The 288,358-nt window shown below is 45.8% G+C and overlaps 3 protein-coding genes, 1 non-coding gene and 1 pseudogene across 4 annotated transcripts in view; 2 read left to right on the forward strand and 3 right to left on the reverse strand.

The window, feature by feature from the left end:
• The first annotated feature begins 34,984 nt into the window (after positions 1–34,984).
• Positions 34,985–176,540, forward strand: DHDH (dihydrodiol dehydrogenase). Its single transcript, XM_086930217.1, has 7 exons — positions 34,985–35,268; positions 46,125–46,236; positions 51,506–51,669; positions 52,102–52,354; positions 52,632–52,756; positions 53,352–53,502; positions 175,720–176,540. Exons 1-7 carry the CDS (start codon positions 35,179–35,181, stop codon positions 175,824–175,826), a joined length of 1,002 nt encoding a protein of 333 aa, XP_086786343.1. The 5' UTR covers positions 34,985–35,178; the 3' UTR covers positions 175,827–176,540.
• Positions 176,541–185,649: 9,109 nt separating this feature from the next.
• Positions 185,650–185,714, forward strand: LOC147701540 (small nucleolar RNA SNORA17; annotated as a pseudogene).
• Positions 185,715–234,942: 49,228 nt separating this feature from the next.
• Positions 234,943–263,895, reverse strand: LOC147701541 (uncharacterized). The gene is made up of 3 exons (XM_086929350.1): positions 263,580–263,895; positions 236,183–236,521; positions 234,943–235,844 (listed from the first exon to the last, which is right to left on the reverse strand). Exons 1-3 carry the CDS (start codon positions 263,893–263,895, stop codon positions 234,955–234,957), a joined length of 1,545 nt encoding a protein of 514 aa, XP_086785476.1. The 3' UTR covers positions 234,943–234,954.
• A 7,055-nt stretch (positions 263,896–270,950) lies between these two features.
• Positions 270,951–288,358, reverse strand: part of RPS11 (ribosomal protein S11) — an 18,936-nt gene continuing 1,528 nt past the window's right edge. Inside the window, exons 2-5 of the mRNA XM_086930215.1 lie at positions 283,896–284,027; positions 273,616–273,691; positions 272,511–272,640; positions 270,951–271,122 (exon numbers count right to left, since the gene is read on the reverse strand). Coding sequence (XP_086786341.1) covers positions 270,999–271,122; positions 272,511–272,640; positions 273,616–273,691; positions 283,896–284,027 — 462 coding nt within the window. The 3' untranslated portion in view covers positions 270,951–270,998. The remainder of the gene's footprint in view (positions 271,123–272,510; positions 272,641–273,615; positions 273,692–283,895; positions 284,028–288,358) is intronic.
• LOC147701543 (small nucleolar RNA SNORD35) lies at positions 283,738–283,826 on the reverse strand. Its single transcript, XR_015298707.1, has one exon. It is a non-coding gene; the product is annotated as a small nucleolar RNA SNORD35 (small nucleolar RNA).

The following is a 288,358-nucleotide window of genomic DNA, read 5'->3' on the forward strand; positions in this document are numbered from 1 at the left end:
TCAGATAGTGAGGTTACAATAACGTTCCAAGAGATTGGGAATGTAATTCCAAACACACACATTTATGCTGTCAAAACTATATGTATTGGTCATACATCTATGCTCCTAGAGAAACTTGAAGAATACGGGGCAATTCTTCAGCATAGCGTCAAACTAGTCCAAAATAATTATCTTGCTCATAGTCGGGAAAAAAATAATCCTACTATAGCCTTGAAGAATGCCTAATGCCAGTATATTGCTGCAATAGGGCTGAAACATGTTGGCATATCATAAGGATACCTTGGACATTGTACCCAGAATCATTCATTAATTGTTTATCATAGTATTTTAATCATGCCTAAGGTACCACCAAATAAAGAATACCCTTGCTGTATACCTTAAGGTATTTTTATAGCAACTTGATCCCTGTCTTATCCAGAAAATCATTATATTTTCAGAACTATCCTGGAGATAAAACAGAGATGTTGGTCGTAGGAAACAACCATTCCTTCTGGAACAAACTCAATTGGCTGAATGAGTCAGGACCTGCTCCATCAGTAAAGAGCTTAGGATTCTGGATCGATGAAAGGCTATCTATGGAAGTCTAGGGCAAAAAGTTGGCAGCATGTTGCTTCGGACTTCTTCATGCCTTAAGAAACTTCTTGAGTTGACTTCCAATCCAGCGGCGCAGAATAGTTGTCCAGGGTCTTATCAACTCACGTTTAGATTACGGGAACTCCCTGTACCTAGGCAGTCACAAATATGTTACTAACCGTCTGCAGATTACACAGAACGCAGCAGCACGTATGCTTTTTAAAATCCCTAAGTGCACTTCAGCTTCAGCATTGGCACCACTTCATTGGCTACCAATTCAGAAGAGAATGCAGTTTAAGTCTCTCTGCCTGGATCATCGAGCTGTACACAGAAAGGGACCCCAGCCCATTAAACGTCTTATAACTCCGTATGCCCCTGAACAAACTTTATTTTACGTATGTCAGAATCTCTTACATGTTGCCATGATCACGAAAGGAAGAAGTGACGGAAGCTCCTTTACATTTCTTGTTCCCAAGCTCTGGAATGAGCTTCCTTTTCCCGTTAGACAGGAGAAATCTGAATTACCGTTAAAAATCTATTGAAAACTCCTCTATTTTAGTGGCTTAAAGACACTCTTCAACCAGAGCGGAGGTTATTACCACGCTGGGAGGCCTGTTAGGTAGCGATACACTATATAAATATAAATAATATTGCGGTTGAGTCTGCCCTGGTAGTACCATATTACCAGGATGGGAAGAGGTGGCCATTGATGAAGCATGCCAGCTAATGTGGGTGAGGCAAACTCATCCACATATATATATTTATGGGGTCACCTAGGACTATGGGCTTTGGATAGGGAAACAGCAGCCCTTCTATAGAAATTCCTCCCTGCACTCTTTGTGTTATTGAGTTTCGTAAGGAGGGAGTATGGTGAGTGATCCTCCAATTCTCTCCTTGTGCTAGCATTGCTCTGTTTAGGAACAATAATGTGGTCACAAAATGCAACTCCTTTCACAACCTTTCCTAATCCTCACGTTTTGTACTCTAAGTCTCAGGCGAGTTGTGACTTCGACAAAGTGAATGGAAAGAGTGTAGGATTCCTCAAGCAGGACTTGGATCAAGTTAAAGACCAGCCAAAAAATGTAAGAAGAACAAGTAAATAAAGTAGGACGTTCAGTGATCAGTAATAGAAGATGGCAGAAGATAGGGTGGATCTTTCTACATCAAAAACATGTGATACTCATGGTGTTAAATGCATGAAGTTAGGAGCACAGACATCACATCTGCACAGCAGCAGCAGTGGAGATCGTTCTGGGGATCCCTGAGATGCAATCTGTATTTTGTCTATGATGTCCATGCTGTAAACACACGTGTACTGCAGCACAGAGCCACTCCTGCCCACAAGCAGGGAGGTTTGGTATGAGGCTGTGGCAGACCCGATCCGTGCCCACATCCTATGATGCCAGGTCTGGTGGCTTAATCGACTAATGCATCCAATACAGGGGCCTGTGTTCGCCCTCATGGTCACAGGTTAATTTCCTGGCGGGTCTACTCAGCCTTTCATCCTTTGTGAAAAAAAGGAGTACCCCTGAGTTGGGTAACAATAAACATCTGTTATTCCACGCCAAGATGCCCCTTCGGGGGTGAACGTGCACTTTACAAATACACATGTTATGTTATGATGCCCTGGCTAACATGTTACCCACTTCTGTTTGGAAACAGAGGATTTGTACAGGAAGATGATTGAAGTCCTTTATATTTTGTCCTTTTACTAAACCCATGCCTTCAGTAGTTAGTAAATTAAATACCATTTAGTTATTTGCTGAGCATATAAAAATAAATGATGTATCTCTTCCCCTTTCAATTTACACTACATACATTTTTCCGACAATAACTCCTTTTTCTCAAACATTTCTACAGGAAGGTCATCAGCCTGTAGCCTTAGCTTCTATATTTGACGTAGGCGCCTTGACGCCCATTGGGCTAAGTATGCGCAAGATAAGAACCGTTTCATTCATTCATTCATTCATTATTTTGGTAACATCTGACAGCAAAACGTTTGCCATTTCCTAACAATTCCTTTCCTTTTCCTTATGTTCTTTGGGCCATATTATCAAGAAACAGCGTTAAAATTATTGCCGCTTTAGCAGCAGGAAACTGCTGCTAAAGTGACAATAATGGGCTTGATTATATGCCCTTGTGAATTCCCATAGAAGCCCATGTTCTGGTGTGAACATGGGCTTCTATTGGAATTCTCAAGGGCATATTATCAAGCCCATTATCGCCGCTTTAGCAGAAGTTTCCAGCCGCAAAAGTGGCGATAATTTTAACGCCGTTCTTGATAATATGCCCTTTTGTGTGTTCTCCATCGTCCTCCCACCTGGGTCCTACTGGTGTGGACTGAATAAAAGAATGTTGCACAGGGACTCTCTCTGGTTTGCTCTCAGTCCAGGTTAGAAGAGGTTACAGCCGGTCTTTTCCCATATCCATGAACATTATAAAATGTCTGCATGTTTTACTTCTTAGGTGGATATTGGTTCTGGGGCAAAACGTGTGCTGTCCTCTGCCTCATCGGCTTTGACTGTTGTAGTTTGGGGGAGCGGTCGATGTCTAGCCTGACCAAGAGTTGGAACCTTCTTCCAGGAACTCAACTTTGAAAATGTAATAAAACTTTAACAACACCTAACACTGTCACTCAGGAGAAATAAAAGCACATGATGACAAAATAGAAATGTCTAACATAAACTGTTATTAATTATTAGTTTGTGCACCCCAGATGTACTATTCATGATCGCAGTTGTGTTCTTCACAAACCCCTGTTCACAAAGGGTCAGTGCTACCTGATCACCTTTCAGAACAGCAACATCTCCAGAGCTGCCTAGAGTGTGGCATGGTTACAGGGCCGGCTTTAGGGCAGTGCGGCTGGTGCGCCCCAATGGGCGCGGACCTGTGGAGAGGGGTGCTGACCTCAGGGCGGGCAATGTGTTTAGCCCTTATCCAGTGTTGACAGCCCATATCCAGTTATCAGTGTTGTAGGTACCCACCCTGCCAACTAGTAGTGGGGGCTTCAACTCTTTCTCCATCTGTTAAATAAGAACTTTTGGGAACCAATGCCATACATGTATTTAAGTATCATAAGCTGTATGACCGCTTCTCTGGATGCTTGCATACCCTCACGTGTCCCTCTCTTGAAAACAAGCATTGACAAATCCAACCAATCGTGCTTGTTTTAGGGGCATGGATTCTTTGCAGTTTTGTAATGGTCATACGTTTCTGTGTGATACGCTTGGATGCACCAATAGACAACACAGATAAGAACTCTTATACATCTGCAGACAATACTTAGAATCACATGTCTACACATGCAAACACACACGCACACACAAAAAAACAGTCAAAGTACATACAAGAGCTTTCAGATGTTTTTTCAAAGTGTGATGATTCATGGCTGTTTGTATACAAAGATGAATAAATGGTTGAATGGCTGTGGGTGCATATGATGGTGGGTGGGTGCAGACAATAAAGGTGTGGTTTCATATTTGGATGGATTCTAGGTTGGGTGAATGGGTGAATACTCTGTTGCGGATTGATAGATGACTGCTTGGGTGAGTGCTGGTATGGGTGGATATGTGCTTGTGTGCAGTGGATAATGGATGCATGAAAATGGGTGGATAGATTGATGTAATAAGAGCAAGTAAGAGTGGAAATAAATAGGAAGGAAAAATAAGTAGGACTAAGAGAAAGGCTACATAGAGTATTTAGAAGGGTAGGAGAAAAATGTATTTATTTTTATTTTAAAACGTATAAAGTGCACAGCTACCCCCAGTAGAGGGGTCCCGGCGCTAGGACTGGTGGCAGATGCAAGTACCAGTAGGGGGCTAAGGGCTGGAAAAGAGCCAGGTCTTCAGAACACGTCTGAAAATAGTTTCAGACTCGGCCACATGCAGGGGTGGTGGCAGGCTGTTCCAAGTTTTGGCATTAAAAAAAGCTCTGCCACCTATTCTTCACCGGTGATAACGGGGAGTTGCCAAAAGGCGAAGATAATTCGATCTAAGGGTACGTTTAGACTCAGAGTGCTTGAGTCGAGCTCTAAGATAAGCTGGACCACAAACCTGAATCGCTCTAAAAGCCAGGACAAGAGACTTGAACTGGATACGTTTGATCACTGGATGCCAGTGAAGATTCTTCAAGTAGGGTGTAATCGAATGGCGATATGGGATGTTGCAAATCAGCCTAGCGGCCACGTTTTGAACAATCTGCAGGCGTCTGATCAAATATGCTGGTGCCCCCCACAAAAAGGTATATGTATGCGAAGAGTATGGAGAAATAGCAGTAAGAGTTGGAGTATGAGTATGTGTAAGTAAGAGGAAGTACAAGTAAGCACAAGGAGGTGTTAGTATGAGAAAACATATGATGAAATTGAGCAAAATAGTAGTAATTAGAAGTAAGAGTAGGAGCAACAGTAAATATAAAGGCAAATGCACGAACAAGTAGAAGTAAGTAAGGGCTTGTGTGGGAGTAAATTAGGAGTAAGTGAAGAAGTAAGAGTAGGAGTCATTAGAAAGAAAAGGTGTAGGTAAGTATTTGAGGTATACATAAAGGTAAGAATGAAAGAAAGTGGAGATATAAGAAGAATTTGAGGAGTGAGGGGGTAAGTAGGAGTCAGAGTAGGATTAAGTAGGAATACGTGTAAAAGTAAGATCATGAGCAACAGTAAGTAGGAGGAAGAGCAGGAGGAAGTGAAAGTAAGAATATGAATGGTAGGCATGAATATAGGTGTAAGAAGTAGTAACAGTAGGTATAAGCTTGAGAAGGAGTGAGCAAGGGTAAGATTAGTAGTAGCAACAAGTAGGAGGAACCAGGAGTAAGTAGAACTAAAAATAGGAATAAAAATAAGACTAAGTGTAGGAGTAAGAGAAAGAAGGAGTAAACATAAGAATAGAAATAAATAGGAGTAGGTAAAAGAACATATGTGTGAATAGTAAGTAGGAGTAAGTAGGAGTAGGATTTGGACAAGCAAAAGAAATGCGTTCCTGTCTGTAAAGCAAAGCAACTGTTTCAATGTTGGAGGTTATTTGAGACCAAAGCATCAGCAGAATTGTCACCCTATCTAAAAAAGAACATGTAAAAGTATAAACTGCTTACAAATATTTATTTACATATTATTATACTTCTCAGGTGCTGGCCCTATCCCTTTACATTTTATGCCTCTCAGGCGCTGACCATTTCCCAATACATTTTATGCCTTTCAGGTGCTGCCCCTTTCTCAATACATTTTATGCCTCTCAGGTGCTGATCCTTTTCCAATACAATTTCACACTTAAACAGTCAAAGGGTCATATGTATCAAACTCTGATTTTGCGATTCTCAAAATGCAATATTTTGTGAATCGCAATTTGAGATTCTCAAAACGAGATGTATGTAGGATTTGCAAAAAGATTTTCAAATCCTACATATTCCTTAATTGCGAATCGCAAAGTGTGATTCGCAATAAAGGACACCTTCCCCATTCAATCCTATGGGCCTCGAGGCCTATAGGAATGAATGGGAAGACATTCTCAATTTGCGATTAGCAATTAGAGAATTGCACATTGAGAATGCCTTTTCAAGGTTGCAAGGGTGTCAAAAGGACACGCTGTTGCCCCCCTGAAATAAGCATGGGTGCACATGAGGCGCACATACATGCCCTAAGGGCATGTATGTGCGCCACATTGCACTTTGAATTATGCAAAAAAATGCATTTTTCAAAGAAATTGCAAATTACCACCAACTTGAAGTTGGTGGTAATTTGCGATTCCTTAAGGCCAAATTGCACTTTTTCTGTGCTTCCTACATTTCATTTAAGGAATCGCAATTTTCAATTCCTTAAATGCAATCGCAAAATAGGGAATCACAAATTTTGCAATTCCTTATTTTGCGACGCAGTTTTCATTCATACATACCTCTAAGCCCAATTGAGAGCGCAATTTTGAAGCATGATTCTCCAAACACCCACTTGTATAGTGACCACAGATGTGGATGAAACTAACATGAAAGCCAGTGGCTTAAGGGACTGATCTAGTGCTCAGTCTATGCATGCTATGCTGTGGTATGCTGAACCACAGTGTAAACTGCACTACAGACAGCAATGTCTGAAGAGGGCTAAGCTGAAGTCCTTTTAAATGTATCTATATATTGTTATTTTATGTACTATTTTAGGGCTCCTGGTTTTATGGTATTTTTTCAAATCTTTTCCACCTGTATTTATTTATATTTCTTTTCTGCTCATTTTGTCTGTATTTATTTATATTGTTGCTGTTTAATGTAAAGATGAAGCTGAAACAAGAATATTTCCACATTTATTGAACCGAGAAATGTACCCTTCCTCTTGAATGTTTAACAGGTTTTATCACTATAAGCAGTCTATATCAGCATTGTAGAAAAGCTTACACATTTGCATACATGTAGCTATTTAAACTTGATTAGGAAACGTTTTTCTTTAAATCCCCTACTTGTCAATCTGTCCAACTACAAGCCTGGTAGTCATGCCAGACAACACTGAATAATTCAAAACAAGATCAACTTTCCCATTTTAACTCTATTAAACAAGCATTTGCAATGCAATAGGTCTCGCATTTACAAGAGTTTGAGCTATTGGCATTGTAAATGACAATGCCTTTTATTTATGTATTGATTTTAAAAGAGGCAAATAAAAGGCACTGTCATTTACAATGCCAATAGCTTAAACTCTCGCAAATGTGAGACCTATTGCATTGCACTATAAAAACATTTTTTAAAGCGTTAGGAGAGAGCGTTTCCAAAGCGATTTGAGAAAATTGTGCTCGGAGGCTGTAATTAAAGCCTAAGTAACAACACATATAGCAGGGGGTGTCGCCATGGGTTGTCACATAATGAGACAAGGCGCTACTAAGGAGGGACTACTAAGCCTATTGACCAATGAACAGCCACAGTTTACAGTGGGCAATGACACAAGTCAGTGAAAAATATGGGATGAGAGCGGGCGGGGCTTCAAGTCCCTACCTGAATACAGAATGCCTTGCAGACCAGTGCATGTGCTGCACAGGCTCGACCTAAAAACCAGCAGAATCAGAGGAAACAGGGGTGACCATTCAATGAAAGGCATTTTCCTACAGGTGGCCTCTGCAGTGCATCAGCATTTCCCACAGTTTAATTAGAAACCTGTTCATAAATTGTAAAACAAAACCTAAACATTCAAACTGCACACAGGGCCCATTGTTAGCAGACTATAACAGGAGAAGCTTGAAACAACGCTGAGCTTAGCCAATGCTCCTTGTGCAGTAGTCTATGTGTAAAAGGAAACCCTAAACATTCTAAATAGAATCCGGGCAAAATGTTCACTCAACATTGCAGAAGTAGTATAAAATATGTCTGAGCATAACCACTTTGTGTTGTGCGCACTGCTATATTCACAAAAGCTTCACTTTCTAAGTGCAATCAGGTCCCACTGTTAGCTCTGCCTTGCTAGCAGCTTCAACAATCTTTCATTTCTATAGCCAGAATGTGCTTTTTAAGCAAAACATGTTTTATGAGGAGCCCTGTTTTGTAACTACATAATCAAATACTTTTCTCTTATTAGTAACACAACTAAAGAATGTAAGCCTGTATTGTACTTACTGCTTGAAATAAACTTTCACATGTTTGTAAATTATGCAATGTTGTCAAGCTCTTTGTACCAAAGTAAGCATGTAATACAAAACATACATGATGAGTAACTTGTGCAATATGTTCCTATACTGTCATCTGGAGGAGAGGGTGCCTGGTGACATTCACGATGCCACTGCAAATGCTTGATGGTGATACACAGGACCATAGCACATTGATGCCTGCTTCGTGAGATAGATAGATAGATAGATAGATAGATAGATAGATAGATAGATAGATAGATAGATAGATAGATAGATAGATAGATAGATAGATAGTTAGTTCAGAGGGAATGAGACAGAGGAGAGAAAAACACAGATACAGATAGAAATACAGCAAGAGAGGCTCACAGAGAGTCTTAGTCGCTGGCACTGAAGGACACTTAAGGGAACTACTTTCCATGTGGATCAGCTGCTTGTGGAAGGAAGGAACTCCTTGGTTTTGCCTTCAATTGCAGTGGCTGAAGTGAGCCAGTGGCGGCAGGAGTTTTGGGGGCGGTGGCCTCCCACTGAACCCCCCGCTCTTACCTGCGGTCGTTGCAGAGGCAGCTGCCATAGGAATCGCCAGCACACACACTCCCCCCAACCCCCTGTTTTTTCTTACGGCGTCGCGGGTCGGCCAGCGCAGGAGCCGCCACGGGCGGCCAAAGGTCTAGCTACGCCACTGAAGTGAACTGACCCAGTACCCTATTCTGTATGCTGCAGTACGTGGCCGAAAATCATGAATGACACAATAACAGACCTACGGATGGAGGGGGCTGAGTGATAGTACTTATAAGTTGTGTGTATTATACATATAATTTTAGTTAAGTAAAAATATCTAAGGTGATGCTAGGTCCTAAAATGCTTTATCATCAGACCAATGTTTCTCCGAGTGGGAGACTGCGTAGCAAGTATGGCCGTCTCAAAGAGAGCTCAATGGTGATTCACATACAAGATTTTTTCTTCTTATAAAATGGAGCCAGCACTTCGCATGCAGCAAACAAAGATCGTGGGGCCTCCAACAGACCACCTATGCCACAATATATGCAGTGTTACTGGGTTGTACTGGGAACGGACAGAGCAGATTTATTTTCCATGTAAGGCGGATGACAAAGACAGACAGCAGAACTTTCAGGTAACCCTCAGGTTACTTTAATCTTAAAGGTTCCAGGCTGTGTGCAACCTTTTGATCTTAGAGGTGTTTCTCGAGTGCCTACCTTTTTTCGCAGCTTGCCTGGACCTGCTGCAAATATCCCGTTCCCGGATCCGATCAGTTCCTAGCGCGCTGCTGCCCTCTCACACAGTGTCTCGGAATCCATGCTAGGTGCCTTCTTGCTCTGTGATATGCAGTCTCAAGGTTGATGGAGCAGGTTTTCTCGGGAAACACCACCCATGTCATTGACCTCGTGCTTTCTGCTAACTTTCCCATGACTATCCCCCTCCCCACCTGTAGGAGAGTAGGGTCTGCTATCCTATGGTCACCCCAATTTTTGCTTTTTGCTTCACTGGTTTTCGACTTACTGAGGCTGTGGGCCTGCTAATCAGACCCCCAGCCTGCTGTTCTCTCTCTAAATGTATAATACATGTGCTATAGGTACATACCACAATTGGAAATGGACTCCTTGTCAGCCCCTGTACCATGCACTATAGGTGCTCAGGGCATAGGTGCCACCAAGGCCTACCAGGGGCTGAAGCATAGCTTTTGCCACCCCTGGCTGGTTCTTAAATTGACACAACTGGCTGATCACCCAGCTGGGGCAAGTGGGCGTAATCACCCCTTGCTTAGATATAGTATACCTATATCTAAACCTATATCTGGACACATATATAGCCTGTAAGCCACTCCTATGGAAGGCCTCATCAATCCTGGAGGCAGAGTGCGTGGTTTTATGTGAGATGGAGCTCTGGCATGAGCTGAGCCTGTCTGCAGCTGTCGGGAACAACTCCCTAAGCTGATCCGGGATAATGCCATACCATATACTCTTAAGCGCCTTATAATCCTCGCGGTTATATAGCAACTTTGGTTTGGCTTTATCAAAACATGTCGTGTAAGGTGTCATACGAATTGGAATACTACCCCCTCGCCAGTTCTGGCGACGGGGGTAGCATTCCACCCTTCTAGAGGGAGAAGACATGTTACTTTACTGAAACGCGGTTGATTTAAAATGAGCCTCAGATCCACAAAATGGATGCCTCTGCCACAGACACGGGTCTGGCCTCCTGCTGCTGACCGAAACTCAGCATATGGTGGCCTGGACAAAGAGTTTCCTGTCGCAGGGCGGTGTCAAACCACCCCAGACAGGAGATAGTGGATTGTAGTAGGGAGGTTTCAAAGAAACCAGACACTGCCTGGGGAGCACAAGGCTGCCCCTTGCATAATCCGGCCAAACCGGTTCTGGGGCCTCCCAGCCCCTGTCCCAGCGCGGCCTGGATCAAAGGAAAGGGGGATTCCTTTTGGCAAACCACGGACCTACTGCTCCAGTGACCAGGAAGGAGCTGAGGGCGGTCGTTGCTGCCTGTTTTTGCCTGCTGCCTGCTCCCGCCGCTGCCCCTCGCCGGACCCGCTTCGCGGGTCCCGCATCGCGGCCAGGAGCGCCCTTAAAGGCAAGCAGGTGGGATATTTGTCCAACCGGCAGGGCTGCGAGCCACAGCGGGGGACTCCAACTTCCAGGAGCCCCCGCGCGCCCGTGGTCACCTGGGCTGCTCTCCCTGCCGGCTCCGCCCCCACCAGGACACTTAAAGCTGCGTCCAACATCAGAGACAGCGGATTCCTTTTGGCAAACCACGGACCTACTGCTCCAGTGACCAGGAAGGAGCTGAGGGCGGTCGTTGCTGCCTGTTTTTGCCTGCTGCCTGCTCCCGCCTATCATGGGGTATCGAACATTCCATTCACCCGCGGCTCCTGCCATTCAGGGGCGTAATAAAGGGGGCCTGTGTATATACACTTCAAATACAGGGGATATAAAGGTGTACAATTTCCATTCGGACCAATACTTTCAAATCCTTTCCTTTAAATGGGGCATCACACAAAAGTTTATACTGGTGAACTTTTATAATAACATGCCTGTAAATGAAATGGAATCCATTTTGAATAAAATGTCGAGCTATATTCACAAGGAGAGAGATCAAAACCTGGGAGACCATACAGTTTTGAGGGTGGGAGACTTTAATTGTACCGTCTGTCCACTCTCTGAGTTAGGTTTGTGCGGCCTTGCAGATCGAGAGGAGGACGCTCCTTTTCATTTCTCACACACCAAGCTGGGGTCTCTCCTTAACAGTATTGTGTTTACTTTCGACCTTACTTTCATTAACCAGGCGTGCTCTTCCCCAGTCCCCTTCGCCCCAACATATAATGGAAGAGGCTGTGAAAGTATAATTGACTTTGCACTGATATCCCCCACTACACCTAATTTTATAACCTTTTGGGAGATAGGGGATGAACCAATGAGTGATCACTACCCTATTACCTTTGGGGTTAGGCTCCCACAGGAGAAAGCAAAGGAACCTAGTGGCCCACTTTATCCTCTGGAGGTTACTTTAACGAAGTTAAACGGCTATGTGCTCAAGTGGGAGACCCTAAACCCTACAATCTTCCTCTACCACCTAATAACCTCCTGCTTTGCAGACATATCTGTCTGTTTAGAAGAAGATATTGAGCCTAAAGCGATTATGGCAGCTTTTGCTAATATTCAGGAGCACATAAAAAGCCTTCTTACCAAGAGCCATAAAAAGAAGGGGAAACGCGCCACCGGGTGGTTTGATTCTAGGTGTACAGCTGCCTTAAAGAACCTGAAGAAAGCTCTAAATGCCATCCCGAAAAACAGGGTCCTAATCTCTGAGGCCAGACGCGAGTATAGGAGGGAGATTAACCTTAGGAAAGCAACTAGGAAACGGGAGGCCTGGGAAGCTTTGGGAGAAGCGGCCAGGAATAAGGATACCAACCTTTTCTGGAAAGTGATTAGATCAGTTTATAACACCAAGGGTACTGAGAACTGTATAGACGTAGCAATCACAGCAGAGCGCTGGGTTGAACACTATGGTAAACTTTATACCAATAGTCAGGGGGACAACACAAATAAACAAAGGGCACCTTCACCCCTGAATAAATCTACGCAGCTTCATCAGGCAAGTGACCCCCCAGCTTCCCCTTATCCAATCGACTTGGTCTTCACTACCTTAGAAGTGGAAACTGCAATTAGGGAAAGCCCATCAGGGAAAGCCCCAGGTCCGGACTATACACCAGTTGATGTCTATAAAGCAAATTTGGAACTTTGGACTCCACTTTTAACCAATGTCTTGAATATGGGTAATAAATGTGGCTTAATTAACACCTGGTCAGAAGCCATTGTTGTCCCCATCTTTAAAAAGGGAAGTAGGGACGACCCGGCGTGCTATCGCCCTATATCCCTTTTAGATGGCCTCATGAAAATTGTGGGAAGGATTATCCTCAAGAGAATTCAGTATTGGGAGACAGAAAATAAGATCATTACGGAATTCCAATATGGTTTCCGAAAAGGCCTGGGCACTCAGGAACAATGTCTAAATCTGTCCCTTCTGATGTCAAAATATACTGAGGCCAAAAAAGGGGAGCTGTTTGTTACCTTTGTTGACCTTAGCTCAGCATTTGACTGTGTGGATCATCTGCAGCTTTGGTCAACATTGGAGCTCATTGGGGTGGACCCTACCATCATTGTATTTATTAAAGAACTGTATAGAGAGGCTGGTGCCAGAGTAAGGTTCGGGACCCAGGGACAATGTACACAGAAATTTCCCATAAACAGAGGGGTTAGGCAAGGATGTATCCTTGCTCCCCTTCTGTTTAGTTTTTACATAAACTCTGTTGTAGACCACCTGACAAGATTCCAAAATGATTATCCAGTTGTTAATGATAGGCCTGTACCCATCTTATTATATGCCGACGATGCGGCTATTATGTCTAGGACCATGATGGGGTTGCAGCGAGCAGTAAGAGAATTTTCATCATATATGGAAAAAAGAAACTTAAAAGTGAATATTTCCAAAACCTTCTCTATGCCGTGCACCCAAAAGAGTAAAAGGCCACAATGCTCGATATACCTTGACGAGCAAAGAATTGAGAGCACAGATACTTTCTGTTATTTGGGGGTTGTCTTTGGGAGAAAAGGAGCCTGGAAGCACGCTATATCGGCTAGGAGGCTTGCCTTTACGCGTGCTATTGGAGCCCTGAGAACTTTTGCAGCGAAAATTGGGGGCAAGCCAACCGCCGAGATGATTCAGATTTACCAAGCAAAGTGTGTAGCGACAGTTACATATGGAGCAGGCCTATGGGGGTTTGAAGATGTGTCCTCACTCCAAACCTGCGAGAATCTTTTTATTCGCTATTTATTGGGTGTGGGTAAAACTACTTCTACTTTCTTCACTCACATTGAGACTGGCCTCAAATATCTTAGCGACTCCATAAACCTGTCCCCGTGCTTGCTTTGGCACAAAATCTGGACTACTAAGGAATGCCAACTTAACAGAGAGCTGATTATTGATTGTATGAACTTGGACGCCGCATCCAAAATAAAGTGGCTGCGACATGTCCGGTTGATGTTTTCTAAGATTGGCCGTCCTGAATACTTTGACGATCCAGAGTCCTTAGAAAATCTCTCTAGGTCATCCCTCAGAAAACTCCTAATCACCCATCTGGAGGGTATTAGATGGGATGCTGAGAAACTAAAAAACACTACTTTGAGCTACCAAAGAATCACTCCCACAGAAGGTTTGCAATTGTATCTCAGGACCGAAACTGCACCTTATCCCCGTATGTTACTTACCAGACTCCGCCTAGGTACTTTCTTTCGTATGGTCACTTTACCAAAACAAAATGATTGGACCATCTCGAATCTAATTTGTCCGTGCGATGATCACTCATCACAAAGTAACATCCATGTTTTGTTCTTTTGCAAACTGTATTCCGCCCCAAGGAAACTGTATTTATTACCCTTACTCAAACGCTGGGGCATAAGAACATGCAAAAACGCTTATTTTAAGTTACTCTTGTTAGATGAGGTGTATGTCATCTTTGTTGTTTCTCGTTTTTTAAAGTCAGTAATGAAATCTAGAAATTCTATGCTGTAATTTTTATATGTTTAAATTTTTGTATATGTTTCTACCCGAGGTCGATTTTCTGAAATGTCATCACTGACTTCTTGTTCTTATCATGTGAAAATGGCTTTATCGACTTTTTATAAAAGTTTCGTTGGGGAAAAATTGCTGTATAAAATGTTTTGTATGCTTTTATGATTTTTACCAAACAAATCGAATAAAGCTAATTTTGAATTTGAATTTGAAAGGGGTGTAACCACCCCCTTCCTGGGTCCCACCCATAGGAGGGGACCTAGCAGGATGTCCAGCCCACCAGATTCGAATAAGAGTGGGAGCAGTGCCAATGCAACTCAGATCATCCTGAAGAAACATAAGAAACGAATTCTGGACCCTTCGACTTTCTACTCAACGCAGAAGACTGAAGAATCTCCCTTGTGGTCAAGGAGTGACCACCCTGTGCAAACAGGCACCATCCAGCCCTCGACCCTTGCTTTGTTGCAGTTCCCGCCGGAACTCGAGCGACAGAGATCGACGAGATCAAGCTTGCCTGCCTTCTCCCTGCCCGATCCACAGTCCCTGCAGAGCTGAGACCAGTGGAGGCGACCGGAAGCGTGGGGCACGCCATCTTGAAAAGGCCACAAGACGCTGACCGTGCAGCCCACGAGTGATCCTCGAAGCTGTGCACCGGGGTTTGAGAAGCCCCCACCCCGAGCTACACTTGCACCAAAGCTACCCCCTCCACACTCGACGAGTGCTGCGTAGGGCCCTTCTGCTTGCGGCGGCTCGACGCGTTGGCCCGGTCACTTGCCAGCTGGCTTGTGGCCCCTGTGCCGACGAAAACTGAAATACGACTTGCTTTTCTGGTTGCTCCAGATCTGCACCAGCTCCTGTGAAAAGGAGCCCCCACTCTGACCCTCCTGGTTCGAGTGATAAGCAATCTCCCGGTTCCGCGTGGATTGCTTTTGCCAAGTGCTGTTTGCTGCAATCTTGAAGCCGACGGTGCTGACGGCGAGAGCCTACGTGGGACAGATCGTGACCCGCTCCTGGACGTCGCAGATGCCCCAGAGCCTACGTGACAGCGGAGAGAAGCCTATCGACAACCACCTGATTGCGCCCGACATTGCCTGGTTCCGTCCTGGTTCCACCCTGGTCACTGCTGAGTGACCCAGACTCTGTCCCCTCTGCTTTCAGGTACTTTTCTACTTCGATCCACCCTTGGATCGCACCGGACACTTCTGCTTCACATCGCCTGCAGCTGCAACAGCTTCAAGCACCAAGAGCCTGCGTGTCAAAACCCGACGCCACTTCGACCCTGTGCACCCACGGCCTGTGAGTGAGGTAACATTGCAACGCCGGTGTTCCCACACTGGTACACACCTCTAGGGTCTGTGTCTAAAGTTTTGTTCCTCTAGGTTCAGCGGAAGTATCTTTTAACTCACTTTATCTAACTTTTACGCACCATTGACATTGCATTGGTGCGAGCCGCACTTTCCGTGCTGCACCCGTCTCCTGTGGGCTACTCCCGACTTCAGTATTGCTAGTCCTGACTGCTCCCAGCGAATCTCTAGGCCCTAGGCCTAACCACTGTTCGATAAGTGTTCCTTATACCATTTTTTTAGTATATGGTTTGAGTGGCCACCCGCCCTCATCCATAATTGTGCAACTTTATATGTTTTACTGTGCTTTTGATTTAACGCTTGTGCCCCTTTCCTCATAAAGAGTACTGGGGAGTAATTTAGAAATAAATACATATATTTTTATAATATATACTTGTGTGGTGTCCTTTCATTTGATTACAGGATTGTATGTGGTGAAACAGCTCGCTTAACACGACCTCTTAAGTTAAGCCTTTAAGGCTGCTTAGTCCATGCTACCACTAGGATAGCTTGTCTAACAAGGTTGACTTACAACCAGACATCTTTGGGGTTTGTTTGGACTGATACCCAGTGGAAACACTACATATCAGGCCAACTTCTCACATTGGTGTGCAGCGGTGCAGATTTGAGCTTGCTGTTTGTTTTACCATTGCAATCTTTACATCAAATTGAAAGATCACATCAAGTACCTTAGGTACATATAAATCAAAAGCTTAGCATATTAAGTTCTACTGAACTTAGTAGTTGTAGATTAAAGGGATTAGCACACCCTGACTACAACTCACTAGCAAGGTACAGTAGGAAAACACTTAGTGTAGGTAAGTGCATCACTTACACCTCACTAGCAGTCATGTCTGATACAGGTAGAGCCTCAGGCTCTGCTCCTGTAATAGTTGATCCTATAGGGACAACATCCAGATATGACAACCTTAGCCACAAAGACCTGAGTGCCTTGTGCACAGCCAGGGGGCTAAAAAAGGGCAGAGGCCCTACCATTCCTTCCCTAGTAGCTCTCCTAGAAAAGGATGACTTAGATAAGGTGAGTCAGGCTCCCTTAGAATCAGGTGAAGGGATACACTCCCCTGAGAATGAGAATCTTCCAGAAGATGAAGAAGAGGAGGAGGAAGAGGAAGAGGAAGGCTCAGATTTAGAAGAGCCTGAAGATCAGGATCAGAGGGTGACCCAGGTACAGGTTGCCAGGCTTAACCAGGCCAACCTAGACCTACATGAGAATGGAGAGGGCCAGCACCACTCCAGATCTCATAACCAAATTCTCCCAGGCAACAGGAGGGTGAGATCTCAATCAAGGGACTCTCATCTTTCTAGTGCCTCAAGAGAATCTCAAAGAGGGATGACTCCCTCCCAGAGAAAAGAGCATAGGGCCAGGATGAGGGCTGTCCAACTCCAAATAGAAAGGGAAGAGGTAGCCTTGGCTCAAGCTAAACTTGCTTTAGCAAGAGAAAGAAAATTGTGTGGCTTAGATGCCACTGGTGGCAGCAAAGTTCCTAAAGAAAAAGACAGGGCCTATGACAATAGAAACCTGACAAAAATTGTGCCCCCCTACAAGGAAGGGGATGATATCCACAAATGGATGACTGCTCTTGAGAGGGCCTGCATGGTACAGCAGGTCCCTGAGGATCAGTGGGCAGCAATTTTATGGTACTCCTTTTCTGAGAAAGGGAGGGACAGGCTCCTCACTGTTAGACCTGAGGATGCCAAAAACTACTCTGTTCTGAAGAGTGCTCTTATTGAAGGGTTTGGCCTAACCACTGAGCCATTGCAGGTTGTTGTTCGGAGACACCCAAAAAGCACAGACTCAGGACTGGACTGATTTTGTAGATTGTGCCACTAAAGCTCTGGAGGGTTGGCTGCAGGGAAGTAAAGTTTCAGACTATACAGGATTGTACAATCTTATGATGAGAGAGCAGATCCTTAATAACTGTCAGAACCAGCTGTTGCATCAATACCTTGTTGACTCTGATTTGACCTCTCCCCAAGAATTGGGAAAGAAGGCAGACAAATGGGTCAGAACAAGGATTAAGCAGAAAAACCAGAACCAAGGTGACCAGAAGAAAACAGACCAGAAGGGTGGGAATCAGAAAGATAAAGAAAAGGACCAGAAGTCTTCAGGCCCCCAAACTAGCAATAAGGAGGGGGGTTCCCAAAATGGAAACAAGAAAAAGAAGAATGATGGCCCAAAGAAACCTTGGTGTAATACCTGCAAATCAGTTTCACACTGGGGCAGTGAATGCACTAAGAAAAATCCAGTCCCCACCACTGCAGCTCCTAAAGCACCTGCACCCCCTAGTACAGTTAACAGTGGTGAAACACAGCCAAAGGGTTTAGTAGGGTTGACCCTGGGTACTGAGGTGGAATCTGGCCTAGTCAGAATCCCCACACAGGCAGTTCTCCTATATGATGTGGACTTATCTTTGACCACTGCAGTAAGCCCCAGTAACCTGGGCAAATATAGGCAGACTCCCTTAATCAATGAGAAACTGTCTCAGGCCTACAGGGACACTTGTGCCAGTGTCACTATGGTGACACCTGACTTTGTGGACCCTGGTCAGATTGTACTAGGTGAAAGTTACCTAGTGACCAATGCAAGCAACTCCACTACTTCCCATAGTGTGGCTGTTGTGAACTTCTCCTGGGGAGGGGTAGATGGCCTAAAGAAAGTTGTTGTGAGTGCAGACCTCCCAGTAGACTGTCTGTTAGGCAATGATCTTGAAAGCTCAGTTTGGTCAGAAGTGGAGTACAGGACTCATGCAGAAATGCTAGGGATTTCAGCTCATGTCCTTGCAGTGACAAGGTCTCAGGCTAAGAAGTGCCTTCCTGAACCAGTGGTGGATCTTGAAACAATAGACCAACCACAACCCAAGAGAAGGAGCAAGAGGGTTAAGGCTGTGCCTTCCCACTTGCCCCAGGTTGAGGATCAAGTTTCACAGGAAACTGATTCTGCAGTCCAAGAGGAGACTGTCTCAGAGGAGCTTGAACCTGATCAGGTTGAGTTTCTGGGGACAGGGAGACCCTCAAGGGCAGACCTGGGGCAGGCCCAATTAGATTGCCCTTCCCTTGAACCCCTCCGACAGCAAGCTGCTGCTGAGGCTGCAGGGAATGCTCAAGGTACCCATAAAGTGTATTGGGATGAAGGACTCCTTTATTCAGAGGCTAGAGACCCCAAGCCTGGCACAACCAGGAGGTTGGTTATACCTTTGAAGTTTAGGGGCTTCCTTCTTACCTTGGCCCATGATATTCCCCTTGCAGGACACTTAGGCCAGAATAAGACTTGGGACAGGCTTGTTCCACACTTTCACTGGCCTCACATGTCAGAGAATGTCAAGGAGTTTTGTCGCTCCTGTGTCACTTGCCAAGCCAGTGGTAAGTCAGGTGGCACAACAAAGGCCCCCCTGATACCACTACCTGTGGTGGGGGTACCCTTTGAAAGAGTTGGAATAGACATTGTGGGTCCCATGGATCCTCAAACAGCATCTGGGCACAGATTTATACTGGTGGTAGTGGATCATGCCACCAGGTACCCAGAGGCAATTCCCCTGAGGACCAGCTCCTGTGGTGGCAAAAGCCCTCATTGCAGTTTTCTCAAGAGTGGGCTTTCCAAAGGAGGTTCTTTCAGAGGTACCAACTTTATGCCTGGATACTTAAAAGCAATGTGGAAAGAGTGTGGAGTAAACTACAAGTTTACCACACCCTACCATCCACAGTGCAATGGGCTTGTTGAAAGGTTCAACAAGACCCTAAAGGGAATGATAAAAGGTTTACCAGAGAAGCTTAGGCGGAAATGGGACATCCTTTTACCCTGCTTGCTCTTTGCTTACAGAGAGGTCCCACAGAAGGGGGTTGGCTACAGCCCTTTTGAACTTTTGTTTTGCCACCCTGTGAGAGGTCCATTGAGTTTGGTGAAGGAAGGATGGGAGTTACCTCTCAAAAAGCCTAAACTAGACATTGTGGACTATGTACTTGGTCTCCGCTCCAGGATGGCTGAATACATGGAGAGAGCATCCAAAAACCTTGAGGCCAGTCAAGAATTACAGAAAGCTTGGCATGACCAAAAGGCTGTTCTGGTTGCGTTCCAGCCAGGGCAGAAGGTGTGGGTGTTGGACCCAGTGGGGCCAGCAGCTCTCCAGGACAAATGGACTGGACCCTACCCTATCATTGAGAAAAAGGGAGAAGTCACCTATGTGGTTGACTTTGGCACCCCTAGGAGCCCCCACAGGGTGCTCCATGTAAACCGTTTGAAAGCATTTGTTGACAGGGAGGACATGAGTCTCCTCATGGCCACAGATGGGGAACAGGAGGAAGAGAGTGACCCTCTCCCAGACCTGCTTTCCCAGAACCCTGATGATGGTTCAGTTGATGGAGTAGCATTGGCAGGCAGCCTCACTGAGCAGCAACAGGTGGACTGCAGACAGGTGTTGCAGGCCCACAGACATATGTTTTCACTCACACCCAGCCAGACTAACTGGTGCACCCATGAGGTGGACACTGGTGACAGTCTGCCTGTGAAGAATAAGATCTACAGGCAACCTGACCATGTCAGGGATTGTATAAAGGCTGAGGTGCAAAAGATGTTGGAGCTTGGAGTGATTGAGCCATCAGAGAGCCCATGGGCTAGCCCAGTGGTCCTTGTGCCAAAACCTCATAACAAAGATGGGAAGAGAGAAATGAGGTTTTGTGTGGACTACAGAGGTCTCAATGCTGTCACTAGGACAGATGCTCATCCCATTCCAAGAGCAGATGAGCTCATTGATAAATTGGCTTCTGCCAAGTTTCTGAGCACATTTGATTTGACAGCTGGCTACTGGCAAATCAGACTAGCTGAAGAGTCAAAAGCCAAAACAGCATTCTCTACCCCTAGTGGACATTATCAATTTGTGGTAATGCCCTTTGGTTTGAAGAATGCACCTGCCACCTTCCAAAGGTTGGTGAATCAAGTCCTTGCTGGGTTGGATGACTTTTGTGCAGCATATCTAGATGATATTGCTGTCTTTAGCTCCACCTGGGAGGATCACCTGATCCACCTGAAGAAGGTTCTGGAGGCCCTGCAAAAGGCAGGCCTGACTATCAAGGCTACTAAGTGCCAGATAGGGCAGAGCAAGGTTGTGTACTTGGGCCACCTAGTAGGTGGGGGTCAAGTTCAACCCCTGGAGAGCAAGATCCAGGCCATACAGGACTGGGCTCCTCCAACTACCCAGACACAAGTCAGAGCCTTCTTGGGCCTGACTGGGTATTACAGAAAATTTGTAAAGAACTATGGGTCCATTGTGACACCATTGAATGACTTGACATCCAAGAAGATGCCCAAAAAGGTTCAGTGGACAGTTAGCTGTCAAAAGGCATTTAATGACCTGAAGAAGGCCATGTGCTCTGCACCTATCATGAAGAGTCCTGACTACTCCAAACAGTTCATTGTACAGACAGATGCTTCTGAGTTGGGGGGTGGGAGCTGTGCTTTCACAACTTAATCAAGATGGTCAAGACCAGCCCATTGCTTTTATTAGCAGAAGGCTGACCCCCAGTGAGAAACGTTGGTCAGCTATTGAGAGGGAGGCCTTTGCTGTGGTTTGGGCCCTGAAGAAGTTGAGGCCATACTTGTTTGGTACTCACTTCCTAATTCAGACAGACCATAAGCCCCTCTTGTGGCTAAATCAGATGAAGGGTGAAAATCCCAAACTGCTCAGGTGGTCCATTTCCCTACAGGGGATGGACTTTACAGTGGAGCACCGTCCAGGGACTGACCATGGTAATGCAGATGGTCTCTCCAGGTACTTCCACTTAGAACATGAAGACTTATCTGGTCAAGGTTAAGTTTAATGTCCCTGCGTTTGGGGGGGGGGGGGGTTGTGTAGGAGAGTAGGGTCTGCTATCCTATGGTCACCCCAATTTTTGCTTTTTGCTTCACTGGTTTTCGACTTACTGAGGCTGTGGGCCTGCTAATCAGACCCCCAGCCTGCTGTTCTCTCTCTAAATTTATAATACATGTGCTATAGGTACATACCACAATTGGAAATGGACTCCTTGTCAGCCCCTGTACCATGCACTATAGGTGCTCAGGGCATAGGTGCCACCAAGGCCTACCAGGGGCTGAAGCATAGCTTTTGCCACCCCTGGCTGGTTCTTAAATTGACACAACTGGCTGATCACCCAGCTGGGGCAAGTGGGCGTAATCACCCCTTGCTTAGATATAGTATACCTATATCTAAACCTATATCTGGACACATATATAGCCTGTAAGCCACTCCTATGGAAGGCCTCATCAATCCTGGAGGCAGAGTGCGTGGTTTATGTGAGATGGAGCTCTGGCATGAGCTGAGCCTGTCTGCAGCTGTCGGGAACAACTCCCTAAGCTGATCCGGGATAATGCCATACCATATACTCTTAAGCGCCTTATAATCCTCGCGGTTATATAGCAACTTTGGTTTGGCTTTATCAAAACATGTCGTGTAAGGTGTCATACGAATTGGACTACTACCCCCTCGCCAGTTCTGGCGACGGGGGTAGCATTCCACCCTTCTAGAGGGAGAAGACATGTTACTTTACTGAAACGCGGTTGATTTAAAATGAGCCTCAGATCCACAAAATGGATGCCTCTGCCACAGACACGGGTCTGGCCTCCTGCTGCTGACCGAAACTCAGCATATGGTGGCCTGGACAAAGAGTTTCCTGTCGCAGGGCGGTGTCAAACCACCCCAGACAGGAGATAGTGGATTGTAGTAGGGAGGTTTCAAAGAAACCAGACACTGCCTGGGGAGCACAAGGCTGCCCCTTGCATAATCCGGCCAAACCGGTTCTGGGGCCTCCCAGCCCCTGTCCCAGCGCGGCCTGGATCAAAGGAAAGGGGTGTAACCACCCCCTTCCTGGGTCCCACCCATAGGAGGGGACCTAGCAGGATGTCCAGCCCACCAGATTCGAATAAGAGTGGGAGCAGTGCCAATGCAACTCAGATCATGCTGAAGAAACATAAGAAACGAATTCTGGACCCTTCGACTTTCTACTCAACGCAGAAGACTGAAGAATCTCCCTTGTGGTCAAGGAGTGACCACCCTGTGCAAACAGGCACCATCCAGCCCTCGACCCTTGCTTTGTTGCAGTTCCCGCCGGAACTCGAGCGACAGAGTTCGACGAGATCAAGCTTGCCTGCCTTCTCCCTGCCCGATCCACAGTCCCTGCAGAGCTGAGACCAGTGGAGGCGACCGGAAGCGTGGGGCACGCCATCTTGAAAAGGCCACAAGACGCTGACCGTGCAGCCCACGAGTGATCCTCGAAGCTGTGCACCGGGGTTTGAGAAGCCCCCACCCCGAGCTACACTTGCACCAAAGCTACCCCCTCCACACTCGACGAGTGCTGCGTGGGGCCCTTCTGCTTGCGGCGGCTCGACGCGTTGGCCAGTCACTTGCCAGCTGGCTTGTGGCCCCTGTGCCGACGAAAACCGAAATACGACTTGCTTTTCTGGTTGCTCCAGATCTGCACCAGCTCCTGTGAAAAGGAGCCCCCACTCTGACCCTCCTGGTTCGAGTGATAAGCAATCTCCCGGTTCCGCGTGGATTGCTTTTGCCAAGTGCTGTTTGCTGCAATCTTGAAGCCGACAGTGCTGACGGCGAGAGCCTACGTGGGACAGATCGTGACCCGCTCCTGGACGTCGCAGATGCCCCAGAGCCCACGTGACAGCGGAGAGAAGCCTATCGACAACCACCTGATTGCTTCCGACATTGCCTGGTTCCGTCCTGGTTCCACCCTGGTCACTGCTGAGTGACCCAGACTCTGTCCCCTCTGCTTTTAGGTACTTTTCTACTTCGATCCACCCTTGGATCGCACCGGACACTTCTGCTTCACATCGCCTGCAGCTGCAACAGCTTCAAGCACCAAGAGCCTGCGTGTCAAAACCCGACGCCACTTCGACCCGGTGCACCCACGGCCTGTGGGTGAGGTAACATTGCAACGCCGGTGTTCCCACACTGGTACACACCTCTAGGGTCTGTGTCTAAAGTTTTGTTCCTCTAGGTTCAGCGGAAGTATCTTTTAACTCACTTTATCTAACTTTTACGCACCATTGACATTGCATTGGTGCGAGCCGCACTTTCCGTGCTGCACCCGTCTCCTGTGGGCTACTCCCGACTTCAGTATTGCTAGTCCTGACTGCTCCCAGCGAATCTCTAGGCCCTAGGCCTAACCACTGTTCGATAAGTGTTCCTTATACCATTTTTTTAGTATATGGTTTGAGTGGCCACCCGCCCTCATCCATAATTGTGCAACTTTATATGTTTTACTGTGCTTTTGATTTAACGCTTGTGCCCCTTTCCTCATAAAGAGTACTGGGGAGTAATTTAGAAATAAATACATATATTTTTATAATATATACTTGTGTGGTGTCCTTTCATTTGATTACAGGATTGTATGTGGTGAAACAGCTCGCTTAACACGACCTCTTAAGTTAAGCCTTTAAGGCTGCTTAGTCCATGCTACCACTAGGATAGCTTGTCTAACAAGGTTGACTTACAACCAGACATCTTTGGGGTTTGTTTGGACTGATACCCAGTGGTTCCAGAATTGGAAACACTACATATCAGGCCAACTTCTCACACCACCCCAACAAGCTGTCGCTTACTAATGCGAGGAGTGCCTACCTCGGTGTGCACACCCTTGTGAACCCCCTCCCCCGCAGCAGAGATCGACATTGCCAACAGTTATCGAAACTAACAAAAAAAAGTGAAACAGCACAATGCGTTCCTTGCAGCCACGCCGTGAGCGTGCACATCAGGGTGGCCTGCGGCTCGTGCCCAGTGGCGGGGCCTGCGGACTTCACCGTACTTGAAGAGTGCTGCGCGGCCCAGGGAAGACAGAGACCAGCAGAGGAGCAGCGCAGAGTCCCCACAAGAGCCGGTAAGTGGGGTGAGGCAGCATGCACATGTAAAGCGTGCCGCGCTTGGAGCTCGCGCGCGCATAAGAAATATATATATATTGCATGTGGCTTGCGAGTACGGAAGGGGGACAGAAGATGTGCACACCGCAGGTCTGTACGTGCGTGTTCACGAGCTACATTCGCCCCTGCGCATGCCCATCTCCTGTCTCAAGTCAGCAACAATAGATCTCACTGGCGACAGCGCTTCGCGCTGCATCGCCAGGTGCGAGACCTAAAAATTAATGCAAACAGGAAAAGAGATGCTAATATGTCTGTATTTATCATTAAAGGCAAGCACTGGCAAAGCCAATAGGTTTTGCTTTTGGGATGTATTGGCTTTGCCAATGGTTTCAGCCATGCTGTACAGCATACCGAATGCTGTACAACACGGTTAAAAAGGAGAAATATACATTTTGTAGCCATGTGCACCATGCATGCTTGCCTACAAAATGCCGTTTTTTTGTCTTTTTGTTTACCTTTCGAGGTTGGAGCGATAATCAAAAAGAGAAAAAGTAAGAGTGTTTGGGGGAAGCAATGCAGGTGGGGAGAAGCAACAAGGAGAGGAGTTGGAATTACGGAGGTCGGGGTAGCAACAAGAGAGCAGGGGAGCAAAACGGGGGCGGGTGGATCGAAACAGAGGCATTGGTGGGGAAAGCAAAATGGAGGGTGCGGGAGAGAAGAAAACAGAGAGGAGTGTGGAGCTATGAGGGGAAGCAAATGGAGAGAGCTTAACTAGAAAAACATGGGTGAGAAAGCAACTCGGAGGGGAGAAGCACACGAGGGCAAGCACATAACGGAAGGGGTGGGGGAAAGCACATGGACAGAGAAAGAGAAACACAGATGTGGCGGAATGGCGAACTACACAAGGAAGACAGCTGGAAAACACATGCACTTTCAGGACAAATGCATGAAGAGGAATGAAAGCCCACCAAGCTAATGAATAAGAAGCTAGCAAATGAGATTAACAATAGAGCCAACCATTGGTTACAAGTTGGCAAGCAGTATACCCACTGCAAGATGACAATACGCCTTGCAACAGACATCCCATGTACTGCTTGTGCTGACTAGGCTAGGTGAGATCAGTAAAAATATAAAACTAGGAGCCTTCATGGTTATGTATTCATTTCAGCTAATTCTCACTTTCACGCCAGAGTATGTCTTTTTGGCTGATGGGAGAAGGGTCTGCAGAAGGGTATAGATAATAGGGCCTCATTTACAAGGCCATTATGCCGCCGGTGCGTCACTTTTTTGACAAACCAGCGGAGCTGTGATCCTACTCATATTTACAAGGCCACATAAGGCCACCCTGCTTAACTTTTCATGACCTTGCAAATATGGACCCCTTTCACACATTACTCTGCATGAAAGGGGCGTTCCATGGGTGTTGCTGTGTGTGTTCCCACACAACATCCATGGAACCTAACACAGTCCCAGTTTTGCAAAGCTGGGAATGCGTCAAAATCCTACGCCTCCCTGGTGCAACAAAGAAAAATACTTTTATTTCTCCTTGTTTTTTCCTCTTTCTATGTGTGCTGCATTCTGCAACCATACACGCTATGCAGGCACCCTTGCAACATGACGCAACGGAGCCAGCACTGGCTCTTTGCAGCCAATTGTGCGCCAGCGGAGTGGAAAGCACACAGATGTGTCATCTTGTAAATATGAAGCATCCCTGTGCTTTTAAAATGACGCAGCTTGGCACAGCTAAATGACCTACAGCGCAGGGCTGCGTCATTGTTTTGTAAATGAGGCCCATAGTGTCTGGTCTAAGAGTAACAGAGATGCTATTAAGGTAATTTTTTCTATTCTTCACACCTTTTTCTGTTTTTTTAATAGCTTGTACAGCCTTTGAAATGACAATGGGAGGAATCAAGGTAGCATCGGAAAATCTAGATCAGGAAAAAATTTTGTTCAGAACTTCCTGGCTAAACCTAACACTGACACTGATACAGGAGAAGCCTCAATTGGGCAATGTAAGAGAAGGCAAATATGTGAGCCCACACAGTCTTCAGACATGGTTTTCCAATAGATACAAAGCATTTCATCAATATCACCTTTGCCCTGGTCGAGTGTGCCTGTTTACTGGAAGGTGGATGGGCTCCATGCAGAGTATAACGTTTTATGATCTGACAATAGTGGCCTCAAAACCCACTTCGAAAGAACCATTGCCTACAAAAGTCACACAAATTTGGGCAGCAAAATCGAGGTCTTCAGTTCTCTCAAGGTAAAAACACAAGCGCTCATCATGTAAAGGGCCTCAGTCGAGGAGTCATGTGGAAGTGGAAGGACTGTTGAAAGATTGATCTCAATGAAATAGATTTTCAGAAGAACCTTTTGGCCAAGGTGGTTAGATCCTCAGGACCACTTTATGCTATTGAATGCTGTGAATGATTCTGAAGCTTAAAGGGACCTCAGCTCACATATGCACCTGAATTTTCTAATGACTACCTAGAAAGAAGAAGTATTCCAAAAAAGAAGCTTCTGGTGGAATACGTTCAACAGCTCAAAGGAATGCTTTAGTCTTCATAGATTTCAAGAGTCAGTGGAATGCCTGATCAGTTGAAACAGTACAATGGGCCTGTAAGATATCATTTGATAGTCCCATTGCCCATAGAAAGGTACGACCTCTGGCTTCTTCTGATAATTCTAAAGGCCAGTATGTAAGCATTGCAGGTGTTCCCATGTACCCTTTTTCATTCAGATCGCACCAAAAATATATACAATTAGCCACAAGTAAGTGTGCAGGTTGATGTTCTGAGAGGTTGCCATTGACGTCCCCAAGAGAAACCCCTGCTCCGCCGACATAGCCCTAGCCATGGCCCCTCTCATCCACAGGGCCAGAACAGGTGGCAATTCCTTCTCCTACAGCGAGGCCAAGACCTGGAATAAACTCCCCCTCCACATCAGATGAAGCCCGACACTGCACCTATTCAGAAAAAATCTCAAGACCTGGCTCTTCGGATGACCACAGAGCTGCCCGTACCCCCCTCCCCCAGCACCTTGAGACCCTCAGGGGTGAGTAGTGTGCTCTAGTAATCCCTGATTAATTGATTGATTGATTGATGCTGTGCCAGCATTAATGGCAAACTCTCATACATTTGTTCTTAAATTGAGCTCTGGTGTTGGCGTTTCTAGCATCTACAAAGATGTCCAGGTTGACTACTGGGAGGCCTAGATTGCAAAGCTTGGATCTCAGTATCCATGCAGTCGGATGACCGATTGTTGGGGTGGGGTGGACCATACTCTTCTTTCCAAGGACAGGATGTTTTTTACACACTCTCATGCCCCAAGGGCATATGTGAGTGTAAAATGGAACTTTAAAAAATGCACTTTAGTGCATTTTTCAAAGTTTTCGCAAATTACAATGAAGGTCAACTTCATGGTAATTTGCTCCCCTTTTTTGCGAATTCGCAAATTTTTAAAGTTTGATGCATTGCATTTAAGGAATCTCAATTTGAGATTCCTTAAATGCAATCGCAATGTAAGAAATCGCAATTTTGCGATTTCTTAAATTGCGAAAATTACTAAAATGTTCATGCATCCTAAAAATGGGAATTGTATTGGCAAACGGTGGAATTTTGCGATTCGCACCATTTGCGAATACAAATTCCTTTGCTGCGTGTGGCAAATAGACTTTAATAGGATCAAAACAAATTATTTGGTGTTGTGCAAATGATAAATAGTCACTTAAGCTTAATTTACACACATTATAATTTTTGTGCTATATAGTTTTTAGTTTTATCAGTGAACCTGTAGGTCCGTGAAATTGTGGTGTTCGTTTCAATGAAAAATTTGCTGTCTGTAAACGACAGTGCTCAAGCGCTCTATGCTTTACTAATTTATTTGCAACATTGTGCTCCAAAATACACCACCAGCAACATAGTACACCCTTACCACTCTCCTTCTGAATATATTTACCACGCTTTGTGTGAAGCTGGGATTTTTCACAATCCGTATAACTTCAGTGATGTAACATTGATATTAACATTATGTTGTTCCAGCACCACTGAAGCAAAGGTGGTGAACTATATCCCTAAATCCAGACCTTACAAGTATTCCCAAGCAAGAATCCGGACTCTGAAATACACAAAAAAGTGATGAATGGAATGTTTGAACTAATCTCACCCTTTGGTAGTTACCAGGGCTGCATGCCACTCCATTGTTATTTTGCACACCTGGCACTTCACTTTGGACCCAGCTATATGAAAATCAGTCTTGACTCTGCTCCAGTCGGAACTCTCCAGCTCGAACTGCCAAGCCAGGTCCTCTCTAAACCAGAACACAAGCAACCCAGGACTAGGCATGGGCGGAAAATCCGTTCCGCTCGCGGATTTTGCGGATTTTCGGGAAATCCGCAATCCGCGAGATTTGCGAATTTCCCGCAAAATCCGCAAATCCGCGAGCAGCGGATTTTGCTCGCACTGCTCGCACTGTTCGCGTGAGTTCGCGCCCCGCGAATAAGTGCAAAATTGCAGAAATACGATCTTAGCAAAACTGAAAATAACTACTTACCAGGTTCAAAAGTTCAGGCTCATCATTAGTAGCCATTTCCTGTAGTGCTTCCTGAGGGGCCCCTCCAGAGTTCAGTTGACAGTTGAAACTATTATGTGACCCTGCTCTGAACCTCAGAATAGTTACACATATGCCACAAAGGTCCTGAATTACAGCTAAGGGAGACAAGCAGGAGCCAGGCTGGAAGTTAAAATCCATTAATCAGCCCCTAATTCATTATTGTCAGTTGGGGCAGGGCAGGTGTTGTAACTAATTTTGCAACAATGAAAGCACTTAGCAAGTGCAAAAGATCACTAATCAGGGCGCACTAAGGAAGCAGGTGCCAGCTAAAAAAATATTCTGTGACACATTAATCAGCCCCAAATTAATTCAGGTCACTTGAGGCAGGGAAGGTGTGCTTTGCTTTGCCGAAAATAATGTACACTGGACAACCAGAGGGTGTGGTGATGAAACAGAGGGTGGCATGGGTGGGCCAGAGGGTGGCATGAGTAGTCAGAGAGTGGCAGTGGTGACAGAGAGTGGCAGTGATGAAGAAGAGTGTCCCAAACAGGCTGGACACGTAGAAACAACAAGTTCGCGAAACTTGCGACCCGACAGGTAAGTTCGCAATTTGCGAAAGTGTACAAAACCCTCGCGAACTGGCAGAAACACGGGCGAACACAAAAAAAAAAAAATCCGCAAATTCGCGGGAATTCGCGGATTTTGCGGATTGCGAATCCGCAAATCCGCAAAATTCGCGAACGCGAGATCCGCAAAATTCACTCATGCTTACCCAGGACCGTTTTTGACCTGCTGCCCTGCAAAAAAGCTGTGCCTCCTACCTGGAGGGTGCATTAAGTGAGAGATAAAGTAATGTCATCATCTGGCAGCATGCACAGTCCGTTCTGCCCATTTCTTTGCACTGTACTTACTGGAAGGTCAATCTGGCACAGCACAATGAGGCTGCTTGCATGTTTCCTCAGAAACCCTTCCTTATTACTTTTCACGAGACAGGAATCTGTTCTGTTTCTGTGGACAGACGGAGGCCTGTGAGAGACAACAGACATCCTTCGCTGCCTTCCATTCTTAAAGTTCCCATTTTGTAGGTTGTATTGTGTCAGGCTTTTTGGGGGCAAGGCAGTAAATATCAGAGTTACACTGTCTTGTTTACCATTAGCATTCTAAGGAAACCATAATGTTTCTTTCATACAGAAAGATGAAGTACTCTACATTTGATAATTCCAGGGAAGCTGGCCAGGCAGTCAGAACTTACTGCAGGATGTGCCATGGAGTTAGGGGCTCAGAAACCATATAACACCTTAGAAAACAGTTACTAATGTATTACTAAGTAAAATGTTCTATATTAATGGTGAGCCAAAGGCAAGCTTGTCTGCGCCCGTCAGCGTCCCGGAGGCGGCCGGCGCTGGTTATGCTGCCCGAGGAGCCCCAGGTACCATGCTTACTCTACAGTATGAGCGGGATGCATTGCTTAACTTACACTCAGCCGTTACGTGTAGCGGTACTGGGGCCCAAAGTATTAGTGGAACCATTTCACACTGCCCACACTGCAAAGGGTCTCCGGTCACTACCGAGGACGACATACACACGGGGTTAGCCTTTAGCAGGGAAAAAGGCAATGCAGGAGGACAGGGAAAGAAGTTTAGAGCAATACTGCTTAATTCCTGCTCACTAGAAAAACATGAGGCAGAAATACACGATCTTATATAAGATGAGAAGCCAGACATCCTGCTTCTTACTGAAACATGGCTGTCGGACGCCTTTAATCCCAACATAGCTTCTGCTATCCCAGCGAATTATAAGATCATTAGGAAAGATCGGGAGGGGGGAAAGGTGGTGGTGCCACTGTTATTTTTAAAGAGGAGATTGGGTGGGCTTCTATCTCACTAGATCTGGTGGCAGGTGCAGAATGCTTGGGCTTCCGCTGCACTTTGTCATCTAAACATTGTATCGCTGGGATGCTGATCTACAGACCACCCGGCACATCTAGTAATGTTATTAGATTAGATTAGATTGGATTAGATTAGATTAAAATACTTGTAGAGCGCATGGCTGTCTCTGCAATGAGGCGTCCCAGTGCTGAAGCCAGACGAAGAGGAGGACAGGCGAGGAATTAAAGTTGAGAGAGAAGCCAGGTCTTCACCAGCCGTCTGAAGGCCTGGTGATCACAAATGCTACTGGTGTGAAGAGGGAGAGAGTTCCATAAGGCGGGGGCCAGTCGCCTGAGGGAGCGACCGCCAGATCTGGTCCTTCGAATGCGTGGGTTAGCCCACACTCTGGCAACTGTGCCATTAGTGAAGCAAGAGGCAAACCAGTTGTCCTATGAACCCTGTATAGGGCGCAGATCCTTTTTAGATAATAGCTATTACATCAAACCAAACACAATATGTTTTGTACACTGGGTCTTCTGAATTTATGTATTTGAAAGGGCCTTTATATGCAATAATGAAGAATAAGGAGCATTGGTAAAATAAACAGTTTGACCAAGATCACACAATTTGGTTAAGCTGGGATTAATCCTGGTTTTCTGGTTTCCTTTTGTACAAAATCAGCCACTACATGTATATCTGTTGGCATTCCTTTGTACCTCAAATGTTAATGCTTTGTGTCTATCTCTATGTGGATGAGGGCAGAGTGAGGTGCAGGCAGAGTCCACTTGAAAGATCAGCCAGTACTGGGCTCGAAATTCGAGCTGAGCCAGAGCCAGGCTTTAGGCTCGAGCCTGGCTCAGGCCTTCAGTGGCCCGCCCACCTCTTGTATTTCAGAATAAACTAAACGTCCGTCAATGATACATTTTGGTTTTACTTGGAAACGACCAGTCCGAATTGGGAATTACCAGTAGCAGGAGCACGCCTGAGGCAGGGAGCATACACTACTAGCAGAATGTCCAAGGCTGGCAAATTTTCAGTCCTGGCCTCAGGGCCCTGCCGCACCTCAAGGCCTTACCATTGGTGATGCACTAGAACGTCACCCATACAGGTCACCCAAGGTGCTTTAGGCTTAAGTCTTGCAGTGCCATTGGCTATCCTTCACTCATCCTGTCACCTCACCCTCTCCCATCTCGAGTCTGGGGGGGGGTCAAAAGGCCCAATTACCTCACTCCAAGCAGTGAAAAGGTAGAAGAGGGTGAGGAAGTGACAAGGCGATAAGCTGAAAACTGCTATTCGTTCAGTGAATCGTGCATTCACTGTGCAGGCTAAGCCTTTCAGTTTCCTGTGTCAGTGCTTGATGCAGTGAGGAGCTGTGTGGGTTCATGCACCAGTAGCTGTGCAATTGAAGCTGACTGGTGCAGGCATCAGAAGCCAGGTAAGTGAAAAAATACAATAAATGTTGTGTGCAGACATGGGACAGAGAAAGAGAGAGAGGGTGTATGTGTGTGAGACAAAGATATTTTGTATGTATGTTCATGTGATATTGAGTGTGTGACTGAAAGTGAGTGAATGAGAGTGAGTGGCAGGGAAGTAAGAGTGAGTGAACTAAAAATGAGTGAGCTAGTGTGAGCGGTAATAAGTGAGACTGAGTGAAACGTAGCAGTGAGAATAAGAATGACTGCAAGTGAGTCAGAGGGGGACAGTAAGAGTGAGTGAATGAATGAGCGTGAGACAGTGTGAGAGAATGATTATGTGAGTGAGTTAGTGTAAGAAAATGTATTGTTTCAATTAATAAAAATTGTTACAAAAGGCAGTGCGCGGAGTGTCATTCCAAAGAGTGAGTTAGTGAGTGAGTGAATGTGAGCATGAATGTGTGTGAAAATGAGTGAGTGTGAGACAGGGATTGGAGAATAAATGAGAGTATGTAAACCTTCAAGTGAAAATGAGTGAGTGATAATACTTAAGACTATGTGCGACTGAGAGTGAGAGAAAGTAAGAGTGAGCACAAGTAAGTGAGCGAGAGTGGCGTAAGAGTGAGTGGTTGAAAATGAATGAGCGTGAATGAATAAACGTAAGCGAGCATGAGTGAATGTAGGTGAGCACGAGTGTGTGTGTGTGAATGAAAATGAGTGAGTGAAAAGGATTAAAAAAGGAGAGAGTATGTAAAACCTAGACTGAAAATGAGTGGGAGAGAATAAGGAGACTATGTGTGAGTAAGACTCTGAGGCTGAGAGTGTGTGGCAGTGAGAGTAAGTGGGTAAAAAAGAATGAATATGAGTGAGTGAATGAATAAATATAAGTGAGCTCCAGTGAGAGTGTTTGTGTGAGTGTGATATGATTACTAATCTCCTGCAGGCCATGGTATACTGGAGGTAATTCTTGGCATGTGTGACACCCACAGTAAAATGCTGGAGTTGACACATTGGAGCTAAATCGTTGTATATGGCGCACCTGTTGCCAACTGCTGGCACGGGTACACTAGAGATTGATTATTCCTGAATTATTGGCCATCCATGCCAAATGCTTGCACTGGAAAATTGGAGGTAATTCTTAGCAAAATGAGCACCTGTATTAATTGAAGGAGCAGGTTCACTAGAGGTAATTTTTGGCATAAAAGACACTTGTGGCTAATGCTGGTGCTTGCATAATAGATGGACTTCTTGGCATAAAGGACATCCATAGCAAAATGCTGACATGGCTATCTTGGAAGTGATTCTTGGCATTTGTGGTACACGTGGCAAAATGCTTGTGCTAGCACACGAAAAATAATTCTTAGCATATGGGGTACCTGTGTCAAAATGTTGGCGCTGGCAGTCTAGATGCAATTCTTGGCATTATGGAGGACAACCATGTCATATGGGATGGGGTCACGGACAACCATGAGAAATTGCTGGCCCTGACTATCTGGAGGTATTATTGTTTGGGAAATGGGTCGCCCATGGTATTTGGATGCCAACAATGGCAAAATTCTGCTACTGGCATAAAGGGGCATCCACTTCATATGAGGGTCACTCATGAAAAATGCTGGCCCAGGCACAATGCAGATAATTGTTGACATGTAGGGTACCCACTGCACATTTCGTAAAAATGTGGTCAACTCCTGCGGAACTCTTTGGCACACCCTTGAAGACTTAAATATACAATGAGAGTCCTATGGCTTTTATAGCAAATGTGTACCCATTTTAGATGCCAGCATTCGGGGGAGTCGTACACCTTACAGCTTTCAGAGATCACCAACCGCCACTGTGTTGTGTGACATGGTGATGCATGTAGTGCGGTTAGCACTCTAGCGGACGCACGCACGCACTCATGCATCCGCAGGCCAGGCGTGGCCTGCGGGGTCCAATAAAAGGAGGGCGCGCGCTCGGGCACGTCACTTCCGACTAAGACGAGTGTGTGGTTTACTGGCTGGCGCTGCGCGCTAACACCCCTGCGCACGAGGCCTTGCCGGCCTGGCTAGGCCTGCACACACCCGCTCAACATTGCACAGAGATTGGCCAATGTCGCCGTTGCAAAAGTGAAGCCCCCCTCAGCTGAAATACTGCAATGGTCTGAACCCAGGAGTCCCGCAGACATAGGGTCCAGTGCTTTTAGGCCTCTCGCCCCCATAACGCGGCAGCTGTTCACACCTCCCCCGTTTCATTGCTCCTCTCCTCTTCACAAACCGTGCTACTGACCCCAAGTATGTTTTCCATTTTCACCACTGTTCAACTAGCAGGGTCATTTCATTAGATTTTCACCCTCTAAAGCCTGCCAGTTAGAGCACAGCGCAGGATTTACCAGGCCGGGTGAATACGATGTTACATTCTAGGTTTAATATGTCTTTTTATGCCACCGAAAGAGACACGGTATATTAAACTCTACTGTCTGGAAACTGTGATTACCACTGATTTAATATTTCGTGTATTCCTTACTTACCTTGACATTGGAAACACTCGTCCGCTAGGCATCAAAGCGCCTTGAGCCCCGTCGTAAAATATCATTCTGTGCCTGGCGAACATGTGACCTGTAAGACGGCACGTGCTCTGCGCCCCCTGGTGGCAGCCGTGGGCGGAGCTAGTGATCGGAGAGCACAGATTGGTGCCTGCAGTCAGTGATATGTTTACTTTAGCCAGTGGCAGGGACCTTTGCCCTCAGAATCCGCCACAGGGGTGTATATAAGCAGCCGACAGGCCAGCGGGCACAGGACCCCAGCTGCACCGCACGCGCTACCTCAGCTAACCTTCAAGCTCCTGCTCGCCTTCCGTGCTCCTCCCTCCTCCCCGCCAGCCCTCACAGCCATGGCTACCAGGTGGGGCATCTGTTCCGCAGGGAAGATCAGTCATGACTTCTTGGTGGCTCTGGAGACTCTGCCAGCCCACGACCACCAGGTACGTGGAGGGTACAAGTGGGGCTCTGAAGAGGCGTGGCAGGGCACGGGGCACAGTCAAGTAGGACAAGGGGTGCACGGTGCACCCAGCAGAGGCGAGCAAGTGAGGGCCAAAGCACGGGGTGCTACGTGGACTGCACAGGTGCCCAGGGATGGGTGATATTAGGAGGAGAGATGGACGGCGTGCTGGGCGAGTTACAGGACGTTCTTCTGAGTTTTCTGTCCCTCTGGACCAGAAGGACAGGAAGTTCCTGCTCAGTGCTTCAAATGGGAATATGGAAGTGGTACTCACTCTTCAGAATACCATGCCAGGACGTGCAGAACGGCACGTGCTTAGGGGTGCTCCCCAGACAGCATGGCAGGAGACTCACAAATGTTGTCAGTGCTTGTAAAAATAGGGCAAAGTCAGGGTAGGTGTGCACGCGATCTACAGAGCCAGCATTCAGGCTGGTGGCAAGCAAGGGTTGACACGCAGGAGTCTTGGCACAAAGGGCATGTACGTCTGTGCTTAGAGGACATACATGCCAGGTCTCGGCACAGACTTCTTGTGGAGGCTGGCAGTAAGATGCCCTGCACAGGGTGGGCAATGGGTTCTGCAGAGCAGACATCCAGGGCCATCCGCACAGAGGGCAGGGAGCGTTGCTCAGGCTAGTTCAGGGGTCCCAGCTCAGACAGCTGGTCAGTAATCTGCACACAGGGTATACCTGAAAATTGTGCTTCAATGGTCTCTGTATAGAAGGCAAGTCTGTTGGCTCCGCCCAGGGGTAGGCCCAACATTTCCATTACGTATTTTCGCAATATGCTTGTTACACAAAGTTTCTCAAATTACTCTATTTACACCATATCGCGTAATTACGTGCCAACCGTGGCAAGAATTTAGCACGAGCAGCACCCAAGAACAATGCAAACCACTAGAATTTGAGAAGCTGCTGCTTGTGGCACTTGGGTTGTCACAGCTCTGTGCATTGGCAGTGTCTCAGGGTACTTGCACTGAGAGTGTGCCAACGTTAGGGTTTGTCTGGTGTTCTCAGCACAAGAAAGGGCCTGGTCAGTTGCCAAAAACTGCTTCTGGAAGAATCACAAATCAAGCCTGATCCACAGCATGCTCAAATGAGTCTAAACAAGTGTTGGCAGTATGTGTGCATGTATGTATGCTGTTTTTGTGTAACGTGAACCTAGACAAAAGGCAGCGGTGCACTGTAGAGGGTGAATGATTGAAGTCAACATCAACAGTCAATGAGTGACTGAAGAGGTAGCTGGGTTATGGGAGTAAATGTGGACTGTTACTGCATTGTGATGTAATGTTCTTTAAAGAGGCCCATCTTCTGCTCTTTCCTAAATCGGAGCATGGTTGGGGCGGTCCTGAAGGATGCATGGATGTAAAAAAAAAATTGTACTGATTATAGTAATCATAGATAGAATAGTCCTATTGCTCTTTGCTTCCACGTTTTTGCCTCCAGTCTGATGGTGGCCTGACTGGGGGTGTGCCAAGAGCAACCAGAGATGATGGGCTTGTCAGACACATATACAGGTTAGGCGGTTGTGAAGGCTTTGTAATTGATGTAGCTAATTTTGAATATGGCACAGGCCAAGTAAGGAGAGCCAGTGGAGCTCAATCTGTATCGGAGTTATGTGGTCATATTTCTTTCTTTCACTTTCTTTAGTATTGTATTGTATTATAGTATTTTTTAGTGCTTGTTACACCTACGTGGGGATCTGAAATGCTTATCCATGTGGGTAGCACGCTACATCATGTGGGTGTGTGATTTAAGTATGTTGTCTTTGCTTCAAACCAGTTCTTAACTGTGTGATGGATGAGGAAGTATGAGAGATAGACACACAGGTGTATGATTTGCGTGGTGCTCACACTCTTTATTTTTATTTTTATTTATTTTTTTTGTCCTCATTTGCCTTCCCTTTCCGACAAGGGTAATACCAACCACCTTGCACGACTTAGAGACGTGATTTGATCTTCCGGTGGCAGAGATGTCCCAAAACAAGAAAGGGGGTATCTTTAACTCCATCTAGGTATTTTTCAACCTGTAGGACCAAATCGATTCTAAGCTGGCCCTGGTCCAGGAGCGTTGATGGCGTAATCATCGGACTCGGGGAAAAAAAAAAAACCAGGGTTCACCTCCAGTTAATTAAAAGATCCCAAAAAGCCAAATTACGTTTACTAGCTGTTCTTTTGAGGTCCATTTGAGAAGTTTCATATAAAGATGAAAGCCACCGAGTGTAATGGGGCAGTTTTTTCCATCCACTGTATACAGATCTGTCTTCTCGCCAATAAAATTGCATAGAAAAGTAAAGATTTCGCCTTGCCCTTAATATTGTCTTCTATCCCAAAGATGACGAGTGGAAGAGTTATAGACAAAGATGTATGTAAAATAGAGTTTAGAGTGTTCTTCACCTCTTCCCAAAAATTTGAAAGATCTGGGCAGTCTATGAACATATGTATATCATTGGCACCTACCATGTTACATTTATTACATTTTTTGTCTGGTAGGAATTTAGACAATTTTATTGGTGTTATGTATGCGCGGTGAATTGAAAATAGATGGTTACGTCTTAACCATGCAGGTTTTACCGTTTTGTACAGCAAGCCGCAGGATTGTTGCCATTTCTCGTCCCATGGAGTGTTAATCGCTGTTCCCCATACCTCATCTGGTAGTTTAAACTCTCCATCAAATTCTTCTAGCATCTGCCAGTACCATGTAGCTACTTCTTTCCCTCCAATGGGTCGCTCCACCAGCATTTGTTCTAATGTGCTAATTTTCCCGATGTTGGTGTCTATACGACTCTGTGATCTCACCCAGCTATCTAGTTGGATATATTTAAATCTAGATATTCCTGTTCCTACAAGTTCATGTAATTAGTTCCAGGATATTAATTTCCTGTCTATAAACAGTTGGCCCCACCTAATAATACCTGCTTGTTTTATGATATTTCAGAGGCTGTCTTTCAGAAATGGTGGTAAGCCGGGTGAGTCCCAAATTGGAGAATACGTAGAATAATATGACAAGCCTATTTTTTTTCTTACGTTATTCCAATTTTTAGCCCATGATTGTGCCATTTTAAGTCTAATTTTTTTGAAAAATTTGTGACTTCCAAATTTAAACATAAAACCCTCTGGTGTTAAATTTGCCCCCAATAAAATTGCTTTGTACATGGAGTTAGGAGTTAGATTAGATGGTGTTTTTAGAAACATTCTTGAGTGTGACATCTGGAAGGCCCATGAGTAGTACAACAAGTCTGGGAGTGCAAGGCCCCCCTTTTCCCTTCTTCTTCTTACTTTTTTCCATGCTATTCTTGTTGTTTTACAATTCCATATGAAGGAATTAATTTCTCTTTGGGATTTTTCAATTTGTTTCTGTTCAAATGCAATTGGGATTGTATTAAAAATAAAAGTGAACTTAGGGAGGACACACATTTTAACTAAATTTACTCTGCCCGTTATAGAGAGTGGTAAATGTGACCAGGACTTTAAAAGTTTTTTACTTTCAATATGTATTCTTTCTAGATTATTGAATCCAATATTATCCACTTCCTGGGTTATTCTTATTCCTAAGTAACGCATAGATGTTGAGATGTTTTCCCCTAACTGAATATTTGGTAGGTTCCATACCATAATCTCCGTTTTGCTGGAGTTAATGTTGTATCCCGATATCTGGCCGAAGTTCTCAGCACATGCAATGATAACTGGAATTGTCTTGACTGGGTCAGATGTGCAGACCAAAATATCATCTGCATATAATGCTACCCGCTTTTCCCACTCTCCATAGCTAAAAGATGGAATATTAGCCTTGTTCCTTAAAAGTTGAGCGAACGGTTTAATATATAAGTTGAAAAGGAGCGGAGAAAGCGGGCAGCCCTGCCTTGTACCTCTAGTTATATTAAAGGCATCGGTTAAACCCCCATTAATCATTAGCCTAGCAGAAGGTGTATTTTATAATAGTTTAATTGTTCTACAGAAACCTTCCCCACAATTGAATTTTTTTAATACGTCGTTTAGATAGAGCCAATTGACTCTATCAAACGCTTTCGTTGCGTCTAAGGTCAGAGTAGCCAGGGGTGCGGAAACGGCAGTTGCGATGTCTATGGCCCCCACTAGTTCATGAGTTAACTCCTCTAGTTATCTCCCTTTGATGAATCCCTTTTCATCAGGGTAGATAATATTATTAATGACGCTAGCAAGTCTTGTGGAGATAATATTTGTGAATATTTTGTAGTCACTATTAAGAAGTGATATTGGTCTGTATGACCCACACTCTAATGGAGATTTTCCAGGTTTAGGAATGAGTACTATGGTGGCTTCTCCCCAAGACTTAGGTGGTAGATCTCCATTTATTAAGATACTGTTAAAAAGTACCGTGAGTTCTGGAGCTATGATATGTTCAATGGATCTGTAAATTACTCCCGGCAGACCATCCAGCCCTGCCGCTTTTCCCTTTTTTGAATGGCGAATTGCTTTTATTACTTCTTCCACAGAAATCTTTTTCTCTAATGATTTATTCTGTTTCATTGATAAGGTTGGAAGTGTAATAGCAGCTAGCCATCTATCTCTTGCTTGTTGGTCATTGGGGAGATCTTCTTTGTAGATCTCTTCAAAAAATTCAAATAATGCATTTCCTATTTCTTGATTAGTTGATATAGTCTCAGTCTCTCATGTAACCTTGATTTCTCTAATATAGTTAAGGGCTTTATCAGCTTTTATTTTCCATGCCAATATTTTTCCTGCAGCTTCCCCGAACTCAAAGTGGGAAGATTTACTCCCTTCCCACCTTTTATTTATTCTTTCTTGTAGAGTGTTTTCCATGTGATTTTTCAATTCGGCCAGTTGACTGTCAAGTGAAGAGATTTGCCCACGTGGCACTGTCATATCCTCATCCTGTTGTCATTATAGGATGTCAGCGTTCAGAGTATTTGACTATTTGGGAGCTGTAGGGTGGACTATCTTAGAGTCCTCTGATGACTAGCAATTTGTGGCAGATCTCTTTAGTCTTGGCAGACCTGTTTGGCTCGTTATTGAGTAGTTATTTGAGCAGGCTGTTATAGCCTGTGTCTGTGCCACCCAGTTACCAACAAGGTTGCCCAGGCCCTTTCATACATTTTATTCCTGTCTTCTAGATGATGTGGGATCAGCTAATGAACTGTATTATGTTAGATTATGATGACATGTATGGTATCAACCTGTTTAACATCCCCTCGTTTGCTACTCCCAGGACTGCATTGCAGTAGTCCAGCCGATTGACCACTAAATCTTGGAGTAGAGTCATATGGACAGATAAAGGAAGGAGTTGGAACACTTTCTGAAGCAGCTTCAGCATGTGAAAACAAGTGCCTGAATCAGCCATAGCATGGTCTTTTATGGATAAAGAGAGGTCTAGATACACATCCTGATTTTTTGTCTTGGATGTCGGGATGGGGCAGGGCCTTATTCTGGTAGCCACCAATCGGGGGACCTCAAGATTTGTGCTTTGCCTTACAGAAGAACTTCCGTTCTACTAGCATTCAACTGGAAAAAAATATTTGTCATCCAGTCAGAAATAGCTTGTATCCTGTCTGCAAAGAGCAGTTTTGTTTCCTCTGTGTTATTATCAAACATCAGAAGGAGTAGCATGTCGACCTCCTTTGGATTTTTATTGTGAGGAGGTATAATGAACTGTGGGGCTTGGCTGGAGTGCAGTGTCCTATTTTTTTGAGAGAGAGTTGGATCCAGGCCATGTATCATTCTTGGCAGTGTGCTCTATAGTATCCAGGGTGAATCCAAGTGACTTAACGTTGGGTGAAAGATGGGATTTCAGACAGTCCAAATACATGTTATTGAGCCAGGTTTAGACTGGCTGTTGATTTTTTTTGTTCTTCACAAAAAGCAGTAGTTCAGTCCTTTTGGGTTTGAGCTTCAGCTGGTGCTCTACATCCAGGTGTGGATGAGGTGCTGGCAATGTTAACCTCTTCGATGCGTCGGATGGCCCCCGGCCGTCCGACGCAACGGTGGGCATGTGCGTCGGACAGCCGGGGTGTTCTGTGCATGCGTCAAATTTTATCAACTTTCCTTCGACCACTTTCTGAGTCCACACGCAGGATGTGAAATGCCATTTTCACGTTTTCTAATGTTCCCACTGTGTCCATCCGGACCTCTTGAAAGAACACGGCTGAATCAAAAGTTCAAGGACGGTGTGAAAACAATATGAAAATGAACTTCATAACGATCGGGACATGACTTGAGCACACTGAAGGATTGATATATGGACATAAAGCTGTTTTATATACATTTAGAGAAACCTGATAGTATTTCGTACTAAAGAAGTGAATCATGGGAAATGACCCCTGACAAAGGGCGTTTAGCCCAAAATGCATTGGGTTTTTATTGAATAAAATGCTTTCCGAGATGAACTTTTGCTTCAGCCGTGTTCTTTCAAGAGGTCCGGATGGACACAGTGGAAACTTTAGAAAATATGAAAATGGCATTTCACAACCTGCATGTGGACTCAGAAAGTGGTCGAAGGAAAGTTGATAACATTTGTGATGAATGAAAGGATGAACCATGAGGAATAAAAGGATTACCACGAAGGAATATTATTGCCAAAGCAGAATATTTCAGCTGTGCAATTGGTTGAGGTGTAATGACGCCCCACTTCTAAGTTGCAAATAATGATAGACCCATTTCTCTTCTCCCTTACCATGTGACAATTCTAGAGCGCCTAGTCAGTAAAACCATACGCTACTTCTGGGAACTAATCAAACGTTGGAAGATGTACAATTCGGCTTTCGCCCAGATCATGGAACTGAGACTGCATTTGTAACAGTCCTGGATGAACTTAGAATGCGAGCAGACAGAGGTCAGTCGGCTATATTGATCCTACTGGCCATGTTTGCCGCATTCAATACGGTCAATCATAAGATCCTTCTGAGGCGGCTCATGGAAATTGTGATTGAGGGCATGGCACTGAAATGGTTCCAGTCTTACCTTTTGAATAGACAGCAAGCAGTGGCTTGACCCCCTTTCTATTGAAATATGGTACCATTCAGCATGATGTCCCCTAAGGATTGGCAATCAGCCCGATTCTATTTAGTATGTATATGTGCCTGTTGATTTCAATTATCTGATCTTATAAAATCAATTTGGTGAATTATGAGGATGATACGGAATTCATTTTGTCTCTAGAAGGAAATCAGTCAATACCACTCAACAGTTTTCATGAATTTATGCAAAAAACTGCTAGATGGCTTACGGACAATTTTCTGCAGTTCAACTGATATAAAACAGAAATCCTGTACTACACGGCTAAGAAAGTCCCTCTTCCGCTCCCAGCTAATTTCTGGCCCAATCCTACAGATAAGCCCCCAACACCTTCTGAGGCAGTTCACAATCTGGGGGTGGTTTTTGACGACAAGTTGAGCCGAGACAGCCAAGTAAACAAAACAGTGGGAACATGCTTTTCCCTTATCAGAGCACTGCGGAAAATACTCCCAATGCTACCAATGACAGCCAGGGCACTTGTGGTGAGAAGTGTCATTCTGAGTCGACTGGACTATTGTAAAGCACCTCCTACTATACTAAACCTGGTATCAGATACCCTTGCCCCAGTTATTCAGGAAGTGATTAATGCCTCTCTGGCCTCAGGCCTGGTTCCCTCTACCTGGAAACAAGCTAGAGTTAAGGCCCTGTTGAAGAAACCCAACCTCAACCCTGAAGATTGGGCAAATTACCGCCCCATCTCACTCTTGCCCACTATCAGCAAACTTACGGAGAAATATGTTAATTCTATACTTGCTGCTTTTCTGGAAGATAACAACTCCTTACATTCCACACAGACAGGTTTCAGGAGAAGCCAGGGCACTGAAACAGCCCTCATTACAGTGGTTGAGGAAGCAAGGAAAATCGTAGACAACGGAAACCATGCGGCCATATTACTATTAGATCTTAGCGCGGCCTTTGACACCGTGAACCATTCCATCCTGTTACACAGGCTGGAGGAAGTTGGTGTCTCGGGCCGCGCGCTACAGTGGCTGCATTCCTTCCTGTCTGACAGGACCTTTGTGGTCTTTGAAACGAGGCCTCCTCCCCTCAAATGTGTCTTCATTGCGGTGTTCCCCAGGGTTCGTCCCTCAGCCCCACCTTATTTAACATTTACATGAGGCCTTTGGCTGAGGTGGTGCTCCCCTGGGGAGTACAACTGGTAACGTATGCAGACGACACACAACTTATTATTTCATTAACCACCCATCGCGCCCCTTTTGAAAATCTCTCTACCTGTCTTAATAAAGTTTGGGAATGGATGGATGAATACTTCCTAAAACTTATTGGGACGAAAACAGAGGTGATGATGTTGGGACACAAGACACCTACCACGGTGGAGGATTGGTGGCCGGATAGTCTAGGCCAACCACCCAAGCCCAAAACTCAAATTAAGAGCCTTGGGGTGTGGTTGGACCCAGCTCTTAACTTTTCAGTACAGGCCCGGAAGGTAGCTGCTACATGTTATGCACTCATGAGGCTTCTGAGGAAAATTATCACCCTTCTTCCCTTCGAAGCTAGAAGGATCTCTGTTCAGGCGTTGATATTATCTCGCCTGGACTACTCAAACGCACTATATTTAGACACCCCTCAAGGGACAATCAAGATCCTGCAGACCGTGCAGAACTCTGCTGCGCGTATGTTGCTGAACGTCCCACAGAGAACTTCTGCCAAACCTGCACTCCGTCAGCTTCATTGGCTGCAAGTGCAACATAGGATCGAATTTAAAACTCTGGTTACGGTCCATAAAGCAGTCAATAAATGAGGACCTGCATTGATGCAATCATTATTCTGTCCGTACTCCCCTGGTCGGGAATTAAGATCTTATAACAAATATCTCTTGACAGTCCCCAAAATAAGGCGAGTGCGTATGGGTGGCCGACGCTTCTCCCTACAGGCCTCAAAACTCTGGAACAATCTTCCAATTTCCATCAGACTGGAAGGCAACCCTCTTAGTTTCAGGAAGATGTTGAAAACCCTCCTGTTTATCTAGACTTGGTGAATGAACGTTGGTCTAAAGCGCTGGGATGCCTTCGGGTAGCCATGCGCGATACAAATACGTAATCATTCATTCATTCATTCATTCATTCATTCATTCACATTGAGCGCCACAAATTCCCTGATCATGAAACTTCAAAGAATTCAGACAATAGCGGCAAAGCTAGCTCTAAAGAAACCACGCAGATCTTCTGCATCTCTGTCCCTTAAAGAGCTCCATTGGCTCCCAAAACTACATAGGATAAGGTTCAAATCACTCTATATCATCTTCAATACCCTGCATGGACTTGGGCCGGCGCCTCTGCTGAAAAAGTTTGTCTGGTATCCCCCGACAACAAGCCTTCAATCCTCTGCAGCCCATCTGGTTAGCACACCCAGATTCAGAACCACCAGGTTTGGAGGAAGAGCATTTAGCTCTGCAGCTGCTCGTTTATGGACCGAACTCCCACCTAATCTTAGGCAAATAGAAGATTTCTTACACTTCAGGAAGAAGCTTAAAGCTTGGCTCTTCCCAAGGTCGTAATGCAGATCTGTCATCTTCATGGTAATATGTGCAAATAGGGGAGCTAATGTAATCCCAATGCCAGGATACCTGTGGGGTGACGGCGCGCTTTATAAGACTTTATTACATTACATTACATCTCATGGAACTTGGTTGTTCCTTGGAATGACCATCAGCCCAGGAAACACCCGGGCATCCTGTGCCCACTCTAGTTGAAGCTCCTTTCCGCTGGGGACATAGACCATAGTGTGACAATTTTTTACCCCTAACCATGGTAACCATCCTTAAGGTACCTGCTTTCTTAATGGAACTCACACAGTCATACCTGGCAGAAAGATCTGGGTCATGCAGTTGGCATAAAAGAGTGAGGTTTCTTGCATTGGCTGTGGTATCAGAGTATTGCCACATCACTAAAAGTACTGAACTGTTTGATAGACCCAGCCGGAGGAAAATTACTAATGAGCCCTTATTAGGACTTACACATCAAACACACCTCCCGGTCTTAACATACATTGCAAGGGCATCTCTGAACAGTGGCCAAGTAGGGGCTTGCAAATTGTGAGTCTTGCCTTAATTTTTCCTGCAAAAAGTAGGTTTGGCTGGAACAAATGTTTCTGTAACAAAACCTTTTTGCATGATTTTGATTTTGTATTTGTAAAACATGCAAAAATATATATTATTGTTAAAACTGAGGAACTGGGGAAGTTAACTGTGCGTGCCCCTAATACATACATGAGACAGGGCAGGTGGGTGAGGCCAAGTTCTACATTACCGAGAAGGAACACGTTTGAAAAGGGAAGGGTAAGCTGGAACATCTGAATACATTCCTGAAGAAAAGGTTCTCATCAGTGCTATCCTCCTATATAATTGCTGTAACAATGGTTTGTCACCTACTAAATTAAAAGCAGGATTCAGAACTGCCAGCTTCAGATAGGAAGAGAGCTGGTTAACATCGGGGAGGGGGGGGCAATCATTTGTTATTTTTTGCATTAAAGAAATGATCACGGCAGGGAAACTTAAAGAGCAAAGACTACATATACCTTATTTAGACCTTGGGAACATTCAGGCATGCTGGCGGAGTCAGAGAAGCCTGTACTGGTGCACATTGGAGCTACTGCTGCTTTTGTGGTTTCTCTGACACCTGGAGGGGTTAGGTCTCCAGGGAGCTCAATAGCTGCACCTTTATTGGGAAAGAAATAAAAAATGCACTAAGAGGGGTCTCTTTAGCTTAATTTCACAGTGTGTGAACACTATGGGGGTAATCCTGACCAGCCCTGACCTGGGCCCGGTCATTGAGCACCACACTCACGAATACCTCCTGTTCTTCTTTTTCCAGGCAGTTGCTGTTGCAGCGAGGGATCTTGGCCGTGCCCAAGAATTTGCCAAAAGCCACAACATCCCCAAAGCCTACGGTTCCTATCAAGAGTTGGCCAAAGACCCGAATATTGGTGAGAACCACAGTGTCTTGACGGGAAAGAACATTTAGGAGTGGAAGTGGGTGAGAAGCCTGGAGGAAGAGGGGCCTGGAACAGCAGGCAGAGAACATATGCGAAAGGTCCACCGTGAAACAACAGCATTATAGACCTAGCACAACATGCCAATCGCAAACCTAGGGGGGCCGAGTGGGGCATAATGTGCTGTAGCCTAGAAAGGGTAGAAGAAGTAAATAGAGCTGGATGATGGAAGGGCAGCAAATGTAAACACTTTCAATTTGAACGCCTTACCTTGCCCCTTTCAAAAAGAAGAGACTAGGGGGCTCTAGATTCTCTATTCTTGCCCGTCGTATTTGGAATTCTCTTCCCCCAGAGATCAGATTTGCTTCCGAGTACAAGAGATTTCGGAAGCTTCTGAAGACAAGCCTATAATCAAGCTGATGTAAGATCATGTGCTGGCTTCTGTTACTTAGCGCCAAGAAACCTCCCCGGTGAACCAGCGCTTTACAAAACCCAATAACATATAATATTTGCCGCATTGCACCCATTAATGTAACACAAGCAGCCCATCTTGATTCACCCACTCAAACACAGACAAGTTCCCAACTCAGAGATACACAAACAATCTAGACTTGACACATACCTATTAGGACAGTAAAAATTGTTCAGACATTTCATACCATGACAGACAAGCTCGGAAATCAGTAAATAATACCTTTCCAGTATGGGCCGGCTGCCAGATGACATCTCCGAGCTGGGAAGCCACCTGCGTTTGAAATCACATGCTGGGCACAGTCAGCTCAGAGAAACAATTGTGCTATTTTGTGTCCTTATTGTTAAAATCGTTCAATCTTGCTACAGTCTTTGGCAATTTAAATATTCCAAAAAAAGCCGGACGATCGTCCTGCACTTCTTGTCCTGAAGGTCTTTGCAGTGATGTGTTTCTTTATCTTTCTTGTGGAATATCACATGTTGATAGTTTTAATTTTCTTTAGATCTGCGGAAGTCAACCTTGAATGGGGGCTACTTTTTGCTCTTCTTCCAGATGCACCATGCTGCAGATCTGCAAGTGTTTTTGCCATGGATTGTAATTGACAAATTGCAAATCGCTTTATATCTGCAACAAATGGAATTGTTTGTGAAATGAATAATTTTCTTCCACTAATAAATCAAGTAATTTCTTTAAGAAATCGATTTGAGCAAGAACCAAACAGATGTGTTATTGTTTAGTGTTGTGCGAGTGTTTCATGGATCGCCAGCAAACGATTTTGGCCCAAAATGTGACTTTATAGCACACATTTGTTTGCCCACTGTGAGGTTTGCAGTTTTCTATCCTCTGTGGTCTCCTCTCCTCATCTGCTCTTTTGTAGGATATGCAAAGTTTGCCTACAATTCCTAGTCTTAGCATAGATTGCTGTTTCCTGTAATATACGATATTTGCCGTGTCTCATCTCTACAACCCATTGTGCATGATTACGTTTTCCTGGGATATGTGAATGGTCGCACAGTCTCCTCTTCTCAGAATCATGTATGTTTACTTCTTGGAAATGTGATGCCTGTTGTGGTCCCCTTTCAGGCCATTGTGTACATCTGTCTTTCCCTGAGATTTTGATCTTTTGCTGAATCCTTTCTTCTGCAATCATGTCTAGTTGCACTTCGTTGGTATATGCGATGTATGTATTGTCTACTCTCCTCAGCCTCCTGTATACATTTGCTCTTTCCTGGAATGTTTGATATATGAATTGCCTTCTATCCTCAGACATATTCTATTTTTTACTTTCCTTTGGCCATGTGATGCTTGCTGTGTTTCCTCCTCCAACATTGAGTGTGCTGGCCTGTCCATGTTGTTTGTGATACTTCCTGTGTGTCTTCATCAGCAAGTGTGTTTATTGTCCTGGATATTTATTAGGTTTGCTGTTTTTCGGACATGGTATGCTCTTTATGCATGCTATGTTGCACAACTAAGCTGCCGCCATTTTTGTTCAGGTATGTTCTGCCTCCCTGTTACCATAGCAGTTGGACAAATTGTAAGATATGATACCACCTCTGTGTCTCCTCTTATCAAGCATTGGCCATTCAGGTGTATTTTCCTTCTTAGCCATTCAATACATTGCCATGGAACTCAAGCTGGTTTTAGTCCTCTTATTACACTTTGTATATTGGGTACTAGATCGTTTTCGTACAACCTCTTCAGCTAATGTGTAGATAGCCCTTCCCAGAGGAATTCATGATACTTGCGCAATCTCCTCTCATTGGCTGCTGCATAACTGCTTTTAGGATGGGAAGGTCCCCTGCTTGAACTTGCAAGTATGCACTCCTGCCCTCTTTTACCCAAGATTGAGTCTGTTGCGGATTTTTAATATTTATTTGGCCTCAGCGGTCACTATCATCATGGTTTATACGAGGAGAACTGCTTTAGCCATGACGTTGAGACCCAGAGTAAGGCTCTGTGTTTTGGAGGGGCATATCATATGTGCCCTCCCTAGTAGGTTTAACTACCATCAGCTCACCATGTTACACAAGACAGGCTGTGGTCGCAGCGTGTAAATTGATAATGGTGGCACATGCCTTTTTATAATCTGTTGCCTGTTGCAGGGCGAGGGGCCTATTGGTTTCGCCATTGCCCTACCTTAGGTAACTGGGTCCTTTGTTACATTCCGAATGCTTGGATGGGGCACTGATGTGCATGGTAGGATGATCCAGGGGTGTGAGGGTTAATTATGTTGGACAAAATGTAGGTTGGAGTAATACTCAATCGTGTGTGAGGGATGTAGATAGCGGTCTCATTAAAAGTTCAGAGGCAGCATTTTGCTGTGTCTAACAATGTTATAATTCCCAGTGTTAACCTCATTAGGTTAGTGGGAGGTGTGTGTAGTTTGAAGTCAGTGGTCTCCTTAGAAGTGCAAGGTTAGTCTTTTGACAGGGCCTGCCCATTCATTTTCCTGAAGTTGCTTTTCACAAAAGGTTGATAGGCGTGAGGGCTTCCTTCCTTCATTGTGCCCTTGTTTTCGTTTCTTCCAGTGGAGAGTCTAAGCCTTGCCTCCTCATGATCATCATCACCGGAAGACAAAGTGTGGCTGATCTGTCAGGGAATGGATATGCAAAGTAGCAGAACCTCCTTGGTTGAGTCCCAGAGCTACACCAATAGAATTCACAAGCTCAATGTGGAAGGCTATTGTAAGAGAAGGTCTGAAACCCAAGCCCAGTGTTGCAGAACTTCTCACTGACCAGCCTAGGCGAAACCTCGAAAGGCATTGGATAATCATCACCTGAAGAACTCTTCTATGATCTGCTTGAAGTGCTGTGAGTCTGCCATGGACAGACGTCTGCTTTTCTTGATGAGAGAGAGGTGGTAGAGATATCCCTTCAGGGGGAGTTTGTCCAGAGGAGCAGCCCAGCCATAGCTGCCTGGTGGGTATGCTGCCTAGATAAACGGATTGACACTAGGAATTGAAGTGAGTATGGCGCCATGAGCGAATTAGCCCTTTCGATGCTGATGACGAGCTCAGCTCGTCATCAGCCACGGGTGGCGTGTTCATCACCACCCCCTTTTCTGAATCGTTTTTGGCCACCATAGGTGTGGCAGGGTATGCTCAGACATGAGTCCCTTTCTCACTGCACCATCAGGATTCAAGCAAGCCGGGTCGAAGACGGCTGAAATGCCAGAAACCGGTCCCCGGTAGCTTGTCTGCTTTCTGGTGAAGAATTGGCTTGGTAGTTTAGTCTGCCCTGTTCCCATGATGCACTGGGCCAGGGACAGACTGATTTGCATATAGCCAGGTTCTGAGCTGGGATGGTGCAGTGAGATAAATAATGGTGATGGATCAAGCCCTGATCTTTGGACTGGGTAAGAGTGGTCTGCTTAATTCAGACATTCTGTTCATCACCACCCCCTTTTCTGAATCACTTTTTTGAGTCGTGGCACTTCATCTGAGGTAAACAATTTCGGCGAGCACAAGGTAAGTGGCTTTCTTTTTTTAAATTTGTATTATCCCTGGTCGTCTGTCGACTGCCGTCCTCCCCCACACCCACCCCCGCTCTTACCTGCACCGGCCATCACTGGACAGCAAGCTTAAGAACCGCCCTGGACGTCAAAAGCTCTAGCTACGCCACTGCTACAGCCTCATCATTCTCCTGGAACTTGTGGGTGGACCATGTTCCTTGTTTGTTTGGACCAGGAACGCCGACTCCAGGAACTGTCCCTGCTTGTCTGGTCGTGTCAGAAGCTGCCAGATGAAGGCAGGTGGACAACTTAGAGCTGTGACCACATTCGTTGGTGGCAGCTCCAAATCTCAAGGACTGCTGCATTTAGCCCTGGTAAATCTGCTCTCGCCAAGCTTGAGCGCCAGGTGAACTGGTGAACTTGAACTACAATATTTAATGGGCCAGATCATCCAAAGAAGCACAGAAAGCCTGACCTCTGGTCACTGAACATAAAGAAAGATACTCAGGAAGCCTCATTGAGCATTTACCCATTAAGATATCCCATGCTCCTTAGATGAATCCCATACTCTTTAGAATTACCATAGCTGTTGAACTCTTGTATCCCACACGGTCTCTTTGTGTATTATTTCCTAGTGGCAGAATAAAGCACTTTTTTCTTGTTAAAGTAAAATCACTAGCTGCTATGTTACCTGTAACTCGCTGATCCTCTTGTAAAGCGCTCTGATACCTCCGGGTCTAGCTAGCGCTATATAAAAGTTTTCAAATAAATACATACATTTGTTATGGGGTGATATTATATGACTTGTTGGGTTATGAGTTTCTAAACCCACTCTACCTCCTTGAGTAAGCCTGTAACTACTTGCTTCAGTACTCAGAGCCTCAAGCTCTAAAGGGGTTCATTTAGTGCTCAGTTTGTCAGTATCCTCAGTGGGATGGCCCCGGGACATCATTGGTAAACTGATTTGGTGACCACGGTTGATGCCCTATAGCCACTGTGTGCTTCTTGATCCCCAAAGCAGTCAAGACACCTGGGATATCTGCTGGACATGGAGCCCCCTCTCATGAGTCATGTGGGTTGGGTCTCCTTCCTTGATAGTGTCTGCCTGTGTTATAATCTCTTGTTAGTCATTTTATATACCCTCCTTCCCCTGGTATGGTATGTCTGTGGTGAACTGTTGTCTTAGTCAATGCACATGTTCAACTCTCCTCTTGCATAGTGGATGCTCTCCGTAAACTCACTTCTCAGTCTTATTGTATATTTGTCCCTCTTCCGGGCATAGGAGGAGCTTGTGGTATTATCTCTCTTCAGTCATTTTATACGCCTTTGGTGTCTCCTCAGACATTGTGTACGTTGGAGCTCTGCACACTGAGCACAGGGCTGTGGTGCTCCTCTTCATGAAGGCACAGAAGAATGTTCTCTGCGAGAAGCCCTTGGCCTTGAACTCCAAGGAAGTGAAGGAGCTAACCACAGCCGCCCGCAAACAGAATGTCTTTCTCATGGAGGTAGGTGCCACCCCTCAGAGCCTGCAAACAAGTGTCCACAGATAGATCCGTTGTAAGAGCATCTCCCCGGTGGGCTATTGTGTCCTGTCCCCTAGGGGCGATTCCTATCGACAGAACAATTTTCCGACCCGAACAGCTCGCAACAGTCTCAGTGTTCCCCTCCTTCTGGAAGTAGTTTTGGTTATGGAAAGAATCCCCGGTCTAGATAATCTCTTCACAGTACCAGTGTGCCCCTTTGTGTTAATCAATCACTGATAAGAACCTGCTGTTAGCCACAAGCATCGCCTTCTAAATGATGCCAATGTCCTTTCCAGTGAACTATTCCTGATAAGAATGTCCTCCCTTTACTCTTCAGTTTTAAATAATTGAAGGTTTTAAGAATATTTGGCTTTAGCCTCAGAACATATTGACCTCTTCTGCTGTGTCTTGTAGGCCATGTGGAGTCGTTTTTTTCCAGTCTCGGTGCAGATCCGCACCCTGCTATCTCAGAAGGCCCTGGGGGAGGTGAAGGTGGTCCGGGCTGAGTTTGGGGCCAACATCCACAATGTCCCTCGGCTGGTGGAGAAGGAGCTTGGGGGAGGATCAGTCTTGGATATTGGCTGCTACTGCATCCAGTTTGCCATGATGGTCTTTGGAGGCGAGAAGCCAGAGTCGATTACAGCCAAAGGGTTCCTCTACGAGACGGGTAAGCAACATCTTGGAGAAGGTGCAGGGGCAATTATGTAGGGTTCATTCCACATGAATTTGGGAACAATGTTGAACGCCTTTGGCTGTAAATCAGACCCAACATGATTAAACATTGTGAATAAGTGATTTTGAATTGCATGGGCAGAATTTCTAATGGCTGTGGCATGCTAGGATATTAAGGGACTATATACTCATGGGAGGTGGGTTGCTTGAAGTAAAATAAAAGAGCACAAAAGCAAAAAGGTATCTTTGTAATCTTTATGTTTCATTTTCAGGAGTGGAGGAGACGGTGACAATCATCCTGCAGTACTCTGGAAAGCGAGAGGCCATCCTCACCTGTACCATCATGGCTGCCATGCCCAACCAAGCAGCAATCTGTGGCACAAAGGGAATCATACAGGTACTGAGGAGGGAGAGGGACACAGGGTGATCAGAAGGCAAATGGCAGGAATTCTGAATGAATGTATGCAGGGCTGACTAAATGTATGTCTGGGCGTCTACAGAACAAATTGCTGCATCTGTATGTATACGAGAGCATGGATGAGCCAACAAAGACTGAAAAAGCAGCACTAGTCTTGGGCTAGCAGGAAATAAAATAGAGGGATCATGAGATCTGACACATTCAGCCTAGCTCACTTGCACAAGCTTGTAAAAAGGCCTCTTCTGGTTCATAGTGTGTGTGTGTTTGGAGCTGAGGGTGAACGGGCACCTGGGATCTCTTTCTGCATTATGCCACCAGCAGCTATTGGCCAGACTACCCAGAATCGTAGATTAATTATGTGTGTTTTACTGGATAAAGTGTCTTGGAAAATGTACGAATTATATCACCGCTGATTTAATGGTAGCTGTGAGGCAGCCCCGAATAGGACAATGTTCCATGACGGGATACGTCTAACTTTAAATAGTACCTTCCGCAAGAGATGGCTTTGAATCATAAAGTCATCTTCCCTCACTCATTGCCTCCTTCTTTACAGCATCTTTATCTCTTCCCTTAGATTCCAGGCTTCATGTGGTGTCCAACGTCCCTCATAGTGAATGGAAAGGAGACAAAGTTCCCTCTTCCACCCACCTCCAAGACCATGAACTATGACCACAGCACGGGGTTGAGCTACGAGGCTGAACATGTGAGGCAGTGCCTGCTGAAAGGTGAGATTCTGCAGCAAGGAGTTTTTTATCATTCCAAAAATAATTATTACGAATTAACTAAGATTTGAGGTAATGTTAGAAAATAAACAATATATAAGACTTAAGGCCTTGTGCCGTGTGGCATCTGAATGTATTAACAGGGCGTCAGCAGTCTTGACCACGCAGCTATATGTGCATGATTAACTCATCCAGCTTGTTGATTATAAACTATATTCAACTATGTCCAATAAACCCTTCAATTCTCCACAATCTGATCCAAAGTACTGGAGCCTTTGCTGGACTAACCATTCATAATTCCATCCTTGGAGTTAGCTTTCTTTTACTCAGCAAGTTGGGCAGTGTCACCCAAGCATATCCACTTGAGGTCATTCTGTGATACCCGGTCTGTCTCAATAGAGCCCTATTTTCTGAATACAGTCCTGTCCCTTCTAAAGAGGACCCCAGGCCATCTTAACAGACCTCAATGCCATCAGGAAAGAGCTTCTAAGTGAATCGAGGCCTTTTTGAAGAGCACCTCATTCTTCTGCAGAGACTCAGGCATGTTTGAAGAGATTTCTGTCTGAAAAGAGGCCTGACCCTTCTGAAGAGTGAGCTGGCCCCTCTGAAGAGAGCCCTGACTTTTCTCAAGAGGAAAAATTGCTATCAACTGACCTTACTTCCTCTGAAATGGTAGATATATTGCTCACAAAAGTGCAAAAACAGCAACCTGTTACAAAATGGAGCAGATTACTGTATTTTGTAACATCCTCTCTTATCAGGTGTCTTGAGATTGCTCACACTTTTCAAAGGGCGGAGTGACTCTTTGTTTTTTTTTTTTAAAACCTTTATTTTAGCATTCAGTAGAAATACAAGCATGGGCCTACAACCGCGGGGGCCGACCGCTAGACAAATTAAATCGTTGATATCACATTACGACACCGCTCATCAGCCGACAACCCAAAGGTCCGGCAGCGATTCAGAATAAAACTTGTATTGGAATGCATAACTGGATTGCAGGATAAGACAGAGGTTTCATTTTATATTATATAAGAGAGGATCAGGTGTCATACAGTTGAACAGGAGAATGCGGGGGGCAGGGTAAAAAACAGGATATACATGTAATGACCACTATAATGGAGATTTGGTGCCAGAGCATATAGGTCGGTGCAAAAGAGCACACAATATACATTTCCATGTTGCGCCAATCCTCGAGGCCTGCCCGCCCATAAATCACGATGTCAGAAAAGCAAAAGCACGAAATACAAGCATACAATAAGAATCCGAATGATTCGTAGCTATACTGACCCTACGAGAAAAGAGAGAAAAAGAGGAAAAGGCCATAGAAAATAAAAAAGGTAAAATAAACCCAAAGGCAAACAAAGAGGCAATAAAGGAGAAAAGAGTCAACAGAAATCAGCCCATGGCTACCAGCAGGCAGTGAGTCCTCAGGAACTGTAGATGCAGGCAAACTCTTCCGCAGAGATGAACAGTCCCAACGTGTCTTAAACAGGAGTCGTAGCGTCACCAGGAAGGGAGAAGATGACCACAAATTAGATGGAAAGTCACAAACAAAAGTCTCCGGGAGGGGAACGCCTGACGATATCTCCAAAGCCGGTAGTAGTGGAAGGTTCAGCAATATCATGACATCCTCGGGAACACCGTCCACCAGGGCACCATCCGATGGTTCCAGTACTTGTTTCCTCACGGGGTACTCACACGGAGTCAAAATGGCCGCGTTTGGAATGGCTGCAGAATCCCGTTTCAACAATAAGGCCGGGCCCGGTGCCACCAGGAGCATTTCAGATAGGCAGGTGTCCAATTTGCTCAACAAAGCATTCACATGTGAGCGGAATGCCCAAAGTTCTGCCAGTATTAACCTCAGCGATGGCTCATGCACCGTTCGGTCCATATTCTCGTGCTCGATATCAATCTCTATCACTTGCCCGGGAGATTCCGGCATCCTCGGGGGGGGGGGGGGGAGGGGGGGGGGGGGACAGACAGGATCTTGAACATGCAGATGCGAAGGGTGACCAGTCTTTGTTCGCAGCCACGGTCCACCCAGTTAAGGCCGCAGGCCGGTAACCCCGAACCACCGAGCTCCGGAGGGAACAAACCGGGTCCGCGGGACGGGGGCCCCCACCCGCAGCCAGCAGCAAGCAGACTCACTCTTCCATCGATACTGAGCAATGACAACGATCCCCACCAAATTCGGGCTGAAACAAAGCCTCCACTCCGGTCGACCGGGCCCAGCCCGAGTCTCCTGGCCGATGGTGTTGCACTGCAGCCCGGCTGTGAAAGTACTCCAGGCCCCGGCTTCACCGCTGGAGCAGGCCGCAAACTTAAACTCGATGTAACTCCGTCAAACAAGCGGATAAAAGTTTCCAGATTTCACCATCGGAGTGCGAGACAGTTCATGCACACAGAGGCTAGGCGTTAAATCAGGATATCATGCAGGATATCGCGGTGGGTTACGAAGGTCGACGGAGCCGGGAGCCTAAGCAGCCATCTTGCTTGCTGACGTAGCTCCTCCTCAGGAGTGACTCTTTGTTGAACTGAAGATCAGCACAATGACGCAATTAAAAGTAGTTTATTCATGCCACACTCCGTGCCAGAACAACAAATATCCATGCTTTGAGTACAAAACTTCATAAAACACCCGAAAATTCTAAATGAGTTAACAGAGGAATAGAACAAACAAATTAACTGTAGTGCAAGAACATACTGCATCTTCTCTGTTCAGCCAAAGCAACCAGAGACAACAAAAACTCACACACCAAAAACACAACTGTTGTGTAGTTCCTACAAATACATAGTATCTGCGCATTTAGATGGCATAAACAAAGGGATTGGTGTCCACACTGATTCCAGGTGCCCCAAAGGATATGTCAGCCTTTAGACCAGCTAGCTCACAGTGCCACCATAAGCCCCCTAACATTACCAAGAAGCGAATAGTTTCTGGCAACTATCAAACATGGCAACACTTGATCCTACAGGATTGTGGAAACAGTACAGTACTTTTAGCTCGGTCAATCATGCTCACATAGTCTCATAGAAATACACAGAATAAACGATGGGGACGTTTTCAATGACCATGTATTGAACCAGCAGCATTCTAGTATAAAACGTGTGCTGTGACAACCATAAGACAGAAACAGATGTATAAAATTACGAGCACCAACAGAGTAAATAAAAAGTAGAATGCTACCATGGTGCTAAAACAGTGAATGTATGCAGGCATATAGATACATGACAGTAATCAAGCGTACTCCTAATATGCAAACCCTACCTAAGTAAACCTAGCATGTATGTGGATGAAAAGCCAAGAATCTCCTAGGAAAGAGCCAACCGCATTACCTGATTGGATAGCACAAAGAATCCCGTTGTGGCCTCAAGTGGACTACCCGCAAGGGCTGTCAGACCGCTGCATGTTGTAGCTTCTGCAGGCTGGGACCTCAGCATCTAGTGTCAGCGTGAAGCTTCTCCTCCATCTATCTAGTGTTTGTATGGGTCTTTCATACCATAAAGATAGCCTTGGGGTTCCTCACATAATTGATGTGTTGTAAGTATGATTATGCAAATGAGCCTAGAACTATACCTGCAATTATGCAAAGTAGTTCTTTCGCCCTAGGATGAAGATGACCATGACATTTTACACAGAATATGTGCATGCTGTAACGTACGTCATGTTCTGGGACTTTTCTAAGAATCCACAGTCATAATAAATGAGGCTAGTTTCCAAGAAGCTGATCGACATTTATTCAGCACATAACTGAGTAAAAGGACATTGTGTTAGAACCGTTATGCGGAGCAAGGTAGGACAAATGTAGGTAACAGCTCGTGTAGCTACCTAGGCATAGTTTGGGGTACATTGGGGATACATACCACCCACTCCTCATCCGAAGGACAACAAGGTCAACTAATGCTAAAATTTGCCTGTCTAAAAAGCATAAAAAAACTGTTAGACCCGGCCTTGTGGCGTGGTCCTCCCTGACCCGTAGCGACCCGACCCTGACCCATGCACCCCACCAGGCCCCTGATTACCTGGGCCTACCCAGCCCACTCCCTCCATGACCCCGCAGACAACACTGGACTTCCCTGTCCTCACCCCCCATCTTCCCGGTCCGGGACACATCCAAACCCTATCGGCCTGAAGGCCTCCGGTGACCATTCCTCTGCACCTAAGATGGCCGCCCCGGCCCCAGCGCGACCTCGGCCCTAGACGCGCCATGCCCGGCTGGGGGGTACAGAGCTCCCAGGAAGCGAGAGAGGGAGGAGCAGTTTCTATCACACCTTCAGCCTCCCCTTGAGAGATGGGTTTCGATCGCCCCTCCAGCCTCCCTGAGGGCTGGCTCCACGCCTGCTGTGTGTCTGAGATCCCTCCAGACCCAACTTGAAAGGATCAAAAGGGCCGCGTGGCAGGAAACCCCGACAAGCGACCCCCAGGTGCTAAGACCCCTGCCTGCGAAGACTCCGAACATCAAACGGGAGCATACCTATAACAAGGGGCGCTCTGGGACTATTGGCAGATTTGACTCCTGGAACTAAGAGAGCCCTGCTAACGTGATCGCGGCTCAACAGAACACCGAGGAAGAAGCTATTCGGACCTTGGAACCTTGGTGAGCCCTGCTGACATCGTCGCGGCTCCCACTTGGCAGAGACGGACTTCTGCCTGAACCATCTGAGCCCTGCTGACGTGGTCGCGGCTCCCTTGCAACCTTGAGAACACCTGAGCCCTGCTGATTGGATCGCGGCTCCTCAAAAGATCGTAAGACTTCCGACATCTTTGCCCGATGCCTGCTGACTTGGTCGCGGCTCAGAAACTGTTCTGGTCCAGCTGGACCCAAGATCGTATCGTATCCCCCGGCTCGACGATTGAGAGCTGTGCGCCGGATACGCACCTGGATTGACCCTGATCCTTAAGACTGCCCCGCTACCCCTACCCTTACCGAGACTTTATGAGCCCTTGCTCTGCATGTAGATATGAACCTTGCGGATCATAAAGATCCTGATATCTTGCTAGATAAAGAATACGTTCTTCAGAATCTACGGTGTGGTGTCTCTTTGTCAAAGTGGTGCTAGCTCAGCACGTACGATCCTAGATACGAGCCTCTTGCGCAGAAGAGTCTCCCGCCAGTGCTTGGCTGTATTCCTAGGAGAGGTGGGTCACAGGGTGGTCAGGTATAGGTTCTGTCCTCCCCTGGGATCGCCCCTTCTAACAAAAACATTCTTAGAAAAACTAGTGTAAAAACATGGTATATGTAAAAATGATGTAAATAAGTTTAAAAAGCTCTAGAAGTACTTTAAATAGTCATTATACCGTTAGACCCACTGAGCACATCGAAAGCCATGGTGCTCAGTGACAGAAGGAGAAAAATAAAACAACACAATGTGTGAGAATTCCAATTAGACCGGTTTCGGAAAAAGGCGGAATTGTTCCCATCACACGGAGAGCTAAATGTTTATGTGTCCTGTATGGGAGCTGCAACATCACTGTCACTTGCATTCGCAGACAACGGTCCCTGTAACACGTCTTGTTTCTGGCCAATGGAGCAAATGTGATCATCTTCAGTTCCCACAGCAGCCCCCAAGTAAACACTCAAAAGCAGTGTTCTGGTAATAGAGCTGGTGTCGGTTCCGACAGGAGCTAAAGCGTCCTGAGGAGCCTCTAAGAATGCCATCATCAACATGGGAATACACGCTGAGGACACTGTAATACTTGGGATCCAGTAGTACGTCTACGTCCGGTGGTGCAACAGATCGACGTGTTAGACATATGTCCAACATGCATTCATATCTGCAGAATAGGCTGCAGAACAGAAGGCAAGATGCAGTCTACTCCGACTGGTCTGAATAATAGGAACGAATGCTCGCTTAGCTCCCGAAGCGTACCTAGATGGAGTACAATGTGTTCATGGCATCATCGCACCAGCTGTGCCTCTTCCATCGCTGGTGTAACTTGACCGTCCATTGCGTAGCAGGAAAACTAAAACCAGGATAGCCACTACAGGTAGCAGGACCAGCGGAAGCCCTCTAAAAAGGCTTCCCAATACGTAGTGAATAAATGCTGCGAAAACTCTGAAGATTGTCTAACAGGTGCTTAATAGTCCAGAACCTATGCTTTTTAATAGGAGCACAATACCCCTTTTATCAGACTTGTTAAAGATACAATGAACTATTTCCTCGAAATGGAGCGGGAAGCTCGTACGGAATAGCACCTGTATCTCAGTTAAAGACCTTGCAACCTGGCGATCAAAAGTCTCTTGGGTTGAGGTTAAGACCACATCCTTCTGCAAAAACATGGGTTTCAGTCTGCTCAGAGAATCAAACCTTATAAAGGAAACATTCAATGAAGGCCATAGCGTTGCCTCCCTAACAGTGTGGGTCGGTGGAAACAATACCTGTAGGAAGCTTGCTCTGTAAATAATTTACCAAAGTCAGGTATATTGTGCACAGAGTCCAGTGGAACCCAAAGTTTGCCAGAGGTAAAAGTTAGATAGAACCTTACTCTCTATTTGTGGTAGTGTGGTCGAGCAGTAGGGCAGTATCAGAGGACAGTGTTAAGCATTAGTTGGACACACTGAGTAAGCAAATGAATTCACACACTCAAAGACTGAACTTCAGACCAGTAATTTTTGTATAAAAATATTCTTTTAGTTATTTTATTTTCTAGAACCAAGCAAGCCTGGCCCAGGTTAGCAATAAATACTTTACAGTAGTAATGCAGCTTGTAAACAGGTTGGTTTGGAATAGTAAATGTACTTTGATTTGACTTACAGTATTGTTTCAGAGAAATGCAATGATTTGTACATTCAGTACATAGACTTGAATGGGAATTTCAGTGAAATACCAGTTAAGTTACTTTTTGGATTACTTTTCTTATTCACAGTAGTATGCCTGGATACTACTCTTTGACATTTCCTGCAAACAGGTAAGTAAAATCGTTTTTGTCAAACCGTGTAATTTTAAGGAATTTGTTTAGGTTTTCAAAGAAAAACATTCAATGTTATCCTATGAAGGAAAATAGTGTTTACAGGTGAGTTACTTTTGAGATTACTTTTCTTACAGTGTAGTATACCTGGATACTACACTAGGACATCTCCTGCAAACAGGTAAGTAAATCGTTTTTGTTAATCTGCACAATTTTAAAGAATTTCTTTAGGTTTTCAAACTCCACACTTAAAAACTTTTCCAAGAAAAACAGTCAATGTTATCCTATGGTGTAAATTATGGTTATTGGTTTTGAGGTAAGTATTTGGTAGTGGGAGTTGAGGTTTTGGGGGTAGACTCAGGGGTCCCCCAGGGTCAGTGATGCACTGTCGTTACACCCTCAGTTGCACAATAGCGACTCGTTGCCGAGTGTTGAGGCCCAATCTTATCCAAAGGGGGATAGGGGGCCTCCGGTTGGTGGCTGCTGACGAGCAGGCCACTTGGTTGTGGGAGCCAAGCTCTTGGTGTTAGGCTCAGGGCAAAGGGGAATCCGGTTCAGCACCCAAAGTGCACCTGCAGCGGCGTAGGGGCGGCTGGGTGCAAGGTGTTGTTTTGGCGTTGGGTGCCCTGTTGTTTTCAATAGGGATTTTCGTTTTTGGTTTTTAGCTGCAGGCTCGGTCCAGGAAGACTTCCGGTAGGAACCAACAGCTGTGCAGGTAAGTTGGAGGGCTCGGGGACGTAGGTGCACCTCAGGTTCTTTTCTCTAGGGCAAAGGGCGGCTGGATGCAGGGGTGTCTTTTGAGGTTGGATTTCACCTTACTGGGCCACTTGCGGTTGGGGAGTCTCCATGCAGAGGCTGCAGGTGACGTGGAGAGTCCTGGAGACTCTCTAGCTCTGGGGGACCTCGCCGGGACCAATGGGCCACTGGAACTCGGGCCGTAGGCGGCGGATGCAGTGGTAGTTCCAGGCGTCGTGTTTCTTTGTCCTCAGCAGGCTCGGAGTCTGTTTTTCGGAGTTTCTTTTGAACCGGGCTGTTGGTGATCCGGTCTTTGTTGAATCCAGTCAGTCCTCCCAGGAGTTCTGGAGTTCGCTGGCTGCAGGGCAAGACAATTTTTGGTGCAGGATCTCCGGAAACTGTAGACTGGCACGTAGGGCAGGGGCCAAGTCAGGTGTTCTCTGCAGTCTCCTCTGCTTGGCGCCTTTTTTTTGTCCTTTTTCTTCTTAGGTTGCGGGAATCTGCTTTCTTGGTTTAGGGCTGCTCCTATATACTGTATTTAGGGGTGTTTTAGGGGTCTGTGTGTCAGTAGCCAATAGGCTACTGACCTTATGGTGACTACACCCTTGGTGTGCTCACCCCACGTGGTGGAGTGAACACAATCCCGAATCCTGATTGGGGAGTGCCTGCCATCTGCAAGATGGCGGGCACTGAAGAGGGGACTTCACCTCCCCCACCCCACCAGAGGAGTGAAGTTGGCAGAGGTGGGCACACCTTCTGGGCTGGCTAGTTTTCCCCACCTGTCTTCTTGGCGAAAAGGAGGGGAGACAGGAAGGGGGCCTGCTCCTGATAGCAGGAGAGGCTGGGCGTCGCATTACAAAGGCTGCCAGGCCTTTGAAGCTCCCCTGCCACAGATGGCTCTTCCTGTCCTGGGCCAGCAGGGGCGGCTCTAGGCTCATGGTGGCCCTGGGCAGAGAGCGTAGGTAGGGAGCCCCGGAAGAGGGGGTCAGGGCGGGGCGGAGCACGGAGGCCAGTGAAGAGGGGGGGTTCAGGGTGTTTGGAAGTGGAACAGGCCACCAAATCCCTGCCAGGGGCCGCCACGCAAATATGTATCCATCCTCAGAGGATTATTATATTAAGGATATATATTGGCGTGGTTGCCTCTGGGGTTTGGTGGCCCTGTGCAGGTGCACAGCTTGCACATGCCTAAGGCCGCCCCTGCCTGGGGGAGGTGTGAACACCTCCGCCCAGGAAAGGCTTTGTTTCTGGGCTCATGGAGCGAAGGCTCCCACCTTAGGGGTCCAGAAACATGTCTTGTGGTGGCAGGCTGGTGTGTACCAGTCAGGGAACCCACCAGAGGCTGGTTGTTTTTTAGGGGGCATCTCTAAGATGCCCTCTCTGTGCATTTTGGCATCAGTGTGGGTTTAATGTGCTGAGAAGTTTGATACCAAACTTCCCAATGTTCAGTGTAGCCAATATGGTGCTGTGGAGTTCGTAATGACAAGCTCTCAGCACCATATACTCTTAATGGCAGCACTGCACTTACAATGTCTAAGAATGGACTTAGACACTGTAGGGGTACAGGGCTCATGCACCTGTACCCTCACCACTGGCATAGGGCACCCATCTACAGGGGTGACTGATCTATGCCAGGGCAGTGGGCTGTAGGCAAGGCACACAGGCATGTGTGCCATGTCGTGCCATGTCGACTTTTCCCTTTGTTCTGCACCAAAACACGTAGCCTGCAAAGGCAGTGTGTGTGTGTAAAGGTACAGGGCTTCTAAAGGTGGCACAATAAGTGCTGCAGCCCATAGAGGCCTTCTGTGGTCACAGTGCCCTGGGTACCTGTGGTACCATTTACCTGTGGCCAGAGAGTGCCAATTGGGTGTACAATGTACAGTTTTGAGGAAAGAACACAAGCCATGGGAACCTGATTGGCATGGGCCCAGGGCACATCAAGTCAAAGTGCATCAGTAGTCTGGCAAAAAGTAGGGGAGTTACTGCAACAGAAACTCACTTTCCTGCAATACCTGCATACAAGTAACCCTAAAACTTACTGTGACAAGATATTTGATGTTTGGTACCATCCCACAACAACCTTGATAACTCTGCATCAAATAGCTTCCATTTGAAAGCAGCTTGAACACTGGATGAATCACGGCAGCTGGGGAACCCTTCAATTAACTTGATAAGTTGGCAACCAAAGCATTGCAGGTTCCGTGAAGCAAACTATCATTGCAAACTAGACACCCACTTAAAGCAGTTTCACAGTCGGAACCGCTGAGAAAAACTTCAGTGTCCCCATTCCTGCATCTAAACCTGCACTATATTTCCAGTACTCATGTATAAATCCCTCTCCCAATGCTACATTACCTGCCTACTTGCTGGTACTGCTGACTGTATTGAAAGTGGAATGTCTTGACTGGTAGTGTAATATAGCCATGGATCAACCATTCTGTGGAAAGTGACTCAGCCAAGGTGAAAGTTAACTGGGCCAATTTTTCTATGTGTAGCATTGTATATTTTGCATCTATTTGTGCCATTGTCATCAGTCTTTTCGTTGAATTGTATGCCGAAAACATAATCGTGCTTTTGATGTATCTCCACGGAACGTGGCCAGAACGCAACGATTGAAGAGTCCAGCTTAATAATAGAATGGTTTGCAATTGCGATTGCCCATGTTGAAGAATAGATAAATCCTATTCCATTATAGCTATTGCAGAAGACACAATGGTTCGAGGCATGTGGGCTGCTGAATTCATATCTGTGCAGAGATCGCCGCCTAGTGTTAGGTCCGGATGATTGCACATTGTTGTCCTGGAAGAGTCTTCGAAGTATCACGAGATAGATGGCTCCTCCCTTGGACTACAGTGCGCATGGACATCGACTCCATCCTCAGATTGTTTTTTTCCGCCATTGGGTTCGGATGTCTTTGAATTCCCTCTTGTCGGAATCGATAGAAAACTTTCTTGAGACCAAAAGGTCTTTAGTCTAATACGTCGGTATAGTCTTGCGTTCGGTCTTAGTTCTTCCAGCTCGGTTCCGAGCCGGATTCTCTACACCCGCGGGCTCTCGGCACGGAAGGCCCAGTCGACGCTCCAGACCTATCGACCGTCCATCATGGACCGAAGCCCATTCAAGAGATGTCCCGTCTGCAGCTCGAAGTATCCCCACATCGACGTCCACCCGGTGTGCAACAAGTGTCTGTCGCCGGACCACGATGAAGCCAAGTGTATGGCTTGTTCACGCTTCTGGTCCAAGAAGACGCTTAAGCTTCGTCGAGCTGCGCGCCAGGAGGCCCAGCATGCTGCGCCTGTGGACATCTTCGATGCAGGGGATGTCGAGGACGAATCTATCCAGGACATTACTGAGTCGAACCCCGCGTCAGACGTCGACTACGACTACGACGCGGATGCAGAGAGGTTCGAGGCCGAAGAAGTCGTCGACGAGGTACGAGACGACGACTGGGCCCTCGGGGCCATGGAGGATAGCTCGGACGAAGAGCTTCCTCAAACTGACTCTGGGGACGTGCCAATTCATAAGGCTCAGGTCGAGGGATCGCCTTCGGGCCTTACCCAAGATCTTACTATGGGTTCTACGGCCCCGCCTTCGGGCTCGGCCACGGACATTGCTGTTGAGCCACACCCTGGCAAAACGAAACCAAAAGTGAAACCTACGGTCCCAACTCCAGACACTGCGCAGGTGCCGTCCTCGAAACCGAAAGTGCGCATCGCTTTGGTCGGCTCCAAGGCCTCGGAGCCCTCGGCGCCGAAGGTTGCTGTCGAGCCGAAGGCTCAAGTCAAGGGCGTTGAGACGAAGTCTGCCGCGCCGAAGACTAAAGTGAAGGTGGTCGAGCTGAGCGCGTCGGCGCCGAAGACGGTCGACGCCGGCAAAGGCCTCAGCGACCCAAAGAAGGCTATTGGCGACCCGAAGAAAGCTTTCGGTGACCTGAAGAAACGGCTGGATGACCAAAGGTTCTCGCGACTCCGCGTCAGCAGGACAAGGCCAAGTTCAAGTTCAGGAATTTATATAGCGCACTACTCACCCAGAGGGTCTCAAGGCGCTTGGGGGGGGGGGTTCATTATTTGTCGATTAGCCAGGTTTTAGGTTCTTTTCTGAAGGAGATGTGGTTCTTTGTAAGGCGGAGGTGAGTGGGGAGTGAGTTCCAGGTCTTGGCCGCCAAGTAGGAGAAGGATCTACCTCCCATGGTGGATCTTTGGATACGCGGAACTGCGGCGAGGGCTTGATTGGAGGATCATAGTTGGCGGGTGGGTGTGTAGAAGGACAATAGAGTGTTGAGGCATTCGGGTCCTAGTTTGTAAAGGGCTTTGTGTGCGTGGGTGAGGAGACGGAACGTTATTCTCTTGTTGACGGGAAGCCGGTAATGTGATCCTGGCGAGGGATGTCCAAAATGAGTCTCGCTGATGCGTTTTGGATGCGTTGGAGTTTTTTCTGTAATTTGGCTGTCATTCCGGCGTATAGTGTGTTTCCATAGTCCAGTCGACTCGTGACCAGTGCGTGGGTGACAGTCTTTCTTGTCTCGGGGGGGATCCAACGGAACATTTTTTTGAGCATACGAAGTACGTTGAAGCAGGAGGATGAGACTGCGTTGACTTGTCTGGTCATCGAGAATGAGGAGTCTAGGATGAAGCCAAGGTTACGTGCGTGGTCTGTGGGTATGGGTGCTGTGCCCAGAGCCGAAGGCCACCATGAGTCGTCCCAGGCAGAGGGGGATGATCCTAGGATGAGCACCTCCGTTTTGTCTGAGTTAAGTTTTAGGTGGCTGTTTTTCATCCATTCGGCTACTTCTTTCATGCCTTCGTGAAGATTGGTTTTGGCGGTGTTAGGATCTTTGGTGAGGGAAAGGATCAACTGGGTGTCGTCAGCGTAGGAGATGATGTTATGGTTGTGTTGACGCGCGATGGATGCGAGTGGACTCATGTAAACGTTGAAGAGGGTGGGACTGAGTGATGATCCTTGTGGTACACCGCAGATGACTTCGGTGGCCTCTGATTTGAATGGGGGAAGTCGGACTCTCTGAGTTCTTCCAGCGAGGAACGAGATGATCCAGTCCAAGGCTTTTCCTTGTATGCCGATGTCACTGAGGCGTTGTATAAGGGTGCTGTGACAGACTGTGTCGAAAGCGGCGGAGAGGTCGAGTAGAATGAGGGCCACTGTTTCTCCGTTGTCCAGTAGTGTTCGGATGTCGTCTGTCGCTGCAATGAGGGCATTTTTGGTGCTGTGTTGACGGCTTTCTCAATGACTTTGGCAGGGAATGGGAGGAGGGATATGGGGCGGTAGTTTTTAAGTTCAGAGGGGTCTGCTGTGGGTTTCTTCAGGAGGGCGCTGAGTTCGGCGTGTTTCCAGGTTTCTGGGAAGGTAGCAGAGTTGAAGGAGCAGTTGATGACATCACGGAGATGGGGTGCGATGATGGAGTCTGCTTTGTTGAAGATGTGGTGGGGACAGGGGTCGGTTGGCGAGCCAGAATGGATGGAGTTCATTAGGCGGATGGTGTCTTCAGTGGTGATTGGGTTCCAGGCGCTGAGGTTGTTAGCGGGCGGTGTAGGTTCGGAGGGTGGTGGGGAGGATTGTTCGTTGGAAATGTTCTCGAAGCTGTTATGTATGTCTGCAATTTTGTTGTAGAAGAAGGAGGATAACGAATCGCAGAGGTCTTGGGAGGGAGTAATGTTTTTTGAGGATGTGGTGGGGTTGGTGAATTCTTTGACGATGTTGAAAAGTTCCTTGCTGTTATGGGCGTTGTTGTCGAGTCGATCCTTGAATGCTGATTTCTTGGTGGATCGAATCAGTTGGTGGTGTTTGCGGGTGGCTGCCTTGAAGGTGGTCATGTTGTCGGTGGTTGGGTTTTTTCTCCATGTTTTCTCTAGAGTACGGCATAGCTTCTTGGATTTCTTAAGGTCATCGTTGAGCCAGGGGGCCTTTTTGTTACCTGATTCGATCTGGTGGTTTCTCAAGGGTGCTAATTCGTCAGCGCTGTGAGTGATCCATTGTTTGAGTTTGGTGGCAGCTTGGTTTGGGTCCAATGAGAGGGTGGGAGGATTTTGGTTGAGCGATGTGAGGAGTTGGTCGGTGGTGATTTTGTTCCAGTTTCTTCGAGGAATAGGTTGTGGGTCGAGGTGGTTTTGTAGCTGAAGTGAACACAACTGTGGTCCGTCCAATGGAGAGCTGTGGTGCGATCGAAGGAAATGTGTTTGCTGGAGGTGAAGATTGGGTCGAGCGTATGTCCGGCTACATGGTTGGGGGAGTCAACAAGTTGTTTGAGTCCGAGATTGGCCAGGTTGTCCAGAAGGGCGGTGGTGTTGCTGTCGTTTTTGTTTTCCAGGTGGAAGTTGAGGTCTCCTAGTAGAATGTAGTTCTCGGAGGCGAGGGCATGTGGTCAGATGAAGACAGTGATGTCTCCGCTGAATTGTTTACGGGTTCCTGGTGGTCTGTAGATGAGGGTGCCTCTAAGTGTGGTCCTGGGGTCGGTGTGGATTTGGAAGTGAAGGTGTTCGGAGGTAGCGAGGTTATCGTCGGAGCTGGTCGTGATTCTGATGGTGTTCTTGTGGACGATGGCGATGCCTCCTCCTGTTTGGTTGGTGCGGTCCCCGAGAGTCGAGAGTCGACTCCAGGTGAGGCCTCGAGGGATTCCATTGAACCGGCGCGCCCATCCGCCGCGTTCACCAAGAAGGTGACGGGCTCCCTGCAGCGCATCAGGGACGGGACCGCGTCGGTCGGTCCGAAGGATCCTCCGCCTACAAAACCGATGGAGAAACCACTTAAGGCGTCCACGCCCATCCATTTCACGTTGCCGCCAAAGACGGCGCAAAAGGCTTTCGCTCCTAAGGCGGTCGCCAGCGTGCCTGAGAAGGTCTCCTCGGCGCCGAAGTTGTCAGCGAAGCTGCCCACAACCTCGACGACCTTTCAGTGGACGAGCATCAGGAACACTTCATCGATGCCGAAACGGGCAGGCTTTCCCTCCACAAGCGGAAAATCGCCCCAGAACGCCCAATGGAGTCCTAAAAGATCCCTCTCAAGAAAAAGAAGGACTCTGCTTTCACTCCTGTCTTGGTGGAACCAATTTCCCCACAGACTCATAATGTTTCGCCCACTTACTCTGATGTGGACGCTGGAGAGGGGGATGATGAGGATGAGTACAGTTATCCTGTCTATACAGACCCTGAGGATACCAACGAACCCTGGGCCGCTGGTGGTGACACAGGTGATCCTCAATCAGGACAAGACCCTCAACTATTTTCTGCAAAAACGTCCCCTACAGAAGACTCTGCAGCTTTCAATGCCCTCATTGAGCGGGCAGCTAACAATCACAACGTCCAGCTCCATGCTGACCCTGTGGATGTCGACTTCCTTTTTGATACCTTCTCAGTCTCAGAAAAAACTGTTAAGACTCTGCCTATGCTGAAAGGTGTTTTAAAACATGCTGGCGAGATCTTTAAAGAACCTACCAGGCCGAGGGTGATAAACCCTAGGATTGAGAAAAAATACAAGTTAGCGCCTCTTGATCCTACCTACATCAAAGGACAGTTGCCTCTGGACTTCCTTGTCGTCTCGAATGCCCGGAAGAGGGCTAATTCTCAGACTACGGGTGATGCTCCTCCCCCAGACAAAGAATCCAAGGTCTTTGAGGCATCGGGGAAGAGGGTAGCAGCACAGGCAGCCAACATCTGGCGCATTTCTAACACACAAGCGCTTCTGGCGAGGTATGACAGGGCACACTACGACACACTGGAGACCCTGTTGCAGCACCTGCCTGATGAATACAAGGAGGTGGCTGAGATGCTGATTCAGGAAGGGAAGCTGATCTCTAGCGCTTCAATTAAGTGCGCTCTGGACGCGGCTGATACCGCTGCCAGGGCTATAAACACTAGGCGACATGCCTGGCTGAGAATCTCTGGACTTAAGCAAGAAATCCAAACCACCATCCTTAACCAAACAGTCAACCCAGATCACCTGTTTGGGCCGGAGGTTGACACCACCCTAGAAAAAATTTAAAAGGGCACGGAGACTGCGAAATCCATGGGTGCCTTACAGTCCCAGCAGTTTCGGGGTGGGTCTTTTCGTCGCTAAAGCACTAGAGGCGTTTCCAGAGGCCAGCTCTCCCAGTCCACGCAGTACTACAAGGGCAACACTCAGTCCACATACACCAACAAGAGTCAAGGTGGATATCGTGGTAACAGCGCCAAGGGCAGAGGTCGTGGAAACAACTGCCCCCCGACCACACAACACCGGTCGGGGCTAGACTCCAGCAGTTCCTGCCGGTCTGGAAGTCCATCACCACAGACAGGTGGGTCAGGAAACGTGTTCAATACGGTTATTGTCTTGAGTTTACGTCCACTCCACCCAACATGCCCCCAAGAAACCGTCCTATGTCGGCCGAGCATTTGCACTTATTGCAGCAGGAAGTCACCGTTATGCTGCAAAAAGGAGCAATAGAGCTCGTGCCTATGCGAGAAAGAGGCACAAGGGTCTACTCCCTGTACTTCTTAATACCAAAAAAGGACGGGTCCCTCAGGCCCATCCAGGACCTCAGGCCACTCAACCATTACATCCTGTCGGAGCACTTCCATATGCTGACCCTGCAGCAAGTGCTCCCGTTGCTCAGTCAGGGGGATTTTCTCGCAACTTTAGACCTAAAGGATGCGTACTTTCACATTCCACTGCACCCTTCACACAGGAAGTACCTCTGGTTCATCATACAAAACCAGCACTACCAGTTCAAGGTTTTGCCTTTCGGTGTCACCACGGCACCCAGGGTGTTCACAAAGTGCCTGGCGACAGTGGCGGCGCACCTCAGGAGACGGAACATCCACGACTACCCTTATCTGGACGACTGGCTCATTCAGGCAAAGTCAGCCCAGCAGTGTGCCGCCCACATGTCCCACACCATTCACCTCCTGCACAATCTGGGATTCTCACTGAATTACCCAAAATCCCACCTCCAGCCCGCCCACATACGGCAGTATCTGGGTGCGACTATAAACACTCTGGCGGCCACAGCACAGCCAAATTCAGTGAGGGTCAGCAGCATTCAATCGCTGATACAAAAATTCAGACCTCAACACTCGCTTCCAGCAAGAGTGTTCATGCAGTTGATAGACATGATGGCCTCCTGCATTTCCATAGTCCCGCACGCGAGACTACATATGCGCCCACTTCAGGAGTGCTTAGCACGTCAGTGGACTCAGCCTCACGGGCAGTTAAAAGACCTAGTGTTGGTGAGCGGTCAGGCATACAACTCTCTGCATTGGTGGAATCCACGAAACCTTTGCAAGGGCTGACCATTCCAAGAGCCTGTGCCACGGATCATCCTGACAACGGACGTCTCTCTCCAGGGATGGGGAGCTCATGTACTCCATTACACGGTGCAGGGACCATGGACGCAACAGCAACGGAAGATGCACATCAATGTTCTCGAACTGATGGCGATCTTCATGGCACTCAAAGCCTTCAAAGTACATCTGTGCAACAAGGTCGTGTTGATCCGGACGGACAACATGACAGCCATGTACTACATTCAAAAGCAGGGAGGAACACACTCTCCACAGCTGTCTCATCTGGCTCAGAGCATGTGGAAGTGGGCCATTCAGAGGAACATCTTCCTCATGGCAGAACACCTCCCGGGCAAGGACAATCAGATGGCGGACCTGCTCAGCAGGCACAGCCACCAAATGCACGAGTGGGAGATACATCCATCAGTACTCCAACCGTACTTCCAAAGGTGGGGTCATCCAGAGATAGACCTGTTCGCCACAAGGGAGAACGCAAAATGCCAAAGCTTCGCCGCCAGGTTCCCACACCCACAGGGCAATGCGATATGGATGAACTGGTCAGGCAAATTTGCGTACGCTTTTCCCCCAGCACCTCTAATACCGCTGGTGGCATGCAAGCTCAGGCAGCACTCGATGACTCTCATCCTGGTTGCTCCAACGTGGGCTCGCCAACCATGGTACACCACGTTTCTAGAACTGTCTGTGGTACCGCATCAGAGGCTACGCCTCACACCGAGCCTTCTGACGTAGAGCCATGGCGACATTCAGCATCCAGATCCGCAACAGCTCAACCTGGCGATCTGGCTCCTGAAGTCTTAGAGTTTGGCTACCTGCACTTGCCTTCTGACTGTATGGACATCATTCGGGAGGCAAGAAGCCCACCAGTGAAGTGAAGTAATGTGGCTCACTGGTTAGAGGCGGCAGACCCGAGAGCAGAGGACGGCCCGGGACCAGGGTTCGATTCCCGGCGCGGCAGGTTTCTGGACCAGGGTCAGCGGACTCGATAATTCTCTCGCCTCGGTGCCCACTCTGATCAGCGATCACACTTGGCAACTCTGGGCATTAGCTTGCCTCATCTTCACTAACGGCCCCACCAGACCGCCGGGGATGCCTGGTCTCACCCTGGAGATACCCATTAAGGGACCATCTCTCAGGGAAGCCAGGAAGGGTTTCGCAGCGGTCGAAGCGCCTTGGGACCCTACGGGTAAGTAGTGCGCTATATAAATGCCTATACATTTACATACATTTACATTTACATTTACACCAGAGCATGCTATGCGGCAAAATGGAAGCGGTTTGTCATTTATTGTGCAGACCACAACATTAACCCGCTAGATGCATCTATTCAGAATATCATTTGTTACCTTTTCCATCTGTACAAATGTAATCTGGCCTATGCTTCCATTCGCATACATCTATCTGCAATGGCCGCTTATCTCCAGAACAGGCAGCACCTCTCACTTTTCAGAGTGCCTGCCATTAAGGCCTTTCTAGAAGGACTCAAACGAGTCATTCCTCCGCAGACTCCACCAGCTCCGGAGTGGAACCTCAATGTGGTCCTCACCCGGCTGATGGGTCCTCCCTTTGAACCACTGCATTCCTGCGAGATTCAATTCCTGACGTGGAAAGTGGCTTTCCTCATAGCGATTACATCGCTGCGGCGAGTTAGTGAACTACAAGCACTAACTATCCAAGAGCCATTTATTCAAATTCATTTTAACAGGGTCGTGCTTCGCACTAACCCTAAATTCCTTCCTAAAGTTGTGTCTCAATTCCATATTAACCAGACTATTGAATTGCCTGTTTTCTTCCAAAATCCTGAGTCATTGGCAGAGAGAATGCTCCACACCCTTGACGTCAAGAGGGCCCTGATGTATTACATCGATAGGACCAAGGATTTTAGGAAAACTAAACAACTCTTTGTTGCCTTTGCACCACACCACAAAGGTAACCCCTTTTTCAAGGCTGGTATAGCTAGGTGGATCGTTAAATGTATCCAAAGCCAAGCGTACTGTCACCATTCCACCAAGGGCCCACTCCACCAGAAAGTTGGCATTCCTTGGAAATATTCCTTTGGAAGACATATGTAGAGCAGCCACATGGTCTACCACACACACATTTACAAAGCATTATTGTGTTGATGTGCACTCCAAACAGCAGGCAGTTGTAGGGCAGGCTGTTCTAAAAGCACTTTTCCAAACTGCTGCAGCTGGCACGGGCGGCCGCCGTTAATGGAGGGACTGCTATGTATTCTATGCACAGATATGAATTCAGCAGTCCACATGCCTCGAACCAAATATGCTACTTACCAGTATGCATCTGTTCTTGGCATGTAGGGCTGCTGACATTCATATCGCCCGCCCTCCTCCCCGGCGCCTGTAGCAGCTGCAGAATTCACACATACTTCTAGCATGGTCATCATTCACTTAGTTTTACTCCATCTTGGCCACAATGGCTAAAAACAATCTGAGGATGGAGTCGATGCCCATGCGCACTGTAGTCCAAGGGAGGAGCCACCTATCTCGTGATACTTCGAAGACTCTTCCAGGACAACAATGTGCAATCATCCGGACCCAACACTAGGCAGCGATCTATGCACAGATATGAATGTCAGCAGCCCTACATGCCAAGAACAGATGCATACTGGTAAGTAGCATACTCGTTACCAGTGAATACATTCTAGATGATAGTGTGGTCATGCCATTGTCGGCCATTGCCAAAGCCTTTTCTAGGTTAACCTTATCAATCTCACGCAATCTCTCAGCAGCCTCCCGCTGGGAGTTTTTCAAACCTCATTGTAAATAAATGGCTTCTGAGGACCTAACAAAAATCCCTAAGATCCATGTCATCTGAGAATAAGGACAAGTATTGTTTCACCTGGGACAGTGTTGAGGTTCTTAGCCATTCTAGGCATAACTTCGCAACACTGTAAGATGTCATCACCCCGTATATTCTGTGTGTCCATAATGCTGGTCATGCCTATGGATACTGAACCCTTTGGTGGTACCCCTGAATCGTGACTGAAACCTATTAGTGTTGATAGGCCAAAACAACCATCCCTTCCAATTCAGGTCAGATGAATTGTACGAACCATCATTTAGAATGGCAGCTAATGTATCCTCACTGTGTTGTGTGCAATTTTGCGACCCCTCAAAGTATTAAGTAAGGGATTCTGAGGTAAGTTAAAATCCTTAATCTTGTCTAGCCCAAGACAGTAAGGGGTCCATTAGGATGGCGGACGGACAAGGTCCCTCCGCCATCCTGTCGGGGGCCGGTAGAGTCTGCCACAAGGGCAGAGGAACCGTGCCCCCAATTGGGATGCACCCGCCACAGTGGTGGGTCCATCCCACATTTTTAACATTGCGGCGGACGGTGCTTAAAGCACCGGCCGCCGCAAAGTGAAAAATGCTTGTTGTGCGTTTCACAGCACAACATGAAAGGCACCGCGCGGTGCCTGCCATGTTGTGCTGTGAAACGAAGAGGGGTACCATAGGTACCCCCCCATGTGCACCCCCCACCACACCTTCACCCTTGGGGCCCACAACGGGCCCCGAAAGCAGGAACCGTATGCCTTTTCGTGGTGGCATTATCGCCACGAAAAGGCATTCCTCCCAGGCCATCCTAATATGGCTGGCGGTGTCTGATAGACACCGCCACCATATCAGGCCTTTTCCGCCGCAGTCGCAAGGCGACAGCGGCGGAAAAGCGGCGGACGGTCTTCTCCTCCGCCACGGTCCCCCTGCCATTGTAATATGGCGGGGGAAGAAAGGTGGCGGATGGGCAAGGATGGCGGACGGATCGCCACCGCCTGAATGGCGGTGGCGATCCGTCCGCCATCCTAATGGACCCCTAAGTTTCTTGCACTGTGTCATTCAGGGAGATCATCTGATGTGGTATGAGGCATGCTCTAAATAAGGCCTTAGTTCTCAGAACTTTCCAAGCGTTAGTCCCCAGACAGATTTTGTGTTTATAGTGTCCTTCCAAAAGTTGAAGCCCTGTAAAGACAGTTGGAAATCAAAGGAAGCACAGTATATCTGTTTCGTGTTAGTGAGCATATTTTTCTTTGCAGGTGTTGGTACGAGCTTATAATAATAAGAGGTCGGGTCTGAAGTGTTAAATCCAGAAAAATAAGCAAACTTTTGTGCAAATGTGTTTGAACCACCTGTCGGCGGTGTTGGGCAATGTTCCCATTGATGGTAAGTGAAAGCATTATGTGGGATACTTGCTTTGTGCAAGAAATGATGACCATAGTGTTGGTAACAAAACATGGTGTCAAAATTAGATGTTTCATCATACAATCCATTGTTTGAAAATGCAGCAGATTGTTCTAAATCAGACAGCATAGTATTTACAGATTTCAAAGTCCCAATCACCAGAGAAAGTACTGGAGGTGATGATATCACTTAAATAAATTTAAAATAAATGTGGCATTTTTTAAATTTCAGTAGTGAGGAAAATTAAATTTTGGTCATGTCATGTTCCCTAGCGCGTACCCCACCGACTCCATGTACCAGCTTAAAGTGCATGTAACTTCCCTCCTGTGCCAGCTATGAAGACGCAAATATATTTGCGTCCAACGTTAACTTGTCCTCTTTCAGATCCACCATGAATGGATTATATAGTCCGTTCCTAAGTATGCTATGCCATCGTCTTTTTGTAGTACACTCTACATGTTTTCCTGCTCCAGCAGAGTAGGCCCTGAATTTCTGCCATCGAACCTCTTTTGTGGCTCCTGACTCTGGCAGCCTCTGCCCAGGCTACCTCTGTACCCGTGAACTCTGACTTACTTTCGGCGCGGCCCCTCGCGTTCAGCTCAAGCCTGCTTTCTGCCAAGACTGACTATAACCTTCGAGTTATCTGTTCCGCTCCTCGAAAATACATTCCTGCCTACTAGATCCTGTAAAACATCCTCCCCAGCTGCAGAGCCAAAGGGCCGACCTGTCTCAATGCAAGTAATTCATAGCCTCTGTTGCCATGCTTCCATGGAAGGCCCCGTGCCCCACGCTTCACACGCAGACACTTAGGCGCTTATACACGCATCCACAGTTAGCATAGAATAGCTTCTGCCCTAGAGACCTTTCCGTCCAGATAGTATAGTTCCTAAACATCAGATATCAGATATGATAGAAGTACAAGTTGATCTGACATGCCAGACTTCTGTCTCTTTCCGTCAGTGTAAATGTCAAATTCCCTGCACCCCGTCAATCACACGTCATGCAGCTGCGCGCGCATCCAAGCTTCCGATTTCTGCTGACATCGCAACAATTCTGTTAGCATCACCCCTTGGTGCCACCCACTTGCGTCACCTATCAGTGACGTTTCTAGCACACACCTCTGGTTCACGCCTAGTTCACGCCTCTTGATTACGTATTAGTATCACGTGTATACTGTTATCTTGTCTTCTCTCAGCTGTTACGCCTCTTGCATTTTCTTTATGATATGAATTAAGTATATAAGCTATGTATTGTTAATAAACGGGAGCGCTCTATCCCTTCTGACACCCCTGTGGTGGTCAGAACATGATATCCTGATCAAGACCATTCCTTTATGAGGAATAAAACCCTTAGAAACTCTAACACCACGGACTCTGTCTTTTTTCATTCCAATTGAGTTATTATTGATTAAGTACTTACCTGCATAGAAATTAAGAGAGTAAATTAATTATTTACGTCATTTTGGCGCCCGAATAGGGACTCCTCCCCCACCTCACGCGCCGGTTGGTGCGTTGCAAGCTATGTCCCCTGCCATCAGTTAGATGGAACATACGCGTACTGGCAGGATTTCCTGCATCTCCCTCTGACCCACGGAGGTGACGAAGACTGCGATCAGTGCCCAGACGAGGCGGTGAGGAGTGCGGAGGATCCCGACCAGAGCCTAGCCGAAAGAAGCAAGGTCCGAGGTGTCAAGAGGCCCACCAGGTTTCCGAAGTTTTCCGAAGTTTTCCGAAGTTTTCCGAAGTACCGAGTCGAGTCCAGTCGAGTTTTCCGAGGCCTTCTGTTTCCGTGCTTCCCGGTGAGTACCATTGCTGGGTCGTATCTAGACGGGTTTGGGTACGCAAGTCCGGTCTGCACTGTTTTTAGGCAGTGTATCTGTACTGTTTAGCAGTATATCTAGTATTCCGAATTTCTGCACTGTTACACCAGTGTATCTGTACTGTTTAGCAGTACATCCAGTATAGGGGGGTAGTCATCTATGTCTTCAATGTTCTTATGTGATTAATGTTGTGGTATGAATGTGACTGTTTAAACGTGTATTATTGTGTTTCTCGTATAACCTAGCTGTCAAGAGTATTAAGGAATAAGGATTGAGCATTCAGTAATAAGTAAGCAAAATGCAGTTTTTCAACAAGTTAAAGCAGATAGGAACTAGGAAAGGGATACTGGAGGAAGAAATTCCTATTCCCCCTAGGGACACTCCCGGCAATTTTATGTACCAGAAGCATGGCATAGATGCCATATTATATCTAGATTTATGGGCCGATTACACCAAACACCTAGACGAAAGACACAGATGGCCTGTTACCGGAACATGGGATGCCGAGTGCATCATGAGGGTAGAAGAAGCATTATGGAAAAAGAAAGCTAGACAATCTCAGAAGGACGCCATAGAATTTTGGCGTAAGGAATCATGTAAGCGTGCTGACAAAGCACTCCGTAGAGAAGACAGACTTAAAGAATCAGAGAAAGACCAAGAAAACGAATTAGTTACTGAAGGGATCCGAGTAAAAACAGAACAAATAGACCGTGCCCGAAATAATCTTGTAAACGGTATGTATCTTGCAGCAGATGGCACATCTGAAGCCTTATCAGAAATACCGAAAAACTTACCGACACCATTAGTTCCAACTAAAGTAATGCATAAAACTACTAAAGACATATTCCTAAATTCATATTTAGAGGATGTAGCACCAGCTTACACCAATCTGCCTGTTCGTGCCCTGCCTACTGACAGGGATGGGGGTGGCACTACGCCCCCAGATCATGCCCCGCCGGTATCGCGACAGACCTCCCCTGTTCCGCCAGCTCCGCCACTTCCCGCACTCAAGACTGACCTACCGAAACCAGTCCTACCTGATCCTACTAAACGACAAATTCAAGTTCAGATACAGACTCCGCGGAGAGATAATGCCCAAGCATCCGCCTCAGGAGGTGCGACTGCGGGTCCTCAGACCCCGCCACCGACACACAGATCCAATTTAAGGGACACGCAGAATCCTTTCCAGTCTCCCCACTTTTCGCGTCTTGACGCATTAAAAGAAAACATGTCAGTTTGCAGATATGATCCAGTACCCGGAAAGAACGATTTAATGATATTGGCATCACTACGATTAAGATCTGCCACCGATAGCTTGCTATGCTATGCAGGAATGAAGGAACGGCTCGACAGACTATATGAGTTTATACAGACAGGGAAAGACCCTGACAGTGTCAAAGATGCCATGCATAAACAGAAAGTTGACATTCAAGCACTGATATTACGATTTTTCATAAATTGTCTAATAAGAGAACGAGACAGGCCCGAGACAGATCAAAGTGAATTAGACGGACTAAACAAGTGGGGTCAAAATATAGCCGAAGGAAAACATGATAGGGGGGCTTGCATAGCCAGTATGTCCCAGAAAATTAGAAAGGCAGTATTAACTGCACACCGGGAAGAGAATGATAAAGCTTCCTCCGAGGAGGAAGAAGAACATGAAGCACCAGGAAGGTCTACAGATACTATAGCGTATGTAGGTAAGGGAAACTACCTTAGGAAAGGTATTCGTCCGGAAAGCAAGAGAGTTCTTTTCTCTGCTTTAACAAATCCGAATTCTTCTGAACATCAGTTCCAAGAAACTGATAAAAGGCTTCGAGACCGAATGGGGTACCATGTACTCAATTCTATGGATGAACAGGAATTAGCCCGGTCAGCCGTGTTATGGGCCGAAAACCCAGACATATATAATGATGATACGTTAGTGCAGACATTCTTGAACCTTTCCCCAGAAGAGCAGAAAATAGCAGGTGTATACATGATTCAGCACCTCCTCATCAAGTTCAGAAACCATCATTCTGATCCAGGTCCCTTACACGAAACATTAGAAGCACTACTAATGGATAGATGGAGAGGTTTCAGTACCAAATTAATACAAATAATTCTAGAACAACAACGTAAGTATAACACCTTCATAAGCTCTGAATATGTTCCCCCGCCGCCTCCAGAAAGGAAAACGTATCACATGCAATGCGGTAGTGGCATTGAAAGTCAGAACCCCTTACGAGAAGTACACCCAGTTATGGGTACGGATCACGTCCTGAAGCGTGTGTATGTTCACACACCACTGACTAAGTTAGAACTGTTAGAAATGAAGAAATTAGTCCCGTGTCATGATAAAGACCCTGCAGGTTTTCACAGAGAGCTCAAAGACATGTTACTGATGGGAGATTACACGTATGATGATATTATGAAAATGTTAAAAGTACTGTTGCCCACGGGCATTTACGAGAAATTAAAGGAAAAGGATTGGGAGGTGGGAGAGTCTAAGATAGCATGGGCAGAAATAGAAGACGAAGAAAGCAAACGAATCCCAGGGTTAGGCCTTGGGGATAAGACTAAAGCATTACCAGGTTTAATAGTACAGGTTTTGCCAAGATTATTGACAACTAGAAAGGAAGATTGGGACGCAATCTCGTCCTGTAAACAGAAACAAGATGAAGATACTAGTGACTTCTATTCCAGATTCGAGAAATGTTTCATTATAAATAGTGGCCTACAACCTAGTAGCGAGTCATATCCACACCTTTTTGTATCAAAATTAGTAGAGAATTCCCTACCGTTAGTCAAAAATAGAGTGTACAAAGTTGAAAGTACTTGGCAGGCAAATACGCCATCCCAGATGTTACAAATGTTACAATATCACCAGAACAGAATTAGGGAAGAACAAGATCAGGAACAGAAACGTATGAAAGACACGAAAATGAAAATGCTAGTAGCTCAGACAGTCCCAGCTGACGGTCAAAGAAAAGGTGGGGCCCAGACCAATCATTCTGCAGCTCCCGTTAAAGGGACATGTAATTACTGCAAGCAGCCAGGTCATTACGTACATGAATGTCCAGTCCTGAAACATAACATCGCGACAGGTAAAACTAAAGAAAGACCGCATCCGCCTAGACATGAACATGGTCACCAACAGACCTCGCAGAACGAACAGCCAATGCAGAATATGCAGCCTACGCATGCTCAGTCCCACACAGCACAGACCGTAGCCGTGCCGCAGCCACAGCCCATTGCCGCGACTCAGCAAGTCTCACAACAGATGTACCAGTATGCCCAATCTGCATATCCAGATTACCCCCGATACACATGAAACAGCCTAGAGAGGGAAAGTGATTTGCCTCTTATTGAAATTCCTGTAGATCAAGAAGGTCCTTATGTACACAGTCACGTATTAGGAAAAGACAGAAAGTTTTTAATCGACACAGGGGCAAGTCGCACTACAATCAGTCACAATGAAGTCCCAGGGGCACCCCTCTCAGGCTCACAGAATGTTTCCCTTGGTTTTTCAGGACAGCCTATTGTAAATGAAGTATCAGAACCAGTACCATTAGCTGTGGGTCCATTATCCCAAGTTACAGATTTGTTACTTACGAAATCATGTCCAGAAAATCTGTTAGGAATTAAAACACTGAAGGCTCTAGGAGCTATAATATGCTGTTCCCCGGAGGGAGTCAGACTCTTTCTACGGGATTTCAAGGGTCATTATGTTTTACGTGATTTTGATGTCAGATTGAAAAATGTACCAGACCACTTATGGGCAAAAGGCCCAGCTGATGTAGGTTGTATGCATATCACTCCATATCGTGTTACACTCAAGACAGGAGTTGTCCTACCCAGAATCAGACAATACAAGTTACCACCCGATGCTGTAGTGGCTTTACTGAAAATTATTGAAGAGCTTATTGCCCAGGGGGTGGTCGTAGAGACCGACTCCAATATCTGTAATTCACCCATCATTCCAATTCTTAAACGTACAGACCGCAATGCACCGCCAGTATATCGGCTGGTGATCGATCTTCGAGAGCTGAACAAATGCATTGTACCACAGTATCCTGTGGTCCCCGATATCTCCTCCCTGTTAACTGCTATTGATTCGGAAGCAACGTTCTTTACTGTAATAGATCTCAAGAACGCTTTCTTCAGTGTACCTATTGATCCGGAGAGCCAATATCTCTTCGGATTCAGTTTAAATGGACGAAGTTTCAAATTTTCCCGCGCACCTCAAGGATTTACAGAAAGCCCCAGCATCTATAGTCAAGCACTGAAAAGACAACTAGATTGTATTCAAATGCCAGTTAATACCGCTTTACTGCAATACGTCGATGATCTGCTGATCACCGCACGAAGTGAGCCCGAATGTGAACAAGCATCGTTAACAGTTTTGCATTTCCTGGCCGACAAGGGACACAAGGTGTCTCCTTCGAAGCTACAATTCTGTGTTCAGCAAGTTGTATACTTGGGTCACTTGCTGTCCAAAGTGGGGAGACAGCTCACTCCCGATCGCATTCAGTTAATTGTAAATATGCCACGACCCCAGACACAAAAGGAAGTGCGAGCCTTCATAGGCCTCACCTCGTACTGCAGACAATGGATTCCTCAATATGCATTTTTAGCGAAACCACTCATCCAGTTAACGACGCAGGAGGCTGCAACATCCATTGCCCTCCCTTGGACTCAGGAACACACACAAGCCTTTGAGGAATTAAAGAAAGCTTTATGCCAAGCACCAGTTTTAGCGACACCATGTTACAGCAAACCGTTTACCCTTTTTGTTACAGAACGTGACGATACAGCATTGTCTGTCCTCACTCAAGATCAAGCAGGTTCACATAAGCCTTGCGCTTATTTTTCAAGTACATTGGATTCAGTAGCCCAGGCACTCCCTGCGTGCTTAAAGTCAGTAGCAGCAACAGCGTTAGCAATCAGACAGAGCGACTCAATTGTTCTAGGTCATCAGTTAACAGTACAAGTCCCACATTCTGTAGAGGTTCTGTTAAACAGAACCCAGACTCAACACTTGACTATAGCACGACTGACAGGTTACGAATTGACACTATTCCAGCCACACATAGAAATCAGACGCTGCAGTATCCTGAACCCAGCAACACTGTTACCTACAGTTATGACAGATCCAGCTCCGCATGATTGTATAGAGATCATTAATGCAGTAACAAAGCCCCGACGAGATTTAACAGATGTTCCATTGACAAATCCAGACCTGACACTTTATGTGGATGGTTCATGCATGAGAACAAGTACAGGAGAGTTAGTGGCCGCATATGCCGTGACCACTGAAACTGAAGTTAAAGAAACACATCGTATTGATACACTGTCTGCTCAAGCAGCAGAGCTCATTGCTCTGACCCGAGCCTGTATTCTAGCCAAGAACCGAAATGTCAACATATACACAGATTCCCGTTATGCGTTCGGAGTCGTACACGACTTCGGCATGCTGTGGCAAGAACGAGGTTTTTTGACCTCTCATGGTGCCAAGATACAACACGGTCCTCTCATTCAAGCACTGTTAGAAGCAATACATCTGCCTTCAGCCATATCCGTCATGAAGTGTAAAGCACATACTAAAGTCACAGATTCTGTTTCCCAGGGTAACGACCTGGCAGATCAGACAGCAAAACATACAGCACTGACTCACACTCAGACAACTGATACGACAAAGACAACAGATCCGACAAACTGTATGACAGTCAGGGATCCCACACTAGATGTTATTGACATTCAGACACATGCTACTCCAGAAGAAATAAAGAAATGGATCGAACTAGGAGGGATCCAAACAGATCAAGGTTGGGTGACGAAGGGAAAATCTACATGGTTTCTCCCTGACTCTATGGTTCAAGTCATGATAAATACAGCACATAGTCCTGCACATCTAGGAGAGAAAGCAATGCTAGACAGTTTGCAAAATCTCTGGAACAATAAACACTTACGAGCAGCCGCAAAACAGAAAGTACGTACTTGCATGATCTGTTGTCAGTTCAATCCAGGTAAAAGCGTCCCTGTAGAGCAAGGTGGATTTCATCCTCCCGATCACCCTTTTGAAGTCCTCCAGAGGGATTATATCCAGATGGACCGTTGTCGAGGATTTAAATATGTTCTCGTAGTTGTCTGTGCTCTGTCCCGCTGGACCGAAGCATACCCAGTCTCAGATTACACTGCTCCGACCACTGCCAAGCAGTTGGTTCGTGAATTCTTCCCACGATACGGCCTGCCTCGTGTCGTGTATTCAGATAACGGTCAGCCATTCTCATCTGCCTTAATGAAAGAAGTTTCTTTATTACTGGGATACCAGTGGAAGTTCCATTGTGTCCGACATCCAGAAGCAGCAGGCCTTGTTGAAAGGCATAACCAGACACTAAAGATCCGCCTTGCCAAAATATGTCAGGAGAAAGGGGTCGACTGGATAGTCGCCCTGCCAGTGGCACTATTCTACATGAGAATGGTCGCCCATTCGAGATCAGGGCTATCCCCGTACGAGGTGGTCTTTGGAAGACCACCGAATATGTGGGGGACGCCCATTCCAAAAAAGATTACTGATGTTGATTCTAACATGTTGACAGATTACCTTGCCTCCTTGATGTCTGCACTCCAATCATGTCGTTCACAGGTTGCCGCAGCCTTCCCTGACAACACTGATGTAAAGCCACACGACGTCCGTCCTGGTGATACGGTGCTCGTCCGAAATTTCGACAGAAAAAGTCCGCTGGAGCCCCGCTGGAAGTCTCCGAAGACCGTACTGCTTACAACAAGGACGGCCGTGAAAATCGAAGGAAGAAAGGGGTGGGTCCACACGAGTCATATAAAAAAAATTTCTGGACTGAAACCTGACCGAGACTCGTCCACCCCCACCAAAGACTGTGTCGAACAAAAAGACTTTACAGAATCTGAACGAGAAAAAACTCCTCAAGAAAATTATCGCATGAAATTACGATCTAGCAAGTCAGACAGTTTAATTGTTTAAGTCCTCCCCTAGGTGAATCGGTTAAATAGTTTCTGACATGTATCCCCTAGATCGAGATATAGAGAGAGAGAGAGAAGCAAAGAAACGTACATATTGTAAATCACTCCGTAGTCACTGCATAGTGACACTAATAATCATGTTTATTCTCAGTGTTTTAATTATCATTACTAGCATCCTATTGCCTATCTATTACCCTATTTTCAAGCGTGAACAATCTGCTTACAATGTATCTGCTGAACACACTTTTAGTGAGCTACCTCCTCACGAGCTTTCCTACAGACTTGCGCTGCGCAACAACACATTCATTAGTATGTTACATCATTCTCATCAAACTAACAATGCTACAAATTGCTGGATATGTGGCCGACTCCCTCCCTATCAGAATTACAAGGGAGCTCTGCCTCTCTTTCCGTACCCGTTCACTCACAATGGCTCCTGCGGAGCATGGTTTAAAATAATTAATTCTTTAGATCCTGATATTTCTGTTTTCGATGGGGGTTGGGTTTGGGGAAACCTGAACTTGGTCCTGCTCGACGCCTGTTACCCAGATGAGGAGGGACTCCCCACTAGAATAGGAACTGATCTAGAAAATGAAGTATATGGATTAGGTAATTATACAATTAGCCTTATGATTCTCACTGTCGAATCCGAAGCCACACCAGTTCTACCCATTATGTCAGTACTACCAGTCACTGGTGAATTATGTATCAAGAAGAAAGGTTCTGTACACTTAGGTCATAGTAAATGCACTACTGTGGTCGAATTCAGTGATCATGGAAAATCGTCCTTCAAAGCCATCAGTCACTCTTACTTTGTTTGTGGTCATACCGCATACATTCGTCTACCTCCAGATTGGGATGGTACCTGTTACATTGCATTCCTTCTGCCACCTGTTTTTCTAGCTCCTCCTGATTACCATAGAAATACCAATCTAGTAAAGAATAGACCCAGAAGAGACATCCCACTCGTCGACTACACAGAAACGGCATGGGAACAGTACACCGATTTTAATAAAGGATTCTTTTTCTTTTTAGGCCCTGTCCAGAATAGTAAATTAATACGCAGATTAACTAGAACACTTGAAGCAGTAGTGAATGAAACTGCCTCCGCCTTAGGTAACCTAACAGAAGAGCAGTCCGCCATGCGGGTTGTTGTCCTTCAGAATCGTCTTGTAATTGACGTCATCTTGGCAGATAGAGGTGGAGCCTGTAAGGTCATCGGGTCAAGTTGCTGTGTTTTCATACCACAAAACGCACCATCTGTATATCAAGCTATCACCCGTCTTCATAAAATTGCAAATCAGATACATCAGAATCCAGGCACCTGGACTTGGTCCGGTTGGTTCTGGACAACATTAACAGCTTGGGGATGGAAGATCCTATCCTTCCTAGGCATTGGCCTAGTCCTAGTATTCAGTTGCTGCCTGTGCCTGCAGTGTGGGCCAGCGATTTGTGGACTGTGTGCCACCTCTTGTATTGAACACTCCAGTTTTCCCTCAAAACGTAAACGAAAGAAAGATGAACAAATGATGTTGCAAGAACAAACTGATAGATTCATGAGGATCGATATTTCATGAAGGGTCCGTAGGGAACAAGGAGGGAATGAGGAAAATTAAATTTTGGTCATGTCATGTTCCCTAGCGCGTACCCCACCGACTCCATGTACCAGCTTAAAGTGCATGTAACTTCCCTCCTGTGCCAGCTATGAAGACGCAAATATATTTGCGTCCAACGTTAACTTGTCCTCTTTCAGATCCACCATGAATGGATTATATAGTCCGTTCCTAAGTATGCTATGCCATCGTCTTTTTGTAGTACACTCTACATGTTTTCCTGCTCCAGCAGAGTAGGCCCTGAATTTCTGCCATCGAACCTCTTTTGTGGCTCCTGACTCTGGCAGCCTCTGCCCAGGCTACCTCTGTACCCGTGAACTCTGACTTACTTTCGGCGCGGCCCCTCGCGTTCAGCTCAAGCCTGCTTTCTGCCAAGACTGACTATAACCTTCGAGTTATCTGTTCCGCTCCTCGAAAATACATTCCTGCCTACTAGATCCTGTAAAACATCCTCCCCAGCTGCAGAGCCAAAGGGCCGACCTGTCTCAATGCAAGTAATTCATAGCCTCTGTTGCCATGCTTCCATGGAAGGCCCCGTGCCCCACGCTTCACACGCAGACACTTAGGCGCTTATACACGCATCCACAGTTAGCATAGAATAGCTTCTGCCCTAGAGACCTTTCCGTCCAGATAGTATAGTTCCTAAACATCAGATATCAGATATGATAGAAGTACAAGTTGATCTGACATGCCAGACTTCTGTCTCTTTCCGTCAGTGTAAATGTCAAATTCCCTGCACCCCGTCAATCACACGTCATGCAGCTGCGCGCGCATCCAAGCTTCCGATTTCTGCTGACATCGCAACAATTCTGTTAGCATCACCCCTTGGTGCCACCCACTTGCGTCACCTATCAGTGACGTTTCTAGCACACACCTCTGGTTCACGCCTAGTTCACGCCTCTTGATTACGTATTAGTATCACGTGTATACTGTTATCTTGTCTTCTCTCAGCTGTTACGCCTCTTGCATTTTCTTTATGATATGAATTAAGTATATAAGCTATGTATTGTTAATAAACGGGAGCGCTCTATCCCTTCTGACACCCCTGTGGTGGTCAGAACATGATATCCTGATCAAGACCATTCCTTTATGAGGAATAAAACCCTTAGAAACTCTAACACCACGGACTCTGTCTTTTTTCATTCCAATTGAGTTATTATTGATTAAGTACTTACCTGCATAGAAATTAAGAGAGTAAATTAATTATTTACGTCAGTAGGACCATATACATCATAGGAAACGCTGTCCCATACTATTCTTTTGGGAACTGGAACTACTGTAATGTTTACCAAGGACAGGTGTCTTCATTCACGGTGTGATGATGCATGCGCTTTCTGGACCATGTTGACATTTTGTGCTGCAGCACGTTTTGGGATTTCGGGTTCACTTGGATCCAATGAGAAAGTATCACAATCACAATGAAGTAGCCAGACGCACTTCGATCTATTTTTGGTAGCCCAGCACGTTTTGTGGAATTGGCAGATGTCTCTGTTTGTGACATATTCACATAGATGTTGGTGTTAGGCCCAATTGAGCTCTGTATGTCATTTGTAGATTGAAGTCATTCAATTTCAACAGGTACAAACTCCATTTCGTGGTTGATAACTACTTCACTGTTTGGAGTAGAATCTTCAAAAGTGGACTTTGCTTTGTAATGCCCGGAATTCATTGAGTTCCTGTAAAACAGCCAAACGATCATTGATGTCAAATGGTTTTTCATCCGCCACTGTACTGCCACAGTCGAGGTCAGGTACAAAAATTCTAATCCTGAACAAGACTTCATATGATGTACCCTATGATGTACCCCCCTAGCCCCCAGGGAACTTCTTGGCATGTTGTTAAGTGCCTTCTAGACCCCATATAGGTGATTGATCCAACTGCCACCCGAGCCTAATACCCTTGCTGTTAAGGATTGCTTTAAGTCCTGTTTTTTTCTCCACACAATCGAATTTCCCTCGGGATGGTATGGAGAGGAGTACTGTAATGCAACACCCAAACCTCCCATGGCTTCTTTGTAAGCCTGTGAGCTAAATCCAAGGCCACGGTCAGAATGTAATATGCCAATTGCATATGTCCCTATGAAGACGCGCAAATCCTTTATAACAGTTTGGGTGTCAGCTGAGCGCTGAGGCCAAACCCACAGGAATCTAGAGCATGAATACACTGCCAGTAGGATGTACCTCTAAACCCCGTCGGGTAGTAAGGGGCCGCAGTGGTCAAAATAGACACAAGCGAGAGATCTGTTGATATCAGTAATGGTGTGTTCGGGGCATATGAGCTGCAGAATTCATACTTTTGCATAGATCGCCATCTGGTGTTGGGTTCGGATGTTTGCACCTTGTTGTCTTGGAAGAAGTCTTTGTAGTCATGAGATAGGTGACTCCTCCTTTGGACGATAGTGTGCATGGGCATCGACTCCATCCTCAGATTTTTTTTTCCGCCACCGGGTTTGAATGTAACTTCGGCGCTCCTGTTCAGTACCGTGTTTCCAAATGTTTTTCGACGTGCAAAACATCACAAATCAACGGTATTGTTTCGTTAGCATGCTGCGGCGCGCTAACTCAAGAATCCCCAGTTCCGGTCGGCGACACGGGCTGCTGTGCCTATCTAAGCCATTCTGGCCTACGGCTAATGGAAAGGACTCCATTTTAAAAATGCCCCCAGTGTGGAGCTAAATTTCCACACAGCGACCATCACAAGGTCTGCAACCTTTGTCTCTCGCCAGAACACGAAGAAAAACATTGCCAGGCCTGCGCCTCCTTTCGATCCAAGAAAACTATCCGTGATCGCCGGGCTCGATGACTTGTCATGGTGCAATGATTAGCACCGGTGCCAGAACATATCTTCGATGAAGGACCCGACGTCCCAGAGGAAGAGGATTCAGAGGAGCTCAACATCGTATCCGAGGCCGATGACAACGACTCCAATGACCACATCACTCCAGGTCAACAAGTGAGTACAACTGCCCCTGACCCTACCCCACCCAAAAAGAAGGCTCCGGTCAAAACTTTACCTGAAAGACCTTTGCCGAGACCGAAGGAACACTTCAGAAGCCCTGCCTCCAAACCCGGCTCCAAAGACAAAGGAAAAGTCTTCCAGCGGCTCGGGACCGAGCAAGCCGCACATCAGGGCCCCAAAAGCAACGTCAACACCGAAAGCAGGAACATATCCTGCTGTCTCTAAAAAGGCCTCAGCACCAAGCACCGAAAGACCAAAAGGCCTTGGACCTTAAGACACCTCAGAAACCTTCGGATCCGAAAAAGATTTCAGACTTGTCACCGAAGCCAAAGGACCTAAAACCCCTTCAAAGGCTCCAGAGCACAAATCTAAACCACGTTCAGAACCGAAAAAATCGGCACCGAAACCACACAATGAGGAGGAACTGTTTCTACCTGATCCCATCGATCCGAAACAGAAAACACTGCATGTGCACCCTAAAACAGACATATTATCAGTATCCCCACGAACAAGAGAAAATTGGACATATTCCTGAGGTGACTGCAGGGGTGTGGAATTTAATGAAATATGTACTTGTCCTTGGGACAAGTAGCTTCATGAATCTACTTGTCCAGTAACAAAATCCACTTGTCCCTTTAGTGCCACATAGTGCGCCCACTCATCCCTCCATCCATCCTTTCGCTCATCCATCCTCCTTTTCACTCGTATATCCTTCTACCCTTTCACTTCCTCCATTTATGCTTCTGCTCATCCATCCACCCTTTCACCCTATCCATCTTCCGTTTCGCTCATATATCCATCCACCCCTTCACTAATCCCTCCATCCACCTTTACACTCAACTATCCACCCATCCATCAACCCTTCCACCCAGCCAGCCACCTACCCACCCACCCATTCATCCATCCACCCACCCACCCACCCAGCCATCCATGCATCTATTCTATCTCTCACCTATTAATCCACCCTTTCATTCAGCCATCCATCCTTTCACTCATCCATCCACTTTCACCCAATCCATCCCTTCATTCACCCTTGCACTTATCCATCCATTATTTATCGCATCCATCCTTACATCCATCATTTCACTCATTCATCCATGCATCTATCCATCCACCCTTTCACTCCACCCATTCATCCATGCACCTATCTATCCATCCAGACTTTCACTCATTCATCCATGCATCTATCCATCCATCCTTTCACTCATTAATTTATGCATCTATCATCCACTCTTTCACTTATTCATCCATGCATCACTACATCCACCCTCTCACTGATTCATCAATGCATTTATCCATCCACCCTTTCACTTATTCATCCATGCATCTATTCATCCACCCACCCCTTTCAAATTCATTATCGGTCTTTGTGTGTGGACTTGCAGACTGAAGAGGCCCATCAAGAACTCCACATCCGCTGTAGTGCCCCTGGTGCATGCACATAGTGAGATGAGAGGCCTAGTGCAAGGACAGAAATGGGCGTGGCCTTAGGCCTGCATGAAAGCCTCATTGAGAAACTTATGAGCTTTAATGGAAGCCTTGGATGACGTAAGATATGACAGGCCAAGAGGAGGGGGTCAGGGCTGTCAGAGAGGACGGTGGAGGGTGGTGGGGTTAGCAGGTTTAGGCACCCGGTGAGACATAAGGTGTACAGGAAAGGCAAAGTGCAAAGAAGGGGGTGCACGTGCTGCATGAGAAGGGAAAGCAAAGTGAGCTGCATGTAAAGGGAAAGCAAAGTGAGTTGAAGATGAGCAGGGTTCTTGGGGCCCTATGAGGCCCAGGAGTGGAGCAGGGATTAAAAGGTAAGGGCCAAACAGTTCAAGTCAGAGCAAGAGGCAGCTAAGGCAGCCTCTTAAATGCCAGTGCTATGAGTGTACTGGAGCTGCAGAAGCACAATGTTTGTCTCATGCTCAAAGAAAATAAAAGGAACAGGGGTGGGCCTGGTGCCACACGAGCCTAAGGAGCCGGATGCAACTTTTGAGCTCTGCTTTATCATGTTGTTCTTCTGCTCTGGGGAAATTAAAGTGCAGGCCCAAGCTTTTGCATTGACCCTTACACTGCCAATACACTGCTCAGACCCACTTATTAACTTGGCTGTGACCAACAGGGTTCAACAGCAGTGTATCGGATTACCATAAGACTGTCTACTTGTCCTTTGGACAAAAATAAAAATTAAAAAACCTCTTGCCCTCCTAAAAAAAATCTAGATGTCTCGGGTGTCGGGAGATAGGAATTCCCCACCCCTATGCCTGTGAAGAAAAAGGACTGTGTGACTTCACCATTTAGACTCTCTTCTCCTGTTATTCCTAATAAGCCTTTCTCTCCTCCAAACTCTCCTATACTTCCTCCATACTCACCACCACCACAGGATGATGATGACCTAGGAGGTGGGGGTGGAAATATTGACCCCTTCAATGATCCTGATGATGACACTGACATACCACAGGACAAATAGGATGACTACAATCACCCTGTAGATCCTCCAGACCTTCCTGATCCAGAGGCATACCCAACCTGGTCATCTCCTCCTGATGACAACATTGGCTTTAGTCAGCTCATTGATAGGGCTGCCCAATATCATGGCGTGCAAATGCATTCAGACCCCACAGAGAAGGACTTCCTTATAGACACTTTTGCAGTCACAAAGGACAGTATAAAGATTACCCATGCTAAAAGGTATCATCAAACATGCTCCAGACATCTTCAAAGACCCCGTCAGGACCAGGATTCTCAATACTCGGATTGACAAAAAATATAAACCCGCCCCTAATGATCCCACCTACATTAAAGGTCAACTCCCCTTAAATCCCCTGGTAGTGCCCAATGCTAGGAAGCGGGCCAACTCGCAAATCTCCGGTGATGCCCCACCCCCAGACAAAGAGTCAAAACTGCTAGACGCTTCCGGCAAACGAGTTGCCTCCCAAGCAGCTAATCACTGGGGGGTAGCTAATGCACAAGCATAACTTGCCAGATATGATAGGGCTCACTACGACAAGCTTGAGGGCCTAATGCAGCATTTGCCTGACCAATACAAAACCAAAGCCAATGATTTGATTCAGGAGGGCAAATTATTAACAAATGCTTCCATTAAATGTGCCCACGATGCATCAGACACTGCTTCTAGATCAATCAACACTGGTGTGTTATTGCGAAGACACACCGAAGTATTCATCTATTTCTCCCATCATTCGTCAACTACATTGGTTGCCGGTTAGAAGCCGTACGAAGTTTAAGGCCTTGTGTATCACATATAAGGCATTGAACTACATTGGACCAGAATTTTTTTAAAAGGCCATTTGTGTTTACACACCTAGTCGAACATTACGTTCATCTGCAGCCCAACAGCTTCAAACCCCACGCAGAAAAAAAGCCACATGGGGAGAGAAACGCCTTGTGGTTGCCGCTTCTAAACTGTGGAACCTGCTCCCTCCCTACATCAAACTTAGCCCATCACTGCTAACATTCCGAAAGCATCTTAAAACCTGGCTTTTTAATCAGTAAACTCCCAATAGGAACCCATTTGCAATCTGTAAGCTCTAGCGCCGAGACACCGGAAGGTATTTGTGCGCTATAGAAATTTTATAAATAAATAAATAAGACATGTATGGTTGAGCATTTCTGGGTTCAAACAGGAAGTGCAGACTACTATCCTCAATCAGCCATTCAATCAGGAACAACTTTTTGGCCCAGCAGTAGACACAACATTAGAGAACATGAAAAAAGACACTAAGACTGCAAAATCTAATGGGAGCATTACAGTCTCTATCTACACAAGGGGTGCATCCAAAAACATCAGTACAGATACTGCTTCCTCCTCCTACAAAAGTCCCACACAAATATCCCCTAACAAGTGATATTTCAGAGGGGGGGTACAGGGCAAATAAAAACAAAGGGAGAGCCCGAGGTAACAATACTCGCACCTCCCCCACTAACAAACAGTGACTTTCCTCCATTACCTCCAGACCATTCCACTCTGGTAGGAGGGAGACTGTCACAGTTCCTACTTGTCTGGAATTCCATCACTATAGACAAGTGGGTAAGACAAAATATCCTGTATGGTTACTACCTGGAACTTACTGCAACTCCCCCCAACATACCACCCAAACAACGTCCCATGTCCACAGAACATCTAACGCTCTTCAAACCGGAAGTTCTCACAGCTTCAAAAGCATGCAATAGAACCAGTTCCCCTACAGCATCAAGGGACAGGAGTTTACACCCTATATTTTCTAATCCCCAAAAAAGACGGTACTCTCAGACCAATACTGGACCTCAGACCTCTCAATTTCTACATACAGTCGGATCACTTTCACATGATCGCTCTTCAACAAGTCCTTCCACTGCTTCAACAATGCGACTTCCTTGCAACATTAGATTTCGTAGGTCACCAAATACCGGTCGGTAACGGCCGATTTCGGCCGTTACCGACCGGGATTTGGTGATTGAGATGTAGGGGGCCTTAAATTTATCGATTCGGTATATTTACAGAATCGGTAAATTTACCGATTCTGTAAATTACCGAATCTCAAATTTGTGATGTAGGTGGCACTGAAAACAGTGCCACCGGCCCTTAAGAATTAGTTATTTACCATGACATACTATGTCAAGGTAAATAACGAATTCCTGTGTACATGCACATCTGTGCATGTACACCTGTGCCATGTGGCACACATACATGCCTAAGGTGATGTATGTGTGCCCCATGGCACACAAGCCAGAATCAGGGGTGCAACAGGGTGTCAAAGTGACACCCTGTCTCCCTTGCAAATTCGGTAATTTTACCGAATCGGTATTTACCGATTCGGTAATTGACATTGATTCCTATGGGCCTCAAGGCCCATAGGAATCAATGGTAATTACAGAATCGGTAAATACAGATTCATTAATTACCGAATCATAACGATTTGGTAATTAATTCGGTAAAAATACCTACATCCCGATTGCCAGTTCTTAAATACCGAATCGGTATGATTCAGTATTTAAGAATCGGTAATCTGGGATTACCTACATCGGGCCCAAGGACTCCTACTTCCATATTCCCGTACACCCTGCTCACAGGAAATATTTAAGATTCACAGTGGACCGCCAACAGTACCAATTCAAGGTTCTCCCATTCGGGGTAACCACAGCACTCAGGGTCTTCACAAAGTATCTCTCAGTAGTAGCTGCACACTTGCAAAGACAGCAGATCCATGTGTTTCCATAACTGGACGACTGGCTCATAAAAGCCAAGTCACACAGTGTGTGTTCATCACACTCATCAAACAAGTCTACAGCTACACCACTTGAGGTTCACAATCAACCACTCCAAATCACATCTACAGCCTTCCTACCTACACCAGTATTTAGGGGCCACAATAGACACTTCCAAAGATCTAGCTTACCCCAATCCAGCCAGAATAGCAAGTATGCAAACCCCCATCACAAAGTTTCAACCACAACACTTCCTTCCAGCTCGAGTGTTTATGCAGCTCATAGGAATGATGGTCTCTTGCCTTTTCATAGTACCTCAGGCAAGACTTCAGATGCGCCCCTTATAAGAATGTTTAGCACGTCAGTGGAATCAGGCTCAAGGTCAACTTACAGATCTGGTGTTGGTGGATAGCCGCACACACCGCTCTATGCAGTGGTGGACACACAAAACCTTTCCAGAGGGCAGCCGTTCCTAGAGCCAATTCCACAGATATTGCTAACAGCGGACGCATAACTTACCGGCTGGGGTGCCCATCTTCTAAACTACACAATTCAGGGCAACTGGACCACCCAACAAAAACTGTTCCATATCAATCACCTAGAATTACTAGCAATACTTCTAACCTTAAAGTAGTTCCAAGCACATCTTCTCAACAAGACTGTCCTGGTCCCCACGGACAATATGACAACAATGTATTACATACAAAAACAAGGAGGAGCACACTCTTTGCATCTGTCTCAGCTACCACAAAGTATATGGGGATGGGCCATTCCACAAAATATATATCTTCTGGCAGAACATCTTCCAGGAGTGCACAATCAGATTGCGAATCTGCTTAGTCATCAAGCACAGCAGATCCACAAATGGGAACTTCATCCTCAAGTTCTTCAAGCATTTTTCCACATGTGGGGCCACCCAGACATAGATTTCTTCGCCACACGCACAAACGTAAAATGCCCAACCTTCGCCACCAGGTTTCCACACCTGTTGTCCAAGGGCAATGCAATATGGATGAACTGGTCAGGCAGATTTGTGTACGCTTTTCTGCCACTCATACTTATTCCGCTAGTAGTGCGCAAGCTCAAGCAACAGTCTCTCAAGATGATCCTAGTTGCTCCCAGATGGGCACGTCAACCATGGTTAAAAACACTCCTCAAACTCTCAGTAGTTCCACACTAAAAATTGCATCTCTCCCCAATACTGCTAACACAGAACCAGGGAGAGATAAGGCACCCAGTGTCAGGTCTTTTGTGGTTGCTCCTCAGGATTGGATTGATGCTATAAAGGGGGCCCACCTCTAGATCATCCCAAGTCTGGCTATCAAGGTCACAGACTATTAAGGAGATCAAGCGGGGGAAAAGATAGGTCCGGAGGGGAACAGCTGGGCAACTGGAACCGATAACCTGTAGATATAGAAAGCATGGGATGAGTGGAATGGTAACCCTCAGCTGGTAACTTAACTATACAATACGCTACGCTTTTCCTCACCTGCAATATCCTACAGGTATGCAGAAACAAAGGGGTGATATAAAGGGCTTCTTCTAAATCACCTGGTTTTCCTACTTAAAGACACAACAAAAGAAAACATAAGTAAACCACTGTTTTTCCCCCTTTCGGTAACATTAGTCAGATGAACAGAGGAGATGTAGGTACACCTACCCAGAATGGGGATGAAGTAAACCAGAATGCCCCAGGACACAAAATAAGTAAATATCACTCCTTTCCGGTATCTTCCTACAGTGATCGTAAGGTTTCCCCCTCCGAGGATATGTATGATCAGCAAGTTCAAGGGTCAGCGCAGGAAGCGAAAGAGTCAACCCCTAAACGATTCATACAACCCCTAATTAGAGTTCACCAAGTAAGTTCCTGGTACCAAATTAGCAACAGAAAATATGCCCAACGCAAAGCAAAACTCAGCGTCTATGCAGATTCTTCTCTGCAGGCGCCAACAGGAATGAAACGCTCATAGATGAATATGCGGCACCTAAGCCTAGGTGTCCGGCAGGGATAGGAGACACAAGCACCCCCCCGACCAGTGGAAAACCTGTAACAACGTTCTCCACTCTTGATACGGGCGCTTCCTAAGCCCCTCCACAGTACTCCACAAAACTGGTGCTGAGAACACCGGTACTCTGCTCTCGTTGTGGGCGCTTCCTAAGCCCCTCCAAAGTAATCCACGGATCCAGAGCAACGATAATGTGAGCTTACCTCAGCCCACCCCGACAAACGCCAACTAGAACACAGGAAGCACAAGCAATCAAACTTGCTCACCAGGAAGAATAATCGGCAGCGTTTCTCTCTGAAAACGCCATGATATTCCTTCCGGTCGCACAGCGTCATTCCAGCGCGCCGCGCTAAGGATCATGGGAAATGTAGTTTTCTAGCCCCTTACAGACTCGCATTGCAGGTAGTGATCTACCAGCGGCCGGGGAATCCTGACAGGACACCCCCCCTTTAGCAAAATTCACTGACTGCCACCAGGTTTACCAGGATGAGACAAATGGAACTTCCGCACCAGTCTAGGAGCATGTATAGCACCCACAGGCTCCCAGGAGTCCTCCTCCGGTCCATAACCTTTCCATGATACCAAGTACTGGAGTTTACCTCGCACTCTACGGGCATCCAAGATGCACCGTACTTCGTACTCCACATCCTGTTGTACTCTCACAGGCGCAGGGGTTTTAGAACGGGGACACAGTGCCGGTTTGAGCAGCGAGACATGGAACACCGGATGTATCCTGAAATGCGATGGAAGTCTCAATTTCACCGCCACAGGGTTGACGTGGCAAATCACTTGGTAAGGGCCAATGAACCTAGGGTTGAAGACACTATACTTGCGGAAACGGATATTTCGAGTGGACAACCACACCCAATCCCCTTTTCTATACACAGGGCAACACCTGCGGTGTTTATCAGCCTGTGTCTTGTATTTCTGTTTCGCTTTCTCAAGATTCCTTCTCGCTTGCAGTACGGTGTTCCGCAACTGCACCAATCGGGACTGCAACTGCGGGATCTGAGCTTCAGCGACTGGCACACTCAAGGGGGCAAATCTAGGGTGAAACCCGTAGGTACAGAAAAACGGGGTGTACGAAGTAGAGGAATGGGCAGCATCGTTATATGCTACCTCAGCCGTCCACAACCAGTCAACCCATGCCTTAGTAGTGGTATCTACAAAACACCTCAGGTATTGCTTGAGGGTCTGGTTTAACCTTTCGGTTTGCCCGTCCGTTTGAGGATGAAAGCTGGTGGACAGGGAAGAGGCAATGCCTAACCTGTCACACCAGACCTTCCAAAATTTAGCGGTGAATTGGGCTCCTCTGTCCGAAACTATGACCTTGGGAAGTCCATGCAACTTGATTACATGAAGGAGCAATAAATGGGCAAGCTGGCTAGCTGTGGGAACCCCTTTACAGGCAATGAAGTGACCCATTTTAGTTAAATAATCCACTACTACTACAATAGCCGTCATCCCGTGATCTTTAGGGAGACCCACCACGAAATCCACAGAAAAGCTCTCCCAAGGACTCACAGGAGTGGGCATGGTTTGCAAAAGCCCTTGTGCAGGTCGATGATCGCTCTTAGCCTGCGAACAAATGTCACACCGTTGAACCCAAGCAAACACATCAGGACGGATGGTGGGCCACCAATAGGTGCGTAGTATTTTCTCCAAGGTTTTCTTCCCTCCAGTGTGTCCCGCACACGGCAGATCGTGACACCATTTGAATGCTTGTTGTCTCAAGGCTAGCGTGGGAAGAAGCAACTGAGACCCTTTTCTTGGCAACCCCTGACGGACTCTCCATTCTGGATGTAGACGGATCCATGTTTTCCAGGCAAAGGTTTGTATACCTCTCTTGACTTTGTGGAGAAACTCCTCGGTGTGTATCACTCCTACCACCTTTTGGGGTTCAATGATGCTAGTCTCTGGCGATGATGTTACCGCTGGGTTGTTTTCCCGACGCGTGAGAGCATCCGCCTTCCGGTTGTCACATCCCAGACAAAAAGTAACCACAAAATGAAATTCAGGGAAAAAAAGCATCCATCAAAGTTGTCTGGGGGTGAGATGGCGTGCTGCTCGCATGAACTGCAGGTTACGGTGGTCAGTGTACACCGTGATTTGCTGAGAGGCGCCCATCAACCAATGCCTCCATTCAGTGAAGGCGTCCTTAATTGCTAACAGTTCTTTCTCAGCAATGGTGTAGTTGCGTTCGGCGGTATTCAATTTGCGAGACATGAACGCGATGGGATGGAGATGACCTGTACTCTCATTCCTTTGCGAGAGAACGGCCCCAACTGCTAGTTCTGAAGCATCAGCTTCCACCACAAAAGGGGAGTTTCGAATCAGCATGGATTAACACCGGTGCAGACGTGAACGCGGTTTTCAATCGGTCAAAGGCGGTTTGTTCGTCGAAGCCCCACACAAAGGGGGTGTTCTTCCGGGTCAATTTTGTGAGTGGGGTTACCATGTCCGAAAAATGCGAGATGAACCTCCTATAGAAGTTTGCGAATCCAAGGAGTTTTTGGATGTCTTTGACGCTGTTGGGTCTAGGCCACTCCACAATGGCACGTACCTTTCTTTCTGCCATTACTTGCCCTGATGGTGTGAGCATGACTCCTAGGAATTCAACAGTGGTAACGTGGAATTCACACTTTGTTAATTTGCAGTACAGTTGGTTTTGTTTTAAGGCCTGAAGCACCTGACACACATGTCTTTGATGTTCTGGTTCATCATTGGAATATATCAAGATGTCATCTATGTAGACTACTACAAAGATGTCTAGGAAGTCTCCTAAAACCTCATTGAGGAAGAATTGGAAAGAGGCAGGGGCGTTACAGAGCCCAAAGGGCATCACCAGGTACTCAAAGAGTCCATACCTCGTCTTAAATGCGGTCTTCCATTCGTCGCCGCTTCGCATGCGCACTAAATGGTAGGCCCCTCTCAGGTCCAATTTCGTATAGATTTTGGCTGATCGCACCTGCTCCAATAATACCGGTATCAATGGGAGTGGATATTGGTTCTTTATAGTTATGGCATTCAATGCCCTATAGTCTATACAACAGCGTAATTCCCCATTAGCCTTCTGGATGAAGAAAAGCGGGGAAGCTGCTGGAGACCTAGAAGGTCTGATGAATCCCAAAGCAAGGAGGTTATCCAAGTATTCCCGGAGATGTTCTGTTTCGGGTTGTGATAAAGCATATATCCTGCCACATGGAATGACAGACCCAGGTGTTAGATCGATACGGCAGTCGTATTCCCTGTGAGGAGGGAGCACTTCTGCTTTCACTTTACTGAAAACCTCCCCATATTCCTGGTAACAACTAGGTAATTCCACCTCCTTTTCAGCGGCGGTAGAAACAAGGTGGGTAACGGCCAGCACCCTGGAAGGTCGAGGATTCTCTCTGATGCAGGGTTCTTGGCAATAAGGGGAGGAGAATTCCAAAGACTGATCTGTCCACTTAATGGTGGGTTCATGTTTCTTCAGCCAAGGGAGTCCCAATATCACACCATAAGTAGGGGCATGAATGAGATTGAACGAAAGACGTTCCATGTGGTAACCCTCATACCACAACTCGTATTCAGGTGTATGTTGGTTGATAGGACCGGATTGTAATTCATGACCGTCTACTGCAAACACAGCTTCAGGGACAGATTTAGTGACAGGAGTCACCCCCAGTTCACGAGCTTCCGCCAAATCCATAAAACAACCTGTCGCTCCTGAGTCTACCATGGCTCGGATGTTTTGGGGGTTTGGTCTATCCACAATTCCATGTCCAAAAAGAATAGTTGGTTTCCCACTAAGTCCTCTTCTGTTACTGAAGGGATGAAGTGCGTGCTCGAGTTCCTCCCTTCCTTCAAACTCAAGCATTGGAGTTTTCCGACCCCTTGTCAACTGTGGATACCGCTCCTTGTCCTGTACGATTGCGCCCTCCCTTAGGCTTCACTGGGCATTCGCGCAGGAAGTGTCCTTTTTTCCCACAGTAAAGACAGAGCCCAAATTTGCGGCGATGTTCTCTTTCGCTCGAGGTTAGGGACGCTCGTACCACTCCAATTTCCATAGGTTCTGTTTTTCCCTCAGGCTTTTCCCCACTTGTTGGTTTGTCACCCAAGAGTAGTGGTCTGTCTTTTATTCCTTGCTCTCCTTTTCTTTCTCGTAACCTGTGGTCCAAACGCAAGGCCAAATCAATAAAAGCAGCACACGTTGTAGGCTGGGGTTCAACCTGGGCTATGACATCTTTTAAATTTTCTGTGAGTCCTTGGTAGAACAAAACCATCTGCTTAGCCTCAGGCCAATCAGTTTCCGCAATCAACCTCCTAAAGTGGTTCAGATATGTGACTAAATCGGAATTTCCTTGTTTGAGGAAAAGCAATTCCTTATCAGCGGAAAAGGTTTCTGCTCTCCTGTCAAAAGTCTTTTCAAATTCGGTACAAAACAAATCCCAATCATACAGGATTGCATCGTTATTCTTGACGATAGGGACCGCCCACTGAGCTGCCTCTCCACCCAAGTAGGAAATCAGAAAAGAAACCCTGGATTGGTTAGTAAGAAAACATTTGGGTTTACAGGTGAAATGTAACATCACCTGAGTCATGAATACCTGCACCTTTTTTCTATCTCCCAGAAATCTTTCAGGGGGAGCTAACGGAACAGGGGAAGGCATTTCTACCACTACTGAGGCAGGTTGAGGGGCAGGGTTCCCTGCATCAAAAGGGTTCCGCTGTAAGGCATCCATCCGTGCCTGTAACGCGGCTGTTTCCTGGCGGGAGGTGGCTAATTCCACCTGCACTAAGCCTAGTGCGGCCAGTACGTCATCTAAGGTGGCCATCCCTGGGATCAATCCAACCAGGAGGATCAGAACTCTTGGGCCGATTATTCTGTCAGGTCTTTCGTGGTTGCTCCTCAGGATTGGATTGATGCTATAAAGGGGGCCCACCTCTAGATCATCCCAAATCTGGCTATCAAGGTAACAGACTATTAAGGAGATCAAGCGGGGGAAAAGATAGGTCCGGAGGGGAACAGCTGGGCAACTGGAACCGATAACCTGTAGATATAGAAAGCATGGGATGAGTGGAATGGTAACCCTCAGCTGGTAACTTAACTATACAATACGCTACGCTTTTCCTCACCTGCAATATCCTACAGGTATGCAGAAACAAAGGGGTGATATAAAGGGCTTCTTCTAAATCCCCTGGTTTTCCTACTTAAAGACACAACAAAAGAAAACATAAGTAAACCACTGTTTTTCCCCCTTTCGGTAACATTAGTCAGATGAACAGAGGAGATGTAGGTACACCTACCCAGAATGGGGAAGAGGTAAACCAGAATGCCCCAGGACACAAAATAAGTAAATATCACTCCTTTCCGGTATCTTCCTACAGTGATCGTAAGGTTTCCCCCTCCGAGGAAATGTATGATCAGCAAGTTCAAGGGTCAGCGCAGGAAGCGAAAGAGTCAACCCCTAAACGATTCATACAACCCCTAATTAGAGTTCACCAAGTAAGTTCCTGGTACCAAATTAGCAACAGAAAATATGCCCAACGCAAAGCAAAACTCAGCGTCTATGCAGATTCTTCTCTGCAGGCGCCAACAGGAATGAAACGCTCATAGATGAATATGCGGCACCTAAGCCTAGGTGTCCGGCAGGGATAGGAGACACAAGCACCCCCTCCGACTAGTGGAAAACCTGTAACAACGTTCTCCACTCTTGATACGGGCGCTTCCTAAGCCCCTCCACAGTACTCCACAAAACTGGTGCTGAGAACACCGGTACTCCGCTCTCGTTGTGGGCGCTTCCTAAGCCCCTCCAAAGTAATCCACGGATCCAGAGCAACGATAATGTGAGCTTACCTCAGCCCACCACGACAAACGCCAACTAGAACACAGGAAACACAAGCAATCAAACTTGCTCGCCAGGAAGAATAATCGGCAGCGTTTCTCTCTGAAAACGCCATGATATTCCTTCCGGTCGCACAGCGTCATTCCAGCGCGCCGCGCTAAGGATCATGGGAAATGTAGTTTTCGAGCCCCTTACAGACTCGCATTGCAGGCAGTGATCTACCAGCGGCCGAGGAATCCTGACACCCAGATCCAGCACAACTGAATCTAGCGATTTGGCTCCTGAAGTCCTAGAGTAGGTTACCTTAACCTCTCACCGGACTGTATGAACATTATCAAAGAAGCCTGACGCCCTACTACTGGAGCATGCTGTACAGCCAAATTGAAACGATTCATCATTTACTGCAATCACAACGAAATTGACCAGCTAGATACTTCAATTCAAAACATCCTTTGCTATTTAGTGCATCTACAAAGATGTAATCTAGCATACTCATCCAGTAGATTACATCTAGCTGCCCTTGCCGCCTACCTGCAAAACAGACAACATTTGTCATTCTTCAGAGTACCTGCTATCAAAGCTTTTATGGAAGGCCTTAAAAGGATAATTCCTCCCACACTGCCACCCTCTCCAGTGTGGAATCTAAACATTGTAGTTACTAGGCTCATGGGTCCTCCATTTGAACCTTTACACAAATGTAAACGGCAGTTCCTTACATGGAAAGTAGCTTTCCTTGTCGCAATCACCTCTCTCTGGAGAGTAAGCGAAATCCGGAATTAACCATACAAGAACCCTTCTTACAAATACATTGTAACAAAGTGGTTCTTTGAACCAATCCAAAATTACTTCCCAAAATAATCTCTGCTTTTCATGTTAATCAATCTGTAGAGTTACCAGTGTTTTTTTAAAAACCCAGATTTCGTAGCAGAGAGAGCTCTTCACACACTAAACGTCAAAAGAGCTATACATTATTACATAAAGGAAACCCCATCTCTAAAGCTGGAATTGCCAGGTGAATAGTCAAATGCATTCAAATATGCTACCAGAAGGCAAAATGCATATTAACAATTCCCCCTAGAGCACACTCAACACGCAAACTATGGGCATCGAGGGCATTTTTAGGGAACATTCCCCCAGAAGACATTTGTAAGGCAGCCACATGGTCTACTACACACACCTTCACCAAACTCTATTGTGTAAACGTGCGGGCAAAGCAACAGGCTTCTGTAGGCCACGCTGTTCTTAAGACACTTTTCTAAACCACTGCAACAGTTACAGTTGACCACCGCTAAGGGAGACACTGCTGTACAGTCTATGCAAAAGCATGAATTCTGCAGCTCATATGCCTCCAACGGAAAATGCTACTTACCAGTATGCATCAGTTCTAGGCATGAATAGCTGTAGAATATCATACGCCCACCTGCCTCCCCGGAACCTGTATCTGTTCCAGTGTTATCTTACTTAGATACATGCACATGGATTTCTTTACTATTTCTTACAAACTCCATTGTTTCTCATCATGGCTAAAAACAATCTAACGACGAAGTCGATGCCCATGTTCACTATCGTCCAAAGGACGAGTCACCTATCTCATGACTACAAAGACTTCTTCCTAGACAACAATAAGGTGCAAGCATCCGAGCCTAACACCAGATGGCGATCTATGCAAAAGTATATTCTGCAGCTCTATATGCCATGAAAAGATGCATACTGGTAAGTAGCATTTTCCTTGTGGTGGACGTTCTACGGTGGAACCTTTCATCTGCTGACCGATGTCACACTTAAGGTCATAACCCTTTGTTTGTTTATTAAGACCCGCCATAAATAACGCTGCTTTAGTAATGAAACTGTTGCAGCCACACCTGCATGTGCTGAGCCCAGACCCTTGTGTGCAGCTAGAATAATCCTAATCTGCAATCCATATTTGGTATTACTCTAGCCACCACTCCTGGATTTTGAACATATGGAATGTTTTGTGCATCTAACTTGTAGGAGTACTTGAGTGGAAACCCTTTTGGCAAGGCTGAGCTGTTGTTACGCGGAGCGTTCACAGCTATCCTTATCTGTCCGTCTGTTCTCGTACTGGAACGAGTGATTGCAGCAATGGCAGCAGTTCGTACTGTCACTTTGGTGACTTCATCAGGCAGTGAATTCCCTTCAATGTGCACGCCAACATGCTTATGACTCAATGTGTGGATTACATGAGCCTGTGGCAAGCCTTTTTTCAGCTCTGCCACCTGTTCAAAAAGCAATATGCGCTTTATTGAGCAACCTTTGGAATCTCGAAACCTATTCTGGGCCCAATGTTGAAGATATTTGATGTATGACTGGACACAATAAAATAAATTGCACACAGTAAGTGTGGGGAATTTTTGATCTGTATTAGTTTGTGCCAGTATTAGGGCTTTTAATTCTGCAAGCTGTGCCGTGCAATCTCCTAGAGACTGTGTCTGGTATTTCTAGGACAGAACTTGCTGCCCTGCATACGTCCCTTCACTATCTCACATACTGCGCTGTATTGCTGTTTACTTCCTACGACAGGCTGGGTATGTCTGTCTGTGTAAATGATGTATTCATACTGATCTAGAGGCATTATTTAATCCAGGAAAGGATATTTTTGTTCATACTGCAAGAATGTCTGTGTTTTTAATGTAGAATCAAATTTGTAGTTTACATCTGTTGCAGTGAAAGAAACAGCCCATTGTATCCATTGGGGTTGCATTGCTTTTGCATTTTGGAATGCTTGCTTTGGTAACAGCCTCTAAGGTTGGTACTGGAGTCAGGACAATTATGCATTTCCCCTGAGCTAGTGCTCTTTCTCTCACTACAGCCATCTGTACTGTGGTCAGTATCTTTTCTGTTGATGCAAAATGCATTTCAGCGTTTGTGTACAAATGAGATTCGTATGCAATGGGTACAGTTTCGTCTTCATTGCAGGTGAGGTAAGTGTACCCAGATTGACTCGCGACTACACGGATCCCCAAATTCATAGTGTTTACACATGAGTAAGTGTTTGGAAGCTATAATATCCACTTGCAAGTAACAAAGAATTTCTGTGTGTTCCTGAGTCCAATGTTGAACTGAAAAATCAGGTCTGATTAGGCCGTAGAAAGGTTTTAGCTTTTGTGCGTAATCCAAAATTTATGTTCTGCCAAAATATAAGAATCCTAAAATGGATGTAAAACCTTTCAGAGTTTTCGGAGGTTGGAGCAGCGCACATTTTTCTAATAAATTAGCTGCCAGGCTTTTTCCTTTACTCAATCATTCATATCCAAAAATAGGACAATGAGGCGATTTTTTAAAGTAAAATTTGTAGCCCACAGTGGCGAAACCCAAAATTATGTTGTTCACCCTGTGTAAGTGATCCAATAATTCATCATCCGACAGATAAATATCATCTACATAGGATATTGCCTCCTCATCACAATTTTGAAGTAACTCTGTTACTCTTGCTGAGAAGAACCCAGGCATATTCTTTTTTCTTATTTAATTCTTTTTATTAAAACCCAGTTAGAAACAAAATAAATGCTTTACATACCATATAGTCAGCACATAGTAAGTTGCATACCAGTACATAGTAAGTCTCAGTTATTTCAAACGATCCCCCCCATTAATTCACAACATCTGGATTTGGCTCTTTTATGGCCTATCGGGACAGTATGTACCTTCCTACTTTGCTACCACTCAGCCTCCCTTGGCCCCCTGTCGATCTTCTGGCCCTGTCCCTTGTATGCCATCCATGCTCTCCAGACCATTTCCCACTTCCCAGGGTAGTCTCTTGCTAAAATACACCACATATTCTTCTCGTAGGCACCAGTCCGAGTCTGCTTTCCATTCAGTGTCTGCCGGCACCGTAGTAGCTCCCCATGCCCGGGGCAAAGTTCCTTTAAGCCACTCCAGCTGCTAGCCTTAGCCATATCTCTTTATACCTGGGTCAGTTGTGTTCCCATTTAATCCCTAGCAGCAACCATTTGGCCTCGAGGGGGACCTCCATCTCCACTACCCGTGACATTATTGTTGCTACCCTTGTGTCAGAGTACATGGACCTCCACGGAATCAGAATGGATGCTATTTCCCAATTCCCTCCTACCAGTGCACCCCACCAATAGTTTCCTGCAAGGTTCACCTGCAAAGGGGAAAAGGGATATGGATTGAGAAGAGACAACTTTGTTTGACAAAGCTTCTGTCAGTATTTGGTCTTCTAGTGGTGAAGAGTCGGGCATGTGCTCACCTTTCTGCAGGTGACACATTAGTGCATGTCCTAATTGCATATACCTAAAGTGAAGGTCCGTAAATGTTATGTAAGCCTGATTCCTCCAAACATCTCCTAAGTGTTCTATCCCAATGAGTTCCCATCTACGGAATCCTTTTAAACCTCCAATTTCTGGCAGGCCTGTGCTGTACCAGAGTAGTGTCAGACCAGTGAGTTTCCCATTCCAGTCCAGGAACTTGGTGGGCTTTCCTCCATACTTCAATACCCACCTGTGAGTGTCGCGGCCAGGGGCCACCTCGATCCCCCCATAGAGGAGCTTCTCCTATCCTTCCGGATCTATAGATGCTCTATCTATTCTATAATATTATTATTATTATTATTATTATTATTATTAATAGGATTTATAGAGCGCATAGCTACCCGGAGGCCTCCCAGTGCTAAGCACGAACACAGAGAAGCAAGAAAGAAGGAGGTTAGTCGCACTCGTTAAACAACCAGGTTTTTAGTTTCTTTCTGAAGATGGACTCTGATACTGTGAATCTTAACTCCCTAGGAAGAAAGTTCCATAACTTGGGTGCAAGGTGGGAAAAGCCTCTTCCCGCCCCCCCATCTGGCCCTTTTTATTCTGGTAGTATTTAACATTCTCTCAGAGGCTGAGCTCATGTTTCTCTTAGGGAAGTGTTGGCCTACTAGATTTCTCATCTTCGCTGGCCCTGTGTTGTTTATGGCTCTATATGTGATGCAAAGTACTTAACTTAATTCTTTCCTCAATAGTGAGCTAATGTGGCTGTCTGCGATGCTTCTTCACTGATTCCTTGATTGGGATTTGACACAGAATTCTAGCCGCTGCATTCTGGGCTAGCTGTAACTTATTGACGACATACTTAGGAGCACCCAAAATAAGCGTGTTACCATAGTCCAGGCGGGACTGACCAGGGAGTGTATTACCATTTTACTTAGCTGTACGGGAATTGGGACGAGGATTTTCCTGAGCATTCTTAACAGCCCAAAGCAAGTGTCTGCCACCTTGCTTGCCTGGGTATCCATGGTGAGCTCCTTATTCATCCAGAAGCCGAGATTTTTGATAGCAGTACTCTGGACTGGAACGCTCCCTGGGCAGCGTGGCAGTTAGCCAGGGGCCTGGGTACCCCTGCATTGCAGAGGACCATTGGTTTGGTTTTGTCCCTGTTTCCTTTCAGACAGACCTCTGTCATCCATATGAACACCCGTTCAAGACAGGGCTCCAACTGGCTTGATTCGTCATAGATCCTGGAGTGGAGACACCACCAACTGGGTGTCATCAGCGTATGAGATAACTGAGATGCCATATTCTTAAATTATGTCTGCCAGTGGGTCAATATGATTGTTAAATGCCCAGTCATTCATAACCAATAGCTGTGATGCCCAATATTATTTCTGAATATCTGGGACTGAAAGACCTACATCATACATACCTTGCTTCAATTTGGCATTTCCCCTTTTCACAATAACCTATGGACTTCCTGAATAATCTCTTTAAACACTGTCAGTTGAATTTTCAGCGCTCCGCTCTTAACGCCAATTCTGTACACTGCCCCAAGGGTATAAGAATATCCACAGTTTGTTACTGTGTGAAAGAAGCTTTTGGCTTTGGGCCAAAGTTCAGGGCTTGGGTCAGATTGCTTTACCAGTTGAATTGTGCATGGTGTATTCTGAAATATATAGAGCAGCCTCAGTAGACTCATAATTTTGTAACGAGTTGCTTGACCCACTAACGTCAACGGTAGAGATCTTCAGTGCATCACATCGCCTCTAAGACTGCGTCACATCTCCTCCAAGACTTCCTAGCTGTGTGTCGACGTTTTTCGTATTGAACTCCCTGGGGTCTCGTGGGATATGGATCCCTAGGTACTTAAGCCCTTTCGGTTTTACCGGGCCAAACAGTCTCAATGGCAAACAGGATGTCTCACCTGACAGAGGATATATTATTAATTTTGACAAGTTAATCGCATATTGAGAGTGCTTCCCAAAAATGCTAAACACTTGCATAATCCTGACTATTGAGCTCCGAGGGCGTGCGATGTACAACTGGATATCATCTGCATACAGTTGAGATTCTTTCTTCACAGCCCCCGGCACCTATATTCCCCATATCAGGGAATCATGCCTGTGAGAAGTTGGCCCGATATGCAGCGTTCGCTATTCTAGCGACCGCTATGTATCGTTCCAAACGACCCTTATGATGACTGGTTGTAAGTCAACCTATAGACCAGCTATCCTAGTAGCGTGGATACGAGCAGTCTAAGGCTAAAGACTCGAGAGGGCGTGTTAAGCCAGCTGTTATACCATCACATACCCCTTGAACACCAAGTGAAAGGACACCACACAAGTGTTATGAAAATAAACAGTATATTTATTAAGAATCACAACAGCCCTGTACTCTTTATGAGGACAGGGTACTAAGCACAAACCAAATCTCTTAGGAAAATACTTCAAGTGCACAATTAAAACAAGTGTCCGAAGACACGGAAAGTTTAGTGGTCTCGGGCGGACCCGATAAGGCAAGTCGGAAGCGAGGGACTCGGGACCCTAGAGTAAGGAGGCTATGCAGGCACCGAAATGCCGAAGTTACCTAGCCACGAGGGCTGCGGCTGCACAAGTCTTACAGGCGTCGGGGGTCTTCGCTGACGAGCCAGGAGCCGGAAGAAAAGGAGTTGCTGGCCGGCGACCAGTGATGAATAGTTCGTAGAGATCCAAGCCTGGATCAGAGATCGATGACACCTGAAAGCAGAGGGGACCAAGTTCGTACTACTAGCCAGTAGTCAGAGGGTACCAGGAGGGCACCGGTTGGCCGTCACCTCGACCAGGTGAGTGGGCGACGCTAGGCTCTGCAGTCTCACGGACCAGGAGGCGTTGTCGGCGACCAGGATGGAGGTGCGAGCTGTCCCACGAAGGATGATGCTGTTGGCGTCGCTGGGCCCAGGATTGGGGCAACAAGCCTTGGCAGATCTCAGGGCCACGTGGTAGGCCTAAGATGGCGTCTTGAATGGACCAGGAGGGTCCGGGGTGCTCCTCTCGGAAAAGGGAGCAAGGGCCGATCTGGAGCAACCAGACCAGCAGTGTTGTTTGTCGGATGTCGTCAAGGAAGGGCACAAGCCAGCGGCTAGTGACCAGACAACGTGCTTGAGCAGCGAGCAGAAGGGCCCCACGCAGATCGTGGAGATGCTGGGAGACTGCACTTCGGTGCTGGAGCGGCTCAGGGTCGGGGCTTCTCGGACCCCAGAGCACTCACCAGAGAATTGCTTCGATGGTCGTGCTGGTTAAGAAAGCGTGCAGGTTTTGATGGTGGCCGGTCCCTCGAGGTCTCGTCGCACCCACAGATCACAGCTGAGCTGATGACGTGGGTAGAGGTCAGAGGTGCCAGAGAAGCCGGTTCTCGTCGAGCTGGGCCGTCGGATCCTTGAGGAAGGACTTGCAGCAAACCGCAGAGTTCTTAGATGGTGCCCGCTGATGCAGGGTGACTACTCCTTAGTCACAAGGGAGAAATCTTGAGAAGAGTCTCGAATGTCCTTTCGTAGAAAGTAGTTCTTGATTCAAAGATGATCTAATTTGGAAGGGTCCCCGCTCCGGCCTTTATCCTAAAGAAAGGGGTGGGTACATGACTAGGTCCTGCCCTAAGGGTGGGACCAGGAAGGGGGTAGTTACACCCCTCTCCCCCTGCTGGACTTTCCCCAGGTCAGGGGCTGCGCGCCCCTGGAACTGGTTCTAGCCGGCAGATGCGTAGTGAGCACCGGGGTGCCACTCCGCAGTCACCTTCTTGCGAAGCCCTACCTACCCAGAATACACAAACCCTGTCTGGGACGGTGCGAACACCGCCCTTGACAGGAAACCCTTTGTCCAAGCGCTCCTCGCTGGAAGGACTCCCAGCAGCAGGAGGTCAGACTCGTGTCTGTGGTGGCAGCATCCATTTTGTGGAGCTGAGGCTTTAGTTAACTTTAACCGGGGTTCACAGTTACGTACATGTCGTGTCCCTCTAGAAGGGCGGAATGCTAACCTCGTCGCCAGAATTGGTGAGAGGGCAGCATCCCGATTCGTATGACACCTTACTCGACATGCCTTGATAACGCGGCACCGAAGTTACCGATGTGGTACGCGTTATCATGGAACAGCCATTGGGTCTTGACTCCGCAAGCTGCAACCGGGCTCGGCTCGGGCCAAAACCTAGTTCACACGAGCCCACGCACTCTGCCTTCAGGATTGTCAAGGCCTGCCATAGGAGTGACTGATAGGAACTCGGGTGTCCATTGTATGGTTAGATATAGAGCTACTATACCTAAAGCAAAGGGTGATTACACGACTTTGCCCCAGCTGTCATGCAGCCAGTTGTGTCAAATTTAGGAGGCCAGCCAGGGGTGGCATAATACATGCTGCAGCCCCTGGCGGCCCTGGGTACACCTATGCCCTGAATTACAGGGTCTGATAAGGTGGCCCAGTACCAATTGGTAAATGCACCTAGGGTACATATCGTAATTTGGAAAGAGAACAGCCAGGCTGTGGGTCTGATTAGCAGGCCCACAGCCAGAGAAAGTCGTAAACCAGTGAAACAAAAGCAAAAAATCTGGGTGATCATGGGATTGCAGACCCTACTCTCCTACATGACCCCCCCCCAAACGTCGGAACATACTTAGGAGCACCCAAAATAAGCGTGTTACCATAGTCCAGGCGGGACTGACCAGGGAGTGTATTACCATTTTACTTAGCTGTACGGGAATTGGGACGAGGATTTTCCTGAGCATTCTTAACAGCCCAAAGCAAGTGTCTGCCACCTTGCTTGCCTGGGTATCCATGGTGAGCTCCTTATTCATCCAGAAGCCGAGATTTTTGATAGCAGTACTCTGGACTGGAACGCTCCCTGGGCAGCGTGGCAGTTAGCCAGGGGCCTGGGTACCCCTGCATTGCAGAGGACCATTGGTTTGGTTTTGTCCCTGTTTCCTTTCAGACAGACCTCTGTCATCCATATGACCACCCGTTCAAGACAGGGCTCCAACTGGCTTGATTCGTCATAGATCCTGGAGTGGAGACACCACCAACTGGGTGTCATCAGCGTATGAGATAACTGAGATGCCATATTCTTAAATTATGTCTGCCAGTGGGTCAATATGATTGTTAAATGCCCAGTCATTCATAACCAATAGCTGTGATGCCCAATATTATTTCTGAATATCTGGGACTGAAAGACCTACATCATACATACCTTGCTTCAATTTGGCATTTCCCCTTTTCACAATAACCTATGGACTTCCTGAATAATCTCTTTAAACACTGTCAGTTGAATTTTCAGCGCTCCGCTCTTAACGCCAATTCTGTACACTGCCCCAAGGGTATAAGAATATCCACAGTTTGTTACTGTGTGAAAGAAGCTTTTGGCTTTGGGCCAAAGTTCAGGGCTTGGGTCAGATTGCTTTACCAGTTGAATTGTGCATGGTGTATTCTGAAATATATAGAGCAGCCTCAGTAGACTCATAATTTTGTAACGAGTTGCTTGACCCACTAACGTCAACGGTAGAGATCTTCAGTGCATCACATCGCCTCTAAGACTGCGTCACATCTCCTCCAAGACTTCCTAGCTGTGTGTCGACGTTTTTCGTATTGAACTCCCTGGGGTCTCGTGGGATATGGATCCCTAGGTACTTAAGCCCTTTCGGTTTTACCGGGCCAAACAGTCTCAATGGCAAACAGGATGTCTCACCTGACAGAGGATATATTATTAATTTTGACAAGTTAATCGCATATTGAGAGTGCTTCCCAAAAATGCTAAACACTTGCATAATCCTGACTATTGAGCTCCGAGGGCGTGCGATGTACAACTGGATATCATCTGCATACAGTTGAGATTCTTTCTTCACAGCCCCCGGCACCTATATTCCCCATATCAGGGAATCATGCCTGTGAGAAGTTGGCCCGATATGCAGCGTTCGCTATTCTAGCGACCGCTATGTATCGTTCCAAACGACCCTTATGATGACTGGTTGTAAGTCAACCTATAGACCAGCTATCCTAGTAGCGTGGATACGAGCAGTCTAAGGCTAAAGACTCGAGAGGGCGTGTTAAGCCAGCTGTTATACCATCACATACCCCTTGAACACCAAGTGAAAGGACACCACACAAGTGTTATGAAAATAAACAGTATATTTATTAAGAATCACAACAGCCCTGTACTCTTTATGAGGACAGGGTACTAAGCACAAACCAAATCTCTTAGGAAAATACTTCAAGTGCACAATTAAAACAAGTGTCCGAAGACACGGAAAGTTTAGTGGTCTCGGGCGGACCCGATAAGGCAAGTCGGAAGCGAGGGACTCGGGACCCTAGAGTAAGGAGGCTATGCAGGCACCGAAATGCCGAAGTTACCTAGCCACGAGGGCTGCGGCTGCACAAGTCTTACAGGCGTCGGGGGTCTTCGCTGACGAGCCAGGAGCCGGAAGAAAAGGAGTTGCTGGCCGGCGACCAGTGATGAATAGTTCGTAGAGATCCAAGCCTGGATCAGAGATCGATGACACCTGAAAGCAGAGGGGACCAAGTTCGTACTACTAGCCAGTAGTCAGAGGGTACCAGGAGGGCACCGGTTGGCCGTCACCTCGACCAGGTGAGTGGGCGACGCTAGGCTCTGCAGTCTCACGGACCAGGAGGCGTTGTCGGCGACCAGGATGGAGGTGCGAGCTGTCCCACGAAGGATGATGCTGTTGGCGTCGCTGGGCCCAGGATTGGGGCAACAAGCCTTGGCAGATCTCAGGGCCACGTGGTAGGCCTAAGATGGCGTCTTGAATGGACCAGGAGGGTCCGGGGTGCTCCTCTCGGAAAAGGGAGCAAGGGCCGATCTGGAGCAACCAGACCAGCAGTGTTGTTTGTCGGATGTCGTCAAGGAAGGGCACAAGCCAGCGGCTAGTGACCAGACAACGTGCTTGAGCAGCGAGCAGAAGGGCCCCACGCAGATCGTGGAGATGCTGGGAGACTGCACTTCGGTGCTGGAGCGGCTCAGGGTCGGGGCTTCTCGGACCCCAGAGCACTCACCAGAGAATTGCTTCGATGGTCGTGCTGGTTAAGAAAGCGTGCAGGTTTTGATGGTGGCCGGTCCCTCGAGGTCTCGTCGCACCCACAGATCACAGCTGAGCTGATGACGTGGGTAGAGGTCAGAGGTGCCAGAGAAGCCGGTTCTCGTCGAGCTGGGCCGTCGGATCCTTGAGGAAGGACTTGCAGCAAACCGCAGAGTTCTTAGATGGTGCCCGCTGATGCAGGGTGACTACTCCTTAGTCACAAGGGAGAAATCTTGAGAAGAGTCTCGAATGTCCTTTCGTAGAAAGTAGTTCTTGATTCAAAGATGATCTAATTTGGAAGGGTCCCCGCTCCGGCCTTTATCCTAAAGAAAGGGGTGGGTACATGACTAGGTCCTGCCCTAAGGGTGGGACCAGGAAGGGGGTAGTTACACCCCTCTCCCCCTGCTGGACTTTCCCCAGGTCAGGGGCTGCGCGCCCCTGGAACTGGTTCTAGCCGGCAGATGCGTAGTGAGCACCGGGGTGCCACTCCGCAGTCACCTTCTTGCGAAGCCCTACCTACCCAGAATACACAAACCCTGTCTGGGACGGTGCGAACACCGCCCTTGACAGGAAACCCTTTGTCCAAGCGCTCCTCGCTGGAAGGACTCCCAGCAGCAGGAGGTCAGACTCGTGTCTGTGGTGGCAGCATCCATTTTGTGGAGCTGAGGCTTTAGTTAACTTTAACCGGGGTTCACAGTTACGTACATGTCGTGTCCCTCTAGAAGGGCGGAATGCTAACCTCGTCGCCAGAATTGGTGAGAGGGCAGCATCCCGATTCGTATGACACCTTACTCGACATGCCTTGATAACGCGGCACCGAAGTTACCGATGTGGTACGCGTTATCATGGAACAGCCATTGGGTCTTGACTCCGCAAGCTGCAACCGGGCTCGGCTCGGGCCAAAACCTAGTTCACACGAGCCCACGCACTCTGCCTTCAGGATTGTCAAGGCCTGCCATAGGAGTGACTGATAGGAACTCGGGTGTCCATTGTATGGTTAGATATAGAGCTACTATACCTAAAGCAAAGGGTGATTACACGACTTTGCCCCAGCTGTCATGCAGCCAGTTGTGTCAAATTTAGGAGGCCAGCCAGGGGTGGCATAATACATGCTGCAGCCCCTGGCGGCCCTGGGTACACCTATGCCCTGAATTACAGGGTCTGATAAGGTGGCCCAGTACCAATTGGTAAATGCACCTAGGGTACATATCGTAATTTGGAAAGAGAACAGCCAGGCTGTGGGTCTGATTAGCAGGCCCACAGCCAGAGAAAGTCGTAAACCAGTGAAACAAAAGCAAAAAATCTGGGTGATCATGGGATTGCAGACCCTACTCTCCTACATGACCCCCCCCCAAACGTCGGAACAATAAGCTAACCTTGACCAGGTGAGTCTTCTTGTTCTAAGTGGAAATACCTGGAGAGCCCATCGGCATTGCCATGATCAGTACCAGGTCTATGTTCCACTGTAAAGTCCATCCCCTGTAGGGAAATGGACCACCTAAGCAGTTTGGGGTTTTCACCCTTCATCTGATTTAGCCATAAGAGGGGCTTATGGTCGGTCTGAATCTTGAAGTGAGTGCCAAACAAGTATGGCCTCAGCTTCTTCAGGGCCCAAACCACAGCAAAGGCCTCCCTCTCAATAGCTGACCAATTCTTCTCTCTAGGGGTCAGCCTTCTGCAATGGGCTGGTCTTGACCATCAAAATTCAGTTGAGAAAGAACAGCTCCCACACCCAACTCAGAAGCATCTGTTTGGACAATGAATGGTTTGGAGTAGTCCGGACTCTTAAGGATAGGCGCCGTGCACATGGCCTGCTTTAGGTCATCGAATGCTTTTTGACAGCTCGCTGTCCACTGAACCTTTTTTGGCATTTTCTTGCTTGTCAGTTCGTTTAATGGTGTCACGATGGAACCATAGTTCCTGACAAACTTCCGGTAGTATCCAGTCAGGCCCAAGAAAGCTCGAACCTGAGTCTGGGTGGTTGGAGGAGCCCAGTCCCTGATTGACTGTATTTTGCTCTCCAGTGGCTGAACCTGGCCTCCACCTACAAGGTGGCCCAGGTATACAACCTGTGTCTGCCCTATCTGGCACTTGGTGGCCTTGATAGTGAGGCCTGCTGCTTGCAGAGCCTCTAACGCTTTCCGCAGGTGGACCAGGTGATCCTCCCAGGTGGAGCTAAAGACAACAATATCGTCTAGATACGCCGCACAGAAGTCATCCAGCCCAGTAAGGACTTGATTCACCAACCTTTGGAAGGTGGCAGGTGCATTTTTCAGACCAAAGGGCATCACCACGAACTGATAATGCCCACCAGGGGTAGAAAATGCGGTCTTAGGCTTGGCGTCTTCAGCTAACCTGATTTGCCAATACCCAGCTGTCAGGTCAAACGTACTTAGGTAGTTGGCCGAAGCCAATCTATCGATAAGCTCGTCTGCCCTTGGTATTGGGTGGGCGTCAGTCTTAGTGACTGCATTGAGACCCCTGTAGTCTACGCAGAACCTCATCTCCTTCTTACCGCCCTGGGTGTGAGGTTTCGGCACTAGAACTACGGGACTAGCCCAAGGGCTATCCGAGGGTTCAATGACTCCCAGCTCCAACATTTTCTGCACTTCACTCTTGATGCAGTCTCTAACGTGATCAGGCTGCCGGTAGATTTTACTCTTGACGGGCAAGCTGTCACCAGTGTCAACCTCATGGGTGCACCAATCGGTCTGACTGGGTGTTAGAGAGAACATATGTCTGAAAGACTGAAGAACCTGTTTACAGTCTTTCTGTTGATGGTCGGAGAGGCTGCCACAAAAGACAACACCATCGACCGATCCATCGTCAGGATTCTGAGTGAGCAGGTCGGGGAGAGGGTCACTCTCCTCTTCCTGTCCCTCATCTAGGGCCATGAGCAAACTCATGTCCTTCCTGTCGACATATGCCTTGAGCCTGTTGACATGAAGCACCCTGTGGGGGCTCCGGGGAGTTCCCAGGTCGACCAGGTAGGTGGCCTCTCCCTTTTTCTCCAGGATGGTGTAGGGCCCGGACCATTTGTCCTTGAGTGCTGCTGGGGCCACTGGCTCCAACACCCACACCTTCTGTCCGGGCTGGTAAACAGTCAAGACAGCCTTTTGGTCATGCCAAGCTTTTTGGAGTTCTTGGCTGGCCTTAAGGTTTTCAGATGCCTTTTCCATGTATTCAGCCATCCGCGAGCGGAGGCCAAGCACATAGTCCACTATGTTTGCTGCAGGCTTTTTGAGAGGTCTCTCCCATCCTTCCTTCACCAAACACAGGGGTCCTCTCACAGGATGCCCGTACAAAAGTTCAAAAGGGCTGTAGCCAACCCCCTTCTGTGGGACTTCTCTGTAAGCGAATAAAAGGCAGGGGATCAGGACGTCCCATCTACGCCGAAGCTTTTCAGGTAGTCCATGAATCATCCCTTTTAGGGTCCTGTTGAATCTCTCAACAAGCCCATTGCATTGTGGATGATAGGGTGTAGTGAACTTGTAGTTGACACCACATTCCTTCCACATAGCAGTTAAGTAGCTCGACATAAAGTTTGCACCTCTGTCGGAGACGACCTCCTTAGGGAAGCCCACTCTGGAGAACACTCCAACTAGGGCTCTTGCCACAACAGGCGCTGTAGTGGTCCTAAGGGGAATAGCTTCAGGATACCTGGTGGCATGATCCACTACCACCAGTATAAACTTGTGCCCTGATGCTGTTGGTGGTTCCATGGGACCGACGATGTCAATCCCCACCCGTTCAAAGGGCACCCCCACCACAGGCATTGGTATAAGGGGGGCCTTTGTCGTGCCACCTGACTTACCACTGGCTTGGCAAGTGACACAGGAGCGGCAAAACTCCTTTGTATCTTCGTTCATATGAGGCCAGTGAAAGTGTGAGACAAGCCTGTCCCACGTCTTCGTCTGGCCTAAGTGACCTGCTAAGGGAATCTCGTGGGCCAAGGTAAGTAGGAAACCTCGCTGAGACAAGGGTACAACCAGCCTCCTGGTCATGCCAGGCTTGGGGTTTCTTGACTCAGTGTACAGGAGTCCATCTTCCCAGTATACCTTGTGGGTACCTGTGGCGTTCCCAGCAGCCTGCTGTCTGAGGGGTTCAAGAGAAGGGCAGTCTAACTGGTCCTTCCCCAGGTCTTCCCTTGAGGGTCCCCCTGAACCCAAGAATTCAACTTGATCAAGTTCGAACTCCCTAGGCTCAGTTTCCCTCAATTCCTATAGGTCAGCCTCCTCTGAGACTTGATCCACGACCTGGGGCAAGGGGGAAGGCGCAGCCTTAACCCTACTGCTCTTTTTCTTGGGAGGTGTCTGGTCCGTTGTTCCAGGATCCAGCACCTGTTCAGTGGGGCATTTCCTGACCCGTGACCTGGTCACAGCGTACACATGTGCTGGCAGGCCTAACATTTCCATGTGAGTCCGGTGCTCCACTTCTGACCATTGTGATGACTCCAAATCATTGCCCAACAAACAATCCACTGGGAGGTCTGAACTAACTACAACCTTCTTTTGGCCAGTTACCCCTCCCCAGGAGAAAGCTACAATTGCCATACTGTGATTGGTAGTGACATTGCTTGCATTGGTCACCAGGAATTCTGTACCTGGCATGATCTGTCCAGGGTCCACAAAGTTAGGTGTCACCATGGTGACACTGGCACAAGTGTCCCTATAGGCCTGAGCCATTTTTCCGTTTATGAAAGGTGTCTGTCTGTATTTGCCCAAAGTATTGGGGCTTACGTCAGGGGACATATCCACATCCCCTGTACTGACAAGGACAGCCTGAGTGAGTGTACCAACTAAGTTGTCACGCCCCTCAGAACCCAGGGTTAACCCTACTAAACCCTTGGGAGGTGCACTACCACTGCTGGCTGTACTAGGGGGCACAGGTGCCTTAGGGGCTGCAGTGGCAGGAGTCTGCCCTCCTTTCTTGGTGCACTCACTAAACCAGTGAGATTTACTTTTGCAGTATTGGCACCATCTTTTAGATTGGCCTTCTTTCTTCTTTTGGGGAGCCTGACCCCCACCCTCTTTGGGTTGTTGGGGACCTGTCGAAGACTTCTGGTCATTTTGTTCCCCCTTAGAATCTTTACCCTTCTGGTCTGCTTTCTTCTGACCACCTTGATCCTGGCCCTGGTTCTGTTTCACTCTTGTTCGAACCCATCTGTCTGCCTTCTTTCCCAATTCTTGGGGAGAGGTCAGATCCGAGTCGACAAGATGCTGATGCAACAACTGGTTCTGACAATTGTTTAAAATTTGTTCTCTCATCATCAAATTATACAATCCTTCGTAATCAGTAACCTTACTGCCCAGCAACCAGCCCTCCAAAGCCTTAGTGGCACAATCGACAAAGTCAGACCAATCTTGAGACTGCGTTTTCTGGGTATCCCGGAACAGCACCCTGTACTGTTCAGTGGTTAGGCCAAACCCTTCAACCAGTGTACTCTTCAAGACGTGGTAATTATTAGCATCCTCTACCCTTGTGGTGAGGAGCTTGTCTCTACCTTTACCTTCAAAGGAGAGCCACAAGATAGCTGCCCACTGACTCTGGGGAACACCCTGCACAGTGCAGGCTCTCTCCAAAGCAGTAATCCATTTGTGGATGTCGTCCCCTTGTTTAAAGGGGGGCACTATCTTACCAAGGTGTTTCGTATCAAAACTCCTTTCCCTATTGCTAGGTACAATGCTGCCACCAGTGGGGACTGCCCCACTCAACTGTTGCTCTCTAGCAAAGGCAAGCCTCTCTTTGGCCAGGGCAAGTTCTTCCCTTTCAATCCTCAGATTAGCTGCCCTTTCTTTAGCTTCGTATACTCTCCTCTGAGGGGACGTCATCCCTCTTTGAGAAGAGTTGTGAGAGCCATTGGTTTGAAGGGATCTGCCAGAGTCTCTTGACAGAGATCTGGCTCGTCCATTCCCAATGTTAAGCTGACCTGATAGTGGCCCCAGGGGTCCCCCAGTACCACTGTCATGTTTGCTTAAGTTGGACCTGCTTAGTCTAACGACTTCTACCTGTCCCTTATCTGCCTCATCCCCAGAGGGATCCTCATCCTCATCATCCTCCACATCTTCGTTCTCAGTTGAGAGGTGGATGAGGTCAGGGTCACCTCTGGTTCCCTCAAGGGGAGGCATACCTCCTTCTGGATTAGAAGAGCTAAGAAGGGTCTCAGCTTTTCTGGCATCATAAGTCTCCAAGAGACCAATCAGAAAGGAAGTTGTGGGGTTAGACCCCTGCTTGATCTTCCTGGAGTGACACACTTGTCTTAACTCCTTGAAGCTCAGCACAGTATATCTTGAAGGGATGACCTGTGGAGGGTCAGCTGACACAAGGGGAGACTCAGAGTTTCCTCCTTTGTCCGACATACTGTTTCTAGTGTGGTGTAAGTGATGCACCTACCTACACTATGTGTTTGCCTACTGATCCCTTGCTAAGAGTTGCAGCCAAGGTGTGCTAAGCCTTGAGGAGCTACAACAGCTGGTTCAGTAGAACTCAGAGTATTCTAAGCTTTAGTTATATGTACTAACAGTACTTATGTGATCTTTCAACAAGATATTCTTAGGATACGTGTGGTAAAACAACAGCAAGCTCAAATCCCACCGCTGCCACCAATGTGAGAAGTTGGCCCGATATGCAGCGTTCGCTATTCTAGCGACCGCTATGTATCGTTCCAAACGACCCTTATGATGACTGGTTGTAAGTCAACCTATAGACCAGCTATCCTAGTAGCGTGGATACGAGCAGTCTAAGGCTAAAGACTCGAGAGGGCGTGTTAAGCCAGCTGTTATACCATCACATACCCCTTGAACACCAAGTGAAAGGACACCACACAAGTGTTATGAAAATAAACAGTATATTTATTAAGAATCACAACAGCCCTGTACTCTTTATGAGGACAGGGTACTAAGCACAAACCAAATCTCTTAGGAAAATACTTCAAGTGCACAATTAAAACAAGTGTCCGAAGACACGGAAAGTTTAGTGGTCTCGGGCGGACCCGATAAGGCAAGTCGGAAGCGAGGGACTCGGGACCCTAGAGTAAGGAGGCTATGCAGGCACCGAAATGCCGAAGTTACCTAGCCACGAGGGCTGCGGCTGCACAAGTCTTACAGGCGTCGGGGGTCTTCGCTGACGAGCCAGGAGCCGGAAGAAAAGGAGTTGCTGGCCGGCGACCAGTGATGAATAGTTCGTAGAGATCCAAGCCTGGATCAGAGATCGATGACACCTGAAAGCAGAGGGGACCAAGTTCGTACTACTAGCCAGTAGTCAGAGGGTACCAGGAGGGCACCAGTTGGCCGTCACCTCGACCAGGTGAGTGGGCGACGCTAGGCTCTGCAGTCTCACGGACCAGGAGGCGTTGTCGGCGACCAGGATGGAGGTGCGAGCTGTCCCACGAAGGATGATGCTGTCGGCGTCGCTGGGCCCAGGATTGGGGCAACAAGCCTTGGCAGATCTCAGGGCCACGTGGTAGGCCTAAGATGGCGTCTTGAATGGACCAGGAGGGTCCGGGGTGCTCCTCTCGGAAAAGGGAGCAAGGGCCGATCTGGAGCAACCAGACCAGCAGTGTTGTTTGTCGGATGTCGTCAAGGAAGGGCACAAGCCAGCGGCTAGTGACCAGACAACGTGCTTGAGCAGCGAGCGGAAGGGCCCCACGCAGATCGTGGAGATGCTGGGAGACTGCACTTCGGTGCTGGAGCGGCTCAGGGTCGGGGCTTCTCGGACCCCAGAGCACTCACCAGAGAATTGCTTCGATGGTCGTGCTGGTTAAGAAAGCGTGCAGGTTTTGATGGTGGCCGGTCCCTCGAGGTCTCGTCGCACCCACAGATCACAGCTGAGCTGATGACGTGGGTAGAGGTCAGAGGTGCCAGGGAAGCCGGTTCTCGTCGAGCTGGGCCGTCGGATCCTTGAGGAAGGACTTGCAGCAAACCGCAGAGTTCTTAGATGGTGCCCGCTGATGCAGGGTGACTACTCCTTAGTCACAAGGGAGAAATCTTGAGAAGAGTCTCGAATGTCCTTTCGTAGAAAGTAGTTCTTGATTCAAAGATGATCTAATTTGGAAGGGTCCCCGCTCCGGCCTTTATCCTAAAGAAAGGGGTGGGTACATGACTAGGTCCTGCCCTAAGGGTGGGACCAGGAAGGGGGTAGTTACACCCCTCTCCCCCTGCTGGACTTTCCCCAGGTCAGGGGCTGCGCGCCCCTGGAACTGGTTCTAGCCGGCAGATGCGTAGTGAGCACCGGGGTGCCACTCCGCAGTCACCTTCTTGCGAAGCCCTACCTACCCAGAATACACAAACCCTGTCTGGGACGGTGCGAACACCGCCCTTGACAGGAAACCCTTTGTCCAAGCGCTCCTCGCTGGAAGGACCTTTTGTAAATCGGAAGGACTCCCAGCAGCAGGAGGTCAGACTCGTGTCTGTGGTGGCAGCATCCATTTTGTGGAGCTGAGGCTTTAGTTAACTTTAACCGGGGTTCACAGTTACGTACATGTCGTGTCCCTCTAGAAGGGCGGAATGCTAACCTCGTCGCCAGAATTGGTGAGAGGGCAGCATCCCGATTCGTATGACACCTTACTCGACATGCCTTGATAACGCGACACCGAAGTTACCGATGTGGTACGCGTTATCATGGAACAGCCATTGGGTCTTGACTCCGCAAGCTGCAACCGGGCTCGGCTCGGGCCAAAACCTAGTTCACACGAGCCCACGCACTCTGCCTTCAGGATTGTCAAGGCCTGCCATAGGAGTGACTGATAGGAACTCGGGTGTCCATTGTATGGTTAGATATAGAGCTACTATACCTAAAGCAAAGGGTGATTACACGACTTTGCCCCAGCTGTCATGCAGCCAGTTGTGTCAAATTTAGGAGGCCAGCCAGGGGTGGCATAATACATGCTGCAGCCCCTGGCGGCCCTGGGTACACCTATGCCCTGAATTACAGGGTCTGATAAGGTGGCCCAGTACCAATTGGTAAATGCACCTAGGGTACATATCGTAATTTAGAAAGAGAACAGCCAGGCTGTGGGTCTGATTAGCAGGCCCACAGCCAGAGAAAGTCGTAAACCAGTGAAACAAAAGCAAAAAATCTGGGTGATCATGGGATTGCAGACCCTACTCTCCTACAATGCCTAATCCATGCTGCCAGGGGCTCGAGCACCAGTGTAAATAGCATGGGGGACAATGGGCAGCCTTGCCAAATTCCCCTTCGGAGTTCAAAAGTGCATGATATTGTCCTGTTAACCCTAACTCTAGGCGGTGAGGCCTGGTAAAGCAATCTGACCCAAGCCCTGAACTTTGGTCCACAGCCAAAAGCTTCTTTAGCACCACAAACAACCTGTGGATATTCTTATACCCTTGGGGCAGTGTACAGAATTGGCGTTAAGAGCTGAGCGCTGAAAATGCTGTCAAATGTCTGCTTTCCGGTGCTATATTTTGGTAGAAGAATCCATTTGAGATATCTAATGTTGTTTTTGATTTCTTCCGCGCAATGTTATTCATTAATGCCACACTGTGTGCATTTTGTACTGCAAATGTTTTTGTGCATGTATTCAAATACCTGTAGTCTAAAACTAAAGGTATGAATTGCCAGGTTTCATCACGGGAAACAAAGGATTAGTCATGAAAAAGGTGCAATTCTCAATCATACCTTGGTATTCAAGTTGATCTAAGATCTTCCTGACCTGGTTCTTTGCTTCATGTTTTATTGGGTACTGCCTCTACGGAGTAGTAGTTTATAATGGGATTTCATGGTGCGGTGACTCAGCATCCCACCCTTCAAGATTGCAGTAAAGCGCAGGAGCTAACGCTAACGACCACTCCTGCCCATATGTATGTTTGAGTGACTGTAACAAGGTCGAAGAAAGCTGGTAATATTACATTTTCCTCTGGGCAATCCATTACAAACTCAGGCGGGCAATCTTTTTCAGCCAAAAGGATATTGTATCCTTAAGTCAAGTTCTCCCAAAAGAGACCTTTCACTTTTGTTAGTATGTCTCCCTCCATTTGTAGGGCAATTTCATACAACTGATGTGGGACACTTTCCCTTGAATCAGGTGTTTCCACCGTGATATGTTCATTCATTGCTACTGTCACCAGATATTCCATCAGGTTCTACAGAGCTATTGTTACTTCTGCTGCACTGTCAAGCATCATCAGAGCCCATTCCCCTTTCAGTAGTAGAGTCCTCAGTAGCCTGGCAATTACGTATTTTAAGGGCAGCTACCTTCTTTTTAAATTGAGGTTTACTTTTGGGTGTATCCTCTTGTTTGATAATGTAGTCTGAAGTGCGATGCTTGTCTCCTGGCTTTGCTCGCTCTTCTGATCTGCGTTCTGACTATCCTTTCCGTGCCGAGTTTTTAGACAAACCCTGAAAGGAACGAGAGGAACGTGTATCAGTATCCTGAGACCTGTCAGGTTTTTTAATATTGTCACGGTTTCTAAGATTATATTTTCTATCAGAAGGCTCCTGTTGAGGAGACCCACCCCTTGATTATGATGCATTCCGCGTATTATTTTTTGATTGTTTGTTATCCCATTTCTTTTTAGAAGAATCAGGTGCCTGCTTTGAGTGGTCTTTTTCAGGATTACCCATTAATTGTGGTTTCACAGGTCTAGCTCCCTAGTTATCGTTACCTAGCGAAGCATGGGTAACTTTAATAATATTAGGTAGTTCTCACTCCTGTTGTGCAGGAGGGCATTCACTCAGGTACTGGCGTTTAGCCACTGCTGCTGCCTCCCTTTTATGTTAGCTACCATAATTGTGGCTACCTGGGCAACATTTCCTGTCAATTTGTTTCCCAAGTCTAGGGCAGGTTCTGCCCCGTACTCATTCTGTATTTGTTTCAATAATTCTGGTATGAGTGCTATTGAGGGGGTACCATGAGTTCTGGTATAAACAGCAGTGAAAACTGTACTCCAAGTGGTACAATCCTCTATCGGGAGAGCTATTCCCATTGGCAAACAAATTGTCAGTATTCTGTGTTTTTCCGGTGGGCCCGTGTGGGGAAACTCTACCTCAAGCTGTGCCATTTTTTGTGCAATCCAGAATGGCATCTGCTCATGTTTAGTGGGAATTCTTCCTATAATCGCGTTCAGCGTTTGTGGGGTGATTTTTGTCACTTTTCCTTGAGGTTGATCAGCTTGAGTGAACCTTGTTGGTAAAATTGTAAGTGTTTGCATTATGAACTGTGTAAGGTTTCTGTACAGTTTCACTATGTCTTTGTAAAGTGTATGTAAGTCTGCTGCTGGCATTGTATTCATCTCTGGACATGGTGTGAAAGCAGTTAGGACCGGCCAGGTGGCTCCTTCAAGAGTCTCACCTGGAATGTAAGTATGAAACACCTTAGTGTGTGCATCTGAAGGTGGAAATGTATCTATGAATAGAATACCTCTGTCCTGAATGCCTTGTGTGCCTCAATAACGAAGGTAACATGTCCACCCATTGCTCGGAGGCCAAAATCTATTCATTTCATAGTAATTGGATGTCTGCAGTTTTCTGTAATGTTTTTCTTGATAATCAAGTATATTGACATTTAGGTTAAAACAAACATTCTTAGCGACAGCAAAATCAAGCACAGTACCTCGAAGACCAATTACATTGAAGGCGATGACATAGACCTGATCAACGGGCCCTAAAGTAGGACCCTGTGTAAGTTTAACAGGATGTATATGAATACAGACAATAGGTTGAGCCATTTACCCTAGATCTTTTCAAACAGTTCAGTGCAAGCCAGGGCCTCAAGGAAGGGTTCCTCCTGAGTCGCGCACCAACCCACCCCGCCGCCATTTCCGTACAGTAGGAGGTTTGGCCTGAGACCAGGCAGCTGCAATGTCCAGTTTTTCCACCGCCACTGCGGTCCCAAGAAAACGTTTATCAGCCCGAGAGCCATCCAGTCCATCAAATACACCCAGGAGCAGACATAGTGGGTCATGAGAGACCTCCCAGCCCAAGCAAGAACTGTGTAGGCTCTAATTCTACACCCGCTCAAAATGCTGCAAGGGCAAGGCAATGCCAGAATACATGATAAAAATCAGCTGGGGCGTGTTTGCACCACGTGCAGGTCAGGGAGGGGCGCAATCGGGCTCTGTACACACGTGCAGGGGTAAGATACGCCGTATGGAGATAGTAGAGTTGGATTAGGCGTAGTTTGGAGGAGGTCAAGAAGGTTTTGGGAGCCATGAGAGCATCCCGCCAGTCTGCATCTTCCAGGGGGCCAAGCCAACCCTCCCAGCGGGCGTGCAGTGAATCCAAGGTCGCGGGCCATTATTCACAAAGGAGCGGTAGATCTGTGAGTTTTCTGTAATGTTAAGAGCACCTTCCTGCTCAGCTTCCTCCACACTAGCACCACTTGTACCAGCATTTCCTGTCTGAGACAATATGGTAGGATCTATTTTAGAAAAAGAGATAAAGTTTTGCACAGTTTGAGGAACTATAATCCTGCAAGTTTGAACAAACCTACCGCCCGTACATAGGATATACCTACTCAGCTGCGTAGTATTTTCCCTTTCCACTCCAGACGTCTCTGGTTAAATGTGAGTAGGGGTCTCTGAAAAAGCACAACTGAACTACTCAGATTTGACTGTTAAATAAGAACCAAACCAAAGTTGGCAGCACCATTTCGCGTAGTTCCTACAAATACATAGGATGTGTGAATGTAGACAAAAAAAAATTAAGGTATTGGTGTCCAGTTTGATTCCAGACGCCCCCAAAGGATATGTCAGCCTTTAAACCAGCTTGCTCACAGTATGATTCCAGACGCCCCCAAAGGATATGTCAGCCTTTAGACCATCTTGCTCACAGTACCACCATAAGCCCCCTAACCTTACCAAGGAGCGAATAGTTGCTGGCAGCTATTGAACATGACAACCCTTGATCCTTCAGGGATCTTGAAAACAGTACGGTACTTTTCACTCAGTCAGTCGTGCACGCTTAGTCTCAGAGAAATACACAGAACAAACAATGGGGACATTTTCAAAAAGTATTTATTAAACCAACGTCATTCTAATAAAATACATGTGTGCTGCAAAACATGAGAAAGAAACGGATGTATAAGATTACGAGCACCAACAGAGTAAATAAAAGATACAATTTTACCATAGTGCTAAAACAGTAAATATATTCAGGTATATAGATACATGACAGTAATCAAGCTTAATCCTAAAATGCAAACCCTACCTAAGTGTACCTAAGTGTACTTAGCATGTATGTGGATGTAAAGTCAAGATTTCCCTAGGATAGTGCCAAACCCATTACCTGGTGGTAGAGAACGAAGGACCCTGTTTTGGTCTCGAGTTGGACACCTCGCAAGGGATGTCAGACCGCTGCGTGTTGTAAAGTCTGCAGGCCGGGACCTCAGCGTCTAGTGTCAGCGTGAAACTTCTCCTCCGCCTATCTAGTGTCTCTATAGGTCTTTTGTACCATAAAGATAACCTTGGGGTTCCTTACATAATCAATGTGTTGTAAGTACCATTGTGCAAATGAGCCTAGAACAGTACCTGGGATTATGCAAAGTAGTTCTTTTGCCTTGGGATGAAGATGACCTTGACATTTTACACAGAATGTATTCATGCTGTTACTTAAGTCATGTGCAGGGACTTTTCTAAGAATCCTCATTCGTAATAAATGAGGCTAGTTTCCACAAAAATGATTGACATTTATTCAGAACATAACTGGGTAAAAGGTCAGTGCTAGAACCGTCATGCAGAGCAAGGTAGGACAAATGTAGGTAAAAGGTTGTGTAGCTACCTAGGCCTAGATCAGGGTACATTGGGATGTATGACACCACAACATTTCAATCTACCTCATCACACCTCAATGAACAACACCCATAAATAAGATATGAAGACAAACACCCAATAATAATAGATCACATCAAGAAAGAAATCAGAAACATCTAGAAGAAAAACAATCACCAAAAAGAAAAAAACAAATCAAAATAAAACTATAATATAGGACAAAATCTTTGAAGTTTGCAGGTAATTGAGTAGCATGCTTTACAAGTAACATTATACTTGCCATTCTGTTTAATCTCTGCGACACCCTCCATATTTGTGTTCCTGGATTCAGAATTACTCCCATGTTTTATAATTCTATCACTGTTCCAACATTTTCTATGTTTTAACTTACAGCATTTCCCTTTAGTTCATCAACCTTTGAACGCTCTCCAAAGCTGAACTCTGTGTTCCTTACTCCCAGCAGGGAATTTTACCAGTAAACCGTTTGCCTCGCGTAGGATAAAGATTATGCCACCTTTGACTTGATCCAAAAACACTTGCATCTCTCTGGATGTAAACTGTACACTGCTGTCTGAGACTAACTCACACAGAAACCCCTCTTTTGAAAACACCTCAGAAAAAACGAGATACAAATCTGGGTATCGAGTGCTTCCACTAACTATACCTTTACTCATCTGTGACACATAATCCACATAAACAATGGCAGACCTTGTAGCCATTAGCAACACCTGGAAAAGGGCTAAAAAGAATTTCGCAAGGTTTTCCCAAACCTTACATGAACGTCCTGTTTCAATCATTACCCGAACCATGCACTCACTAACCCCTTATCACTCTGCCTACAAACCAAACACCTCTCTACATCGATCTCTATATGCCTGTCTACCAGTAATGTTGTAACCGCTTTTGGTTAAGTCATTCCCAAATGACGATTTAGATTCATAATTTTTCTCTAGTGTTCACAGGCAGAAGTGTCAAGTAATGCTCACAAACACCGATAAACGTGAAAGGATTTATAAACTAAAGAAAAATGATTAGTCTGTGAATCACAGAGTCAACTGGCTCTAATTTGTCCCTGCAGAACTGGATGGATCAAACTCTAGAGCGATAACAAAGTACACAATTATGCACTGGTACTTTCAAGTTTTGGATAAAGTCACGTGATTAAACACATGCAGGTGTCTAGGCTGAAAACTTGAGAACAAGCGAAACAACCTTCAGGAAGTAACAATAATATGAAACCTTTTGGCTGGGCATGCTAGCCTTCTTTTGTACGCCTTAGTAAACAAGAAGGAGGAACAGTTCAATGTCCGAGACCAGCAAGGTATTTGGGCAAAGTTTATGTGAGCAAGAAAACATGGCTGTAGCAAGTTGTGGTTATGCTAATGTTTACCCCCTTCAATAGACAATTCACTCTCAACCTTATAATATAGTTGCAAACTCAAAAATAAACTGTTGTCCATCAATTATTAATTTAATAGCGCTCTTCAATTCCTGAACCCCCTTCAGTGCATTCCTTCATAATTCACCTATAATACAAAAGTTCCCTGTCCACCAGACCCTCTTTCACCCAAAAACTCCAGATCATCCTGTACATCCATATGTTCCTCTAAACTCCCCACATGAGGATATACAATCTGACTTATTGTTCTTGACTCCAGGAGTCAAAGTGATGTCCAGGCAACATGAAACACAGTCTTGTCAAACGTGCTGTCCCTCAACTTGAATGTACATTTGTTTCTTTCACTATTGGGACCAAATGTTTATCATCTGTACACAACACAAACTTAGTTCCCCATTCATATGGCAAGCGTTCCACGGAACGGGAGCGGTCATGACGAGCTCAGCTCGTCATGAGCACCCAAGGGGTTATACTACTTCTTCATTGGCTTCAAAGATTCTTCCTGCTCCCCTCTGGAAACAAAATTTAAATTGCTTTAAATTAATCTGTTTAGCGGTTTTGTGATTAAAGTCTCTCACAATTTTAGCAAATAATTCACTGGTGCCCATGAATGACATAAGTTGCTATATAAGATAAAGTCTCTTCAACATTCAAAAGCTTGTATTTCATTAGCATGCAGAACCTTTTCACCTTAGTACATCCGATAATATCACTGCATCAAGAGGAATTTCTTTTTTTAGTGCTAGTTTTCAAACATTAATTCAGAATCATTCATGCTTCCACCAACCCTGACAACAATGCCAATAGTGAACTAAGAGGCAAGTCAGTTGTCATGTGCACCCAATGGGTGGCCTGGCTTGCTATTATAAATGGACAACATCGTAGTTTATTAAATCAAACACAAGAGAAGGAAAAGGGGGCAAAGTGAACAAAGTGCCTGGGGTTACACAAGTTGGTCAAGTGGGGAAGTCAGGATTGATCCCAGGTTTTCTGGTTTCGCATTGTGCAATTCAGCCAATACATGTATATGCTTTGCTTCCCCTATTCCCATCTTACAAACCCCCTATAGCCTGACCACCAGTCTGCTTGCGTATGTGTGGCACTCGATCACATCACAGACCATACTTTGTGGCCTGTGGGAAAATGTTTGTGAGTACCTGTGCTCTAAAGAGGCTCAAAACCTCCTTTAATCCATGTAGATTTTGTACCTGATCCTCACCAGAAAGACATTTTGATAGGCCAACTAATCCTCCTTGAAAGGCCCAAGACATCACCCATGAATGTTGAAACCTGGTTGCAACAGAAGCCAGCCAAAACTATAATTGTCCAAAGTGGAAAACTTCATCAGACGTGACAAAAGCAATGAAATGCCTTGATTCCTGTGCCAAAGTAACCTGATTATATGCGGAATGCAAATCCAGTTTCAATAATACCCTGCTTCCATTGAGTGTTCAATCATTTTGCCAGTTTTTGGTTGGAGGTTCCCATCCACCTTAACCACTCTGTTAACAATTTTCAAATCAATATACATCCTTACCTCATTACGTGCACACACCCAAAATCAAGGATAACCAGAATGAAGATTCTACATTCACACATTTCTTTGAGCAAATCACTCTATTCTCCCCACACACATTCTAAGACAACAAACACTTCATCTTGTGGTTAATTTACAAATGTTTCCCTTACTTGTATAACATGCTCCAGTTCAACCAGCTCACCCAATTTGACCCCAAACCCAATGAAAGCTCCAGCAAAAACTGCTTCATGCCAGGCTAAAACTTAAAACTGTCAATTGCTCCAAAGTAAATCTTAAAAGCTCTGAGACACTCCTTTCACCTAAAAGGTGGCTCCCTCGTTAGCTGCAAAATGACGGAAAATGGTTAACAGATTAGATGGCCAACAGAAATGCAATAACAGAAAAACACCACTTGGAACTAGGATAAATAAATGAATTATCCCGCAGTAATCCCTCTGATGCGAAGTGCAAGGAGCTAATGTGTTTGAAAAGCAATCATATTTGCAATTGGTCACGGTTCTGTTCATAGCTGAAATTCCAGCTACACAACTGCAAACAGTAAAGCATTTTGGGCCATATTTATGAGCCCAGTTGCGTCAACTTTGCACCATTCACCGTAGTGCATGAGCCATGCCACTCAAAAATTAGATTAATGAAGCCACTTTGCGTGGCCTTGAGTGGCTTCATTAATCTGGAGTAACGAAAAGCAGCACAAATCGCTGGATTGCGTTACTCTGTCCTGGGAAGGCGTTCCATGGGCATTGCGTGGGTGTGTTCCCATGCAACTCCCATGGTTGTTCACGCATTTCCCGATTTACTAACAGTGGTAGACCTGGGAATAGGCCAAAATGATACACCTTCCCAGGGTAGGCATGACTAGGAGAAATATCATAATTTTTCCTTGGTACTTCATCCTGCTATGCGTGCTGCATTCTGCAGCACATATAGAGGTATATGCCTCTCAGTATTGTTTTTATGCAAGAGTGCCCCTTCCTGCACAAAAACAATCCTGCATGCAACACGGTCACCCTTGCAGCATGGGTGCCCACGTTGGGCATCAGCGTAGGTACAAAAGCAGGAATGCGCCACATTCTTTTAAATATGGTGCATTCTTGCCCTGTCCCTGTCACGCAGCGCAGCAAGGTGACTTGCTGCACTGTGTCATAATCCCATAAATAGGCCACTTAGTATGTGCAATTAGTCAATGCCCTAAACCCGGCGTCCAAAACATGCCTCTACAACTCTGGATTCTGGCCACAATTGCAAAAGGATACTTTCCTTTAAATTAGGTATTATTAGTTAGCAAAACAGCAAACAATATTCGCAATGCCGCCTGGAGACGTATCCACTCCTGCCGCTATGTTTTTTTTATATTTTTTACATTATTTTTAATGAAATAGTCACTATTTGACAATAAAACATAACATAGTTCCAGAAACTATGTGAGGACAGTTCTACTTGGTAATCATGACTATAAGACATCCATAAGCACGCGGCATCATATTACAGAGTGACTAGGGCCATATGTATGAAGCATTATTGCATTTGCAAACGCCGAAGTTCGCCGAATTTCGGCGTTTGCGAATGCAATTTTGCAAAAAGTTATGTATCAAGGCAAAATAAGGAGTCGCAAAATTTGCCATTCCTTATTTTGCGATTGCATTTAAGGAATCACAAATTTTGCGATTCCTTAAATACAATGTAAGAAGTCCAAAAAAAAATGCAAATTGGCTTTAAGGAATCGCAAATTACCACCAACTTCAAGTTGGTGGTAATGTGCGAATTTCTTGAAAAATGCAAATATTTGCGTTTTTCAATGTGCCATGTGACGCACATACATGCCTTTAGGACATGTATGTGCACCACATGTGCACCCAAGCTTATTTCAGGGGTGCAACAGGGTGTCCTTTGGACACCCCTGCACCCTTTGAAATATTCTCAATTTGCGATTAGCAAATTGCGAATCACAATTTTCCCTTTAATTTCTATGGGCCAGGAGGCCCATAGAAATGAATGGGAAGTATTCCTTATTTGCGAATTTGCAATTTGCGAATTGGCAATTAAGGAATATCAAGAAATCTAAAAAAAATTGCATTTTTCTTGATACATACCATTTTGCGATTCTGAAATAGCGATTCCTTAAAAATCGCTATTACAGAATCGCAAAATGGTTCCTTGATACATATGGCCCATAGAGTCAGCGCATATCTTCAGTGTGTGACAGTCTTTACCAGTGTTTCCCATTCACCAGGGCCTCAGGCATGTGGGAATCATGGCTATCATTAGCCAGAGAGTCCTTGAAGTCACTTTCGCAGCACCTCCAAAATCTGTTTTTGGGGGCAACCCGTGGCCTCATTTAGAGGCACCTGAAGTATTCAGAACCCTTCCAAGCCCATCTCCACTTCACCAGACGGGGGCGAAGGGAGGTCTCGCCCCTCCAGTTCTGTGCTATGTCTTGTTTCCCAACGTCATTCCGAGGCCTGGTGGCATTCGTACAACCAGTATATTTGTATATATTTAGCAGCGCGTCTTTGGGAGGGAACTCTTACGGCCTCTGAAAAATAGCAGTGAATATTTGGAAAATTCACTCCGAGAAGGGCCTCAATCGGGGGCACCAACAAACAGTGTAAATAAAGTCACCCAATCCCGCCCCACATCTCAAACACCCCTCCTATAAACCCCGCTTGAAGCGCCAAAGTCACGCCGGGGTCAGGAAGAGTCTGCGTAAGTATTTAAGTTGAATAAGGCGTGTTCTATTATTTTTTATTTTAATTTTTTTAATTTTTGGTAAACCTTTATTGTACTTAAAGCAGTTACAATCATGGGCAAGCAAATCAATGATGCCTTAGCATGCAACGTACCGCCCCCAGTTGCCCTATTGTAGCTCAGGATAATGACCGTACCATAATGATACCAGGATGAAAGAGGTTTCTTTTTAAAAGTTTCTAGAGATTACAGGATCAATGCCAAGCGATCGTTTCAGGACCTACAGCTGGCCATCAAAATATGTAAAGGCAACCAGCATAACAATTAAAGTGGGAGTGAAGGGTGAAGTAAACAATACAAAGTAGCCATCAATACAATCACTATATGTGATAAAACAATGCACCACCGAAAAAACCGAGTACACTACAGGAACCCTGTGGAACGATAACTCAGAAAAAGAATAAAGAAAAAGGGCCATAGAACCAAGGAGGAAACAAGAAAATAGAAAGAAACCCCCCCCCCACCCTGCACCCCTGCAGAAGGCCATGGCCTACCCCCCATCAGTGTGCCCGTCGCCCTAAATAGGAGACCCGAAATATAGTAAGACGAAAGAGAAAGAAAGCGAAGGAGGAGAGAGAATTAGTATACTGGCCCCCAGCCACCCACCCATCCGAACCCCGGCTCTTCAAATCGGCACCCGGGCGACCATCATTTCAATCAACAAAAGGCATGTCCCACATAGTCACCAGGAAATCAAACTCCAGCAATCCAAGACACGACCTCAACCCTGTCCCGTGCGATCTAATGCACCAACGGAGTCCAGCCGAGGTCGACCCATTCCCATAACGAATATTGCAAGGGAACGGAGCCTCAAGTCTAGCCTAGACTGCAATCCACACACAAGGAGGCGACATATCCGAATACAAACTCAGTCATCAGCATGGCAGTCCAACGATCCCGATACCGCTCCGAAGCGTATCTTCCAGGTCACATGCACAATATCCGGGAGGGAGAGGAGAAACAAAATGTCCGACAGTGTCTGAGACATCACTAGGGTCTTCGGGAGCATAGTGTAGAACGATACTGCCACCTCTGGATCCAGTGTTAGTCCTACCGAACAGCCCGAACATCCGGAAGCCTACGCACCAGTTACCACACGAACCGGGACCTCCGGTGTTGCAATGTTCACAGGGGCAGCCTTCGCGCTCTTCCCGGGTACAGAACCAGGCAGGTCATCGTGAGCCTGAAGACTGTCTGGTATCGAAAGTCTCAAGGTACACACCACGGCATCCAATTTATTCCCCAATGCTTGGGCGCCATGTTCCAGGGTGGAGAGTAGGGCACCAAGAGCCGCTAGAAGGTCGCAACATGTAAATCCACCTCCATGTGCCAACACTTCCACGCTCCTCATGTCCATGCACTCCCCTCCTTGCTGCAAGCCAGCACTTCGGGTGGTACACTCCACATTATCGATTTGGTCAGCAAGCCGCTCCACAAATGTGTGGGACCGAGCCTCAAACAAAGGCATATCAGGCTCCATAGTATTGCAGCAATTCTGTAGGGGCAGCATAAACAAATGCCTATGTGGCAGCATCCGATGCGAGCCATCCGTGAAAGGGAACAGTTCATGCGAAAATTCGGGAGCAGCCCGCCAAAAGCGGGCCGGGCGGCCCACAGCATCCGATCGGCTCACTTGCAATTAGGCGCATAATCTTACAATCCCTCGAAATTACTGCGCCGGGCATACTCCGATCCGCACCGCTAGTTGTTCTAGCTGTCCTCGGCAAGAAGCAAGCCGATCATCTCATTGCTCCAGCTGACCGACTCCTCTCCCGCACGGGTGACCACTGTTGTTCACTCAGTGCCCGGCCCCTTCTTTAACGCACAGTCCCGGTTCTGACGCCAGTGCAGGCCGCAAAATGCGAATGGATGTTTCTCCGGGTGTATGGCTGGGAGAGACCTCGGGATCACGCGACCCGTGACCGGACGTCCTCACCGACGCGGGAGCGTGAAATAGGTCCAGGATCAATTACAGGATATCCACTCGGTAGGAGAAGGGCCGCGGAGCCGAGGTCTTAGGCGGCCATCACAGTCGCTGTCCTGGCTCCTCCCCTCGGCGTGTTCTATTATTGATTGATGACTGCTTCGGAGCAACCAGGGTGAACGACCATTCCTCATCCTCCAATAAGGCCACACCCCGCTCCCATTGCCCCTGTATTTTACGATCTGTGTCTAGAGAGTTAATGATTCGTGTTTTATATAGACATGAAACTTTCCTGGTCAAGGGGATGGGGACATGGTTAACTTAGCCTATAGGAGACTATATTTGGGGATATCATGATCACACAGATATTACTTGAGAGCATGTTGTAACTGAAGGTATCTATAAAATTGTGTGTTTTATAGACCAAAGTCTTCCTTAATTTCAGAGAATTCTTCCAGGTGTGTCTCCCTCACCCCGTCACCCAATGTCGAGATGGCTAGCGAGACCCATCCCGTGAAGCCATCTAGGGATGACACCTCAGATATCCTGTGCCCTACCATAACTGGGCTTGACCAGTTAGTTTAGTACTTCAACCTATTCGTCTAGTGGCTTCTTTCTATGTTGTAAATATAATTTGTGTGGCTCGGGTAACCTCCAGTCTCAATCTGCCACCAAATAAACAAGCATTTGCAATGCAATGGTCTCGGCATCATTAAAGGTAGAGCTATTGGCATTGCTCATGACATTTTTTTTCTTTAAATCAAAAATAAATGGCATTGTCATTAACATTGCCAATACACAGCACTCTGCACTCAACAGCACACAATGCTCTGCACACTCACTCTGCACTCACTGCTCTGCACACTCACTCTGCACTCACTGCTCTGCACACTCACTCTGCACTCACTGCTCTGCACACTCACTCTGCACTCACTGCTCTGCACACTCACTCTGCACTCACTACTCTGCACACTCACTCTGCACTCACTACTCTGCACACTCACTACTCACTACTCTGCACTCACTACTCACTACTCTGCACTCACTACTCACTACTCTGCACTCACTACTCTGCACTCACTACTCACTACTCTGCACTCACTACTCACTACTCTGCACTCACTACTCTGCACACTCTCTCTGCACTCACTACTCTGCACACTCACTACTCACTACTCTGCACACTCAATCTGCACACTCTCTCTGTACTCACTACTCTGCACACTCACTACTAACTACTCTGCACTCACTACTCACTACTCTGCATTACCACTCTGCACTCACTACTCTGCATTACCACTCTGCACTCACTATGCACTCACTACTCTGCACTCACTACTCTGCACACTCTCTCTGCACACTCACTACTCACTACTCTGCACTCACTACTCTGCACTCACTACTCACTACTCTGCACTCACTACTCACTACTCTGCACTCACTACTCACTACTCTGCACTCACTACTCACTACTCTGTACTCACTACTCTTCACACTCTCTCTGCACTCACTACTCTGCACACTCACTACTCACTACTCTGCACTCACTACTCTGCACTCACTACTCTGCACTCACTACTCACTACTCACTACTCACTACTCTGCACTCACTACTCTGCACTCACTACTCTGCACTCACTACTCTGCACACTCTCTCTGCACTCACTACTCTGCACACTCACTACTCTGCACACTCACTCTGCACTCACTACTCTGCACACTCTCTCTGCACTCACTACTCTGCACACTCTCTCTGCACTCACTACTCTGCACACTCACTACTCTGCACTCACTACTCACTACTCTGCATTACCACTCTGCACTCACTACTCACTACTCTGCATTATCACTCTGCACTCACTATGCACTCACTACTCTGCACTCACTACTCTGCACACTCTCTCTGCACTCACTACTCTGCACACTCACTACTCACTACTCTGCACTCACTACTCTGCACTCACTACTCTACTACTCTGCACTCACTACTCACTACTCTGCACTCACTACTCACTACTCTGCACTCACTACTCACTACTCACTACTCTGCACTCACTACTCTGCACTCACTACTCACTACTCACTACTCACTACTCTGCACTCACTACTCACTACTCACTACTCACTACTCAGCACTCACTACTCACTACTCTGCACTCAGCACTCAGCACTCACTACTCACTACTCTGCACTCAGCACTCTACACTCTGCACTCACTACTCTGCACTCTGCACTCACTACTCTGCACTCACTACTCTGCACTCTGCACTCTGCACTCACTACTCTGCACTCACTACTCTGCACTCACTACTCTGCACTCACTACTCACTACTCTGCACTCACTACTCTGCACTTACTACTCTGCACTCACTACTCTGCACTCAGCACTCTGCACTCACTACTCTGCACTCACTACTCTGCACTCACTACTCTGCACTCACTACTCTGCACTCAGCACTCTGCACTCACTACTCTGCACTCAGCACTCTGCACTCACTACTCTGCACTCACTACTCTGCACTCACTACTCTGCACTCAATACTCTGCACTCACTACTCTGCACTCACTACTCTGCACTCAGCACTCTGCACTCACTACTCTGCACTCACTACTCTGCACTCAGCACTCTGCACTCAGCACTCTGCACTCACTACTCTGCACTCAGCACTCACTACTCAGCACTCACTACTCTGCACTCACTACTCTGCATTACCACTCTGCACTCACTACTCACTACTCTGCATTACCACTCTGCACTCACTCTGCACTCACTACTCTGCACTCACTACTCTGCACTCACTACTCTGCACTCAGCACTCTGCACTCTGCACTCACTACTCTGCACTCACTACTCTGCACTCACTACTCTGCACTCACTACTCTGCACTCACTACTCTGCACTCAGCACTCACTACTCAGCACTCACTACTCTGCACTCACTACTCTGCATTACCACTCTGTACTCACTACTCACTACTCTGCACTCACTACTCTGCACTCACTACTCTGCACTCACTACTCTGCACTCACTACTCTGCACTCACTACTCTGCACTCACTACTCTGCACTCAGCACTCTGCACTCTGCACTCACTACTCTGCACTCACTACTCTGCACTCACTACTCTGCACTCACTACTCTGCACTCAGCACTCTGCACTCAGCACTCTGCACTCACTACTCTGCACTCACTACTCTGCACTCACTACTCTGCACTCACTACTCTGCACTCACTACTCTGCACTCAGCACTCTGCACTCACTACTCTGCACTCACTACTCTGCACTCACTACTCTGCACTCAGCACTCTGCACTCACTACTCTGCACTCACTACTCTGCACTCACTACTCTGCACTCAGCACTCACTACTCAGCACTCACTACTCAGCACTCACTACTCTGCACTCACTACTCTGCACTCACTACTCTGCACTCACTACTCTGCACTCACTACTCTGCACTCACTACTCTGCACTCAGCACTCTGCACTCACTACTATGCACTCACTACTCTGCATTACCACTCTGCACTCACTACTCACTACTCTGCATTACCACTCTGCACTCACTCTGCACTCACTACTCTGCACTCACTAGTCTGCACTCACTACTCTGCACTCACTACTCTGCACTCAGCACTCTGCACTCACTACTCTGCACTCACTACTCTGCACTCACTACTCTGCACTCACTACTCTGCACTCACTACTCTGCACTCACTACTCTGCACTCAATACTCTGCACTCACTACTCTGCACTCACTACTCTGCACTCACTACTCTGCACTCAGCACTCTGCACTCACTACTCTGCACTCACTACTCTGCACTCACTACTCTGCACTCAGCACTCTGCACTCAGCACTCTGCACTCACTACTCTGCACTCAGCACTCTGCACTCACTACTCTGCACTCACTACTCTGCACTCACTACTCTGCACTCAGCACTCTGCACTCAGCACTCAGCACTCACTACTCAGCACTCACTACTCAGCACTCACTACTCTGCACTCACTACTCTGCATTACCACTCTGCACTCACTACTCACTACTCTGCACTCACTCTGCACTCACTACTCTGCACTCACTACTCTGCACTCACTACTCTGCACTCACTACTCTGCACTCAGCACTCTGCACTCTGCACTCTGCACTCACTACTCTGCACTCACTACTCTGCACTCACTACTCTGCACTCACTACTCTGCACTCACTACTCAGCACTCACTACTCTGCACTCACTACTCTGCATTACCACTCTGCACTCACTACTCTGCATTACTACTCTGCACTTACTCTGCACTCACTACTCTGCACTCACTACTCTGCACTCACTACTCTGCACTCACTACTCTGCACTCAGCACTCTGCACTCACTACTCTGCACTCACTACTCTGCACTCACTACTCTGCACTCAATACTCTGCACTCACTACTCTGCACTCAGCACTCTGCACTCAGCACTCTGCACTCACTACTCTGCACTCACTACTCTGCACTCACTACTCTGCACTCACTACTCTGCACTCAGCACTCTGCACTCACTACTCTGCACTCACTACTCTGCACTCACTACTCTGCACTCACTACTCTGCACTCACTACTCTGCACTCAGCACTCTGCACTCACTACTCTGCACTCACTACTCTGCACTCACTACTCTGCACTCAGCACTCACTACTCAGCACTCACTACTCAGCACTCACTACTCTGCACTCACTACTCTGCACTCACTACTCTGCACTCACTACTCTGCACTCACTACTCTGCATTACCACTCTGCACTCACTACTCACTACTCTGCATTACCACTCTGCACTCACTCTGCACTCACTACTCTGCACTCACTACTCTGCACTCACTACTCTGCACTCACTACTCTGCACACTACTCTGCACTCACTACTCTGCACTCAGCACTCTGCACTCAGCACTCTGCACTCTGCACTCACTACTCTGCACTCACTACTCTGCACTCACTACTCTGCACTCACTACTCTGCACTCACTACTCTGCACTCACTACTCTGCACTCAGCACTCTGCACTCACTACTCTGCACTCACTACTCTGCACTCAGCACTCTGCACTCACTACTCTGCACTCACTACTCTGCACTCAGCACTCACTACTCAGCGCTCACTACTCAGCACTCACTACTCTGCACTCACTACTCTGCATTACCACTCTGCACTCACTACTCACTACTCTGCATTACCACTCTGCACTCACTCTGCACTCACTACTCTGCACTCACTACTCTGCACTCACTACTCTGCACTCACTACTCTGCACTCACTACTCTGCACTCTGCACTCTGCACTCTGCACTCAGCACTCTGCACTCAGCACTCTGCACTCACTACTCTGCACTCACTACTCTGCACTCACTACTCTGCATTACTACTCTGCACTCACTTTACAATGATTCTTTAGTATCGCGCCTTCTGCCATATTTTATGGTTATTACTAAGTATGATTCATGCTGCTATGCTCATTCACAAGTTGCAAATACCTTCCTGCAACTGATTACTACTGCAGTGAGCCTGAGAGCTACATTTAATAGGTCTCACCGTTTTCTGCATACTTTTGTGAGAGACTGTTCTATTTCCTTGTCACTATTTCGTTCCATACTTCGTCTTTTGTTTGTAAAATTCTGGTACATTTCCTGTTTGTCTCCAATGCCGTCGTTTTGTTTAGTCTGCAAATTCTTCTTTCAAAGAGATCTTTTAAAAGTTTACATCATAAAAACGTCTCGCAAAACATAATTTCAGGCCGCCTGTCACATTACACAGTAGGAGGCACTTTAAATATAGAATTGAGTATGCCCCCGGAATGCCGCCGCGGCCGCCCCGGAAGTCAGGCACGGTCGCCTGTGACGGGGGCGGGGCCACGTCCAGACCGGAAGAGGAGGCAGGCGGAGTGAAATGCGTCTCGCACCCGGGGCTCCTGTGAGCGATGTGGAGCCCCGGGGCCGCGCCAGCAGGAGGTTGGGCGCCGCGTGCTGAGCAGAGTCCCCGACATTGGCCAAGTAAGTTCCAAAAGGCTGGGGGCGGCTTGGTGCACTTGTGTGTGTGTGTGTGTGCGTGTATGCTCGTGTGTGTATGTATGTGTGCGACGGTGACAGCGGGGGAGGTAGGGAGGGAGGGAGGGGGGCCTCGGTGCACTTGTGTGTGTGTGCGCGCGTGTGTGTATGTGTCAGGGGGGGTGTCTCTGTATGTATGTATGTGCGTGCGTGCATGGGCGCTTGTGTGTGTGTATGCGCATGCGTGTGTGGTGCTTGCGCTTCCCAGGAGACAGCGCCTGGCCACAGCGCGCGTTCCAGTTACAAATCGCCTCGAAGGATGCGCGTGGCCTACACTGTCTCCTGGGAAGCATAGTCGCTGACAAAAGATCTCGGCGGAGACGCGCTTCCGCGCGTTGAGCCGAGACCTAAAAATGCAGTGCGGAGCGCTCATCCAGCCCCCAAAGCTTTGGGGAAGCAAAATTCTGTCTGACAGTATCTATGACCAATGAAAGCCAGTGACCCAACTAGATTGTCTGATTGTCTGATTACCCATACCCAGAGGTCGAAGTGAGCAGGATCGGAGGGGGCGGGGCTGCACATGCCCATGCATTTTCGAATGAGTGGTAGTGCAAAGAGTTATAATTGAGCTGTGAAGTGCTTGGTTTTTTAACTGTATTTGGATGGATATAGCGCTTACTACCCCTAACAAGGTGTTGAAGGGACAGGTATGTAAAATGAAATTGCATTACTTGCATTCTGGGTACTTCTAAAATCTATACTTAGGATACACCATTTTATCTTAAACCTTTTTGCACATTTTGTAGCAGTTTATCTTACACTCTGTGTGATGCAGGTTTAAAATAATGACTGACTTATTTACAGTGCTTTCTGTCAAAAGCTGTGACCTCGTAGCTCTAAAAATACACAAGACACTATTCTCCACTAGCCAAGATTTAATTCTGTGGTTCTCTGGTTACAAACAGACCTCTGCCGTACATTAACTTATAGAGATTTCATAATGTACTACAGTGCGTTTTCCACTGGGTAAAATCTATTTTAAATTTATTTTTCATTTAAGCTGTGCGTAATTTTATATGTATCTACCTAATACAAAAGACCAAAAAACACAAATTTAGTTTTTTAGCCACATTTTTTACCCTACCCCCACTCTCACTGACCCGCCCCATTTCATGCAGCATCACAGTTCAGATAAATATTTAATGCACTTTGACTGCTGGCCACACCAGTGGTTCAACCGATATTGTGACTAGGAGGGGGATGGGATCAAACCCTGCCCTTCCCTTCTTTCCAAATCAAATAACTGTGAAAGTGTTGACCCCATCCTGACCCTCGGATGTAACCCTGTATAGAGTGTCTTGATGTAAGCAAAGAAAATAGCACCAAATTAGTAGGAGCAAGTAGCTCCAGAAGAGGCTATAAAAACCTTTCCTAGGTTGATTAACAATAGGGCCTGAGGGGTGTGCATCTTGTGTCCCAATTGAATGGCGTTCGTATATAATGTCTGGTCGCCATGCGCAGCTTAAACCCGCTTTGATCTGGATGGACCCCCGTGTCTTTTGGCCTCCTCAAACAACTCCAACAGCGGTGTTTAAGTGTGAGCTAAAACGTTTATAGAATTCAATCGGAAAACCGTTAGGGCCAGGGGCTTTGTCAGACCACATCTGTGTTATTGCCTCAGAGATTTATTTGCTGCTGTGATGGGTTTGTCTAATATTTCCACATCCAAGTCACATACCTTCGTTAGATCTGCTGAGGGCACATATAAGGGTGTCATCTGCAGGTCATCCGAGGGGCCTGCGATGTGAATGAGAAGCATTTGCACCTCCCCATTCTCTCTTTTAATTTGATGGGCCTGGCTGGGTGCATTATCTCTACACATCAAGCCAATGCGTAAGCTTGCTGGTCGTATAGCGCTCTCTGTGCAGCCATACATGTCTTATACAATCTTCCCCTATTTGTTTGAGTTGCTTTTTTGCTTAGGTGAGTTTGTGGAGGTCAGCATCCTATGGAACAGAGTGGTATTCTGTCTCAGCTGCCATGACAATCTCCAACTGATGTTTTTTCTAAAATTCCTTCTTTTGAGATGTTGTTAAGCTCATGACTTGCCCACGTAGAACTGCTTGTTATGCTCCTCATAGCATTTGAGGAGAATCTACTAGACCCCCATTGATGTCAAAGAATCATTCAGTGCACTATGAACTTCATGCTTTTGAAATTAAGCTACCATACATGTGGCTACCTAGCTATGATCCTTAAACAGCACTAAACCCACACATCTGCTCCTTCTGCTGGCCTGGAATGTAAACACTCCAGTGCTAAACAACTCCTGCATGGGCATGTGAATCCCAGGGAGACATTGTGTCCTGGAATTCATTGCCATTGTTGACCTGAAGACCTGCACACTAACTACAGTGCAGAAACAGAACACACGTGTACAGTCCCTGTCTTACTCCTGCCTTCAAACCTTTTAGATATCCTGCCTGCAGAACAAGTGACCAGCGTAGCAGATTTGAAAAAGGAAGCGAGTTGCCTAGAAGAAGGTGGTCTATGAACTAGGAACACGATAATCTCTAATTCCTGTGCGCAGCTTCTCTTCGTCTAAAGTCATGAGAAACCTTTAGACTATGTTAATGTCTGATGGGTAAAGAAAACCTGACAGACAATCATATATAATACCTACGCCAGTAGGTACTTGTACTTAGAACCATGTTTCAATATGAAAAGCATTTTTTGACTTCCCATATCGTTGGCGCCAGGTGACAAATCTTCAAAAAATTTCCCCCCAAAAAAGTGATTCTTGTTGCGCAATGAAAGTTTTGGGGCGATCCACCAAGCTCCCCCGGTGTGGTAAAATGGAGCACGAATACCAAAAAGCAGCACCCACTGGAGGGTAAACATTAGGAGGTGACAGCGCACTACATGGTCCAGCATGCCTAAGGATTAGCCTAACGAGGCGCCCACCAGGGGGCAAAGCTCTGAATATTAAGAGGCAATTGTCGTGTTGGTGGGTTGTTTCTCACCTCGAGCTGCTGTGGCTCCCCTCTGACGAAGGTCAAAGACATGACCGAAATGCAATAGGAAAGGAAATGCCATTTTGAAAATAAAAGCTTTTAAAAGGAGTGCGGCCCATTCCTTTCTCCTGCAGAGAGGTTTGTTATATATATATATATATATATATATATATATATATATATATATATATATATATATATATATATATATATATATATATATATATATATATATATATATATTACCTACTGGCGGTCGCCAGTAGGTATATATAGTTAGGATTTTTTCTCTATGGGATTTCTGAAAATTCTATGTCTAATAACTTTGGCGTTTGTGGACGGAATTGGCTGAAATTTTCAGGAAAATGGCACATTTTGTTTCTGAGCAGCCCCTGAAAATTTGGGGGGGTTTCGTCAAGGGGGGGCCGAGAAAAAAGGGGGGTCCCAAAACGCGTTTTTCCCATGTTAATTTCCATAGGGCGGTTGGCCTCACTTTTAGCTCGAACGGCTGAATGGATTTCCACCAAACTTGGCAAAATTGTAGGGACTGTTAGCCCGATGTGCCTTTGCTATGTCTCAATATATGTGCTCCAGAGGATTTTGAGAAATTAACGTTCAAAGTAAGATATATATCTGTAACAGCGCTCCGGGTAGCGATCCGGTTCGCGTACTTTTCGCGTTACGGAACTTTGCGATGCGAAGCTGATTGGCTTTCCGGTGTCTGTCAACATTCTAAACAGTCCGGAGCGGCCGCCATCTTGTCTCTCGGTAGGATCGAGAGACAAAAGGAGGCCAAAATAAAGGGGGAAATTACCATAAGGGGGCATAGTAGATCCTCGTTGACCCCCTAGGTTTTATGTGGAGGTTTTAAAAGGTCCCAGCAGGGCCAAAAAAAAAAATTTTTTTTTTTTTTTTGCGTGGTGAGCGCCTAGTACGCGAACCGGAAAGCGTTCTGGGCAGCGTACTATAAGGATAAAAGAATGATAGACTTTTCTAATACTGTATGTTAATTGTTTGTTGTTTTTGTTGTTTTTTTTTTGTTTTCTTTATTTTTAAAGTATTTTTTTTTATTTTGATTGTGTTTCATAATTCATTAAACTTTCTAACATTTCATTGTCAGAAATTTCAAAATTGAATATAGGGTGTAACATGTCCTCATTTTGAAGCAGGTTATCCACTGCTTCAACACATTGTAGTAGTTCCTGGTCTCTACTTTGATCCATAAAATCATCAATTTTTCCTTGGCTGCTCTCTTCCAGTACAATTGTAAATTGAACTTGTTGCTCGCCTTACATTTTGCCTGAAATTTTGATTAAAAAAATATATATTAGTAGAGATAGGGCACTGTTGGGATTAATTTTAGATAGGCAGTTTTTATCAGTGAATTTATCTTTTGGCAGTGTATAGTATCAGAGTGGAAATAGGACTATAAAAAAGTGTATGTGATTTAACCAAGACAAGCCTAACTCCATTCATAACTATAACAGAGAAGTCTATCTAAATCCATAACTACTACAGAGGGATAGTATATATCTATCAGAAAAAGTCTACCATATTAAGTTATAGTGCACAATATACTTCAGTTTTAAAAATAACAAATTACCTTCACAAACAAGTTGAAGTGTTTGGTAGCTATTCAAATGTGATGTACAACAAGAAGTAGCAGTCAAAATGGCTGTGTTTTCTTCTCTTCCTTTATATATATTCAGGTATATAACCAATCAAATGTCAGGTAATATAAGTAGAAAATGAAAGTAATATTTTCATTGGTTGTCAATTCCAACACTTCAGATGTGTTTTGTGAAGTAATTTACCTCACGGTATTTAGAGAGGTCTACAGGCTTAATGGCTAAATGGAATTTCAATCAAATTTGTAAAAAATGAAAGGAATTGTTATGTAGTATGAGCTAATCTATATTTGGTGAGAGTGTCTCCAGTCGTTTTTCTGTGAATTACTTTCCCACCTTTTTTTTTGGACCGCTTTCCGGGTAGCGGTCCGGTCCGCGAACTAGGAGCGTAACGAAAGTCCACCATTTTGTGTTTCGGTCGAATTAAGATATAAAATGGAGGGCAAATAATGTTCAGAATGGGTAGAAGGGGGCACGGTACAAGTATTTTGACCCCCTAGGTTTTCTGAGGGTGGCTGAGGAGGACCATATGTGCGGGGAAAAACATTTTTTTTTTACATTTTCGCGGTTAGCTTCCAGTTCGCGTACCGGTTTGCGCTCTTTGAGCGTAGTTTGTTGAAAATTACAGAAAAAAGTTAGAGAAAAATAATAATTGTGAGTGATCAGATGTAGGGTAGCTCTGAGAAGAGCTTTTGGGTTTATGGTACATTTTGGTACTTATAAGTAGGTACCAATGCACAGTCTTAAATTCAAAATGAAAATTCTGTTGCCCTCATCTGAGAAGTGAACTCCATCTCCTCTGTAGATATCTTGCATGTAGTAACGCAAGTTATTGTTGTACAAGGAGCCCATTCCATGGTCTCTCATGTAAGCTGAAACAGATTTGTTTACATGCTTCCTCGCTTTCTCAATTTGTGGACAAAATTGGTTGGACCACCTCCATTTCTGTCTTTGGCATATATTGGAATATACCAAGGCAGTTTGAGGAAAAAGTGCCATTAATTGCTCAAAGGTGTCCTTTAAAAGCATTTCCAGACCTACACCAGTCAAAGTGCCCAAATCATTACCTCCACAGTGCACAATTAACAGGTCAGGTTTTGGCAAATGCATAAAGGTTTTCACCAATGGTATCAATTGGTGACATTTTAATCCTCTTTGGCCCAACCACTTAATTTCCACATCTTGTAAATTGAGGTTAGGTAAATTTCTGTTCTCAGCATACCTTTGAGCCCAGTAGATGTAACTATGTCCAACAATCCAGACATTAAACATGGTGGGAGAAGGTTGTGCTGCAGTCAGATGAAGTGTGGTAATGAAAGGGCAGTTGAAACAGTAGGAGTTTGTAAAGAAAAGAAACTGTGGATTTCCAGTGCTAATGATTCATTAGCAGTGATTGGTGCATTTCCATTTCTGAAAACAGAAAGTTAGGGTGCATGGATGTGTTCTTTGAAAGATGTAATTTGAATGGTCAAGGAAGAAACATTTAATGAAAGATTGCACTGGATACGCAGGTGCACTGAGAGTTCAGAGTTCAATTGAAACATTGTTGTGTGAATTTGCAAACATGAGAGGTCTTTCAGGAGGTGGTTGCTAAGCAAAAAAGGCAGAGAGGGCAGAGGGGGGAAGGGTTTTGATTTGAAAAAAGTGAGGGAAGAGTTATGATTGGCTAATATGAGAGATATGTGTAATGAATATCTGTATTTGTGTGCTTTCAATAGCTGCAGCCTCTGGAGTGCATCCTCTTTGTTTTGCTGAAGACAATTTGGAGTATTTCTGAGACTGTTTTGAAACTCAAAAAGTATTTGCTAAGGTGAGAAAAGATTTATTTAATTTAGATAGAGAATAGTATGATTTAAGGAGAAAATGATGAAGAAAGCTGTGTTTTTAAAATGTGGCTTTGTCTCAAGTGATATACAAATAGATTTTGGGGCAGATTTATGAAGGACTTGCGCCACGTTTACGCCGCTGTTGCGTCACGCAAGGTGGCGTAAACGTGGCGCATCCCTACGAGCGATTTACAACGTGACGCATCTAGGCAGATGCGTCACGTTGTAAAGCCCTGCGCCGCTTGTGGGCGTTCCGGCGCAGGGTGGGCGTTCCGGGGCAGGTGCGCCTCGCAAAAGTGGCTGAGTGAAATCTATGAGATTTCACTCAGTCACTTTTAAGCCAATGCTGCGTCAAAAGCCTGCGCCTGCTTGAAGCAGGCATAGGTCTTGACGCAGCATTGTTAAAATGGGGCACCCCCGAGCCTTGCTGGAGCTGCGTCGCGCTTGCGACGCAACTCCAGCAATACGCCACATTTCCGGCACAGATGCGTCACGCATCTGTGCCGTTTTTGCACCATGGTGCGCCGCATTATAAATGCGGCGCACCATGGCTGGCGGAGCTGTGACGCACTGTGGCGCATGTTAACTGGCGCATCCCTGGGGATGCGCCAGTTAACATAAATCTGCCCCCCTGTTTTTTGGGAGAAATTGTAATTGCATATTCGGTGTAGCATTCTGGCATGCAGTAACACAAGTTATTGTTGTACATTGAGCCCATTCCATGGTCTCTCATGTAAGCTGAAACAGATATGTTGTTTTTAAAACCGATTTTTGAAAAAAATTACATTTCTGGATATGTACTGCTAGAGCTTCATAGGTTGTTTGGGTCATATTTATAAGGCATTTGAGTGTCTATGATGTTATTTTTCCCTTTTTAAATGGAAAGCGTTCTTCATGGGGCAAGTTTGTTGTAAATACGCTCCCACCTGTGCTTGGCAAATTTACATTTTGATTATGGGAGTTACATAGCCATGTTAATAATGTCCCAAAAATGGTGCAAGGGCATTCAATAAAACGCTTTCATGTGTCTCAAGGACATTTTCAGTCATTTCCTCTTGAATGCAGGTATACAATTGATTTATATGCTGTGTTTAAAAACGATTTTTTGAAATCAATTACATTTCTGGATATGTACTGCTAGAGCTTCATAGGTTGTTTTGGGTCATATTTATAAGGCATTTGAGTGTCTATAATGGTTTTTTTCCTTTTTAAATGGAAAGCGCTCCTCATGGGGCAAGTTTCTTGTAAATACGCTTCCACCTGTGGTTGGCAAATTTAGATTTTGATTATGGGAGTTAAATAGCCATGTTAATAATGTCCCAAAAATGGTGCAAGGGCATTCCTAAAAACGCTTTCATGTGTTTCAAGGACATTTTTAGTAATTTCCTCTTGAATGTAGTTATACAATTGATTTATTTGCTGTGTTTAAAAACGATTTTTTGAAATCAATTACATTTCTGGATATGTACTGCTAGAGCTTCATAGGTTGTTTGGGTCATATTTACAAAGCATTTGAGTGTCTATGATGTTATTTTTCCCTTTTTAAATGGAAAGCGTTCTTCATGGGGCAAGTTTCTTGTAAATACGCTCCCACCTGTGCTTGGCAAATTTAGATTTTGATTATGGGAGTTACATAGTCATGTTAAAAATGTCCCAAAAATGGTGCCAGGGCAATCTAAAAAAACGCTTTCATGTGTCTTAAGGATATTTTAAGTCAATGAGGAAACACAGGTGATGTAATTCTGAAATGAGGAAAAGAAACTCCACATTTTTCAATTACATCACTAGTGTTTCCTAAGTTTATGAATGACATTGTGCAGATGAAGTTTAGGTGTGACCACAGATTCAAAAGAGGTCTGCCCTTTGTTCAAGAGTGAAGTGGACATGACTTACTTCATTGGTAGGCCTTCACATGTATTATCTCCTTTGTTTTCTTCAACAAGTGAAAATCTCATCTGCAACCATGTGTTGGCCTCACCTCAAAGAAACAAAACAGGTGATGGACCGAATGTGGATCAATGACACACATTCACCCCAGTCCAAAGATCTGGGCCCAAATAAACCTTTAGATAGGCCACACCTTATCGTCAACCTGAATTAATCATTTAAAATGTTAGGGAGAGATTTATGAATGTTGTATGCCTGTTTTGTACCACTGTGTGTCATTTTTGTGAGGCAGTGCTGGTGCAAAAGATTTGCTATTTTAAATAATAAGTAGGGTGTTAAGTTTTTGATGACTGTTATTCATTTACTGTTTGGTAATAGTGGTTAATAACATTTTTTATTATATTTTTCCACAGATTCAACTGCAGATCATTTCAAAATTTGAAAAATGCCAACTAAGAATCGAATTAGAAAGGCTAGAAAACGTCAAAGACAGCAAGATCATGTATTATTGCAGCAGTCCTCTCCCCAAAATACTTGTGAAATCACCAAGAAAGCCCCGGGTAAGAGCACGAAATCATTCTTAAGAAATATTTGTAGTAAAAAAAGTATTTCTCCAAAAAATGTTTCAGTCCAGAAAAAGAAAAGCAATTTAAATGGAAAGGAAAGCCCAATCAAAAATGTTACTGGTAGAGCCAGAGATAACTCTGTGCATGATAGTAGAAGGAAACAACAGTTTAGGGACATTCGAAAACGAATGTTCCGCAACAGGATAATAGTTAATTTATTAAAAAATATTAAGAAAGGCCAACAGAAAGTGGCATTTTATAAGAAGAAGAAAAATGTAGAGAAAATTATTGATCATGCTTTTGAAATTAAGCGAAAGTTGTTTATTTTGGTAATCAATAGAATTAGGAAACTAAGCAAGGTAATTTCTGATTTCAAATCAAATAGTAGATGGAAGAGAGTAGTAAATCGTAGTAACTTTTGTGAAGTTTTTTCCGGAGAATGGATGCATAGTTCAAGTTTTGAGGCATTTTTTAATGAGGAGAGTTATTTTCAGGATAATGATTTGGTGTTTGCAGTTGACACCAGTGGTCGAGCTTATGAAGTGAAGGATGGTTGTCCAGTTGAAAAAGAAAAACTTGTGACAACAGAGACAGACGAGGTGTTAGGTAATGATGTTTTAGGAAGACGTCCTAAGGGTCCTGTGTACATTTGGAAGTGTAGTTCTATTTGCAGTGTGCGACAGGTTTCCATCAATTTGCTTTGTGATTTTATACGGACATTTAATAAGAAAAGTTTGAAGCAGAAAATGAAGTTGTTGCAAGATTTAGATCCTTGCAGAGTGAGACAAATGACAGGTTTGCATGGTCATTCACTGGCTTGTCTTTCCAGGAGAGTATGCCAGAGTGTTTTTCATCATTTCAGGATGCTAGCAGTGCATCATAATAAAGTGAGAAAATTAGTGAGAATGTTGTATTATGCTAAGAGTCCAGCAATTATGCTTAAACAATTATGTGCTGCTCTTTTGCATGGTTCTGAAATAGATGTCAAGAATATTTGTGAAGAAATTGAGTTTTGTTACTTTGATAGTAAAGATGAGAATGTTCAAGTTGACCCAGAAGTAGAAGGTAATGTTGAAGATAATGTACAGGTTTCTAGTACAGATACATTTCAGAAGGAAATTGCCACGTTTCAGATGAAATCAAGTGAGAGGCCTAATTTCACTTGTGTGTGTTGTCAACGCACTTATTATAAGAATCAGACTAAGTTAGTGGATTTATATGCAAAAAGTGAAAGGGAAAATAATAGTGAATGGAAGGATTTCGCCACATACTTGATGGTAGAAAATTGTTTTGATTTGGGATCGGATCAACGTTTGTGTACTTATTGTTATAACAAATTAAACCAAAACCAGATGCCTGCTAGGGCGGTTCATAATAATCTTGAATTGGTTGAGGTTCCTTCTGAATTGAAGGATTTAAATACTTATGAATCTATTTTGATTCAAAGTATCCATCCCTTTCAGGCTATTGTAAGAATGGAGCCAAAGACAGGGAAGTTGCCTCCAGCAGATTTACAGAGAGGATTAAAGGGAAGAGTTGTTTATTTGCCTCTAGATTTGAACAAAAACATTAACACAATTGGAGTAGAAAAAGTTGAAGAGGAACCTCTGGTTATCTTGGTTAATGGGGTTCCGACAAAGAATAAGAAAATATGGCAAGATTTAGTGGATGTTAGGAAAGTCAAAAAGGCAACATTGTATTTGAAGAAAAATAATAAGTACTATATAAATGTATATGTTGCAGAAGAGGAAGAAAGTGATGAAGAGGATAGCGATTTGTGTGCTGGCCAAATTGAGAAAGTAGAGGCCTCTAAAAGTGAAGAAATATATGAACATTATAGTGTTCATCCTTTGCATTCCAAGGAAGTCATGGGGAATGCAATTGAGTTGTTTCAAATGAAACAAGCCAAAGGGAGTCCCATTAGTGTTTGGGAGGAAAGTTTGGAAGCTCGGTGTTTCCCACAGCTATTTCCCACAGGTCGAGGAGGAAGATATGATGAGCGACCTCATCAAATTCCTGCGTCTGAATACCGGATTTTACGATTGTATGCAGAAGATCCTAGGTTTCGTCAATGTATTCCCTATTTGTTTCATCTCCTGTTTGAAAGCGATCTGTCTGGACTGTCATATGCAGTGAACCACATCTTAAAAAGTGGTATACAGATGCGAAACATCTCGGCAAGTGACTTTATGCATAAAGTCAATGTCCAAGACAGTATTTTGGATTCTCACCTAATTAATCTCATGGCGTGTCAGCGTGGTACTAATGAGTACTGGTACCGTCGTCATGGTGATTTAAAATGTATGCTGAGGAACTTAGGAACTCCAACATGGTTCCTTACTCTGAGCTGTGCCGAGTATGGCTGGGAAGACTTACTTGAATTTCTACGAGAGGCAAATGGAAATATTGAAAACATTAAATTCAAGACACCTGGAGAACTGTGTTCTTTGGATCCAGTGAATGTATGCAGGTACTTCAATCATAGATTTGAAGCTATGATGTCTTTCATCACAAATAAGAAGAATCCACCTCTTGGAGAGGTGTTGGATTTCTTCTGGAGAAAGGAGTACCAAGCAAGAGGTGCTCCTCATATACATATGTTGTTGTGGATCAAGGATGCACCTAAATTTGGAACAGATCTGGATGACTTAGTGATGAATTTCATAGAACAGTATTCTACGTGTGCTGTTCCAAACGCAACGGAGAAGAAAAGCCTAAGAGAACAAGTTCTACGTTTCCAAAGCCATCGTTGTGGAAAGTACTGTCGTCGTAAATTCAGAAACAAGGACAAGTTCTACACCAAATGTCGTTTCAACTTTCCACGACCGGTGATTTCTAAAGGAAGAGTGAACAGTTTGATGTCTTCGCTGCGACATAATGTGACGAGGAAATCACCCAAAAATGCATACAATTTGAAAAGGAACGAAGAGTTCAAGTACATCAACGACTACAACCCAGTGATTTTGTCCATGTGGAATGCTAACATGGATATACAGTTTGTGGCTGACAACTGTATGGCTGTGGCTCGGTATGTGACATCTTACATCACCAAAAAAGAAAAGACAGAATTGAAGGATATGTGGGAGGACATTTCCCATGAAAAGAGCCTCGGCAAGAAGTTGTACAGTTTCAGTCTGAAGATGTTGTCGCATCGAGAAATCGGAGCTTATGAATGTTGTGACCGATTGTCTTCAGCAAGTCTCTATGCCAAATCCAGGAGTATCGTTTGGGCGAGTCTTGGTCTTGCTGCAACGCGAAATCGAGTTCTAAAACCTGTCCGGGAAATTGAGTATTTGGCAGAAAAGGAACCAAACAGTACCGACATTTTGAAGACCAACATGTTGGATACATATTATCCAAATCGAAGCAGTCACCTTGAGAATGTTTGTCTATATGAGGTTCTACAAAATTATATATTCAAGAGGAACATCAAAGAAGATATTGAGAAAGGAGTGTATGCTGTAATTGGAAATGAGGGATGTCTGGTCAAGCAAAGAAAATGCCAATTAGTAAACCATCGAAAATTGAGTGGCGAATCTCCAGAAAAAAGGAGTTTTTCTATTTAGCACTTTTGCAACTTTTCAAGCCTTGGCGTGCAGAAGAGGAACTGCTTGGAGATTTCCTCTGTTACGAAGACTCTTTCACTGCTGCTAAGGAGACCATAGAATGTCCTGCTTTTCCCAAATATAAAGAAATGTTGACTTTGGAAATTGAGCAGGAAGCAACGATTGCAGCCGAGATTGCCAGAGACAGTTCTCAGGACAGTCAGAGTTCTGTTTCATTGAGTCAGGATCCACTAGGAGGAACTATTATCGAAAATGAAGCTGCCACTGCTATGAATGAAGTGGAAACAGCCATGGCACATGCTCAGGAGGATGCAGTTAACTTAGAAGACTTGGAAAAACAACTCAACGTTGAGCAGAGGAAAATATATGATGAAGTTACCAAGCAAATTGAGCATGGATTAAGTCATGAGAAGAAAGAGTGCTCATGTACATCGTTGAAGCCTGTCCGACTGTACGTGAGTGGAGAAGCGGGAACTGGAAAAAGTTTCCTCATTAAAGCAATTTCATGTTATTTGCAGAAAAGGACTGAGACATCGTTGTCTTGTGTTGTTACCGCTCCTACTGGATTGGCAGCACATAACATTAAAGGGATTACTTTGCATCGTCTACTGATGCTGCCGGTGGAGCATGACAACAAATTACAATACCACAAGTTATCTGGGGATGCTTGTTGTGAAGTTTCAAGAGTCTTGAGGAAAATGAAACTTCTTATCATTGACGAAGTAAGCATGGTTTCCAATGTCATGCTTGCCTTTGTGCATTTGAGAATGCAAGAAGTTCTTAAAACTGAATATGATGTGTTATTTGGTGGCAAACACATCATTGTTTTTGGAGATCTTCTGCAGCTGACACCAGTAAAAGGACAACCTGTGTTCAAAATACTCACGCATGAAGATACCAGGAAGTGCCTAGGGAGCATTGGCAACGTCAATATATGGTTAAATTTCTATTATGCTGAACTGCATGAAAATATGCGTCAGGCGAAGGATGAAGATTACAAGAATATTCTACAAGATATGAGAATTGGAAAAGTGACCGAGCATGGGAAAGAAGCTTTAAATGCACGATTACTGTCAAATTTATATCCCGAACAAGACATTGTGCCTGAGAATATTTTTCAGAAAATTACTGAGAAGAAATCCGGAATATGTTTGATGCCAACTCTTGCAGAATGTGCCATATTCAACAACAAAATGTTGAATTTAGAAAAGCAAGAGATTGTGAAACTTGAAGCTATTGACAAAATAGAGCATATGGGATCAACAATTATTTTGTCTGAGAATTTGAAATCAAAATTGGATTCATTAGAGAAGACTATATCTAAAACAGCGGGTTTTGAAAAGACTTTGAATGTGTGTTTAAATTGCCGAATCATTTTGAGAAGGAATTTACATGTTGAAAGAGGTCTGGTAAATGGATCAATGGGTAATGTTATTGATTTTGAGAAATACAGAAGTAGAGATGGTATTGAATTTATAAAAATTAAATTTGATGGCATTGAGGAAGTACAGCTAATTGGTCGTTGTTCTGCTAGGTTTCTGCTTGTTAAAGATTTATATGTTCGCCGTAAACAGTTTCCTGTTTGCTTGGCATATGCGGTGACAATCCATAAATCGCAAGGTTTAAGTGTAGATACTGCATTGGTGAATATTGGCAGTTCTGTGTTCAAGGAGGGTATGGCATATGTGGCATTGTCACGAGTTAGAACTTTATCGGGATTGTACCTGATTGACTGTGATGTCACAAACATTTGTGCGGATCTAGATTGTGTTAAGGAATACAATAGGTTAAGAAAAGAGTATGCGCCACATTTGCCTCAATATCCTTTGTTTGAGAAACGTGTGGTAGGCCGGAAACGAAGAAATATCAGTAATAGTAGGGAGGTTGTAGCAAAAAGCCCAAAAGTCGATGAACCGAAAATTGTAAGCAGAAAGAAAGTGGATTCTGTTGAAGATGTTGTCGGTTTTCAATTTGAAAACAGTTCTGGTGTCAACTGCTATGCAAATGTAGTGGTTAATGTTCTCTTTTCACTAGAGACTTTAAAAGAACAGATTGTGTTCAATTCGGAACAAAGTTTATGCTGCTTGTTGAATTCTGTGTTAGAGAAATGTAGCACTGATCGAACAAAAGTAGAAAGTGTGTCTGAAGTTCGTTATCTGTTAGATGAATGTTCAGGTCAAACAGACTTTTCTGAAAATAATCAGCAGGATTGTCAGGAGTTTTTAATGTATATGCTTGATGTATTGCAAGATGAGGGTGTAGATGTAGATCACCTGTTTGGGCTTTCTTATCAATGGCAGCATGACTGCGAGAACTGTATGGTATCAAGTACTACTAGTGTAGACTCAGAAAGATTTATATATTTAACTTTGCCAGACAGTAAATCAGTCTCCTTTTAATAAGCTAGTAAATGCAGCGGATCACAACATGGAGTGTAGCCAATGTAAATCTGAAATGATGTCAACATTATTTATACGAAGATATGGCCAGTATGTCATTTTAATGATCCAACGATGTAGGCCTGATGGATCAAAATTGTCAACTTTAATAAAAAATGTTGTTGCTTCTCAGCTGTCAATATCAGGAAGGACTTTTGTAACTGTAGCAATTATCTATCACGATGGTCCTTCAACAACATCAGGACATTACACAGCTTATTTAAAGTCTCGAAACGGCTGGTCATTCTGCAACGATTCTGTTGTAACTTTCAAAAAAAAATTGCCGTTTGACCTTAAATTCTTACCTGGTGTTTTTAAAACCAAAATTTTAAGGAAAGAATCTCGGGATTTCCTCTGAGGAATTGCAAAAGGTTCATGAAGTAGAGGGAATGTAAGTCTGCAATGCTATCTAGATTATTGGTCCAAAACTTTTAATTATAATGTCAATTTAAAAATCCAACTATATAAACCTGATGCAAGTAAGTCTGCTTCATAGTAAGCAGTATCAGTGTCATAGGAAAAGGAGAACATGAGTGAGAAAGAAGGGTAAGATATTAGTAGTCCAGGATTGTGAAAATAATCTTAAATGTTTTCTTTTTGAAAGTTGCGAAAATAGAAAATGACGGGATTTGATTGGAAGAATTACAAGAGTTGTGAATCGCTGCAACATGATTTGGCCAAGTGGAAACATGTGGTAGAATGTGAGAAGTCTTTTATTGTATGTAACATATTTTTCAAAACGATGGAGGTTTTCTTTCAGAAAGTGGCGGGCTGAAAATATTTATAGCACAACAGAGTGGACGCTGTTCATAGGACATCCTTCGACGTTATGGAAAGTAAGTTAATTTTAAGGAGTTTTGAATTCAGATTTCTTAGGTTGTATGGGTTTTTTAAACACAATCATTTTGATTGTGGTTTTTTTTCCCCGCTGTTACATGATGAATACCTTCAAGTCACTGATTTAAGTGAAATTTGATACATTCTGAGAACAGCAAAAATAAACCATTTAACATCTATAATTAATGTTCTACTTTTTGTACTTATGATATACATTTAGAAATGTGAGGAAGATATGGAGAAACTGAGGCTTCTGTAAGTGTCAAAGTTAATGCTTACAGTGCTGCACTTCTGGGTACTGTTTTTTTTTTAAAACTGAATAGGTCTCACCTTAAAGAAACCTCTTGAAAGGACGCATCTTATTTGCATCCTGAAACAATCATTTAAAATGTTAGACACAATTTTAAGATGGCTTTACATCTTTTTTGCGCTGCTATTGCATCACTATTGTGAGACATCAGCAGTGCAAAAGATGCACCATGTTCCAAAATAGGCCTCACTTCATCAGCATCAAGATACTGTTTGTTTAAAATATATATCTTTAGGATTGTGTAGGGGACGTAGAGCAGCAGAGGCTTCTGTAAATGTCAAAGTTGTTGAAAAACTGTTTCTTCTTGAACCTTTTCCCTTGTCTTTTCAAATTTTTAAATACATGTTTTAATATTTTTGAAATGTTTCTTCTCTCTTTTACAGATTGAAAGTATGAAAAAATATTTGAAAAAGTTAACAAGAATTATAAGATAAATGTTTTCTACTCTTTTAACCCGCAATCCACTGCTGATGATGTCACTGACTATGTCATGAATGATGTAATAAGTGGACATGACTTACTTCATTGGTAGGCCTTCACATGTATTAATGCATACACTGCTGCACTTCTGCGTACTGTTTCATATGCTGGACTACATCTGCACTATGAGATACCTAAGCAAAGGCAACACAGGTGATGTGATTGTGAAATGAGCAAAAGAAACTCCACGTTTTTCAATTACATTACTTGTGTTTTCTAAGTTTACGAATGACATTGTGCAGATGAACTTTAGGTCTGTCTATGGACACAGAAGAGGTCTGGCCGTTGTTCAAGAGTGAAGTGGACATGTTTTACTTCAATGGTAGGCCTTCACATGTATTATCTCCTTTGTATTCTTCAACAAGCATAAATTTGATATGCAACCCTGAGTAGGCCTCACCTTAAACAAACTTTTGGAGAGGACACACCTTATCGTCATCCTGAATCAATCATTTAATCTATCACATTTAACATCTATTAGTTCTACTGCTTCATTTCTTTAATCCTTACTTTCCTGCGTTTGCTACTTCCCTCATTCCTTTCTCTATTACTTAATTATTCTACTCCTTCCAGTATTTTTCTCAGTCCCTCTCTTCTCATACTTCTTCATTCTTATTCACTCATTCTGTCTCTATTAATGTTACTGTTTTTAAGAAGGATAGGAAACAGACATTTATGTTACAAGAAAGACAGCTATAGGAAGTAAACAAAAGATACTGTTACTCGCAATCCACTGCTGATGATGTCACTGACCATGTCAAGAATGATGTAATATGTGACATGATCAGAAGTGGATTGCGGGTAACAGTATCTTTTCTTTACTCCCTATAGCTGTCTTTCTTGTAACATAACTGTCTGTTTCTTTCCCTTATACTTACTGTTCTTTTTTTTTAAAAAATTGTTTGGTTCGCGTACCGGAGTGCGAACTGGGAGCGAACTAAAAGAAATAGAGGTTGGCAGAGTTTCAAAAATTCTACCAATTTTTTTTATAATGGGGAGGTAGTTCTGAAAAGAACTTTTTTTTTTGGTTTTTGATGTTTTAAATTTTTTTTATTATTTTTCTGAATTTTTTTTATATTTTTTTGTTTTTTCTGAACATTTTGTAATTTTTTTGTTTTTTGGGGGGGAGGGGGGAAACAAAAATGATTCATTGAAAAGGGCTCAACAGGAGCAACGAAAAAAAGAAGAATTTATTTTTTGGGGCGTTTCGGGCAAACATGATTATTGATAGCTTTTATTATAAGAGTAATGCTACTTTCTCGGTAGCATATTAATTGGTTGCACCGCAAGCACACTTGCTTTACTTCTCCCATGTCCATTTGAATGTTCGGGACCACCTCCCTCGCCTCTGGTCCCGATACTTCTTGGACGACAGATCTTCTCGCCATTGCCGGGGGATTTTGCTGTTCATCGCGAAGCTGGGCAGCACTATAATTATTTGGGTGCCACCTACTCATGTGCCTGAGCATCGTGTAATTTCCGAAGCTATATTTTTTGTCAGTCCCCCTTGAAAGTCGATCGTCACAAATACGGCAAAAGACATATCTGGCATTGACTTTTTTTTGCCCTGCTGGAAATTTGAAAAATTGCCAGATGAAGTTTTCTTTTCTGTTGTATCTCCTGGGCTCCTCTGGCAAAAACTCAGGCTCTTCCTCCTCTTCCTCCTCTTCTTGATCTTCCTCTTCCTCAAAGATTGCTTGAGCAGGTGGTCCTTTCTTCCCTTGAGGAGGTGGAGGTGGTGGTGGGGGAACACTAGCTGAAGCAACTATTGAAGCAATTTCTCAACAATGAAAAAGGGTCTTTCTCTCACCAAAATGAAAGTCAGAGTGAGGAAAGAAGGAGGGGTTTTCATCATTTGGGAAAAGCAAAAGTTCTAAACCAATGAAAAGTGTTAATTTTAGATCACTTGATGTAGTATTACATCATTAGGAAACCAAAAGTGAAATGAACCAATGAAAAGTGTTATTACCGAGTCACATGACCTGCTGTGTTTACGTTTCGCGCTTTGCGTCGCTTTCTGGTCCGTTTCCGGGTCCGCTAACTTGGCGCGTCCAATGACGTATTACGCGACAACGCAAAACGTCATGCTAACGTAACAGTTACGCTAAAGGAACGTTTACTGGTTCGCGGACCGAGCCGCGGCTTTAAATTGAGCTAACGGGAAGCAGACCGGTTCGCGGACTGGAAGCGAAACATAAAAACATTTTTTTTTTTTAAATTGTCTAAAAAATATGTAAAAAAAAATTTAAGATTTAAATAAGAATACATTTTACAGCTACAGATATTAGCTTTTAAAAAACCATTGAAATTCAATGAAAAAACCATAGGTTAAAGACCATATATAGTTAGGAATTTGCATTTACAAAACCTTATTTTATTCGCACAAAACCATTGAAATTCCATATATAGTTAGTTGCACTAACTATATATCGCGCACCCGCAATCCACTGCTGATGATGTCACATATTACATCATTCATGACATGGTCAGTGACATCACTGATGACATCACTGATGACATCTCAAATGACATCACTGAAGACATCTCAAATGACATCACTGATGACATCTCATTTGACATTACTTATCACATCACTGATGACATCATTCATGTGATAATACGATGAACCGCTTCAGACTCTAATATAACCTTAGATACAATCAGTGTAAACAGACACTCACAGACTGTCACTCATCCATGGAGTTACTCACACACCTAGTCAGTCATGCAAAGAATCAATCACACCTACATTTCCTCAACTATACAGTTATACACACCTTACTTATTCAAACATATACTAACACATATTTACTCTCTTATACAATCCTTGATACAAGTTCACAATGATCCATACAGCCACTCACACATTCACTGGCTCTTATGCACAGTTATTTATATATGTCAACTCTCACATGGACTGTGTTTTACATATGTACTTACTTTGACATGTAGCACTGAGATATCCTTTCACTCACCAATACACTCATGCACACAGTCAACCGCCCATACAGCTGTTTCCACATGCACTTTTGAACCCATACATCTAGTGAATCAACTGCTCACACATCTATGCACAGAGTCATACACCTCCCAGCCACCCTCACACACACTCTCACTCTCCCATACAAATACTTGGGCAACCAATCAATAACCCATATAGTTACTCATATAGCTACTGATCAACACATGCAGCAGTTTACAGAACAACAGACATAATGATGCACAAATTAAGACAGTTTAGTCACTAACCCATGCACTCAGTGAGACACATTTAATCACTCACTTATACAGTCAGTCATGCACGTACTAAATCCTTCATCCAGACACTTATACATCCACTCATTCTTCAATATGTAATACATATTTTAACTTTACAGAAACATACAGTCACTAGATAATGTCATCAGTGATGTCATCAGTGATGTCATTTGAGATGTCATCCGTGATGTCATCAGTGATGTCACTGACCATGTCATGAATGATGTAATATGTGACATCATCAGCAGTGGATTGCGGGTGCGCGATATATAGTTAGTGCAACTAACTATATATGGAATTTCAATGGTTTTGTGCGAATAAAATAAGGTTTTGTAAATGCAAATTCCTAACTATATATGGTCTTTAACCTATGGTTTTTTCATTGAATATATATATATATATATATGTGTATATATATATATATATATATATATATATATATATATATATATACAAACTTTCCATAAAAAGAAGGCGCTGACTCCGTGAATATTTCTCAAAGCAAGATTTCTTTATTCCAAATGAAACAGCCCAATGCGTGAAAGTGTGTCTATTATTTTTACGTGGTTGTGAATTACATACACTTAATTCAGAAAAACACAAAGTGGTAATGTGTAACCCTTGTCACTGTTTGAACAACCCACAGGCAGAGAATTACAGCATGTTATGTCGACTTGCCACCTCGTTTGTGTGTTGTAGGTAGTATGTGCACTTATTCTCGTCCTCATTGTGAACCTGCCCTCTCATGTGTACATTCCTAATGAGCGCGGCTATCCCTTGATATTCGTGTTATTGCATCACACGCTGGTGCTATGTTGTCATTTACGGGGAGTGTCCATTGGAATCTGCGTGCATGTTGGTTTTCGCTGCTAAATACCAGCTATTTTGTGATTCCCTCATACCCAAGTGGGTCGGGGTTCACGTTCCTGTTCGAGTGCCAGAAGGCTACTGTTCGTGAATTAATAGGTGCTTGTTTGTAAACTACCATGGATATAACAAGAGTGATTTTTATATACAGTGAGTAGTGTGATGTATGAGTGAATTGTTGTGTCTACTGTGTAAAAAATTATTAAAATTAAGATAAGAGTGTGTGAGATCTAGATGTTACGGAGGTGTTAAAGTATGCAGGCCAAGAGGCTGAGAACTAGAGGTGCACATTAAGAGCCTCGTCCGCATTCAACCCGTTGGTGATTTTTGAGTCTAACATAATTAATTATCTTGACTCAAGTCTTCTCAATGCCAGTTGCCGATTCCCACCCCTGATGATTTTGGAAATGCTGTCTATTACAAAGAACGTCAGGTCTTTTGCATTTCCTGTGTGATGTGAGTTGATATGCCTTGCCACAGGGTATGCCTGGTCATTATTTGCAATCGCCCTGAGGTGCTGTAGTATCCTGACATGTGCCTGGTGTATGGTGCTGCCTACGTATCTGCTTCCACATGTGCATTCGAGCACGTAGACAGCATACTCCGTCTTACATGTGTAACTTCCTCTGATAGTGTACGGTGTGTGTCTGAATGGGAGCCTGATTGAGGTTGTTTTAACTCCGTGTCTACAGGCCTTGCACTTAAAGCACCTACGGAACCCCCTTTGGGCTTGGAGCCATGTAGAACCTTTGAGATTCGTGGGTGCATTACACACTAGTTCATTTCTCATAGATTTAGCATTCCTAAATGTGACTCCTGGGTACTTGTCACATGTAGGGCCCAAACTCGGATTATTTCGAACCAACGGCCAGTGCCTGTTAAGTATCTTGCGTAGGTTAGCGTGGTAGGTATTATACCCTGTAATAATTCTTGGGGTGTTTTTTGAGACTGCCTTCTTGGGGTGTGTGGGTTTGTCCTTTGTTGGAAAAAGGAGATCTTTCCTGTTTTTGTCGGCACACTTCTTTTCTGCATTAGCTAATGTGAGATTGTTGTATCCCCTATTTCTCAATCTCATAAAGAGTTCCTCCTTTGACTCTTTCAGATCTCCTTCCCTACTACAGTTTCGGGTCATCCTAAGACATTCAGCGAATGGTATGGATTGTTTGAGTTTGGTTGGGTGGAAGCTATGGGCATGCGCACCGGAAGCCATAAGAAAAGGAAGTATGCAGGGGAGGTGTGGAAAGCCTTATAAAATGCTAGCAGACACGGCCTCTGATGAGAAGCACTAAACGCTTAAGGCCTGGAACCTGATGCAGGGAGGGGAAGCCACTTGCCTTTTAAATAAAAAGTTGTTACTTTACCTGTCTGCAGAGTGCGGTCTTGCATTTGGGGACTTTTTTGTGTATATATATATATATTTAGAATATCTACTGAATGCGTTAGGAGACGGCTCAGAGGTTGCTTTATCGATAAGATTAAGGAAAGATGTAGTTGGAAAGCTCCTGATGTGACCTTGGCACTGACTGCATGTAAACATATAACTTCAGGAGAAATAACTTTACTTATTGCATGTCATACCATAATACTTGTCTGTTGCAGGGAACAACAGAATTTGGATCTTTGGAAACCTATATCTAAATGTTATATCAAAATATCATTGAATGTAGAGTCATCCTGGCTTCTGGGTTGAGATTTGGGAAAAACAGAAGAGATTAGATGTGCTCAGTGCAAGGCTCGTTAGAGGGTCACTAGTGTAAGGCTTATCATAGAAAAAGCAATTGCAACTCTGATCTTCGCAGTAGACTTACTACTAATTGGGAAAATAGTCTCAGGGTCATTATTTTAATATCAATAGTGTTGTGGAAGACATTAGCACACATGGCTGCAATACAGGATCTGATTGATATTCCGTGCCTGGGTACCAGACCTGCACAGTGAGGCATGAAAGACTGTGGCGGATGGCGAACTTCGAAAGTGGTGAGACATAATACAAAAATATTAATCTCCCTGAGCAAGCATGATTGACCGGAGGAGAGGTGGCATGCAAATGGGGGGTGGTTAGAAGGGTTGTCTCCCAAGATAGTTTTTTTTATTGAGGTAATATATTGGTGGTTCCAGCACAATGCCTTGAATACATTGACCCAAAAGTAATATATTTCTAAATCAGCACGTTTTGTCCTCAATATTTTCATTTGGGAATGCCGCATAGGATTTGAAAATATTTCATATGGCTGGGTCCAAACTGCGGTGACATAGTTTGCAAAATAACGATGGATTAGGATGCTTCCTGAGTAATTACCAATGGCTGAGAATAATCCAAGCATTTCATCTATTTCTTTTTTGTAATACTTTAGTGTGTCGTCCAAGTGGGACAGGCATGCCCAGATGTGGGTCCCGAAAACACTGTCACTGGAACCAAATTATATCCGGCTAATGAGCCCATAACTTGTGTAAAACCATGCATAGGGTGCTTGTGTTCCAGTTCAGAGAGAGCCTGGCTTAGCAGTTCGGGCTGGACTCTTTCGATTAGAGTAGTGTCAAGCCTGATGGCTGGGTCCAAACTGAGATGACATGATATTTAAAATAACAATGGATTAAAAAGCGGCCCAAGTAAATACCAATAGCTGAGTGTTAGACGGACCGGGAAGGTCGGCCGAGGACAAGAGGAGAGGTCTCCGGGGAGAGCCGTCTCCAGCGATCGTACAGACCAGTAACTTCCCCCCCACAGATGTACACCACACAAGGATACGGTTCAACGTTACTTTATAAGCAATTCTTCAAGTACGGTGAAATGGTACAAGGAGGTCCGGACTCAGGGGTCCCCTCTATCTAGTCTCTTGGTTGGGAAAAGGGTAGCGGGACAGTCTCGTTTACCAATCTGGTAGATGAAATAGCTCACAATCCTCGAGCTCGGCGTTCTAGATGATCGGGCCGCGGCGGAGCCAGCAGGTCCCGGGATGGTTGAAGGTAGCGACGGTCCGCGGCGGAGCCAGCAGGTCCCGATGAAGGTGGTAGATACACACGGTCCGCGGCCACGCCAGCAGGTCCCGACGACGATGAAGGTTTCAGAAGGTTGCGGCAGCGCCAGCAGGCAGGTTGATAGTTCGCAAGGCAGGGCTACGGCAGCGCCAGTAGTCCGTCAAGGATGAGTTCTTCACTGCGTCTCTCGACTCCAGGATACAACTGCCTTCCTGCTCTGGAGCTGCCCCAGTTATAGGTCTGGCGCTCTTTGATGTCCGGACCCTCGCACTTGGAGGTCGGGAGGTCCAGGATGAGGGAGTCCAGACACCCAGCAGGGGGGTGGAGCCAGCGCCTAGGGGAGCTGGGGGCGATTGGCACCTGGCGGGGGAGAGCCATCGACACTTCTTTCTCCCATTGACCTGCCAAGTGGTCCGTTCACCTCCTGGGTGGATGGTGGTGCCGGGATGTCGGGGCCTGGCCAGGCCCAGGGTTAGGGTCGAACGGAGGCCACGTGGCCTCGTGGTGCTGTGTCCAAGATGGCGCCCAGGCCGGGCGAGAGGGCCGGTAGGGAATCGGGCCCATGATGGGGAGATGTCCAGGGGCAGGGGTCCCATATGAGACGGGAAACGGGTGGTTGTTGCGTGTCACACCTGAAGAGCCAGGCTCGGGCCTGATCGTGCGGGGAGGGAGCAAGCCTCTCACGTGGCCTGTCCAACATGCGTCCCCCCCAGCTGAAGGCGGGGAGAGTCACCCATCCTCTTGGGGACTCTCTTCGTCGAGGCGGAAAAAGCGTGACAGGCCATCTGCGTTGGCGTGGTCTTGCCCGGGTCGATGTTCCACAGTGAAGTCCATCCCTTGCAGGGAGATGGACCAGCGCAAGAGTTTCGGGTTTTCCCCCCGCATCTGCATTAGCCACTGCAGGGGCCGATGATCGGTCTGTACCCGGAAGTGGGTGCCGAAGAGATAAGGCCGGGGCTTTTTGAGGGCCCACACCACGGCGAAGGCCTCCCTCTCGATGGTGCTCCAACGTTGTTCTCGGGCCAGTAGCCGTCTGCTGATGAAAGCCACTGGCTGGTCAAGTCCTTCGGGGTTCAGCTGGGAAAGGACTGCCCCAATGCCATGGTCGGAGGCGTCCGTTTGGACGATAAACTCCTGACTGTAGTCGGGGGCCTGGAGCACAGGGGCGGCTGCTTTGGGGACCAGTACCACTGGGCTGGCCCAGGGGCTGTCTGAAGGCTCGATGACCCCGAGCGTGAGCATCTTGGCCACCTCCTTTTGGATGCAGGCCCGGACCCGATCTGGTACGCGGTAGGCCCGATGGCGGACAGGGGGACTCTCTCCAGTGTCCACGTCGTGTAAGCACCAGGGGGTGACCCCTGGGGTGAGGGAGAAAAGGGTGGCGAACTGCAGCAGGAGGTCTCGGCAGCCTTGGCGCTGTTCCGGGGTGAGGGCTCCGAGAGTCGGACCCCGTCCACGGAGCCGTCCTTCTCCCGAGTCTGTAGGAGGTCAGGAAGTGGTTCGGAGTCCTCCTCGGCTCCGCCGTCTGTTGCCATCAGGAGGCTGAGCTCTGAGCGCACGAAGTGGGGTTTCAGTCTATTGGCGTGGAGGACCCGGAGAGGGTTCCGTGAAGATTCCATATCGATGAGATAGGTGACAGGGCTCTTGCGCTCGACTACTTTGAAGGGCCCCGTCCATTTGTCTTGCAGAGCGCACGGTTCGGTGGGAGACATTACCCACACTTGTTGGCCGGGTTCAAATTCGATGGAGGAGGCATTTTGATCGTACCACCTTTTCATGTCTTCCTGACTGGCCTCCTGGTTTGCTTTTGCCATCTCTCTGAATTGTCTGGTCTGGTTGCGGAGGGTTAGGAGGTACTTGAAAACATCTGGAGGGTTCTTTAGAGGGGGCATTTCCCAGCCTTCTTTGACTAGGCTGAGCGGCCCGCGCACAGGGTGTCCATACAAGAGTTCGAACGGGCTGAAGCCGAGGGACTTCTGGGGGACTTCTCGGTAGGCAAAGAGGAGGCACGGCAGTAGCACATCCCACTGGCGACGGAGGGGCTCTTCTAACCCCCAATCATCCCTTTGAGCGTGCGGTTGAACCGCTCAACCAGTCCGTTTCCTTGAGGGTGATAGGGGGTCGTGAATCTGTAGGTGACCCCACACTGTTGCCAGAGGGACTTCATGTATTTTGAAATAAAGTTTGTGCCCCGGTCGCTGACGACTTCTCGGGAGAAGCCCACCCGGGAGAAGATCCCCATCAAGGCCCGGCCGACTACCGGGGCTGTCACAGTTCGCAGGGGAACAGCCTCGGGGTAGCGAGTGGCGTGGTCCACCAGTACCAGGATGAACCGATGCCCTTGTGCTGTACGGGGGTCCAAGGGCCCCACAATGTCTATCCCCACTCTCTCGAACGGGGTGGTGACCACCGGGAAAGGTTGCAGAGGTGCTTTAAGCTTGCGACCGCTCTTCCCGCTGGCCTGGCACGTGGGGCAAGACCGGCAGTGCTGGAGTACGTTGTTCCTCATCTTGGGCCAGAAAAAGTGGGTCACCAGGCGACTGTAGGTCTTGTCCTGTCCCAGGTGGCCAGCCAGGGGGACATCATGGGCCAGGTTTAGCAAGAAGTCTCGAAAGCGTAGGGGCACCACTAGCACTCGACTGGCCCCTAACTCTGCGATTCTCTGTTCGCTGTACAACAGGTCATTGTCCCAATAGACCCAATGGGTTTCGGAGGTATCCCCTGCACTCTGGGCGAGGGCTTGTTGGCGGAGTCCCTCGAGGGAGGGACAAGTCTTCTGCTCGTGGCGAAACTGTTCCTGGGTGGGCCCCCCCTCCTGACGCCACTGAGCCAGGCCGGGAAGGTCCTGAGGCTGAACGAGCCCCTCGGAAGGTTGCTCTGGGGGGACGGCACGGTCGGTGTCTTCTACTGGAGCGACTGGGGGAGGAGGTGCCGGCCATTCATGTTCTTCGGGTCGGGGGGTGGCACGGGCAGCCATGGACCGGGTGGTTACGCACGCCCAGTCTGGGATGCCCAACATCCCCAGGTGCTCTCTTCTCTCTACGGTGGCCCACGGGGAACTCTCCAGATCATTTCCCAGGAGACAGTCTACGGGGGCATCATCTCGGACCGTCACTTTCAACATGCCGGAGACTCCTCCCCACTCGAAGGGGACGCAGGCCATCTGACATAGACTCTCCGAATTGTCGGCTGAACGGACAGGGCAGAGAACGTTCGGCAGGATCTGTTCTGGGGTCACCAGGTGACAGCGGACGGCCGTTACACTGGCCCCGGTGTCACGTAGGGCTTCGGCCCGGCGTCCATTAATGTTCACCCACTGACTGTACTTCCGGGTGTTGGCGGGTAGGGGGACCCGCGGGACCATGTCTTTTCCCCCTAGGCACGCTAGAACCATGGCGGCGGGTTCCCATTCTTGGTGTTCTTGCTCACATTCCTCGTGTTCTTCGGAGATTTGTTCTTCCCCCAGGGCGGCGGCAGCCATCTGGCGGGGTCTCGGAGTCTGGCTCTGTGGACAATTCGGGTCGTTTGCGTAGTGGCCGACTCGCTGGCATCGGTGACACGTGACATTGGCTCTGTATCCCGGCCGCGCCGGGGTGTTGCCCCGGTTGGCCGGGGGTGGGGTGCTGGTAGCGGGAGCGGCCGGGGCATTGTCTCTTCCTCGTCCCTGGCCCCCTCCTCCTCCTCGGGGACGGTGCTGACCGTGATTGTTCCGGTTCTGTTCATGTGACCCATTTCGGCCCACTCGGGTAATTTCCCACCGGTCAGCCTCGGCGGCGAGCTGCCGCGGATCAGTCAATTTACTGTCGAGGAGGTGCTGCCTGAGCTCGACGAAGCAGTTGTTTGATAGATGCTCCCATACCATGAGATTGAAGAGTTGCTCGTAGGTCGTTACGTTGCTTCCCTTTATCCAACCCTCGAAGGCTCGGCTGAAATAGTTCACGTATTCCACCCAAGTTGTACCCGGGATCCGGGTGCAGTCTCGGAACCTCTGGCGGTACATTTCGGGTGTGAGCCCATAGCGGGTGAGGAGGGTAGCTTTCATGTGGTCATAGGAGGTCATCAGATGGTCTGGAAGCTGTAGCAGGGCATCGCGGCCCTCATTGACGAACCTCCCCCATAGACCGGCTCCCCAGTCGCTGCGATCGATCCGGTGGGAGGTCATCGCGATCTCGTAGGCCTTGAACCACTGCTGTATGTCGTCATCTCGGAAATATTCTCGAACGACATCCTTGGGGATGTGTACCTTCTTTTCTGTTGCCCCCGGGGTGCGCGGTTGCTCAGGCACCCCTAATTCTTTGTTCTGCTTGCGTAAGTCTATCTCAGCTAGTTTGCGCTCGTGTTCATACGCCAGTCTTTTCTCTTCGAGCTCTCTTTGTCTCTGTTTCTCTTCCCGTTCTTCTCGGAGCCGCAGGTGTTCCAGGTTCAGTTTTTGTTCGGCTAATTTGAGTTCGCCATCCATTTTGAGCCGGGCCATTTCTAGCTCATGTAGTCTGTTTCTTTCTCGTTCTTGGATCTCATTTTGCGAGAGACCCGTTCTTCGCTCCTCGGGAGCCGTGGTGTCTTTCTCTGCTGCTGCGACATTTTGGTCCGGGGGTCTGACGGCCCCGGTTTCTGCCCATGACTCAATGGCGTGCTTGAAATCGTCTTAGTACTCAGACCGGTGGTAGCGATACCTAGTTCAATGCAGAATTGTTTCAACTCACGATGGCTGTATTCTTCCAATTTCTCCATCTGGAATTTCTCGGTGGATCCGCTTTCTTTGGTTGACATTGTGGTTTTGTCGTGGGGTGAGCTACTCTCTGTACGATTACGCGTCGATTCGGATCGCGCCGCTGGCCACCAATGTTAGACGGACCGGGAAGGTCGGCAGAGGACAAGAGGAGAGGTCTCCGGGGAGAGCCGTCTCCAGCGATCGTACAGACCAGTAACTTCCCCCCCACAGATGTACACCACACAAGGATACGGTTCAACGTTACTTTATAAGCAATTCTTCAAGTACGGTGAAATGGTACAAGGAGGTCCGGGCTCAGGGGTCCCCTCTATCTAGTCTCTTGGTTGGGAAAAGGGTAGCGGGACAGTCTCGTTTACCAATCTGGTAGATGAAATAGCTCACAATCCTCGAGCTCGGCGTTCTAGATGATCGGGCCGCGGCGGAGCCAGCAGGTCCCGGGATGGTTGAAGGTAGCGACGGTCCGCGGCGGAGCCAGCAGGTCCCGATGAAGGTGGTAGATACACACGGTCCGCGGCCACGCCAGCAGGTCCCGACGACGATGAAGGTTTCAGAAGGTTGCGGCAGCGCCAGCAGGCAGGTCGATAGTTCGCAAGGCAGGGCTACGGCAGCGCCAGTAGTCCGTCAAGGATGAGTTCTTCACTGCGTCTCTCGACTCCAGGATACAACTGCCTTCCTGCTCTGGAGCTGCCCCAGTTATAGGTCTGGCGCCCTTTGATGTCCGAACCCTCGCACTTGGAGGTCGGGAGGTCCAGGATGAGGGAGTCCAGACACCCAGCAGGGGGGTGGAGCCAGCGCCTAGGGGAGCTGGGGGCGATTGGCACCTGGCGGGGGAGAGCCATCGACACTTCTTTCTCCCATTGACCTGCCAAGTGGTCCGTTCACCTCCTGGGTGGATGGTGGTGCCGGGATGTCGGGGCCTGGCCAGGCCCAGGGTTAGGGTCGAACGGAGGCCACGCGGCCTCGTGGTGCTGTGTCCAAGATGGCGCCCAGGCCGGGCGAGAGGGCCGGTAGGGAATCGGGCCCATGATGGGGAGATGTCCAGGGGCAGGGGTCCCATATGAGACGGGAAACGGGTGGTTGTTGCGTGTCACACCTGAAGAGCCAGGCTCGGGCCTGATCGTGCGGGGAGGGAGCAAGCCTCTCACGTGGCCTGTCCAACACTGAGGTTTTTCGTACATTCCATTCATCCCTTTTTTGTATACTTTGGTGTGTCGCAGCAAGTGGGACAGGGATGCCCAGGCGTTGATTCCTGTGTACACTGTGTCACTGGAACCAAGCTGTTCTCGGCTGATAAGCCATTAACTAGGGCGAAACCCATCCTGTGTTGCTTGTGGTCTGGTCCAGAGAGGACTTAGCTAGGCAGTTTGAGCTGGACTGTTCCAAATGGAGCAGGGTCAAGCCTTGTTTGCATATAGCTACGTCCAAACTGAGGTAACATAGTGTGCAAAATAATGATGGATTGGAATGTGGCCAGAGTAATTACCAGTGGCTGAGATTCATTCAAGCATTCCATCTATCACTTTTTTGTATACTTTACTGTGTCATCCTAAGGGAGATGGGTATGCCCAGACATGTGTCCCCTGCACACTGTGTCACTGGAACCAAGTTGATGAGCCCACAAGTAGGGTGAGACTGGTGCTGGTTTGCTTGTGTTCCAGTTCAGGAAGGACCTGGCTTGGCAGTTCGGGCTGGAATGTTCCAACTGGAGCAGGGCCAAGCCTGATTTGCATATTGCTGGGTCAAAACTGATATGACAGTATGCAAAATAACAATGAGAATTGAGTAATTATCCGTGGCTGAGATTAATTCAAGCTTTCCATCTATCACTTTTTTGTATAATTTAGTGAATACAGCCCGGTCACAACTTTCTGAGGTGAAAGAGTCACGCACTAGGAAACCCAATGCCTTAGAAAACTATATAAAATATAACTACTACGAAGTGTGGCTTTTATTTTGTTTCACAAATATACGACTTGCTGCATGATAATTAAAATTCACACCACATCTTGCTATTAAGTACACAATGGGAAGATGCAGAAAAAATTAATTAGCAGGGAGTCCCAGCCTGTTTATTTTATGCAGAATAACATCACCATACCTCCCTTTCCTCTGTACATGGTTCACCATTGCTCTCTCCATCCTCAACCACCACCCTTCGCTATAATGTGTGCATGAGTTGCTACAGATCCCATTCTCTTATCCACTTCTCTCTTTCCTGAAGTACTATTTCCTAATCTAGGTACGTGCTTCTCTTGTATGGGACTTTTCCACCTTGCACCCTTTGCTTTCCTGTTTTTTCTATCCAGCCCCACCCTCCCTTTCTTATATGCCAGTATCAGTTCTACTCTCTCGTCTGCATACATCCTTTCTTTAAAAATGTTATCCATCTAGTCCAGTTGTGTGAGGTTTCCAAACCTTTCAGTGATTTATTTATTCAAAAGTTTTGTATAGCGCAAACAAGACCCCAAAGGGTATCAGAGCGCTTCACAGTAATGGAAGGAGGAACAAAGTAGGGGAACGTTGAGGTAGAAAAGGCTAACATGTTGAGCTAATAACATACAATATAGCCTTATAGCCCGCCGTAGAGGGTTATACCGGCTATTAAAGGCCCTCTCCAGCGTTAAAGGCCCCGAGCCGAAGGCGAGGGCCTTTAACAAAGGAGAGGGACTTTAATACCCGTATAGCCCATCTACGAAGGGCTATAAGGCTATTAGAACAGTCTGTCACTAGAGGACAGAATGTTCTAACAAAAAAACCAAAGCCTTTTGGGAGCGTGAGGGGGTTGGAATCCCCTCAGGCTCCCTGAAGCCTTTGTTCACAGCCAGAGCTGTGAACAAAGAAACATTTGAATGTTGGTGCTCCATGCTTTTACCAGCCATTATAAGCCCAGAGCACTCCATTGTTTTCAATGGAGCTCCCAACATTCCAATGTTCTAATTGTACATAAATGCAAGCAGAACATAACTTAATAAGGTAAGGCAAACCGTTACTTAGTAGGTAAGGCAAAGAATCATAGACATTACAAATTTTAGGAGAAAAAAAAGACATTTCGAAAAACAGACAAGCCATGATCCAATTAAGGCAGGAACTTGTTCATTAGGATTGTTTTTACTTCATGTTTGAACACAGCCGTGTAGAGGATTCTGCGAATTTCCGGTGGGAGAGAGTTCCAGATCTTACGTGCCGCGCCCGAGAAGGCTCTGAGTCTCATTTTCTTTGCGTAAAGTCTACGGTTTGAGTAGCAATGAGTTTGCACTTCTGCCACCACCTGATAATTCCAGTTTTTGAGCCGGGTATCCAGGTCTTTTGAAGTGGAGGGCTTTGTGCGTCAAACAAACAATCTTTAAATGTATTTTTGCTTTGTAGGGTAACCATTTAAAGATCTATAAGCTGGGGAAATGAGCTCATCATTTGTGTGTCAGTGATCAGTCTAGCAGCGGCATTCAGTGAAGCCCTAAGCGGGGCTAAAGTATATTTGGGGAGGCCACAGAGTGTTGCACTTCCATAGTCTAGCCTTGGTAGGATAAGTGCTTGTACCACCTGCTTGAAGTCCTCTAGAGGGAGGAATGGTTTTAGGTTTCTAAGAATCCTTATTTGGTGATTTGCACCCTTACATATCTTACTAATATTTTTCTTCATGTTAAGTGTGAGTCAAGGGTGATTCCAAGAGATTTTGCTGAGTAGATGATAACCCGGGAGAAGTTGAAGGTAGTGAGATGTTTCATCCAGAGGTCAATCTTGAGGGTGTGCTTAGGAGGGGAAATGAGAAGGAATTCTGTTTTGGTGGTGTTCAGAAGGTGATGGTTTTCAGTTAGCCAGTTCTGGATAATCGTCAAGGAGTAGTTGAGTGAGGTGAAGTCTTCAGAAGTGTTGATTTTCAGATAAAGTTGCATGTCATCCGCATACATATGAAAAAGAATGTTCATGGATGATAGAACATTCACTAGTGGTTCCAGGAAAATATTAAAGAGTATAGGAGAAAGGGCAGAACCTTGCGGGACCCCCATGGCAATTGCAGACGGATGGGATAAGATATGGTTCACCTTAACTCCTTGGGATCTATTGTGAAGGAAGGAGGAGAACCATTGCAATACGAAGCCAGAGAGGCCCATCCTGTGTTCCAGAATAGCTAGAAGGCTGTTGTAATTAACTGTGTCGAATGCAGAAGAAAGATCAAGGAGGATTAAGAGACAGGATTCATTATGGTGCAGCATGTTTAAGATATCATCAATGATGTGAATAAATGCCGATTCAGTACTGTTACCACTCCTAAAGCCAGATTGGTATTGATCCATCCAGGAGATTGAAAGTCTCTATGTGCGAGCAAAGTTGCGATTGGACGCATTTTTCTAAGAGCTTAGCCAGAGTAGGGATGTTGGAAATGCGGCGGAAGCTGTTGAGATCCGATCTGTCTGCGTCGGGTTTTTTTAGAATGGGTGAGACCTGAGCTGCTTTTAGACATTTGAGGATCTTGCCTTGAGATAAAGAGGTGTTGACAATTTTAGTCCATTTCTTTGAAGACAGCAGGTGGCAGAGGATCGCTAAAGTGATTGGAGAGGTTAATGCCAAACAGGGTTTTTTGGATGTCATCTTCACTGAGGGGCGAGAAGGAGTTCCATGCGGCCCTTTTCTTAGTGCTAATAATGAGAGGCTTTTGACTCGCCGAGAGGACAGACTGAACCCACCTCTTAAGTGATGTAAAAAGGCTTCTCGTAGCTTCAAGATCAAGGCTGATGGATTTAGTTTTCTCCATAAAGAAGATAGCCAGATCAGTGCAGGAAGGAGACTTATCTGCTGAGTCGATGGGATTGAAAGCTGTCACTGATTGCTGTTTGACAATTTCAAAACGTTTTTTGGGGCGATTTGAGGCTTGTCTAAGTTGGGATCTGAAATAGTCAGCCTTAGTCATCTTGATTTTTTTAATAGTAGGAACTCCTAATCTATATAAGGGCTTTTAAGTGATACAAGGATGGTTCTCCATAGACGTTCAGCTGCCCTTAAGTTGCGGCGATCAGAGTTTAGGTTGTCGTTGAACCATGGTTTGGTGAATTTGGAGGCAGTATTTTTTAGTTGCAAAGGTGATATTTGGTCCATGATATCGGAGATAGCAGAGTTGTAGAAGTCTGTGAGACCATGAACATCAGTCAGGTCGTCTTGGGGAAACAGGGCATTTTTACAAATGTTAGCTAGACAGTCTGTGTTAATATTTCTGAGGCCACTTTACCACTGTTTAGTTTTCTTGGGCTGGATCTTTTTCGGTATCACCTCCCTATTGATAAGGAAGGAGATGCTGTAGTGGTCGGACCAATCACAAGGAGTAATATCTAACAATGTGATGGTATTACCTTTTGAAATAACGAGGTCCAGAATTTCTCCTTTGTTGTGAGTTGGCCGATCACACAATTGAATAAGGTCCATCTCAGCCAGGAAAGCATTAAGACAGATCACCGCTTGGTCATTTGGTTTTGACCAATGAAGGTTGAAGTCACTGAGGTAGATTTTGGATAGTGAGTGATCGGCATTGGAGGAGATAATTCCCATTAGTTGTTCAATAAAGAGTAAGTTATCCCCAGGAGGGTGGTAGAAAGTATGTAGTTTGCATATTGGAAGGCGGTTGCTAAAGATGTTGAGGCGGAAGACTCCATGTGAGAGACCGATAGTTTGTGCCAGTATATACAAGCTAATCCCCCGCTCTCGTTCGTGGTTCTGTCTAGACGGATTATGTCATGAGTAGGAGAGCTAGTAAGCGGGTGGAGGAAGGGTTTAGCCACTTTTCCATGAGGATTATGATATCTAGCTCATTGTTTTGGATGAGGTCAAATAAATCTGCATCATGTTTTCTAGCTGATCTTCAATTGAGGAGAGTGCACATTTCAACCGAATAGGCATGTGTGATGTAGGGGGCTGTGTGATGTTCACTTGCCTTGAGATTGTTGCTATTTATGACTCTATGGTTGTTCGAGGGTTCCCTATTTGGGTTGGCAAGAATGGATTGAATTTTGCCCCTAGGTGCCTTGTACATATCTAGAGTGATCGAGTAGGTGAGGAGTAGCTCATCGATCTCACTGGCCCCAAGTTCGACCCTCGTTCTTCTAGGGCGGGAGGGGGCATTGGCTAGGGGCAGTGTTTTAGAGACAAGGAGAGCGGAGTGCTGGTCGAGGCCGATGATTGCAGAGGTGAGGACTGTATGCGGTTTTCCTAGGGAACTAAGTGATCTAAGCAAGGGCAGATGGTCGGGGAGAGGGCTATCAGTTTATGGAATTCTTGGATAAGTAGGTTCGCTTGGATAGATAATTTTTCCAAACGCGCTACCAAGTCTGAGTGTTGATTCAAGGATAGGAGCTGTGGGGAGGGAGCCTGCGGAAAGAGGGGACCTCGAGTGATATCTGGATGGGGTAATATGGGAGTGCTTGGTTCTTGGGATGGGGGTGTTTCCTTGTGGTTGGCTCTATTGGAGGGAGTGGCGGGGGGAGGTTGGTAGAGGGCCAGCTGTGGGTTGTAGTATAGGTAGGATTTAAAGGACAGTTTGCGGGGGCAACCCCCTGATCTAAGGGTGACTAGTTGATTTTGTATGTCATGAGAGGGGGCTGAAATAGATGTGTGAACAGACTGCCATCCTGTCAGTGACATTACCTTCGGTGTCTATGTTGGTGGAGGTTGGACTAGACCGGCATCTGAGAAGGAACCCTAGCAGCACCTCCTAGCTCATTCCCCCAGTGAACTTCTGAGGCTGCCTGAGGACAGTAATCAACCTTCTGCAGCATGGGGGGAGAAGCTTTATTTCAATTCCAGGAGGTGCTGCTAATTACTGCAGACCCACCATCCCACTTACTTGCTGTTAGTCATTTTGTCTTGCGCTCTCTGCTCTCCTCAATCATTGTTGCTGTTCGACATGTGTTCAGCAAAGTTATTAAGGGCATGATTTTTGTTGATTTGGTACTCAGAGCAACTTTAACAGAGATCACAAATAGAACAATGTGTGCATGTACTGTTCAAATGAAAAGCCATTAAACACATTTAAAAAAGACAGTCGCACTTCCTGTGCAGATGGAAATTGATCGGAACATTTTAGTGTATTTTACTTGCTATCACATTTTGTCATTTCCTGCTGTTGTAAATGAAAGGTATAACAGTAAATAACCAACGATATTTATCCTGAAAGGATGAAGGGTTATAGGTAACTTACTGTTCTCAGCAACTCACTGAACTACTCTACTGGCTTGGCACATCACGAGTCCCCCTCACTCCTTTAATGATGAATGAAGACAAATGTCAGTGTCAGAAAAAAGCATCATTGTATCCACTTTCTAACATAATCACTCATCTTCACTTCTTATTTACCCCGCAATTGGTGAGTGTGGTGGGAGAATGAAGATATCTTACAAGTAAGGCTTTATTTGACATTGTGTGGCATTCTCTTTTTTCTACTTTACTCGATGAGTCATGAGAACTGGAGCAGAAACATGTACTTACCTGTAACAATCGGCTTGCACCTCGTAGGATGTCCCAATATAAATGCTATGAACGTATGGTCACCAACAAGCAGATCCAAACCACACACAATCATTGTCTTTAATGGGATTTTGTGCAGTCGCAACACAACGGCTGCTGTCAGATTATGAAACATGAGCACTTGTAGACTACATGTAACATGCCCGTGTTTGTGATTACAGGTTTGAAAGAAAGCCCTGTGATGAGCTTGGAAGACAGCGAGCTCTTGGCCAGCATCATGACAGAGGTGCGCCGACAGGTCGGGGTTTCTCTTCCTGAAGACAAATAGTGAAGATGCAACTAATCCTAAACAGCTGCAAACCAGTGATGCAATCTCAAAGAACCTTTCAATGTAAAACAATTGGAGGGAAAAATGAATGACGAAAATATAAAAAACTATGGCCTTTCTTTGTTTTTGGGTCTTGCCTGAGTCAGCGCTGCCGCTTATGATTCATTTTGTTAAATTAGAGGGGGCTGTGAGCCCATTCATTGCTCAACATTCATTGGCTTCATTGTCAGTCTTATTTGCTTACTGCTGTTTGATCACCACAGGCTTCATTTCTCCTGTTTGATCACCACAGGGTTCATTTTGGCTCTACTTTCTGTTTGTGCGTTTCCCCCATCCCTGGGGCATGAACCGAGTACTACTTCCTTTTTTGGTGATGTCCTTCCACTGCTTCTGCGTTCTGTTTTGACCTTTTATTTTCCTTCTACTTGCACCACTTCATAAGGTTGTATGTGCTTTTAGGTTGTCATGCTATTGCTTTCACTTGCTCCTTTCCTGTTTTCGTTTCTTTTTACTTTTCATCCTCTCCCCTTCTACTTCTTGGTGCAGCACAGCATCAGCAGCCTACACACTGTTAGTGTTGCTTTTAACAATAATTTCAAAATACATTAATGGCTTTGTGCTATCACTTTTTTAGTTTGTAACAAAGTGCTTTTTTGGAGCTTGTTTCCTAATTTATAGGATGTCCTGAGCATTATTAAAATGTTTTATTCAAATGCATTGTGTTGTAAATTGGTCTATATTTGCACGATTACGAGTTAGAGAAAACATTCTAACATGAAAATTATTATATTGTAAAGCGCTTTTTTGCTTGTTTGGCTACTCCTGTTGTACTTCATTCTAGTAGATCAATATGTATATTGTAACAAAGATTAACATACCATGCCATGCTACCCAGCGAAAGGCCATGCCATATGATAAAATGACAGACTATAACATACTATACAATGACATGCCATTTTATAGCATGCATGCAATAAGTATAGTAGTATGCTCAATGCTATTGAGAGAAAAAAATGGATGGAAAAGCCTCACCCACATTATCGTGGCATGTTTCATCATAGGTGATTCCATCCATCTTGGTTGGATAGTACCACCAAGATGGTCTCAACCTCTTAGAAGAGGGAAATCGTGAGAATACATTTTGTAGCTGGGGACGGAATCCAGACACTCAAATAAAACTACCTTGGGGTTAACCCCAAAGATACCTCTTTATTGAAGGGAACACTGGCAAGGATTAAAATAATATAATTGGGTAAGGTAAGATATTATGCCCCCCTTGCCTCTTCAACCAACATGTTTCATCCATTTTATAACCCAGAGGGGTATTGGGCCTTCTTCAGGATTAACATGATCCCTACATAGGCATCACCCTGAGTCAGTCTGTGTAAAATGGTAAGAATAGGTCTTATCAAACCAGTCCACCTCGAAAAAAAACCACCTTTAATCAAGAATAAAAAGAAACAGCGGAACGTGATTACATGCACCTGCTTGCAGTGATGATGGAGACAGGACTTTGTACTGCATGCTTCCAGTGCTTTGAATTGCCCAGCGCAAAACATTGCTATTCACATGTGAAGGAAAACACATAAAAATACTCATGTATCAAAAGTGGGCACATCTATGTAATTGTAATTTTATAGTGCTTACTAGCCCCGACGAAGCATTGAAGCTCATTTATGTGGTGCAGTCCCTTACTCTCCACTTTTAGGGGGAATAGGAATCACTAGTCTCGTCGGATGGGGGCTCATCTGTAGTTATATACTTAGAAGAACAGGAAATAAAGGAGGAAGAACACTTTTAGTTTATTCAGGAGGATAGGATAACATTCCTTGGTCACGAGGGCTTGTTTAAAGTTAGTGTATATCTTGGTTCAAGAAGTTTTCAGAGGGTTGTCCTAAGATACAATGCCACGTGTGTGGTGTAGTCATTTCTACCGAGATTGAGATTCATAACTGCCTGGTGTCATTTCAGGCCACTATCTAAGCTGGGTAAACTATATTGAGCCAATAGCTTCTTAATACACACAGGCAACTTGGCTTATATGTTGCCAGAGGAGAAACATTTAGTCTACATGCCAATTCCTAGCGGAATAATCTAAAGAAAGTGATACAGTTAACCTGCCACATAGTCATATCTAAAGGAGATAACATCATGACCAGCAGTACTAGTCAGGATGTTAACTAACCGGAATACGAATGGCATTGCTGTATAGGAAGTCTTTAGAGGAAACCTTCGTCTCCACCCCATCCCCCAGTGCATAGCCTTTTTTTGGGCTATATGGGATAGCTAGCGCTTAGACCTCCATAACTTTTCTGCCACCTAAAGTATCCATGCCAAATGTATGTCCTTTTTTTCTACCATCCTGGGAATTCCAAAGGTAGCCAAGGTTTGTGGATTCCCCTGGAGGGGCCTATGAACCCATTTCCCTGGAGGGGCCTATGAAACATAGCCAAAATATAGCTCATTTTGAGGTTTTCTTTTTAGGAGAAATAGGAAAAAAGTGCTTCAGATAAAAGCCCCTGGTTTGTTGGATAAAAATATCATCAATGATGTACTAAAGTCACCAGCTTTCAGGAACATGCAGAGCTGAATCAAAGAAACACATGTTTTACCACAGTTTTGGCATTTTTCAAAGAGGGAGCACATGTTTCCCATTTTAGTGCTCTCAACCTACTTTATTTGTGAGCCGGGAAAGCTATATATTTCTGTAAGTAAGACAATTCTGAATTCAGCAAGGGGTCATATGTGTCGCTATTTCAAGGTTTTCCCAACTAATCTAACTGTTGAAAGAAATATTCAAAACAAGTAGGAAAAACAGTCATTTGTGAGAATGTTTTCATCTGTAATGTTTTGTCACGATGGCCGATTTACAAAAACAGTGTACCATTACATTTGCTAGACCATTTTGGTTGTGGAGATATATAGGGTTTGTAGGTTTTCTGAGAACCTGAGCTAACCAGAGGCAACAACTGAGCTGCACCATACAATAGTTTTTCATTGTGTACTGAGCATAGACCAATTAATATGGTAAAACATGTAGAGTGAACAGTAGGTATCAAGGTAACCTATGCATATCTGAAATGGGCACAGGATACAGAGTTTAGAAGCAGTGGTTATTTGTACAGCTCTGAATTTGTGGCTACCTGTATATAATTTAAAGAGTATTTTTGAAAATGTCTTCGTTCTAAAACACTGACATTTGGAAGGCATAAATTCAGAGAAATAGAAAATATCCTACTATTCTACGTTCCCATTGTCTTTTGATAAAAATAGTACCTCCCTTGTGCCTAGTGCCTGCGATAGGAAAACGACACAAAACGCAACATGGATATATCAAACTTTTTCACTCAAAACGGACCTGTTTTTTTGCAAAGTGGATAGCTGTGGAATTTGGGCCCTAGCACATAGTCAAGTCAAAGGTTTTTATAGAGCGCAAACTTTTTACCGCAAGGTCTAAAGGCGTTATGGAAGAAAAGAACAAAGTGGAGGCAGTGCCGGGGGGTGATTCAGGCGAAAAGGAAATCTCCTTTTGGGAACAGCCAGGTTTTGAGACTGGCCCGGAAGAGATTATGTTCAGAGATGGATAGAAGGTGGGGAGGCAATTTGTTCCACAACTGGGGGGGAGATAGGAAAAGGAACAATGGCCATTTCGGGAGGTACGGACACGAGGCTGGATCAGGAGTGATTTATGGCTGGATCTGAGGGATCTTACCGGTACATACCAATTGAGCTTCTTTCGAAGGTAGTTGGGACCAGATTTATACAGGATGGCATGCGTCAGACTCAGTATCTTAAAATGGCTTCTTTGGCGAATGGGAAGCCAATGAAGCTTTTTCAACGTAGGGGACGAGGGGGTTTTGGGTGGAAGATCAAGTATGAGTCTGGCCGCTGCATTCTGCAGGGACTGTAGTTTGGAGAGCAGATTTTCGTTTAGTCCGAAGAACAAGGCGTTCCCGTAATCAAGCCGGCTGATGACAAGGCCCTGCACCAAGGGCTTCCTGGTTTCAATAGGAAGCCATTTGAAGATCTTCCGGAGATTACGCAGAATCCCGTAGCAGGCGCCAGTGACCTGGCTGATATGGTTCTTCATGGACAGGTCATGATCAATCATAATCCCTAGGTTGCGGATTGCAGATTTGGGGGGAGGACAAGGGCCAAGTTCCGGCGGCCACCACTTGTGTGACCAAAATTCCTCGGCTTTGCCAAACAGGATAATATCTGTTTTACTACTGTTCAGTTGAAGTGTGTTGCTACACATCCAGCTGCTTATATCGATCATACAGTCCTTAAAGCGGCGGCAAGTAGCAAAATAATCTGGGCCGCATGTGATAAGCAGCTGGGTGTCGTCAGCATACGATACAGTTTCAAAGCCTTGTGACTTAATGACTTTGGCTAGAGGGGTCAGATATAGATTAAAGAACATGGGGCTGAGGATGGATCCCTGCGGTACCCCCACGGTGACTGGGCGGCTGCTGGATGTCAGGGAGTCAACTTGAACTGTTGTAAAGGGGTCAGTTAGATGGTTACCCAGCCAATCCAGGGCCTTTCCTTTGATACCCATCTCCCACAACCAATGTTTCAGGATGTCCTGGGAGATGGTATCAAAAGCTGCCGATAGGTCCAATAGGACCAGAATCGCTGACTCCCCTTTATCCAATGTTAGCCTGATGTTATCCACAATCTCTAGGACTGCGGTCTCTCTACCGTGGGCGGCACGGAAGCCCGATTGGGACGGATCTAGAATCCCGTCTGCCTCCACGAATGTAGTGAGCTGTTTATTCACTAAGTGTTCCAAGACTTTCCTAAAGTACTGTAACAGGGAGATGGGCCGGTAGTTGACCAATTGGGTAGGATCATTGGAAGGTTTTTTCAAAATGGGCCTAACTAGTGCATGTTTCCACGATTCCGGTACCCTAGCTTGGTCCAGTGAGGAGTTAAAAATGTGCAGGAGTGGGGGAGGAGCCTAGCAAGCAGCCACGATGGCCGCCTGATTCCTCGGCTCCGCCGACCTTCTCGCTTTCCTCCCGTCTCCTGCCCTATCCTGCCAGAGATCCTGAATCTGACCGGCGCTACCGGAGTCGGGAGACGAACCCGGTTCTAAGGATGTGCTTACCTTCGCGTTCCGGGCAGTAACGGTGACGGAGCGCCCTCGCCCTTCCCTGATGCCTCGCGGCAGAGCCCGGGTCTTTGTTCTGCTTGTGTGGCCGACCCTGGGAACAACGACTGCGGCCATCTCGGGCTGGGCGGCGCTGACTGTCGAGAACGACTGCTGCCTTTGATTCCTCGCCGCGGCAGCCCATCCTGCTCCGTTGCCCTTCAAGCTGCTTCCAAGCTGAGAACGCTACATTCTATCTTCGCCCCGGCCACAGACGGCAATTCTCGCTACATTGTTTCCCCCGACGCGGTGACCGCCATTTTAGAGAGCTCCCACTCGCTATTGGGGAGAGACTGCCCCAGGGTGCTGCTGGAGCCCGTTTGCTGTTGCTTTGCCCTGCCATCGTGAGAGGTGCAGGAATGGACTGGATTGCCCCTGTGCCCCCTGTTTGGCTGTGTTGTGGTGGTCGTCGGCGGGGAACCCGGCTAACAGTAACAGGTGATGGCGTCCGACTTCAGGACTCGGTATACGCCTGTGAGCAGTGTGTGCAGTGGCAACTCGGGGATCGCCTGGTCCCTTGGGACGACGGCGCTCATTCTCGAGCACCGATTTCTGCTGGTATGCCCGACGCACAGGGAATTGTTGCACCCTTATTCCCTGAGACGCCCCTGCGGATTATCGACGTTTTGGAAGCCCTGGGTGAGTTACGTGTTACCCAACGTGCTGTTGCTCGAGACCTGGGGGACCGCCTGGACGCTATTTCATCCAGTGTGACACCGACCGACCAAGCTTGCCTGCGAGTGCTGGGCGCTGCGCCACATCCTATGCCCTACTACTGCGGATTGTCTACTCCGCTGTCCACAGCTGCGCTGCCGGCGCAGGATCCTGCTCCCACTGTGTCGCTACATGTACTAGCCTGGAAGACGTCTGATGCTCATGGCCTCATGCGGCGGAGTGGGAACTCTCTCCAAGAGCCATGTCTGGCAGCCTCATTGGGGTCTACTGGTGGAACTTGTCATCTTCCCCCGGAACTGGTGCTACTGCTTGGGTTGACTTTTCTTGGTGATCTACTGCTGCGTGGTCTTCCTTCTGGTGTGATCGTAACATGCTGGGCTTTGTGTTGGACAATTCATGGCGGCCAGCGTCCTACTCTGCTGAGGTCGTCTCGTCTGCTTGCCCCACCAGTGATGGATATCGCGCAGTTGGACTCTGTTGGCACATTGGACCGTAAGGGGCTGGGTTGAGGCTGCTTTTTTCTTCTTTGCCTGCTGAAGTTCTTATCGCTGGGACTATAATGCACATGCCGGGTAGTGGGGTGTTGGTTCTGTATTGGTCTTGGGGCTCAGGGATGGGCGATCGTGGTTGCGCACGTTGATTGCTTTAAGTATATCTGCTTGGCCCTCCTCCGATGTTATGGAATTCTTTTTCTCTTCTCTCTTTACTTGTTTCTACAGTTCGGGTTCTCTTTTTGGGGCGACAGACACACTGCTAGGGGGGAGTAGGCCAGAGCCTCTGCATGCGTGTTGGGTGGGGGGTCTTCTTTGGTTCGCTTTTGTTTCTATGGGCCTTATTTTTCTCTTTTGGTTTCTTCTTTTCTTATTGCTTTTTCCTGGGTCAGTGGGGTGGTTTGGTGTTAGGTGGGTGGCGGCTGGCGTGCACCATTCTTTGTGCTTTTTCATCCTGTTGTGCTATCCCTGTGCCGCCATTTTGGCTATGTTTACTGCTCGTTGGATTTAACTGAAAGACGTTGCCCGCTTACTTCCTAGATGGACTTTCTGTACACTGATCCTTTCTAGCTTCTGTATCTCCTTATATATAAAAATTATTTGAAAATTAACCTTAACTTCTCCTGACACTCGGTGGCACGTGGAATTTCGTGTAACATATGTTGTATGCTTTTATGTATTGACGTGCTATTGAGTTGACGTATATTTTGCTACAAAGCTTACGAAGTCTCGAGGCCGGCCGGTTGGTTGTAGGCCCGTATTTGTTCTCTGACAGTGCATAAATAAAGGTTTTCAAAAAAAATGTGCAGGAGTGGATCTGCCAATTGAGATAAGATTTTGGCACAGGGATCCATTGGGGAGCCAGATTTTACTTTTATTAGGGCCTCCAATACGTCAGCAGAGGTGAATGAATCAAATTGGGTTAGGCAGGGAGTGGCTGAGAGTGCGTCCGCGGGGGGGTTGTCCCAGATTTTATTGGGAGAATGGAATTGACCAGAATCCATGTTCGGGGAAGAAGAATAAATTGTTTTTTTTGTTTTTTTTTTTTAAATGGACAAAGAGTAATCCCAATCTTGGTTGGGCGTGAAAGGAGATTGTTCGGCCCGAGGAGAGGTAAATTCTTTTACTATTTTATAAAGTTCTTTACTGGAGTGGGCTGCGTTGTTTACCCGTAGTGTAAGGAAGGCCTAGGGAAACCTGGCATACCTGTACATTTTTCAAAACTAGTCACCTAGAAGAATCCAGGATGGGGTGACTTTCATGGCTCTCACAGGTTGTTTTACCCAGAATCCCTTGCAAATTTCAAACTTTGACTAAATAAACACATTTCCCTTACATTTCTGTGATGGAAAGTTCTGGAATCTGCGGGGAGCCATAAACTTCCTTCCACCCAGCATTCCTCTAAGTCTTCTGATAAAACTAGTACCTCACTGTGTGAATAGTCCTAGTGCCCGCGACAGGAAACAGCCCAAAACGCAACATGGATACTCAAACAGGATCAATTTATTTTTTGCAAACTGGTTAGCTGTGGATTTTGGTACTTAGCTCAGCCAGCACCTAGGGAAATCTAGAAAACCTGTACGTCTTTGAAAACTACACAACTTGGACAATCCAGGACGGGGTAGCCTGCATGGCTCTCTCAGTGTTGTTTTAACCAGAATCCCTTGCAAACCTCATACTTTGACAAAAAAACACAAATTTTCCTCATATTTCTGTGATGGAAAGTTCTGGAATCTGCAGGGAGGCACAAATGTTTGTGGGGTGGATATCTTCTAGTTTGGATGTTATTACCCGTTCTTGAAGCATAATGGAATTTACCATTGTTATTCTTTGCATTTTTTGAATACTGAAACACCATGATTAGCCTTGAAAAAGCTCTGGCCAAACTTGCCACATAGGGCGAACAACGTGTCGGCTGTTCTTGTCCTTTTTATAAAAAAAAATATATATGCTCTAAAATAGAGCAATAAAAAGAGTGACAACTATGCACAATGGATCTACAAAGTGGTAAATTTAAATAAAATGACTATCTCTATCTAAATCAATTTGGACTTTTGTTTTACATTATAAAAAGGAATTATCCATTTGATCTAAAAAGAGATTCCCTGGAAGGGAGGAATACACGCTCACACCCCTACTCATACTTGTCAATACGAGACTTAAAGGGTCCGGTGCCTCGAGCAAAGTTCCTCCAGCATCATAGGTATCAAAATCCAGAATTAGGTTCTCTAGACCTTTCCCCATTGTCTTGAACAAACTTCCTTCCACACAGCATACCCTAAATCTTCTGATAAAATGGGATCTCACTGGTGTGGGTAGGCCTAGTGCCCGCAACAGGAAAGGCCCCAAAATACAATGTGGAGACAACAACATTTCCTGTCACAAAAATAATCCGATTTGGCAATGGGGGTAGCTGCGTTATTTTGACCGGGGATCGACGACCACCCAGAGAAACCTACCAATCCCAGACATTTCTGAAAACTAGACTTCCAGAGGAATCCAGGGTGGTATGCCTCGCTTGGATCCCACAAGGTTTTCTTACCCACAAGGCCCTGCAAACTTCAAACTTTACCTAAATTGCACATTTTCTTTACATTTCTGAGACGTAAACTTCCAAAATCAGCAGGAATCCACAAAATTCCCACGACTCAGCGTTCTCCCACTTTTCCCGGTAAACATGCTGCTTCACTTGTGTGGTTGGGTCCAGTGCATGCGACAGGCAAGCATCAAGCCAAGGTCAATGGGAGTCACGTGGAGCAACTCTCATTGACCCTGGTTTGATTTGTGCCTGTCAAGAGCCCTAGGCCAAGTCACACCAGTGGGCTAGCAGTTTCATCGGGATGAGTGGAGGAATGCTGGGTGGTGGGAACTTTGTGGATTCTGGACATTTACGTCACAGACATGCAAAGCAAATGTGCAATTTTAGACAAAGTTATAGGTTTGCAGGGCACTGTGGGTAAGAACAATTTTATGGGATCCACGCAAGGCATACCTCCCTGGACTCCCCTGAATGTCTAGTTTTCAGAAAAATCTGAGTTTGGTAGGATTCACCAGGTGGCAGCTGGCCTTAGCCCAAAAAGTGCAACCAATCACCATACAAGTAGGACAATATTGGAACTCATCCCAACTTTCCAACCATATGTATTAAAAAAAATCTTAAAAAGCATCCAAAATCCAAATTTTCCTCAAATAGATGAGATTGCTTTAGTTTCCACGGAGGCAGAAAGACTGTAGCGATCATATTTAAGGTGGAGGCTAGGCCTGATGTGTGGGCGGGCCATTCCTACACCTTGTAGCAATAATAAAAAAGCTTCCCTGGAATCTAGTAGGCTTTCTGCCCCTGCTATTGGAGTTAAAGACCTCTTATCTGTCCCTTGGGTAGGAGAAGAGGAGGCAGAAAGACTGTTGCGGGTCATTTGAGCAGTAGGGTTAGGCCCGATGCCTAGGCAGGCCACCCCCACCCATTCCTCCTAAAAAATTATCTCTGGTGTTCAGTGGGCTTTCTGCCCCTGGAGGTATATTGGAGATAACTATCTCCAATATGCCTCCAGGAGGCAGAAAGACATTTGGGCCTGGGATCAGGGAGCAGCACTAGCCCATTGCGAGGGGATTTCCCCCCACCCAAAAAAAATCTACTCCCTAGTTGTGGCTTTCTGACCCCTGCCGGGGCAGATTGGGAGCAAAACACCTCCAATTTGCCCCTGCCTATGGCAGAAAGACTGCTGGGGGCTATTTGGAAGGGGGAGGGGCTATACTTGATGCCTGTGGGTGGGCCGCTCCCACCCATGTATTTCTCTATCTGGGGGCAGAGTAGAGGAAAGCGACAGGGGCAGAAAGACTGCTGTTTTTTGGGGGGGGAGGGCTAGGCTTGATGCCTAGCCCACCCATTTAGCAAAAAAATCCATGGTGTTCAATGGAGTTTCTGATCCCCTCCCCCGGGGCAGATTGGACGTAAAACCTCCTATCTGCCCCCGGGGGGAGACAGAAATACTTTTAGGCCTGGAGGGAGGAGTAGACCGATTTACCCCCCAAACACATTCTCCCACTAGGTTTAATGGGCTTTCTGCCCCTAGCCAGGGGCAGATTGGAGCAAGAAAACTCGAATCTGACCCGACCTGTAGCATTGCTTGCATGTTTTCAAAACACAAATAAAAGGCATTGTCACTTACAATGCCAACAGCCCAAACTCTGGCAAATGCGAGACATATTCCATGTCAAATGCTTGTTACGGATGTGGTAATATTATAAAGAGCAAAATAAGTTTGTGAGACACTATGGATTATTGGCAATAGGGTGCGCAAGGGGGTTAATATCATTAACAAGAGAATTGATTGTTCTTCAGGATGCTAACTTACACTGCAAGCCTTTGAATATGTGACTGACAACTCCTCTTTGTAGCAAGGAGAGCACATCATAGAATATAAATAGAGGGGCATATTCTCAAGAACGTGTGACAATCATCGCAAATTTAGCTTAACGCAACTCTTCACATCACAGTGTATCGCGACAAAATATCACTATGTGAATGTTGTATTCCCAAACCAGCGGCACCATGCGATAGTAGCAGGCTAACGTGCCAAATGACCACGTAAAAATCAACGCGACACCCAAAAAGTGCAATACACGAATGCTAAAAACGTTGCGATGTCCCATTTCATGATACAAAAAATCAGCGCCAGCCCTGCAATTCCCACTCGTCATGCGGGAAAATGCACTATAAAAGCAACCAAAAAACACACCAAAACCAAATCAAACTGCGTAGCACCATGGATGCACCCGGACCGAGTGCAGAGGACAACCCGAACCCTACAAGCCCCACAGAGGACCAACCAGGAACCCCGTGTTCGGGGAAGGGCAAGGAGAAGAGGAAGAGGAAGACGGGTTCAGTCAGCAGGAGGACCAGATCACTGTCACAGAGGTGATAGAACACTACCAACAACTGTTTGTCACCTCCACTGCGTCATTGGCAACACAAATGGAAATATGGCAGTCCATCGTGAACAACGTAAAGGCAGTCGGAGTGTTGAGGAGGTCAAGAGGCATGGTGTACAAAGCCAAACCAAACAGAAACTCACAGCCAACAGGAAAGAAGCAAAGGCGACTGGAGGTGGGAGTCCTGCACCACAGGAGGAGCTGGATGAGCTAGAGGAAATGGTGGCCACAGTCATCAGTGTGGAGATGGTGCAAGGACTTGGGAGCACAGACACAGCTTGATCTGACCTAACCCAATAGCAATAGGGTGAGTAACGACCTGGGACTTGGAGGACGGATGGAAATGGGCACAATGGCACACATGCACAATCATGTGTATCACACTGCACACGCACAATGATTGTGGAACATGTCCCTGATACCCTTGGCACACTGCAGCACACATAGAAACACCAAGAAGGCCCCCGTCCCCTATGTGCACAAAGGGACCCCCCTCCCTATGTCAGAGTCCGATCTGGTGCGAGTCTAACTAAACCTGTGATACTAAAATGTCCTTTGATTCCTGGTTTGGCTCCAATTCTATCCTTGTGGAGTTGGCGTCAGCGGGTGGCTCAACAGTGGGCTGCTTAGGTTCGGGGTGGTTCCTGGTTGTGCCTTTCTACCCATTAGGTCAGCGTTCTAGCGGCCAGCTGACTGTTGGCCATTTCGTGCGCTCGCGTGCCTAGCACCGCGCACTTCAACTGTAATTTTCTGGCAGACCGACGCGCTTTTCTCTAGCGTGTCTTTTCTCCGCATTTTCCTGAGTTTCGGCACTGCCTGTCAGTGCGAGGTTAATTGGTAATCAAGGAACCTCATTTTCCGTTTGTTGAGACGTCTTCGTCTCATTTAGTTTCAAGTAGCGGATTTCGAGTTCTGAGGCTCTTCCGCATCTGAGTTCGTCACTTCGTCTCATTCAAGCCTGGAGCAGAGTTCGAGCCTGTTCCCCTTCGAACCCAGTCAGAGTATCTTCGTGCTTCTGAAATAGAGTGGGAATCCAGTGGTTCGTCTTTCCAGAGAGTATCCTGATATTCGCCAAAACCACAAGTAGGAGGTTTCCTTTTGAATTCCTTTTGTGAGAAAAAGTCATTTGAATCAGCTCTAGAGACTACCGTTTGAAAGTCTAAAAGCCTTTGAGAAGCAACTAGCAATTACTGGTCTATTCAATTGAGTTGGAAGTCAAGTAAAGAGTCAGAGCAGAACTGTCCTTTGTACTACTGATGTAGCAAGGAGTGAAGTAACTTCTGGAACTGTAGTTGCCAAGGTTTTCTCATCGCATCAGTCAGCACTTGTGACAGCCTTCAATAGAACTTAGTAGATAGGGGTATTCAATTGTATGCATATAATTAATACTGCTGTTTACCGCCATATCTTCTTCATAAAAGTCAACCTGTCACAGAACTAATAGTGCTTAAATATTCTCAAGCAGCTGATACCAATTCTGGACATCCTAAGAGAGCAGCTAATTCCACACAAGCCTAAGGTATGAGTTTAGTCTTGAGGGAGAGTAGTGTTCAAGAAGGCCAGTAGTTATGGGTACTGTATTAATGATGTTCTTAATGTTTTAGGTGTGACTAGCAGTATAAGAGTCAGAAGACACCTGTGTGGCCGTCTCTCTTGTTTGTCTATCCACTTCCCCTTTCCCTTTCGTTCCTGGTCTTGGAGAAATCCAGGTCCAGGGAGGTGAGGGAATTTGGAAATATCAGCTGGGAGCCTCCCTTCAAGTCATCTGCTTCCACGGAGAACCTCTGGAATTCAGGTACACTTCTGACAGATTGAAGTGTCCTAAAATTCCTCCGTCTGAGCAAGATGGCTGAAGGATTCGATGTTAAGGCGCTTGCGTCTATCTTGGAAGGGTTGCAGAAACAACTTAGCGAAACTAGAGAAGAGGTTAGGAAGTCTAATCAAGAGGCCAGTTATCTTCGACAAAGGTTAGATCAATTATCTGAAAGTCCCAGTCCTAACTTTGGGGGTCTAAAGGCTCCAGTCTTTGATTCTTCTCCTACGACTTCATCTTCCCTTACCACTCAAGTAGTGCATGCTATATCCCCCACTATCCCTTTGGTAGCTCCGGAAAGGTTTCAGGGGGATCCAAATAAGGCTCAAATTTTTATGACCCAGTGCTCTCTGCATTTCTTATGTAAGCCCATTCTGTTTAAGGAGGATCAGTCCAAGGTGGCTTTTGTGCTCTCTTACCTGAGTGGTGATGCCGCAGCTTGGTCCATGCCACTGGTTTCCTCTAATGATCCAGTTTTATATAAGTTCGAAGATTTCAAGGCAGAATTTTTACGAATTTTTGATCGAAGAACAATCTCGCAAGCAACGGATAATGAGTTATTGGATCTGAAGCAGGGCAATAGAGAACTGGTGGCTTATCTAGCTCAGTTCAATAAACTGATTGTGGAAACCAACTGGCCATCTGAAAGAGAGCAGCAATCTTTTATAGGGGTCTGAAGGATGAATTAAAAGATGGGTTATCACAAATACCTAAGAGACCAACAGATGTGTCTGAACTCATTGATCTAGTGCTCCAAATTGATCAGCGTCAATCTGAACGAAGAAGCGAAAAACGAAAAGACTTTAAACCATTTCCGCCTCGTTTGGATCGGGCGAGATCAGAACCAGTTAAGAGTATCGAAGGGAGCGTTGGTGAAGAACCTATGCAAATTGGCACAGTTCGAGGACCTCTTTCCAAAGAAGAGAGAGAGAAACGTCAAATGGGAAGACTCTGCATGTATTGTAGTCAGCCAGGTAATTTCGTAAAAGATTGTACCAAAAGATCAAAATCAAGGCAATGGGTAAAAGACAGGCTCCACCAGTAGACGGAGTTGCTCTGGTGGGAGCTCCTTCTGAGTCAACTCCCAAACCTCAACATTTAGCGAACACTCTTCAGGTTGCAGCACTGCACTTGATAATTTCCTGTAAAATTTTCTTTGGGGAAAAATTAGAGGAGGAGGTCGCGATCATGTTGGACTCAGGTGCCACGGGAAATTTCTGTGATATCCGGTTCGCAAAATCCTTGGGAATTCAATTCGAGAAGAAACCCAGACCGGAGTCAGTTCGAGCAGTGGATGGCACCAATTTATCTTCTGGTCCAATTATCTTTCACACTGAGGCAATTTTGGTACTAGGTCCTGGAGAACATCGAAGCTATATTAGTTTCAATTTAATTGACGCCCCTCAATTTCAGATGATTCTTGGATTACCCTGGCTAACGGAACACAATCCACAAATTGATTGGACTAAACGCACAGTGGAAATGAACTCAACCTTCTGTAGAGAGCATTGCTTTCATGAGCGGGCAGAAGAGGTACAGGCCACCTTGTCATCAAGTTTGGCGGAGCAAGTTCAGATGATTTGTGCTGTAGAAGTTCCAGAGATTCCGCAAGAATATCGAGACCTAGCTGAGGTGTTTAGTGAAGAAGAAGCCAAAAAGCTACCGCCTCATAGGGATTATGACTGCCGAATAGAATTGGAGCCTGGAGCTACCTTGCCCTGCAGCCGTATACATGCCTTATCAGAACCTGAGAATCAGCATCTGAAAGACTACATCGAGCAAAACCTAGCTAGTGGTTTCATTCGGCCCTCCCAGTCACCAGTGCCTTCCCCCCTCTTCTTCATTTCGAAGAAGGATGGGTCCTTGAGAACTTGTATTGATTATAGGGCCTTGAATCGGGTGACCAAGAAGAATCGCTATCCGTTACCTTTAATTTCTGAACTTTTAGATCAAGTGAAAGGTGCTTGCATTTATACCAAACTAGATCTTAGAGGTGCGTATCATCTTGTGCGAATGGCAGAGGGAGAGGAATGGAAGACGCATTTCGAACGCGGCTGGGGTTATTTGAATATCAAGTCATGCCATTTGGATTATGCAACGCCCCAGCTGCCTTTCAGCATTTTGTCAACGATGTTCTTCGAGAATTTTTGGACCGTTTCGCAGTGGTCTACATCGATGATATTCTCATTTTTTCTAACAGTTTGGAGGAGCATGTTGGTCATGTTTGAGTTATTTTGGAACGCTTGCTGGAGCATCATCTGTTCGTGAAATTGGAAAAATGTGTTTTCCATTCTTCAAAAGTAGAATTCCTGGGATTTATTTTGTCTCCAAATGGAGTTTATATGGATGATTCCAAGCTACAAGCAATTAGATCATGGCCAGCTCCTAGATCCGTGAAAGAAATACAAAGCTTTTTGGGATTTGCCAATTTTTATCGAAGGTTCATCCAGAATTTTTCAGAGAAAGTGAGTCCTATTACTCGGCTTTTGAAGAAGAATGAGCGATTTGTTTGGAGACAAGAATCTGAAGACGCCTTTCAAACTTTAAAGGAAGCTTTTGTATCCGCACCAGTTCTTCAACACCCGGATCTGAAAGAACCCTTCTTCATTGAAGCTGATGCATCCAATCTAGCCATTGGAGGAATCCTTTCTCAACGCCATAAGCAGACTGGCCAGTTACATCCAGTGGCATACCATTCTCGGAAATTGTCCTTGGCAGAAATCAATTATTCAATTGCCGACAAGGAATTGTTGGCGGTAAAAGACGCCTTTCAAGTCTGGAGACACTATTTACTGGGCGCAAGACATGTGATTACTGTATTTTCAGACCATCGAAATCTGCAATTTTTTAAATCTGCTCGAACCCTCACACCTCGCCAGTTGCGGTGGTCTCTTTTCTTCGCAGATTACGATTTTGTTTTGGCCTACAAACCTGGTTCTGCAAATGGAAAGGCTGACGCCTTGTCTCGTCTCAGTTCTGAAGGTGATGTTGAGGAGGTTCCTAAAGGATATATCATCCCTCGTGAAAAAGTCGCTGCAACTGTGGTTGAGGATGAACTGGGAAATCGAATCAGAGAAGATTTTCGAGGGGAAAAATTCCGTAAATGGCTAGAAGAAGGTCCGGATCGAGAAGTCAGAGATCAGACGCCTTACATTCAAGGAAAGATGTTCGTGCCTAGTGAGGAATTGCAGAAAGAAGTTATTCAGCTTCTTCATGATCATCCATTGGCAGGACACAAGGGTTGTGTTAAGACTTTGGAGCTGGTGAAGAGAACCTTTTTTTGGCCTGGAATGGAAACTCAGGTGAGACAGCACGTAGCCACTTGTGAGCAGTGTGTAAAGGGAAAAAGTTCTAGGCAGTCTCCACAGGGTCTACTCATGCCTCTGCCCTCGGCACCGTCCCCTTGGCACACCATTTCAATGGATTTTATAGTGGATTTGCCTTCCAGTCAAGGGTACTCAGTGATTTGGGTGGTGGTTGATCAATTTTCTAAAATGAGTCACTTTATCCCTTTAACCCCTTCGCTGCTGATGACGAGCTCAGCTCGTCATCAGCCACGGGTGGCGTGTGCTGATGACGAGCTGAGCTCGTCATGTAACGTGGTAAAATGAAAAAAGCTGCACAGCGCAAAAATCGCTGCAGCAGCGATGTGGTTAAAGTCATTACCTACAGCTCCACAATTGGCCTCCTTGTTTGTTCAGCATATTGTCAGGTTACATGGGATTCCTAAGGTAGTTATTTCGGACCGGTGTTCCCAGTTCTTTTCTAGATTTTGGAGGTCCTTTCTGTAGGGGTTGGGAGTGGACTCGCGTCTGTCCACCAGTTTCCATCCGGAGACGGATGGACAGACGGAAAGAGTAAACCAAGATTTGGAGCAGTATCTTCTTCTGTATTTGATGGATCAGGAAGGAGAGTGGCCTTCCTTATTAAGCACAGCGGAGTTCGCTTACAATAACTCAGTACATTCAGCAACAGGTTTCTCCTCATTCTTTCTAAACTCTGGTAGACATCCCAACATGTTTGTCGGGAAGGAAGAATTAGAGGTCCCAGCTGCTGAGGAGGTGATTCAGAATTTGCAGAAAATGTATCAGTCTGCTTCTCTCAATCTCTCTAAAGCAAAATCTGGATATAAGAAACAAGCAGATAAGAAACGGAGGGAGAGTTCGATTTTTAAGGCTGGTTTGGATTTCTACCCGTCATAAGAAATTAGTAGGTAATCGTAAGTTTCAACCACGATATGTAGGTCCATTCCCTGTAGAGCGCATGATTAACCCAGTTAGTGTAAAAATAGCTCTTCCTAAGTTTATGAAAATCCATCCAACCTTCCATGTCTCCTTGATCAAGCAAAACCCACCAAATCTGAGATGTGATTCGTCTCCTTCAGCAGTACAAGTAGAGTCAGCAGAAGAGTTCGAGGTGAAAAGAATTCTGGACTCCAAATTGAGAAAGAACAGACTGTACTATTTGATTGATTGGAAAGGCTTTGGCCCGGAGGACCGTTCTTGGGAGCCAAGTTCAAATGTTCACGCTCCTAGATTGGTGGCAGAATTCCACAAGACTTATCCGCAGAAGACTAGAGAGGGGGCTTTAGTGGGGGGTACTGTCAGAGTCCGATCTGGTGCGAGTCTAACTAAACCTGTGATACTAAAATGTCCTTTGATTCCTGGTTTGGCTCCAATTCTATCCTTGTGGAGTTGGCGTCAGCGGGTGGCTCAACAGTGGGCTGCTTAGGTTCGGGGTGGTTCCTGGTTGTGCCTTTCTACCCATTAGGTCAGCGTTCTAGCGGCCAGCTGACTGTCGGCCATTTCGTGCGCTCGCGTGCCTAGCACCGCGCACTTCAACTGTAATTTTCTGGCGGACCGACGCGCTTTTCTCTAGCGCATCTTTTCTCCGCATTTTTCTGAGTTTCGGCACTGCCTGTCAGTGCGAGGTTAATTGGTAATCAAGGAACCTCATTTTCCGTTTGTTGAGACGTCTTCGTCTCATTTAGTTTAAAGCAGCAGATTTCGAGTTCTGAGGCTCTTCCGCATCTGAGTTCGTCACTTCGTCTCATTCGAGCCTGGAGCAGAGTTCGAGCCTGTTCCCCTTCAAACCCAGTCAGAGTATCTTCGTGCTTCTGAAATAGAGTGGGAATCCAGTGGTTCGTCTTTCCAGAGAGTATCCTGATATTCGCCAAAACCACAAGTAGGAGGTTTCCTTTTGAATTCCTTTTGTGAGAAAAAGTCATTTGAATCAGCTCTAGAGACTACCGTTTGAAAGACTAAAAGCCTTTGAGAAGCAACTAGCAATTACTGGTCTATTCAATTGAGTTGGAAGTCAAGTAAAGAGTCAGAGCAGAACTGTCCTTTGTACTACTGATATAGCAAGGAGTGAAGTAATTTCTAGAACTGTAGTTGCCAAGGTTTTCTCATCGCATCAGTCAGCACTTGTGACAGTCTTCAATAGAACTTAGTAGATAGGGGTATTCAATTGTATCACATCTGGCATTGCATGAAACTGTGAGATGAGAAATTACAAGTACAACCTCACATCCATCTTGTAGTCGAAATACCCCATGTCACCCATCAAATAGCCAGCTTCTCCATAACAGTCACAATGTACATTGTCATTCTGTCTGTCTTGAAACATGTACAATGCGTCAATATTCATGGAACACACTGTTAACCTGCATCTCCCCTTTACATTGCAGAGGGACAATCGACACCTCCTGCAGAGCACACTAGACAGCTCCTCAGTGAGGATGGAGTACTCCCTGGCCATCTGCTGAGACAGACTCCAATGACTCGTAGACAGCCTCCGCACCCCACCTACAGGAGTGGGGCAGCCGAGCTGCATTGAGGTGACCCCCACCCCCTGCACAGACCACACAGCAGGAAGCACACACCAAAACGGCTGGCTCAAAGGGCCCCCACAACCGAAACATGGCATTCCAATGCCATGTGTTAGGGTGCCGGAGAAGATGGCTGATCAGCTGCAGGAAGGCTTCGACCTCACGGTAGCCAAACGAGATGCTGTACATGGGAGTCTAAGTCCCATCAGGGACCACTTACAGTCCCTAACAGACACCCACTGTCCGCTCCATGCTCCCCAACAATCCTTGGCTGACATAGCTGGGGCCATTGCTCGGATACAACAACTGTCTAGTCAGACAGATTCCAGCGATGACAGCACAGAGTTGGCACAGATGCGGAGGACAATGGAGACCATGCAGCCGATGGAGCCTGGAAGTAAGGCTGTCACAGATGAACATCAGCGAGATGCAGCTGGGATCTTCCATGCCTTGCAGATCCTCATCTTGCCATTGCTGCCACAGAGCCTGTCCCAGATGACTGCTGCAGGAACTTTGACACACACATCTCCGCCCCCTGATGTGTCATCGGCACACAGTGATGCAGCCCTACTACCTTCGCCCCCTGATGTGTCAGAGGCACAAAGTGATGTAGCCATAACACCACAAACACACCTGAGACACCGGACACAGAAGACATATCAGAGGAGTGAGATGTGGATGTTAAGGACTGTGTGAGGAAGCAGATAGAAGCATTCATCCCAGCCATATGGCCTGTCCCTGCCTGGTCAACCCTCTGCATCATGCCCTGGAACAACACCTTCCACTGTCCCCCGAAACACTCTGCGGCATTCACCTGGAACCCGACATGGACTGCCATTCCTGCTCTGGTTACCAATGACACAGCAATCCGGCTGCAGACTGAACTCTTCCTCAACCAATTAACTTTTCATTCCCCCAAGGACTCTTGGTGGCCCTCCACTGGGCAACCATGTAATGTGGGCTTGGCATGGCCATGTCCTGCTCCAGCTCTGACACTCCACAGAATGTGAATAAAACGTTCCAAATCCCACAGATGTGTCATGTCTATGTTCACTCAAGTATCAAGGTATGGATGAATGTAGGGACATTGATTGCACTAAAAAGTACACCCTGGTAAATGACATCAATGCACATTTTGACCCTGAACCACATGGCCAATTAGATGACTGTGATGGTTTGAACTAGCTGTGGCCTCATTGCACATGAACAACAATCTTGCAACCCCCCAACGTAGTCCCACCACCATGTATTAAATAGGGCTGTGTGTAGAAATGTCAATTTCGGTAGCCGGCCTGAAGTAGTGTCCCCATCACATGGGGCAACAGAACATTTCTACGCATACCTACTCACACACATCTATGTGGACACAGCCTGTTTTGATGGATCACATTGATCCATATGGCAAGAAGTTGGACACCATACTCACATTGCTGAAGACACGTAAGAGCACAGGTCTACCAGCAACTATCCCAACCACAATGTCTGGCTTACAGAGGTGGAGCTGTCAATAGGGACTCACCGCCAAGTGAAATGCTCATTGAGGCACACAATTTGTCATTCAAATCAGCACCCATCACAGTTGAACACTAGTGAAGTTGTGTACATTTTATTAGCATGTGCGTGTCAGTACGGGCAAGGCAAGGGCCACAACATGCAGAACAATGCTTAAGTCACTTACAGGTAGCATAGGAATATGTTGAGGCGCAAGAAATGGGGAGGCAGAAATTAACACAAATCCATAACCCCTTCCATGCTCATGAAGAGATGGGCTCGTCATGCAGTAGCCTCCTCCCAGGCTGAGGACGAGCCCAGCTCGTCATGAATTCATTGAATTGCCCATACCCCCAGCACAGCAGGGAAATACACTCAGCAGCAATGGTGTTAAGGATGGCAACGCGCTAAGCACACCTTGCCTTCCTGGACAAGTCATGTGATGTTTGCCGTCTGCTCATTGCCCCATCTCCGGGGCCACGACTCACAGCCCATGGGATCTGCATAGTGCTTAACCACTGGAATGCACTGACTGTCTGCACTGCTGACAGTGAGCAGGTGAAAGGGTCCAACAAGGTCACATGTTGTACTACATTGCCATGTGTGCACTCTCCCTCCAGCAGTATGTCAGAATTAGGACCGTTGACAAACGACCCTGTGCAGATCCGCCCATGGGACTGCATCAACTTGCACAGGTGTGTGTCAACATGCGTAGGTGCACGCACATGCATTCTGAGTCCATGCAAATGCAGACATGCCCACTGTTGTGGTGGGATATGTGACCATTCCTCCACAATGCAACAAGGTGTTGGGACCTGTGCTCTGGAAGACAATCAGTTATGGTTACTCGTCCATGAATGCGAGGGCAGATTCATGGGCAATCTGTTCCAAGAGTACGTCGTTGTCGAGTTCAAGGAACATTACTGGTCTGTACTGCTGTGTTCCGTCCACGCTGTTTTACTGATTTTCCTGCAGATAGTACAATAAAGCCCACCTCGCATTCAATGTGTGCAGGGCTCTTTCAGTATGTGGCTTAGGTAGCTGTATGCTTTGGTTGCTATGAAATTGCTTCACCGCCTTAGGTAGAAAGCGTGAGTTGGTTCTGAGGAGCATCTTGTCCCTGTGGATTTGAAGGCATGGTTCCTGTATCAACAATGCTGAAAGTTTGTTGATTCTCGGTAGTGATGTGATCACAATCAGAAGGCTGTCTTTAGAGTGAGTGATCTTAGGTCCAATTTGTGCATAGGCTCAAAAGGCTCTGCCATTAATTGCATTAGCAATGTTCAAGTTCCACAATGGTGCTGGAACTGACCTTGGTGCTGCAACTACTTTAGAACCTTCCAAGAATCTCTTCACCACTGGAGATGCAAAGAAGTGGTTATCTGAAGTACCCCTGGTGTAGACCACTATTGCTGCTATGTGTACATTTAGCGTTGCTTAGGCTGACCCGCTGTTTAACAGGTGAGTGAGGTATGTTTGTACCGTTTCCCTTCACTGTCCTCGTTTCTATTCTCCTGTTAGCTGTGTACCACTAAATTAACTTCATTTTACAGAATACTATTTCACTTGGGCTTGGTTTTCTTGCCTCTCTTAGGATTTACATTTTCCTAGGTAGACACCCTTATTTTAGATAGTCATGAGCCATACCTCCAGACTGTGTGTGGCTGGCTCCAGGTGGTAGACTTCCCAAGTCTTGCATCGGTAGCAAATGTTGTTCTGCTTTGAATGTGATCATCTGTCCCCATGAAATTTCTAGTAGGTTGGATTAGGTATGTCTGGCCCATTGTGGGGCTAGAAGGATGATCCCGGTCCCTTGTTTGTCTGGTTTTATCCAGTATCTTTGGAATCAGGCGATTCCGAGTAGAGGGTTCTGCAAATTTCCCTGAACAGTTTATTGACACGACATTCCCCTCTGACTGGTTGTGTGGAGACATGGAGGCACAGTGTTAGCCACTTGTTTTCTTGTTAGCAAAGACGTCTATACTTGTCTGCCCCAGACTTTGAAGGTTTTTTTCCAGTATCTCCTCCTTCTTCTCCCATTTGTGGAAGGTGCTATTCTTGCTGCTTAGTATGTCTGCATACATGCTTTCTTTTCCTGGTAGGTGGACTGTCTGCAGTGCGATCTGTCTTTGGATCACTTATATTTCTATCCCCTAGGCTAGTTTAGACAGGGAGAATGATCCCCCCCAAGCCTGTTTGTTGAGATAGAACATGGCTGTTGTGTTGTCCGTTTGGATCAGTCCAGCCTGACGGTTATGTACAATTGGAAAGCATTTAGAGCTAGAAATACAGTTTTCAATCTCCAGGTAAGTGATGTGGTGTACTACATCTGCGCTGTTCTGTAATCCCCTTACCTTCAGATTGTCGTTGTGCGCTTCCCAACCCTTGAGGGATGCGACTTTTATGGTCACCGTGGGAGCTGCTATATTGAATTGTCTCCCCAGATTCACGCTTGTTGATTCCACCATTGTATTTCCTTTTCTACCTTTGCTGTTATAACCACTATACCCTCCACGTGGATCGCAACTATTTGTTGCAGATCCATTCCTGGATGGGGCGCATATGCTATCTTGCATGTGTTAATGTGGGGTGCATGATGCCATCATGCCCATTAGTATCAGGACAGTGCTCACCGTCAGAGAACGACCCCTCTGGTAAAAGCGAATCTGCTCTTCGATTGTCTCTGCTCTTTTCTGGACTGGGTATAGACACTCAGTCCTGAAGCTAAAGGATGCTCCCAGGAACAAATTTACTTGTGGTGAAGATTTCTTGTGCTTTGTAGTGAAACCAAGGCGGTGCAGTGTATGCACTCGTGACAGCTTTCTTTTGATTGACCATTTACTAGCCAATCGTCTAAGTAAAGGTAGATATGGATTCCTTGTCTTCCTAGGTGGGCCACCGCTAAGTACTCTATGAATACCCTTAGGGCTGACTTTATGCCAAACAGTAGCACCCTGCACCTTGCCCAGAACAAATCTGAGATATTTTTTGTGTCTTTGGTTCATAGGTACGTTTAGATAAGAGTCCTTTAAATGTAGAGTGGCCATATAATCCTCCTTCCTTAAGACTGCTTTTACTCCTTGCAGCATTATTTTGAAGTGTTGTGTACAGATGAACTATTTAGAAATCTGAGGTCTAGGATTAGTCACAAAGTCATATCTTGCTTTGGTGCCACAAAGTAGAGGGGGGGGGATTCGTTTCCCTAATTTGTTCCTTTTGCTGGAACCTTTTCTATGGTTCTCTTTAAAAGAGTTCTTTGACCTCCTTTCTGCGTTGTATGATTTCTTTTCCCCAGGCCTCGTGTTTTGTGGAGGTTCTTCGAGTAGTTTTGTGCAGTATCCATGACGTATATTATATTCAATTGTCTGAGGAAATCTTTCCCCACTCGTGAAAGAATTCCTTTATCCTGCCTCCCACCGTTGTTTCGTGGTGGGGCTGCATTAGTCACTATAACCTCTTTGCCTTCCTCAAAAGGTTTGTCTCGCAGGGTGATACCACTGCTGGTATGATGTTTGCAGTGTGGCGTGACTTGTACTGCCTTGTGTAGGTCTGTTGGTTTCAGTTCCTCCTCTCTTGAAGGAACCCCTGCATTGCAGTACCCTCGTTGCATTCACCATCTTGTTGGTTCTCAATTACTGAAGGGTATCATCCACTGCTTGGCCGAACAGGGCAACACATGTGAATGGCATAATGGTGACTGAGGCTTGCACCTTTGGTATGAAACCTGATACTCTGAGCCAGGCATGTCTTCTTAATGTTGTCCCTGTGCACATCTGTTAGCTGGTAGTATCTGCTGCATCTAGTGCAGACTTCAGGCAGATATTAGCAATGCTCCTTATCTTCTGCATTGCTGCCTTGTCCCTCTTTCGGTATTCCTCAGGGAGTGCTGCATGAGGAACGTCATCGCATTGCTGGTGGCCAAAGCAGTCCAAAGGAGCGTTGAAGTTAGCAGTGCTCCACTGGGTGGCTGCTTCTCTCTCTATCTTTCTTCCCACCAAGTCTCATTCTTTTTCTTGTGGCAGCCCATGGATGTGGGAGCGTGGCTAGCGCTAGTCTCTTTAATTGAATTTGCTGGGGCATTTCCCTTTATGTATTTAGGGCCCCGAGTAGAATACGTGTACTTCTTTTCCACTCTTGTTGATACAGCCCTTGAAGTAGCAGGTTCACGGAAGGCCTTCATCACTTGGACCAGGATGCTAGGGAGCATGGGAAGATGTAGGTTTCCCTTTTGTGAGAACATTAATGTTTCAAGAAGTAAACCTGAATCCTCCTCTAGTTGTGCCCTATATATCCCTGCAGCCCTCTTGCTGAGGCTGTTGTAGAGAGAGGTTGTCTGTTGGAGATGGCGTCAAAAGGTAGCTGTCCACCCCCTCCCCCGGAAACTCTGCATCAAGATCCCACCATGTCAACTCAAATTGGTTCTGGCCGTCGAACCCTGTTGTGTCCTTGACCTCTTCAAGTTCGTAGAACTCTTCCTGCTGAGGTTTTGGGTTGCCAAGGGCCTCCATGGTTGTCTTCGGCTTCAGTGGTCATCAAAGGCTTTGCTGGAATACGGAATTCCTTCAAGGAGTCATTGAACTCCTTTTCCTCTGTAGAAGGGCAGTCGTTTCAGCCTTGAGCCATCTCTTCTTGGGTTTGACATTGAGTTCTCTTTGTTTGGTATTGAGGTCTGTCGCTTTTTCGGCATCAATAGGTCTACCATCTCCGAGGCATTGCCATGGTCTCTCTCTCCCTTTCAAGAGAATGGTTGAGTCAAGGGTTCAGACGGTATCTTGCCCCCATCAGTATCCATGTGGCTCTTATTGTTTTGCTGTTCTTCAGTCAACGAGTGCTTCATAGTCAAGGATGCCTTTTGGGACCTATTGCCCGAGGGCTTCGCGCCGGCAGCATATTTACCTTGACACTGACCGGACGCTTGCGGCCTCAGTCAAGACTCTAACTTAATAAAATGTATTTTCATGCAAGATCGCAACCGGATGGTGGATCTTTGCTGCTTTAATTGAGATTCCCATTGCAAGGTTATCAAATTACTTAATAATATTAATACTCATGCAAGATCCTAACCGGATAGTGCCTCTTTGCCCAGATACTACTGCTGAGATATATGGCTGTCCACATCCGCTTCCCCAGTCCTGAAGAAGACACACCCTGACACACAATCCAATCTTACACCTAGGTCGAAACGTCAACACACTTGTGACAATCCTGACCCTACTTTTTCGGCTCCACGCCAAAAGGAAAATCAAACCCCAAGTGTTTCGTAGATTTATGTACCTAGGAATGGATGTCATTCAAATTATTGTTTTTAACCAGCAATGCATCACTGTATATAATATTCTCACAACCAGCACTTCTTTTGCACCTTGTCACTTCAGTACTTGCGCCGTTTTGTTTGTGTATTGCTTGTGACAGCAGAGAAGTGTCATCTATACACTATAGAATGTGAAAAAAGTAGTTACTTCTTTCAATATATTCCTTGATTTACTCATGGTGTGTTCTGTGTATTCTTCTCTCCATTAACTGTGAATGATATAAATGTTTGAATAAGCCAGTCAGTCTGTGTTTGTATATATATGTATATGTTTTTTGTATTCAGTAAGCAAGAAAGCAATTTGGTTCCCAACAAAACCGACATTACTTCTAAACGTATTTACCTTGAACTTCTTTTCACCATCCTTTACCTTTTTTGACATTTGCCTCTTTTCAGCATCGGCAGCATAGATCCCGACATACAACTCCTCTTCACAAGCTATTTAGGATTCCTACTTGTCACTCTTCAGAGTGTTGGCCACGGTGTTGTGCTCTAGCCTCTGTTGACGTCACACAGTGAGCCTTTGAATGTAGGCACAGGCTTTGCAGTCTTCATCCTTGCGGTCCTTCTGGAGACAAAGGTTGCAGACCTTGTGTGCACCTCTCTATGCAAATCTGTTGGGGCACAATTTAAAAAGGGTGTTTTCTACGACCTATATCGGACTGTACCTCCATTCTCCAACCACACAGTTGTTACCAACAGGATCCCCTGTTGGAATTGAGAAGGATACCCTTCTCTTGTTTGTTGCTCTTCTGGCGGTCTCAAGTGATTTGGTTGATTTTCTTACATTTCTCCCAAACCTTTCTGGAACTCCTCAGTCGTGCTTCCAGACCCAACAGCGGAGAAAAGAATCTGAAGATGGCGGCTATGCATAGAAAATTCCAGGGCACAGTTTGACGTCACACAGAGGATGGACACACCACCAAATGGTAGAGGATGGAACCCACACAAAACAAAAAAAACGGGAGTCCCGTGCTCTCCATGCCACTGGAATAAAGCTAACCTGGCTGATGAGGGCTGAAAGCCCGAAAACGGTCCTAGGATGCTTGTTTCTAGTCCAGGGAGGACCTCCACACCACTGGAGTCAAGATATCCAGGCTGAAGAAGGCTGATAGCCAGAAACCGGTCCTTGGATGCTTGATTCCGGTCTAGGAAAGACATGGCTTGGTAGTTCGGGCTGGACTGTTCCCATGAGGCACAGGGTCAAGGCTGATTTGCATATAGCCATTGTCTGACCTAGGGTGGTGTGGAGTGCAAAAAAACGATGGCTTTAGGCCCAGATCTTTGTACTGGGGTGAATGTAAGACATTGTTCTGCATTCTGTCCATCAACTGTGTTTTTTGCAATTTTCACCGCGAGAGGTCTGGGTATGCTCAGACGTGAGTCCCAGGCTCTCCACACCACTGGAGTCAAGCTATTCAGGCTGAAAAAGGCTGATAGCCAGAAACCGGTCCTTGGATGCTTGATTCCGGTCTAGGAAAGACATGGCTTGGTAGTTCGGGCTGGACTGGCATGTGCGTCGCTCCTAGAGTTGTGCAGCAGGTAGAGTCAAAATATTTTTTTTAATTTCCTAAGTGTTTTCAAGACTTATGGCTTTCACTCCACATAGAGCCCGCGCCTTTCCTTAAGGCAGCTGTAAGAGCATTTTTCCGCTTGTAATCACTGGGGAGTAGTTAAACCGCAAACCCTATAGCATGACAGAAAACCACAGATAAGTCAGACAGGGATACGAATCAGTCTTTTGAGATGATTCTGGAAATGAAACGCATGATAGTCCAAGGTCTCGAAATCTTTTGAATCCACATGGGAAAAAGACCTGCAGGAGCTGTTGATACCTCCTACCTCCACCCCACCAGGGCTCACATTGTAGCCCAACAGACGTGCACCATGGATGCAGATAGACATTACTACCCACTAGTCCCATGGGGGAGCCAGGACAAGAAGGTCATTCTGATAAGGTGGACCCCTTCTCTAAACTACGCGGACTCACCCTTTACTCCTAGTTAGACCAGAAGTCAAAGGAAGTGGCTGGTGCTAATGGCATTCTCTTATCTGTCAAACACCTCCGTCCACAGCAACCCAGGACAGATGAGACACAGAACCTCGCTCTGACAGAGTCCAAGCGATCGAGGGATTGGAACCCCTCCGGAGGGATCAGTAAACAAGCATTAAAAATGCAATAGGTCTCGTCTTTATTAAAGTTTAAGCAATTCTGTTTTTAATTAGGTGGCTTTTTAGCTTTGCTTTTATTTGTATTTTTCAAACTTTCATGTACATCACATGCGTATGTATGCATATATATATGTATATACCAATGGCAGGCAACACAGTGCTGCATGCCAAGAGCCATCATCTGGCTCATCTGATACGCAGTATCCCCTATGGGGAGATGCTGCGTATCAGACGCTTTTGCAGCACTGATTTCCAATGTAAGCTAGCTCAGGAGGCCAGCAAAGTACGATTCTTAGCCAGAGGGTACACAGCTACAGCAGTAGACACGGCTATCCGGAAGGCAAATCTCATCCGTTGAAAGGAGGCCCTGCTATACAAAAGAACTTTGGTAGCAGACCCTAATATAGCCATGCAGCCAGCTAGGCTTATATTGACATATAACAACAGCACCAAGCTCTCCGTAAGATCATCAATAGGAATTGGAACTTGGTGCGGAATGACCCTGTTATAGGGGATCAGATGTCAGTCAAACCTGAAATATCCTTCAGGAAAGCACGCTCTATGAGCGATGCTCTGGTTAAGTCTAGCCCTAAGGTAGCAACAAATACAACCTGGCTGCAGGCCAGTAAGGGATTTAGAAAGTGCTCTTCTTGTAAAGCCTGCAAACAATGGGTGAGCAGAACTGAGTATAAGATACCTTTTTCTGATATCCCCTGTGTCATCCACAAACAGCTGACATGCAAGATTGAGTTTGCAGTTTATGTGCTGGAGTGTCCGTGTGGCCTTCAATATGTTGGGAGTACCAAATTGCAGGTCCACAAACGGATACTCCAGCACATCAGGGCTACCAACACTAGTGACGCCGCCTACCCAGTCGCACGTCACTTCAAAGACCATCATGAAAATGAGAGTCAGCTGTTACAATACTTTGTCACAGATGCTGTTTCTCCCCTTGGAAGGGGAGGAAACCGTGAGGCTATCCTACGAGCACTAGAAACTAGGTACATTGTGGAATTATACTGTAAGTCCCCTCTAGGCCTGAACGCCAGTGAAGACTTTTATACCTGTCTCTAGTTTGAACCCCCAAGAACAGTAGCACCATTGTGAGCTGTATAGTATTGGAAATCCCCACTGTTTTGACAATTTGACTTTGGGATGGGCAATGGTGCTATGCTGTATCTCTCGTACATCACATTGTTTTTAAATTATCTGTTTTTATGATGGATTTTTAAAATAAGAGTTTGCTCCTTCACGTTTTTTTATCTATTCTGCACATGTTTTGCACTATTTTTCACATTTGTTTGCACTGAAATACCATATGGGTGCAGGGGCCTCTAATATCATGGACTAGGGGCGCTGATAGAAATTAACCCACTTGGGTTTCATTGTTTTGCACACTGCTCTATTTTGCACATATAGGAAATGTATTTTTTAAAAATATGAATTTATTATTTAATATTTCCAAACATTGTCTTTTTATAAAAAAAAAATGCTTGAATGCTCTTTTTTATAAAGATGTGTTTTTATGTGCAGTTTATACTTACAATAATGTGGTTCTTTTAACATTTGAGTAAACCTGTAAGTATTTTTTCAGTGCCCATGTAACTGGTTTCAGTGTCAACCAAATGTGCTTGCTTCTCATAGGGCGTTGTGTGACCAAGGCCTCTGGGTAGGCCGAAACGTTATGCTGGCAGGCTGCTGGAAAACTAAATAAAAAAGATTTCTCACCTGCATACCTTGGGTCGGCTCTCACTTCTTTTCCTATGGCGTCCCAGACAACGGGGACATCTGGATTGTTGGAAACGAGTCTTCAGGCATATATGTATATATATGCATTTATATATATGTACGTGTATATATACACATAGATAAACATATATATATATATATATATATATATATATATATATATATATATATACATACATCTGCATATCTATATAAATACAAATATTAATGCATGCATACATATACATATATACATACATATGCGTGTTATGTACATGAAAGTTTGAAACACACTAATAAAAGCAAAGCTAAAAAGCCACCTAATTACAAACAGAATTGCTTAAACTTTAATAAAGACGAGACCTGTAGCATTTTTAATGCTCGTTAATTATTATTATTGTTTAAAAAATGTTTACAAAACAATTCTTCTGGATCAAAACCCCAGCCAATTCTAGCTAATCAGCCAAGGATAAGTGCATTCTGGGGCTTGATGTTTAACCTTTACCATCAAATTTATGAATACATCAGAGTTCTTAGATGTCACAGAAAGCAAGCAGCTCATTTAGTGTGCAATTTCTTTGAGCAGCCCTATAATTACAGTGGCAATGGGACTACAAATCTCAGAATGCAAAACACACATAAAAATAGGGACTTGGTGAGCTAATCAGGGGTGAATCTAGGAAATGTATATGTGGAAAAAGAATCAAGAGGTTTTACAATTTTATCCAGCTCATAATAGCAGGAAACACATAGTGAGGATTAAACTGTTTGGATCGGTGTAACCAGGGCTTTAAGTGAGCTACAAAAACAAAGGGGGGGGGGGGCAGAGGGGGGAAGGGGAGGATTCAGGCTTGGTGCATCCATTGGGGCGTACGGGCGTAGCCGCCCCCCCCCCCCCCGGCAGCAGCTCCCTCGGCATCTGACTGAACCTAAGTAAACTGAATCAGTTTACTTAAGTTCAAAGACGCCGAGGGAGAACTGACAATCATGTCAGTCAGCATGACGTCGCACCGCCCACCCCCTTCAATGTCTGAAGGGGGTGGGCGGTCCGGCGTCATGTTGACTGACATGATTGTCAGACCAGGGACAAAAGGCAGCAGCACAAGTGCGCATGAGTGGGGACGGAGGGTGAATTTTTAGCCCTTGCCCAGTCATGCGCACTTGTGTTTGCACTGGCTTGCGCATGCCCATTAGGAGCCCCTCGGTCTCCTAATGGGCATGCGAAGAGTAGCCGTGCCCTATGGATGAGAGGGGCTGCCAGTCCACTCCAGGCCTTTCGGAAAGGCGCCAAGGTGGTGCAGACCAGCTGTAAGCCGCGACTGAGTTGATATGGCCCCCACACCCCTAAAATGTACATTCGCGCCTAATCATTAAGCTTGTTTAGTTATACCCACGACGGTCTATTCCATGCTTTGACAGAACTGCAGAAGTAACCAAACAGGCAAATGACTCAGTTCTTCTGTACTTAAACATAATGGTGCAATATAATTAAGGTTACCCCGGGGTTCGATAATTAAAATTTCGGCAATGGTTGTGATACGATATAAACGGATTATTAATGGGTCAAACCTGCGTAGCAAACCTAATTCTGACATGTGTTTTTACATATGGGGATCTACATACGCCCGAAAAGCTAAAAGGTTCAATTAGTTGTGATTTCTTTACGTGCAGTGCCACACTTGAAGTCAGCAGAACGGAGCTGATCCATGAAGATTTGGCTGCAATGGGAGAGGATGCAGGCGACTTGTTATCCTTTTCCACTCGCCTGTTGGTTGGTCCGCCTGCCCCTTTAAGACTGTGTCCAGGTTACCTCCCCAGGCGCACCCCCCTCGGCCCCGGTACAAAAGGGGCCTCAGGTAACAGGCGACCAGGGAGTGTGGGTCCGGCGGGGAGGTGCACCCAGGAGAGAACCAGCAGGAGGGCAGAGGTGAAGAAGGGACCAGAGAGGGAAGAAAGAGGGTGTTTGAGAGCTGCACCCCTCTTGCAACACCTGGCACCGATCATTGCACGAGGCTCAAACAGCAGGCAGAGGTGACCAGGTGAGGAGCTTTGTAGACAAGCCTTAACCCTCAACACCCTATTCTGGGTTGCTGGCACTCTGTGCTCTGTGGCAGAATCTCCAGCAACACTTATAGGGCAATATATATATGGGCGGATTGAAAGTAAGCGGGTCTCAGCAGCCTTTATGAGTGTCTGTCAGCATATTTGTGCGCAGTGCGGCAAGTCTACTTAGGCAGGCACTAATGGCAACCTTAGATCCAGAAGACCTATCAATTAATTCAGCTTTCGTGAAATTTCTCATATTGGTTCAAAAAAAGTTGGAAGCCTGTCTTTGAATAGACTATAATCAGTGTCAAGATGATTCTACCAAATTAATAATTTTAAAGGACAGAATATTTTATTGTCTTACGAGTAGTATTTGAATACATGCATTGTTTCGCATTTTATATTTGTATACGTTTTAGCTGTTTTGTAAGATTTTAATTAATCAAACAAATAAAAACAAATTGAATACTTGCGCGGCGTGGCTGTGTCTTGCGTTGTAAAGGTATGGAAGTCATTAATCGGTTTAGGGCTGTTTGCTGCACTAGGACTTTGTAGCTATGTTCAGTGGTGTGCTTCCTGCAGCGTTATCCTCTTTTAGCTGCAAAACAAATCACTTTCTCCTTTCTCAGTGTCAATATCTAGTTTGATATTTAAGTGGCAGCCCCTTGTTAAAAGACAGGGTAATGGAGGTAGTATGTATGTGCATGTGCAGCATAAAACATATTAAAATAAGCATTGTTCTTTATGTGTGCTGTGCAGTAAGATTCAGTGTTATCTGGACTGGTGCTGTGCATGTGTTGATTTAGTTGCAGTGTAGCTTGGATAACTGAATTACCTTGAGATGTGCTGGATATTCAAGGGGAGCAACCCATGCGTGAATAGGGAGCGTAAAAAGTTACTTACAGCGGACCCGGCCGGGCACTGTGGCATAGAGAAGGGAGAAAAAGGGAGGAGGTAAGAACGTGGAACATTGCACGTGGCACGGGTTTAAACCATACATGACCTGGTTGATAATAGTATTTACCACAGTGGTAATTCAGTTATCCAAGCAGTCCGCTAATATCTTGCACATTCTTAGACACATAGTACCATGCCCTTACCGACTGTCTCCATTCCCTTAGACGTCCCACATCGATTGGTCCTGACGAGACCCCTCACCTCTCGGGTCGAAACGCAGTCAACGCCATATGGAAATGAACTATACAAACAGTGCCTATGACTGAAGATAGACACTGTCTAACTATTGTTTAAACCAGAGTTCTTCAATCTGTGGGGCGCGCCTCGGGGGGGGGGGGCACGCACTCCACATTAGAATCACACCTTTGTCCTCAATTCTACTTCAAAGCAGGCAGAGGGGCACCGTCCTAGAGTCAAATGTCAGGGGACTGATTCTTCAAGCAAACGGCAGAGTGGAGCGGCAGGGGCACTAAGAAGGGGTGAAAACCATCAAAGCCTTGTGAACAAGTGAATGGTCTTTAAAAGACTGTGAAGTGCTCGGGTGGGGCTGTGTGCGCGCCCGGGAAGGTGTCTCAGCCCGGGCTGACACACACAATGGGAGAGGGGGGGGGAGAAGCTGAAACCCTTTGAGTCCAATAAATGTTTATGTTAATGTCGAAGTTTTTGTGTACTGGCAGTTGGCTCGATATGATTTACTATCTATCACAAAGGGTTCATCCCTGCTGGAAAGTCGGAACGTGTATGTGTACGATTCATGCTGTATATTCTCAAAACTGTATTTTATGAGGTTTGATGATACCTGTGAGTTACTTTTCGCACAGAGATCGTTTTTTTTTTTACTTGTGGAACGTGTACTTTTGTATAAATAACATGGGTTTAAAGCATTTACTTTAGTGGCAGTTTTCTCGCTAATAAAGTAGCGCAGAGGGTTCATACTGATTTCTGAAGTGGGCCTTATTAAACAGAAAAAAAAGGATGGCAGGTAGCAACAATGTCCAAAAGCCCTTAGCACGTGAGATTTATGTACATAGAAACTGGGCACTGAACACACATTTCAACCCAAATAAAAGGAGGAGAATGTTTACATTCGGTAGATGTCACTTCCAAGATCATAAATTCAACGTGCTTGCACATTTATTATCCCCATTTGTATGAGTGTTTCCGAGGTAGAAATGCATGTGAAGGGTATTGATTAGATGTTCACACATACAACACTTTAGCTCTTTACTTGGACTTAATTCCTTAGTTTTACTTGTGAGAAAGTGTCACTCAGTATCACAAATTTAGTAGTAGAATGTGACAAGTGCACTGAAACCATGAAAATGTCTCATATAAGCAATCTCAAAACTTGGCATCTAAATGTACAAATGTACATGTATTTATATAGCGCAAATCGCCCACATCGCAGGCATCTATGCGCTTGCTTAGGGAACCCGTCCTGGTATTCCCCTGTGAGATACCCCCGCAGGGTATCCACAAGGTGAAAGCCAGGCATCCCGCCGCGAGGGTCCGTTGTGGAGATTAAGCAAGCTATTGCCCAGAGTCGCAGAGTGTGAACCCGTGAGTCGAGTAGGCACCAGAGCGAGAATTATCGAGTCCGTGGAATTATTGAGCCCAACCCCCGTCGGGGCAGGGAATTGAACCCTGGTCCAGGGCCGATCTCAGCTTCCGGGTCTGCCGCCTCTAACCCCTGAGCCACACTTCTCCACTCCATCTAGTCTTCACTCTTATGAGGCTTGCCCAGTGCCCTGCGGTGGGCTGACTGTTAAGTCCCAAAATCAGCGGACTGTTGCCCTTCCATTTCTGGTGCTTTGCACCATTTTAAGATATTCTTGCAGTTTCTCGTTGCTTAAATGGGTGTAATTGCTGATATTTATAAGTTTCCCTTCTCCTCTTTGCTTAATTTTACGCGCGATAAGGTGTCACTCATAGTTGTTGAAATGTCACTGATAATTACACTCACTCCTCATTCTCGCCCTTCACTTTCATGCTCACTCTGCACTCACAGCGATCATAATTCCCTCACACTGACCCCGTGCACTCACACCATTCACCTGCATTCAGTGATCACTCTTCTCTCACAATGCACTTGCGCGTTTTTCCCTGCACCTCAACCTGCAGTTACACAAGCACACTAGCCACCCTGCACTCATGTGACACTTCACTCACCTGTCCCCCTCACTGCTCAATCTGCAATCTCACTTAAACAAGCCTATCACTAACCATGCATTCATTAGTGCTACTCTGCACTAACATGCACACCCAAATTCATATGGTCACCTCACTTACCCTGCAGTCACTCCACTTACCCTACTCTCACACTGTTGCATACCTCACTGTGCACTCACATGAGCATTCCTGCCACCCTCACAGCACAGAGGGTTAATGTGCCTGCTACAAAGAAGGTGTACCATGCAGATCAAAGAACTGAGGGGCATAAGTTCAAGGAAGTTGCGGAGTGAGGCGTTAGCAGTCATGGGTTAAGGCCTCTCTCCGCCACTTCAGAAACTAAAGGCTGCACCCTATTTACAACAATATGGTGCAGCCTTGCGTTTCCCCTGTGCTGGCGCTACACTTAGCGGTGTAGCGCCAATGCAGACATCCTTGCACCATAGTGCAAGGGTGTCTGCATGCAGGGGAAAGATTGTTTATGTACAGAAGGGGGACCTTCCTGTACATAAACAATCTTTAAATGCCATTTGTCACACTTCCATGTGTGCTGCGTAATGCAGCACACACGGAAATCACTTTTTTTTTTTTTAAAGATTACAAATACAAGGCATTTTGCTTTTTCTATGTGTTCAGCACAAGGCAGCACACATGGATGGAGCAAAAATGAGGAGAAATAATGCATTTCTCCTAGTTTCACCAGCTTAAGACCAGGGTTTCCCTCTTCTTAATTTTAACGCTGCCTCAATTTAACGCTGCCCTTGTAAATAGGGCGCTGCATCAAAATCAGTGCCTGTTGCAGTGGAACGCCCACCCCAACACCCACTGCCCACCCTTTCATGCTAAGCATAGCTTGAAAGGGGGCCTTATTTACAAGGCAGCGTTAAGCCAAGTTAAGTGGCTTAACTCTGCCTTGTAAATAGAACAATGCCCCTATCGCCACCACGTTGTAAAAAGTGAGTGTGGTTTATTTAGGGGGTTGTACATATGCCCCTGAGTATGATGAGAATAAGAGTAGCACTATAAAAAAAGAAAGGTGCCATAGAGAGATGAGGTGCATTGTTGGTGCGTGGTAGTGAGGGAATTAATCGTTTTGAACATTATTTGCCGGATATGGCCCGGGATATGCAGGTGACGGTCGATTATGTAGTGTACCAGAATCCAGAAATTTCTGTCAGGTGGTGGGGGGGCCCGACATTTAAAAAAATTCAACTGGGGGGGGTTCAAATTTCAAAAGTTTGAAGACCTCTGGTTTAAACTAATGTTCATGGTCACTTTCCTTTTCCTTGTAAATATCCCTTGTAGAAACCTGTATATATTTACTTACTGTCACTACTTTGTACTGATTCATTAACGTACATGTATTAACCATAGGAACCACTGTTTTCTTGATAAAGCAACTGCCCTCGTTCCTCTGTGAGTAGGGTTCCCTTGTATTCCTTGTGGCGCCCATACCCTGGCACGAATCATGAGCATACTCCATAGTTTCCCTATCTGATCACTGAAAAGTCAAAACCACTCACAGTAGGTACATGTTGGTCATATTACACAGAAATAGAAATTCTCTTTAAAAAATTTAAGTCACAGCAGACTGCCAGTTCCACTCGTCAAGCAGACCCCCGGTCATTACGGCTTCAGGCACTCAACTGGCAGGTCAGGCCGTTCTACACTCTGCTCCCCGAGGGATCATGGACAGTTCCTGCTGGTAAAGCTGCATTCACATGCAACCAGCGCTCGCCAGGCAGCCGCGGCACCCGCGCTTTACTTGTAACATTAAAAGTAAAGCGCGGGTGCCGTGATAATACCAAAAGTAAAGAAATATGTTTTTTATATTTCTTTACATTTGGTATAATCGCGGCACCCGCGCTTTACTTTTAATGTTATAAGTAAAGCGTGTGTGCCGCGATTATACCAAAAATAAAGAAATAGAAACAAACATCTATTTCTTTACTTTTGGTATAATCGTGGCACCCGCACTTTACTTGTAACATTAAAAGTAAAGCGCAGGTGCCGTGATTATACGCTCGCCATGGCATAGAGTTTCCTCTTTTAGAGCTGTCCCACTTGGAAGGGCTTGGCCTGACTTGCGTGTGTGGTAAAAGGTTTATTATCTTCCTTATGGGGCCATCTGTTTCGCCCCATAAAGAAGATAAGAAACCTTTTACCACACACGTAAGTCAAAGAAGCCAGTCCAAGTGGGACAGCTCTAAAAGAGAAAAGAGTACATCACTGTAACCTCTTTTCCAATGGCTGGCCACTGTTTAGCATGAATGGTGATGCCAGCCAATGGAAAAGAGGGGCGGGCTTAACCCCGCTAGTGAAACGTACTCTAAATCATAAAATCTCGCCAGCGAGACTGCGCATGTGCGCAGCCTAAGCTAGCCGAGACCTAAAAACCACAGAGAGACCATGACAAATCCTCCAAAGTTTGGGATTGACAGAATGATTGGTTTTACCCCACCCTCGCATTGGTCATCAGAATAGGAACCTACCCCCAAGATGGCCTGCCAACTGAAAGTTTTTCAGACAAACCCTGGTTAAGGTTGTCAAGTAAGCTGAGCACCCCAGTCTATTGAATGGTGGTAACACTTACTGAACCCTATGATGGTCACTGTTATAGGTAAATTGTTAAAAGACCCAAAATGCAACACTGACTGTTCATGGTATGCTTGCCAGGACAAGCTATTGGACCTGGCAGGAACCCTGACAAAGATAATGGAGTTGAAGAGTCATGGATCCTACTGATCGAGACACTTTATCTGACTGAATGCAGAAAACTATTTGCAATGCAAATCACGCCTTTGCAATAGAACCCAGATTTCAGAGCCTCTAACTTGACCCCCTACACTAGGGGAAACAGGCAACTACAGAGGCGGGCCCCAAACCCAAAAGGTTTTTGTGCAGGAAAGCATTTGTCAAAGTCTTGTCAACATCCGTGCAAGCCTTCACGGCACTAGACCCAGTCATCATTCAAGAGTGTGTTCTCACCTAGGGTTTTGGGCTGGGCCAGAGGTGGTAGGGGAAGTCAGTCTGGCTGTTTCTCTTCTAGTCTCAGAAGAGCCCAGGCCCTAAAGACAATTGACTTGACGAACCAAAAGGGCTACACCCCCTTCTACGGTTTCAACAACCAGTACCAGAGAGGATAACCAGGTTGCAGTTCAGGGCAGGGAACCCCAAATGTGGTGAAGTAAGAATTCGGTATTCTTCCCTATCAAACTCAGAGGCAGGACAGGAGTGCTTGGACAGGTGGAGAGAAATCTCATCTGATGCATGTGTTCTCTAGACGGTACAGGGATGTCATACAGTTTTGGGGTACTTTCCAACAACCCTTCTGACTAACACTAATATCCTTCACAGAGGTTTCAGATAGGCATAAAGATTCAGAAGTTGAAATCCAAGAATGCCGTAGAAGAATCCATTTTTACACTGAATAGGGTTCCAAAGTAATCTATTTGTAGTCAAGAAAAAAAGAGGGAAGAGACCAGTCACCAATTTGAGAGTTTAATGGATGGCTATATACAGACACTTCAAGATAAAGGGAATCCATCTTCTGTGGGACATTCTCAGACAGGGCGACTGGATGGATCACTTAGATCTGAGGGAGGCATTTCAGACAATGCCAATATTTTATTTCCCACACACAGGAGCCTTTTCTCCTGTTCCGTAGAAAACATGAGGTATAGGAATTTAGGTTCTGCCCATCAGGAGCAGAAAAGTGGCACAGTGTGTGTGTCACTTCTCTTAATTTCCAAAATAGTAGGACCCTTGACCTCTTCCATTCCCGGGGCTCCCACAATACAGTGCCCATTGTATTAAGCTTCAGCACATTCAGAAACTACTGTTCTACTCTGGAAGATTCCCCTGTCTCAGGAGGCCAGGACCGTGTTGATCAGTGACTGAAATACATGGCAGTGTGGACCGGCAGAGCAATCTTCAGATTGGCACCAGACATAGTGATAAAATCTGATGCCAACCGCTGGGGAGCTAGCTGCTTAGATATTTCCACCAACAGGAAATGGTCTTGAGAAGAGTTCGCCCTACACATCAACTGCTTGGAACTCCTGGTTGGTTCCTTTGCAATCAAAAGCTTTGCAACGGACAGAGGGAGATATGATGGGGTTTCAGGCACTTGGAAGGGAAACCGTGTCACTTTCCTTTCGATTTACGGGCCTCCAAGTTGTCACGTTTAGGGACCCGAGTACACTGTTAAATACCCCTGAGGGCCTGTTGGTGCTGGGTCGGGACTTGAACTCTGCGGTCTTCGGTGATTTAGATAGTTATCCCCGCGAGACCTCCCTCGTTCATCCTGCTGGCTATCTGATTTCCTCGAATCCAATGGGCTGGTGGACGCTTGGAGGGCCCTTCACCCTAACACTCTCCAATACACTTTCTATTCAGAGGCACATGGGAGCCTATCTAGGATTGGTTACTTTCTGCTCCGCGCGTCTCAAATTGCCCACGTCCGGGAAGTTAAACATCTCACCAGAGGCATCTCAGATCACTCACCGGTCTGGCTTCACGTGGCTCTAAACTACAAGGAGGTGGGGCGATTGGCCCCCATTAACCTGTGGTACCTTCATGATCCCCACGTTCGCCGCAAACTCCTCATTGCCATTGATAGCTACTTTAAGGAAAATGAGGGTTCTGTGGAATCCCCGCAGACGCTTTGGGAGGCCATCAAGGCGGTAATTCAGGGCCAGGCCCTCTCTTTGATTTCGGGAAAAAAGAAAGAGCGCCGGAGGGAGCTGGAGGCCCTCGAGGAAGAGGTAAGGCGATTTGAAACAGAATTAGAATCAGATATCACGCCGGATAAGCTCCATCTTCTCAAACTCAAACAGCAGGACTATAGGGCACTAGCGACTGACCAGGCTAAGGACATGGGGAGAGCAGCGCAGGGGCGGCTGTACAAGGTGGGTGATAAAGCTGGGAAACTACTAGCTTGGCTGGAAAAAAAGAGATTGGGCAAGTAGATCAGTTCCAGAGCTCCTAGGAAGGACAGCGATCGCCGTGCCTTACTGATCCACAAAGCATTGTGGACCAGTTCGCGGCACACTTCGAAGCAGTTTGCACCTCTGTTGCTCCCTATTCCAAAGAAGATTCCTTTCAGATGCTCACCGACAATATGGTATACAAGTGTTTTGTTGCAATCAACAGATGGTCTGTTTCATTTTAGAACCGAGCCGGTTTGGCAGCTTATTAAGGTCTGCCAACCTCTCAAGAAAGACCTCATCTCTGCACTTTACCCAAGAATCTTACACTTATGTGAGTCACGGTTATATATACTTTCTATATTACGTTACCTATGCTGTACGCCTAATTAGTTTCAGATGTACACACATCATCTCAATTATACGTCTGACTTGGAGCTTTCAGATTGATTTTTGACTTTTAAAAAATTCCCTTATGTCTGTCTCTAGCAACTCTATATGTCTCTCAAACACTTGAGTTTAGACTAATATATTATTGCTACCTGTGTGCTTCTCGCACCCAGCTAATTTTCTATTTGGTGATATACTCTTCACCATTTCATCTGACAAAACTTTATTTAATTGACTGTGTTCTTGAATACAGATTGCTTCAATACACTAACAGATATGGAACCTTATCCAACGCCAATTGGTCCTCACAGCGCTCAGTTTTGCACCAATTATAGTGCAACTCTTGACTTTGGTGAGATTTTGCTTCCTCTCACTTTTGTGTGTTGTGTTTTGCGATTGGTGTTCTTTGGTCAAATCATTACATACTCGTTTTTTCAAATATTTCTTTCTTTTCCTCTCTTGCTAAGATGGTGTTTTGTGATTGGCGGTCTTTGGCCAAATCACTACATATTCGTTTTTTCAAATATTTCTCTCTTTTCCTCTCTTGCTAAGAGAGACAGTTTATTTTCTGTTATCTGGATTTTGACTGAGCCATATACCGCCTGCCTGGCTTGGACTAGTACACCACTGATTGTGCAATACTTTTAGACTCTGGTGAGATTTCTTTTTTGTTTTCCTTTACCTGAACCTTTTACTGCCTGTTTATATTTGGGTTCTAGTGCCATTTATTCCCTTTTATTTACATCTCCATCTTAATTTTTCCCTCTGCCCTTACCCACTAGGAAGTCCCTAGTGTAGGATATAACAACTATCCTCTCTTGAAAGGGACATATGTATATAACTAGAATATACCAACGAAATTAGTTAAACTTGTCTTTTTAACTGTAGTTTTATCTCCTTGTCTATGTTAAGTTTTTATAAATTCTGTGTCTGTTTTTGTATTTTTCAAATGCCATCATTGTACAAATGGGTTGTCTTTTGATTATGTATTTACTGTCAGTTTATGTTTCTCAATGTATTTTTGTTGTATTAATGTATATATATGTTTCACGTTGTTTTCAGCCCTGACTAAGCTCCCAAGGTGGTGAGCGAAACGCGTTGGCTGTCCTGTGCACCTCTAAAACAAAAATATTAATAAAATAATATATTTTCACAACATTTTGCTTCTGCGAATTACTTTATAATTGGTGCTGCCTCTACGTCTTTTCAATGCTCACCGATATAGTTTTACCTAGACTGTCGGTGGTGGACCACGACTTCATGGAGAGTAACATCTCCAATGATGAAACAGCAGCGATACGGTCCCTTACACCAGGCAAAATTTCTGCAGTGGTTCACAAACTTTTTTGACTCGCAGCTCCCTTGATCCATTGCCCGTTACTACCCACTAGTAACTTTTGGAGAATGGGGTGTAAGCCCGGCCTCTGGAGTACTTGTATTTTTTCCCCTGAAAATAATTGGTATGAAGCTGATGAGGTATTATAATAATTTACACAGGGCATTACATATTACCAAGGCAGCCCCTCTAATGAAATATTCCTAGTTACACTTCTTTGCCCATGCCTTTATTAGAGCACCTTCTCAAACTTTTTTTATCCCACTTACAGTGCTAGATAGCACCCCTATGAATGTAGGCCCCATTGCCAAAGTGTTTCTGCACTTGAAGAATATTTGCATGCACTACCATCTCTACACATGTGATACATGCCAACACACCTGTCTCAGCAGGGTGACTCACGATACTTTTTTTTTTAATATATTTCTTTTTTTTTCAAATATAAAACAAAATAGAACAATGACGTATCTGGGACATCACATTCAGTTACAATAATAAGCAAACATTTTCAGATATCAGGATTTCTGTAAAAAACAATGGGTGGGGTCATTGAAACATCAAGGCGTAGATCGTTCAATAATGGTTGACTGCACACAATTAAGCTACATTTGATGCGCTAGGGTACTCAGTCCCCGCCACCCAACAGAACAGGATACAGAAAGGCGTAGTGCCCCCAGATACGAAAAAACGAAATCAGGATAAATGACAAATATTCACGCCACAGCCTAAACTAACTACACTAACACCCCTCCCCACCCTGCACCCCTGCATATGGCTTTCGCCGAACCCCAACTAGCATTGTGCCTGTTGCCCCATCTAACTAAATACTAAAAATAAAAAATGGAGGAGGGCACCTTCGTATGTGCCCCCAGTCCCCCCTCCCTCCCGCCAGAACCAAGAATCCCCCAGAGTAAATCCACGAATCTATTAAGAAGCTAATGCACGACGCAACAGGGGAAACTGTAAACACCGCCCAACCTCCCGCAAGCATCATGGTAGCAAATCCCACATACATCAAGACCACAATGTTGAACCCAGTCAATCAGTCTCATCCTTAACCCTTCTGATCAGACGTGCGAACCCCTTCCGGACGAACTGCCGCCTCCACAGGATAGTTAAAATACGAGAAAAGTGCAGCAAAGTTCAAGCTGAGATCAAGCAAGGATGTTAAGTCACTGAGAACTCCATCAGGTCCAAAGACTCTCCTCACCGTCATGAACTCCCACGTTGTTTCCTCCGCCATCATAATGGAACTGGCGGATAGGGGAGAGACGCGGTTTCAAGCCCAAAACAGTTCTCATCAAAAGTCTCCGGATAGGGAGCACTGATTAGTCCTTCCACATTCAGCATTGATAGTAGGCTTGACGATCCATTCGAAGCACCGATCTTGCTCCTATCGGCCATCACACCGGCCGGAGGCTCCGACACCTCTCGTTGCACGGGGCCCGCTTCCTCAATCAAAATGACCATCGTGGGTATCTCGAGCTGCTTCATCCCTTGCAGTGGAGCAGGGTCCTGTCCAATCTGCCCAATTTCAAACGAACGCGCTATCATTTTATGAATAAGGGATTCCACATTAGTATGAAGAGCCCCAATGGCCGCCAGCACAGTTCGCAACGACGTTTCATTCTCAGTCCGCTCCACCGCTCCTCGCTCGATATCGACCATTTTAACGTCCCCCATAGAGCCCGGTCTCCCCGGGGGAACAGTCAAAAGTGGAACGGACAACAGCAGAGGGGGACTCAATGTTCACAGCGGCATCGATCTGCGCTTTGCCACCGCAAGTGAAGATCCCAACCCAGCGAATGCCGGCGGCTAACCGGGCCACCAGGTCAGGGACCTCCGCCCACAGTCTCAGTCATACATCATCACCCCTCCTTCGATGTTTACCAACTCAGCAGACTGCCATCAAAATCGGGCCAAGAAAACCTCCAGAGCAATAGACCGGACCCTGCTACACGCTCACAGCCGATGTTGTTCAACTGGAACCCGGCAGGGCCAGTACTCGAGACCCCGGCTTCCAAGCTGGGCTAGGCCGCAAACTTTAACACAATATAACTCAGTCTACCAAACCGGTAGAAATCTCGGGATCGCATCATCGAGCTGTAGTCCAGTAATACACAAGGAGGCAGGGCGTAAAGACAGGATAAATGACAGGATCATCTGGCAGGAGACGGAGGTCGGCAGAGCTAGGAGCCTAAGCAGCCATCTTGTTCGCTAGCGTAGCTCCTCCCCGACTCACGATTTTTTAAACAACATACAGGTTTATTTTTGCTGTCTCCTCCCTAAAATTGTTTCCAAATCAATGCAAGTAACAATTTCCTGTGTTTTTTATTATTAGAGGTACCTTCTCTTGCTTCCAAAAGTTGTCATTAGGCAGTATATGGTGTTATACTGTCCTGTGCTCAAGAAGAGAGCAAGCCTGTCGGGAAGTGTGTGTGTACTGAAATAAATGTGTACAGGCACTACCTATGATTCAAGTGCAAATGTCAATACTTAAGGGCCGATTACCATGTCGGTCGGGAAGGCTCTGAGCAGGATTTGGAACGCATGTTTTCGACCAAATCAGATACATTTCTGACCGACCGACTACAATGCAAGGAAATTGTTCAGGCTGTCCAATTTGGTTCTGATTAGGCATTTGCACAGCCCAAGTCGTTCAGAGCTGAATCATACAGCTCTATGGATTTGGTTTCCGACCGCGTGATTACGATGTCAGATTCTGACAGCCGTTCCAAATCAGTCTCACCAACACAAAACTTCTGTCAGATTCTGTCTTTAAGGGCACGTAGCAGGCCACCCTTCACCCATTGGCCTCTGGTTGGGGCTCATGGAGGTACCCAAGGGACCCCTCTTTCCAACTATGCACAGCGTGGTAGGCACCATGAAGTACCCGCCACAAGGTGCAAGGTTTTCCTCAACCACCCCTTCTTTCAGTTGGAGTCTGTGTTCTTGTTCGGAACACGGGGCCCCGTTGGAGTCAATGAGAGTCCGACCAAACGATGTTCAGAAGCATCATAATCAGTCGGTCGCACTCGCAGAACCCAATTCGGTCAGAAACAGATTTGGTTGGAAGAGTTTCTAACCGACATCGTAATTGGCCCCTTAGTGTGTTTAACATACAGGACAGCTGTACTTTCCTGATAACTTGCTTTGGTGTAAAATGGATTTGGAAAAAAACAAAACTATTATAGAGTCTAACAAAATAAATCAGGCATCTTCCACTTACTTTGGGAGTGTTTGATAAGTGAAATATGAAGGTCATCTCCCTCGACATGCCATCAATTAGGCACTACAGTTACAGCTTTAGGCATGTCACTTACAAATCATCAACATCATATGTTTAACTCTAATTAGTTCAACATTAAATGTGTTAAAGTGCTTGGTGCGCAGCCCTACCTGGCTAGGTTCTCCGGCTCCCCAGGGAGCCACGGTGCACAGTTTGGGAACCACTGCCCTAATGGGATGCCAATCGAACTTTCCAAACTCAAGTCAGACAGATTAGCCCTATACTTAAAGGCCGAGTATGAGGGCTCGAGGAGCTTGGGACTCCTGCCCCTGGACCAAAGGACGACCACTATTGTTACCATCCACAAGGAGGGGAAGCCTAAAACTGACTGCAGGTCCTATAGGCCAATATCCCTGCTGAACGCAGAACCCTAGATTCTGGCTAAGCTCTTAGCTAACCAGCTTTTGACAGTGATTGAGACCCTGGTCCACCAGATCAGTCCGGTTTTATAATGCCCCGCAACACTCCACTTAACTTGCATAGGGTGCACAGTGTTCTAGGCAGGGCGGCCTTCGTCTTGGAGCCGGCAGCCATGGCATTTGCCACCATTGAATGGACATACTTGTGGGCAGTATTAGAGCAATAGGGTTTGTCACAAAATTGATACAGCTACTGTATTCTCATCCTCCAGCCCAAGTTGTAATTAATTGAAAAAAATTGTTCGCCTTCGGGGGGGGGGGCGGGGGGGGGGGGGGGGGAGAAACTCTACAGGGATGCCCCTATCCCCTCTTCTATTTGCCCTGGCACCCTTGATACATATGATTCAGGGCATGCGCTGGTCACCGGAATGGGAGGAACGTATTTCCCTTTACGATGAAAACATGCTCCTTTATTTGACCTCTCCAAGACGATCTTCGATCGTGGTTTTAGATATCCTTACGGTCTTTGGTAGATACTCCGGCTACTCCATAAACTGGAGCATGTGTATATGTATGTGTATATGTATATGTATATGTATATGTATATGTATATGTATGTGTATGTGTATATGTGTATGTGTATGTGTATATGTGTATATGTGTGTGTATATGTGTGTGTATATGTGTATATGTGTATATGTGTATATGTGTGTGTGTGTGTGTGTGTGTGTGTGTGTGTGTGTGTGTGTGTGTGTGTGTGTGTGTGTGTGTGTGTGTGTGTGTGTGTGTGTGTGTGTGTGTGTGTGTGTGTGTGTGTGTGTGTGTGTGTGTGTGTGTGTGTGTGTGTGTGTGTGTGTGTGTGTGTGTGTGTGTGTGTGTGTGTGTGTGTGTGTGTGTGTGTGTGTGTGTGTGTGTGTGTGTGTGTGTGTGTGTGTGTGTGTGTGTGTGTGTGTGTGTGTGTGTGTGTGTGTGTGTGTGTGTGTGTGTGTGTGTGTGTGTGTGTGTGTGTGTGTGTGTGTGTGTGTGTGTGTGTGTGTGTGTGTGTGTGTGTGTGTGTGTGTGTGTGTGTGTGTGTGTGTGTGTGTGTGTGTGTGTGTGTGTGTGTGTGTGTGTGTGTGTGTGTGTGTGTGTGTGTGTGTGTGTGTGTGTGTGTGTGTGTGTGTGTGTGTGTGTGTGTGTGTGTGTGTGTGTGTGTGTGTGTGTGTGTGTGTGTGTGTGTGTGTGTGTGTGTGTGTGTGTGTGTGTGTGTGTGTGTGTGTGTGTGTGTGTGTGTGTGTGTGTGTGTGTGTGTGTGTGTGTGTGTGTGTGTGTGTGTGTGTGTGTGTGTGTGTGTGTGTGTGTGTGTGTGTGTGTGTGTGTGTGTGTGTGTGTGTGTGTGTGTGTGTGTGTGTGTGTGTGTGTGTGTGTGTGTGTGTGTGTGTGTGTGTGTGTGTGTGTGTGTGTGTGTGTGTGTGTGTGTGTGTGTGTGTGTGTGTGTGTGTGTGTGTGTGTGTGTGTGTGTGTGTGTGTGTGTGTTTGTGTTACTATCCTTGTGGGGACTTGATTGCACTGTGGGGACCTGAACCCAGGTCCCCACAAGGTAATGTCTTCTAAATGATTAAAAATGACTTCAGGAACATCTGTGTCAATTTTTACAACTTTTGAAAAAATTGCCTTGTGGGGACCTGTGTTTCATAAAGTGTGTTTATATTTTTGCTTGCTCTGTCCCCGTAGGCAGGAGGTGGTACTGCAGTCCTAAACACACTTTGCATTTTAAACACACATTGCTCACAGAAACAAATACTAGCAGCAGAAAGGATGCACATTTCGAAGGGAAAGCTCCATATCCCTTTATTTATCCAAATATTTTGAATATAAATTAACCTTTTCTCTACATAAAAACTTATTTACATGATGCTGCTATTGAATTTAGTCTTTTTGTGTCTGAAAAGTGTGGTTTTATGAGCATTTTTAAAATCTATTTGAGTTGGAACACTTCAGTATTGCCATGTGATCTTTATCTTCAATTAAAGAATGATGGTGCACTGCACTGTGATATAAAGTAAATGATTCTGATCATGTTTTGTAAATAACTTAGAGGACTATTCAGGCCCAGTTTTCAGAGCCCTTGTCTTTTTTCGCTATTGCAAAGTCAATTCACTCCAAGACTCTGACCATCCTTTGGTGGACTAGCCAGCCAGTCGACTTAAGTGCTGGTGGTGCCTGGTGCAACAGTATTTTTTGATGCACCCCATGACCTCCTTCTGCATGGATGACCTCACTACAACCCTTTAAATGTGCCCCTCATCTCTTCATAGCCCCTCTCTCACATGCATTTGTTTTATTGCGCTACTCACACCAGTGTAGGTTGTCAGAGCAATATACATCACACACATTATACAGAGAGGTATACAACCGTTACCATGCATCTTTTACCACAAAATACTGTTACAACGAAACTATTACAACGCAAGTGTATTTACAACGCATGTATTTACTACGCATTACACTACAACGCAGATACTATTACAACGCATACCATTACAACGTAAGTATAGGTAAGTTTATCTTTTTTTAAAAACATTTATTAGGAGTATTAGGAGTATTGGGTTATGGGGTAGAAGGGTATTTTAGGGTTCAGGGCTAGGTTTGGGTTATGGGGTACAGGGGTATTTTAGGGTTCAGGGCTAGGTTTGGGTTATGGGGTAGAGGGGTATTTTAGGGTTCAGGGCTGGTTTTGGGTTATGGGTTACAGGGGTATTTTAGGGTTCAGGGCTGGGTTTGGGTTATGGGGTACAGGGGTATTTTAGGGTTCAGGGCTGGGTTTGGGTTATGGGGTACAGGGGTATTTTTAGGGTTCAGGGCTGGGTTTGGGTTATGGGGTACAGGAGCATTTTAGGGTTCAGTGCTGGGTTTGGGTTATGGGGTACAGGGGTATTTTTAGGGTTCAGGGCTGGGTTTGGGTTATGGGGTACAGGAGTATTTTAGGGTTCAGGGCTGGGTTTGGGTTATGGGGTACAAGGGTATTTTAGGGTTCAGGGCTAGGTTTGGGTTATGGGGTACAGGGGTATTTTAGGGTTTAGGGCTGGGTTTGGGATATGGGGTACAGGGGTATTTTAGGGTTCAGGGCTAGGTTTGTGTTATGGGGTACAGGGGTATTTTAGGGTTCAGGGCTAGGTTTGGGTTATGGGGTACAGGGGTATTTTAGGGTTCAGGGCTAGGGCTAGGTTTGGGTTATGGGGTACAGGGGTATTTTAGGGTTCAGGGCTAGGTTTGGGTTATGGGGTACAGGGGTATTTTAGGGTTCAGGGCTGGGTTTGGGTTATGGGGTACAGGGGTATTTTAGAGTTCAGGTTTGGGTTATGGGGTACATGGGTATTTTAGGGTTCAGGGCTGGGTTTGGGTTATGGGGTATTTTAGGGTTCAGGGCTGGGTTTGGGTTATGGGGTACAGGGGTATTTTAGGGTTCAGGGCTGGGTTTGGGTTATGGGGTACAGGGGTATTTTAGGGTTCAGGGCTGGGTTTGGGCTATGGGGTACAGGGGTATTTTAGAGTTCAGGGCTGGGTTTGGGTTATGGGGTACATGGGTATTTTAGGGTTCAGGGCTGGGTTTGGGTTATGGGGTACAGGGGTATTTTAGGGTTCAGGGCTAGGTTTGGGTTATGGGGTACAGGGGTATTTTAGGGTTCAGGGCTAGGTTTGGGTTATGGGGTACAGGGGTATTTTAGGGTTCAGGGCTGGGTTTGGGTTATGGGGTACAGGGGTATTTTAGGGTTCAGGGCTGGGTTTGGGTTATGGGGTACAGGGGTATTTTTAGGGTTCAGGGCTGGGTTTGGGTTATGGGGTACAGGGGTATTTTAGGGTTCAGGGCTGGGTATGGGTTATGGGGTACAGGGGTATTTTAGGGTTCAGGGCTGGGTTTGGGTTATGGGGTACAGGGGTATTTTAGGGTTCAGGGCTAGGTTTGGGTTATGGGGTACAGGGGTATTTTAGGGTTCAGGGCTAGGTTTGGGTTATGGGGTACAGGGGTATTTTAGAGTTCAGGGCTAGGTTTGGGTTATGGGGTACAGGGGTATTTTAGGGTTCAGGTTTGGGTTATGGGGTACAGGGGTATTTTTAGGGTTCAGGGCTGGGTTTGGGTTATGGGGTACAGGGGTATTTTTAGGGTTCAGGGCTAGGTTTGGTATTTGGGGTATAGGGGTATTTTTAACATATATTTACAAATTCTTAAATAAAAATTAATATAATTAATTAAAATATTTAAATAATAGTTACATTATTTTAAAATATTATATACTTACCTATACTTTCGTTGTAATGGTATGCGTTGTAATAGTATATGCGTTGTAGTGTAATGTGTTGAAAAGCCATTAGTTGTAATGGGTCCTGCGTTGTAAAAAATGCGTGGTAATGGTATGCGTGGTAAATGTATGTGTGCTAACATCATACATCCTACAGAGACAATGAATTATACAACGCTAAATTAGTCTGTAGGTAATGCTTCAAAAGACACTAAGGATTACGAGGTGTAGTAATCGCATGTCATCCATTGAATGTTTTTTCTGGAGACGCACAAACTCAGGATTTAAAACATACCACAGTGGTTGGGATACGATTTTCTAATCCAAATGTACTACTATCCAAACAAACAGTTTTTAACAATATTAGGATAATGAAAATCTGGGGGGGAAACAACATTCTAACCTATACCATACAGTTTGCATGCAGCTCTGATGAAAGTTCTTTGGTCACTGTTCTATTTAAGATTGCAATTTATGAACTGCAAGTAAGGGAAAGATCTCTGCAACAAGAGCAGTTATCCCCTGAGCAACTCACATAAAATACAGTCCTTTTGTCTGCATGGTGCACTTTATTTGCAGTAGGCATATTAACAACTTGGGCATAATTTTGACCACACTAATCAGAGTAATTTTTTTAATTCCTTTTCGGTAGGTACTCTTTGACGTAGAAATACTGATAATAACGCAATTACACCTGCTCGCGTAACTAAGAGTAATTTGGGGAAAAACAACCTTATCAGGAGACCAACTTAGTGAGTGTATGTGGCTAATTGAGCTTGATATTTGTGTTCTGCTGCATTTAGTGTTATTTCTCAATGTAAAATGCATCCTTGCGTCCAAAATGAAATTTAGCGCTAGAGGCTGGGAGTAAGTTGGAGGAAAAAATCAACTGCAACAGCACATTTAGGGCTACTGCTTAGCACAAAATGCCTTCTCAAGCCCATTATGGCTGTTTGGGGGGCATTTGGCAATAAGAAAATAGTGCTAAATACGGGGGAGGTACATATTTTGAAAAACCTACCTCAGGAGCACATTTCGCAATCATGATCGGCTCCTTGCCCTGCTATTCGTGTTCTGTTGCATTTAGCACTATTTCTTAACATAAAAAGATTTCTTATGCTCATCTTTGGACGCAAGGGTGTATTTTTTGCATTATGAAATAGCACTAAACCTAAAATTACTCTTTTTGCGTAATTATGCATAATTCCACTTGATTACCCTACAGTAATTAAGCGAGTTACGCCCACCCCATTATTAACCCTCTGCTCTACTTTCAATTGGATCAAAACTACTACTAGCAAAAACTCTGAACTCTCTCCAGCAGGAAGATTAATCACCAGAGTTATCTTGACATTTTTATTGTTGTCTGAACACTGATGTACACACAAAGAACTCTGCAGCAGGTACTTTTAAGCTCATACGTTACTTCTAAACACAGCCCACCCCTGAGCTCAGCACCAGGTGCGGCTTCACCAGCTGCACCGCTCTAAAGCCGTCCTGTAGATAGCATTCCACCCTCAGGCTTTACATCCCAGCATGGGGCTTCTTTCATGTTCAAGTGGTATTATCCAGTCTCCGTAATAGCCTAGGGTTCACTAGACTGTAAGTACATGGCCAATTGTTCTGTGTCTCAAACAAATCCTCTGACTTATATCACTTCAGACCATTCTTTTTCTGCATTTCAAGCCACTCTTGAAATTTCAGGAGCGCTCAAAGCACACCGATCTGTATTTTCTAGCCAGGTGTCTCACTGCATCCATTAGTGTTGAAGGCATCAACAATAGAAAATCACCTAAGAGTACTGTTCCTATTGCCTGCTTTGACTGGAGAAACACAGTAATCACTGGGTATTTAAGGGTGTTACTGGTGCCCTTCTGTGGAGCACACACCCCTGACATCTCTTCAGAGAACACCACTTCTACACATGATGGGATGCACCATCCACAAACCTCCTGATTCAGGGTAAGTGATCAAGGATCATCACCCTTGTTGAAAGCTCAATTGCTCTAGGGTTGCACTCTGCATTGCCACATGGATACTTCGTGGTGCATGGTAAGACACAGCAGACACCATGGAGCTGCGGTGCTGGATGTCAGGCTGGAAAGCTGTTACAAACTTTATGGCCCCTTGTCCCCTCATCCCTGCATATTACTTACATACACCCTTCACCATTTGGACAATCAGAAACACACTAATTTTAAAATCATATCAAGTTAACTCATGGTTTAACCTATTGCCAGGGCTTTAAGTGAGATGAAAAAAATGGGGGTTCTCTCAAAAGGGCGTGGTCAATATAATTAAGGGCGTGGCTTAAAACACGTAAACTAACAATCTGTGTGTGCCGCTCGACTTGTATTTTGCTGTTTCTGTTATTGCATCCAGATATACGATACAACAAGTAACATCATACCTACAACAAGTCAGGACTATTGGCTTTGTCAATGGTTGTTAGTTGCATAAGATAAATAAGCAGCAACTATAGCTTGTATATAATATTCAAAAAATTTCCACTTAAAGCCCTGGGGACACAACAACAATGTTGCTGCTCCTGAGTTTCAAAAAGAGAAGAGAAATCCAGAGAGAAAATTACTCTTTAAAGGATTTCCCTTCCCCTACAACACACACTTGGCACGTTATGCCGTAACTTATTCACTAGTGAGAAGTGAGCAGTGTGAGCACGCGCACATCGATGTGCCTGCTGTCACTGTGGTTGGAAAAAAAGAACCGCCTGTGCCAGGGCACAAGACAGAGCCCGAGAGAGACCCATTTCGAGGTCTCCTTTAAAAAACTGAGCACCGTTGAGACCCGGCCCCCTTAAAGTCCTGCCTATTGCTCTTATTTTAATGTGAATGCAAAACTGAGAGAAAATACTTTGATTTGTTTCGTTTACGCAGTGCACTAACATGCCACTTCGATAAGAGGCATGCTGCCTACTTGTTTCAAAATTGAGAGTATATGTTGTAGACAAAAATATGTTTTTTTATCAGAACTCATAGGCTGGTTTTTGTAGAAAAATATTTTTTAAATCTGATATTCCAGTGATAAATCATGTGACATTGGGTAGACTTTCTACAAATGTTATCACCTTGGTACCAGAGTTGTTAGTGCTATAACTATTATGTATAAGCCAAATAGAGGCAAGCATACTAGCAAAGCCTTTTATATTACACTTGGCAACCATGCATGATGACCTGAAGTGATTACGACTGGTCTTTATTTTGCATATGGCTGCTCTTAATGTAATTTTGTCAGATGTGGTCACTTTTACAACACAAATAATAATAAAACCTCTCGAGTTTAATTGGACATAAGTAGCTCTTATTAGAATGAGGGTTGGAGGCCCCTGCTCCAGTCACATTATGCCACTCTTCCAAGACCCTCTATATGCCTCCGCTCTTCTTGTTTCCCCTCCACCCACTCGTATCTTTCAGTTTATAAAGAGAGAACAATTATTTTCACCCTACAAAAGCCATAACTGTTGGTTTTTTTAAATGTATTTTTAGTTTAGAATAAGCATAGGTAACCTGTATACATATGGGCTTGTACTTTGTTACAGAAGAAAACAGTGTATTGAATACACACTGAAAGCTTGCGAGAGAGACAGGTCAGCGGGTTAAGTATTCACTCCTGCCACCCTATTGGAACTTACTTGGCAGGACAGTGCGGGCTTTCTTCCTTTTCGAGGTGGCATAAATAAGCTGCATTGAGATAAGCAGCCATGCAGCGCTATAACACAGCAACATCTCGCAGCACACTGCACCTAAAAACTGTGGGCAGTTTACACATCAATAAATACTTTCTTTCAGTGCATGTACTGATGAGAGGCTTAAGTTATAATTTCGGTCATATTCAATGCAGCTTCACATTTCTTAAAATAATATTATCGAAATGTCAGTAAATGCTCTAAGAAGAAGGTTAATGAAAGGTTAATAGCTGAAGCAGGATGCACCATAGTATACGCATACATATTTTCCAGCTAATGGGTATTTCTAAAACTACAACTATTCCTGCTGTCAATCGCCAAGTCTTTTCTGATATGTGCCGACATTCAAGTTACTTGCAGCCTGATTCATGTACGGGCCGTTTTGCGTGTCCCTAATAGCGAATCATAGCGATTCGCTATTGAGGACACGCAAAACGGCATTCATGTAGGAATTGCTACTTAAATAGCGATTCCTACATGTTCTTTATTTGCGAGTAGCAATTTGCTACTCGCAAATACTCCCCATTAATTCCTATGGGCCAAGAGGCCCATTGGAATGAATGGGGATTTGCGAGTAGCAATTTGCTACTCGCAACTGAGATAGCGATTTTAAGGGTGACAGGGGTGTCCAAAGGACGCCCTGTAGCACCCCTAAAATGCACTTTTGGACAGGTGTTGCGCACACACATGTCCAAAGGACATGTGTGTGTGCTACATGCAACTATGAAAAATGCTTTTAAAAGCATTTTTCTGAGTTTTTGCTATTTACCGACAGGTCTGACCTGTCGGTAAATAGCGGCCCCAAAAGTCCAAAATCGCTATTTTGTTGTGTGTCATGAATAGCATTTAAGGAATCTCTATTAGAGATTCCTTAAATGCCATTCCACGCAAATATGCGAATTCTTAAATAGCGATTTTTGCATTTGGTATCATGAATACCAAATGCAAAAATTGCGCTCGCAAAGGGCCAGATTCTGAGAATCTGGCCCTTTGCGAGTGCAATTTAGCTACATGAATCAGGCTGTTGGTTTCCTCGATTCTGGTTAAAAAGATCCTAGAGGCTCTGGCCTGTGTTCCTGTGCAAAGAGAAAGAAAGGGCGTCAGGGCGTTTCCATGGTCAGCCAAAGATGTGCAAATGCTCACATCTGCATAACAAAGGGCCAAGTAGCCAACGTTGCTGAAAGCACCTCCAGGCCGTGCCTGTCAGACATTGGGGGATGGGGCCTCCTGCAACATAATACACACCTGAGCAGGCAGAGCACGAGGCCGGTGCAATTGCTTGAAAGGCTGAAATCTGGACAAGGCGCTTTTGTGTCTGTGCTCACAGCAAAAATGTTATAAGTATCGTTTTCAAATAAAGTAAATGCTGAGCAGCATTATACTTATAAAGACTGAAGCAGCCGTCATTCGAATTTGAAATGGTTCAAGTCCTGGCGTTTGCTCAACCTCCTGTGATTATGGACAAATTACTTCATCTGTCTGTGCCTTAGAAAAAAATCAGACAAGCGCTGTAATGTCCTTGGATTAATCAAGGTCATGCTACATTAACAAAATCGTCCGTATCAAAGGCACCCTCACGGTATAATAAGAGCTATACAGGACTTCACCTGAAAGCACGCACAAAGTTAAACACCAATGCTTCTTTCGTTTTCACAAGAAAAATCCCTTTAAATTCATATTGTAGCTTCTATGCATTATTTTTCTTTGAACATTTCGAAATCATAACAACCTTCTCCTTTTTCGGTATTTTTGAGGAGGGATGCATTTCTGAAATTAATTAACATCCTCTACTATTTTAAGCTTCTCTATTTTAAACAAGCTTTGGTAAATGCATTAGATTTTGCCTATGTGATTACTAATAGGTTTTTTTGGACGTATATTTTAGCTTGGTGAGCAGCTGTGCCATATAAATTACTGAAACTTCGTAAAAGTTATGACTTGTTTATTGAGAAAGGTAGTATGATTGGTAACAACCTTTTCCACACAATTATGGACTTGCCACATTTATCATATAATCCATGGTCAGATGCATAATCTGCAGATAAAACAATACGGTTTCTAGCTCAAACGGTTCAAACTTTCCTGAAAATTCAGTGACGTGGGCATTGGAAATGCAGTTAAAACAAAACCGGTAGCGAGTAGACTTCAGTGCAGACGGCTTAGTACTATGATGTATATGAATGGTGAAATTAGTACAATTAAATGTAATGTAATAAAACTGGTTATGTATGTTGCATAGATATGACAGAACTGCGGTTTGTAATGTTAATAGAATTTATAGTGTGCATTGCTGCCTTGGACATGGCCTCCCAGTGCGGAAAAGCTTGACAATAATCCATATCTGTACACAAGCTCAAGCTTGGTATGAAGCGCAATGGAAAACCAGATCATTCTTTTTAGGCCGAGAACACATTTGTTCATGGGAGGTAGACTATGCCACACTTTCAGTAGTGCCAGAAATAAAATATTTAAATGCAGAGCACTTATCACCTCTAAAATTCCTGGCCAAGGGACCAAAGTATCATAGGATGAGCCTGTAAGTAGAAGAGCTGAGGAGGCTGAGTGTGGAGGGTGTAGTGTCCCTCTGTGTAGAGCAAAGCCCAGCCTCTCCCACGGAGAAGGCCCAGCTAGGACTGGGTGCGGGTTGTGGGATGCCCAGGTGAGCTCCGCTCAGTCTCAGTTCACCCATTATGCTCGCGTGTTGGCCCACTTGTTCTCCACTGTTTTTCTGTTCACCTCCTCAGCTGGTCAATCTCTGTTTCTTATCCTTGTATTTTTTTTTTGTGCTGCTGCGTCAGTTGTTGACCTTTACAGAGACATTTACGGAGCCCCGAGGAGCTCTACAAGGGCATGCCAGCAGCCACTAAACTCCACCTTCGGATCATAACATCGTAGCTACTTGCCACCCCCTCAGCAGTGCCTTGCATTCCCCGCAGTACCACAGCATTTTCCACACACTTGGATTTACTGCTGAACCTGGTGCCACTGCAAAAAAGTCACTGGAGTCATTGGAGGGTGTGACGCATTTCCCTAGATGCGTCACAATGTAAATATAAATAAGTAAATTAAATAAGAATTGGCTTGGTAGTTTGGTCTGCCCTGTTCCCATGATGCACTGGGCCAGGGACAGACTAATTTGCATGTAGCCAGGTTCTGAGCTGGGATGGTGCAGTGAGCTAAAAAAATGGTGATGGATCAAGCCCTGATCTGTTGACTGGGTATGAGTGTTCTGTTTAATTCAGATACTCTGTCCATCACCACCCCCCTTTTCGGAATCGTTTTGTCCACCATAAGCGTGGAAGGGTATACTCAGATGTGAGTCCCTTGCTCATTGCTCCATCAGGATTCAAGCAAGCCGGGCCGAAGACGGCTGTAATGCCAGAAACCGGTCCCCGGAAGCTTGTTTCCTTCCCAGTATAAGAATTGGCTTGGTAGTTTGGTCTGCCCTGTTCCCATGATGCACTGGGCCAGGGACAGACTAATTTGCATGTAGCCAGGTTCTGAGCTGGGATGGTGCAGTGAGCTAAAAATGGTGATGGATCAAGCCCTGATCTGTTGACTGGGTATGAGTGTTCTGTTTAATTCACATACTCTGTCCATCACCACCCCCCTTTTCTGAATCACAATGTAAATAGGCCACAACTTTTACGCCGCTTCTGCATCACAAAAGTGATGCAACCGTGGCGCAAATTTGAAGCAAGGGGCTTGTAAATCTGCCCCACAGTGTCTCGGTGGGGATCTGAGCCTCTCTATAATCACACGCTATATCTGTGGGGACTTGAAAATTACTATGATCATACACTATCTCTATGGGGACCTGAACATCAGTGTAATCACACACTATCTCTGTGGGGACCTGGCATTACTATAATCACACTTTATCTCTGTAATCACTGTGATTTCGAACCCTCTCCTCACACTCTATCTCTGTGGGAACCTGACCATTACTGCGATTAAACATTATCTCTGTGGGGATTTCAACATGGTTACCATCACACACTGAGGGGACTTAAATGTTACTATAATCACACACTATCTCTGTGGGACATGAACATCAGCATAATCACACACTATTTTTGTGGAGACCTGGGCATGATTGGAAACACCTACTATCTCAGATGTGATTTCAACATGATTATCATCACACACTATCACTGAAGGGACATGAACATGACTATAACCACACACTATCTCTGTTGGAATTTGGACAACACTGTAATCACACGTAATCTCTGTAGTGTCATGGATCTTTGTACATAAATACACACTATCTTTGTAAGGATTTCAACATAATTATCTTCAAAAACTACCTCTGAGGAGACTTGAGAACAACTATTATAATACACTATCCCCCACATGCATCATTGTGTTTTGTATTCGCAAACGGTGCGAATCGGTAATTTTGACCGTTTGCGAATGCAAAATTCAATTCTGGGATGCATCATCAAAATTGCGAGAAATCGCATTTTAAGAATTCGCATATCGTTTGCGAATTCGCATATCATTCGCAAAGATAAGGAATCGCATTTTTGCATGGAAAAATGGTATGCATGAAAAAATGCTATTTGCGATTCTGTAAAAAATCGCAAATAGCATTACCTAAAATAAGAAGAGCTCAGACTTGGTGTTATTTTTTTCCTAACCAAAGTCTCATGTGATTTCCATCCCTCTTAGTATATAAGGCACACTCTGACCATTACATTTCCTCTCACCATGGCTGCAGTCATAGTCTTGGCACGCAGGCGGAGATTGAGAGCTGCATTGAGGCGCAGGGTAGTGAGTGAAAGGATATTTAGGGTGCGCATTAATTTATTTGGTCAGACTGAGGCAGAAATTTATGACAAGTACAGGTTAAATGTTGATTCCATACTGGAATTAATTGATGATTTGGATCCTATACTACAGAGGCCCACCCTAAGAACACAAGCCATTCCTACTCATGTCCAAGTACTTTGTTGCCTACATCTTCTGGCTTCTGGTTCATTTCAAGGTGTGATTGCCATTGCTGGGGGGGTGTCACAGAGTTCCCTTTCAAGGTTTTTCAGAAATTTTTTAAATGCTATGTTGTTGAGGATCAGGCATTACATAGTTTTTCCAAGTACTCAGCAGGAACTTTTACAGACAAAGTTGGACTTCTATAATATGGCTCATTTTCCTCATGTAATAGGCTGCATAGATGGTACTCATATTCCCATATGCCCACCTTCTCACAATGAGTACATTTTTAGGAATAGAAAATTGTATCATTCATTGAACATTCAAGCCATTTGTAATTCAAAAACCATAATCACAGACCTAGTTGCTAGTTTCCCTGGAAGTGCTCATGACTCCTACATATTTAAACAGAGTGCCATATTTACAAAGTTGGAAGCTGGACATTTTGGAGATGGATATTTACTGGGTAAGTGATCATTTTTTTTGTTTTAAAACTGTACAGAGAAATGTTTTGACAGGTTTTCAAACCACTGAAATGTTGATAATGTTTCCATAGGTGACAGTGCTTATGGTGTGAGAACATTTATCTTGACTCCTTATCTGAATCCAACAACCCGCAAAGAGCAAAATTATAACCAAGCTCATATGTCTACCAGAAATGTGATAGAGAGGACATTTGGAATAATGAAATCCAGATTCAGAATACTTCATAAAACTGGAGGTGCATTGCAGTATCGGCCTGATGTTTGCTGTAAAATTGTTGCCACTTGTGCCATGCTGCACAATGTTGCCATGAAAAGAGGGCTTGGATTGGAATTTGAAGACAACATCCCAAATAACCACAATCAACCAAACCAACCCCAACCTAGAATCAATGGTCCTGATGCTGCAGAGGGAAGGAGAAGAAGAGCAGAGATAACTCAGCATTACTTTTAAATAAAGGTATGAGACAGGACAAACATGCATGTGCTGTAACTTAGGTATTTATTGTTTTTCAAATGAAAGTGAATGTGTGCTTCCATTCCAACGTATGTGGTATTTTCAAACAAAAATTTCATTTGAATAAAATCTTCAAATGTATTAATACTGTCAACCATTAACTGTTAAAATAAAGGCTCACAAAATATTCACATATGAATCACTTTTTCCTTGCTCTTAACCCCAATGCCTTAACCTTCACAGGGTTTGAATTTTTGTTTTTGCAGGTGTCTTTGGCTACATTTCTGACACTTCTTCTTTCTGAAGGTGGTTTGATATTTACATTTGCATTGTCTGAAGAAGATGCAGGGAATGCAGACACTGGTTGATAGATTGTACTTGGGCCTTGATGGTGGTCTGAAATGGGGCCTTGCATTGATTTCATGCCACATGCCAGCTCACCATAACATTTCATCATTTCCTTTTGGAAGCCAATTGTTGTTTCAATCAATTTAGAAGTATTACTGCACATTCTGTGCATGGCTCTTGTGCTTGACTGCGTACTCACAACTGCTCTTTGCAAAACTGCACCCTGGTCACCATGCATTGCTTGACTTAGTGTCTCTATTGCAGAGGTCATTCGTTCCATTTTGTCTGAAGAGACATTGACCATGTTGACAAGTGCAGAACTAATATTGTGCATGTCTTTGGCTATATTGGTGATTTTCCCCTTGATAACCCTTATGTCCTTGCCTTGCAGGCGCTGTACTTTTAATAACTTCCTCTCAAGGACACTGCCATTTACAAAGTCATCCATTGATTCATGAGTTTGTGAAGGAGCTCTGCGACGCCGGAAGAATTGTCGCAGTCTTTGACGCCTGCCTGGGACCCTTTGTGCAGGCTCTGCATTCAGTGTTGTATTTTGAACTGCAGTGTCCACATTTTCCTCTGCCTCAGATTCAGTGTCTACCAGTCGACGCAGTCTGCGTCTTTGATTTTGTGGTTCCACAGTGGGTGAAGGTGGTGGGTCAAAGTTATTTTCTGCCTCATTTAATAAGTCTTGTGTGAAAGACTCTGCAAATTGAATAAATTCTGCATCCAAATCAGCATCTAAAAATGAGACAGTGGGAGTAACCTGTTAGAAAAATATTCCCAATGCCTGTTTTTCTTTCACAGATTAACATATGACACTGCTATATTGAGGCATGGATGACAAATTATCGTGGAAGTGAATGTACCTATTGCTAACAGTGATCCTGTTGTCTGGACAGCAATAAAAGAATATTTGTGAGGAAAACTACATGTCCCATGATGCCATTCTTTCATCTTAAATTTACAATATTTATTATGCACTTTGGCAAAACATGTACTTTTGACATTTGTAACTTTACAGATCTAATCACAAGTCATGCACTCAATGACATTATCCTGTTTTTAAAAAAAATTACCTTGACTTGTTCCAGGCTGCTCTGAGGTGTCAATGTCATACACTCCAACAACTGCTTCAGTAGGTAAAGTCCCCTCTACTAGTTCATCCCAAGGGGTAGTTGGTATGTCTTTTGGTGTACCCCCACCAGTTTTCCTTCCAGATTTGATGCGTGTCGCAATCTTCTCCTTTGCTCTGCTGCGCAAATCGTACCATCTCTTCTGGAGATTACTGATGTCTCTGTGGGCGACACCTACAGCATTGACCTTTGCCTGTATTGCTAGCCAAATTTTTCTTTTCGTTGCCTCAGGTATTTTCAGTGAACTTTTTCCAAAAAGTTGGTCATGCTTAGCTGTGACTTCTTCAATTAGAACCTCAAGTTCTTTGTCACTAAATTTGACTTTCCTTTTCCTGGGCTGCTGCTGCTGTTGCTGCTGCTGCTGCTGCTGCTGCTGGGGCTCCAAAACCACATTGCTTGCCTCCATAATCTCAAGAGAAATCAGTAACCTGTCCAGCAGCTTCCACACACTCCCCAAACTGCCAAATTCAAGTTCGAAGTAGCCCACAGGTGTCTGTCATTAGTTTCAGAGGCAGCCACACTGCAATCACTTGAGTATTCATCATGTGCGTCTTTTCCTTATTTGCGAAGTCGCACAATGCGATTTCGCACATAAGGAATCGCATTTTCCTTGCGATTCGGTAAAAATTGCGATTTTTACCGAATCGCTAAAAAAATGCGAATTAATTGATGCATCCCATTTTGCGAATTCTTATTTGCGATTCCTTATTTTTCGCAAATAAGAATTCGCAAAATGACACAATGATGCATGTGGGGGTATCTCTGTGTGCGCCTTTCACACTTTATCTCTGTGGGGGACCTTGGAATCACTGATTACACTCTGTGTGGGGACTTAGTCATTACTGGCATAAAACATTATCTCTGTAGGGATTTCAACATGGTTATAATCACACCCTATCTCTGAGGGGACTTAAACATTACTATAATATGGTATGTATATAAATAGTATGTACTATAAACAGGTATGTACCCCGAAGATCCCTTAGATCCTGCGGGACAGGGCAATTAGTAATTCCTAAGATAAAGAAGGCGACAATGGGTGGTCGCTCGTTCTGCCTCCTAGCAGCACAAAACTGGAACAAACTTCCTCCATCTCTTAGGTTAGAAAGGTCGGAAGCTAACTTCAGGAAACTACTAAAAACGTATCTGTTCACGGTTTAGTTTCTCCCTTCTGGTTGGAATCGTGCTTTCTGTTTGTCCTCTCACCCAGCGCGGGGACACGCTGAGATAGTGTAACTTGGCGCTTTATACATTTCCTTATTATTATTATTATTATTTATAAATTTCCTTATTATTATTACTATAATCCCACACTATCTCTGTGGGGAGCTGGACATCATCATAGACTTGAGCATCAATATAACCTCACACTATCTCTGTGGGGACCTTTCGGGGGCTACTCCGACTTGGGCCGTAGGGGTCGGGGGCAGTGGTGGTTCCAGGTGTGTTTTTTTTGTCCTCATCAGGCTCACAGTCTGTTTTCTGAGTTTCTTTTGAACAGGGCTGCTGTTCACAGGAGATCTGGTCTTTGTTGAAGGCAGTCAGTCCTCCCAGGGTTTCTGGAGGTCGCTGGCTGCAGGACAAGATGATTTTTGGTTCAGGATCTCCAGTAGCTGCAGATAGGCATGTAGGGCTGAGGCCATGTCAGTTGTTCTCTGCAGTCTCCTCTGCTGGGCGTCTTCTTTTGTCCCTTTTTTTCTTAGGTTGCAGGAATTTGTTTTCTTGGTTCAGGACTGTTCCCTAAATACTATATTTAGGGGGTGTTTAGGGGTCACTGGGTTAGTAGCCAATGGGCTACTGACCTTAGTGTGAATACACCCTTGGTGTGCTCACCCCACGTGGGGGAGTGAGCACAATCCCTAATCCTGATTGGGGAGTGCCTGCCATCTGCAAGATGGCTGGTATTGAAGAGTGGGCTTCACCTCACCTCCCCCAACCTGAGGGGTGGAGTTGGCAAAGGTGGGCACACCTTCTGGGCTGGTTAGTTTTTCACGCCTGTCTTCCCACCGAAAAGGAGGGGCGACAGGAAGGGGCCCTGGTCCTGATAGCAGGAGAGGCTGGGGTCACATTGCAAAGGCTGCCAGGCCTTTGAAGCTCCCCTGCCACAGATGGCTCTTCCTGGCCTGGGGAGGTGCGAACACCTCTCCCCAGGAAAGACTTTGTTTCTGGGCTCAGGGAGCAAGGGCTCCCACCCTAGGGGTCCAGAAACATGTCTCCTGGTGGGAGGCTGGTGTGTACCAGTCAGGGAACCCACCAGAGGCTAGTCATTTTTCAGGGGGCATCTCTAAGATGCCCTCTGTGTGCATTTTTCATTAATCCCACAATGGCATCAGTGTGGGTTTAATGTGCTGAAGCTGAGAAGTTTGATATCAAACTTATCCGTTTTCAGTGTAGCTATTATGGTGCTGGGGAGTTCGTAATGACAAGCTCCGAGCACCATGTACTCTTAATGGCAGCACTGCACTGACAATGTCTAGAAATGGACTTAGACACTGTAGCGGTACAGGGCTCCTGCATCTGTACCTCACCACTGGTAGAGGGATGTAGGCATGGCACACAGGGATGTGCACCATGTCGACTCTTCTAGTTCTGCACCAAAAGACGCAGCCTGCAAAGGCAGTGTGTATGTGTAAAGGTACAGGACCTCTAAGGCTGGCACAATAGGTGCTGCAGCCCTTAGAGGTATTCCCTGGTCACAGTGCCCTGGGTACCTGTGGTACCATTTACCAGGAGCTGACCTGTGGCTAGAAATGCCAATTGGGTTACTTTTGGAGAAAGAACACAGGCTCTGGGAACCTGATTGGCAGGGACCCAAGGTACATCAAGTCAAAGTGCATCAGTAGTCTGGCAAAAAGTAAGGGTTTTACTGCAACAGAAACCCACTTTCCTACAGATTGGTAGCGGGGTCAGGCTGATAGGTATGGGATGCGGGTCTCAGCTCAACTTACTATACTAGCTTGAGCTAGGGCCACTGCTGACATCTCTTAATTCTTTCTCCCTATCTTCCTTTAAATCTCCAATTGACATACCCTCGCATTCAAAGTGTTCTGGTGTGTCTGCACACCCTACACATTCTCAGTTACTTTACGGGTCAGATTTGTGGCACTGAGTTTTAATCCTTGTGATCCAAAGCAGTGCTTTAATGGAAATGCAGATGTGCAGGTACTCACTATTTAGAGTGCCTGTTTGCTCCTGATACATGTTGGCACCCTCCAATTAAATGCATTCCAGAGGAGCTGCAAGTGCAGGTATTCTGCCTTACAAATTGAATAAGTGGAAGTAATCAATACCGGAAAGACAGTAACTGCCCAATTAAAGCTCTTATCTAAAGATAATGAAAGCATGCGGAGAGCATGGAGCCTATGGGTGAAATGGAGTCTGTCTTTTGGCAATCATCTAAAGAATTATGTGGAGGAGAAATAAGAGAGGCTAGACAGACTTCTTTTTTTAAGTCTGTAACACTTAAATCTCTAGCAATTAAGTAATCTCCCAAGCTTCCACTCTGTATTTATTTTTATTCCTAGACTCCTTCCCCAAAGCTTTCTCCACAGCATTTTATTTCAGTCTTCCGTATCCTTTCAAGGATAAAATCTCGACTGGGTGAAATCATACGCTGCAATATATGACTGAAAGTTGTTCGTTGTCAAGGAAGATTAAAATGTGGATCAGCTGGGAACCAAAACTGGGGGACAACTGTCATTGTGAAGTGCCTCTGCACAGACTACAGGACAAACCTGCACTGCACAATGCTGGTCAGGCCACCCTAAGCATGATGACTATTATTTTAGATAGCGCACTGCTCACAATGGAAGCCTAAATGTATCAAAAATGTATGCAACCAACAAGAAAATATAAATCACAACCAATGGAAAACATTGTATATTAAATACTACACGTCAGAAGACCAATAAGAAGTAATGAATTTCATCTCAGGAAAATAAGGGACACCACAGGTTTTAGTAATTGTTCTGAGCATTTTCCCCACTTGAATCCAAGTTTATAAACTCAGAATGAAGCTAATGTGGCACTCTGGTATTTTGCATGTTCTGCCACTTTTGGTTTTTCCCCATATGCAGTTTGTCCTGTTTTCCTGCCAAAATATGCCTGGTGAAAACAACTAAGGTATATGACAGTTGCTCAAAATTGTAGTCACAAGTTAAACTGAAACTCTTGTTTCAGCCATATCGGGATTTTGGCAAACATGTCAGGAGGGTTTAACTGGTGAATTTTACCCAACTCCAATTGTCCTTCCACTGTCATATGCATGTTGTTGAAGGAGGCCACTAAATTGATACAGAATGTTTGCCAGATCGAGAGTTAACAAAATTTGAGAAAAATGCAATTTCACTTATAATTATCTCCAGTCACTTATACTGAAGCCCTTACTTTCAACAGGGTTTACTTTTAATCTGTTGCATTTTATTTGTACTTGTTTCAAAAAATTTAAACTGAATTATGTAATTCACCAGAATGATTGATCACAATTAAGAGTGTGCAGGAGTATTTTTACAATGTTAGCAAAAGTCTATGAACAGCCCTACAACTCCACAGGTTTTGTGAAGGTTTCCGCTTTGCCAAAACATTATTGATGTTAATATCCGGGTCTCTCTCCCGTGTCAGAATGAGATGCTGGCTTGCACTAGGATATGGAATGTTGTAATCAGTAAATATTTACGTAGAACTTCCCATACCAAATTAGAAGAGCTAATTTGCTTTGCATTTTAAAAAGTCTCCAAATGTCTAAATTTGAGTTTGCAGTAAATACAGTATGGAGACTTGTTTAAAAGTTCTGTCTCAGTGGAAGGGCAGATCATACTGAAAGTCTTGTTTGAGGTGTTTTGTAAGAGCTCTATAGATATCTCATTCTGGGATTGCACTGAACATAGCACTGAAGTACAACTCTGTATTGCCAAAGTTCTAGGGATGTCTCATTATATGAATCAGTGGTGTAGCAGAGGCACCAAGGTACTTAATGCAATCAAGGAAAGTGGGCCCCTCTCGCTTAGTGGACAAAGGCAGCTGGGATTGGGATGAAAAAGAAGACTCGCAATGATGAGTCTGAGTGCCACTGCACCTGCTGCATTAACACTATTTGTGTCCTGTACTGCAATACACGTTAATGGATTAACCCCTTCGACAGACCTCTATTGATGTCTTCAGACGTTCCAGAACAGGACTATTTTGTGCTTGATTGTTAAGTACAGTAAGGTGTGACATTCTAGGGACAAGAAAGATCCCTTGTGGTCATCAAGGTACATTTCAAAAGGGTGAACTTCTCTACTTTAGCATTGTACAGGAGTATCTGGACATGTGTCAGGATGTGATGTAAACTTCACTACACATGTTCAACAGCTGGCTGCCTTGATTCTGAAGTCTGCAATGATTGTCATTTTGCTGTGTCTTTACAGGGAGACCTTATGGAGTTATCACTTCTTTAGACCCACATTCTTGGAGGTACTGCTTTGGTGCTTCTCAGAAGACGATGAATGTGTGAAAAGAACCCACCAGAAGAACACATGTTTTACCTTCGTTAACAATCTTTCAAATGGATATTTTAGCTACCTGTAGATTTTTCTATGACTTGCATGCATCCCTGTTCTGAGGAGTGGTCTTGTGGATTTTGGTGAAACGGTCCTGTCAGGAGAGTGATGTATTAAATGGGGTGGTTATGTGACCTCACTGTGTAATACAGTCACTAATATCTTTTAGACTACACATTAAATGGAATGAAGAATGTACAATGTTTAATTTACGGGAAAGACACAGAAAAAAAATGGCAATAGTCTAAAGAAAAATAATTTGCTATTTAGGTATTGCATAGAATTAAATGCTGCATGAGATTGCCCTTTTTGCTCTCAAAGAATTGTTCCTTATTATATGAACGGCTGCCATCATTATGCCCACTTGGGTGTTTTCACAGGTTCCATTGGTTCAAACAAGAGTGTCAAGACAAAACATGATACTTTCTCTGCCACCAGTAACCAGCTTATGTGTGACAAGAATGTATATCTATCTATCTGTCTATCTGTCTATCTATCTATCATCCCTAGGGACCTACACCCATGTGGATTGGCTGACAGGGAGTTAGCCGGCACGAAGGAGTGACACCACTGTGGAACCTCTTCCTTTTTAGTCAGTAGACAAGTCGAAATTTTGTGATAATGGTTATCATTTAAGTTGACGCTTCAATGAGTGCAACTAATCCTTACCATAAGGATAAGTGACAAGAAGGACCGCTGAGTTAGGCTATACCATTGATTGATGAGTGAGGGGTACTTTACAGACTCATAGCATTACATGTGTCATGCCCCGTTGATTAATCTGAAGATGGATGGAGCACACACAGCCACTCAGGTAAATTCCTAGTAGAGCTGCGATAGTTAGTATATGGCTAGGGAGAATTGGTTTGATGCGACAAGGGTATACATGGGTAATGTAGTCTCTCGAAACAGCCTGAGTGGAACGGCTGATACTGCGGCAGCTCTTTCGCCTTCCGTGCCGTGAGGGGAACGGCGGCATTGCTTCACATCCTCTTTCCCGAGCCATGAGGGAAATGGCGTGGAAAGAACTACATCCCCCAGCAGCCCCTGGGAGCGGGCGCAGGGAGGCGGCATCACAGCGGCCCTGAAAGGTGCGCAGGCGGGATGCTCTGCGGGACACTCTCTCAAAACAGCCTGAGGGGAACAGCTGACACTGCGGCAGCTCTTTCGCCTTCCGTGCCGTGAGGGAAACGGCGGCATCACTTCACATTCTCTTTCCCGAGCCATGAGGGGAACGGCGTGGAAAGAACTACATCCCCCAGCAGCCCCTGGTAGCGGGCGCAGGGAGGCGGGACACAGCGGCCCTGAAAGGCGCGTAGCCCTCACACACCGCGGAAGGCGCGCGGGTGGTGCCGGGCTAAGCCCGGGCAGAGGGCGGGCTGTCAGGGGCCAGAAGTGGCCGGGCCGGGCCATCCCTCTAACGTTTCCAGCATTAACGGCTTTGGCATCAAGAGAACTGCAGAAAGGTACTGTCCCTGTTTTCGCAAACTTGTATCGGGAGGCACAGAAGTCTTTACAAGAAGTACTTTCCCTAGCAGTGGAGATACTATTGTTCCTTTTATAATGGCAAGGAGGCGGGCAAACAAACCTCTGTTGGACAAAACATGCACTACCATAGATACTTTTTTAGTAAAAGCAGTTAGTGCTTTATCAGAGGAAATTAACCGCACGGAGAGACGCTTGTCTATGGGGTCCAGTATTATACATGGGGATAAGTCTAATGAAGGCTCCATTTTGACTAACAAAGGAAGATTAACCATCTCAGAATCACCTATAATTGGGCAGGATGTAAATGGTTGCAGTGCGGGAGTGAATGATATTGCTGATGAGCCTTCTCGTATTTCCAATACACCTACAATATCTATACTGGCTGCCTCACTTAACGTTTCCTCTACCCGTCACCTAAAGGTAATGGAAACAAAAAGAAAACATCTAGACAGGGCACCAACAAGGCCAAAAAAGACAAGAAATATCCAACACAGGGGTACAGCAACGGTAAACGCACAATTAAAACAAGTTCAAGACCCTGCACCGAATGTAACATCCTTAGAAGCCATCTTTGACAAATTAACTGTACTACCTAGGCAACTCAGTGATAGGATCGATAACATAGCTAGGGAAGTTCACAAATTAACCGGAAGTATTGAAAAAATCTATGATAGGGTTGAGAGGGGCAACCCAAGCGGGACTGCTAGCAAAGAGATCCCTATAGTGGTAACCAATAGTGGTAATAATTTACCATCCCCCGATCCAACTAAACCCAATATGGAGGGCATACCCATAGGTAATTCAAATTTTGGTGAAGTACTGAAGGGAAAATATACACAGAATAGGGTCGAACACATTATTATACCTAACGAGGGCATGGACCATAGCGAGAAACCAACCGCAAGACTCAGTAATGCCCCCAATTTAGAGACTACTAGAGTAGATACTCCAGTCCTTATGCCCTCTAAAGTAAACAAAGTACCTTTATCTATTGACCTGCCGCCAGAATGTGGGGCCTATGTGGCAGTCCTAGTAAATGTACCTAAACTTGGAAAAGACCAGGGTGAAAACCATGCTGCACTTAAAAATAAAACTCTACACTGGTTGTCAAACAATTGTGGCTTCCCGATGATGGGGACAAATCGGATTTTGTTGACACAACGGGTGGGATGGATTGGCCCGCTTAAGAAAAAGTTTGCGGGAGACTGTATCATCATTAACTTTAAAACCCCAGGTTCGGCACAGAATACCCTTGCAAATGCTCCTCCACCGTCCCAGCTGGAGTATAAATGGACCCTCCTGCCATTAGGATACTTTTACAGACACCTAATGATGTGTAGTAACCAAGGTAGACCGGTTCACAATTTTTATCCCACCAAACAAGCGCCACCGCCCCGAGTATGAATATCCCCTTTACAACAGATACCAGGCATTAAGTTCAATGGAAGATAATGATTGACTTACATTAAAAGTAGGAAAAACGTAGAACCCTACACCAACAAGGAGCAGGGAGACTAAAGAACAAAGAATAGTTCAAGATACTAGTCGGTTGTTTACTACTTACTTGGCTAGTGAAATACAAGATATAAATGTAGGAGGTCAACCAGATACACAGATACTAGTTAGCGATGTACGGGCACAATTTACATATGAAAAGAGCCCGAACATTGCGTCCCCAACATATAAGCCCGATATAGTCAACGGTCCTGAAGGATATATTATCATGACGTGGAATATAGATGGGCTCAAAAGGAAACTGGGTAGACCATTCTGGACAGATTTCATTACTTCCAATTATGATATTATTTGCTTACAAGAGACCTGGTATAGAGATTCGGTTTTTATAGAGGGATATACTTCAAACTGGGTAAGCGCTATTGATTCTACATCAGGTAGGGCAAAGGGTGGTCTCCTGATCCTTGTTTCAAATAAACTAGCAGAATGCAAAATTGTAGGGTGTATATCAATAGGCCCCTATTGCCAGTTAATGAGGCTCCGATTTCATAAAGGGAAGGACCTGCTTCTAGTTAATTACTATAATAACATCTTTAGTAATAACAGGGGTAGTATAATTTACAATCTGGAAAAAGAAATTGACAGGGCATTGCAAGTATCAAACAGACAAGCCATCATAGTGTGGGTTGGTGATTTTAATATTCAAGTATGTTCGTTGGCATCCACTAACACATGTGGTTTTATGAAGGGTCATAGCATAGAGGATAATGTCGATTACTTGCACTTTCCCCACGGCGAGTATGGTACAGCCCTATATTTTTTAATAGCCAAGTTTGACCTTGAACTTTTGAGTTGTAACATGACTAGGGAAAATATTATATGCCCAACCTTTACTGGCAGAAATGCTTCTACTACTAATGACCATGTTTTAATTTCCAGTAACAATAATTATACCAATCTATGGATAACAGAACGGGTAGTCAGTGACCACAACAGCATTTCACTATCGCTGTTGTGTTGGGGGGATAGACACCTAACTAAAATGAATTGTGTCACTGACATTACTCCCATAAGACTAACGGGATGAGGATAAAGTGGGCAGGAATTGAACCACAAAAAATCCAAGGGGACGTGATTGCCAAATGTAGAGAAGAAATAGACTATTGCCTTAGTGATGAGGTAAATCCAGCGCCACTGATTTCTAGCTTTCTTAGGATAAATAAGTCTATAGAAGGGATATTCATGAAGAAATACAATGTAAAGAAAAAAGCACATGTAGGATGGTTTGATAAGAATTGTACCCGGGCCCTTCATAGCTTGAAGCGAGCACTGGGAATAAAACCACGGAACAACATACATATACAGGAATTACGTTTTATCTACAAGCAAAAGATTGAGGCAAGAAAGAAAGCACTGCAAGACGAAGCCTGGGACAAATCAATTTAGCAGCAGCAACCAACAATAGCAAACTGTCCTGGGAGACAATAAATGGCTCGTTTTTAAATGATGATTGCCGCCCAGAACTTACTTCATATGTTAGTTGTCATGCATGGATCGGACATTTTACTAACATTTTGAACCCTGGCAAAATTGATATTAATTTGCCCATTGTCTCCACCTGGCCCACCTTACCGTTATCGATTAATATTGAAGAAGTGTACGAAGGTCTAGTGGATAGCAAAGGGGGCAAAGCACCAGGGCCAGATATGGTGCCTATTGATTTATACAAGAATGAAATGCATTTGTGGGCCCCGATCCTAGTTAGGATTTTTATTGTCGCTGCAGAAGGCCATTTTCCACCATCCTGGGCACAGTCATTGCTTATACCCCTTTTTAAGAAAGGCTCAAAATCTGATGCCTATAATACCGACCCATATCGTTGCTGGATTCGTCCATCAAGGTAATGAGTAGGATCCTGTTGAAGAAGCTCGAATTATGGGCCTTAGACAGCAAAGTCCTCTCACCGGCACAATATGGGTCTAGGAAGGGCATGGGCACTTTAGAACAGTGCGTCAATCTTGATCTTCTTATAAGTAAATATACACTGGTGAAAGGGGGTAACTTGTTTCTATGCATTGCAGACTTAAGTAGCGCCTTTGACCTCGTGGACCATTCTATACTGTGGAATACACTATAAGACACAGGTGCCCCAAAAGAAATAGTTTATTTTTTGGCAAGAGTCTACGAGAGACTTTATAGTAGTGTGCGCTATGGACCTGCAGGGGAATGTACTCCCCTTTTTTATGTAAAACAGGGCATCCGGCAGGGTTGTGTCCTGGCTCCACTTTTGTTTTCTTTATTTATTAACCAAGTTGACGCAGTACTAAGATAGATACCCGCGGATGCCCCATGATAGACTGACAGCCTGTTCCAATTTTATTGTACGCAGATGATGCGGTTTTATTGTCAAGTACCCCATATGGCTTTCAGCATCTTATTAATAATTTTATATTATTTATCAATGGCAGAAAGCTTTTAATAAACCAATCTAAGACTGTTGTAATGACAAGTGGAAAAATAACATCTAAAACTAATAAGGCTTTTTTTCTTGAGAAAACAAAAATGCATCCGGTTAAAACATTTTGTTACCTTGGAATAACATTTGCAGGAAATGGGAAATGGACAGGCGAATATGATAACATTTGACACGAAATGAGTAGGAGTACAAATAGTATATTTAGATTTTCATCAAAAGTGGGAGCCCGAAGAATTAAAGATATGGTGGCCATTTATAACACCAGTTGCATACCATCTGCACTTTATGGCGCAGGTATCTGAGGCTACCACTTTGAAAAGACACTACAGACAGATGAAAGTAGTTTTCTTAAACGTTTATTGAGTGTCCCACCATCGGCCTCTATAGAATTGATCCACCAGGAAGTGGGTCTTAATTACATTTCTGATTTAGCCGCCCTACGACCTTTGTTATTATGGTGCTCTATTTGGTCTAAAGAGGAAACTCTACTCACTCAACACATTATTAAAGATTGTCTAAAGCTTGATTATTGTATGCGTATCCCCTGGTTAAATTTGATCCACTACTGGTTTAATTTTCTGTTTAAATGTAATATCCATACAGATCCGGATCATGCAGCTCTAATTCCTAAAAAAGAACTCAAAGATACCTTTTTGGCCCACAAAAGGGAGACACGATGGAGACGTATTGGTGAACAACGTACCCTTGTATACTACCAACAACTAAATCTCAAAGTTGGTTTTCAGGCATATTTGACCAATGTGACAGAAATGTCCCATCTGTTTGTCCTGACCCGCCTGAGGTTAGGGATTGTTCATCATCTCGTGGCTTTCCCGATTATGAAAAAAAGTGCCAATTCTATTTGCCCATGCAACAATATGTCTAAACAAACTTGCTGCCATTTCTTACTGTTTTTGTCAATTTTACCTTTTTACGAGGAAATTTTATCTGAAACCTCTGTTTTTAAAATATAATGTTCGATCCACTAAGAATGCTATGAGGGTGGTATCCGCCTTGGAAAGCTCGGACGTTTGCTATTATGTGGCATCCTATATTCTAAAATGCATTGCTATTAGAAAATCCATCATATTTTAAAAATGTGTATAGTATTGTTGGAAACTAGGGCACTCTGCACTTTTGCATAAATTGCACAAGAAGGAATACTGTTGGCATGTGACACTTTATAGCGTAATTTGCACATATTGTACAATGCTTGCACTTGCCACTTTTTGCAAAGTTTGTACATTAGGAAGATAAGTATAGTAGATACCTTAATGTGGAATTTCTACACTAGGAAATCTAGGGTATATTAAGCACTTATCACTTTATTGTGTAATTTGTACATGCTGTATAATATCCATTGGACTTTTATGAAATGTATGCATTTGCACAATATTGGACATATATTTGTATTTTGCACAAATGTATAATATTTACCTTGACCAAATAGTTGTTCTTGTTAAGTATTGATTATCTTGAGAATGTTACTGTTGCTGTTACTGATTTGTTTTATCTGTGCTTATATGGTTGCTGTCGCAAACCGAATAAAGCTTATTGAAATGAACTGGGTAATGTAGTCCCTGAATACAATAAGGAACTGCACCAGATAAGTGAAGAGATCAGTGGAGGCTCATAAGTCTGCCCGAAAGACCCAGATTTTTGTTTAATATAATGGTGTGTATATAGTTGTACAAAATATCGCTTTTTATTTGTACATAAAATAAAATATTAAATATAAAATATATATAAAATAATGATATTTATTTAAAAAAAATAGATTTAATATACATTTTAACAAATATAACAGAAACATGCTTAAGAAAATTAAAACATATATACATAATTTATATATATATTTACTTTAAAACAATTAAACTATTATAGATTTATATATAAATACCAATTATATAAAATCTATTAAAAAACATTCAATTATAAATTAAAATATTAAACTATTTAAAACTTTAAACTAAAATTTCCCACTCCAGTCAGTGCAACATTAGGGAAAGTGTTGGATAGAGGAGGGATAACATTTACTATTCCCACTCCAGTCAATGCAACAAGAGGGAAAGTGTTGAATAGTGGACGGGTACAAATTACAATTACCACTTCAATGAGTGCAACAGTAGGTAAAGTGTTCGATAGCGGAGGGGTGAAAATTACTATTCCCACTCCAGTCAATGCAACAGTAGGGAAAGTGTTGGATAGCGGAGAGGTAAAAATTCTGATTCCGACTCCAATGAGTGCAACAGTAGGGAAAGTGTTGGATAGCGGAGGGGTTAAAATTACTGTTCCCACTCCAGTGAGTGCAACAGTAGGGACATTTTGGGATAACGGAGGGGCATTTACCTAATTTAGATACTAAAATACCAATATAAAAACACGTTTTATTTAGTTATACTGTACAGTGGGGAACTGGACATGTTTATAATCAGACACTATCTCTCTGGGGACCTGGACATTTCTATAATCACACACCAACTCTGTGGGGACCTCGGCATGTCTATAATCACACACTATCTCTGTGGGGACCTGGACATCTCTATATTCACACACTATCTCTGTGGGGACCTGGGCATGTCTATAATCGCACACATTCTCTTTGGCAACCTTGGTAATATTATAGTCACACACTATCTCTATGGTGACTTGAACCTTCCTGTAATTACACGCAAGCTCTGTTTTGGCTTGAGCATCATCAGATTCGCATTCTCTTTATGGGGCTTTGTGAATACTGATAAGTAGTAAAGTTAAACATTTGGTCTCAGTTTACATTGTTGAGACAGAAAAGTAGAAAAGTTAATTTTTTTGGTCTAAGTTTACCATTATGAATCTGACCCTATTTTAATGAGGACTTAAGCAAAATCAGCTTCATGCACTATATCTATGGGACTTAAACATCACTATAATAAGACACTATATTTGTGGGGGCTGAAAAAAACTATAATGAATAACTATCTTTGTGAGGACTTGAACATCACTATAAAAACATATCACATCTGTGGGGACTTAGGCATTCCTGTAATAAACGCAAGCTCTGTTTACACTTGAAACATCAGAGGTGCCACGAGGCACAGCGTTAACACTGATTTGCATGTAGCTGGGTCTGAACTGGGGTGGCAAAGTGAGCTAAAGAACAATGATGTATTCAACCCAGATCTGTGACTGGGGGTGAGTGGCTGAAAAGTTTCAACACTCCATCCATAATCTCCTTGTGAGTGCTTTGTTCACCCTAAGTTGGCAGGGTATGCCCAGACGTGGGTCCTTGCTCACTTTGCCACTTTATTCAACCTAGCCTGGCTGATTAGGGGTGTTACCTGAAACCTGTCCCAGGATTCCTGTTTCTGGTGCAGGCAAGACCTAGCTTGGCAGTTCGGGCTGCACTGTTTCCCTGAGACACAGGGTCAAGACTGATTTGCATATAGTTGGTGGCGAAGTGAGCTAAAGAATGATGATGGATTCAACCCAGAAAGGTGACTGGGGTGAGTGACTGAAAGGTTTCAACACTCCGTCCGTCATCTCCTTGTGTTTGCTTCTACTTGAACATCATCACATTCTCTATATGGGGCTTTGTGAATATTGAAAAGTAGTAAAGTTAGACTTTTGGTCTAAGTTTACCTTTGTGAATCGAGCCCTATTTTATTGAGGATTTAAACACAATCATCTTCATGCACTATCTCTGTAGGGACTTAAACATCGCTATAATAACACACTATCTTTGTGGGGACTTGAACAACACTGAAATAACACACCATCTCTGTGGGGACTTAAACATATCTATGATAACACACTATCTCTGTGGGGACTTGAACATCACTATAATAACACACCATCTCTGTGGGGACTTAAACATAGCTATAATAATATACCATCTCTGTGGGGACTTAAACATCGCTATAATAACACACTATCTCTGTGGGGTCTTGAACATCACTATAATAACACACCATCTCTGTGGGGACTTAAACATAGCTATAATAATATACCATCTTTGTGGGGACTTGAACAACACTGTAATAACACTATCTTTGTGGGGACTTGAACATCACTATAATAACACACCATCTCTGTGGGGACTTGAACATCTCTATGATAACACACTATCTTTGTGGGGACTTGAACATCATTAGCTTCACACTCTTTATAATGGGATTTAAGCTTTGAATGTACACACTATTTCTATGGAGACTTAAACACAATGATCTTCACCCACTATCTCTTTGGGGACTCGACATTCTTTGTTGACAAAAATGTAAGCAGCTAATCAAGCTCTGGGTTCCACTTGATCATATTCCATGGTTCCATATGTTAATTTCCTTATGTGTTAGTTCCCTTATCTCCTAAGAGTTTAAGCACTAATAAAAAGGTTAAATACAGCTTTAAGTCTCTTTCTTTAAGCATGATATGATATGTTCCGGCACATTAACATAATCTGTCTTTAATGCATACCCCTAGTATATCTGCAGCAATTCATATATGAATAGATTATTATGTTGTTTGTGTATATTGTTGATAAAATAAACATTTAGCCATGTTCCATCGTCTGTATTCAATCAGAAATAGTGTTACCGACTAGGTCCCCACAAGGATGGTAGCACGTGTTCAAGTCCCCACAAGGATGGTGCTGTGCGCGCGATTAAATAACAATATATTTGCAGATTTGAAGCAGGATCCTCTATCATGAATTTTTTCTTAACATTTTTGTGTTATTAGTGTGTTTTAAAAACATTGGGAAAGGTTAGTCCCCACAAGGCTGGTATTCACACATAGTCCCCACAAGGATGGTAGTGTGTGTGTGTGTGTGTGTGTGTGTGTGTGTGTGTGTGTGTGTGTGTGTGTGTGTGTGTGTGTGTGTGTGTGTGTGTGTGTGTGTGTGTGTGTGTGTGTGTGTGTGTGTGTGTGTGTGTGTGTGTGTGTGTGTGTGTGTGTGTGTGTGTGTGTGTGTGTGTGTGTGTGTGTGTGTGTGTTTATATAGCGCTCGACTTACCTAGGGCATCTCGGTGCTTGCATTGGGAACCCTTCCTGGCTTTTCTCTGTGAGATAACCCGTAGTGGGCATCCCCAAGGTGAAAGTCAGGCATCCCGCCGCGGGGGGAGGCCATTGTGGAGGTTAAGCAAGCTTAATGCCCAGAGTTGCAGATTGTGCACCCGTGATTAGAGTGGGCACCGAAGCAAGAATGATCAAGTCCGTGGACAATTGGGCTCAAGACCCTGCCGCGTCAGGAATTGAACCCAGGTCTGATCTCTGCTTCAGGGTATGCCTCCTCTAACCAGTGAACCACACTTCTCCACGTTCCTCCTAGTCATGCAATCAGTCACTTGTAGAGAGCACCACTTACCTGTGAGGGTCTCAAGGGGCTGAGGGGAGGAGGGTGCTGCTACTGCTAGAAGAGCCAGGTCTTGAGGAGTCTTCTGAAGGTGAGCAGGTCTTGGGTCTGTCACAGGTGGGTAGGGAGGGTGTTCCAGGACTCGGCGGCGAGGAAAGAAGATCTGCCGCCAGAGGTTGTTCGTTGGATGCGGGGGATGGCTGCGAGGGAGAGGCTGGCGGGTGGGTGGGGGTGTAGGAGCTGGGTCTGCTGTTCAGGTAGGCTGGTCCAGTGTTGTAGAGTGCTTTGTGTGCGTGGGTGAGAAGCTTGTAGGTGATCCTCTTGTTGACGGGGAGCCAGTGCAGGTGTCTCAGGTGGGGGTGATGTGGCTGCGACGAGGGATGTTGAGGATCAGTCTGGCAGAGGCGTTTTGGGTGCGTTGTAATCATCGTAGGTGTTTGGCAGGGATTCCTGCGTAGAGTGCGTTGCCGTAGTCTAGCCTGCTGCTGACGAGGGGTTGGGTCACCGTTCTTGTTTCGGTTGCAATCCACTTCTAGATCCTGCAGAGAATGCAGAGGGTGTCGTAGCAGGCAGCGGAGATGGCGTTGACATGCTTCGACATGGAGAGGGAGGAGTCGAGGATGAATGCTAGGTTGTGTGCATGGTCCGTGGGTGTTGGTGCTGTTCCCAGTGTGGTAGGCCACCAGGAGTCGTCCCAGGCAGAGGGGGTGGAGCAGAGGATGAGGACCTCTGTCTTGTCAGAGTTCCTCAGCTGCTCCTCATCCACTTGGCAACGGCCTTCATTCCCTCGTGGAGGTTGGTTCTGGCGGTGTGCGGGTCTTTGGTGAGGGAGAGGATGAGCTCAGTGTCATCGGCTTAGGAGACTTATGTTGAGGTCGTGCTGGCAGGCCACTTGTGCGAGGGGGGCCAAGTAGACGCTGAACAGGGTTGACTGAGGGATGAGCCCTGGGTTACGCCGCAGATGTCGGTGGCTTCAGATCGGAAGGGTGGGAGGTGGACTCTAGGTTCTGCCGGAGAGGAAGGACGTGGTCCAGTCCAGGGCCTTCTCTTGCCTTGGAGGAGTGTCTTCAGTGTGTGGTGGCAGACCGTGTTGAAGGCGGCTGACAGGTCCAGGAGGATGAGGGCTGATGTCTCGCCGTTGTCAAGTTGGCACCTGATTTAGTCTGTGGCAGCGATGGGGATGTCTTGGTGCTGTGGTTTCGTCTGAATCCAGACTGGGACGGGTCTAATATGTGGTTATTCTCGAGGTGGCTTCAGTTCCATGTTGGCTATTTTCTTGATGACCTTTGCAGGGAAGGGGAGCAGGGAGATGGGCTGGAAGTTCTTGAGGTCCGCCTTGGGCTTCTTGAGGGCATTGATTTCAGCGTGCTTCCAGCTTTCTGGGAATGTCACTGTTTTGAAGATGTTGATGACCTTCCGTAGTTGGGGTGCGATGATTGCGTCCCCTTTGTTGAATAGGTGGTGTGGGCAGGGGTCCGATGGTGATCCTAAGTGGATGGAGTTCATGGCCGTGCGCGTGTCGTTGGACCAGAAGGTCCGGTGGTTGGTGCTGGTGGTGTTCGAGGGAGTGTTGGAGTCTGGTGTTGTCGGGCGGTCATGGTGTTCAAGCGGTCGCGGATGTCGGCTATCTTGTGGTGGAAGAAGGTGGCCAGTGAGTCGCACAGATCTTGTGAGGGCGGGATGGTGTTGGCGAGTTCATTCACTATGTTGAATAGCTCTTCGCTGTCTTGTGCGGTTGTCCAGGTGGGCTTTGAAGGCGGATCTCTTGGCTGTTCTGATGAGGTGGTGATGTCTGTGGATGGTGTCCTTGTGGGCTGCGTGGCTGTCCAGTGTATGTTCGTGGAGCCATTTCTTCAGTTTCCGACATGTGCGTTTGGAGGTCTGGAGCTCCTTGGTGAGTCATGTGGCTTTATTGCTGGTGTGGTTGTTGGAGGGTTTCTTGAGCGGGCGAGGGTGTTGGCGCAGTCATCGATCCACTGTCTGAGGTTAATGGCAGCGGCGTCTGAGTTGTGGGAGGGTACTGGGCGAGGGTGGAGGTCAGCTGGTGTTCGTGACTTTGCTCCAGCAGCAGCGGGGCAGCTGTTGGTGCGGTGGTGCGTGGTTGGTTTCTGGAAGGTGAAATGGATGCAGCGGTTGTCGGTCCAATGGAGTTCGGTGGTGTGGTTGAAGACGACGTGGGTGTTTGTGGCGAAGACTGGGTCAAGCGTGTGGCTGGCAGCATGGGTGGGTGCGAAAACGAGTTGTCCGAGGCCTAAGTTGTCGATGAGGGTGGTGGAGTTGGCGTCGTCGTTGTTAGACGTGGAAGTTCAGGTCTCCGAGGAGGATGTAATCTGTGGAGGAGAGTGCGTAGGTGCTGGCGAGGTCGGTGATGGAGTCGCAGAACTGAGCTTGGGTTCGGGTGGTCTGTAGACGAGTCTTCCTCTGAGGGTGGTGTTGGGGTCGATGTGGACCTGGAAGTGCAGGTGTTCGGTGGTGTTGAGGGTGTAGTCTGTAGCACTGGAGGGTGGACTTGAGGATGATGGCTAGACCTCCTCCAATTCCGTGCGGGTGATCTTGTAGCCGTCCGGGATGGCTATGGCGATGTTGGGTGCCGAGGAGTCGTTCCACCAAGTATCGGTCAAGAAGGCAACGTCTGGGGCGGAGGCGTCGAGCAGGTCTCAGAGCTAGACGGCGTGTGTGCGCGAAGCGGGTGTTGAGGATGCAGCGAAGGTGTTTGGGTCCGGTCCTTGGAGGTTTGGGGGTTCTGTTGCAGGTGCGGCAAGAGAAAGGTCCCGTGGGTGCACTTCGGGCAGCCTGGCAGCAGCAGTTGTCACGGCTGGTGTTGAGTGCGAGGAGAGTGCTGGCGTTGTATCGGAGTCTGGCGTTGTGGAGAGCGCTGGGTCCAGGTGTTCTGGTGCTGGGCGCGATCCAGGTGCAGACGGGCTTGCCTCTGGTGCACCTTCGTGAGGCGGGGAGGAAGGAGCAGCCTGGAGGCGGGCAGCGAGGCCGCGGCAGGAAATGTACTGAGGGGGAAGGAGAAGAGGGGACGGGATGAGCTGGAAGCAAGTGGCGGGTGATGCAACGATGCTCCGCAGGGATGGTGAGCCACCAACGGGATCTATTGTGGAATGGCAAACCACATACCGCTCTCTGTAAGCTTTCCCTGAACTGGTATGACGGGGGCATCAGTCTTCCCAATATCTAATTGTACTACTGGGTGGCTCATCTGTCCTCCATTAACCACTGTACTTATGCCCAGCCTGGAGACCCAGGTTATAATACGCATAGATGGCTCCTTTCGGGTGAACTTCAACAGAGCCCTCTACTCTAGAACCAAGTGCTACACACTTACGGGCCCCACTAAACACGCGGTACATGTCTAGCATGAGGCCACTAAATGTCTTGGTTGGGAGCGTAGGCCAACACTTGCAACGCTGCTATGGAATTCCGAACAACTGGGCAATTTGTGGCGGTCTAAGGGATTTGACAAATGGGATCTCTTTGGTATTTCCGGGATTGGCGATCTGTGGGAAAAACGGATATTCAATCCTTCGCCACATTGCAGCATCAGTACAAGTTGGCTGACTCGGAACGCTTCCGCTACACGCAGGTCAGACACGCATTACGCATTCACTTGCAGCCTGGGTCACACTATCAGACTCATCCCAGCTAGAAGATAGAGTACTAGACTGCCATATTCCTGACAGAAACATTTCACTGACATACAAAACAAAAAACTGGTCAACAATATCTTGGATCCTCTTCAAGTCCTCCGAGAAAAGTGGACCAGAGACTTCATTGAAATGGACCATGAGGAGTGGCAGGAGGATATCTCCTAGAGTGGTGGCAATACCTGTCCCCTCACTAAAATTCCTACACAGTGTTTACATAATGGGGCCCCAATTGGTACGGATGAGGAGGGCAGACGAGGGAGACTAGACTAGGATGTGGCCAGCTGAGAACCTTCATTCATATAGTCTGGCTATGAGAGCTGATCCAACCTTATTGGCGTAACATCCATGACATCATAAATACTGTCTTGTCCGTGCAAGTCCATCTAGAAGTCTGCAGGTGTCTATTAAACATCTGGGAACCTACAGATTTGAATGTCTGCTTGATACAGTGGGTTACATTGGGGCTAATGCTAGCTAAAAGAAACATTGCCCAGCGAAGGGGGAAATCGCTCCCTCCTATAGTGCGAGACTGGGAAAAAGACTTGGATTGGGAAATGTTGCGAGAAAAAACTATGTGGCCCGTGGATGTCCTAAAAAAAAAAATGGACCCGTTATTGGCGCTTGTGGAACTCCTACCGAGGAGATATACGTCAACCTCCTCTGACTCTCAATACGGAGGATCACCCTTCACCCTAGACCTTCCACATTCTTTTCTGTATATTGTGATTTCCCTACTGCTCCCCTGTTGCCTAATGTACTACTTCCACTGAAAAGTCATTGTATTGATGTTTCTCAATAAAAAATAATTTACCCAAAAAAAAAAGTTTTGCAACGGGCAGGGTCAGATGTTGAATCCTTCTGAAGATGGATGTCTCAGCAATTCATTAAGTAGACAAACTGGGAATACCAAGTCGAAGATGCTAACAGATTGCCAATGATTTCTGTAACTACTGCCTATAGATGGGATCAGTGCTGCAGCAGTTCATGTGCCACGGTAGGCAAACGGTCTACTTTACCAACAGGTATTGCACTAACTGTGCACGGAGACCACCACTCAGTGAATTATTTGCAACCACATTGAATGCTCAAGTTCCATAATACTTCAACTGGAGAATGGAGTTTACCTCAGGTGGATCCGTTTCTACAAAGTTGGGGCTGGGGTCTCATCTTCATGCTGATGGCCAGTGTAGTGAATCGAGCCAGGAAGCTACAGGTGGAGATAGTTCTGGTGACTCCGATATGAAAGTCGGAGCCTTGGTTACCCCTACTTCTGGAGGATATGCAACTTTACGGTTACGATTCCATTTCACCGACAAATCTGTCAGGGAACCAGAGGAGAACCCCATACGATAATGCACAACCATCTTTTTCATGGCATATTTCATGCAACAAAGGAATGTGCCAGGACTTTTCACAGGAAGCTACCCTCTTCCTACAGCAGCCCTAGGAAACTAACAAGTACAGACCAGCAAGTTCTAATTGGTACGTGGAAAGACAAGTTGATCCCACAGGGGCAGATTGTACTGGTTTTCAATCTCAACATACCAGAAGGTAAAGTGTACATAAATCCTCAACTAAGCAGTTTCTTCTGGGCACAGTTCAATATCAAGCACTCAGCCTGGTTTTCATCCACTTCTCCAAGTTAATGAATCAATCAGGAGTTTGTTAAAGCGTGACTACTCACCCGTGAGGGTTTCAAGGTGCTTGGGGTGGGGGGGGAGGGGCGAAGGGGGGTGCAGGTTCCATTCCATCAAGGAGGGGGTCTGTCGAAGAGCCAGGTTTTGAGGTTTCTTGCGAAGATGGGGAGCGATGTGGTCTGTCTGAGGTGGAGCGGAAGGGCATTCCATGCTTTGGCCGCGAGGAAGGAGAAGGAACGGCCTCCCGATCTGGTCTTTCTGGTGCGAGGGATCACGACGTAGGAAAGCTGGGCTGATCGTAGGGTCCTTTGGGGTGCGTGGAATGTGAGTCGGCTGTTCAGGTATGCTGGTCCGGTGCCGTGGAGGGCCTTGTGTGCGTGGGTGAGCATCTTAAAGGTGATTCTCGCCTCGACAAGGAGCCAGTGGAGTGTGCGCAGGTGCTGGGAGATGTGGCAGTGTTTTGGCAGGTTGAGGACCAGTCTTGCGGCGGCATTCTGGATGTTCTGTAGCTTGCGGATGAGGTTTTTGTTTATTCCGGCGTAGAGTGCGTTGCCGTAGTAGAGTCTGCTAGTGACCAGGGCGTGAGTGACTGCCTTTCGGGAGCCATGTAGACGTTGAAGAGCGTCGGGCTGAGGGAGGAGCCCTGGGGGACTCCGCAGGTGGTAGGTGTGGGGTCCGAGAAGAAAGGGGGGAGTCTGACCTGCTGCGTCCTGCCGGAGAGGAAGGAGCAAATCCAGTCGAGGGCCTTGTCCTGGATTCCTGCATCGTAGAGTCTGCGTATTAGGGTGCGGTGGGAGACTGTCGAACGCCGCTGATAGGTCGAGGAGGATGAGGGCTACTGTTTCTCCTTTGTCCAGTAAGGTACGGATGTCGTCTGTTGCGGCGAGGAGGGCGGTTTCCGTACTGTGTTTTTTTCTGAAGCCGGATTGGGAGGAGTCGAGGATGTTGTGTTCTTCAATGAAAGTGGCGAGTTGGCTGTTGATGGCTTTCTCGATGACTTTTGCTGGGAACGGGAGCAGGGAGATCGGTCTGTAGTTTGAGGTCGGTGGGGTCCGCTGAGGGTTTCTTCAGGAGGGGGTTGACCTCGGCATGTTTCCAGTCGTCGGGGAACGAGGCGGTCACCAGGGAGCGGTTGATGGTGTGGCAGAGCATGGGCGCGATGGTGTTGGCGGCTCTGTTGAAGATGTGGTGGGGGTAGGGGTCCGTGGGGGCCCCTGAGTGGATTGACTTCATTGTCTTCAGTGTGTCTTCAGTGGTGAGGGCTGTCCAGTCATCAATCGCTAGTTTCCGGGTGTCGGGGTGGTTGGTGAGGGTTCTGTGTGTTGGTTGTCTTCGTCGAAGTTGTCGTAGATGCTCTTGATTTTGTGGTGGAAAAAGATGCTGAGTTTGTCGCAGAGGTCTTGTGAGGGAGGGATGTCGGTAGACTCGCTGGTGGGTTGCGCGAACTCCTTGATGCTGAAGAGTTCCTTGCTGTTGTGTGCGTGGGTGGAGATTCTGTCTTCAATCGCTTTTTTCCTCGTTTCTCTGATGAGTTGATGGTGGGCGTTGGTGGCGGCTCCGACGTTGTGGGCTTCTGTGGATTTGGTGTTTCTCCATGTCTTTGAGGCAGCGGCATGTGCGCCTGGACTCTCGAAGTTCGGTGGTAAACCATCTGGCTTTCTTGGCACGGGTATTGTTTTTCTTGAGGGGGGCTATGGTGTTGGTGCTGTACGAGATCCACCTATGCAGGGTTCGGGCTGCGGTGTTGGGGTCGTCGTTTTCCGCGATGGTTGGGGTGGAGTTGTTGAGTGAGGAGGTGAGCTGGTCATCGGTGATTTTGGTCCAGTGGATGGTGGGTGTTCTGAAGGTGAAGTGGACGCAACGATTGTCGGTCCATGGGGGTTCGGTGGTGTGGCTGAAGGTGATGGAGTTTCCTGTAGTGAAGAGGGGGTCGAGGGTGTGTCCTGCTGAGTGCGTGGGCTCGGTTACGATCTGGCGGAGTCCAATGTTGTGGAGGTTGTCCAGGAGGCACGTGGTGTTGGGGTCCAGTTGATTGTCGAGGTGGAAGTGGAGGTCTCCCAGCAGGGTGTAGTTGGTGGAGGCGATGGCCTGCGGGGAGATAATGTCCGTGATGGAGTTGGCGAAGGGTCCAGGGGGTCGGTAGATGAGGGTTCCTGGGAGGGCGGCGGTGGGGCTGGCCAGTATCTTGAAGTGAAGGTGTTCCATCAGTTTTGTGGACTCGTCAGGGAGTGTGGGAAAGGTATCCGGTTGTCGCACCCTCCGGCACCAAAATATTCCAAAATATGTGGTTAACTTAGTGCGGAGATTTCACCTTTTGTCAAGACAATCCAGACTTTTCATAAGCAACTTTTTTTCACCTAAATTAAACCATGCTTCTACTCCTCGTTTTTTGCAAACAGAATTGTGGACGTGCAAGCTTTGGAACTACTGTGCTAATCTTGTACCCTCAGATTTTGCAAGTTTGGCAATTGTGAAGACAACTCCGTCTAACAGCTGCACGGATCAGTATCCTTCATTCCCAGACAACACAAAGCTCTCTGCGGTGAGGTGTTTTCACGAATAAGAAAGTGTTTGCAGAGAGCTCAGAACTCGAGGGGTTACTCAACTATTAATTTCTATAACAGCCTCAACACGGTATAACCCCCCCATTAGTTAGATGGGTGATGCAATATAAAGGGATGTCTTCTAAAGCCATGACTCTTGGGGCCAGACTTGAGACAGAGGGCAGCATACTGGTCCGCTGAATCTACCTTCACAAAATTCAATTTAAAACCACTTGCTAACTGGTCCCGACACAGAATTAAACATTTCCTAGCAACCACGACTGATAGTTTTAATGTATTAATGAGGCGAGGATATTATCCCTCCTGAAAGGGAGCATCTTTTTAAACCCAACCGGCAGTGTGTGTTCCAAAAAGAGCAATTTGATTGTAATATTGTAAATAGTGATATGCCTTGGGCTCTAAAATACTAATTATGATTATCTTGTGGGCTCAAACACGAATTATGCTTATCTTATTGGCATTTGTATGCATTGGCAAGTAAATGCAATAAGTTTCACTCAACAGAAGAATCTTCAACCTGTTAGGTCAGATGATAAATGATTAAACCAGAACACCTAGGTTTTCATGCAAAGGCCTAAAGAACCCCGATTGAGTAAAACTTCCTTAGTGCAAAAAGGACTATTATTCAGACCGTTTTACATGGTTACTGATGTTACGACTGGACAGTTTTGTAGTTCTTGACATGCCTACTGGGTAGTTTAATGGCTGTGACAAAATCAGTAAAGAAAGTTCTGCATAATTTAGGCTTTGTGTACTTACTAGAATTTAACATTTCCTTCACGCTTGATAGGACATTTTTTTTTAATTACTGGTGCCAGTGGTCAGACTGAAATAATTCTCCTGTAATTCCTTATGGGGAAAACATTTTTCCATCATTCCTGGAAAAATGCTGTACGTGTAATCTTAAATTAAATCCAGTCTGGTTTGCAAGTTTCTTGGCGTTATGAATGCAGGGGGAGGTAAAACACTACAGTCAGCAAATACATGTGCCAGATCCACTTAATGGATAGCGAACCCCTCACACAAAAGTGGAATACAGAACAGCCAGCTGGAATCCACCTCATTCAGACCTAAAAAACATGGTCAGTTTACATCCGCCAACAGGCAACTTCACAAGAAACGGCCCCTCACTCTGTCCAGCAATGCTTAAATGCCAACATGTTCTCTGCCACATATACAGCACTGAAGGGGGGGGGGAGGGGGGGGAATCTGGCATGCATAGCTCAGACTTCGCTTCCCAGTTAGAGATTTTGTAGACAACAAGCCCCCCACCCCCCTCCCCTTTCAATCTTAGTGGGAAATCTGCTCATTGATAGTTTACAAATTGGGGTAAAAGTTATGTTATGTTAAAAAAAATTTATACCGCGCACGTACACCGAGACGGTTTCTTGGCGCTCATAACAAACATAGCTAGCCAGGGCAGGAGAGTTACTCGGAAGCCGCCTTGATTAAGTGTGTTTTGAGGGTTTTGCGGAACAGCTCATATGAGGTAAGATGGCGAAAGGAAGAAGGGAGGGAATTCCAGTAGGAGGGGCCTAAAAAAGAAAAGCATGATCCTCCATGTTTTTTACGGCGGAAAGATGGAGTGCAAAGGAGATTATTGGCAGAGGACCGTGGATTGGGGAGTAGAGCTTAAGTTTGGAGGAAATGAAAACTGGGGCCTGGTCATGCAAAGATTTGAATAGGGTGCAGCCTAGCTTAAAGGAGCATCGTTTAGCCACTGGGAGCCAATGAAGGCTCCTCAGAAGGGGGGAGACATGCTGATGTTTGGGTTGGTGGTACACCAGGCGTGCTGCCTGGTTCTGGATCAGCTGAAGTTTGTGAAGCTGATAGGCAGGAATCCCCACATACAGAATGTTGGCGAAGTCGATTCTGGAGATGACCAGAGCCAGTATTACTAGAATGAGTGCCTCTCTAGTTAGAAATCTACAGATCTTGCGGATCCTGCGTAGCTGGAAAAAGCAGGATGATGTTACCGCAGAGATCTGAGGTTTCATGGAGAGATCCTCCGAGATGATCACTCCTAGGCTTTTCACAGAGCTGACCGGGCAGGGGGGGAGGCCCAGAGAGGGCGGCCAATAGTTGGCATCCCAAGGACTGGAAGGACCGCCTACCAGGACAAGTTCCGTTTTAGACGGATTCAGCTTGAGCTGGCTGTGAGCCATCCAGTCCGAGATGAGTAACATGGTGGTTTGGAAGTTGAGGCGAGAGGAAGGTGTAGTGTCCAGGGGAAAAATCAGTTGTAAATCGTCGGCATAATTGTATATTGTAGCAGAAGAATGGCGAGAGAAGCCATGAGTGGTTGCATATACAAATTGAAAAGGAGGGGAGAGAGAGCCGAACCCTGGGGAACACCACAAGTGAGGGGGAGAGAAGAAGCAGAGAAGGTGGAAAGGTGGACTGCCTGGGAACGGTCCTGCAAGAAGGATCGAACCCAGTCGAGGGCAGTGCCCCGAATACCGGCGTTTCTGACACGGTCGATCAAAATAGTGTGATCGACCGTGTCAAAAGCCGCCGACAGGTCTAACAATACGAGGGCCTGGGAGATATTGTTGTCAGCTCCAGTTCGAAGTGTGTCCATCACGGCTGCAATCACCATTTCCGTAGAATGCAGGGGGCGGAAGCCCGCCTGCTGGGGATCAAGGAAGAAAGAAGACTCAATAAAAGTGCTCAAGCATTTAGTGACGTAGGTCTCTAGGATCTTTCCCAAGAAAGGGAGAAGGGAAATCGGTCTATAGTTGCTTAGCACTAGGGGGTCCGCGCTGGGCTTTTTCAGGATGGGTAACACTACCGCCTGCTTGAAAGCTTCAGGGACGATGCCTGATGTTAAAGAGGAGTTGAGAAGGGCTAGAGCGGGGTCAGGGCAGTGCATAAAGATTTCTTTGAAAATGTGTGGGGGGCAGCAATCCTTTGGGGACCCGGAGCTAACTTTGTGAAGAAGACTGTTGAATTCGGTGATGGAAATAGGAGGGAAGGATAGAAATTTCTGAGAATTTTCCGGGGGGAGGGGAAGTGATTTGGTAGGGGAAGGTGGAGAAATGTTATTTTTAATGGTGGAAATCTTATCTAGAAAGAAAGCATTGAGCTCATCACACAAAGCCTGAGTAGGAACAGGTGGGAGGGTGACACGATCGGGGAGGGAGAGCTCATTGACTATTGAAAAGATGTCTTTGGCTTTTGAAGCCGACGCCAGGATTTTACCGGAGAAATAGGAAGTCTTAGCCTCTAGAATGGAGGATTTGTATTTGCTAAGTAGGTTTGTAAATTCGGTCTTAAGTGCTGGGTCATATTTGTGGCGCCAGCGCCGTTCGGCCTGCCGAAGAGCCAGTTTGTCTAATTTCAGCTGGTCCGTGAACCAGCGCTGGGCATCGTGGGGGCGTGAGACTTTGATAGCCTTTAGAGGGGCTACAGAATCAGCAGCTGTCTTCACCCAGTATTCGAGAGCGGAAGCTTGGTCCGAGACAGATTCTGAGGCTGAGGGGGCTGAAGTCGCCAGAAGGGAATGGAGTATTGACATGTCGGCATTCTTCCAGTTGCGGGCTGTGATGCTAGCGGGGCGCGGGGGGCGAGAAAAACTGGGAAGATCAATGGAGAAAGAGACAAAGTAATGGTCTGACCAGGTGCAGGGGGTGATCAAGGGAGGAGAATGATCGAGATTGGCAGTCCAAACCTGGTCGAGTATGTGCCCCTTGCAGTGGGTGGGGGCAGAAATCAGTTGCTGACAGTTCAGGCTAGTGAGGGTGTCTGAGAACAGCTTAGAAAGTCGGCATTCTTGGGGGTCAGTGGGCCAGTAATTAAAATCTCCCAAGATAAGGATTCTGGAGTGATTTATGAGAAGCTGGGAGAGAAGTTCCCCAAAAGCTTCAGCAAAAGCCGGCATGTAGGTGGGAGGTCTGTACATGAGGACACAGATAAGGGAGGTAGTGGTTGAGCGAAGCTGGATGACGAGGGTTTGAGAATTGGGAATGGGAGTGCAGTTTAAGGTGGAAAATACGTGTTCCTTGCGAATAATAGCTGCTACTCCTCCGCCAGCTTGCCCCCCGGGGCGATTAACATGAAGAATGTAATAGCCGATGGGGAGGGCGGCCAAAATATCGGGTGCAGAGTCCTCCGTCAGCCAAGACTCAGATAAGAAGAGGATATCTACATTAGTATCTTCTAATAAACAGTAGATTTCTAGTTGGTGTTTCACCAAGGAGCGCGTATTCAAGTAAAGGATGGTGAGAGTGCGACTGGCGGGTATAGGTGATGGGGAGTTAGCGAGAACATGGGAGGGAACAGGTCCAGGCAGGGGAGGGGGAACCAGATAGGGGGTGGTGGAAATGCCGCACTCATGAGCCCGCCTGATGGCTTCGGGTGGCAGGGGGACTGGGTGTTGAAGGGAAAGCAAGTCCGCGGGCGAGTACCTGAATGTTTGGGCAGAGTGAAGGGCCGCAGGGCGCAGACGGGCAGGACTTTGGCTTGACTTCGGCGCGAAGTCGGCGCTCCCGCTGCGCTCGTCCGCTGCGCTTCCGCCATGCCGTCATTTCATATGACGAGGGTGTAAAACCACTATACCGCTAACCTGCGCTGGGTGCGTCAGGGCGGAAGTGGGGAAGAGGAATGCGGGCTATGGCGCTCCAGCGTACGACCCTCCGCACAAACGGCACTCAGCCGGGGCGGACCGGGGTCAGGAGCGAGGGAAACAGGTAAGAATGCCCACAGAGAGCAACAACAAAGCCAGTTGCCGTTATAACAATGAAAATTGCAATAAAAACATATACAGCGGTAAATGCGGAGGAGCCGCGATAAAAAGCTGTTTAGTCAGCTAGTTCCAACACAGAGCATAAATAACACATGGCAGCCTGGATCGCCGCGTCTGTCTATAAGTGTATAAGATGCGTGCTAATTTGTCATAGGGTCATTTCTTTGGTGCACAGGTCGGGATTTATCAGATAGTAGTTCAAATATTTCATGTATAAGATGGGAAGAGCAGAAGACTAGATTATAGACCTAGAAGGCAGTGCAACCTGAGGAAAGCGGAGTTGAGAGGCAGTAGGGACAGTGACCAGTACGCAGAGCTATGACTTAATAGGGCTTAAGGGATGTATATGGAAAGAAGTTAGAGGTAATTATCGGGGAACGATCATGTGAATATAAAAAGGAAATAAAAGACTACCACAGGAAGATACAGTTGGGAGTCAACTGGTATGGGTGAATGTAGGGGAGAGCAGGAGTTTAAAATAAAGCTAACATAAGTGCAGGTCTTTATAAGAGGTAGATTTACAGGCAAAACTGGAATTCATTCAAATACAATTTCAATAGGTCAATGTTAAAGCAGCAGGCTACTGAAGATGAAGGTTACTGACGTAAAACTAGCAGATTGGTGCAGGATTCGTGGTCGATGGAAGGTATACGTTTTTAGCATGCAAGTGGTAGGTATGAGATTAAGAGAAAGTCATAAAGGCTTGAGGAGGATAGTGGTACAAGTGGACGTGGAAACATCTTACATTAAACATGAAGTGGGGAGAAGTTATCGATATAGGAGAAAATAGCATGGTTGTTTAACAGTTTCTAAAGCCAGTCAATTATTGCAATAAATTACTGGCACTAGAAACCAAGGATTTAAGAAAATTCTGGTCACTAGTCCATACAGGCGCGGGGGAACCGAAATCAGCCGTGGAGCCGAACATCACTGCTTCAAGGTGGGAATCCCATTTCAGTACATTGTACCAGGACTCCTCTGTAATTTCCACTGAGTCAGTTCCTGATAGCCCCTTTGATCCCAATGAAAAAAAACAAGCATTAGAAATGCAATAGGTCTCGCAGCATTAGAGTTAGTGCTTTTAGAATTGTTTATGGGTTTTTTTGTAAATCTTTAGCATGAGGTTGAGGGTGAGTGAGGGTGAGGGGTTGAGGGTGAGTGAGGGTGAGTGAGGGGTTGAGGGTGAGGGTGAGTGAGGGTGAGTGAGGGGTTGAGGGTGAGGGTGAGTGAGGGTGAGTGAGGGGTTGAGGGTGAGTGAGGGGTTGAGGGTGAGTGAGGGTGAGTGAGGGGTTGAGGGTGAGTGAGGGTGAGTGAGGGGTTGAGGGTGAGTGAGGGTGAGGGGTTGAGGGTGGGTGAGGGGTTGAGGGTGGGTGAGGGGTTGAGGGTGAGTGAGGGTGAGTGAGGGGGAGTGAGGGGTTGAGGGTGAGGGAGGGGTTGAGGGTGAGGGTGAGTGAGGGGTTGAGGGTGAGTGAGGGTGAGTGAGGGGTTGAGGGTGAGTGAGGGGTTGAGGGTGAGTGAGGGTGAGGGGTTGAGGGTGGGTGAGGAGTTGAGGGTGAGTGAGGGTGAGTGAGGGGTTGAGGGTGAGTGAGGGTGAGTGAGGGGTTGAGGGTGAGTGAGGGGTTGAGGGTGAGTGAGGGTGAGGGGTTGAGGGTGGGTGAGGGGTTGAGGGTGGGTGAGGGTGAGTGAGGGTGAGTGAGGGTGAGGGTGAGTGAGGGTGAGTGAGGGGTTGAGGGTGAGTGAGGGTGAGTGAGGGTGAGTGAGGGTGAGTGAGGGGTTGAGGGTGAGTGAGGGGTTGAGGGTGAGTGAGGGGTTGAGGGTGGGTGAGGGGTTGAGGGTGAGTGAGGGTGAGGGGTTGAGGGTGGGTGAGTGAGGGTGAGTGAGTGAGGGTGAGTGAGGGTGAGTGAGTGAGGGTGAGTGAGGGTGAGTGAGGGTGAGTGAGGGTGAGTGAGGGTGAGTGAGGGTGAGTGTGGGTGAGTGTGGGTGAGTGTGGGTGAGTGTGAGTGAGCCTCACTACTTCCAGGATGTGCAGCCCAGGTCACTTTGTATGTACGTCTTATTTTGACATATATTGCTGCTTCGTTTGGTATACTAATCCATGCAAATTTGAAAATAATATTTCCTAAGAGACTTGCTTAATTTTACTCACTTTCACAATAAAGGACCTGGTCACGTTTTGTTATCACTTTACTGCACTTGCCACATCACATGGACGTTTAATCTTGTAAATGCATCATAAAGACAGACCCCCCCCCCCCCCTTTAAACCAGGCAGCTGGGTCTTCTTTTCAGGTGAAGTGACGACATTCTCCCCACAGTCCACCAGTCGAGATCAAACGCTCATTCAAGCTTTTAAAAATACATGGTGGCCTAGTTTGGACGTTAATATAGCCCAGACCCCTCTAGGTTAAACATATTACATGACAGTACAGGCACACAAAGGCTTTATTGGCGCTGAGGAAGGGTCTGGCTGCTGCACTCAGCTGGTGTTTGGGGCCGAAGATTTACTGAGAATGACAGAAAAGGGAGATTTTTCTTCTCCTGGAAGGTGATAAATCTGCTTCCTTGGCTACTGCAGAGGACCAAGTGGAAGAGCATTTGCTTCAGTTCTAAGGCCTGGGGAGAGAAAATGTGGCTGTGGCAATTGTTCCCGATGCTTTCCTATTCCTTTTAAATTCTGTTGACAGTTCCTTGAGTGAAAAGAATTTGAAAAATAAACAAAGTCATTTATAAAGACGGAAAATAATGAATCCAATATACAGCTTTGAAGTACCTTATGGTATGAGTTTGCTTTTCCTACAGGGATTTAATTCTTCCCCCCTTTCTTCCCCCCCTTTTAAAAATAAAAAAGCTTTACTAACAAGCATTGGCAAAGTTAATAACGTGCCACTCTCATTATAAAAGCCCGACCTATTTAGTACTTTGTTGTCACCCTCATTCAAAGTGATCTCATTTGCGAAAAGAGATTCGTGACACAGAGATATGCCGAGGATCACACAATTTAGCCAAGTGATCACAGCAGGATTCTAACACACTGGTATAATACACAATTCAGCCACTAGATTAGGATTTATTTATTTATTTATTCATTTATGTATTCCACCAAGCGAGACTATACAAAGAGCCTGAACAGATAAACATCTAATTTTATTTGCGCAGATAAAGTTCCTGTAGACACTACAGGATGTCTATCACCAACTGAATGGCTTGCATTTAAACTCAGAAGACGGAGTTGGCAGTGGAGCATTGTGAGTTTCTGGTCAACTTCCTAGGGAGTACTACCAGGATTACAGTTGACCACCAAGCAAAGGCTTGAATCAAACAAGTTAAAGTTCTGAAGCCAAAACACTCCACTAGAAAGGGGAAAACGCACAGAAAGAGTAAGCTAAAATTATTGGCCGTAGAAGTGCAAGTCAATGGGTGGTACACAATGGTAATTGGTGCATAAAATGGTTGGGTAAAGTGATCGGCTGGTTTCTAAATAAGGGGGCACTGGGGCAGGAGCTACTAGGAAAGTAACCTGTACCGCTATGTAGTACGTAAACTAAAGAGAACACTGCCCTTTTTAAGGTAGTTTTAATAGAAGGCTCCCGAGTCTGGATTGTGTTGGGACATTTGAGTGATTAAGGAAACGGTGGTGACCGAAGGCACTACAAATGACTTTGTCCCTTTTTTAGCAGTTCTATATGTGGGCACTACCCATCATGGAGCAATAAACATTGTGCATACTGCTGTTTCACTCCTATTTGCAGGAGCCAAGGAATGAATGGGAGGTTTTAGATAGAGGGATTAGTGGGCTATAACAATGCAGGACGGTGGTGCAATGTGTTGAGTGAGGAATGTAATAAACTCGGTCTCTTTGATTCTCTATATCTAAGAGCTCCGACCAACATAACTGAGACTATAGTACAAAAATCAAGTTCTCAGCCTGACAATATTTCTGATGCACATTGCAGGCCATGACTCATTTAGCCACAACACCCTGAAGGTATGCTTGACATAACTCAGTCATTCACATCACCAGATTGTACAGCCTGCATACCCCTTTAAATGTCCATGGAGTACTGCAAAGCTAATTAAGCATCTAGCATATGCAGATGCTCTGTCCCTTATGTTGAAATGCTTAACAGGGAGCACAACCTTTGACGACACCTGCGGCTCCCGGACAACAGAAAACCTCAATACATCTCAACCATAAGAATTAGCGTTTTCTTGGTACTTACTGCATTTACATAACTGAGACTATAGTACAAAAATCAAGTTCTCAGCCTGACAATATTTCTGATGCACATTGCAGGCCATGACTCATTTAGCCACAACACCCTGAAGGTATGCTTGACATAACTCAGTCATTCACATCACCAGATTGTACAGCCTGCATACCCCTTTAAATGTCCATGGAGTACTGCAAAGCTAATTAAGCATCTAGCATATGCAGATGCTCTGTCCCTTATGTTGAAATGCTTAACAGGGAGCACAACCTTTGACGACACCTGCGGCTCCCGGACAACAGAAAACCTCAATACATCTCAACCATAAGAATTAGCGTTTTCTTGGTACTTACTGCATTTTCAGGATGGAAGATGTAAGAAGCGGGTGAGTTGTCCACTATTATAACTTTGCTCAGCTCTCGTCCCAGTCGACTAAGATCCTTTATATAATTTCCTCTGTGATTCCCCCACAAAGTTCCTTGCCGAAAACGTGCAGGCGAGGTGCGACACGGCAGGACGGAAGGAAGAGAGGGGAGGGGGAGGAGAAATGCGACACGGCGGGAGGGGGCGGGCAGGGGAGGGGGCGGAGAGGGGAGAGGTGCGACACGACGGAAGGAAGAGAGGGAGGGGGAGGAGCTCAACCATAAGAATTAGCGTTTTCTTGGTACTTACTGCATTTTCAGGATGGAAGATGTAAGAAGCGGGTGAGTTGTCCACTATTATAACTTTGCTCAGCTCTCGTCCCAGTCGACTAAGATCCTTTATATAATTTCCTCTGTGATTCCCCCACAAAGTTCCTTGCCGAAAACGTGCAGGCGAGGTGCGACACGGCAGGACGGAAGGAAGAGAGGGGAGGGGGAGGAGAAATGCGACACGGCGGGAGGGGGCGGGCAGGGGAGGGGGCGGAGAGGGGAGAGGTGCGACACGACGGAAGGAAGAGAGGGGAGGGGGAGGAGAAATGCGACACGGCGGGAGGGGGCGGAGGGGTAAACAAAGACGGACGTGCACGCGCCCGTGAGTTTTAAGGTCAATGCGCATGCGCATAAGCTTAATGCGCATGCGCATTGACCTTAAAACTCACGGGCACTGCAAGGAATCGCCACGATTCCTTGCAGTGCAGATAAAGTGTGGATAACTCGCAATAGTCTCGCTTTGCTCGATGCGCATGCGCATCGGCAACAGGCGAGACCTAAAAATTGTGCAATAAAGTAACAGGCACATCCATCAAAAGGCAAGGGGGATTGGGTGGGGCAGAAAACATTCCTGATGAAGGAAATCCACCAATGCATCATTTGGATTAATGGGACAGTGCAAGGTGTTCTGACCTACTAGTGGAGGTAGAGCAGCATTAAGGTAAATTTCCTGCACGTACACAGAAAATATATGATCCCATTGAACTTAAAGGGTACAAAAGAACAAGGCGGTTGAGAACAAAGGAAACTTTGTCACCCTGACCACAATAAAATGCATAAACAATACATCAGTAGCAACAGACACGAGGGACCACAGATAGCCCTATGTTAACTAGGTGGATAAAGAATCAGGACATCTTAGAAACGCAATGAAAACGTATTTCCGCTCCTGAAACAACTCCGTTCAGAAAAAAAACACCACAAGTATCTGTTTTTCACATGGTTTTACTGGTCCTGAAAAAAAACAAGTTTCAGCTTTAAAACTTCTGGAACTGTTTCTTGGTGCCAGCAGCCTTAGTCACTTTCAGTACATTGAAGCGGACAGTTTTGCTGAGGGGACGACACTCTCCCACTGTCACATTATCTCCCACCTGGACATCTCTGAAATAGAGGGAAAAACAGTCAGTGAAAAAAAGTAATCCTCTGCTCAGCAGTAATGAGGCTGAGGGGAGTGAAATGCAACGAAAACTAGCCACGACCGAGCTTTAAGATTGGGTCCCAAAATTAGACAAGCTTACCACTAAACACTAAGCTTTCATTTACTCACAGATCAGAACCCTACTTAAATGAATGCAATGCTCTACAAAGCTGCTTAATAGATCTAAAACGCACACTACCGACGCAGTAGAAGGGTCTGGCCTTTTCCCCCCAGAATACATCACAAGGCCGCATTATTTGTAAGGAGAGATGCATTATAGCAAATAGGAGCTCGGAAAGGGTTGTTTAATTGCATAAATCAAATGAAAAGCAGGTGTTACTCTTGGTGTATTCAATTTTGTACGGTATGGCTACAGACAACTTTAGCCTAATGCCAAAATTCATGATATCAAAAAACACAAAATAGCTTTGGATCAGTCAGAACTCTTTAGTCACTGCTTTACTAAAGAACCATAAATATTCTGGGCCAGGAGTACTCTAGTCTTACTGAATTATGTATGGTGGCCTGCCCTCCTGCAGCATAAGGACAATAAAGTGAAGCATCCTTACACTTACAACTGTTTCTATATGAAACTTGTGCTCATAAATGCGTACATCACTGCCTATTTTGAAGTGATAGTCAAGCTGCGTAGTTCCCAGGGGATTTGAATTTAAAAACATTTGTACAGCGCTCGCATACCCAGCGGTTTTATGGCGCTAGTGGTGATCAGTGGATGGCAGCAGCAGAAAGATTAATGGTAGGCTTAAATGAACAAAAAAGTTGAGGTTTTTCCGGAACAGGGGGTAGGAAAGTGAGGTGCGCAGAGCAATAGGGAGGGAGTTCCAAAAGGTTGGAGCCAGGACAGCGAATCTCCTCGCACCCAGAAGTGCACGCTTAACCAATTATTTTCTGTGCCCCGTTTTTTTATTCCCAAGTTTGGTTATTTTACTCTTCAATGTTGACAGGAGGACCAGAAAAGAGCAGGCTGCACTGAGTCACAGCACCATTTGTGCATAATTGTGTTTGCATGCATTAGCACATTAAAGCTGGTATGGACACTGATTTTCAATTTGAGTGACAATCGGGACTGCAAACAAACTAGGATGGGGCGAGTGGGACCAGTCTTGCCCAACAAACATCCACATCTCACAAACACCTTAGTCTGACACCTAGTCATATTTTCTCTATACAGGAATGCTAGCCACAGGGATTTCAGCGTTCTTGGGCTTATGTTATCTGGAATCCCTGGAAACAGCAAACGGATTTTTATTTCTCTTAAACAAAAAAAGTATCCTACCAATAAATAACCATTTCAGTTGGCGACCATAACTTTAACATGTAGTCTACATACCTGAAGGCCGGGGAGAGATGAACAGACATGTTCTTGTGGCGTTTCTCGAATCGGTTGTACTTCCGAATGTAATGCAGGTAGTCTCGACGGATGACAATTGTTCTCTGCATCTTCATCTTGGTTACAATACCTAGGATACCAGTAAAAAAAAATAAGTATCAGAGATCACTCAGCAAATGTCCCAACTAGAAAGGACTATATAAAGAACTACATGGCCATCACCATGAGCCACAGATGAGCAAACAAGTCTTGGGCTACTTATAGAGGCATTTGCAAAGTGAACCTACAGAAATAAATAAAGGGGAATAGAAAATTTGACGAAGACACCTATAAAGAGGACAAATTTTACGGAAGGCACTTTTTAGCGCGTTCTTCCAGGATAAGTAAAACGTCATTAGTTTTACAATATTACCATCACGTCCACAAATGACTCCCCCTTTCTATTCAGTACAATACTGTGGGATAGGGTTTGAAAAAGGTCTTACTGACGTAACTAACATAACCCTTGCATTTCAATCTTGTGGGTAAAGGAAACCACCTCACGGCATGCATCCTAAAGGCGAGCCAAGAGGTTCTTATCCAATTTCAGACCGATATATTTTTGTATCCATAAACTATCATTGTATCTGCCAAGTCGTCAGCCACTTTAGTTGTGGAAGGCCATTCTAAAAAGCATGTGCAGCACGCAGACATGACTAGCTAACAGTAAACAAGAAAGCACCGAAAGAAGGCCTTTTCCCAAGGCAATAAATAGCTTTCAAAAAGAAAGTGAAACAACCAATATGTGACAGAAGGAATCCTTGAATTAATCACAATAGAGCATTGTGTGTCGCACACTATTCCATGCTAGACAGACGCATGCCATTTGGAAATCGGGCTTTCCCAAAATGCTTAAACCGCCAGGCCGCTCCCAGATGGGAGCGCAAGCAACAGAACAGTTTATTAAATTTCACCAGTGGGGTGTTTGAAGTCATGTGGCACTGTGAACAAAATAATGTCTGGGAATACCCATCTCACTTAGTGTCCACAGTAACAAACAAGGTGATGGAACTGGAAGAGTGGACAGCTGAATGGATCTAGAAGGACTTGGTCCTACAAAACGTACCTGACAGGATACGCCCACGGATGGAGACATTTCCAGTAAAAGGACACTTCTTATCGATGTACGTGCCATCAATAGCCTGAAAGGGGGAAAGTAGGCTCGTAAAACATACAAAATTCAATGTCATGTGCAAGAGAAGGGTCACAGAATGTCACTTGCATACTCCTAGTTTTTGCATGGCAGAAGATAAAAAAATTAAGTTAAAAGGAAAGTTAGCATTACAAATCTGGAAGGGAAAAAACTGTCAAGAAACCAAATAGAAACAAGTGCTTAGATAACAAACAAAAAAGTGGGTGAACTTATCCTAGTTTAAAATTTTCAATTCTATGCTACTGTTACTTGCCATTCAGGCTTCCAGCCCATGGGCTGGCCAGGTCAGTCCTCGGCTAACTTTCTGCCCCTCATACTTCTCAATTTGAACTTGCGTACTCACAACCATTCCCTACAGCCCTACTTGTATGGAGCCTATTAGCAACCTATTTTTATCTATTATTATTATTTTTATCTATTAGCAACCTATTATTGTATAACCTATTAGCAACACTATGATACAAGTCATCACAGGCATACTTGCCCCTCACTACATCCAGACTTGCTATTTGTCCATACACTGGCACCAAATGCTTAAACATCCCCCATAAATTTTTCATTCAATACACGTCAAGGCAAAATGACAAAACACAGGAAGAGCACAACTCTGGTTCTAACACATCACACAGTATCTATACAGAACACCTACATTCAGATGTTTATACAATGCAGCGTGCTACAAGTTGTCAAGTGCTCTTACCTGGTGAGATGCATGCAATGAAAAACAAGGACAACCACAACACAAACACAGGTAAGCTTCGCCCTGGTTGATTAAGAAATGTTACAACCTACAGCAAGTGACAAGCTGGTCATGCGACTTCAATGTTCTGACAGCTATGACCTGAATGTCACGAGGTTGAATCCCAACAATGTTATATCAGCTGCCTATCCTGAGGCCAGAAAAAGTCCAATAGGAAGTATCAACGTTTGTTAACTACAACACTTGAAAGTAGCAAGCTGCTACGTAAGCACGATATAAAAAGTAATTATGATGGCAATACCACAGGCCATTCTATGCACTTTACTGGGAGAACTCAATTTTTGCTCAGAGCTCTTTTTGGTCTTTATAATTTAGATAGGATTTCCCATGTCTGAGCTTCAAATGGTTAAATAACTAGAAACCCTTTTGGTTGAGAAAGTGCTCGTTAAATTGATATTCTCCGGTGTTCCTGGTCAAATTACTGAGCGCTATAACTCACGAAAAAGTTTCCGCTAGTGCAAGAGTTCTGTGTTCATTCAGACTCAATACTGAACATTAAATTACAGTAAGCAAGGACAGATATGTTGCACTTGGGGGCTCACAGCCACCAGAAGCTAGACAGAATTCACAAATCCCACGGGGAAATATAGAGGTCTTTGATTGCCCATAATTGGACTTAAAATGCAAATGCTACTTACCAGTATGCATCTGTTCTTGGCATGTAGGGCTGCTGACATTCATATCTGTGCATAGATCGCCACCTAGTGTTGGGTCCGGATGATTGCACATTGTTGTCCTGGAAGAGTCTTCGAAGTATCACGAGATAGGTGGCTCCTCCCCTGGACTACAGTGCGCATGGGCATCGCCTCCATCCCCAGATTGTTTTTAGCCATTGGCAGAGATGGAGTGAAGTATGTGAGTGATGACCATGCTATGAGCATATAAATATATGAATACTGCAGCTGCTACAGGCGCCGGGGAGGAGGGTGGGCGATATGAATGTCAGCAGCCCTACATGCCAAGAACAGATGCATACTGGTAAGTAGCATTTGCAGTTCGAGGCATGTGGGCTGCTGAATTCATATCTGTGCATAGAATACATAGCAGTCCCTCCATTAGCGGCGGCCGCCCGTGCCAGCTGCAGCAGTCTGAAAAAGTGTTTTGAGAACAGCCTGACCAACAGCTGCCTGCTGTTTGGAGTGTACGTCTACACAGTAATGTTTAGTGAAAGTATGTGTGGTATACCATGTGGCTGCTCTACAAATATCTTCTAAGGGAATGTTACCTAGGAAAGCCATAGAGGCCCCCAACTTCCTGGTGGAGTGGGCTCTTGGTGGGATAGTGAGAGTGCGTTTAGCTTTAGCGTAACAGATTTGAATGCATTTCACGATCCACCTAGCGATTCCAGCTTTGGAGATAGCGTTTCCCTTGTGGTGTGTGGCAAAAGCAACGAAAAGCTGCTTGGTTTTGCGAAAATATTTTGTCCTGTCCACGTAGTACATCAAGGCTCTTTTAACGTCAAGGGTGTGGGGCATCCGCTCCGCCAGCGTCTCCGGGTTTTGGAAAAACACCGGCAACTCAATTGTCTGGTTCATATGGAATTGAGATACAACTTTGGGTAAGAATTTAGGGTTAGTGCGGAGCACAACCCTGTTTGCATGTACTTGGAAGAAAGGTTCTTGGATGGTGAGCGCCTGCAACTCGCTAACCCTCCGTAGCGATGTAATTGCTACTAAGAAAGCAACCTTCCAAGTCAGAAACTGAAGCTCACAAGAGTGCAGTGGCTCGAAGGGAGGACCCATCAGTCTTGTAAGAACCACATTGAGGTTCCATTCTAGAGCTGGTGGGGTCCTTGGTGGAATGACTCTCTTGAGTCCTTCCAGAAAAGCCTTGATAGCAGGGACCTTAAAAAGTGACAGGTGTTGCCTATTCTGGAGGTATGCTGCCATAGCAGACAGGTGAATGCGGATGGAAGAGTACGCCAAATTGCATTGATACAGGTGGAACAGGTAACAAATGATGTTTTGAATGGAAGCATCTAGTGGGTCAATATCGTGGTTAACACAGTAGATGACAAACCTCTTCCATTTAGCCGCATAACAAGTTCTAGTAGTGGGCTTCCTTGCCTCCCGAATGATGTTCATGCAATCGGGAGGAAGATTGAGGTAGCCAAACTCTAGGACTTCAGGAGCCAGATCGCCAGGTTGAGCTGTTGCGGATCTGGGTGCTGAATGTCGCCATGGCTCTGCGTCAGAAGGCTGGGAGTGAGATGAAGCCTTTGATGCGGCACCACAGAGAGTTCCAGAAACGTGGTGTACCACGGTTGGCGAGCCCACGTCGGAGCAACCAGGATGAGAGTCATCGAGTGCTGCCTGAGCTTGCGTGCCACCAGCGGTATCAGAGGTGCTGGGGGAAAAGCGTACGCAAATCTGCCTGACCAGTTCATCCACATCGCATTGCCCTGTGATTGCGGGTGTGGGAACCTGGCGGCGAAGCTTTGGCATTTTGCGTTCTCCTTTGTGGCGAACAGGTCTATCTCTGGATGACCCCACCTTTGGAAGTACGGTTGGAGTATTGATGGATGTATCTCCCACTCGTGCATTTGATGGCTGTGCCTGCTGAGCAGGTCCGCCATCTGGTTGTCCTTGGCCGGGAGATGCTCCGCCATGAGGAAGATGTTCCTCTGAATGGCCCACTTCCACATGCTCTGAGCTAGATGAGACAGCTGCGGAGAGTGTGTGCCTCCCTGCTTCTGAATGTAGTACATGGCTGTCATGTTGTCCGTCCGGATCAACACGACTTTGTTGCACAGATGTACTTTGAACGCCTTCAAGGCCATGAAGATTGCCATCAGTTCCAACACATTGATGTGCATCTTCCTTTGCTGTAGTGTCCATAGTCCCTGCACAGTGTAGTGGAGTACATGCTCTCCCCATCCCTGGAGAGAAGCGTCCGTCGTCAGGATAATCTGTGGCACAGGCTCTTGGAATGGTCGGCCCTTGCAAAGGTTTTGTGGATTCCACCAATGCAGAGAGTTGTACGCCCGACCGCTCACCAACACTAGGTCTGTCAGTTGCCCATGAGCCTGAGTCCACTGACGTGCTAGGCACTCCTGAAGCGGACGCATATGTAATCTCGCGTGCGGGACAATGGAGATGTAGGAGGCCATCATGCCTATCAACTGCATGAACACTTTCGCTGGAAGCGAGTGTTGGGGTCTGAATTGTTGGATCAGCGTTTGGATACTGGCGATTCTCACTGAATTTGGCTGCGCAGTGGCTGCCAGAGTGTTTGTCGCGCCCAGATACTGTCGTACATGGGCGGGCTGGAGATGGGATTTCGGGTAGTTCAGAGAGAATCCCAGATCGCGCAGGAGATGAATAGTGCGGGACACGTGGTCGGCGCACTGCTGCTCCGATTTTGCCTGAATGAGCCAGTCGTCCAGGTAAGGGTAGACGTGGACGTTCTGGCGTCGTAGATGCGCCGCCACAGTCGCCAGGCACTTCGTAAAGACCCTTGGCACTGTGGTGACCCCGAACGGCAGAACCCTGAACTGGTAGTGCTGGTCTTGAATTGTGAATCTGAGATACTTCCTGTGGGAAGGATGCAAGGGGATATGAAAGTATGCATCTTTTAGATCCAACGTAGCCAGGAAGTCCCCCTGTTGAAGCAGAGGGAGTACCTGCTGCATCGTGAGCATATGGAAATGCTCCGAGAGAATGTACCAGTTGAGGGGCCTGAGGTCCAGGATGGGCCGTAGGGATCCGTCCTTCTTGGGGATTAGAAAGTACAGAGAGTAAACTCCTGTACCCCTTTCTTGCAGTGGGACGAGCTCTATTGCCCCTTTTTACAGCATGACTTGAACTTCCTGCTGCAACAAGTGCAAGTGCTCGCCGGACATAGGACGGCTTCTTGGAGGTATGTTTGGTGGAGTGGAAGTAAGTTCCAGACAGTAACCGTACTGGATAAGAGACTTGACCCACCTGTCCGTGGTAATGGATTTCCACGCGGGCAGGAACTGCTGGAGTCTCCCCCCCGACCGGTGTTGTGTGGTCGGGGGGCAGTGACATGGCGTCACTGCTTGTTGGCGGTGGTGGACCTGGAGCTGTTTCCACGTCCCCTGCCTTTGATGTTGTTGCCTCTGTAGCCACCTCTACCCTTGTTGGTGTATGAGGTTTGGGTATTACTTTTATAATACTGTGTGGATTGCGATGCCTGACCCCTTGAGGTGCCTCTGGTATTGGAGCGGCGAAAGGAACCACCCCGAAACTGCTGAGACTGGAGGGCCCCCATAGACTTAGCAGTGTCTGTGTCTTTCTTCATTTTTTCCAGTGTCGCATCCCCCTCAGGGCCGAACAGGTGGTCAGGATTAACTGTTTGGTTCAGGATGGTTGTTTTATATCCGGTTTGAAACCTGATATCCTAAGCCATGCAGGTCTTCTCAGCAACACACTAGTGTTGATTGCCCTGGAGGCTGTGTCAGCCACGTCCAGCGCACATTTGATGGAAGCGTTTGTGATGAGCTTTCCTTCCTGAATTAACATTTCCCCTGCCTCCTTGTACTGGTCAGGCAAGTGTTGCAGCAGTGTTTCTAGGGTGTCATAATGAGCCCTATCGTAGCGTGCAAGTAGGGCCTGCGTGTTTGAGATTCGCCAAATGTTAGCTGTCTGTACAGCAATCCGTTTCCCCGAGGCCTCAAATATTTTAGACTCCTTGTCTGGGGGAGGAGCGTCACCAGTAGTCTGCGAGTTCGCCCTCTTGCGTGCGTTGGATACCACCAACGAGTCCAATGGCAAGTGTCCCTTGATATATGTTGGATCCGAGGGCGCTGCCTTATATTTTTTGTCAATGCGAGGATTGATGACACGCGCCCGGGTGGGCTCTTTGAAGACCTCAGTCGCGTGCTTTAGCACTCCATTGAGCATTGGCAATGTCTTGACCGACTTTTCAGCCACTGAGAAAGTGTCAAACAAAAAGTCCACATCCACAGGATCTAAGTGCAGCTCGACCTCATGGTTAGCTGCAGCTCGCTCAATCAAAGCGTTGAAGGCTGCCGAGTCCGTCGGTGAGGTCTTCGCAGCAAAGAGCTGCGGGTCGTCCGGGTCGCCTCCGGCAGACCAAGGCTCATGTTCCTCCTCCGGATCCGAGTACGCCGGATAGTTGTACTCGACCTCCTCATAGTCACCATCCCCTGCGTTGGAACGCGGTGGCAAATGTTCTAAAGCTTGTGGAGAGGCAGGCTCGATCGGGGCCGAAGTACCCGCAGAACCCTTCTTATTTTTGAGAGGAATGCGAAAATGTTCCAACACCGGCTCCGTGGTGATTTTTCTCTTGAGGAGAGACAGTTTTCCGGTATTGGCGTCGATGATGACCTCTCGACGCTCTTCCTCTGCAAGCGGCTGGAGCCGAGGCTTCGCCACCACCAGTGCCGCTTCGGGCGTCGACACCTGCTTCGAGGGCACACCTGCCCCATGCTTCGGAGCGAAAGCCTTCGGCGTCGACTTCGGCGGCAGGGTGAAGCGGATAGGCGTGTGCGCCTTTGCGGGCTTTGTTGTGTGCTTCGGCACCACATCCCCTGGTTCGGGAACCACAGCGTCCTTCCGAATCCGTTGCAGGGACTCTGCGACCTTCTTCGTCAAGGCCGTGGAGGGCTTGACTGGCTCGAGCGATCTCCCCGAGTCGGGTCGGCGAGAGGGAACGTCTTCGGAGCCGACACCTCACGGTCCTTGTCCCCGACGGGCGGAGCCGTGGAATCGCCTTGACGCTTCTTCGAAGCCTTCTTCGGGTCATCGACCTCGATTATCTTCGGCACCGACGCGGCCGCGTCGGTCGACTTAGTCTTCGGCGTCGACCCCGAGGCCCTTGGGTCGGCCATCTTGGCACGGCTCTTCAGGTCGGCCATTTTGAATTGTTAGGAAGTAGACGCCTCCAGAGCCTTTTGCACCAGTGCAGCTTTCACTTTCGGTTTCGAAACCGGAGGAGTGGATACCAATGGCTTCACTTTCGTTTTTGTTAACGGGAGTGGCGCCTTAGAAATGTCCGTGACCGGGCCTGGAGGCGGGCTGCTGGACTAGTAACGAGGTCTTGGGTAAGGCCCGAAGGCGATCCCTCGACCTGGGCCGCATGAAGGGGATTGACCCCTGAGTCAGTCTGGGGACGCTCTTCCTCCGAGCTGTCCCCCACGGTGGCAATTGCCCCATCGTCGTCCCCTACCTCGTCGCCGGCTTCGTCAAAGTCCTCGTCTCCCGCGTCATAGGCATCCCCCTCAGACGCGGGGCTAGAGTCCGAAACCCGCACGACATCGTCGTCTTCAACAGATTCTTCGAAGATGTCGTCCGGCGGGGGCGCCGATGTTGCCGATAGCTGGGCCTGGAGCCTAGCGGCCCGACGAATCGAGAGTCTTCTTGCACCGGAACTTCGAGCAGGCCATGCACCTGGCCTCATCATGGTCCGGTGACTAACATTTGTTGCACACAGGGTGCACATCGAGGTGTGAGTACTTGGAGGTGCACACCGGGCACCTTTTGAACGGAGTCCGTTCCATGTCTGGAGCGTCGAGTAGGCCCGTCCGCGCCGAGAGCACGCGGATGGGTAGCAAGAGTTCGGAGCTGAGAACAGACAAAAACCCGAACGAAACGATACCGACGCCCAGCCTAAAGACCTTTTGGTCTCGAGTTAGAAAAGTTTTACAACTATCGATTCCGACAGAGGGAACCGAAACACATCCGAACCCAATGGCGGAAAAAAACTATCTGGGGATGGAGGCGATGCCCATGCGCACTGTAGTCCAGGGGAGGAGCCACCTATCTCGTGATACTTCGAAGACTCTTCCAGGACAACAATGTGCAATCATCCGGACCCAACACTAGGCGGCGATCTATGCACAGATATGAATTCAGCAGCCCACATGCCTCGAACAATATGATCAGGGGAGGGATTCCTGACCACCCCCCTCCCATTCCCCCCGAGCAAAACATATCTACCTGTTGGAGTAAACAGCCTCAGGTGGGTTTCGAGGCAGATGTGCTGCTACTGGATTTTACATAGGTGGACGCACAGACAGTAGCCTGCCTTTGCATTTCCAATGAGGACAACATACACCGAGATCCCGAAAGGCACCCCTAATTAAGGTATTCCAAGAACCTTTGAGAATGGGATCAAAATCTGCTGCTATGCTGAGGCACTTAGTGGTTGCTGCAGATGGTAGATCCATCTACCTACCCATCGTCCTGGACTATAATGGTAAAGAATTGAGTCTACCTGGGTCACAGGACTGGCATTAAAAGATCTCCTGGAGGACTGAAAGTGACAGAATGGTCTGCCCAAGCCAAAATCTGGACTCGTTGCAGTAAGAAGGGGTATTTCATCAGCAAAGAGCTGCCAAATTGCCTGAAAGTAGACTACAAAAAAAACCTTTTGCCAGCTATATATTGAAGTGTACACGTATCCCCGATCCCAGTGGTATCGAACAAAATAAAACAAATAGCTAAGACAATAGATCAGATATGCATTTTCAATTATAAAGCAAAATATACCGGCTTCCCCAAAAATACTCAGTTGCAGGGGTGCTGCTGGGTGTGCTAAATGTGGTTGTTAGGGATTCCACTGGGTCATTCATCTAATAGAAACCACTAGAGGAAGATATATTTCATTGATTGCAAAGTGATTAAAGGTGTCTGGCGATTAAAGTGAACCAACCAAGCTTTTGTATAGAATGCATGTATGAAGAAAAAACAAACAAAAAAAATGTATATGCCGGGAGTGCATCTTTAAGATGTAAAGTAAAGCCATATGCTAAGAAAATAAAACCACTTCTAATAAGATGAGAAACCTGTACTACTGTGGGCTAGCTTAAGATAAGCTAGCAGTTAGACTGCCACAAAGCAACAGCTAAGGGAGCGGACCCTAACAAGAATTGTCGGAAGGGTTCAAATTAAAGCTCATTATGCACATGATTCACTGGGCACTGGAGTCATGCTGAAATTATATGGCATGGTAGACTAAATTATGCAGCTATAAATAGCATCCTGTGGCAGAATTATTTTACTTTCATTTTAATGTACCAATACCGTCCAGGAAGAGATAATTTCAGCAATTGAGTGACCAGTTAACCTTGCAAAGAACCCATTAATACAATGCACTCCACAACGAATGGCGCTTTAAAATAAATTTGTACTTTGAACTGGTGCACCGCTGCAAACTGGGCCGACCATGAGAGAACTGCCCTGCCATTCGAGCCCCTGGATGCATGATGCTCACTAAATGGCAGCCTTTGATCTGGCATCCCTACCTGCTTAAGTGTCTCAGATACAGCTGCCAGGCAACATGTTTATGCATTCTAAAACATAATGGGGGAAAAAATTTGAGGGGCGAATTTGCTGGGCCATCACTAGTTCTCACTGCAGACAAACACGTAGAGGATCCATTTGCAGCAATATTCAGCTACAGAAATTAACTTCTCGCAGAGGACTGTCAAATTGGTATTGAAAATCAGTTTGCGCGTTTATATGCAAAAATCATGCACAGCATGGGAGCATATTGCTGTGATATCCAGGCATCAACTGTTCAAAGCAGATGTAATCATTTTAAGTTATATATGCTGAAACATACCAAGTGATTATGGGCAAAGTAGCATTCAGACAATACAACCATCGATTTGGCACAGAATGCATACAATTTCTGAAGTAAATCCATTACCAGAATGTACTATGAAAACATGGCAGAATTGCATTCCAAACATACAGTGCAAATTCCACCTCAATGATACTAATTTGCCTACGGGCTTTCTGACTCCCAGATGTGCATAAGGATTTCCACAAAAAAGAGGGGTGCTACTAACTGAACAGCACCGAAGATATTCAGAAAACAAACCTGAGATTGTCCTGAAGGTGGCTGTACAAGTGATAGAAGCTGACCTGTGCTGCCCACAAGATCGCAGTGTGTACAAATGTTTTGCTATAAAGCCAAAAGAAAGACCGCTTGGGAAAATCAAATGCACATTCTACGAGAGATCAGGCAGCTTTACGCAGAGTAAATACTCCCCTGTACCCCAGATGCTTTAGAATTTGTATATTTTATACATTCGCATGTGAAGTACGTTTTCCCTGTGAGGGAAAGTCTCAAAAGAGAAATCCATAAGAAGCATAACCGCACCCCTATCTGCCCCCACCAGCAGATATGAGGCAATACCGAATACATGAACAATCTATGTCACCTACAAGATAACTTGCACAAGCCTAGAGAAAACAAATTTCTAAAAGGCGTCCACAGGAAACAAAGATAAACCCTGCACTTAATAGCACTTCTACATGCTTAACTAGCGCTCGACAATGTGTGATGCAGAATCAGAAAAGCCCGTGGGCGTCATCGTCAGAGGTTTATTAAAACTCTCAGAAGACCATCGTGAGAATAAACATCATTTTCCAGATCATCACAGTAAATAATCAACAACATGTATTAGCCAAGTCAAACTATTGCTGAACGAGTCACATACCTCTCTGGGCGTCTTGAACCCCAACCCAATGTTCTTATAGTATCGAGGGAGCTTCTCCTTTGCACCTTCCCCAAGAAGCACGCGCTTCTTGTTCTGGAAGATGGTTGGCTGCTTCTGGTAAGCCCTTTCTGTCTGTATGGGAAGAGACAAGAAATACATTAAAAAACACCAAGACAACTGATGTTTATGCCCAGAAATTGAAAAAGTCAAAATTCTGCAACCAATATATTGGTACTACAACTAGCAAGTAAATGTAAATAAGAGGTAGAAAAATAATGCAAAATGGGGTGTACTATATGATGTGGTCCGAGACCTCGCAGTGTAATACACTACAAACCCATATATGACCAGTAGGCTCCCTTTGTCAAACATTAGTTCAACCCGGTTAGCTGTGGCTTCAAAAAAGAACACAAGAAAAGCATTTAAACAGCACCGAACCAATTGAGGAAGAAATAAATATCTCAAGAAATCAGACAGACTAAAAAATGAAAAAGTTATGTTTTTACCAATATATGGAAAACAAAAAAAAGACCCACCATAGGGTTACGTAGATGTAGTTTTTTTTAAAGAAGCAATAAATCAAGACTTTTCACTCAACCGCAAATACGCATTGCCAAATTCAACAGTTGACACTTCAACGCCCTCTTTGGATTGGCATATGTTTTGTTGCCACTGGACTACTTGTCACCAGCCACACCTAAGCCAGTGGTTCCCTTCTGTTAGCAATAACTTTCCTTCTGGGTGCCCAACCCAAACTTCAATGACTCTCCCGGGTCCAGCAGGCTTAAGACACTTTTGGACGCCGGGTCTCGTTCTACTAGGCTGCACTGCGACAAGGAGCAATAATCCACAGACTCTTGGAATCTGCTTCTGGCTGGGCTTGGGGCATAACTTCACCACAGCAGCATAGTCCTCCCTTCGCTAGCCCAAGGTACAGCAGGTGCAGTCCAACTTTGCCAGATCCTTGGTCAGCAGGGCAGCCCTCTTTTCTTGTCCAAAAGAGATCAGAGTTCTGGGTGCCCCTTATATGCCCAGAATGTGCCCTTACAAGATGTCAAAGTCACTAGCCCATGGGCTGTTTCCCTTCCGCCTGAGGAAAACTTCCTTTGAAGTGTAGCATCTAGATACACTTCAGAGGGCTGTATTCTGCTCACTCCCAAGGCGTCCGGAAGCTTCTCTTGGTGTGAGGCAAGAGCTGTAGCTACCTGGGGGCTACACGCCCATGGGAAAACCAGTTTGGACAGTCCCTCCCCCCACTTCTCTGTCCCAAACTCCAAACCATCTACCAACACAAAAGACCAGTTTCAACTTGCACTTCAAAGGCAGCTTCCCATTGGAAGCTCACCTTTTTGGCCAACACTCCTATGTGCTTCCTTTCAGAGGAGGCAACACTTCCTCCAATGCCAGGACTATTGTTACTTACCTCTTCCAGCCTGTTTATGCGTCTCCCTATGCAAGCAGAAGGCTGTCTAGTGGCCAGCATCTACAAATGGCCACTGGAAAGCTTTGTCAACTGAGTGGCAATTTCCCAAAAGTTGCATGCAGCAAAACGTCACTTTAACTTCGACTGGGGCATCAATCAGGCTTAAAGTAATGAGTTATTTCACACCTTGAACTACCAATTTTAGTAGTCCCACTCATAGGATAGCAAAGCGTAGGAGTGTAACCGCCATTGAAACCAGTAATTCTCACAGCAAAAACAATTGCAAGTTTTCACTGTCGAAAACATGTAAAAAAAAAACCATGTACTTTTAAAATAGGCTGTACTCTGCTTTAAGACTCCCAAGGACTGGTCTTGAGCAGACTGACAATTAAAAAGGGAGGTTTGGGCTGTGCAATTGTTTAAAATGGCCAAGTCATGTTAGCAGTTTTTAACCTGTTCTATGCTCATGACGGAGCCGCTCCGTAATGAGCCTCGGTTGAGCTGTGCTCATGACTGAGCAGTTCCGTCATGGCCTGCTCAGCGCGAATTTCGCGCCTGCGCTGGACGTTCCATTGAGCGGGGTGGGCCATGACGGAACCACTCCGTCGCGAGCACAGCTCAACCGCGGCTCGTGACGGAGCGGCTAAGTCACGAGCATGCGAGCGCCGCTCGCCCCCCCCCCCCCGCTCCCTTAGCGCTGCGGCGGAATTCCCGCCGCAGCGAAGGGGTTAAACAGCACTTGCAGTGGCAGGCTGGGAGATATGTTTTACCTTGTCCCACACGGAGTGGCACATCTGGCGCTGCAATCCCCAAGAGGGCACCTCAAATTAGATCCCCTGGTACAATATACTAGGGCCTTCAAAGTAAGTTAGCTTATACTAAATGGGTATATGCCAATCAAACATACATATTTAAGGGTCAAGACACGGATGTCTGGTTAGCACACCTCAGTACACTCAGTTGAAAACCCCACAGAATACGTCCAAACCTTTGAGCTGGGGGGTATTTACTATACAAAAAGGGGCATTTTCTTAGGGTCGGGAGTGCTCCACTACAAGGCAAGGTGGATACTGGAAGGTGACTTTTGCCACACCCATTCTGCAAGACAAGGTGTCTGTTCTACAGTGGTGGACAAAGGGGACAACACCTTCCACAACAGGCATTGAAAGGGTCACAAAGGCACTGAATATACTAATGATTCCTGCAAGGTGAATCAATTGCCTTGTTATATTTTTAAGTTGGGAGGGTGTTTACATATGGCGTGTATGATCTACATAAATTAACAATACTCTATAGCATTGGGTACACTGCTATAGTAGGTGAATAACTGCCAGCCTCTTCTGTATACAAGTTACTCTAAATCCCATGCCTCCATCTTAAGTTCTTTTTTGAAAACCATAGCACTATTTCCAGAAAGAAATTGGCCCTCACTTGGCCTCCCATCTACTGATCACATCAGTGTCAATGTACCCCAAAGAAACCGTAATGAATGCAAGGAATCAGCATGCAAAACTAAATCACAACTAACATAGTAACTGACCACTAACTTTGGACTCCTGCGCAGTGTGCTACTCACTGTAAAGTGCTTCAATGCCTCGTATGGGGTAGTAAGCAACATATAGATGCAATTTTAACACTTAAACAAATCATTCTTAAGACAACAGCCTTAGTTAACTTTCTGGCTTTGTCAAGACCATTAAAAAAAAAACTTTGGACACTGTGTGAAAAAAGGATCTGTAACTAAACTTACAATGGCATCCGCATAGGAGGGGGCCTTGCAGTCACAAAACAGGTTTTCGAACTGGGTGAAGAGGCCCAAAATGATCTCGGAGAGAGGGTATGCCAGAACTGGCCATGCTGAAAACATTGGGGCATATTACCAACACTGCGATAATCATCGCAAACCGCGGGAGTAGCGTTTTTCTCGCCGCATATCGCTGGATTTTCTCGCCGTGTTAGCAGAGTATTATCAATGCACTGCTCAGAGGCGATGTAAAATCCAGCAATAGCAATGCAAACAAGCGATAGCGTGCGAAACCCTGCGATAAACTTCCTGCAATAATAAAAATGCTTGCTCATACACCATTGTGAACTTAGCCTATGTTATGTTATGTTATAAAACGCTTATATAGCGCATGGCTACCCCAACAACGAGGCGTCCCAGCGCTTGCAGACAAGCCCAATTACATAACATCCAGAGGGTTAAGACAGAGTACCTGCTCAAAAGGAGCCCTAGATAGAAGAAAACAGCCAAGTTTTAGCATGTTTTCGAAACTGAAGGTGATTAGTGATGGAGCGCACATCCAGAGGAATCTTAAAAGCAATATTTTTAAAAAGGTCTTTGCCAAGCAACACACACACACTTCACCGGCAGCACCTCTGTGCCGCGGAATCAAGCGCGTCCTGCGATAATAAAAATGCTTGCTCATACGCCATTGTGAACTTAGCCTATCAATCCAACTCCCATTGAAGAGATGGTTAAGTCAACTTCCTGCGATAATAGCAGTTAGCAGGACTTGTCGTTGCTTCGTGGGTCCGCGTTGATAATACAGCGAAGTTGTGTTTGCAACGTTATTAATGAAGTTATTGTAGGGAACGCCTACTTTGCATCTGATTAGAGCTATATCGCTGGCATGGGATGCATTACAAAACAGGCTGCTATCGCAGGATTACATGGGCTAGCGAGGCCTGGCTGATAGGGAGATAAAAATATTTTTTTGCTGCTTTACAGCCAAAGAGTGCTGTTAAAGGGTGGGTGGGGGGGAGGGGGGAGGGGAAACTCCCTTGACAATATGCCCCGTTATCTTTTTTAGTGTATAAAGAATAAGCCACTCTGAAACGGGTCATCAGTAACATCTTTTGTCACTCATATCCTGATGGTAATAGGTGTCAAAGGGAGAAGGGCTCCAAATAATCATCACAGTACCAGTACTCGCAACCCCCCTCCCAAACCCACAGTGGATACTTTGTCCAGGATACCTTTAGAGTCATGCATTCCAGTAAAAAATAAATGTTAAGAGATGCTGAACGTAACTGCGAT

The sequence above is a fragment of the Lissotriton vulgaris genome, chromosome 7 (assembly GCF_964263255.1).
Source record: "Lissotriton vulgaris chromosome 7, aLisVul1.2, whole genome shotgun sequence".
Lineage (NCBI taxonomy): Eukaryota > Metazoa > Chordata > Amphibia > Caudata > Salamandridae > Lissotriton > Lissotriton vulgaris.

Coding starts and splice junctions, on each gene's coding strand:
- DHDH (XM_086930217.1), top strand. CDS start 35,179: ATGGCTACCAGGTGGGGCATCTGTTCCGCAGGGAAGATCAGTCATGAC. Junction 51,670..52,101: donor AGAATGTCTTTCTCATGGAG/GTAGGTGCCACC, acceptor TGTGTCTTGTAG/GCCATGTGGAGTCGTTTTTT. Junction 52,355..52,631: donor AGGGTTCCTCTACGAGACGG/GTAAGCAACATC, acceptor TTTCATTTTCAG/GAGTGGAGGAGACGGTGACA.
- LOC147701541 (XM_086929350.1), bottom strand. CDS start 263,895: ATGTCAATACTCCATTCCCTTCTGGCGACTTCAGCCCCCTCAGCCTCA. Junction 236,522..263,579: donor TAAGACTTCCTATTTCTCCG/GTAAAATCCTGG, acceptor TTCTAATTGAAG/AAGTCACAGCTAAGCATGAC. Junction 235,845..236,182: donor GCAGCCTGGAACAAGTCAAG/GTAATTTTTTTT, acceptor TCTCATTTTTAG/ATGCTGATTTGGATGCAGAA.